This window comes from Polyodon spathula, chromosome 1, assembly GCF_017654505.1.
Source record: "Polyodon spathula isolate WHYD16114869_AA chromosome 1, ASM1765450v1, whole genome shotgun sequence".
NCBI classification, from domain to species: Eukaryota; Metazoa; Chordata; class Actinopteri; order Acipenseriformes; family Polyodontidae; genus Polyodon; species Polyodon spathula.
Window position 1 is genome coordinate 74,179,672 of NC_054534.1, and position 288,358 is coordinate 74,468,029.

At 35.7% G+C, this 288,358-nt stretch overlaps 1 long non-coding RNA gene across 1 annotated transcript; it reads right to left on the minus strand.

The window, feature by feature from the left end:
• Window positions 1-62,753: 62,753 nt before the first annotated feature.
• LOC121299345 lies at window positions 62,754-237,565 on the minus strand. Its single transcript, XR_005947387.1, has 5 exons — window positions 237,403-237,565; window positions 237,133-237,239; window positions 236,955-236,991; window positions 76,708-76,779; window positions 62,754-62,841 (listed from the first exon to the last, which is right to left on the minus strand). It is a non-coding gene; the product is annotated as an uncharacterized LOC121299345 (long non-coding RNA).
• Between the last annotated feature and the right edge of the window lie 50,793 nt (window positions 237,566-288,358).

A 288,358-nucleotide genomic window follows, 5' to 3' on the forward strand; every position in this document is an offset into this window, starting at 1 on the left:
AAAAGGTACAACGAGCAGCATGACAAACAGCTTTGAAAAACAGCCCTTTATTTGACGTGTTCAGCTCACTAGGTGCAAGAAAACTTTTTCTGCGAGCTAAAGTTGCAATGCCCCATTTCACTGAGTCAACATCCTTGGAGTTGAGCATAGGTGCCGCTGGATGCAGATGTCCTTAATATTTATCCCCAGCTGTGGTTGATTCAGCACATTAACTATGCTGAGCATTTAGTACTGAAAGGCAGCCTATCACAAGAGTGGTAAATCCAGCTCAGTTGAAAAAAACCCCAGCATGAACTATAGGGACAGGAAAGATTAAGATTGCTTTGGTCAGGTATGATGAAGGATAATTGTTAGCTTACCCCAAATGCTCAACCAATGTACGTCAATTGAAACTTGGGTGAGGGGCCCTCACTCCAATCTTGGCTCCTCTGTAACTATCAATTGCTCTTTTGAGTTTTTTTGATGTGAACTATTTTCCACTAAATGCTAATAAGACGTGCGTGCCTTTTAATAGATTAAATGGCCAGTCTATTTTTAAAATGAAAACCTTTTACAAGGTTTACAGAAATTAAAACCTACATCATTATATATGAATGGCTGCATATTGTAATAAGTAATACAAAAAAGACGATGGATGAAATAAACAGAAGCTGTCTAGGCTTGTTGACACAACAATGATTAAAGTTAAAAGCAAACTTTTTGTATGTTATGATCCTGTATGCACTGTAAATACATATTGCTGTCTATGAGCTCAGCACACATAAAAGGTAAAGGTGGCTGTGGTCAGATTGCAGGGCCTATCAGAGCTCTCCCACAAAGTTCTGCTTATACAGCGCCACTGTAAGTGAAAAGCCCTGCTAGTCAGCCCTGGGCCTCTCTGAATTTGTTAGCTGTGCAGAACTGTGTTCAGCTTTTGTGATGATGTGGTCGATTAACCACAAACGGCTAAATTGGGAACACCAAATTAATTTACTTTGTGAACTCAGGTGGAATTAACTTTACGCCTCCAGTGATTAATGGGTAAAACATTAACCCACTGTTGGATTACCTTATCCACTACAAACAATTCAATTTCTATTACTTATCATATTATTTACCAATCATTTTAGTAGAGTACCTAACTGTTTATTTCTGTAATTGCAAGTGTGTGGGGTCTTGTACAATATAAATAAATAACATCTAATTACAAGAGTAAATGCAAGGTATAAATCAAAGGTGATAACATATTTTGTTCTAGATTTTAACATGAGAATATGCAAATAATGTAGAATGATAATATGAATATGCATGATGCATTTGATTTGGATGAATCTGTGAATAAGACAAGAGTGTATCTTAAATGATGTACTCTTCTGCATATCAAGAGCCATAATTTTCTCCATGTGGTGCATTATAAGCAGCCCTTAATTTCAAATCTTTTCAATGTTCTTTTCTTTGATGTAGCTAGGGCATTATAAACTTACATATAATAATGAAACAGAGGTTAAAATTGAATCAAAGACCATGTTTGAAAACAATTTACCTAAAACCCTTGAGCTACCCACAATACCCTAAAGGAATTACCTTTAGAGTTGTTAGCTTTTATAATTTTTTTGACATTTATATAATCTTTTAAAATATGTAATACTTTATTTTTTATGTTTTTTTTAAATAGTTATAATCAACATTTTTAGTGCTCAGTTTATAATCAACATCTTTAGTGCTCAGTTTATAATCAACACCTTTAGTGCTCAGTTACAATACTGAGCAACAGCTAAGGGCATATTGTATTGTGTATCAATTGTTAAACCAACATTAAGGAAAATAAATTGAGTTGCCCCAGCCAGTAACATCCTATGGTTTCTGCATCACAGCAAATATAGCACTGTAGCTATGTGATTAGTCAGAGGTTTAAGAAAAAAAAAATGGGGTGACCCAAGGGTTTATATTGCCCAAATAGTATCCCCTTGGGTTGAAATAGCAATGTGAATGTGAGGGCACAGCATATAAACTCTACTGCTGGAAACTGTTAACAAAAGATTTACACTTCAGTTTAGTTACAATCCTTTCATACCTCCTAGAAACAAGTTGTGACACTGGGGTAAACTGGAAGACCATCTGCTATACAAAACCTTTTCAGTTCAAAACTTTCAAGCAGATGAGCAGCCGAGCAACACCTTTCAAAAGACAAATGTAGTTAAGGGTCATACAGATGACAAGCTTTTTTCTAACTCCTGTCAGCACTGTAAATCCCTGGTGGAAAGCTTAAAAACATCAGGTTATTATCATAACCCTGGTTCCCTGAAATGCAAATGTAACCATTACCTCATTACCTCCGTGTAGCTTTGAAATATCTATTTAGGTTAGGCGGTATCAAAGGATTAATACCCCCATGAGGTAATGGTTACATTTCGTATTTGATAGGGAACCTCTGATTGTACATACTTCTAACCCATCCGAGAGCCTCAGGAGGTCTCTTATTCTTCCCCTGGGAGGTCTTTTATTCCAGCACATACAATCAGTTCAAAAGTCAGAAACAGAAGTTCCATACCCTTCATAGCCTGCCAGTTAATGGAAAACACACTAAAGTCCATGTCTATGAATGAGATATGAAAGCAGAATGAACTGCAATAAACCCTCCAAAAGCAAGCGGATGAAGGAAGAGATGGTAAGACGATGAGACAATTTGTTCCAATTCTCAAAATCACTGTTTATTTTTTATATGTTTGCAGCATTAACCCTCTTATGATTATATTCTGCAAGACAGGGAATACATCGCTAAACATCACCTCCTACCTTGTCAGTAGTACATTAAATAGTATCTGGCAAACAGGCAAATTCACAATAATTCCACATAATTTCTCTTACTTGGCTTGTAAGCAATCTTTCATTGAAGCCAGACTGTATTTAAATCACACTGCATTTATCAGTTCATCATTTGGTTCATGTTATTTGCCTCTAGTGCATAACATCAATAGCAAAGGCCAAGCATCTTTCAACTCCTTTGTGAAACATATTTATTAATGATTTATATGCTGGTTAAAATCCAGTTTACATAAAACCCTGCAAACATACAATCAGCTTTGCATGCAGTTACCCTGAATTTCAGTTGAGTAATAAAAAAACGCACAGAATAATACTGATAGTAAAGCCGCCAAAGTCAAAAAACACATAACTGTATTAACAGAACTAAATCACAATACATATAAAAAAAATTACAGCACAAGGTAGGGGCACCTAACTTTGGGGGGGAGGGGGGTAAACAAGAACTGCTGAGCACAGCGAGATTATTATTATTATTATTATTATTATTATTATTATTATTATTATTATTATTATTGCTAGCAGCTCTGGGAAACCTATTTTTTTTTATTGTTCAGTCTTTTTCAAGTTACTGTTTTTGTTATAGTAAACCCACAAAATTGGGCAGGTGTTTCAGCATAAAATATAAAATATTTACTAACTGAGCATTTATTAAGTACAAACACAAGTAGTACCAGTGCTGCACAGTACCTATATTTCCAACATGCAGCTTATAAAAGAGAAGTCCTAAACAAACACAAAGAACATGTGCAAAATGTTAGAATATGTCAGCATATGTATGTTAACAGTTAAAATATTCCTTGCTTAGCTTTATTTTAGATGTAGTTCTGGATGCTACAATTGTTCATGTTTTGTCATAGGTCATTGCTGAGCTCAGTTATCACAGCTAAAGCAGCTGCTACGGGACTTTCGGAAAATAAACATGCTCTATCGGAGGGTAATGCTTGGTGCTAATTGGTTGAAACACCAAATGTCATGCCAGCCCCCACATGGCAATGTTAATTGGTTGAAACAGTGGATTCATGATCAGTACAGGCAGTGCAGGTCAACCATGCTCATACGTTAACAGAAGAAAACTTGAAAGTGCGGCCGCACTACAAGCACTCCCAATTCTCACATCCTTGGACTAGTCCTGCATCAGGTCGGGTATCCGTGAGGCCAGTGGGTTACCCGCAAAAGCGGGTCGGAATCTTTTGCAGTTTGCGGTTCAGGTGCGAGTCAAAAAAAAAATTATTTTGCGTCTGAAATTTTTTATCACCTAAAACATTTTCTGTCTTTCAGCGCACTCGTTTGTAACCCTTTCCTAAATAACGTATTATAAGGTAGATGTACCAGTATTTCCAGCAGTACAGCAGAAGGCGATGAGGGAGGAGTCAGCTGACTAAGCAGTGTTGTTCTCGCTTGTTAGATACGTCGCAGGGTCTTTTTATCACGTCTACTTGGTGATGTTACAACTGCTTGTGGTTGAGATGAAACAAAAGATATCTCAGGGTTTATATCATGTAGTGGATAATAGTTTGATCGGTAAAGTGTGGAATTATTTTTGAATCATAGCGAATGAAAATAATAAACATGTGACTGGATTCGTTGCTTGTAAAACCTGTCATTATGTTTTTGTAAACGACAGCCACAAAACTCTCTGCGAAAGCACAGGTGTAGATCCCTTCCAACTGGTGGCATGAAATGAATATACTGCTACTTTATTTTTTTATATTGTATTTTAAAGCGCAATTGTAGGTTCCAACACGACAACGAGCCAAAGCACACATCAAAATCTACTTCAGAATGGTTAAAGAAGAACAAAATCAAGGTTCTGGAATGGCCTAGTCAAAGTCCCAATCTAAATCCGATTGCAAATCTTGGCATGAGTTGAAGAAGGCTATGCACAAGAGAAGTCTTCGGGAATTTGAATGAACTGGAAACATTTTGCATTGAAAAATGGTCAAGAATCGCTGAAGAAGCATGCCAAAAGCTCATTGAAAAATATCCTAATCGTTTAAAAGAAAATTATTATTGCTAAAGGTGCCTCAACTAGCTATTAATTTAATTTTCCTTGTCAGGGTATGAATAGTTTTGAATGAGCATTTTTGGAGTTTTGCCCCAAAATTGCTGAAATAAATAATTACAGACATCTCTTTCTTGTAACCTTTTTTTCCCTCATCCACAAAAGCAAAACTTTTGCTACAAAAACTTTTTTATATATATATATATATATATATATATATATATATATATATATATATATATATATATACACACATACACACACACACACACACACACACACACACACACACACTGTATATATTGTGAGCAGGGAGAGGGTTAAATTCCTCCCTGCCTAAAAACGAGTGTATGCACGTTTTGTTTAATTGATTAATTTTATTGTTAATTATCCTCTGCACCTGGAAGTAATTGTAATTTAGAACCAGGTGCAGTGTATTTAAGAGGTGCAGTCAGTCTGCACTTGGCTGCGGAGTTGAAGGAAGCAGAAGAGGTGTACGCTATTTCTGAGCAGTCACGATTGTGCGTATTCTTAAAAACTGTGTTTTTTGTCTTATACCAGGTAAATGGCTTAGCTGTCCTGTGAACTAGTCAGGGATCTGCATAAATGTGTATTTAGAGCTCTGAAAGAGCTAAGTATTTGTTTTTGTGTATAAAAAATGGTGCGCAAGTGCTTAAAAATTAATTTCTGGGTCTCAATCATAGGGGTAAGTTGATGACCATGAGTGACAGCCGTGTTACTATATATCTAAAGTGTATATAGTTTCATAGTTTAACTCTCACATGCCTCTTCTGCCCCATGGGTTAGGTGTCTAAGTCTGTATTAAATTAATTCCCATGAACAAGTGCTTATAGTGAATGAGTGTGAAAATGCACCCCCCCATCTTAACCCTTTGCGGTGCTATGTTGGACCAGGTCCAACATTACAATTATCCCTTTCTAGTTCGATGTTGGACCCTGTCTGACATCATCAGAAAGTCGTAAAGCACAGGTCTCTAGTTGTTTTTTCTCCAGAAAAAAAGCACAGAAAACCTTTCAATGGCCAAGTGAGACCAATAGAAAGCTGGAAAATAAAGGCGTATCTGATAGCCCCATGCACCACAGAGATAATATGGACACAAACAAAGGAGATAGCTGCTTCTGCAATCAGGGCTCAAACGAGTTGAAAACCTGTTAGCATTTGGATGCTAGTTTTACACTGTGACACTTGTGTCACAACTGATGTGTTCACTTATAGCCAGTGATTTAAGTGTGCTGGCTCAAAACCAGCATGAACTGTATTTCAATTTTCACACATAAAAGAGTAATAACTGAGTCAACATCCTTCTGCTGTCAAGGATGGCAGCTTTACTTGTGTTGATGCTGACACCCTGTCCTCACTCCCGCAGGTCCAAAATCAAGAATTTATTATACTGCTAAAATAAATCACATGTGTTTTGACACTAAAACATCGGCAGGTAACTTTTTTTTTTAACACTAATAATTTGATTGTAAATGTTGTGGAATGAAGTATTTTTATTTCTCCACATCTTTCTTTAACACCAAATGGAGGCAAACATGGAAGTCACAAACATGCAACACACCCTCAGGGTTTGGCTTTTCCACCACACAGAATCTCAAGTATTGCAACACAAAACCATTCACACTTCCACTATACCGAATATACTCTTTCAAACAAACATGGGGTCAGTAATAACTACATTTGCATCTAGTGATAAATACTTATTCTTACCTAGACAGGAAATTGTCAGTTAAGGCTGCCACTGCGCCCTTTACTGGACCCATGTCCTGACAAGGCTTTCCAGCACACACTGCTGAACTGGTACAGTAGGTGGCTTCACTTCAGATAACATATGTCATCACCACTGGGTAGGTCAGGTTGTCATAGAAATATTGTATATATTGTGCACTTTTCCAAGTATACAAATATGTGTCATAAGCATTTCAGATTTTCTTTTTTGGGGGGGGATTTTCATTTTGTTTATGGACACAAAAACATGTGTTTGATATGCTGGAAAATAAATTTGTATGTGTGGCATAGTAATGTACCCATAAAGGTACATGGTGAAAAAATTAAAATGAGATGCTACTATCTTGCACGCACTTACTAGAATATCTCATGCTCACAAGATAGTAAGTCGTGTACAAGAGATAGTAGACTCCCTTTTTAATTTACTCCATGTCCCTTTAGGGGTTCCTTAGTAATGAGATCATTGAAAGTCATTAAAATATGTCGTAAAAAATGAAATGGATAAAGTCAGGATCCACAAGACATAAGTGACCTCAGGAATTAAACATAAATTACCCACAGAGAATTATTAAACTGACAAATACCCACTAACTCTTAGTGTTGGAGGCTGAATGTGCAAGCGTAACTTATGAGCTGCATGCGCAAAGAAAAATGAATAACTCGCTAAATACTTCACATTTTTTTGGTTCCAAGGCACTACTAGTCAATGAGTACTATCTGCCTGCCAGACATGGTGTTTAAACACACAGCCGTTATTGAGTTATTTTAGCACAAAAAACCTGACTAATTTGACACATGGACATGGAGCATATGAAACGCCGTCCTGATCCATTTTGAAGTGGGCTTATGTCCACTATTGCGCCATTATAGTAAGAAGTATCTCTAATTTCAGGGATTGTCATTAGGACTACTATCCTAGCTTTAAGGTCTTTGCAGGTATTGATTGCCTTTAGTTGTAAATAGCCCCTCTGCAAAGGAGCACCCAAACAGTGGTACTAGAACATTTGCAATAAAAAAGATCTAGAATGCTTTCAGTTTTAATTTTTTCTGTTTGTTGTGGGATTATTATCCCATATGGTTTAAACACGTGTATTATATACATATTATAGAAGGTTGTGGTCTTCTGAGCCGATAGTAAAAACACAGTATTTCTGCTTCCTAGGCTGTAAGAGATCTACTAGGTGAACAGACATTCCACTGCTATATTAGTAATATTTCCCTGAAGCTAAAACTACCTTTCAATGTAAAACAGGCAATAGTATTGCAGCATAGGATTTAGTGACAAACCTGCGAACCAGGGGTCAAAAGATTTCATATTTTGACATAGAGGCTGTGTGGTCCAGCATTTAAAGAAACTAGCTTATAATCAGGAGGTCCCCAGTTCAAATCCCAGATTGGCTGCTGACTCACCATGTGACCCTGAGTAAGTCATTTGTGTGCCATATTTCAGGCAAGACATTGTTGTAACACCCTAGTCTCATATCTTGTAAAGTGCTTTGTGATGGTGGTCCACTATGAAAGGTGCTATATAAAAATTATTATATAATTTCATTTTAGTTCTTTGTGGGCTTAGGTCCAGTTTAATTTATTGTCCTTGAGAGTGCTATCCCTTCAAAACCATCAGTGGTTCTATATAGCTGACTTTTCAGTTTACATAACAAAAGTGACTACTTTCTACTGACTACTACGAACACCCAAAAAATGCAAAAAAAAAAAAAAAAAAAAAAAAAGCTTTAGCAGTTTAATGTGAATAAAGTTTGCAATCTTGGCTTGCTTGATACAAGCTAAAGAAGGCAGGGTAAGGGCATAGCAGCAGTGCCCCAGTTTGCTGAATAAAGCCATGCTGCATCCAAAGTCAATGACATCAGTGGGGCATTTAAAGTCTGTGTAGTTGAAAATAATCCTTTAATTAGTGCTGCTTGCAAGCACCTATGAAATACTGGTGATAACTGTAAATCAGAGCAATTAGACTGTCGAAAAACACCCCATGATTAAATCAAAGCCTTTCCAGCAGCTGCTCATCTGATATAGGGGCAATGCTCTTTCAATCTTAAATGATGGCTCTCTAATTAGCTTATCATTGCTGTCCAACAACTCTAGGAGGTGACATGTAGTGAGTTCTTGTAGTCTTTTACCTCTGCCTGTGAGAGTCCCCCAATAAAATAGGTCCTGACAAGACTCAAGGCTAAGGCAGTTGAGAAAGGTTAAAATTATAGCGACCTTCAGAGGTTAGCCAGTATAGAACTATGCATTGCACTCCAACAGAACGTTAACCAAGAGTACTATGGACGAGTGTTGCATTCATTTCATAAAAGCATAACATTAGGGGAGGGGGGCTAAGGTTTTACAATTAAGATATGTGCAGTGACTAAATAGTCTAAGTTTGAGTTGGAGTTAACTTAAATTTACAATACCTTCAACTAATATTCTAAATTTGATAAAGACAAGTTCCCTTTCAATTCGAAGATGACCACCAACAATACCTTAGATAAATGCCTGCCACTGGTATGTATTCGCTGAGCATTTTATATCAGAGTTGCTGATAGGCTCCTCCCGGGAGTGACATCCTCGGTCCTGCCTGACAAGGGAACAAACAGTCACCCCATGGAGCTCACTTCCTCTTTTTCTTCTCACTGCGGCAAGGTAAGGTACTAATGTGTCCAGTTGCTGTGACTGGGACTGTATGAAAGAGCTCTCACTTGAGTTTTCTGGAGTTCCCCTGCAATATATTATATTGCTGGAAGTCGGCTTGCCATTTCCCTGGAATCAGAAACTCTGCTTATGTGAACTGACCTATAAATACTGTGCAACTGCTTTTCATTAAATCTATCTTTCTTTCACCAGTCTGCACATTGCATGGCATTGCAGACTTCTTTCTAACCCCGCAGCATCTGCTGTTGTGTGTGTTTATCCTGCTATTGCAACTAAAAAAAAAAAGGGGGAGAGAGACACGTGATTTCCTCCACAGGACCTGGCTCAAGAACACTGCAATAAACCCGTGCAAGCCCCATTTGAGATTAATTGGCTAAATGTACATCAGTCAGGTAGTGTAACAGAAAATAAAGGTCTCTTTATATCTTGTGCTAGCAAAATTGCTTTTTAGAGGGACTCTAATCCATCTTACATACTCAGCTGCATCTTAGGTCAAGTGATTTTCAGTAAACATACGCAGAATTCCCAGTGACAGGGAATATTTCATATATTGTCATTATTTGCATGCAGCCTACTACAGTAGCTCTGCTCAGTGGATTGTTATCATATACAGTTTGAATGCATAAATAATACACAACTATTAGCTCAGAAAAGGGTTTGCTTTGTGTCAAAGATCAACTTAGCAATTTCTTGTAAGACTGAACACTCACATTCCTTAAAATTATTTCTGCTTAACAAAACCTAGATAAGGAGCTACAAAACAGTATTCAGTGTGGATCTGTCTCATTGTCTACAGCTCAGAAATTTATACAATGTTTTTTTTGGCAATTTTCAATTTGCATCAGAAAGAAAGCTAAATTAGAAACACAAAGTTTATCTTTAAATTTTTCATCTTGCCGTCACTATCGATTTACTCTACTCTGAAGACTGACAGACTGTTTCTCAAGAAATCTTTAAATTACATTTTGTGCACTCTAATCAAGGACTATTCACTAGTGTTGAGCAAGCCTGTAGTCAACAAGACTGCATTAAAGGAAAAAGAGAGAGGAGGATCTGGAGATAACTGGAATCCATACAACTTAACACTGTTAAAATCCCTTTACAGTCTGTGGGGAGATTTGACTTAAGGCTGTGATAATAGGCAAGTGGGTGAACTGAGCAATCCGGTATCATACATCAAGCTGAGAAACTCTTTCTGTGAGGTGTTGAGCTCCTTGATAAGATGTGGAAGAGCTTCAAAAAGTCTTGTCAATCCAAGTATAAATCAGCCCAGGAGCCACAGAGGACATGTTGAAAATACAAATCTCATGGCATTGAAGAATCCAAAGATAGGTTTTAATCTTATATAATGCATGCTGTTTGATTATATTTTATGTTCTTATCAAATATTTGATGCTGTTTGAAAGACCAATTCGAATAACTTTCATCTGGGGAAAAAAGCATATTTAACAAAATATAAATTACAGCGCAAAATAGACAATCTTGAGCTATTTTATTTTGATAGATGGTTTGCTCCACATTCACTCATATAAAAGTTAAATGAATAATGATTTGCTGAGCTTTTAACTATTTACAAAAAATAGCAATATGTAAAATGCAGCCTCGAGTGCCATGATTAACATATAGTGTATGGATACTGTTTGTTTCCTATTTATTCAATGTATTTCCCATATAAATGTAAGTGGTGCACACCATTATGTTTTAGATTATGTAGATATACATTAATATTTAAACATGTTTACTTGTTAAATAAACTAAACCAGACTGTAACACCCTTAAGGGGAAATAGCACTAAATACAGAAATGTGTGTGCATCATGTTTTGTTTTGAAAAAATCTGGACATTTAGTAGCCGAAAAGATTCAAAACAAAAAAAAGGTTTACAAAAAAGGCCTTTTCACTTATCCCCCATATCTACATAAGCAGTTATAATGAGTGTTGAAAACCTGCTTCACTGATCACACTGTGCAACATGTTTACGCACTCAGGGCTAGATGTACTAGGACGGGCCAGTCGCAGCGCAAACATACCGCAATTTGCAAAGTATACATTTTGTCATATGTACTAAGAGACAACATGTTAATAAAGAGAGTCGCAATATACCAATTTAAATACTTGTTGCGTCATCTTATCGAGATCTGTAGTATTGCGAGAGTCGTGCGACATTTTTTTCAAATAAATAATGAAAGACAGTTTAACCCCATTAGAATCTACAGCGGGGCCCTCACTTTCACCCCTAAATAAATGTGTTTCTATCAAAAAGCTTTTCATAGTTATACAGTACCCCCTTGCTATGTATGAAATTCTCCCTTGCGTACGTACCAATGACGTTGCTTTAGATTTTTTTTAATCCTCTTGTATAGAGGTTCAAACTTTATCCAATTTCGTGAATGCAGTCGGTATATAAAGGATGAACAACAGCTGCGACCACTTTGCATCGTCAAAAGTGCTGTGATACGATGCATCCCGTACAGAAAATAGTGAAGCTGCACAGCTTAGCTGTCTGTGCCTGATGTATCGCATTCATCTGCAACAGAAGTGCCGTATGAACCAGCCTTTAATAGTTTTCCATGATTGTGAAACAAACAGCATGTTATAAAGAAAGCCTCTAAGTTGGTAAACTTCTGTTCTCTGATGCATTTGTTCTGTCTTTACAGAAAACAGCTCACTCATATTTTTTTAGAATTTCAGCTGCCACCAATTTACGTGCTTGTTTCTATCTTTCACTGACCTACATAGCTACACATAAATGCTGCATGCATACACATCCAAACAATTTAGAGATACTCACAGATTTGAATTTAATGCATGCAAAGAAAGAGCCAAATCAACTGCTTTATATCCTTTCCAAGATTTCAAGCCTTTTTTTTCAAATTCACGATTTTCACAATTTCCGTGACCTCCGTGACAAAATCGTAGCCTTAACGATAACTTACTGACGAATCACATTGATTTTCAATTTCATCACACTTCTGCAAAGTATCACTGTTTAGAAAAGCATTATTTTTAAAGTTATATAGCAAAACACTCCATGTAAAGCTATGAAAGATCAAGGGATGTTGGTAATGTAGTTGTTATTATATTATACTAATTATTAAAATGTATAGGGATAAAAATCACACACAACGCTGATCTGAATGATCTTACGCTATTTAAACCCTTGTATAACTGGAGCACTGGTATGATAGCTGATGCTTGGGCACTGGTGAGGGAGGGGGTGTAGACACTATGGCAGAATAGGGGGAGGAAGGGGAAAATATGTAGTACAAGAGGGAAAAAAGGACTACATCCCCCAGAATGCCAAGAGAGGGAGCCAGGACGAGGAGCACCTGCCTCCAATTGATTTAATGAAGCCCTGCTTAAAAGGGGTGGAAACCTTGTAGTCTGGGGTGTGTGCTAGACAGTCTCCAGTCTGTGAAAAGTGAGGCTGTCACAGTGAAAAAACCTGTGTGGTTCAGAAAAGTACTGTGTGAACCTTTTTGTGTTTGGCGTGTGTTAAGTGTTTTGTGAAACTGGTAAACAGCTGAGCTGTCTGGTAATAGTGGAAAAACAAAAGTATAGTTAGTACTATTTAAATCTTCAGAAACATTTTTTGAAAAAAAAAACAACAAAAACAAATTGTATTGTTAATCTCAGATATTTTAAAATGATAATAGTCACACTGCCAAAACATAATTAAATACTGTTAAATATATCATGTACTTGTCATAAAACAGCCATAGCAGGACTTGTTCCAAACATGTGAGCAAACATTTCATGTTAAAACAAATATTTACTGTACCTTTGGAAAAGGTGAAATAATGTGGACACTCAATTAATCCATTCTTCATGTTTTAACCCTTTAAGGTACAAGGGACAAATGTGTCCCACACATAAAACGATGCTAACGTTCTTACTTTTGCAATGAGGTGCACGGCAGGTTGGATCTGGTCATCCAAATGGTCAGTTTCTTCAAGACACTTGAGTCACTCTCAAATGTATTTTAAGAAAAAAAACATTTGAACAACCAATTTCCTGTGTAACTTAACTAGTTAATTTAGGGAGCTAACCAATACAACACATGTTTTTACAGATTTAAAACTACTCTATCAAATGCCAATGCTATAAAAACAAAACATACACTCTAACTCAAATTTTGAATGAAAACTATTTGAGGCTATGGCAAATAAACACAAAATAAATACAATTGTAAAACCATAATGACTTATTTCAGGACTTCAGGTTAACCAATTACCTTAGTTCAGGGAACATACATAAAGACAGTATTAGGATCTTGCTAATCCTTTGATTATACAACATCTGCCAGACACTATATTGTTCTTTGAAAAACACTGTCTTCCAAGGGAGTCTACTGCAAATATCATCAACGGTTCTGCAAATAATCCTTGCAGGTATTTGCCTGAGCCAATATACTGAGGAGTACATTGCCCTGCCAAAGTGAACTGTATTACTGTAGTGATTCTCAGAGTCTGCTTAGTTCTGAAATAGAGATGCTCTTTTCACCTGGCCTTCATGCCAGATAATAATCTCCTGATTCCCTTGTTCCCAGTGCAGTTTCACTTAGGTTATTTTTATTACTGTGCTATAGTTTGTAAAAGTGCATACCTCAGGACAGGTGACTTATTGGATTAGCTTAGAAAATGAAGCCTAGAAAGGAGAATTGAAGTATATTGACAATATTCTAAATCCTACACTGCACTATGACTAACTGTTCTATGGCAGTCCATATTCCAGCAGGAGTTAAGGATAATTGCAATGGTAACCAGACTGTTGCTTATATTATTGCGTTAGATATAGAAACAGCTTGGTGGTACCAGTCCATTTAAAAAGCCTTACCTTTCCCCAAGGTACATCCTGTTGTTGTCGTCTCAGGACAGAGAACTGGGGACAAAACCAGAACATAATTGATGTTAAATGGCCATTTAACAGCTCGTCAAGGTGTTTACAAAATAAAGTTCACCAGATAAAAGGCAATTGCATCTCTGATGTGATTGTAAAGCTTGGGATGCCCAAAATGACAAAAAAAAGGAGGCCATATGTAACAACCCCTGGCTTTGGATAACTCAAAGCAGCTGAAACAGCAGTCTGTCCTGCAAATGTGTTGAGACAGATACTCAGACCTTTTCATAATATACAGATTAAATGTTTTTAGCATTGCTTCTAAAATGCTTTAATTATTTGAATCTTTCAACCTTTTTCTTGAGAAAGAGAAACAGAAAAAGTATACATACTGTATCTATCCAGCTGTCTATGTATATGCGTACTGTTTATTCAATAAAATGCTTGTCTTTCCACCTGCCCGCCGAGCTATGTCATTGAACTAATTCTTGTGCATACTTCACGTCTTCCAGGAAACAAAAAAAAAACAAAAACCTATATATTACGTAAGTTTTAACAAGCACAGACTCATGCATCCTGTAACTCTGTGAAGCTGAACCCTGCCTATGGTTAGCATTCCTTCATCCCCGTCAACAGCAATGTGCAAGACTCGTAGACCTGAAAAATAATACAACTGGGTCAACTGACAAGTAGAAAGTCAATATTGATGACTTTAGATTTTCGGATGTCATATTAAGAAAGACTAATCCCTTTAGGTAGGGGACAATACAACTGTTTCATCTGTGTTTTTCAAACTTTGAAAAACTAAACCACAATACTTTTTATCTATGTACTGTGAACATCTACAAATAGAACTAATGACAAGCTAAATTACCCACACTACATTTGATTTCAGTGTAGTCCATTCTGCCAATCAATGTTTTTCTGAAAACATACAACAAAATTGTATAAAGGTTAATGAACACTATTCTACATTAGAAAACTATTCAATATCAAAACCCAGTCAGCTTCTAGATCAACAAGCTTGTATCAGATGGCATCCGCAGCTGTGAATCAAATTTAAAATTAACCTGCGCATGTACTGGCTTTTTCATTTTGACTTGCCATAATGAAAGCTTAGTTCATATCTAATGAATAGCAAACACTAAACAATGACATATTTGGAACACATGTATTTTATTATGCACTGAATCATTCAATCAGAATTGTGCCTCAAAACCAGCCAATCAATACTGTGCAATGATACAATTGTAAGTCGCCCTGGATAAGGGTGTCTGCTAAAAAAAAAAAAAAACCATAAATAATAATAATAACAACAAATGGAAGCAGTTCTGCATCAACCACTGTCATGCCAGCCAATCAACAGTCTGTCAGCTTGACTGGAGCTCAGCATCTTTCCAACGACAAAGTGAAACGTGGACAGTTCAGTAATATTGTTCCATTCAGTTATCTGGAAGATAATCTATAAGAAACTCTAACAAGTAAAAAGTGATTTGTTTAACAGAATTATTCTTTTGTTTTCTCTTATTACTATGTATGTTTTTATTATCATTTTCCAGACTATCTTCCTCAAAGTTTTCTTAGTGGAAGGGTACCTGGCGAATCATTACACAGTCAAAGTAAATCAGGTAAAGCATTCTGTGGTACTATGAGATCCTAATGTTAAGAATGTGGTCTTAATAGAAAGGGTGCTTACCACTGAGAGTACATAGAATGTATTTTAATATCACATTTTACTATCAAATTAGCACAATCTACTAATAAGTTAACATTTAAAAAGTTGTCCTAAAAAATGCACACAATAAAGTAACAAACAAAATTTTACACAATGTATAATCTTGCATGGATGATTTTAGTTATGTTCACAATATCAATACATTCATGGGAAATCAATTAAAAAAAAAAAATGGTTAATTGTATTCTGAAAACAGCAAAATGTTGTCTACACATTCTTTGACTGTTACTGTAATTCATTATGTTTAAGACAGGAGTTATAGAATTTTGTTTTATACCCCAGACTTGAGCTAGAAATACAGCATTAAACGTGCTTGCTCTTACTCAAATTTTGATGTTATTGAACACCCTTCTTTCTTTAAAACCCAGGGCATTTTCTCTCATACAAAAAATAAATTAGTTTTTTTGTAAAAATTGATTAGCAGATGATGAATTGTGCTAGTAACATAATAGAAATGAAATGCTTGATCATCTACAATTGATTTGCAGTCTTCCAAGTTAATGTAAGAATTGAGTGATTTCGATAATCCTGGTCTGAACATTTCAAGTATGGGATCTCAATGAACTATACACTCAGAAACATAAAATTAACCTGTAGAACATCCACAAAAACTTGGGTCAACAAATGCTATTTTGCACATCAAATGTAATTTGCATTGGCTTTTGTTTCTGCCAGTGGGCGCTCTGAAATGTGTGTGTAAGATGTGGGGTGCAGATGCAAGTACTAGTAAAATTAGGTGCCATCTAGTCCAGTATAGTCAAGAGTTGTAAGGTGGTCATTACATTTACATCTAAGTTGTGAATGTTTGATACATTTTGGATAATTTTGTAACAACTAAGGGATAGATGTACCAAAGAGTTGCGCCTGTCGCAATAGTTACAAACCACTTACACATGAGTCGAAGTCTAGGGTGAAAATTACTAAACAAGATGTGAAAGGATGGCTTGCAGTGATGACGTCAGACCAGAAATACAGACTCAGGAAGTAGCGGGGCAAAACTGAAGCTAAATGGCGTTCAGTGTTTTATTTAATGATAAACAAACAGTGTGAACAAAACTCACAAAATAAAGGCTGCTTTGGCTAAACGAATAAACAAATAATGACCAAGTATCGTGCTGGTGTATAACCCAGCACGTATAGCAATTGTTTACTCTCTTTAACTACCTCTTCTACAGACTTACGTCTCTCCTCTGACACTCTACCCTGACGCAGACAGCTGCAGGCTTTTGTAAAGGTGACCATCTCCCAATTAGTAACAATTAATCAATCAATTAACTCGGGAGATGGCCACCTTCTGCACAAGGTTTTTATGAATGGGGATTTTAACTCCAGTCATGTGACTGTATTATGAAACAGGGTTTTTGCCGGTCTCACACAGCAGATAATAAATCTGATGGGTTTTGTCCGTCCGCACAAAACACAAATACATACATTACAAATACCAATACAAATAACAATAATAATAAAACAGCGCACACATGTATATAGGGGCGGGACACTCCGCCACACAAGTACAATGCTGTTAGTGACTTTTTAGGGAATGCTTTGTGACAGCAGTTTTTGTTTGTGGTTCAAACTTGAATATGTAATTATGGGCATTCCTGCATAAATTTGCAAAAAGGGGGCAGAGAGAGTGCAAATGATGGTTCTCAAATATTATAATTAGATGTATGAAAGCTGCCGGAAATTGAGACACACATTATTGCATCAATTTGTTAAGAACTTTTGAAAGCATGTTTTAAACAGTCACAATTTTTGCTGGCATTTCCTAGTCCGTTTGTTCTTGTGCATTGCCAGTTGTACTCAAGAATATTTGATGTGAACACCCAAATACCTAATTTTCACTAAGGGCAGGGTATACTTACAAGCCTTGTTGAAAACACATTTCTATGACATTTCTGGTTTGGCCAAGTTTAAAAAAAAAAAAAAAAAAAAAAAGTTTCAATGTAAAATAACCTTTTTGTCGCATTGTTCACCAGTGTGTACGATGCAGCAGCATGATTTATTTTGTGTTACCAGTAGGCTAAAGTAAAAAGAAAGTGTGCTAGGTTTTCATTTGATTTTACTACTGTACTGTATAGGCTTACTGTATGGATTTATAATTTTACATAATGTGTAGCCTACCAAAACACATTAGTGTTATTTCAGCGCAATGATTTACATTTAAAATGCACTGAGCACTATACATGTATGTGTATGCAATGTTATTGTATTGTTTTTAAACCCAACACTTCCTTTTGTTAGACAAATGTATGGTTTAAACAAGGGGCTACTGTATGATTATGAAAAGCTTTTTGATAGAAACACATTTTTTCTTTGGTGGTGAAGGTGTGGGCCCCACTGTACCACAGTATGATTTGGTAACATAGTTACTGAACCACAGTAACTATGTTACCAAATCATACAACTGCACATGCGTAGCAGTCGTTTTTTAAAAGTACTTTTTTATATTAAAATACACATTTTTAAAATTCCCCACCCACAAAAGACACTAAAGGTTACTTAAATGCAGTAACTTTCAGTAGTAACTGCACAGCAGTTTTTTTTTACCTACAGGTGAATAATAATAATAATAATAATAATAATAATAATAATAATAATAATAATAATAATAATAATAATAAATAAAAACGCTCTCCTGGCACCAAATTTACAAGAAAAACACACTTTTTTTAAAAGTGCTTAGTTTAAAAATTACTGGACAGAATAACACAAAACGTCAGGGAGCTGCACAAAATAGGGGCTTATAATAGAAAGAACATTGCTGTTGTCCTGCCATAATTGTCCTGCTCAGGTTCGTTTCGCCATTTTAAAGTAGTGACCCAGACACAGAGATGGAGATTTCTTGAAAGCGCTTGCACGCTAAGATTTTTAATAAAAAAAAATAAACAAAACAGAAAACAAAAACCTAGCTCTATACGAGCAATAACTAAACAAACCGGAACCTACCTAACAACAGGACAGCTAAGCTGTTTACCTGCTAACACAAAAACAAACAACAAAAAACTACACAGTTTTTACAAATAACTTTTTCAGAAGGCTACACACAGTTTCTTTCTTTCTTTCTTTCTTTCTTATACACTTGTGCATACTCTCAAGCGGGCTTTCCACACAGCAGCAGCCCAGAGCAGACTGCCTGCTTTCCTTAAATACCCTGCACCAGGCTCTAATTTACAATGATGGCCAGGTGCAGGTGATAGTTAACAATTATACAAAACCAATTAAATTAAGCAAATGTGCATTTGCACATTTTTTTTTTTCTCAGCAGGGAGGAATTAACCTTATACATGCACACTTATGACATAATTAGTTCCTGAAAGTCGCAAAGTAAGTTGAAATGTCGTAAGTTGAAGCATATTTTCCCACAGGAACAATGTTATAAATTGGGGTTCTATTCCTGATCCTTTTGGCCAGATAATATATTTTTACAAAAATGACCCTTTATATTGTACTCATGCAAATATTTCTTTAACTCTTTAGACTCAGCCCGGTGGTTACCTGCACATTATTCGGGCACCTAGGGGCTTTCTAATGATGTATTCAGCGTGTGTATGCTGTACTCCTAGCCGGAACTATGATCACCTGAAGAGTTTTTACAACATTTATAAATATCAAGAAACGAGTGGATACAAGCAAGTACTATTTCATGAACTAAATATATCTTGTAATCTGCCTAAACATCAATCTTTTTTGACAAAACATTCAGGAAGTCCCTCTGGTCATAGAATAACACTTTTTTATACATGTATCTGTAAACAGAATAAATAATAAATATTGTGTTGAAAAAAAAGCAAAGTTTGTATGCTTTCTGAAGTACTTTATAATGTTCCCCAGAGTGTTCTGAAAAAAGGACACCATTTCCAAGATGCTACTGTAAAAAAAAAAAAGATGTTTAGTGAATTTCAATAGGAAGAGAGTGAACTACAGCTGAAAAACGTCTCGTCCTAGGGGAGCATCCCACTGAAAAATGCTTGGTCCTGAAAGGGTTAAACTGCAACAAACTTTGTATAGAGACAGTAAAGCCCTTTGCAGACCTGTCTCTGTTTACTTACACAGCTTGATTTATTGGCTGTTTTCTTTGAATATATTGGCTTTGATTGGTGCTGCAGCTGTCACTCTTTCACAGACCCACATTCTCAGATCATCTTATTGGGTATGCATTAACTACAGCCCTACATTTTAACAGTCTTATTTAGTCCTACCTTAATAGTATTGTAGTCTAATTGTTACTCTCAATGTAGTTAGCTACTGCATTCACCGAGTTTCCTCCCACTAGTACTAAGCTGTTAGTTTTTAGTTTTCTGTAAATCTTCCTTTCTCAGTCTCTTGTACTCTCCCTTTCCAAGTCAAAGACACACTCCCTAAAAATGTGAAAAGAAAGGCCAAGACAGAGATAGAAATGAACATTTTAAAAGGTGGCTAAAACCAATTCCAAAAGGTTTTTCCAATATTATAACAGTAAAATAATATCCAAGAAGGAAGTAAAATGTCTAAGCGATACAAATGGCAACATCATAGATGAAGAGAAAAAAAATAGGAAATATTACTTTTAACAAGATTCTACAAAGGAGTATATGGACAACATGCCCCACCTGCTCCTATCCAGTTATAATTTTAGCATAACAGATGCAGACGTGTTAAAGGGACGAGGAGCTCCACAATTCTTGATTCTTGATTTCAGGATTCCCCCTCAACCTACCCTACCAACGTACCTATCTGTCAACCACATTTTTGGAAGGTAAATCTACATAATAAATACAATGCTCTGTGTTTGGAGAGAATTAGTATGCTTTATGTTGCTACAGCAAGGCGATCAATAAGGCATACAATAACCGTTACTTTATTTGCAGTAGTGCAGTATCGGTACAGTTTAAAATAAAAAAAAAATTGTGGATTTTTTCACTTAACTGTCTCAAATAAGTTTTTATAGCACTTTAAAGACATTGTGGTAAAAACATACATTGTGGATTAATGGGTGGGTTAATCTCACAGTAAATACAAATTATAGACAAAAATCAACTGAACCTCCAAATAATTCAGAAGAAAGCTGCATTTTCTGTGCCAGCATGCATAGCCAGAATACAGTTAACTTATAACCAAAGATTTTGTAAATTGTCATTAGAATACCAAAATCACACTTTTTCATTTGCCTGTAGATACTTTTGGTCGTTTTTGAGGGGAATCAAATTATTACAACGTATAACACTTAGATTATAGGAAAGAATGAGAATAGCTTGCATTAAATTCTCCTTAAAGCAGCAAAGCAAATTTGAATGATGTGTTGTTCAAGAATTGCTGTTTACTGTGTGGAGAGATTTCTCTCAATCTATTTCTTGCTAAATACATTATCATATTCTGCAATGCCCCTGCAAGCTTTTAGACTAATACTGGTGTAAATAAAAATCAGTTATTGAACCAACAAAAATACATGTCCTTTGGCTTGTTATAACAACACAACATTACTACAAAAATATTGAATGTGTATGTGTGGCAAAGTGCCCCGCCCCTGGGCTATTTATTTGTGTTGTATGTTACAGGTAGTGTGTTAATGTTGGTGTATAGTCATTGGTACACGGGATATAAATGGGTCTGTGTAACACAAGTGTTTAAAATGTATATTTGTATTTAGGCACAAGGATTGCACAGCACTTCACGTGCAGGTAAAATGTAATAATATGCGAGCACGGGGAATTGCACTTTTAATAATTCACGTGCAGTTGTACCCGAGACTCCAATTGAATAATTGATTAGCAATTGAGTCTCGGTACAGCTGCATAAAAGCAGCATGTTTGTACTCACTTGGGGTTATGTGTTCGATGAGTGGAGAACTGGATTGGAGACGGAGGTTATAATAATAATAATAATAATAATAATAATAATAATAATAATAATAATAATAGTTAAATATCAGCTCACCGTGTTTGTCTGTGTAGTCCGTTTTGTTTGTCTCTTTATTTTGGCGAAAGTGCCGTGTCCTGTGTGTTTTGTGTTTACAACCTTTTATTTTCTGTCTGTTTCATTATTAAACGCTGAGTGAAACCGATCGCTCAGCTTCACCAAACTTCACCGCTCTGTTGTTTATTCACTGGTTCCTGTTTCCGACATCACCCACTGCAGCCGTCTTTGTAACAGTATGATAAGCCAAACGATCATTTAGAGATATCACAAATTAATTTACACATATCTCTAAATATTTAATGATATCTCAATATCATGTCCAGATATCTCAAAATATTTTAAGACATCTTCAAATATTTAAAGATATCTCGAAATCATTTTAAGAGAACTAAAATACATCTTTAATTGGAGCTTTAAATGAGATATCTAAAATGCATTTTGAGATATATTTAAATTATTTTAAGATATCTTATAATATCATTTATATATATATATAATATATATATATATATATATATATATATATATATATATATATATAATTGGTTATATATATACAATAACTATTCATTTTATATATACTATATTATATATCTAGATATATATATATAATATATGAGATATATATATACCTTCTATATTTTGATATATATATTACTTCCTTCTTATATCAGATATCTATAAAATCATTTAGTGATATCTCTAAATATATTCCTGTTCATTTAGAGATGTCTTTAAATAACTTCCTGTTCATTTAGACAAGTTCATTCAAAACATATAGAATTTTTACAGGAAGTCATTTAGATATTGTTACTCTTAGTATTTAATGTACTATCCTCTGTATTTCACTGTATTAGCTGCATTATGCATTGTCCCTCACTATCTTGTAAAGCGCTTTGTGATGGTGGTCAACTATGAAAGACGCTAACATAAATATTGATTGATTGATATCTTGAAATGACTTCCTGTTCATTTTGAGATACCTGCAAATAGATGCAAAACATTAAATTAAGATAACTATAATAGGGGCTATTTACAGATATCTCATATTCATTTAAAGATATCTGCAAATGATTTACATATCTCTAAATTTTTCAAGATATCTTAAAATGCAATTTGAGATATCTCTGAATGATCATTTCGCTTGACACAGAATGTGGTGTATATCTGCAGACCTTACCGTATATGCAACCAATATGACTAGATTCTCAAAGATTTTGTAAATTGTTATCAGCACTATTTTTTTCAGCAAAAAAAAGTACCAAGAAATGGAACACAGCAGGAGAACAGCTGCTTCATCTGGCCACGAGAATTAGTTTAGAGTAAAAAAAAACCAAAACATTCCATTTCATTTTCAGACATCTACAGGTTTATTTGCAACATGCTTAATGCAGTGCTGTTTAAACTATAATTCCAAATAATAATAAGTAACTGCAATTGAATATACCTAAATCACGACAGCAAAGCAATTAAAGTCGTGTACCCTCTGGATTACAAGACTGTCAGTTGCTTCTCATGAACTGTTTTGAGTCCCAACAAGATACATTTTCCAATTATCAACCACTCCAGTATTCTAGTGATAGAAACCTGCAGCTTATCCAGTACAAATACTCCTGAGACCAACAGCTCCTTCTAATTACTGGTTCTCTTTAAGTACACCATGTTTGTCCACACAATTTAAAATATGGGCACATTAAAAATAGTGGTTTAGCATTGACTTCTTACATTATGTTGCTCTGTTTTGCATATAAGAAAGGCTAATTACATTCACACAATCGAAGAGTTCTGTTTATTTACTGTATTTATTTTAGTAACTGTGGCAGGCTGGCGAGTGGATAGAGGCCCAGAGACAGACTGCAGTTCAAAAAAATAACTATTTTATTATAAATAAACAAAAATAAAGTGCACAAGGGCAAAATAACAGATACTCAAACACAAATAAAGCAAAAACAAAACTCACAAAAATAAAGGTTTCCAGGCTGGGCAATGCCTTCACTGGATTTAGAAAATTCAAAAAACCACAAAACAAACACCAACCTGCTTCCTCAGCTCCCTTCTCCCAAATGAGAAGCTGAGGCCTCCTTTTATATCAGGTGGCTGGGCGCTGATTGATCGTTAATTAACCTAATCAACTCAAATCAACCCCAGCCACCTGAACATAATAAACCCAGGCAGGCAGGGGAAGTTAACCCCATCCCTGCCAATTTAAAGGGCAGAGCTTTGCTCTGCCACACACCTCCCCCCATGTACAACGTACACCGGCCGCAATCGGCCAACTCCCCCCTTCCCCCCCCCCCCCCCTCCTCCCCCCAAGAGTCCAATTATGTCCCTTGGGTGGGCTGTTATGGTGGGTGGTGGTGGGCGGGGTTGATGTCGGAGCCCCCAAGCCTTCTTTGGTTGAGGGGGCCCCGAATGTCCAAGGTAGCATGGCGACGGCGGCCCGGCTCCCTCTGGTGGCGGAGGCGGCGACGGCGGCCCGGCCTCCCTCTGGTGGCGGAGGCGGCGACGGCGGCCCGGCTCCCTCTGGTGGCGGAGGCGGCGGCCCGGCTCCCTCCCTCTGGTGGAGGCGGCGGCGGCGGCGGCGGCCCGGCTCCCTCTGGTGGCGGAGGCGGCGGCGGCGGCCCGGCTCCCTCTGGTGGCGGAGGCGGCGGCGGCGGCCCGGCTCCCTCTGGTGGCGGAGGCGGCGGCGGCGGCCCGGCTCCCTCTGGTGGCGGAGGCGGCGGCGGCGGCCCGGCTCCCTCTGGTGGCGGAGGCGGCGGCGGCGGCCCGGCTCCCTCTGGTGGCGGAGGCGGCGGCGGCGGCGGACCGGCTCCCTCTGGTGGCGGAGGCGGCGGCGGCGGCGGCCCGGCTCCCTCTGGTGGCGGAGGCGGCGGCGGCGGCCCGGCTCCCTCTGGTGGCGGAGGCGGCGACGGCGGCCCGGCTCCCTCTGGTGGCGGAGGCGGCGGCGGCCCGGCTCCCTCTTGTGGCGGAGGCGGCGGCGGCGGCCCGGCTCCCTCTGGCTCTGAGAGCGGCGGCAGATCCTCTCCCTCTGGCTCTGAGAGCGACGGCGGCGGCTCCTCCCTCTCTGGCTCTGGGGGCGACGGCGGCTCCTCCTCCCTCTCTGGCTCTGGGAGCGACGGCGGCTCCTCACCCCTCTCTGGCTCTGGGAGCGACGGCGGCTCCTCACTCCTCTCTGGCTCTGGGAGCGACGGCAGCTCCTCCTCCCTCTCTGGCTCTGGGAGCGACGGCAGATCCTCCTCCCTCTCTGGCTCTGGGAGCGACGGCAGATCCTCCTCCCTCTCTGGCTCTGGGAGCGACGGCAGATCCTCCTCCCTCTCTGGCTCTGGGAGCGACGGCAGATCCTCCTCCCTCTCTGGCTCTGGGAGCGACAGCAGATCCTCCTCCCTCTCTGGCTCTGGGAGCGACAGCAGATCCTCCACTCCTCTCTGGCTCTGGGAGCGACGGCAGATCCTCCTCCCTCTCTGGCTCTGGGAGCGACGGCAGATCCTCCTCCCTCTCTGGCTCTGGGAGCGACGGCAGATCCTCCTCCCTCTCTGGCTCTGGGGCGAGCGACGGCAGATCCTCCTCCCTCTCTGGCTCTGGGAGCGACGCAGATCCTCCTCCCTCTCTGGCTCTGGGAGCGACGGCAGCTCCTCACCCCTCTCTGGCTCTGGGAGCGACGGCAGCTCCTCCTCCCTCTCTGGCTCTGGGAGCGACGGCAGCTCCTCACCCCTCTCTGGCTCTGGGAGCGACGGCAGCTCCTCACCCCTCTCTGGCTCTGGGAGCGACGGCAGCTCCTCACCCCTCTCTGGCTCTGGGAGCGACGGCAGCTCCTCCTCCCTCTCTGGCTCTGGGAGCGACGGCAGCTCCTCACCCCTCTCTGGCTCTGGGAGCGACGGCAGCTCCTCACCCCTCTCTGGCTCTGGGGACGACGGCAGCTCCTCACCCCTCTCTGGCTCTGGGGACGACGGCAGCTCCTCACCCCTCTCTGGCTCTGGGAGCGACGGCAGCTCCTCACCCCTCTCTGGCTCTGGGAGCGACGGCAGCTCCTCACCCCTCTCTGGCTCTGGGAGCGACGGCAGCTCCTCACCCCTCTCTGGCTCTGGGAGCGACGGCAGCTCCTCACCCCTCTCTGGCTCTGGGGACGACGGCAGCTCCTCACCCCTCTCTGGCTCTGGGGACGACGGCAGCTCCTCACCCCTCTCTGGCTCTGGGAGCGACGGCAGCTCCTCACCCCTCTCTGGCTCTGGGAGCGACGGCAGCTCCTCACCCCTCTCTGGCTCTGGGAGCGACGGCAGCTCCTCACCCCTCTCTGGCTCTGGGAGCGACGGCAGCTCCTCGCCCCTCTCTGGCTCCCGGGCGACGGCGGCTCACCCCTCTCTGGCTCTCGGGAAGGCGGCTCACCCCTCTTTATTGGAGTGACCGGTGGATCTCCCATGTCTACCGCCAGGTAATTAACCACCATGAGGGCAACCTCTGGGAAGGAGGCCGGGTGGTGCTGTTCCTCCCACTGTTCCCACCTCTCCCCATCTCGACGCCACAGCGTGTTGATAACTATGGGGAGATCGTGGACGAGGTCTGCCTCAGGGTGCATCAACCAGTCCCAGATCTCCTGGGACGGTGGTGAAGGTGGTGGTGCTGGAGGTAGTGGGGTGGCCCCTGATGCCCGGGGTGAACACTGCACCTCTTCCTGGGCCTGGTTGTAGGGGCATCCTGCCCAGTTGTGGCCGTCCTCCTCACACCGGCCACACCAGTTTGCCGGTGGCACGTCTGGGCAGGACCGCCAACGATGGTCCTCCTTCCCACACCAGGAACACCAGGGGAAGAGGCTGGCCGGGTCCTCCAGTGGTGGCTGCAGCAGCTTACATTTCTTCAGCTGCTGCTTGTCCTGCCTTTTCCACTGTCTGCTCTTCTTTCCCATTTTTTTTTTTCAAAAAAAAAAAAAAAAAATAAATACTGCTCTGAGCCTCTAGGTGGCGCTATCCCACTTCTGACACCAAATGTGGCAGGCTGGCGAGTGGATAGAGGCCCAGAGACAGACTGCAGTTAAAAAAAAAAATAACTATTTTATTATAAATAAACAAAAATAAAGTGCACAAGGGCAAAATAACAGATACTCAAACACAAATAAAGCAAAAACAAAACTCACAAAAATAAAGGTTTCCAGGCTGGGCAATGCCTTCACTGGATTTAGAAAATTGAAAAATCACAACAAACAAAACACCAACCTGCTTCCTCAGCTCCCTTCTCCCAAATGAGAAGCTGAGGCCTCCTTTTATATCAGGTGGCTGGGCGCTGATTGATCGTTAATCAACCTAATCAACTAATCAACCCCAGCCACCTGAACATAATAAACCCAGGCAGGTAGGGGAAGTTAACCCCATCCCTGCCAATTTAAAGGGCAGAGCTTTGCTCTGCCACAGTAACATATTGACTTTTGTATACCTTTCAGTTATTGCTCTTATGTGTTGACTGTCAAAAATACCTTGTGGAGGATAACTTCAAATACTGTAATTTAGAAAAATTCCTGAAACTATATGCACTAAATTATGTGTATATTCTATATGAAACACCATTTTCAAAAATGTGAAACACCATAAGTCATCTACCAGGCTATAATGCCTTTTCAGTACTGCTTAAAGAGTAAGTAATTCCAAATTCCAATTCCAAAATTCTGTGTTTTCTCCTGCTATTTACAAAGGAAAATACATTTATTTAGGAGCATTTCTGAGTTAACATGTAAGATAAAAAAATAAATAAATACAAACTTGAAATAAAAACTGCAACAAAGCTAATTTTCCCCTTGGATCCCCAGAGTTTTCCTCTTTTTGCATCCCTATGTAATGTGTATGTGTTGTGTTTTTTTTTTTTTTTTTTTTTTGTATTTACATATTTTATTTTACTTACTTTTTAAAAATGTAATCGATTCCAATTTTTTAACCCGGTTTTCTCCCAAATTTAGTGTGCCCAAATATTGTCTGTATCCTCAGCTCTTCGCTCGCAGCCCTCCCATGCCCGGTGACTCGGGGAACGGAAGCTGCAGCACACCTCCAAAACGTGCTCCTGCCAATCTGTCATTTTTTTGCACTGTGGATCCACAGCGAGGCCACCAGACATATAGTGCAGGAGGACAATCCAGATCTGGAGGCTCCACTGCAGAGCCACAGGCGCCCTATCGGCCACAGGGGTTGCTGATGTGCTTTGAGCTGTGTATTCCCCTGCTGACCTAGGCCCTCCCTACCCGGGCAGCGCTCGGCAAATTGTGCGCCACCCCCTAGGAGCTCCAGGTCACGATCAGCTGTGGCATAGCCTGGACTTGAACCTGCGATCCCCAGGCTATAGGGCACCTTTGCTGGATACACCACTCGGGAGCCCTCTTGTATTTGCATATTGAGTATTGTAATTGCTATTTAATTTGTTGGAATTCATATCTTGGTAGACATGTCCGCTGGATGAGCCCTAATTTGCTTAAAAATGCTATTTTAGAAAATCCAGTACTGTTTGACCACAAGATGCATATACGTGTCATCTAACTGCATTATATTTTTTCATGAATATACGGCTTTGAGCAAAAGTAATTTTTGAAGCTGCCCCAAACCTCATTTAACTGCCACATTGCCACTGAATAAAGGTGTTTTTCTTGTATATCATTTTAGAGAATTTCATGTAGGTTTCTGTACATACTCTTGTTATAAGAAAGTGAGTCACAATGTCCCTGATGCATGTGATTCACTTTCTGTGTGCCCCAGACTTGCATTTGAAAAACCTCAAGCAACACTGAGCTATAAACACATTACACAATTTAAACATCAGGGTCATTATGCTCTTTTCAGATTCATTAAAGGGATAGCATGTAAGTTGGACTCTTAGTTAAAAAGACACATCATGCCTGTGCTATCTGCTGCACCCAGACAAACCATCAACATAAAAGAAGAAATCAAAAAGTAAGAACAAATCTGCCCTTCAATGCAGAACAAACCAAGCATGCTATTGCCGGGAATGCATATTATTTATTTACATATATATTCTGTCCTTAAAAATGAATGTACATATTAAAATGTAAAAAGGAGAATGTGCCACTTTGAATATTAGGGACTGTGATGTGATGTGGAAAATATATGTAGGCCAGGATTTCAGGATCTGCCCTTTAATTATAACATTACAAAGATAATGCTGAACAGAAACAAATGCTTTAAGGGTTTCTGTGAAACAGCATTAAAAAAAGACAAGAAAGCTATTGCATACTTTCTTCCTTGAGCAGCCATATTTCATTACACTGTGCTGAGCTTAGAAAGCAATCAAGCATATTTAGCCATCCTTGTCTCAGGCTAAAGCAATTATTACTCTAGTTTTTTACTGTGCTCGGCCAAGGGGAAAATGAACCAGAGTACTTATCAGCTCAATGCATACACAAGTGACTCTGAAGGGAGTTGACTAAGGCCGGAGCCATAGGTTACCTTTGAATCCATTAACACTGTAACAGCAGCACATTAGTGATAACCACATAAATATCACAAAAAATGGCATTGTTGTTTGCATTAATATTGCATTTAGCACATTTAGAAAAGGACAGTCAACAAGCTGAAAATCTTTACACAATTTTTAACACCTGGATCTGAATCATTAAATTCAATTTCTCCCTATATTTGATTTTATGATGTTATTATTAACCTAGTTAATTTAAATATAAAAATCAAATAAAAAGCAAATGGTTAATTACAGTAAATTATATCCTATCCTTTGCATAAACAAAACATAATATGTGTTTTTAGCTGATATAGATCCTCTGATGTGTAACAGTCTGGAGCATTTCTTCTGTTTTCATCTGGGGTACTACTGACCAGCACTGCAGAGCTTGAAATGATTCAGAAAAAAAAGAAAAAAAAAACAAAACAAAATAACAACAAAAAAATTCTGCTTATAACTTAAAGATTTCTACCTCATCGACATGATATTTGGAAGATGTGGAGATCATGGCCTTATATGGTCAGCAACAGTTTTGTTTTGTTCACTAATTATTTCATTCTTTTACTTTTTTTTTTCCTGGTGTGGAGGGATTTATTTGAAAATGTACAGAGTACAAAATACTCTGTACACATTCATTTTTTCACTTGATTGTCTATGGATGACACATTTTGCATGCATAAAACAAAAGATAGACCACCATGTGTAGACGGAAGGGAATCTTTTTTTCTATTGTACCCAATTTAGTACCTAAAGGAAAACAAAAAAAAAAAAAATCTGTCATTTTGCAACAAATGTGTAACCCCTTTCTTGGTATCACTAGTTGTTTTTAACTAGGAGATATTTGTTTGTATCACTTATATTAAATATATTAGGACACTAGAGATAGTTTGAAAAAACAGAAATATCAAAACACACGTAAATGGTTATACTATATTATATAAAATCTTTTCAAGGAAATGCAGTTTATTGAGGGCTCATTTGCATAATGTGCGTAAAATGAAGCCCTGTTCGTTAAAGGTTGACGGGTAATCATAACTAAGAAATATCTAATCCTTGAAACCCTGTATTAAGCAAATACTAATATCCTTTCTCATTTGTTCTTGTTTTTTATGGAGAGAAGCCACATGATATGACAGCTTGTTTCCCGTTATGAGTAGTCTTGAAAACATTAATTTGGGATTTGGATCAGATTAAGTTTTATCAAGGCCTTAAATTATGTGTCATGTGTTTGGCATTTTAGACTGGTCATATAGCTTAATAAATATATTTTAATATTCTAACCCTTCAGATTATAAAATGCCTGTGGGTTTGCATCTTATAGAGCCTTTATGTAAGGAATATTAAAGCATCATCATGCACAGTGTTCTGTGATAGAAATAATTATACAGTATGGGAACCCACAACATTAATCACTGTACAACATAGTGGAGTCAGATTATGAAAGGGGCTTCAGAAAATTGACCTTTAGGGGCATACAGTATAAGTAGCTATATTTTTAATTTAGAATGAAAAATAAAAATCCCTTGCTAAAGGTTAGTGACAAGCATACTTTAACTTATTATTCTACAGCTAAAACCTGTCAGACAGAACAGACATAATTTGGTAGGTAAAAAAGTATGAAGTCAAGCAGCCTTCTCTGAATTATGCAGCAGTAAGGAAATGTTAATCAAACATGCTTGTCTTTGTCTGTCACTGACCCTTTGACTGATTTCTAATACATTTCAGAAATCTGCCGTATCTGGGACTGTATTTTAGTGAAATACTTAAAATAATTAGCAAGCACTAAAAACCTACAGTGTAAGCCTGAATCCATGTTTTTCTCTATGCTTTCATAAACTGAGGACAATATGCTATATGCGTTGACATTTCACTGAACTGGACACTGCACTGAACACTGCACTGGACGCTGCACTGAACATTTCACTGGACACTGAACTGCACACTGCAGTGGACTCTGCACTGAACATTTCACTGGACACTGCACTGCACACTGCACTGAACATTTCACTGGACACTGCACTGCACACTGCACTGGGCAGTGACCATTTCACTGGACACTGAATTGCACACTGCAGTGGATTCTGCACTGAACATTTCACTGGACACTGCACTGAACATTTCACTGGACACTGAACTGCGCACTGCAGTGGACTCTGCACTGAACACTGCACTGGACGCTGCACTGAACATTTCACTGGACACTGAACTGCACACTGCAGTGGACTCTGCACTGAACATTTCACTGGACACTGCACTGCACACTGCACTGAACATTTCACTGGACACTGCACTGCACACTGCACTGAACATTTCACTGGACACTGCACTGCACACTGCACTGGGCACTAAACATTTCACTGGACATTGCATTGCACACTGCACCAAACATTTCACTGGACACTGCACTGAACATTTCACTGAACACTGCACTGAAAATTTCACTACACTGCGCACTGCACTGGACATTTGCACTGAACATTCAGAAATCTGCCGTATCTGGGACTGTATTTTAGTGAAATACTTAAAATAGTTAGCAAGCACTAAAAACCTACAGTGTAAGCCTGAATCCATGTTTTTCTCTATGCTTTCATAGACTGAGGACAATATGCTATATGCGTTGACATTTCACTGAACTGGACGCTGCACTGAACATTTCACTGGACACTGAACTGCACACTGCAGTGGACTCTGCACTGAACATTTCACTGGACACTGCACTGCACTGGGCACTGAACATTTCACTGGACAACTGCACTAAACATTTCACTGGACACTGCATTGCACACTGCACTGCACATTTCACTGGACACTGCACTGCACACTGCACTGAACATTTCACTGAACACTGCACTGCACACTGCACTGGACACTGCCGTTTACTGGGCACTGGATTATTGTGTGTGTGTTGTCTCCAATGAAAATAAATATTACAATCATTGTATATAGACCCTCTGTTTGGACTTCCTCTGATTCCTGCACCACTCAACCTCCTGACAAGACCTAAATAAATAATAACAATAATAACAACATACCACCATAAAGATATAATTTCTTTCAGAAAGAATGGGTAAAAAAAATACTTTTTCACAGTGGAAGAAACATAAAAAGCAACAATACATCTCATAAATACAGCCAGGTCACGAGATTCCCAAAACTTGAATGTTTAATGGATCGGAATCAATCAATTAATGTAGGTTACATAGCAAAAAACATAGCTTTAACGTCATAATATCTGTAAAAATAAATTGGACAATAAATTTAACTCTAGAACCGCCGTGGTTATACTCATACCTAAAACCGCAGCTGGCAGCCTTTACGATGGTTACATTTTAAACATCAATATTAAAATGAAAGACTAACTATCAGATACAACTCAAAAGTTTTTTTCAAGCACGTCATATCAAACATCTGCACAGCTGAAACACAATATTTAAATGAACTATTAAATATAAAATGGTTTATTTGCTAACTTGCCACATATAAAGCATTACAGGCACTTAAAAAAAAAAAAAAAGACATATATATATATATATATATATATATATATATATATATATATATATATATATATATATATATATATATATATATATAAAAAAAAAAAAAAACTAATTTTTCTTTGATCAAACAGGTGTAAACAGTACAAAACTATAAAAACAAAATGTTTTTTAAATTTAAAATGAAAGTAACATATGTTTTCTCTTGAATGTGTCACTCGGTGCAGCACTGAATCCAGGCTGAGCTGCAGCAGCCTGCTGCTTTGCAGTTTTCTGATTGAAATGTTTTTGCCGGAGCACTGTGGCTAGCAACATGTACTGTAAAAGGCAGTCAAAATGACTTCTTTGGCAGTTCTAGATGGGCGGGATTATAACTTCCTTATTTTCGTGATCCTTTCAAATGCTGTCAAGATATTTAATACATGTATTTAGGAAAAGTCATAAACGGATAACCGCATAACTTTCAGACACGCAGAGTAATTTAAATATGAAAACCTCAAACCGTCAAAATGGCTGCTGTGGCGGTTCTAGTGTTAACAAATCTAAATGGTGTTGGATCTTAATACAGTTTGTGTCATATAATAGGTCCCTCTCCACATTTTTTTTATTGACCAGAAATACACTAACGATACTCATATGTGCTGTTATTTATTTTTTTAAAATGAGGGCATAAAAAAAAATCTAATTTAAATTATTTAAACATAGGTGGTATTTTAATATTACAATTTATACATGTATACCAATTAAATAGACACCTGCTCTTAATACTTACTTACTTGCTCACAATCACATTTAATTTTAAAATATTGACAGCTCTTTGTAGTTAATTCATTTTACACTGTCCTCTAATGGACTGGGCATGTGGTTCATAATGGTGTACTAATTGTGTTTTTCGATCACATGTATATCTATCAAACTCGAACGCTAGAAGCAGAGACCATTTATAATGAAAATATCAATCCAGCAGGATCACACAAAATTCTAATATCCTCTCCCAGGTGTGTTTGCATAAGCAGTGCAAAATAATGAAAAGATGTAATTTGAAAGTAAGTAATGTAACATTTTAGAGAAGATAGGGACATCATGGGCCCTTGACTTTGTTGCGGTAAACAATAAACCAAAGTAAGTGAAGAATACACTTACTTTGAGAAGGGCAAAAAATGACACAGATTGAAATCTGAGTTATAGTTTCAGAAGATTCTGTTTAAAGAGGACAGTGGGGTGGGGGAAAGGATGTTAAATGACTAACCTGAATTGTTGCTTGACTGGAAAATACACGCTCGGGTGAACAGACAGATGGTACAGGTGGTGGCACTAACCAGCAGCTAGAATCTGTGAATCTTCATCAGACCCAGTACCTTCCTGAGGGAAGCATCAATCTTATTTTAAATACCTTGCAATACCAAATCAATATCTTCACTAATACCCAGTGCCTTTAAAATAACACATTATTTTATTTTTCAGTGTAGAAACACTCGAAATTCAATAGAAAATAAAACATTTATGTTAAACTAACAGTCAAACCTGACCACTGAATTTTTTTTTTTTTTTTTTTTTTTCACTGCCACATTGCCACCTACTGGTCATTGCCTGTTTTAAATACCAGGGGGATTGCTGTGAGGATAACTGCTGTTAAGGCGTCATGCAAGGTAAATGTATAATGTATAAGACCAATTCAATACAACGTCAATGTAAAATATTTTTGGATGAAAGTACTGTACAGGGTACTCTGCAACCCCCCCTCCCCCCATCTCCATAATGACTGTTTAATCCAGCATAGCATATACATTTGGTCTGTAAACTAATTCAGACCACTGGCATTTTTTTAAATAACGTTGAATTCACAGTGATTTTCTTATCATATCCACTGTTAGACTTTTCAGGTGCAGAAACAAATAAATGTAAAAGGGACACTTTAATCCCCCCACACCCATTCCTCTATCCAAACAATCCTAACAAATGTGGAATCTATATTTGTTAGATACATGTTTTATGCAGATCCTTTATTAAATCAATACTTCCAAAGATTAATATTATTTTTATGGTGGACAGTTATAGCTGACAGAAACACACCCAGATAGGTGTGTGCATATGGCACGTGATAAGACTGATACAGTCTAATTCCTTGGATTTAATAAAGACATGGGTGTATGACTTTAATGAATTGCACAGATGTCGCTCTGCTCTACAGACAAGCCTTTATCTAGTCTGGTTCACTGAAGGTTGCTAAGATAAGAGATCCTTATACAATAATCTGAAGCACAGCACCATCTAGTGGATTTAAAAAAAAAAAAAGATTTCAGAGAAGGCAGACTATCAATTATGGCTTTTAATTACATAGACAGAGTACTGCATCCATCAATGGGTTAGTTCAGGCAACATTTAAAGGCTGTTTGTTCTTCAGTATTTTCAGCTAGTTCACATTTGCTAATCTAAGTAGAGGATCTGGAAGTACATGTAAAAATGACACTATTAAAATTTAAGAAATGTGTGTTATGATCTGGTTATGGTTTTACAAGGTTTAAATTTAAAGCACCATTCTCAAAGTTTTCTCCAAACACACATGACAATGAGAAAATATCAAATTGCATTTACTACTGAAGTTTACCAAAAAGACCAACAAGAAAGAATTTAATGTAAATGTAACACACTGCACAGATTTTCTTTTTGTGAGTTGAAAATTCTATATTTTGAAATCCTCTGTCCATCCTTGTCCTGTTATAGTACTATGCCTGGTCGCCTGGCTGCCATAACTTCTTGCTCCTAACTAAATGTCAATGACGGTACAGTTACAGTTATATAAATTACCCTCTCATTTACTGAACTTTTTATCTAGCCTTGACCTCTCTGTAAACTCTTGCTGCAAAATAATTATTTTTTAAAGAATAAATAAAACCTTGTATCTTCTGTTTGTATTTTCTCAAAATTAGGAGCATACACCATTCTCCTTCTGAAACACCAATATTAAAAGCAAAGCTAATTAACAGCTCTTCAAAATACCAATATTGTATGCATATTCCTACTGCTCAATAAGACCCTGCAGCTGTAAGATGCACATCTTAACTGGGTATATTATCCAGCAAAGCATCAAAACTACCAAAGCTGGGTAAATATGTGATATTTGAACTGCTGGCCCTAGATATGAAAGGTGAATGCTTTACCACTTCATGCCATACATTCCTATAATGTAAACTTGATCCATTTACTTTTGAGCACTTCATATTTCAAATCCTTATGGTGATTAAGTATGTCTCTGTGCTTACAGAACAGCATATGGTTAGAGGCATCAAGGTGTAAACCAGCTAAATCACTGCTACCCATGGGGTAGATTTGGTATAACTGGAGCTTACAATAATTCTTACAAAATATCTCTTAATTGTTTTAGAGAAACAACAGCTACATTTCAAAAAGTATGCAGAAAATTACAGTGAATAAGCTATCTGACATGTCGGCACACTTTGGACTTGACCAGAGCTTACAGTCTGTACTTTACTGGGCACGCAGTTCAGTAATCAATCCACTGTACTGAAATGTGTTTCCCTTGTGCTATAATTGAACAAGAGCACATTAGGCAGCACAAGTCAATCTGTATTAACAAATAGTGTACTATTCTGTTGCTTTTACATGTGCATTACATCACAAGGTAACACTTTATATTAAGGTGTTGCTTATTAATGTTTTATAAATATATAATAGATGCTTAATTGCTATATTATAGAGTGTTAATAAAACATTATATAACTATGTTTAAACATCCCAAAGTACAATAGGTAGCTAAAAAGTGTCCCCTTCATAAAAACTTAATTCTGTCTATGGCTATTACATGGTTAAACATCCCAAAGTAGAATGGGTGACTTAAAAACTGTCCCTTTTATAAAACTGTAATTCTGCATATGGCTATTGCATGGTTACAAACCATACATAATGCTTTAATAACACTCTATAACATAGTTATTAAGCATCTATTATATATTTATATACCACTTATAAAACATTAATAAGCAGTTAATAATAATAAAGTGTTACCCATCAAAAGTATACAATCAGTTTAACCCAATTAAAACACTTCACAACCATCCCTATAGAATCCAAGACCATAGTGATTTTACAAGTCGTTGCAGAGTATCAACAGACGCTGGAAAGACGGGGGACACCCTGCCTTATAGTGTTGTCTGGAAACACTAGCCCAACAGGCATGTCATGTCTGTCAACTGTGATGCAAGATACTATTTGGTTGCATTGCTCTATGATGTTTCCCACAACAAAAACGCTTTAGTGCATGCTCTCATTTGACTTTAGTATGTGTTGTAATTCTAATTACACGTGTTGTAATTCTAATTAATACTCATACTAATTTGGCCAATCAGATCCCTGAAAATGAAATGAGAACCAATGAATTTAAAGAAATAGTATGTGCAACAAATTATCCAATTAGAAGTCGCCTTACATCTGCCATTCCTGCCCAGTTTGTGGCAGTATATGGACTTGCCATTGGGTAAAGTCTAGTGAAAGATTGATAGATCTGGACCCACCAAGACAAGCATCGACTGGTGGTTTCAAAGCCTTAGAAATCACTTTAATTCAGTGGAAACCCCGTTTTAAACACGTCTTGAAAGATCTGACATTAAATCTAGTATTAGCTATAATAACAATATTTTAATGTAAAACTGAAATAAATATAATTAGAAAATTAAAAAAAAAAAAGATTGTGTACATTGTTAACCAACAAGGTCTGTCTCAAGATGTCTCTCACCGCCATAATTTGCAATTTTCCTTATTCTGATTGTTTTTAAGCGTATTGAAAAAAAATAAAATAAAATAAATAAAATAAAATAAAAATCCTAAAGGTGATTGGCTACTAATTATGCTGTATGACTGTAAAATAACCAGCACATACATAGGTACTACTGTGGCTACTTAGAAGGTGCCCCTACGTAGAAAATGCACAGTTAATTTACATTTATTTAGAACGCGTAGTTTTTTTTGTATTCTGATTGGTCCAAATCAATATGTGTACAATACAAGGATAATACGCAGTGCTTTTTGATGGAATTATAAGATACACCCAAGCAGGCATTTTTCATTAAAATTCTGCCGATGTTGGCACGTGGCATCTCCCTCCATTTAGCATGGCAAAACTCCCTGTGGGCAGCAAGTTAACCAGGGACAACCATATATGTTCTTAATCTCCAGAATGAAATGTATATTTAATATATTGGGTTCTTGCTTGTCACACACCCCAAAACCCATTGACATCCCTGAAATGATATTTCCATGCAGTACTGGATGTTATTCAAGCTGCTTGCAGTATAGGTAATGGGGAGATTAACTGTGGGACAGGGATAGATATACTGTGACTTCTAATATTCAAACTTTCAATGATACAGTTCAAAGCACTCGTCATGGCAGACCTGGGTTTGAGGGGCATACCTGTTGGTCATGGTGACCATACTGCAGAGGGGTGAAGCAAGCAGTATCACTTTTGAACCTGGAGTCATTAACTCTGTGCGCAACCTTTTGTGTGCCATTTTGTGTGAAATTGAATTTACAGTAGCTACTGAAATTGAATTTACAGTAGCTATTGCAATATATAACAGTCAATGAAATAAACTTTAAAAAAATAAAAATTAATATAATTATTTTTTTACCCTGAAGGACTGTCAGTCTGTGTACAGTCAGACATGTATGTGAAGCTACAAAAATTCAAATATATAACAATTATTTCACAAATAAATAAAATTGATCAACATCCTTAAGTCATTACATCAGTATTGAGACTGGACTCAATGTGAGTTAACTCTGACCTCGACATGTTTTATGTCTTTACATAGTTCAATAAATATACAATAGATAATATATATATATATATATATATATATATATATATATATATATAATATATATATATATATATATATAATATTTTTCAAAAAGTAATCTGATTCCTTCATTGTTCCCCTAGCATTATTGTGAGGACATAGAAAACAAACGATTGGTCTGGTGTTCTGAGAACTTGACCTGAAGATCAAAAGTTTCCCACCATCTTGTGACTGTGGGATTTTGCATATGTGTCATTACTTGTATACTAGATCTACACATCATTCAAGTTTGGATGGTCAGCACACACCACTTGAATATGGTAGAGGCTGTTAAACACAACTTGTCTCAAACTATAAAGTCTGTAGTTAGCCTTCACTGGAGTTGTTAGAGGGAATAGTTTTCTTTTTTTTTAAACAGATATTTCATGTCATTATTGAGACCACTTCAACAAACCTAGCTGTAGGTCAGACTGACAATATTAAACCTGCTTTGCACAACCTGCTAAGGCACACTACTTTACTCATCATTAAGCAATAACGGTAATTCATGTCAGACTCAAAACTGAGTACTTCAGTCACGTACAGTACTTTTTAATCCTAATTATTGGTTGAAGGGTGGAAAATGAACATTCTGTTACAGTTATTAACAGTTGATTGCTTCCATTTCATGCAGCATCATAGCAATGTATGGAAGCCATCTTGAGCTGGTGATACTAATTTAAGTAAAGGCAGACAGACTGCTAGATGCAGTGGCTAGTTATTATACATTTGTAATGGTTTCTGTTACTGCCTGATCATATTAATCTCAGCTAAAACAGCTTTGAATAAGAAAATGTTCAGTTCAAATTGAGCTGGGGGGAAAATAGAAGAAAGTCAGCCACTTTGATTTTATAGGACTGAGCCGCATAATGCAGCAGAAATTTGCTAATTGCAGAAGAAATTAACAGCAGAAAGTTCATAATTGACTTTGAAGATATATTAATTAATTGTCACACTTTCAATCTGAACAAAATAGTATTTACTTTGCTTTGATATTGCTGAAACAGATTATTTAAATATATAATAGATTAATGAGCATTAATACTAGAATTAGAGAAATCAAAATGATGCTGGTTAACTGAAAAACTGATTAACACCAGATTAAAATCAATTAGATTGAATAATCATATTGTAGCAAAACATATTATGAGTAAGTGTTTGTGTATTTACTGTATTTGATGGATGTAAAGCAGATTTAGTAGGCCTACAGATAAATGTGGGTTAAGAAACTTCATAGTTCAACTAAACAGGTTAGCATTTTAAATCTCATGTCAATGCAATGCTGGAATTTTAAGACTGGATTTCGAAGACTGGAGAAATAATGATATAATCAATCACATAATGCTGTTGCGGCCAAATACATTTTAAGCTCTAAATCAAGGGTTTTACTATTTGCTTTTCATATCAATGAATTTCAACTTGAACGTTTCATGAGAAAATAGAGAAATTGTCCAATTAAATCTAGCCAAGCAAATCATTTTTCCAAGTATAAACTTTGCCTGGCTATTTTCCTAAAACATGAAAACATATCCAGCTGTATAATAGTAGGCATAGTTGTGTCATCAGTATAGACAAAAATGAGCTCTCTTAGAACCAGATTCACTGCTTAACACAAGCATTAACCAGGTAATAGGTTAAACATTTCACCTATTACTGGTTACAGTAGCATGCTTCTGAAAACATGAGTGTGAAAAACAGTTTGCATTTTATCATGATACATCTTTGTGAGGTTTTCCATAAGTGGATAGACTTTCTCTAAAATATTACAATTCAGGAGGTATGAAATATAGATACATGGTAGGTTTCCATGAAGGTATGACTTTTTTTTTTTTTTTTTCTAATCGTAAAAATGAACGGAGCTCAAGCATAAAATGATTCAGTGGTGCCTTTGCTCAAGTTAAGGCTTGTGCATTCATGGAGTAATCCCAGACTCACCTGGACCTCAAGCATGCACAGATTCAAAATCCGGCAGCAAAGCTGCAAGTACTTTAACTTTCACTCCTGGTAGTTCAAAAAAATCTTATCATTAAAATGAATTTATGTATCTCCCCTCAAATATCTTTCTCCAGAAGCATGGACGTGCAACGTTTCCTACTCTGGTGTAAGGTGCTGCTGACCAGAGGCAGAGCCAAGCTTGTCACATTTCCAATCGAGGCCTAAGCGAGATAGATTATTGAAAGACAGATAAGCTAAACCTCACTTCAGTTAGGTAAGGGCCTTCTGCAGCACCTGTGCTTCTAAAATAGCCTATATATATACATATATATATATATATATATATATATATATATATATATATATATATATATATATATATATATATATATATATATTGTGTGTGTGTGTGTGTGTGTGTGTGTGTGTGTGTGTGTGTGTGTGTGTGTGTGTTTACGTAAAACGAAAATTGATAAAATTATATGTCTATTAATTAATTTACGACCCCGGATGACCTCGACGAACTTATTTACAATCAAATACTTGAACAGACACGTCTGTGATAGTGTCAACAGTTATACCAACACTTGTTGTTTTAATTAAAAAAAAAACAAAAAAAAAAAAAAAAAACATACATATAAAATGCTGCTGCTGGATCCCATGAACTATAAATAGAAACAACATTTTAGAAAAATATGTTAACTTGAATAAAAGTATAGAGCGCTGCGGAAACCTACAATGAATACATTCAGTTTGGGTTCAGTTGAATTTATATAAGGGTACAATAAATACAAATTAAATGCTATTATAGAGAAAAGCACATAGCTCTATCCTGCAATCTTGCATCAAACAGTTTTGATGGCCTTAAAGAACATTTTCACATAAGAACACACTGCTATAGAACAGCATAGCTTGATAATAATAAAAAACAACATGAACATATTTCATGATAAAATGAAGTCATATTAAATGCAATTTAAATTCGCTTCTTGAAGAAATAACTAAGTGCCTGACAAGATCAAACTTCTCATATCTAATAAAATTAAAAAATACAATTATGCTGCAAGCTGAGTTTATGAATTAACTGTCTGGAGATTAACTATATCCACAACATAAGGGCCTGTTTCTTTGGACTGTGCTGCCAACTGTGAAAACCTGAAAACATCCGCTATATAGTAAACTCCAGGTGGCAATTGAATTGTAATGTACTAGTGTTTATCAAGCACAAAAGCATTAATAGTGGTCTGTACAGTGAAAGCACACTTGATGCTTATGATTTTAGGTAGACTTTCTCCCATTTTTCACAAATAAACCATTTTGATTTCAATATCTTTCAATGGACGTGCATTGCACTATACTGCATAATTGGCAGAAGAAACAATTCAGATAAAACAACGATAACACAATGTATCTACATAATATGTCAGTTAAAATGTATGACAGAAAAGTGTACTTGCAGGATGCAATGATCATTTACATTACCATGTTTCTGTCCTCATTAAATCCCAGTATGATAAGCATGATATATCTAGATACACTTATTTTACTGCATTACAATGATGTCATCATTATTGTAGCATTTGCAAGGTATAGGCTATGCAGAAATGGCTTCTCTGCATCACACAGCAGTGTTCATTCTGCTTATAAAGGAATTATAACCAATACATTCAAATTATGTTAGCTTTATTTGTTAATGGTTTCTCTTTTTTGTTAATAATCTTCTCCACTGTTTTCTTTTTTGTTTATTCAAGCTAAGTAAATATTTCAAATGCAATGCTATAGATTGAAGGAAGTGGTTTGCAAGAACTGTAATAACCTACATTTTTTCCGTAACTTCTTTGGCCTTATGACAAGGACATTGAGGGACTGAGTGAGTACACTGGAGATACACGTAGTGAACTGCTAAGCACCTTGCAAGCCATCCTTGGATGTGCAGACTGTAACAAAAAGGATGTTGACCAATGGCTAGGCCTGACCCTGGCTTTCATCTCTTTGATGACCATGACCATGGAACAGAAAGTAATATGGTTTATGAAATGGATAATGACAATGTTCCAAGTCATTCAGAGGCAGAGGTTATGCTGTCCAAATGTATGGTGTAGCTTGAGAAACAAGAAAAGAAACTCAACTTAGCAGGACTTGCAGCATCAAAACGCTTCAAAAACCCAAAACAAAGTAACACCTGAATTTTTTTCACATACAATGAAAAACATTTAACAGGCTTCAAATTGAATGCCAAAAAACTAAGCTTGTCACTGCTTCTTACAGTTTTTGTGAGATGAAAAATAAGAAATGCTAAACAGAAGTGTAGTGTCAGAGTGGGTCATAATATCATTCTGTGTATGAAATTAACAGAACTGAAATATATAGATGGGGGTCTAAGCCATTCTCTGTGTCTACTTGGTTTCGGGACACAAACTCCCCCACTGACAAAGAACGCTTTTAAAAGAGTCATAAACTAACAGCTGAACAAGAGTTTTATCTTTCCTCATCCCTGAATGAATCATGTGGTGCCAGTAGTATCTTGCAGAATACAAGCCAGACATCTTTGGGTGCTTTGACACCGGAACAGAAAACAGTCCATCTCATAAATCTAGCCGACAGGAGGCGAAACAATGGACCAATTGAGAACAAGGGTCCGTCTCTGAAAGAGAACAATCAATGAGAAACATACCACGTGGCCTCGTGCACAGCCTATAATAAACAAACTGACCAATCAAAGGGTGAAAGTGAGAATCACAAAAGTAGCCGCATGACTTTCAAAGAATGTCCTTCCCATAGGTGCTTCCCACACTAAGCAAGGTCCCCACAGGAGAAACTGGGCTCCAGGCAAAAGAAAGTAAGTCGTGCTGAGAGTAAGTGGCTTGGAGTTTGGAGGAATGAAATGGAAGCTAAACTGCTCTGAACAAAGTTTCTGAAGTCATGGGAGCATAAGTGCTCAAATTGACGGAAGGCAAGGAAGAACCAATGTTCTGAAGAGTGGCTAAAATTCTGTTCTGAGAAGGGTGAAATCAGCTTTGAAGAGCTCCCTAGCTCTTTGCCCTACGAGAGACTGAAACAGTAAACGGAACACTGCCTTCATCTGAAAGCGGGTCTTGGTTTCAACGTCGCTCCACGAAACGATGGAAGCATAGCCAGCAGCTGGGGCTAAGGTCATGTATTAGCCGTACAGAAGAAATGCAATGAGAACACTTCTACGAACTACATAACTTTTCAATTGCAACGCATTCTCTGAGTTATGTCTGATCACCTGAACTATTTCCAGTTGGAAAACTGCCGACAACAAAGATAATGCTTCAAGACTGGAAATCAACAAGCTGGTCTCCATTTGAAACAATTGACTATGAAATCAATGAACTGTATACTATTCACACATATCTCTAACCAATTGCCTTTCCTTTATGTAATATTAGATTAGTTGTGCACCCCTTTATATTCTTAAATAAACTATTGTTGGTTTTACATTTCTGACACGTTGTGTGAATGTCAGTTATTGTCAAGGGAATCCGAGTTCCACATGACCCAAAACTTAAATATGGCATGTCTCAGTTCTCACATTTTGACATAAAGGAGAGGGCGACTAGACTAATTTATATTTAAATAAAATGTACACCAAATTCACTACAGAAGTTTGCTTTCAAATTGTAATATGAGGTAATTGTTTTTTCTGTACTCAGTGCTGTTACTGTATTGAATAATTTTCTGACTGAATTATTTCATAACACAACTAAAGATTTAACATACTATAATGCATTCAGAATACCTGTAATTCATTATGTATTTAATTATTTTCTTGCTATTTTCCACTTTTATTCTTCATTGTTGTGCATTACTGTAAAAAATGCATTTCAAGAATAAAAAGCTGTACTACTGTAGTTATGTGTTTATCTTTGAGAGTGAGATTTCCGAACAAATCCAGTACCAAACACTCCCTGGCCCCAATTAATTTGGAAAATTGAGGTTTTACTGTATAGTAATTTATAACTTTTCCTAATTTTATAACTGGTGTTTGCCTAACTTCTCCAATTATGAGATAATTGGTTTAAATCACAAGAAATGTACTTACTGAGCCAAATCATGTCACAAAAAACCCACGAACACAAAGTAATGATAAGAACAGTTGTTAGTGTTAAATCCTCATCTTTTTAGGTTTTCCTGATTTTATGCCAGCTTCATTACTCATTAATATACTCTTGTTTACAACAAACAATAATCAAATCCTATTGAGTGATTGCAACATTCCACTTAAAATGGTTTAAGTGAGGTTTAATCCTGAAGATGAGTCTTAAATAAAAAATACAGTTCTATGAGCTCAGTTGTACAAAACCCCTAAAGGGACATGGTGTGAATTTAAAAAAGGTTAGTATCTTGTGAGTAAGACTTATTTCGTGAGTACAACATAGTATCTTGTGAACACAGCATATATTATCTTGTGAGTGCCACTTACTATCTTTCTAATACACTGTTGCCTTGTTTATAATACAGTACCTACTTTAAATATGGTAGTTAAGATTTTATTGTTCTTGAAATTTACCCTATAACCGTGGTTGCTCACACAAAAGCATGGTATAGATAACAGTCATACATCAGTTAAAACTTGCATCAGGAGTGAGCGATGGGTCATGTCTTTCACGTATCACATAACTATGGCAGGTGTGAAGTACAAAGATAATATCTTTATATTTTAGCCCAAGATTAAAGTAAAACTCAATCAATTGGTTAGCCGTACTCATGTGCTCTGTTACCACAATACAGGGGCGTAGCGTACATTGAGGCAGCCGCCTCGGTAAAAATCGTCTAAGTTTGAAAAAAAAACAAAAGTACAAAAATATATCTAAAGATTTGATTTTTAATAATGTGCCCACTTTCATTTTTAAGATTGGCATAAATCGACATGTTTTAATATTATAATTTTGTTTATTTGCTGTATACAAATCTGACAGCTGGGGTATTGAAACTTCACGCCACACAGACATGTTCGCTTCTCACTGGTCACTTCCGCTAGTTACGCCACGTGTGGCTCTAGAATTGGATCAGTGGAGCCTGACGCAGATATTTTTAACATAACACCTTATGATTCGGATCCAGTGAATTCGGATCCATTTTTTGTTCTCATTAGTCCAGCCCTGGAGCACCAGTTAGTCCAGTATATTATTTAGTGGATGGTTCAGTACTGTACATATTCAAAGATGAAATCAAGAAACCAATATATAAGCTGTGTTTCCATTAAACTTTTTTATGTGCTAAAACTCATGCGTAGACAAAATAAGCTTGACAACTGTGATGGAAACAGACGAAATGTGTTTATTTCATGCAAGCGAACAAAAAGAAAAATAAGTTAGATGGGGGGGATAAAAATGTCTTCTGTATGATAAATGATGCACAAAAATGCAAATGGAAATACTTTCCATGTGAATTTTGTGAGCTAGTGCATACTTTTTTCAGCCATATATCACGGTATTACATTGTCGATGCAGCACATCTCTACCAGAACTGGGCACGTAATTAAAACTTAATGACACATATCATATGTCAATCAAATCTACAGCTATGGCCAAAAGTTTTGCATATTATTTTAGGATTGAGAAAGAATTAAAAAATAAATAAATAAATAACACAATTTAAAACTACAAGATAGTGCTGGGACGAACACAGGATTTTCATGTTCGGATATTCGTTCATAATTTAAATATTTGTTTGGATAGTCATTTCTTTTCAAAATGAAAAAGCAGCCATTAAATGGCTCAGAACGCAGAAAGAGTAAAGAATATGGTGTGTAGGAATTACTTTACCCCAGTGACTTAACTACAAAACATAAGATGCCAAATAACAGTTCAAGCTAAACGTTGTTTTGTTTATTCCCGAAATAAATAGTACATAAAATTGACACCACATTTTATTTATTTTTGACTTTTTTCATTCTTTGTCATTGCCCTTTCTTCACAGCAACCAGGGCAATAGATACGTTTTCATAAAGTAATAACACAAGCAATACTTATGCCTTTTTGTAGTTGAACAAGCAAATGAAAAGTGAAATTTAACTTTTAACACTTAAAATAAAACAAGAAAAGAAATGGCGTCATAAAATAAAAATTACATTCCAAATAACAGAATTGTATTATTAACAGTGTGCACGCATAATCTGTTTGTTTACTTTCTGTTGTCTAAAACTTTTAAAAAGAGGCTCAAGAGCTAGCTATATATATATATATATATATATATATATATATATACATAATCACATGGAGACTAAACTGTTGCGCAATTGCTGGTGAGGCAGCAAAAAAGTGCAAGGTACTTTTGTCATTTCTAATGAATACGAACACCTGATTTTTGTATCCGAACACATGTCAAAAAATAGACGCTCGAATATTTATATATTTATCCTAGCACTACAAAATTATATCACAAAAATCTACCGGAAGCCATAACAGCAGTACAGTATTTCATGTTAGATTTTGAAATATCACATTTTTAAATTTTTGTCAGTTTTTCTTTAAGTATATGGAAAACTACAAAGCAGTATGCAATTCAATTTAACCTAAAATTATACAGCGCCTTGGTGCTCATGGTTGCGTCTTTGCTTTGAAATGCACTACCCAGCACAGAGAACCTACAGGAACTGCTGAATTTATCCTGAAATCATGTGAATCACTACAATTTAACACAGGTGGAGGCCACTTAACTTGGTGTGTGATTTTGAAGGCGACTGGTTACACCTGAGCTAATTTAGGAATGCTTTTACAAGGGGGGTGGACATTTATCTAACCAAGCTATTTCAGTTTTTATTTTTAGTTAATTTTCTACAAATGTCTAGAATATTTACTTGGAAGTTGTGGGGTAGGATGTGTAGATAAATGCACGGAACATAGGTCAAACATTTGAAACTCTCTAAAATCTTTACAAACACTTTGTAATGTGCTACCTTTGTCTTAAAATATCTTTCAAAAATGCACATATCTTTTGAAAATGGGGTCCATCATATAGAAGAACTAGGCATATTAGAAACTATAACCATTTTAATTGAACTGTTTTAGAAAGGTAATTATAAATAAATGTATATAAGTGTAACATTTCTTCCACTTAAACTCAGTTAAACTTGTCTGTTTACTTACTAGATAAATGCATGTCAGCAGTGAACCATATATATTTAAGAATTTAAGAACATTTATTTTGTAATATGAATTTTGCTATATTTCAGACAATATACTAAGCGTATCCAACACTACTTGTATTAAAAAGGGGGCTCTTTATTCATCTACAAAATATCCATGAACCTTCTTTTCAGTGATTTACATTACTTGGGACTTATAGAGCCGAAGACTCATCAGTGTGTGTCTAACAGCATGTTTAATAATACATCACTTCTTCAGAAACACTGCTTTTAACTAAACTTTCAAACACTACTGAGAAACCTAACATTTATTGACATGGATTCATAGGGTTCACACATATGCCTCAAATGTGTTTTTTTTTTTTTTTTCAGAACTTCTTGTTAACTTCAAACCTTACATATTGTACTTTTGTTTAAAAACAAAGACTTTTTGCATTAATATAAAGATCAAACTGATTGTAATGAGGTTCCAATCAATCCAAAAGAAAAAAAAGTGAGATTTTGAAACTCAGCCTCTGATTACTAATGCCACGGGCATTGGCTACAACACAGACTGGTTTCTACCTCACAACATATGTCTATCGCATGTGAGCTTATTTTCTCTGGATAGAATAGATGTTAAATGGACAAGTCAAGTTTCTTGGCAGGTGAAAATAAAAGTAATTGGGGGAAGGGGGTATCCAAATAACATTTACTCTGTTGAGTAGCCTAGCAATAAATGAAGTATACTTCAAAGCCCACTTTTGTTACGGTTGTAATTTATCATCTTCTAGGTTGCACTGTTAGACACCGAAAGCTTGAAGTTGATTGTCTTTACCATTTTAATTCATTGCACAAAAAAATCTTTCCATTAGAAACCGTAAATGACCAAACTTTATATAGAAAACAAAAATACATTCTTATTAATCCATTGAAAGAAAGATAATGCTATTTAACATGGAACATTTTTTTGTCCATCAATTCAAATTTGAATGAAGTAAAATCCACAGAATGAACAGCTTTTTTTAGATCTGGAAACAGTCAGTTTTGTAAGCGCAGGATATTTTTTCTACACAGCTCATTTCTTGGCAGGATCCCCACTAGTGTTTGAGCATCAAATAGCAAACTAGAGAGCTTAGACAACCTAGATTAGAAACTCTCTCTCCTGCAGACAAGACAAGAAAATATCTAAATACAACGACACTGAAACATTTAGATTAAAATATAACCTACTGGTGCAACTATGCCAAATAAGTTAAAAAGGAAAAGTGCAAATGTTTTATTGCAGTGCTCCTTAATTGACTATGAGGCATGCCAATCAGTTTGGGTCACTGAAGCAGGTAATAGTTTTGCTGCCGTTTCCTCCAAAGCAAGCAGGGCTTTGTGTCATTGAGGAGCCCGAACAGGCGAGGTGAAAGAAAACAATGTAGTATGTCAAAAGAATCATTGCTGCTTCTATCACAGAGTTCAACACACCACATTTCAAACAAAAGAGAGGACTTATTAAAACAATATGCAAAAGACACTAAGTGCTGTATAACCTTTCCACCTTGTATTTTACAATTCAATCTACATAGTATTAAGAACTTTTATACTGTAACAATATTTACTGCTGTCTGACCTTTCAGCTCAATTAATAGCTTGTAGTGTACATTACTGGAAAAAAACCTGACGACTCTTTGGGAGGAGAGCATGTGCTGTGTCACATCAAGTTTGCAAAAGAAGTGCATGCAGATTGGGCTATACACTATATTACAAAGCTGACACTGAAAGAACAGATATTGTCTACACCCTTGACATATACTAAGGAAGAGTCTTGCTGTGTCTGTTTATTTCCACAAGGACAATGAAGAAGGTATTGGATTTCACTTTAACAGTAAATGCTGGCTGCAAAATAGTAATTGTATAAAATCATGAGCTAGACTTTGACATCTAGCTAATTACATACAACTACTTGCTTTCCAGGAGAGGTGTGCAGTTCCCTGAAGTCCTATTAATTCTATTCCGTGGTTCTGTGTTCTTTTGTCCTTGGTATTCCAGAGACCTATCTGTCTGATCTGCACGTCTTCCAACAATGTTTAGGCTTCAAGCTTGAATAGGGAGTGCTAGAACAATTGAATCTTTCAAATCCTGTTTGACAACATATTTGTTTAGGACTGTTTGTAGCTGGATTGTATATTAGACATAGGCTTTTTTATATTTCTTTTGTAATGTGCCCTGCAATGATTGCATGAAGAGTGCTATATAAGTGAAATTTTATTATTATTATTATTATTATATCTTCACACATTATGATTATAATATATAATTATAATATAATATTCTTTATAGTTTTTTCAAATATTTATTTACCTAGAATGGATCAGAAAAATGCATTTTTTGTTAAAAACGACAATTAACAAACTTGGTTGACGATTTAGTGTTACCTCAGTCCTTAATGGCATTACGTAAGAACTATAATGTATATTTTCTTCAGTTTCCTTATATATATATATATATATATATATATATATATATATATATATATATATATATATATAATTTATAGGGGTGCAATTCTGCCGGGACTCACTGGCACTTGATGCCGGTACTGGGTGCTGAGATTTATTTAATCTGCTTTTCATCCAACGCGGATGCAATCCATCCACTCACACAGTCCACTAGCGCAATGTTTCTCAAATGTGCTTTCATTCAGCAGTTTGTGCTGCTTGCTGTTTCCTATACTGCTTCTGTTTCTGTCATTATAATCACTGCATGTTGATTGGCTGGGCTTTCATTCTGATCAGATTTAATTTTGGCATGAGTCACAAATCTCTGCCCATTTCACTTTGTGTTAGTGCTCATTCTTTGATCAACGAGAGAAGATCTCTGCAGTGCAACGTGAAAACAGCGGTATGGAGAAATTGTGATTATTATTATAAGTAATAATTATTTTCTTTAGTGTGGTGAAGAAACTATCTGAAATATTTGAAACGAACTTTGCTGCACATGAATTTGAAGGTAAAAAGCCACATCACCGTTCTCCATAAATTACATAGCTGATAAATATTAGAAATAATTATCATAACGCATTTTGCTTTGCACAAATTTTCCACATTGCCAGAATTTGCATGAAAGTTTCTAAAATGGTAAGTGATATGTGGGACAGTAGGGATTAACATTAAAAAAACAGTAAACCAAAACGGCAAGGTGTTTTTTCTTTGTACAATGCCCCCTTACCTAAAACATTTTGAAGAATTTATTTAAGTTAAACATGTGTTTTCACTTGCGTGTACATCTAAAATAAAAGGCATACGTAAACCTCAGTAAAGATATTACTTTATGAAAATGTGTCTTTTGCCACTTTGTTTATTGTGCAGAAACCATAGTAGCAGAGATACTTTTTTTTTTTTTTTTAAAGTCTACTTTTATACTGTTTCTGCCTGGAAAATATTTTTATGGAATAGATCATGGTAATTAATCTACACAGAAACACAACAGAGAAACACACTGAACATATTATTGTTGGATAAGTAATAAGTAAAAAATACATAAAAGAAACAGACATATAGAGTGCCTATAGAAAGTCTACACCCCCTTGACCTTTTTTCACATTTTGTTGAAAGTTGTTTGTGTCAGTGCCACAGAGATTCATGCATTTAAATGAGGATTTTTTTCCATTTATCTACACACCATACTCCACACTGTTAAGTAATGGTAAAGTTATAATAAAGTTAATTGCATTATAGTATTGTAGTATTTGCAATTTATGCTTTGCTCTTGCTAGTGCATGAGTTGTCTTAATAATTAATAGGGAGTACTATACAGTGGCAACATAATGTCTGCCTTTACATTCAAGGGAATAGACAACCTAAAGGTCAACTAAGAGTTTTATCTACAGCTGCTGGACTTAACTTAATGACATAAATACATACCTTTGGTGCAGCAGTAAACATGTTACACTCACCCTTTACAAATACATATTTTATTTTACTTATTCACTTCAGCGTGGGAGCCACTAGTGGCAAAGGTGTCAATAACTCAGACCCTAAGAGTGTACCACTGCTGAGCACAGGCATTCGGCTACCTGAGAAGGCCAAGCATCTGTCAATAAAAGCACTTGCTCTTCACTACCAAGTAAGGATAACGGTCAAAAAATATACTGTGGTTATCATCATACATAGTATAATGTAATTTTCTTTTTAATACATTTGTAAAATAGTTGTGTTACTTTTCAAATTAAGCTTTTTGTTTTAAAACAGCTTTGTTAAGCTGTTTATTTAAGTGCTATTACTGTATATTTTTCCAACTAAACTTATTGAGAAAATCTAAATATTTTCCATCAGTTTGAATTTGAACTGTATCGTGTGCAGAATTGCTGTTGAGAAACGCGATGCTGCTCCAAATAATGTTAAATAAAGAGTTATATTATGCACTGCTATGCAAGTTTTTGATTTTCTCTGAATTTAGTCTTCATAATCCATAGTGAACTGTTCATCTGTTCTGTATTGGAGATACTGTATTAACCCTTTGTGGTCCTATGTCTGATCAGGTCCGGCATTACAATTTTCCCTTGCCAATCCGATGTCGGACCCTGTCGAACATCTTCAAAAAGATGTAAAGCACAGGTCTCTAGTCGTTTTTTCTCAGAAAAAAAACCAGAAAAAATCTTTCACTGGCCGAGTGAGACTGATAGGAGCCGTATGAAGCCAATAAAAAGGAGGTATCTGAGCAATACAGTAGTCCTATGCACCACAGAGATAAGACGGACACAAAGGAGGTAGCTGCTTCCGCATTCAGTGCTCAAAGAATATCACAGACATTTGCAGAGCTTTTTGAGATGTAGTATAGTAATAAAATAACGACTTGGATTCCATTATTGAGGAGTTTGGTGATAAAACAAATAATAAGGAGAGGATTTAGCAGTATGCACATTTATAAAGAGGTATGTGAACAATACAGAGAACAAGGGGTGGGGCTTGGCTGGAGATGCAGTACTGAATGTCCTTTTTCGATTCAGTGCCTTTTAAACATGCTTTTCTCTGAAAAAAATATTTACACTGTGTGTAAAATAAACAGCGTGTGTGACAATAAATTGTACCTGACGCGCCTGACAAGCGCTGAATAAATTGACTGCAAAGGGTTAATACACTTGATTAACTCATCAGCTTTTTATTAAAGGGTAAAAGAAAAATAAATATGAAGGTTAACGTTCACGGAACTACCACTGTTATGTCTGTTTTGACCAAGTTAGTTAGCTGCAGTTATTTACTTGGCCACAACGTGCTCCTGCAATACAAGCTTAGTGTATAGTGTGTGCAAGCAGCATCTATTACATGTACACACAACAAAGTGTATTTTAATTATAATAACTTGATTAAGAGTATACTAAAAATTTACATCCCTGAGCTTCGCTATACAGGAACAGGCAATAGTCTCGTGGATAGGCGAACATCAACAAGTTGGATGTATTCCCACCTCTACCTGTTACTCTAGCTGCTGCGCTCCTCAACTACAAAGCCCTCTTCATTTTTTCCATACGTAAAATATCTCCAGATGGATGATTTTATCCACTCTGCAGGGGAAAGAGGTCACTTGCATTACTTGTACGAGTTTGTTTACTATCCGACATTTCTGTTTTGCTTGTTTAGTTTCAACTGTGGCAAGCTGACCTGAGCGGTGACGTCAGACCAGGAAGAAACACACACAGCACTGCGAGTGAAATGTGAATGCGCTGCTTGCGCATTTTAGTAAAATAAAAACATTTAACAAAATACAAGCACTGAACAAACAAAATGGCACAATGGCCAAATGAACAGACACTAACAAACAATGGACAAAACAAACAACCTGGTACTCCAACTCCAAGTGAGTGACTCATGCATCTATATATAAAATTGTGCCGAGAATCAATTACTAATTAATCATTCACTTGAATCCCAGATCGTGAACTAATTTGTGCACTCCCTGTGCTCATATACTAATACACATTTGTTCTGCATGTGAAGTGATTTTGTAATCCCTGTGCCTAAACACATATTACAGCACACATACACAACACGCCACATTCAACATAAAATGCCAAATACACGCAGGGGTGGGGACATCCCACCACACAACACCACAGTTTTTTACAACACGCTTGTTTTCTGACAAGCAGCAATTACAGTAGGAGCTGGTAGCGACAGAAACATGTGAACTACTTTGGCATACCATGGTAAACCGTGAACTCGGTGACCATGTTATAGAAAAATGGTTGTGGTTTAAAAACTTTGACAATCTATACCCTACTTCCAAGGCACTGAGGGACTTCTCTGGTCCTAACAATTCAGTACCTGACTTACGTGAAATACCGAAAGAGTAAGTAAATTAATTGAGAACCTGACCCTCACAGACTCTGGTTCATCACTGATGCTCATGATAAAACAACCTGGCATAAAGATTAGAGACAGTGAATCAGTAATTGCTTTATCAATCTAGCTTAACTTATGTTAAAATCTGACAGAGAGGATTACATGTTACAGGTTGTATGTCTTATCAATTCATTATTGGTTTCAAAGCTCCCTAATGTTGCCATCAGCCCTTGCCAGAGGACAGGCTTTTTTATGGTTCAATTTTTCAGTTTACTTTTGACTGCTTTTAATTACATTTGATGCTGTGCTCCTGTGCTGGTAAATTGCTATAATAATGCTGGCTCCCTTGATGGTCCTTCATTATTAACAACATTTCAAATGCTGCCCCTCTTACTCTTGTTCTGTAAATGGTTAAAGAACCACACATTTCCTTTAATATAAATATCTGGACAGTTGAGATACAAAACTTTAATAGTGATGCATATTATTCTCATTTTACAAGCTGTGTTGATGTCCATTCATAGCTGTCAGTATGAGCAAGCAATGTTTGAACAGGAGGGAAATCAAGTAAAAGAGTGGTTGTTTAATTCATTTAAACATGATTATAATAAACAATGAATAAGTTTAACCACTGAGCTCATTGGGAAGACATATTTAATATTTAATTACATAATCAGTGCTGCATCCTTTTCTAACTGTGGTACAAGACTTCTTTAAACACATTTTTCAATTGCCTTCAATTTTCAATTGTTATCTTGATATATACTGTAGATTGTGTGGAGCTACTGGGTACAATTGGATGGTCACTCATACCAATGTACTCATCACTTTGTTGCCATTCCTTTATCTGGTCATCCTCCGTTGTCACAGATAAAGTTACAGTATGTCCTACTTCCAATGATAATTGTCCAGAAAGCGAATCTTGCTGCCTGGCTCTACTCTCACTGATCACTGTCACGAATCCTGACATGTACTGTGCCAGCCTCCAATCATCACTGCCCGGAGTGCTGATCCTGATGTTTGGCTCAGCTCCTGATGATCATTGTTCAAGGTGCTGATCCAGTTACTAATCTGTAGCTCTGAAAAGCTACCACAGTGTCAGAGGTCCCCCATCTGACTCCACTCTGCCACCTCACCTCACAGGTAAACAAGCAGGCTACCTAAGTCAAGGCACATCTCAACCTGCCAAAGCATCACTGGCTTTGCCAGTCTATATTTTAATTGTATGTATTGTTAATAAAGCAACATCATTGCAGCTGTGCAGTGTTTTGAAACCTCTTTCCTGCCTTCAACGCAGTTCATCCCAGTACCTCTTACTCATCATTTCCAACGCAATACAAATGATTGTAATGCAGACGCAGTTTAAGGTTTCTGAAACAGTTTTGAAGAAAACTATATCAATCCTATCTCCTACTTTCATACTCTCAATAGTGGTCACACTCTCTATTAAACATAAACTACATGGATATGTTTTTATTTGTATACTGTCTACAGTATTTTTGTTGAATTCAAGTCACACTTTAACTGAAATAAAAGTTCAAAATTAAGGGGAGCAGTTTGGATTCATGTGTACACAAATCTCTGTGTACAGTAGCTGTCTTACAAGTGTGCCAGAATAATTGGTTCCCTAACTAAAAAAACCTAAATCTGGTATATTAAAATGGCTACACTGCAAACTTCACACACATTTTATGATGTGTGCTGAAGAAAAGGGAAATCCAGCAGCAGAAAATGAATTTGGAGCATCTGAGGTGTGTGTCAGAAGATAGAGGCTATTTAGTTTGCAAAGGTCATTTTTTGGTCCTAAAAGGTAACTTTCCTGAATTACAGGAAGAATTGGCTACATTTGTGCGTTATCAGTGTAGAATAAGACCTTTCCTAGGGGCATGATTGTTCAGGCTGATGCAAGAATGGCTTGACCTTGTCTGGTTACGTCCGTCACTAAGTAGTACACAGAATGGATATCTAGAAACGATCAGCTGACCTCTGCTGGCAGAATCAACTGTTCACCACTGTCTATTTTGCATAAATCGATCATGAAGACTTGGAGTGCAATGCAGTCAGATATCATTATCACAACAATACTGCATTTCAAACAATCCTGATGTGAGTGAAGATGACTGTCTATGGAGCGGTGATTATGCCATTCCAGCAGAGCAGAGGTTTTCAACCGGGGGTACGGGTACCCCTGTGGGTACTTCTGAGGATCATAGGGGGGTACATAGGATGACTCAAGTCCACATTTTACACCTGTAGTAATTTCGATTGCGTGTATTTCCACTCTGATATATAGGTGAAGCAGGCATCTGGCGATTGTGCCTCTGGATAAAGCTCTGTGCTGCTCATGATCTTTGCCGTTTCTAATTTGTCGTATCAGTGATGAGTAGTGTTTCTGCATTTTTTAGAAGTATAAATGCTCTGGTAAACAAAAATAGTAATCACAATACTCATACTTTAATGGTTTTTGTTTTATTTATTACCACGCCTGCATTTTAGTAACAGCAATAGTGGCTAGTTGAATATGTTTTTGGTGTGTTTGAAATTGATACATTTCTTACTTGCACAGAAAAACAAAGAAGAAAACACAAGCGTTACAGAATGTGCAAAGCAACAGAAAGTTAGAGTCCCTTTGGATAATTTTTATGCTGGTTTTAATAATAATATTAAAAAAAGTTAGTTATTTTAGTTTTATCTTTAGGTTAATGTTTTTACACTTCAACCTGTCCAACTTCAAATTTTTCTTATTCTTGCTGTGATTGGGTGCAAAGACGACAGAGCTAGCCAGAGATTGGATCATGTTTGTTGTGTTGTTATTTTTTGTGTCCAGTTTCCTGGTACGCTTGTACAATACAAACATACCAGTACGTTCTGCAACTTTAAACTTGAATTACTGAGCCTACAAAACCTCTGATCACATGATATTGTAACGTTAGGTTTCTGTAACACCTTTTATTGGTCTCCCCGTCTTCTGCCAGATATTGACTGAATTACATAAAATAAACCCAGTCACAAAAATGTCAACAGTGTTTGTAAACCGGCAAAATTTGCTCAGTGAGAAAGAAGTATTAGTAATAATACTGAATTCAGATTCCGATTTAAATTCAAATACATACAATTCTTCCACTGAATCGGATGTTAGCGAATGTGTCAGTGAAGACATTAGCAAAGAATATTTACCATCAACATCAAGTGATGGCGGCACCAGAATCTGCGTTGCTACATGCTTCAAGGAGTATCATACGCTGAAGCTTTAGACACCCACTCCCTCCGCCTCCACCGCCTGTTTACCCAGATATGGTTTACTCATGTCCCTCTTGCTCTCTCTCAGCCTTTTTTTTGTTAGGATGTGTTGTTGTGGCTGTTCCACCCCGTTGTTTATTGTTTATTGCCTACATGTTATTTTTTTGTCAAAACCTTTCCCTATGACTAAATTAAAAAATATATTTATTTGTTTTATTTATTTACAGTAAAAATGATTTGTCTGCATTTCGTCAGTATTCATTACCGTGACAGAGATCGAACTTGGTGTTAGATCTCCTTCCCGACTTGTGAGGGCACTATGTAAAAGGAACAGAGTACTCTTAACTAAATGGCATGACAATTTATTCTTTAGGGTAGGTGAAAGTCGGTCATTTAGGAAGGGGGCTGAGCTACGGCACCCAAGTTCAATGACTCGGACGGGAGACAGCGTGGCATCTGAGGATTGGAGGAGCGGATGCGCTCGTTAACCTAGGGGTCATGAGTGAGGGTATAAATAGGGGGCATAGTGAAAGTGATCTTTTTCTTTGTATATGGTTAACAACAACCTAGAAGGAGCCCCTGTTATTTGCGAAAGAAACCATGAGTGTTTATTAGTTTTGTCTTGTAACACTAATTGTTTGTATTGTCAGTTTCAAGATTACTAACACGATCCGGAGCTGCAGCTGCAAGCCAGCATCAAACCCAGATATCACCACTCACTTTTCACTGAGGAGCTGTCTTTGCACCACAAGCACATAATTCACGCACTGTAGGAACTGTGTCTGTGTTATGTGTGGGTGAGAAAAGACTGGACTTTTGGTTTTGGATCAAACTCATTGGATTTACAAACAGAAGTGATACAGGCCGCTGTATCACTTCCATCACTATTATTATTTACAGGTTTTGCCATAAGTCTCTGGACATTATAATCATTAATAAACACCCTTGCATCTGTAAATCACTGTCCGTGTGATTAATCTGCTCTGCACTGCAATCATCTGCATGTATTCACCACTTTGCCACAATTACATACATACAAATGAACAGCTTTCAGGTGCTGCTACCACAGTAGCCAAAGTCAATGTCAATGTCAATGTCAACCAGCAGAAACATGGGGCATTGGTCTTCCACTGCAGTGGTTTCTTTACACTTGCTCTTCTCTCCCTGAAATTTGTTTTGCCCAAGAGGGTATTGCTAGTATGCTCGGAGACAGGGCCATCTTTCTGCCAGTTTCACCAGAGGTTTCCTCCCTCCCACAGGTTTTTATCCCTCTCCACTGAGCGGTGAAATTAGTCTAATTCCCCACCAGAATAAAGAAAATAAATAAATGACTTTCTTTTCTCTTTCTTTTGCATTGGTGGCACAGTTGCGGGGAGCAGGGAATCCTCTTTTGAGGGCACGTAAAGCTCACTTCCCAACCACGTTGTCCAAAACTATCCTAACTCTTTTCTTGTTTTGTTTGCTCTGCTCACGCTATCCTTTTTCACCTGTGCCAGTCTCAAGCTCTGGAGGGCAAAGCTTGTTCTCAACCTCGGAGCCCAGCCACACAGCCTCATCTCCTCTGTGGTGGCACTCTTTTCATGTTTATTTCTTTTTTCTCTTTCCAGTGTTGTCCTACTGCATGGCTCAGGGTGGATTACCTCTGAAGATGTGAAGTGTGTATGGGTCAACAGCTTAAAAACAACTTCTCACTGCTATGCTGGCTGTTAAGGACATCAGGCCACATAGATATTCAATACTGATTTATTGATAAACGCTAACAGAAATTGAATGGAATTGTAAAAATCCAAATCCATGGATTTATTTCCTTTAAATGTGAAAATCTCAGTCTCTTTGGCTATAGTGATAGTACCTGTAAAGACCCGGGCTTAAGTACCAAATTACACTAGTCTGCAGGATCTGAAATTCTGGGTGGAGATCAGTTGATTTGGATCTTAACAATGAAGGCATATGACAAAAAATTCACTGCACCCCAAGCCCATCTATCTACCACCCCTTTGTCTCCCCTCTTCCAGAATTCTGGAGTCACCACTGGCGCTATGTCAGACTACTAACAACTCGACAACCCTTTGAACCAAGCTTTCAAGAAGCTCTTGCCATCAATCCCAACCTTTGGCAAAGTTTCACAATCATGTAAACCATGTGAATGTCTACATCACATGAAGTACAGAACAGCACAGCCCTAATTGGAAATAGAAAGGCCAAGGGCATGACTGGCATCAAGACTGAGCTAAAGTTAAGCTTTAGTTTCCATTTCTGAGAATGCAGCAACTTTTCATACCTGCTAAATTCGTCAACTCAACCAATGTGGGTTTCTAAATTTGGATGTGGTGTAAATTGTGTTATTTTCTGGCTTTGTAATAGTAATTATTTTTGGTTTTGTAACTATGGAGTTAAAAAATAAATAAATAAAAGATTAATTGTCTGAAAAGACTCACTATATTCTAACCTCCCTGGCATGGTGCTATACTGTGTAAACTAATAAAAGCAGCTGCTGCCGTTAGCAAAATATTAACATCCTGACTTAAGGAGACACTCCTAAATTATGCATTCCAGCTCTTGAGAGACACACATTAACTGCAAAGTAAATGGCCTTTCAAGTCTTGTTAGTGGGCACCCCCCTACATATATGGCTTGTTGCCATTAGGCAAGTTCAGGGCATTGATGCAAAAAACAACACCCATACAAACGTATATGCACAGTGAACCCCTCACATTTTAATTCAAAAGTAGAGCTCTATTCTAGAATATGTTTTAAATGCAATTAGTATTACATTACTTAAAGCTTATTATGAGCCCTTCATTCTTAATCAACATTATTTGTCTGATGAGATTCCAAATAATTGCTTGGGACATTTCTCTTCTGGTGCACAGAATGTGTACTTTTTCTAATAGTGTGGCCCAGTCAGAGCCTAGACTTAAAACCAATTGAAAATTTGTGGCATGACTTGAAGATTACTGTCCATCAACGCTCCCCAAGGAACTTGACAGAACCTGAACAATTTTGTAAAGAAGAATGGTCAAATATTGCCAAATCTAGGTGTGCAAAGTTGGTAGAGACCTATCCCAACAGACTCACAGCTGTAATTGCTGCCAAAGGTGCTTCCACCAAGTATTAACTCAGGGGGGTGGAGACTTATCCAATTATGGTCTTTCAGTTTTGTATTTTTAATATATATATATATATATATATATATATATATATATATATATATATATATATATATATATTTTTTTTTTTAATAAAAACTTTTTTTCCCCTTAACAGTGTGGAGTAGGGTGTTTAGATAAGTGGAAAAAAATTATCATTTAAATGCATTAAACTCTGAGTCACTGACACAACAAAATGTGAAAAAAGTTCAAGGGGGTGTACACTTTCTATATGTACTGTATATATATATATATAACACAACTTTTTTTCTGTCTCAAAATATTTAAGTATGTTTGAGTTACTTTATATTTACAGAGCTCTAAAGTCGCTACATATCGCAAAAGACAATAAAACGTCATTAAAAAAAAAGTCATTAATCGTAATAATAATTTCTGAAAATATTACATAAAGCTCACAATATATAATTCTTTGGATTACATAATTCACCCAGATTACATCTGACACAAAAAATGGATACTTTTCTAAGTGGATTTTATTGTATAACAGTTTGTTTTTAAGACAAGCGGTAATGGCATTTCCAGACTTAGCCACGGCGCCATTTCTGTGTTTCGTTTGAGGTTTATTTATTTTTCGAAAAAACTACACCAACTTCATTATACTACACATACAAATTGATCAAAATACTTAATAGATTTTAATCTTTCTGAATTTCAGTTTTCACATTATTCTGAAAGTTAGAACAATAAAAAAGTAGTTTAAATATTTGGTATTTTGAAAAACAAAACAAAATGCCAAATTCTCAGAAGTTATATAATTGCTTAGTGCTATGTGTCCGGAAGACACACCTCTTTAAATTGTGGGGCTGAATTAAGTGACACTCATCAGGTTTTTACAGGCGTCCAGTCGAAGTTCCCTCCCTCTGAGACAATGGCAGCAACAAGTGCTGCTGCTGTGAGCGTTTGACGTGTCATTATTAACAAATGGGCTGATGCATGAGATCTACACATTTGCCAGAAATAGTAATGATAAAGAACGATATATAACTCTTGCACGTTATAACATTTTAAATCTTAACTTCAGTCTTGATATTAGAAACATGCAGCATGAACAGTATTTCAAATGCTCTGTGTGCACATATATAAATAAAATAATTAGTGTGTGTAGAAATTTCACTTAGAATACCCTGGATACATTTAAAAGGCATGTTTTTACTTGCAAGCAAGTTAAGTAAAGTGCTGTTTTCACTTCACCTTTTGTCTTATAGTTTTTTATTTGGCTTTACTTACATTCTCCTGTATGTCCTCAGTGTGCTACTATTGTTGGCAGTGTCATGTGAGTGGTTCACTGTGTGTGTATGTAATAAAACCTGCGCGCCTGTGGGGCGTGTTAGCCTCACCCTCCTTGTCGATCTCCAGCCGGTCACTCAGCAGCGAATGCACACACCCACACAGCAGCAGCCTCTCACATGGGGTTATTCCATTTTTTTTTTTTTTTTTTTTTTTTTAAATGAATCAGGTTTGAAAAGATTAGGCAATACCCTTAAAGTTTACCATGTACATTTTTACAGTAATTTTGCAGTTTTCCCATGGATATATTATACATTTATACCATAGCTTACCAACCATGTTTTTTTTTTTTATTTATCTTTTGACTTCCTTTACCATATCTCTCTGTGTTCTACAATGCTTGCCTACGCAGCGCCTGTCAGGCACGTCAGGTCCAATTTATTTTCACACACGCTGTTTAAAAGTTATTTTTTTTTCACAGTAAAACAGGTTTAAAGTGCACTGCATATCAACAGGACACTCAGTACTGCATCTCCAGCCCCGCACCATCCCTTGTTCACTGTATTTATTACATACCTCTTTATAGTCGTGCATACGGATAAATCATCTCCTGATCGCTTGTTTTATCACCAAATTCATCAATAATTATTTCTTATTATAACATTTTAATAAGCTCTGCAAATGTCTGTGATATTCTTTGAGCGCTGGATGCAGAAGCAGCTATCTCCTTTGTTTATGTGCGTGTTAACTCTGTGGTGCAGGGGCTATGCGTATTGCCCCCTTTTTTTTCCCGGTTTCATTCAGCTTTTATCAGTCTCACTCGGCCATTGAAAGATTCTCTCTGCTTTTTCCTGAGAAAAAAAAAACAACTCGAGACCTGCGCTTGATTTCTTTCTGATGATGTCGGACATAGGCTAACTATGGTAAATGTTTATAATGGTTGGCAAACCTTGTAATTTAACATTGTACATTTAATATTATTTTTAATATTTACTTAGGCGATTATGACTGATATGCACCACTGTACTTGTGATGATGTTTTAAATAGATATTGTTTATTAAAAAGTTATATAGAAAGTTTTTTTTTTTTTTGCAGCAGCAGCAGCAACTGCAGCAACTAGCTATATTTCACCCTAAAGCTACTAAAATAAAAGCAATATGTTCCTAAAGAAAGAAATAAAAGTTAAAGGGTTCACACAGTAATCATACAATTTTTAAGCCAAAGATAGACAAAGGAGGAACGTTTTTAATAAAGGAGAACCTACCAGGTGTTGAGGCTTTTCTTTACAGTTTATGCAGGTGCCAACATTCTGTCAGATGTACACATTTCAATGGCCAGCAGAACAACTGAATCGTATTCCCACCTAGAAGATGAAATTGTCAGTGTTCAGCTGTCTGTGAAGTTTTACATTATAACATAAAAAAAATGTGAAAAAGATATGTAAAAAAAATAGCAGGCCTTGAATTCCTTTTGATCGTCAAATTATTTTGAAATTGTGATCACAAAGTTTAGTTGAAAGTTAATATTGTCCACCCCAGACGATAAAAATTGAAAGAAGGTTAAATCCAATGAAATTCTGTAGTTGTTTCAAAATGTTTTGGATCATTTCTCTCTCTCTCTCTCTCTCTCTCTCTCTCTCTCTCTCTCTCTCTCTCTTTTTTTAAAAAGCACAACACGTAATTGTTATCTATTGTTAATTGTGTGCTCTCTTCCTGGGATATAATGGTACTATAATGACTTTATATGAACATAAGGACATTTACAAAGAAGAGAAGCTCATCTAAGCTTGTCTGGTTTCTGACTCCACGACCTCACCACTCACTGTGTTAAGAAGTGTCTCCTTCCCTCTGTATTATCTGGTCCTGGTTTCTGTTCTGCACTTTAAGTACTGGTTAGATTGAACTATGTCAACTCCTTTTAAGATATGCAAACCTCCCCCCAATTCTGTTTTAGGTTAAACAAATTCAATTATTTCAGACTTCATAGCTCATTCTTTTAAGAACTGGGATTAGTGTGGTTGCTCTTCGTTGGATTCTATCCAGTGTCATCATTTCCCTTTGGTACTGTGTTGACCATAAATGCCACACAGTACTTTATTTGCGGTCTCACTAGTGCATAACCTCCTTGGGTTTAAACTCCACACTTTTGGATATATACCCAAGTATTCTGTGGCCATTGCTGTCTGGTTGCTGATAGCAATGAGTCTATTTCAGCACCAAGGTCTTTCTCTAGATGAGTTTGTTCTAGGTCTATACCCCTGTAGTGGGTAGGCAAGTGATTGAGAGACACAGAGGGACTGATGTAGAAACGTCAGGGTGTATTTACATATAAAAAGACTGTGTGACCCTACCAGTGATGGTAGAGCACAGGTGGGCATACAATAAGTGGCTAGCACCACTTTCACTGTACTTCTATACTTATTGCATTTAGAAATATTAACAAACTAGTCTCTGTCCTGTGCAGAAGAGTTAATAAACGCTGACCCCGTTTCCACACTGGTTGGTCAGATCTTAGGGTTATTTTTGCTCCTCTCTACTTGTGTAGCCCCAAAGGGCTTTGCTCTGCTCCGTAGCACGGTCATGCTTATTCAGGCTCTCAGCGAGGGGGACTATATGAAAAGAGTTTAGCTTCATTAATATTTTAACCAGTAAAAAATGCTAAATACAACAGAATGCAAAATAGTAAGATAATAACAGGGATGCTTAAATATGTTGCAGAATCCTCACAGAATTGAACAATTTTAATTGAATATATTTTTGTTGTTGTTTATTTGTGGAATCCCCTGGGGTTTAATTATTTAGCACACCTCTTTAAACCTGCTCTGAATATGTCTAAAACATAGGACTTGAGGAACTGTGCCTCAAAATTGCTCGTTCATGTCAGTGATGCCACACCCCAAATGAACAAAACACTGAGGCCCAGATTTATAAAAGGATTGTGCATGTTTTATGACTGTAAAACAGACGCTGACGGTTCTGAATTCTTAGATGGGATTTATAAAACACACATAGGTTCTTAGAAGCAGTTAAAAAGGTCTCCCCACAGTGGCAAAGCAAGGTTCTAACGAGAGCCTTTACTTCTAGAGTGTAGGTATTATTATAACAACGGTGGAGGAGATTAAGAAAAGATGGAACGATATTCTGAGGCGAACTAAAGAAAAAGTCTCATATCAATGAGGACTCATCCTCCACCGTTATTTTACTAATGCCTACAGAATGTATTTTTTGTAATATGGTATTTTGGTATTTAACAATACTGGTTCAGGCAGTATTGTTAAATTTGAGTTGGAAAGAAAACGGTAAAAAAAAAAGGACAGAGGGACAGATGACGCAGTTAGTTTGTAGCTAGAGCAAGTACAGTTTTTTGACCATATATACCATACAGATATGCTTTAAAATCAAACATAGAGTAAGAAACACAGACAAACATAAGAAATGGGAGAGTTGTAACTGCATAAGACTTTAAGAAGATATAAGTTGTAGTTAAAATGAAGACTGTGCATACGCAGCTGTATTGTTGCTGAATATGCTGCTGTACAACAATGGAAGGATTATCCACCCATTTGATTGCCATGGATGTAAGTAAATAAAACTTATTGTTTCTGAAGTTTGAAAAGTCTATATAGCTGAAATTATTCTATACGAAATAAGAAGCTGAACTAATATGCGAAGCACAGTAACTGGATGATGCGTCGCAATGTATAAGCAACCTATTACAAACTCTGAAGTAGTACATTTGTTTATTAAGAAGCCACCGCACATTCCATATTTTCTTCATTTGTCCTGGTGATGTATTTCAAGCTTGTAACACATCTTCATGTGTTACAAGTACTGCTTGTACCAAAATCTCCAATTCCATATTGGTAAATTTCAGTTTTCGGTTCTGAGCATCCTCATCACCATGGCTAGTCCCAGACTGAGGTCTTTGTGTGCCATACATTTTCTTTTGGAATGTGTAGCCTACACACAGAAGGATGACCTAAACAGCTGTTTAGAGAGGTGTGTAATTCTCCATCACTAATTGCCATGAGGGGTGTTTAAATTGGTTGATTGCGGAATCGCTTGCTTTACCTAATTAGTCTTATAAAATAGGTCGTTATTTTGATGCTGAGTGCAGCCGTACTGAACACGCGCAATACGTGGCTTTTTGTGGTGGGTTTTTCCCCTTTATAAATTTGGGCCTGTGTTTGTAAAATCAAATGCGGGCCTTTGGAAAACTGGACACAAACTGGCTTTGCACCTGCTTTAGTGCATTGTGCCTACTGCTAAATGGATGACTAATCATTTTCTTTTTTTTTTAACAAATAGATGACTTATCATTTTCTTTTTTATATCAAAGTGTCACAATGAAACATTATTAAATTATTGTAAAGGCTGCTGCCTAAAGCAATGCCTACTTAATGCTGCATGTATTTTGATGATTATGAAACTAATATACTGGATAGCTTATCAAAAAAAAAAAAAAGAATATATTTTGATTTGTGTGTGACTGAAGAAAACATTTTTCCTGAAAATTCTGTTCAAATCGAATACACTGAAAATTCAATACTGAAATGATATATTATTGAAATAAGGTATACATTAGGCAACATCACTTTTATATCCACTACAGTGATTGTCATGTTTCTTAGGGATTCCTTTAGCACAGGGGTGCCCAAACTTTAGGTGCCTAGGATCTACTTTTCCAGCCTCATCCTAACAGTCTACCAGCAATGAATTGTCAAATTATTACATACAGTAAAACCTCTAACCACCCTTCCCTTCACACATACCTACATGCTGCACAACACAGTAGTGCCAGGTTGTCTATATAGGACATATTTTTTAAATTTATTACTAAATACTTTTTGCCTAAAATTCCAAGAAATAATACCTTCTCACCTTATTAAATTGCTATGGACGATTTGCACTGCATGGGGTCAATAATTTGTTCGAAGTGTGGATTGTAGCTGCTGATTGCTAGCCAAGCAGACGTCCAGGTGATCATCTGTTAGAATAGACGGGCACTTGGACTTGATGATCTTCATGTTTGAGAAAGCCGACTCTTATATTCTGCCACAATAAGGTGCCCTCAATTTGATCTGGCGGTCGCTTTTCAGTGTCAAAATTTCAGTGTGATAGTGTCACATTGATGCCATTTTTGATGCAATTTCTTCAACATCAATGTCTGCATCAAATGGAAAGCACACAACTGTTGCTACAGGTTCTAGCATTACAAAGTCTTGGAAGCGCCTGTCAGAGTCTGTGGTAATGCTGTGCACCTGTTCTACATATTGATCATTGGCAAAAATTGCAGTTGCTGTTAATTTAGGCTTTGCCTTTGTGCACAAGTTAGTTTTATAGTTATTTCTTAAAATTGAATGTATTCCTATAACTTTTATAAATGTGTGTCTTTGTTAATATTTGCAATTATTTATTTTCTTAAAGAATGAAACATAACAAAAACACACACTACAAGCTGTATAACAGCAATGCAGTAACAAATAAAGACTGGGTGTACAGATCTTGGGTTAACTTCCCTAATGGTCTGCAAAACTACTGAATTAATATTTTCCTTTTGAAAGAAAGGATAACATTAACATAATAATATAAACACAAATGAATGATAATCTCCATCTGGTTAAATCCTACCTAGCTTGGATGGTCTCCAATTTTTTAATTGAGAGCCATTACTTTCTTGCTGGCTAAAATACAGCTAAACTAATTTCAACACTGGGTCAAAAAGCAGACCCACTATTTTACAACCTGCAAAACTACAGGGTGGTTTCTCTCACTGTTTCAGTAGTAGGGGCTACACAGCTGTGATTCACTAGAAACTGAGCAATACATCATGCGAGTCAGTCAGTTCTTCCCTCACACCAAGATGTCTTAGATAGGAATTGCACTGACAGTATGTGTACATAAGGGTCCATAAATCTAAGGACAGAAGGTAAAAACATAATCATGTTAATATATACTTGTATGGGCATACTAACTGTGCTTTTTTCAGTGAAATCTGCCAATATTATTAAAAAACAAATGCATAAAACCAATTCCCAGTCATAATAAGGAAATGACGACTGTCATTTAGAGACACTCAATGCAAGGCATTTGACAGATATATTGCATAATAAAGAAATAACAGGAATAAAAAATTAGGCCTTTGCTGTATGGATACTTTTAAAAGGAAAATCAGTGACAGAAATGCATTTGCCCCTTCTGGTGACATTATTTAAGTATTGGGTCCTCTGCACACTCCCCAAAAAACAAAATGGGGTTTGTAAGCAGCATACAGGGAGGTCTGTATAGTATATATAGTGTGACCACACGTCCCTAATTGGGCGGGACAGTCCCGAAATGTAAAGATCAAGTCTCGGTCATCATGCCTCTGGGACTGAATTTGTCTTGAATTCATAGACTTCAAACAATCTTACAGTTTAGCACAACAGTCAAACCATAGCATACCTGTTTATAGCGCATTACAGCACCGCCCCTGCCTCGTTATTTTGCAATGCCTGACACTCGCTCACTCGCCAGTTAAAACTTTTTTTTTTTTTTTTTAAGTACTGTATCCAGGCACGCTCCCAGAAATCTTTCACATGGTGTGCACAACTGAACCACACAGACATCCCATCTCATGCCGATAACGACTCTGCATGTGTAGCGAGCGTATGATTTTGCCAGATTATCAATAGATGCACCAGATCTATTCTCAGTTAGTTATATAATGTAAAGGGAGGGGATCCCTCCTGTGTTCTTTTTGAGGTACTGAAAATATGATTTTCGCGGAGTTCACTAACATGGCAGATTGAACCATTGCAATACATGGGGGTGTATGTAACATGAACGGTAAGATAGCTAACGTCACATATCGTGTATGTGAAAAAAATATCATTGAGGCTTGTGGTGTAAATTGTAGTAGTAAATATAAATGTGGGTATTGACACCATGGAGCCACTAGTAATTCAACATAGGTAAACATGTTTCAGTGGAGGAGTAATAAATATTCAGTTCGCTAATATTATAACAGATATTCATTGCTTCTTCCCAGTCTGTGAACCGTGTGAATGAGGTGGCTTTACTGTGGGAGGCGACTGATTATTTATTTTTTCTTTGCATTTCTTTGCATCATTTTACTCTCAAAATCACTACAACTAATCATTACTACCCCCCATGTAAATAGTGTCCTGTTTTTGCATTTTACAAAGGTGGTCACGCTAGTATGTGGGGACTTACAGGATTGGACGTATTCATATTTTTACATAAATCCTGAACAGCAAAAAAAAAAAAAAAGTATTCCTTAAACATTTTGCAAACAGTTGCTTAGCCTTTGCTGCCGACTGTGATGAAACATGATATACCTCAGCCGTCCATTTAACTATCTTTTTTTTTTCCATTGGGTTATAGCCATGGCTACGGTAAATATCCCCATGTAATTGGTTTAGGGTCGTGGTAGGTGTGGCTTTATTTGTTTCATTTTTTGACTGCCATTTTTTCTATTGACACTTTGAAACGTCTATTTCTCCGGTTCTGCAAGGCCAAAAAGTGCCATTCTATAACTCATCCGAAAGCTAAGAACTGGGTCTAACTAGTCGCGTTTTATTTTTTCATGTTATTATTAAACATTTACTTCATATACGCTATGTTTGTTTGCGTGCAGCTGCAGGGCACCTCAGATGCCGACTGAGGCAAGAAACTAATTACTGAAAAGACATATAGGATAGCCCTCTTATAAATGTTTTACATTTATTTTTAATTTATATACGTTTTTATTGTGTCCCGTTTTGAAAATGATTCTCTGGATGGAGGTGAAAGTAAATATGACATCTGTCTGATCTCTAGCAAGCTAACATAATATATTTGCCGTGTAAGTGTTGTTTTATCACTATTTTGTTTATTATTATTAGTGTACTTTCTGTGTGAAAACGATGGATAAGTATGTTGCTGTAGTCATTACTTGTATTATTTAGCTGTTTATTATTGGTAGTTTATTTATTTATTTATTTATTTATTTTTAACCTATACAGTATTTGCAATGTTTAATACTAAACATACTCAGCATCTTCTGTAGTCTTCTACACATTGAGTCTTCTACACATAAATAATTAACTTTAATCACAAATGGGATTATATTTACAGGTTTCTTCTGTTTCACTTTCAGTTCCACATCCGGCGTTTCGGCTCTCATGCACATTTTTTTTTTTTTACATTACAAAATCTTATCTAGCTCTGCAACTGTACAAGCTATTTCAATTCTGATTAAATATTTGAAATCCTCATAATTGCACATCTCCCATATACTCTTATCTTTTTTTTTCTAAATCGTTTGGAAAAATATTAAAATTTGCACATTTGTGAAATATTATGTCATATTTCAATATTTTTTTGGAGATGTTGCTTATAAGATAAAATCTATAAAATACCCTACAATACAACCGATGATATCATTGGAAAGGTCTACTCAATACCTTTGTTGATATATTGGGTTTTAATTTGTGATTTATAGTTATTAAACTACAAGCGCTAAAATAGAAAGTTGTTGGATACATGCACAGTTTAGTCATTCCATGTAGGCGGTATAGGGTTAAAAATTATGATTTTTGCAAGCAGTATATACTTTTCAGAAATCATATTTTAAAAATCGTCTTTCTGCGTTGGACCTGTGCTTCATGTAAGGATTTCCAATGACAAGATGATTGAAAAAATCATTGAAAAACATTGAAACTCATTTTTCACATTTTAAAAGCAGTAATGCGATTCAGTGTAATATATAATGAAATATTACAAGGTAGCTCTAGGGTAATATTAAATTGACAGATCTGCAAAAACAGTGTTTTCATTATAGGAGTGTCAACACCTATTTCTCACATAACTTGTCAACTTACCCAACTACCTGTGTTCCAGTATGCAAATTAGGGATCAAACATGTTTTCAGGATTAACACATTTAAATTCCAGGACTACTTTTTAGCCGTTCTGTGAGAACCAAACTATAAATAGTCAACATTGTGAAAACAATTACACAAGCAATGTTTTTTAGATTGATTTTCAACGTTGTTATTTTGAACATTTGATTAGATTTAAAAACAAAACAAATCAGTTGATAACTTCAAATAAATAACTTATCTAAGATTTGAGAAACAAATTACTTGCTGGGCTTACATAAGTATTTCATTAGCATTGTGATGTTCATGGGCCAAGGACAGTATACTTACAGTACAACAAATATAATTGCCAAAGTCAGCCATGTAAACCTCAGCTGTTACAATGAACTCTTACACTTAACAAATTTGACAGACTATACAACACAGGCAATTAGTTATGGCTAATTATAGATGTTTGAAAAAATGAATACATTATAATAAATGCAAAATTAAAAAAAAAGTTACACCAAAGGGAATGCTTTTCTTATATTATGCCATGGTGTGCCAAAGTGCCCGCCCCTGTGTATATTTTGTGTTTTAATGTTGATGTATAGTCATCGGTACACAGGATATAAATGGGCCTGTGTAACACGAGTGTTTAAAATGTATATTTGTATTTAGGCACGAAGATTGCACAGCACTTCACATGCAAGTAAAATGTAATATGTGAGCTGGGAATTGCACTTTATTAATTGCGACTCCAATTGAATGACTGATTAGCAGTCGAGTCTCGTTACAGCTGCATAAAAGCAGCATGTTTTCACCCACTCGGAGTTGTGTGTTCGGTGAGTGGAGAATGGGATTGGAGACAAGGTAATACGAATAATAATAATAGTAGTCGTAGTCGTAGTAAAATATCTGCTCACCGTGTTTTGTTTAGTCCGTTTTGTTTGTCTGTTTATTTTGGCAAATGTGCCGTGACCTGTTTTGTTTGTTGCAACCGTTTATTTTCTGTCTGTCTGTTCATTCATTAAATGCATTTGCTCAGCCACCCACTCCGGCCGTCTTTGTGACACATGGGTAATAAATCCATGTTTATTATTAAAACGCCTATTCACACTGGAGTTACCGGTACCATACCGGTATAACTATCAATATGAAACTCAGACAAGAGCAAGTTTAGTACCGATACAGTTCAAATGAAGACAGGATTGGGACAACAATGGAATGTATGAGTCTGAGGCATGCCCACTACACAGAGTCTGAGGCATTGCATGTAATTACTATTACCAGAACTAATCTTACGTAACATACTTTTGTCTCATCCTCTCATGTTTTGTGCGTTGCTTGTTGATTAGGAACAACCAAAAACACAACGTACACACAGACATCAAGGCAAAACATACTGCTTGTGTAGGCAGCCATTTAAAAGAAAGTAACAGCGGTCACCCTTGGAAAAGAGGTTAACGCCCAAGTAAAGTCACCGGTATAATGACTGACATCGTATTGATACAAATGTAGACAGGTATATCACAGCAATATCGGTACTAGTGTTGAAATGTGAGCTAGGACAGAAAGTGGTATTGCATGGGTATATTCTAAACCAAAATACATTTTACCAGTATTGTACTGATACAACACGGCATAAATGTGGACCAAGCCAGGACTTGCATCATTACAAGGTGGCTTTTTTTGTGTGTTTTACATAAAAGAACCACAAATCTTAAAATGTAATTGCAGTCCAATCTAAGTGACTATGCAGTCTCAGGGTCTGTCTACTTTTTCACTGTTATCAAAACGGACACACAGACACACACAATGGCTGCTGGATTGCCTAATTCCTAGTTCCCTCATCTTTTTCGAGTGCATTTTGATGATGTAGTCCAACTTAGCTGAACTGACTACTCTCCCTCTCACTTAATTCATGGTAATGTATAAATCTAATGCCATGGTGCAATTGGAAATATTGGATTTTTTTACTCATTAGGCTACAGCCTCTGACATGGTGCTGAAGCAGCAGTCCCTACCCTAACCACGTGTAGTCAAACACCTGGTCTGCACGTAGCGTATACCAGGGGACACACAGGCTGAAGCCGTGGCTGGCGAATCTGTGGACTGAGTACAAAAAATAATAATATGGGAACACACTGTTGTACGATTTTATTTTTTTTGAAGGCCCAACTCACAAAGGTGGTGGGCTGAGGCACCCAGCATGGTCTACTCTACTTTTGTAGACAAAAATGACTACAAAAGATTTAGAAGTGAGTAGTTTTCGAGATTTACGATTATACTGTATTTACAATATAATCGTAAATCTCGAAAAACCACTCACTTCTAAATCTTTTGTAGTCATTTTTGTATTACTTTAGCATAAATCCATGTTAATTTGGATTCATATGTTGTTTTTTTCTGACTTTATGTGAACGAAAAGACACACATTTGCCCGTTTTCCCATTGGAAATAGTGATATTTTGAAAAATCACTGTCTTGGTCACAAAAGCAAAGTTTGTGGGGAATAATAGCCATTTTCTATACTTTTGAGGCATAAGCAATTAGGAAATAACACTTACTACCCAGGAACAAAAAAATAAATAAAATTAAATTGTTACACTGTGTTATTCTTGACTTAATATGACAAAAAAACCCTCTCATCAATTAAAAATATAATTCCCTTTCCTAACTTGTGTCTCACACAAAGTATATTGTCTAACTCTTTTCCTGTGACACTCAGAAATGACACATTTTGATTACCACACGTGCAGGCATACAGCCTGTCATGTCCTTGTGACTCTATCAGAGCGAGATGAGGGCAGACAGACTTTTCTAAAAGATACCTGCCACTAGTAACACATTCGTTTTTCTCATGACAAGAGTGTCAGTGATGGCTATCCACAGAGTGAAAGTGATTACTAAGTGTATTTTAAAATAGTAAAGTGGTCTAATGGAAATACAGTAGATATCATTATTTCACAGCAGCACAGTAATGCAAAGAAAAACTAGGTCAAAAGTAAAAAAAAAATAATAACATTTGCAGCTATTCATATTCCTTCAGCACTGCAGTTTAATGTGTTCAACCACACTGGAGGTGTCAAGTCCATGCATTAACACAGTAAGCACACTGTCTTTTTTGATGGCACATATGAAAGAAAAACACATTAGAAAAAGAATAAGGTAATGCTTGCTGGGCATGAAATCCATTTTCCAAAACATTGTCATGGGTATTTAACACTTTTAAAGAATAGAAAAGTGACTAAATTAGAATTGAACAGGAACAGCAGCTGAATATTTATGTTTTGTTCTTTTCTCATGGTTAAAGTTATGTGGATCACTTTACTTCATTATGAGTCAGTAGACATTATTTTAAAGTGGAAAATCATAGGAATAAAAGGTAATTCTTCTGGCAATCACTAAATTTGTAACCATTACTTTAAATTCATCTATAGGACAATATCCTAAATATGTAAACCTGCCTAACTCTGTGTTAGTGCAATATGTGATATGACTAGTTTGCTGACCAGGTCTGACCATAGCAGCATGTTAATGCAAATAGCCTGTATTTAGGGCTTCTATGTTTTGCTTTTTATTAATTCTGGTGCTTATTTTGAGCTATTTTCAAGTTTTATGTAAATCGTTATTTTTTTCGGGGCCTTCACTTTTTAAATACTGTGAAATTACTGTTTTCAGTTAAGGTATTTTCACATCAAGTGGTTGTGTCAAAGCATTAGTGCCAGCGTATTTTGATGCTGTCAAGTTTGTTTTCATACCAAAGCGTCAATTAATCTGAAGCCTTGTCACTGAACTCAACATTTTCCTTAAAGTACAGAATTATATTTGAGTCTTTCAGCACTAAGTACTGTAATATAAGTACTGTTTCAAGAAAACAAAATAATAACGTTCTGTGTTCTTTTGCTGAAAAAAAAATGTAATACAAATGGGAATATACAGTATAATGAATATTTAGTATATAAAATAAAATATAAGAACCAATAACTAAAGAAAATGGAGACAACTGATAATGCTTCATTTACTTATAAAAGACAAATGATTGTAAAGCTGTGGTTACCACCCTTTTACGAGAATGCATATTTTCACTAGAAGAGAACAGATATGACAACATTTTGTAAAAGCTGCATGAATACTATTTACAAAAAAAAACAAACATATAAAACAATTAGGAGGGGGGGCACCACAGACATCTTGACTACCAGAATATAACCCCCTCAGAGCAGTCCTTCTCTAGTATGTGTTGCCCATTACAAGCAATCAGTGAGTGTCAATTACTAGGCATAGCACTTTCCTTTATTATCTATGAAATCTAGACACTATTCTGGGCACTACAGCCTTTCATTTACTTTTATGGGTTTCAGTTTCAATTGACTTGAATAAGCTTAATGACCTGAGAAATTATTATGGAAAACAATAACTCTGAGTTTGACCTTTTTTGAAGTTACTAGCCAATTTATTGACTTTAAGAAAAAAAGCTCAAATTTAAATTTTACAGTGATAAAATAATGTGACCTTAGAACTTGGCTACCTGCAGAAGTTCCTTTGTTAAATCATTACAGTATTCATTATACATTATTAATGGAACTGCCTGGCACATTTTGAGCAAAATGGTCAGTACTTATTTCTGTTTTATGAGAATTACATCTGTGTTCACATTTAACCTTGAAAATGCAAGGTTAATAATGTTGAGAATATGAGGCTCTGTCTTTTCTATATTAAATTACTTTGCAATATCACACTTTCACAAACCTTACGTGCTTAGAAATGTGAACGCAAACATTGGGGGCATTAATACAAGAACAATTATCTGGTTTAAAATACTGACAAAACTTAAAAGACGACTTCAGTTAATATAAGCCAAATGGAGATCAGCTTGTTGTCTTGCAGCATTATTTTTGTTGGCAGTTTTTCAACTGGAAAGAGTTCCGCTGATCAGACGCAATTGGAAAGTTATGTAGTTTGTATAAGTGTTCTCGGTACAATTCATCTGTACAGCTAGTACATGACCTTGCCCAGCTGTTGGCTATGCTTCCGTCCGTTTCGTGGAGCGACGTGGAAACCAAGAACCATTTTCAGATGAAGGCAGTGTCCCGTTTATTGTTTCAGTCTCTCATAGGGCAAATAGCTAGGGCTCTCTTCAAAGCTGATTTCAGCCTTCTCAGAATATGATTTTAGCCATTCTTCAGAACATTGGCTCTTCCATGCCTTCCGTCAATTTGAGCACTTATGCTCCCATGACTTCAGAAACTTTGTTCAGAGCAGTTTAGCTTCCATTTCGTTCCTCCGAACTCCAAGCCACTTACTCTCAGCACGACTTTCTTTCTCTTGCCTGGAGCCCTGCTTCTCCTGTGGGGAGTTTGCTTAATGTGAGAAGCACCTATGGGAAGCATATCGTTTGAAAGTCGCACGGCTGCTTTTGTGATTCTCACTTCCACCCTGTGATTGGTCAATTTGTTTATTTTGCGCTGTGCCTGAGTCACATGGGGTGTTTTTCATTGGTTGTTCTCGTTCAGAGATGGTCACTTGTTCTCAATTGGTCTGCTGTTTCGCCCCCTGTTGGTTGGATTTATGAGATGGACTGTTTCCTGTCCGAGGTGTCAAAGCACCCAAAACTGTCTGGCTTGCCTTGTGCAAGATATTACTGGCACCAAATGATTTATTCCGTAACGGGGGAAGATAAAACACTTGTCCAGCAGTTAATTTATGACTCTTTTTAAAAGCATTCTTTGTCAGTGGGGAAGTTTGTGACCAGAAACCAAGTAGACACAGAGAATGGCTTGGGACCCCCCCCTCCCCCCCCATATATATTTCAATTCTGTTAATTTCATACACAGAATGATATTATAACCCACTCTGACGCTACACTACCAACTACAGTTAAAGGTGTATTAAATATTGTAAATGTGTTAATACACAAAAAAACAAGCATTTTGGAAAGTAACGAAAAACAATAATTTCATACAGAATATAAAAAGCAAAAGCCCCAGAAAAAAAGCATTAAGCACTGAAAAATGAGATTAATAATAACTGAAAAACAGAAGCCCTAATTATGTAATTTGAGAATACATAAAGTGATTTCATACTGTAGCTTTAACTATTATCATATGATTACTTCATTCTTATGGCCAGTTTTGAATTAGAGACAGGTGTCCCGAGCAGCAGGCAAGGGCACTTAACCAAAGACAAGGTCAATTATATAGCTGGAATGACTATAGGATATTAATGCTATTATAAATAGTTTTTTTTTATTTTTTTTTTTTTTTTTTTTCAGATTCAGTTTATATTACTACTACAAAATATATAATAATAATAATAATAATAATAATAATAATAATAATAATAATAATAATAATAATAATAATAATAATAATAATAATCTTACCAGTATAAGAAAACTGACAGCAGGGCAGCTTCAGACTGGAGAATCAAAAGTGCAAAACTCCTCAAGATTTCCCTAGAACAAAAACAAAACAATTATTTATTTTAAAGAATACCAAAGATAAAGCTAATAAAGCAGACCATATATATACTGTATAGAAAGCTCCTTTTGGGTCCTGAATATTATATATGTTTTTTTTATTTTACAATTAATAGTATTATTTTTTTCAAGTACAGCAATAAAGATATAAGAAAGTAAAAACACACCCAGAAATAAAACAAACATTTTAACTAATTGTTTTTGCTATTTCTAAACTTTATCTTACTTTCGCTTTGTAATTCAATGCATGGGAATGCATATTTTGATTAGACTACAAAATGTAAACAAAAGAACAATTTATCAGTCATGCTAATTATGTGTTCTACTACTGAACGTTAAGCTTTATCAATTCACCTTTCTCTATTTGTGTTACATTTCTTCCTCATACTCCATGGCTTAAAGGCACTATGCACCAAAAAGAGAACGCAAGGCAGGTTTTATACTTTGGTTTGGTTAGTAAACATATATGAACATGACAACTAAGCACTGGGGAAACTGTGCATATTACCATAAAGAACAATAAATCACAAAAATATAAGGTTACTGTTGGGGAAGCAAATATTGTAATTATTATTATTCATAACATATTTAGATTTCCAGTATATTTTGACATACAAGTTTTCTGGTAAAGATGAATTGCAAAAATGACTTAATTCATGCAATAAGTTTTCAACGTCTTCCAGAAAATATATTTGAAATAGTGTTTTGGAAAGAGTGTGTAGCCTACCATTTGCTTGTAGCTATCAACTACAGTTGAAACTATTAAATATTACCTGTAGCAACCACTTTCAAATACTTAATATATTTATGACTTATCAAAGTCACCCTCATATAGTAGCATCTTTCTATGAAGAACACTTTTACCTGGCTATTGATTTTTCACAAGTGGGTACTGTCCAATGTGTTAATTCACTTAGGGCTAGGTATACTAAGATGGGCCAGTCACAGCGCACACAGTAGACCCCCTCCCCCAGTGTGAAAGGGGCTTATTATTCAATAAAGGATCATAACCATGAATACAATTTAAGTTTTAGAGAGCTCCATATGGTCCAGGCAATTGAAAGATTATCGGTGTCTTAGTACAGTAATTTGAGCTATAACACAATACTACTACGAAACTAAAACACTATTACTTACACATTTTCACTACAAAGATTAAAGATTCAAAATGGTTCTTTCATTTTTTTAAACCAATAAAAAGCTTGGTTGTTTCCAACATGCTTTATACATGTAGTTTAATTTAAGTGTTTAATTAGTTTAGTGAGTTGAGGAAACGTAACACAAACCACCAAAGAAGCAATGTTAATGACACTATGTTCTCCTAATTTAAAATAAACATAAATTATAAATTATCACTAGGACACAAACACGCTTTGTGGCATTTCTTATATTTTTAAAGTTGTATTTTATGGTATTTTGAATTCCAGCCTGTACTGTAGTGTCTTGTTTTGAAACAAACTAATGCCCACTGGGAGTAACTAAAAAAAGAAAAAAAAAAGCCAAGCACATACGCCTCAGAGCTACAGTACTTCAATCAATATTATCCTTTGAGCACTCAACACAACTGTCTGAACATTGCTTGACTGCACCCAGGGTTAGGCTTACCATCACGGGCCAACAAGCTTTTTTCCTATTGGTCCTTTGACCTTTGGAACAGTAATTTTCCCTTTCCGCTTCAATTCTATGACAGAAAAAAATACAAAAAAAAAATGGAATAGCTATTTTAAGACCCATGTGACATTTAGATCAAATACTATAAAGGAAAGGAAAAAAAAAACTGTTAATTATTTTTTTTAAAAACTGAAACATAAATGGAAGTCCCTAATACCATAAGTTTGTGCAGATATATGTAACTGGCTCAATGGGTTCAAACAGACACAAAAAAACAACACCTTTCTGTGATTATGGTTGGTCACCACAGATCTTGCAGTTCTCTTTGCATCAGAAATCCCTGATATATTGCACAGGCATTGAAAATTATGTTTTTTAAATATATTGTAGCGTGCACTGGGAAGGCAGTAGCAGGGATGGTAGGTGACGTAATCACACACAGAGCATAAGCCCGATATACGCTTCTTGCAATGGAGCCGGCTCTTTTGTACAGCGGAATCATCGTACGCTATGTTTCAGTGCGAGAGGTCCCGGTTTCGTGCCCACCTCCACCTGTGTGTGGATTGCCTCACCCTGTGTGATCAAAATCTTCCTTCCCTTTTGTCAGCACAAACATGTTTAAGCATAGATACAGTATTAAGGGCTATTCACACTATAGCGTTTATTAACTGTGCTTTCTATGGTAAAAAATCTAACCCATGCAATTGAATACTACCTTTCACACTGGAGCATTATCGATGTGAACGAAAAATGTCGCAATCACCACCCTGTCCTGTCCTAAATTTGGATATAATCTGAAGGCTATATGGATCTGGTGCAAACTGCTGCATGACTCGGATGGAAGACGACGTGGTATCCGAGGATTGGAGGAGCAGATGGTATAATAGCGAGGGTATAATAGGGGGAGTAGTTTAAGTGATCTGTTCCTTGGTAAATGGTTAGTGTTTTAACCTACAAGGAGTCTGTGCGAACCGTGAGTTGTGTCTTTTAGTGTTAGTTAATTGTTGTCTGTTTTTAATAGACTACCAGTAACACGATCCGGAGCTGGAGCGAAAGCCAGCATAAACCCGGACATCACTTTCACTCCTGCAATTTCACGGAGAACTGTAAATACACCACAAGCACTTATATACATGCCACTGTACTCACTTCCATCATTTATTATTTACAGGTGTTCACCATAAGGCTCTGGACTAATTAAGTCAATAAACACCCTTGCACCTGGAAATCATTGTCCATCTGATTTTGTATCAGTTCTGCATTGCATCTGTAATCACTGACCACTTTTGCCACAACTATATATAGCCAATTATCATTAATATCATCCGTTGAGTTGCACTATGCAATGTTTTTTTTTTTTTTTTTTTTTTTTTTTTAATTTATTTATTTTTTTAATAGTTCCATTATTTTCTACTTGGAAATTAAAAAATAGCTCTACTTTGTGTTACAGAGGGGGGGTTACTGCCCAAGAGTGGTTCCTTTCTAAATTCTGACTGACAAAACATTTTAAGGAGCACATATTTATCAATTGATCATTGCTAGTTTCAAAGAACCTGGTTAGCACTAATCTCTGACCTGTTAATCCAAGATTACCGGTAATTGTGGCCTGTGTAACCAGCCTATAGTATATAGTCTTAAAATGTAATTAACTCCAAAAGGTTGTAAGATATAGTGTTATACATATTTTGCCCTTTAGAAACAATTTAAAGTAATTACCAGATATGTATATAGAACCTTTTTATCCACAAATGGCATATGAAAATGTAGTTATTGTCTCTGTGGCTGTAGCTGATAAATGGGACTTCATAATTCATTTTTGTTCTATAATCTTTTTCCTGCTGACATTCAAAGGTCATATTATTCTTTTAAAGGCAGGTACTTTTGTCACAGTTGTGCAGCTGACTGTATTTATTTTCCTCTCATAGGGAATGAATGATGAAGACATCAGACGCCTCACCCTTATGTAAATATAAATCATACATTTCTAGTGCGTACTGGGACCGTGCCTGTGCTGTAAGTAATGGTAGCTTTGGCTGGGTAGTAAAACCTTTGGGAGAGGAACAAGTCATGCTGCAATGAGCACGTCAAGAAGCAAGTTTAAGGCTCCTTGTTTTCATTGGTCTGATGTAATGCTGAAGGATTCCTTGCCATAAATTCTAAGAATTCACTGAGAGAAGATGGCTTCCACGATTCACTGCACTTGCAAATCATGTAGCTGTCAAGCATCACATTTTGCATGAAATGGGATTTGAAGTTAGTTAATCTTGATGGAGAACACCACCAGGTAGAGTAATAATGAACACATACAAGAATGTCCAAAACCAGGCCACAGGTTCATTCTTTGAAAGATGTGAGAGCTTTTATTAAGAAAAGTTAGTGTACCACACAGGAGAAACCTACTGACTTTTATTGTAACTTGCTATACACAAAGTAGATCAATCGTGTACCGTACTTCTGCACTTGACCCAATAGGAATTTATCATTTCCTAAACTCCTCTTGCATGTTCTTAATTTTATTTTTTGGTGGAAAGTCTCTACAGTAAAACCTCAATTATCGAAATGTATTGGGATTAGGGGTTGTCCGTAAAATTAAATTGTTCATCTAATTATATTGAAATTGCTTTCCCAATCAAGAAACCACAGAAATGCATCATACAATCATACTGCACTGTACTGTAAATACCACAGATTCAGGGCTAAATATCACATTTTCTATGACAACCTGACAGACGAGCACTGCACACAACAAAACAGGATAATCAAGGTTTTACACTAATATATTCTCTTAATTGGGATAATCTGTACAAATTGTTACATATTGCAACAAATGTATATATTCATATATTAGTTAATGTGTTGTGTCATTTGCTGGATCTGATTCCAAATCTCTTAAAAACTGCAACGAGAACCGCAGACAAAATACAAGTCATAAAGTATGAGTAAAAATAAGTACGTTTTCCAAGTGACACCTTTCTGTCAGTAACTCAGTCAATGTGTCTTACTTGGTTGCTAAAAGACATTTTGTTTCTTCCTTTTTTTTTTTACCAATAGCTGGTGTTATTGTGTTGCTGCAAGCTGCTTCCACTGTCACAGCAAATATCTCACATTGTTTTAATGAATATCTAAGACATGCTCCTCACAATATGTACCCTATAAATATTTTCTTTGCCTAATTGGCATATTGTATGTCCCTGGCAAATTCTATTTAAAAAAAAAAAAAAACACTTGTGTACTTCTGCCAGCTAATTCATTATTCACAGAACATTGGGTAACAAATACCGTTCTGAGTTGCATTTAACTACCCACAGTGCTAATGAGAGTCCATACCAAATTTCACCATAATTACAAGAGCAACTGCACGTTTTCTAGACATATCTTAAAAAAGGTAAATGTGACTGCATTTCAGAATTAAAACACAGCACCAATATCTCAAACATTATTAGTTACTTCGGTGTCGAGTATTTCTGTTTATTGCACTGGACAGGATGCGTACTGGCCCAATAAACCTTTACCCTCTGTTGAATGATGCACTCTCTTATCCTGACATTTGAGCAGCGCAAATGATGGCCCCTGAAAATCCGGTGCAGCAGCTTAAGTTCAGCCTCTTCTGCTTCACTCACTGATATTTCTGGATGACAACAGTAGAGCAACTAGAGCTATCCCTGCTTTAATCAAAGCTCCACAGTTCTCTCCAACGGCGCTAACCCGTTCCCCAAGAGATATCATAATCTACTCTGTAATGTGATCTTAATCATTTAAGTGTCACACTGGAATACTGGATAAGCCCGTCTTCAGCACTGATAAAAGTAGAAGTCACATTAGGCGCCTGCTAAAACATTAAATAAATGGTCTGGGTTCTACGTCTTAGAGAGACTAAAAAACACTTTTAAAATGCTTAATATCTCTATTGTTTTCATTAAATACTGGCGATTATAATGTTTTATCATGCAGACTCAACATTGTCTTTGTTCTCTTAATTTACACAGTAAAAGGACCTGCAATAAAGCACATGGACCATGAGTGGCGTGAAGAGCACAGTTTGTACTCTTCTCCACAAATCATTATGGAAGTAGGGTCAAACCACAGAAAGACAAAGATTTGAGTCAAAATGTAAAATGACTCACTAGAGGGTGTTAGATATAACTAAACACTAAGTTAACAAAGTTTATTTATTTATTTTTTTTTTACTTCAAATCAGCATTTGCATGTTTTTGTTTAATAACAAGGAAACAGTTTCACAACATTTTGCCCTAATAATTGTGAGTTCCTGTACAATATCTAATTTCAGCAGCAAATTATGAACAGAAGCATGCATACCCCAATTCATCATATACACATACAGTATTTGTTTTGTAAATCACTACTGAAAATATAATTTATAACTGTGTGATCAATTTTTCATATGAGGAAACAGAATCAAGTTTAATAATTGGGCATTGATATGATCATGAGCACACGAACATTTTAATGCAATGTGGTTTCTGGAATGTATTAGTGAAAAGAAAGTAATTCTGTACATGAAACATACACGCAAGACATACGAATAACCAGTAGTCTGTGCTGTTGTACCAGAAATCCTTACTGCTACAGCTGACCCACTTTAATTCATGATATAAATTATGCCTGCATACTCTGCTGCTAAGTCTTAGTAGCAGTATTGGGCTATTTTATTTGACAACAGATTTATATCAGCTACAGTTCTAGATGCACAGTTTTACACTTTCAATATAAAAGCTGCTCTTTTTTATAAGATTTGAAAATGAATTTAATTTTTCAGTCATTTTGTTTTAATCAGCATCACCCGTTGAGTGCAATACAAGATGCTACTGCACATTAGTCTTGTAGTTTTGAAAAGCAGAATTATTTTATCTGTTGTCTCAACCCAACATCAATGTACCAGGTGCAGTTATTAGACATTCCACACCTTTACAGATTCCAAGGCCCCTGGATGGTGGATGCAATATTAATCCTAAACACCTGGGGAACTGCTTTAATATAAGACCTGGCTTAGAATTTATTTGGGCCTGAGGTAGCTGAATCTGAGCTTGAGCGGAATTCCTGGGTTTGTTTTGTTTAATTTATGCAACACATGCCATAAACAGGGGCGATTTTGACAGAAATCATTATTTACAATCCCAAAATGTTACTTCCAGAAGTGAAAAATCTACTGCCAGAACTTTATTGCATGTTTATCAATCTAGTGCTTGACCTAGTTTTAAAACAAGGCAGCACAAACCGTATGGAAACAATAGAGCATACAGTATTTGCATTAACTCATAGATATTTATACATAGGGCTCAACATTGTCTTTGTTCTCTTAATTTATACAGTAAAAGGACTTGCAAAAGATCATGTGGACATTGATTGGCGTGAAGAGCACAGTTTGTACTCTTCTCCACAAATCATTATGGAAGTAGGGTCAAACCACAGAAAGACAAAGATTTGGGTCAAAATGTAAAATTACTCCCTAGAGGGTGTTAGATATAACTAAAAAACAACAAAAAAAACAATCAACTAACATGCTTTCAGTTATTCCTGTACGTTGGTCTCCTACAAATCTATACTCAAGGGCCACATATATCAAGGCAGGATTGTGCAGAAGACTAGAAAACAATTGTACTTGTTGTACATTCTTTTTTTAACTTTAGAAAATAATTTAGCCTTCTCTTGGATACAAAACAACTATGACTATTATTATTATTATTATTATTATTATTATTATTATTATTATTATTATTATTATTGTAGAAATATTGCATTTACAGTGCTCAGGCAAATACAATATGTAAATACAACAATGTACTTGTTGTGTAAACTTCACAGTTCAAAAACACTAACAACACCATAGTTCAGTTTTGGACTGGACATCCGGTTTTGTACCCTATACGGTCAGAACCACTGACCGGACAGCAAAAGTCTGGTTCTTTTGAATCTTGCTTACTCAGTATTCATTGCCCTTTGGGTATTTCCATTCTCGCTGAGCCAGTCCACTGTGCAAATGTTATTTTTTATTTTTTATTATCGGTCCTCTAAGCTTGAGAACTACACAACAATATATTCTGCTTTATTTTGCCATTCAATGCTTAGCGGGATCTGATTACTGAGCATCTATTATTAAAAGAAAATCCCCCCCCAGATTTGTTTTCATCAGCACAAGCCCAACCATGACCATGACAACCCCCCACCCCCCTACCCCAGCAGGTTTTGTGATTAGCACAAACCTGACCACGATACCCCCGCCCCAATCACTTCGCTCGTATTGTTGGTTTGGTCCGGTTTTGGAAAAATGGAAAGTTGTCAACCCCAAACACCATTGAAAGAACCTTTTTGAGAAACATCAGGTACATTCTTTATACCTCCCAAGGTCCAAGGATTAAAGCTTGTTTTAGAGTTCAAACAGTGATTGCTGTTTTAGTTTAGTGCTTATTGGAAGAGAAGCAGCCATCAAGTCCATGTGCCCCAGAGAAAACTTCAATTAAAATACATTTAATAATGAAATGTGGATAAGCCCTGAATTCCTAGCTACTTTTCCGAGAAAAATAATAAACTCTTAAAAAATGTTGAAGGTAAATTGGGATTGGATAAATAATTATTTAGGTTCCTTTTTTAAGCTCTTTTGGATGTTTGCTCTACATTGCATATTACAGAATCTGAAATAGCTGCAAGCAACAATCTTTGCCTAGTGACAAAACCACAAAGCCGTTATGAAGACTAGACTGTTGCCAAAACTAATGGTTAAACCAGGGTCACAGCTATAAAGTTGTGTGCTTTTAGAATACCAATTCCCAAATGTCCCTTCACTTTCAAATAGCATAAAGACACACAGCTGGAAGTTTGGCTTGATGGGCTCTCAAGAACAACAAGCTACCTCCAGCAGTTACAAATGAAACATGTACAGTCTAAAGCATGTAAGATTAGACATCATATTTTCATATGACATGTAACAATATTTAGTGATGTTAGATAGCAAATTCTGCAATGAACATAGAGAACCTCACAAAAATGCTTCAGGGTAGGGTGCTTTGTGTTGAGATATGATTTAGAACTGACTTCATTCTACTGTAGCATCTCAAAAAGCACTTTGGTTATATTGCTATACTCATTTTCAGTTACACCTATAATATATTATATTATATCATATTAATTATATGACTTGGAGTTCAGTGGAGCACCAGTGTTTTTTGTTTGTTTGATTTTTAATATATACTGTAGAATCTGTGTTCTTTTATGCTGAAGGTTTTTTTTTTTATGGACCTGGAATAAATCCCACAAAGTTGCCATACCCCTGGCAGAATGGGAAGTGAGCTTTTCTGGGTGGGACAAGTTGGCCAGCTCATAGATAACCCTGACTGTGTCTGCTATCCACTTGAACAACCGCTGCTTAGACATGGCTTTTCATCCTTTCAACTTAGTATGGCAGGGCTCGCACTGGGCAAAGCATAAGGAGTTGCCACTCTCTGTTACACTGGAAAGGAGGTGGATGGAGATCCTCCAATTCCACAGATGACATGGAATGGCGACATCATCTTTGGAGTGTAACCTTTGTCCTGGCCTCTGTAAAAATTAAGCAGGCTTTCACTATTGGGAATGCTTGCCTCTCACTTACCAGCTTTTTGGAGGTGACAGCAAGCAAGAAAGCCACTTTAAATGAAAAAAAATTCAGCATAGCTGAATGCAATGGCTCAAATGGAGACTTCACGAATGCATTACGCACCACGTTTAGCCTCCAGCGAGGAACAGTCCTTCATAGGTGTACGAAGCCGCCAAGCCCCTTTCAAAAAGTTCCCCGTCAGGATGTGAGCTCCTGAGGAGATGAGTCAATCTTGACATAGCAAGCTGAAATCGCTGCCAGACTGTGTCACAAGCTCTGCGAGCAGCTTTGTCATTTATTTTCGGGTCTTAGAGATAAATATCCATTCGGTAGTGGTTACATGTTATACTTGAATGGGAAAATTTTTTGTTTTGGTTGATGCTTCTGATTTTCTTTTGTTTCTAATTGTTTTAATGTTCTGTATCTGTTTCTGATTATCTTATAATAGTTCTGATTCTATTTTATCTGCCACTTCCTTGACCAGGTCTAAACAAAATCTAGGTTCTATGTTTTATATATATATATATATATATTATATATATATATATATATAACATTAATTACCAGTTACTTGTTAGTATGTAACTTTGGATTGCAAAAACAAAGAAAGGATTTGTCCAAGGGACATGTCTGAGGGGCATAATAAGGCACAGCAGACGAAGTAAATCGCTTGTGGAATCAGTAAAACAAACAATACAGTCTGGAGATTTTGTGTCCAGGACTGGATGACAGCCCATCAAACGTGATAAATAAATGCTATAAATCCTAGCCCACTGCAAAATGTTTGATCAGTTACAAGATGTTCAACATTTGATAAAGGTGTGTACAAATTGCAAACATAATCTAAGCAAAAAGATCTTCTCTCATCATGTAACTGATAAACAGAGATAGTTTTAAATAAAAATAAATACATTGTTTTGATTTAAGTTACTTGTTAGTTTTCTATTGTCAGTTTTGTGTGCCCATTACCTACCCTGTGCTAGTGTTTATTCTTTTGAAATCTGTGCCCCATCTTCAAAATCGTTAGTGCCGACATAAAAATGCGGGGCTAAACAAGGTCCCAAAATCGTTTCACAGGGCAAAGTCTGATTGTGCATGTTTGCGCCAACCTCACACCCCATAATCAGACGGTGTTAGTGCCTTGCCTTGTGATTAAAATTGGGCCCTTTGAGTATAACCTTTGGTTTTTAAAATATATTTCTAACATTTTCAATGACGCATTCTTGTTTTCTGACAATTTAGCTTCAGCAATTTAAACCTCCCCATTTAGATTGAGATCAAGGCAATCTCAATAGAACTGTACACCTTCTCTAAGAACCAGCTTCAAACACGGTTGAGCCTTATACATCTACAGCACGGGTTAAAAATCTGTTATTATCCACAAGGGGGAAACACTTTACGTAAATCAATAGGCTAATAATGTAAATGTCATTAGTAAATGTCAATCATTACGAATCCATACAAAATTAAGCACACATGGGTCAAAAAAGAAATTCTACATTAACCACCCATTAATTTTACTTTGCTAAAAGTCCTGTACCTTTCCAAACCAATGGGTCATATTATACATACTGGAAACTACAGAAAAAAAATACACCCTTGCCTCATACATTATGTAGAAGTACAGTCAGCACGACCTAATCGGGATACTGACAAATCGGGATTTCTGCTTAAATGGGATTCAACTCTGGAAGACCGTTCTTCCCAATGTTATTTATGTCATTTAATTGGGATACAGAATTTTCAAATGATGAATGGAGACAGGCTTGCGTAGCAGGCTGCTGTTACAAAGAAAGTTGGTGTGTCAAAATCGCAGGTGCCTCACATTATGATAAGACGTGATTTCATTCTTTTTCATTTCATGTAGAAATAAAAAGCTGCAATTAATTTTGTTTAGAAATAAAAAAAAAAATTGACAATTGTGTATTTAACATGTAGTCCTAATGTGATGTGATTTCGTTCTTTTTCTTTTCATTTAGAAACAAAAAAGTGTGATTAAGGTTGTCTCAAATCGTTTAATTGGGAAAGTCGTCTATTCTGGATATTTTTACTTCTCCCGAGGCTTCCCAATAGAGCGGTGCTGTCTCTACTTACAGTATCTGTAATTGGGTGTTGTATTTTTGAAAGAATGCTGACAAGATCACTTTGAATATCCTTTCATGCTTAAGACCCACATGGTGACAGACCCTGCCTTAATGTGTGACAGACTCCTATTCTGAGAACAAAACTGATGAATCCACATATATCGCTTCATTGCCCAATTATGTAAAAGCACAGCCGGGTAAGGTCATCTAGTTCTGCCTTTGTGATCTAAAAAGAATTGATGGCGTGGAGGCATTACCTCCTACAACGAACAAGTGACAGTTACCAACCAGGCTAAGAAAAATATAACCACAGAAATGTGTTAAAAAGGCACATTAATATATGATTAACATAATATGGTTTTATAGTCATTTTTAACACCTAATTAGATTTTAAAAACATGCACGATCAATTGTTTTACTCATAAATGTGTTTTATGACTACTGTTTTCTTAGGCAACAACCAATTAGTTTAATAATCAACAAAATTGACCCATGGTATGAGTGATATAGCTCACCTATCACTATTATTATAGCTGAATTTGAAGGTAAATTTCAGCTATAATAATAATCACATGAGCAGCCGAATGCTAAATAACACAGTATTATGTTAACTCCCACCCTGGTCTATTTACATATTTCTTAAATGTAGAATTCAGTCCTTGTTTCTTCTGACAATGTATGGCATGCTCATTAACAGTCAGTTTCAATTCTATCACAATACAATTCTGACAGACAGGTTTGATCACACTAGAGACATTGCTTCATTCCTTTTTCTTTTCATACATCGCTGTGGAACAGCCATCCAAGAGATATGGAGAAATGTGTACAGCTGGTAATTGAGGGAGATCTTCAGACTGTCTCAAAATTGAAAGGGACTGTCAGAAAGTTATATTAATTGAGAGTTCATCTTCATATGGCGATGGACACTGGGATCTAGTTTACTGTAATGTAATCTATTGGTAGTCAGGGCTCGCATTCTAATGAATTCCTGTGTTTTATTCAGACTTCACTGACGGTCAGGATTGCACTTTTCCTCTGTGTTGTTGAAATGTCCTTGTATATCCCTGGTTAATATGGGTGAAAGACATTGAGGTGGATGATTACTGACTATGTTTACCACAACAGTTTTTTTGTTTTGTAAAAAAAAAATTCTTCCCATGATGCACAATTTTGTCACACAATTTATTTTTTATGATTAAGTTGAACAACCAGAAGGGGTTCCTGAGAGTTTTGGCTTCATAAACAGCATACTATATTATTTCAGGTCATATCGTAGGGACATCTATAAAATTCATCATACTGTGACAACAACACAGAGGAATCACATTCCAAAATCCAGACTTGTCTTAACACGGGCTTGACAGAGCTTAATATCAAAAATACTTGTGCAGTTATAATAACATTTATTTAAAGAATCACTGTTCCCTGACATTTTAAAATCTATAAAAGTAATTATGTGCAGACCTAGTTTTACCTTTATTATTCTCCATACAAATATAGCAATAAGGTTTTTGCTTTCTTTCATGTAACTCTTTCACACTTATGAACAGGAATCAATCAGCTTCTTGACATGTAATCGACCAGACATAAAACCCTAATAAACTTTCAATCATGTCTTACCTTTATGTTGTTTGAAGAAAGTGTTAGCAGTGGGATAGTTCAATAAAAAGAAAATCCTACTTTTTTTTCTTAACATGTTTATGGAGTTGTAAGGATCAGTGGTATAGCGAGATATTACTGACTATTTTTACTGTATATCTGCATTGTATTTCATGAAAGCCCATGGGTTGTTACCAGCACTGTCAGTGCTAGTTATGTATTTGACACACATGAGCTTCTAAATCAAAATTTACAATTAGATAATAAATAAATAAATAAAACACCACAAAAAAAAAAAAAAACAATCAAATAATGCATTCAGTTATTCATGTGTATTGGCCTCTTACAAATTTATACTCAAGGGCCACAAATATCAAGGCAGGATTGTGAAGAAGACACAGCCCCCCACCCCCCACCCCCCAACACCCTCCAAACAATACAAATCAAAATAAAATATCCTTTTAAAAAGATAAAGGTATTCCCACTGCTGAAACTAAAGAGCATCTGCCATTCAAACAGGGCTGCATTCAAAGTAAATTCAAGTAGTTTGTTTTATCATAAGGGCCATCAGGGGCTAATACCAGGTGCCTAGGGAGGCTATTGTGGCCCCGGGTCCCTAGACAGGTGGATTGCTCTTCTGTAGAAAAGCTTCCTTTCTCTATTTAATGACAGAGAGACTGAGTGGCAGATTCTTACAGTACACTGGTGATGCTTTACCCATTGTCAGTGAGATAGCATAAATCATAATGAAATTCAAGCCTTAAGTAATTGTTATTTCAGAGTGCCACTGTACAGAGGCTATGGGGGAGATTTAAGTGTTTGAATTATTTCGGAAATCACCATCTCTTCTTGGATTGATAAAAGATCACAAATAGCTTCAGCAAAACAAACCAAAAAAACAAAACAACTATTGATCTTCTTGTGCTTATAGTTTAACTACTAGAAAATCTGAGAGTGCATGATATCTTACTTGCAAAATACACCCATCCATCCATATGGTTTTACTAGCCAGCTGATCAATCTTTTAGACAAATCAGCAATATGAAACCATAGTCTGAAACTGAGAAAGATGATCCTGATTGCTAATGCTGCTTAAAATTTTTAAAGACACTCCCTCCCTTCCCATGTATTGACTTTTGTTACCCTTTTATGAATCAATATCACTTTTTGTTATTATACAAAACTTGCAAGAGCAACATATAATTACACAAGGCAAACTCAATATCTAAGACGGACTGCACATATTGTTTATAAACAACACAAACATTTTCATTATCCCTAATGGGGATGTAAGCATACAGTCAGCAAAAAAAAACAACTCTGATGATACAAACCCTAAAATGGCTCCATTAGCGACAATGTTGCATTCAATTTTGCCTATTGACAGTTCAACACTGAGGCAGTGATACTGAAGACAGATAGCCAGAGTAAACTCTTGTAATTGTTATGAAAATCAATTCAGCCCCCTTGAGGTGAATGGTTTCGGTGACCCATATCACTTCCAAAAAGATTTTCAACTCTTAAATGGGAAGTGTTTTAAAAGCAAACCATGAAATCCAATTCAAAACTCTTGTACTCGCTTGACCTTTCTGCTCCCTCCTATCTCCAGACTATCATTTCTCACTACACCCCCTCTCGACCCCTCTGCTCCTCCACTACTGGCAGATTAGCTGTATTCCCCCTCCGCTCCCCCGCTTCCAGAGGCCGCTCCTTCTCCACCCTTGTCCCTCAGTGGTGGAACAATCGACCCACGGATATCAGGACCTTCCGGCGCCTCCTCAAAACACACCTGTTCAGACAGCATCTGTAAACCTCATCATAACTCTCGATTATACTGGACTATATGGCACCCAGTTACTTGCACTACTGCTCCATACCTTGCCATATTCTACGACTGCTCTTAATTATAACTGCTCCCTGTGTTTTGTATTTGATTTCAGTCTTATAGCTAGCCGTATTCACGCTTTTTGTAATTGCTCCCATTTGAAATCATTTTCATCCATTCATCATACTTACTATGTGCTCTTACTGAACTTCACTCGTAATCGCACATATTTTTAATAATAGTTAACTGCTCTTAGTCAATCTCGCTCTTCCATGTAATTATTTACTGTATTCTTTATTTTGCTCTTATTTGAATTTTATCTTTTTTGCTACGATTTTATTGCACTTTACAAGTGCTCTTATATGTAATATGATACTGTAATGAGATATTCTATAATGTGTTATTTTATAATGTGATAATTTGTAATTTGATACTTTATACTGTGATATTTTGTAACAATTGTAAGTTGCCCTGGATAAGGGCGCATGCTAAGAAAATAAATAAATAAATAAATAAATAAATAATAATAATAACACCCAGAAGGCAACCTAAGTAATAGTGCTGATTGTCCCATAGTAGGTGCAAAAGTATATAAAAATTTGGCTATCTTGAACCAAAATTAGTTTTACAGTTTATATCGAGTGGAAAGAGTGAGTGAGAAGAAAGAAAACAGAGGAACTCTCCCCAGGCTAGAGTTAAAACACACTGCTTAGAAAACTGGAATAATAATTTAGTACTTTGTTGACCTACAGTTTTATATACACATGATCTAACCAACATTACATATAGCTATGACAGGGAACATCTGAATTCAAAACATACAGTATGTATTATTTGATCAACTTCAATAAGTACAACTCAGATTGTTTGGGGCAGTAAAAAACAAATACAATTACATTTGAAGCTACTTACTCCTTAAAGGAATGCTAACCAAAGTTTTAAAATCCAACTGATCACCTTTTTTTTATTATTACCCTTTTCATCTTTTGAATATGTTTTAGTTCTTTGTTTTCATTTTATAGCTCAAGTTGGGACTATACAGATATACAGCATGCTGCTTTCTGGCACCCATCACTTGAAATGATTAAAACCGCTAATTACACATTGTTATTATTACTCACAGTGGCTAGAGGAATGCAATCCATATCACAAACCTTCCCAGTTACACAATGCAATTCATTTTCTGGGGTTGATTAACTAAGTTTGTAATTGTTCTAATAATGCCATGTAGGATAATTGTTTAACATTTTACACAGCGTATCTATGAATATCTATTCTTAATTTATAATTCTATAACAATGTTAAGAGAGCACAATGGTACAGTAGTTAGTTAAATAAAGCTTCACTATGAAATTGAAGGTTTCAATACAGCTACAGGCCCAATTAAAAAGATGACGTGGTTGCATATATTATGTGCTTTTGAATGCCCTTACTGTCATTCAAAACATTGATTTAGAAGTACGAAATACTATGTAATGCATAAGCATAATTTAGGAATTGTAATCTTTATTAAATAATTTGAATTAACACCCATTCCTAAAAATCCCTGAATACGATCATACAAACTGATGCCCTTGACATTGATAAATTCTAAGGCTGTCGAGTATCCAAAAGAGGTTATTTTTCAGAGAGACCTGGACAGGAAACTGCAATATGAATAATGAACACCTAATAATAAGGTAACACAGGAGTATGTCAAGATGTGTTAGATTCCAACTCATGATTAAGGGTCATTACCGGTACATTAACTTGTATAAGCAATCTGCAAGAAGCCATGGACAGCGCAGGTATTTTAAGATTATCTAGTTTCCACAAAACAGTGTTGTGATGTTTAAGGCAATTTATCCAAAGCAAAGAACAATATTTTCATAGTAAAGCAATAAATATATCATGACATTGTAAAATATGCAGAAATATATATTTCCCACTTATTTAAAATAAAGAAAGAAACAGTAGGACACTTGTTAGTGTTACTTACTGTACCTCTATGGATCTAACAAAAATACTATTACTAATACAAAATGTCTCTTCTTTTAAACCAAAAGTAAAAACCATGCTTGCAGTACTTCACTTCTCAAAAGTGGTTGCTGCAAGACATTAAAACAGACAATCTGGTTTTTTTTTCACCTTAAAAGTATTATTATTATTATTATTATTATTATTATTATTATTAACAACCCAAACCCCTAGGATTACAGACAGCTCTACAGATTCATTAGCTAGAGCTTAGCGCACAAATGCAAAATGAGAAATGTTTGAAACAAATGCTGCTCTATAACAACAAAGGGTTCCTTTTCCCCTGAGCACCCATTTAGTTGTGGAAGCACTTCACAAAATATGGAAGCTATATTTATGAACACGAGAAGCTACAGTAAGTACAAAATCAATAGTGACTTGCTCTTTAAAGCTGTAAACTTTCAGGCTTTGACTCTCTCACAAGTATCAAGGGAGCAATGTTAAAACTGTACAATGCATTAGTAAGACCTCATCTAGAATATTGTGTTCAGTTCTGGTCACCTCGCTACAAAAAGGATATTGCTGCTCTAGAAAAAAAGAGTGGAAAGAAGAGTGACCAGAATTATTCCAGGTTTAAAAGCCATGTCATATGCAGACAAGCTCAAATAATTGAATCTATTCAGTCTTGAACAAAGAAAACTACGCGGCGATCTGATTCAAGCATTCAAAATTCTAAAAGGTAAGGTTACAATGTCGAGCCAGGGGACTTTTTTGACCTGAAAAAAGAAACAAGGACCTGGGGTCACAAATGGAGATTAGATAAATGGGCATTGAGAACAGAAAATAAGAGGAAACAGAAATAATTTACATAGCGAATTGTGGGAGTCTGGAACCAACTCCCCAGTAATGTTGTTGAAGCTGACACCCTGGGATCCTTCAAGAAGCTGCTTGATGAGATTCTGGGATCAATAAGCTACTAGCAACCAAATGAGCAAGCTAGGCCAAATGGCCTCCTCTCATTTGTAAACTTTCTTATGTTTTTAACAACCAAATGAGCAAGATGGGCTGAATAGCCTCCTCTCATATGTAAACCTTTGTATATTCTTGAATAGATAACTGCATACATGGGCTTTTGGCAACATAAAATGGTATATTTTTATTTGTGTGTTAGCTTTTTTTAATTGAACTATCACGACATATCCAGTATTCATTATACAGATTATTTATTTTAATCGTCTGACTTTATTTAATGTACGGCAACACCCTTAGAGCCAGTATCATAGTTTAACCATGATAGTGTAAAGTTATTCTGTCTGCAATTTAGCTAAATATTTTAATAAGAAATATGTCTTACAAGTGCAGTGAAATATAATCTATTTACTTCCAATGCAAATTGTCTGGATGGAGCATTTTGCCCAAAAATGAGTTTGTTGAATGGTGACTGCCTAGAATAGTGTTGCCATTGATAGTCTTAAACCAGAAACCTATTAAAGGTAACATAGCCATATTCATTCCACCTCAGTTGTAAGTGGATCATATTTGGAGTATCCATGCACTTCTGAAAAAAACTGCTTATTAAAATATTTTGGATATTTTTAAAGACAAGTATCTATTTTGTGATACCAAGATAGTTCATGAGCAAGTAGCCTAAATTAGGTTATCAGGAAACATTCTTTCTCATCCTAGTTCTACTGCTTTCCTAGAAAATGGAAAACTTTGTGGGTACCATTATACTTTTAAGATGTCTTTCTCATTAAAATTGTTGATTATCTATTCAGTTACCAAGGAATTCAGTAAGCAGTATAAGTATATACTGTATATTGGTAGATTTCAGACAAGGCTAAGTTATAAACAAGCAGCTATATTAATCCTCTCACAAGGAGACACAATAGAGGGGATGGAGACGTGGAACTAAATATCCATCTTTGGATCTACAGTATCTAGGATCCTCGTTTTGAGAATTAAAAAAAATAAATTTTAATATTTGAATTTGTATTTTACATGAAGATTTTAGGAACGTGTGTAAATATGAATGTAAGAATGCATATGCACAGGTGTTCAAGTACAGAAAACAGCCACTGCTTGTAATAATCAAACAATATGCTCAGTAGACAGACCCCGTCACAGTCCTCTACCACCCAGACTATGTTTCTGATAAATAAACTATCTGTCTAGCAGCTGAAGAACTTACTTGTATTTATAATTAATATGAATGCAAATGCCAATAATGTTAAATAATCTTATTTTTGTGTTCCCTATCATTACTTTGAAGAATGACAGGAACATACAAAACTAGGATTGTTTAACAAGGAGGAGGTGTGTGTGTGTGTGTGTGTGCATGTGTGCGCGGGGGTCTACAACATGCATACAAACGGAGGGGACTCCAACTTTAAAGCAACAACGAATTTTCACAAATACACATACACCCACACAAGGAAATAGGTAACTTTGGCTAGCAGAAATATAAATATATCCTGTGACCAGGAGAATTATATTGAGACAAACTAATGGACCAAAGTTTGGCAGGCAAGACTAAACCAACAAGGGTACAATATAACCTGACAAATGAAATGAAGCCAGAGGTACAAGATGTCAGACCCTGACAGGAGACTAGTCTGTGAAAGGCAAATAAAAAACCTAAAAAAAATAAACATTTGAAATTATTATCATATTTTCATAGCAAAAGTAGAATAGAAGTAATATTTTAGACACAATTCGTGATTGAACAGATTATGTATTTTAAAAGTAACTTCTTGGTTATACAGAAACCAGTTAAACGATATTTGCAATTCATGTATATTTACACATTGACTCTGTCATCCTGTGTTTGTCTGTAAACCAGCTTTCACTTAAGTTGTATCAACATTAGTCAATAGCTTACAATCAATACTGTCTCAAAGTTAAACAAAGCAATTTTTTTTTGCATTTTCTTGCTGGTGTTCGAGTTGTCTTGTTTTTATTTCCTGTTTTTCTTCAGGACACTGCTAAGCTGAGGGTATTCCAAGCTTAGCTGTAGGCAGAACTGGCTTAAAGATTCTTAGAGCCTCTTTAGACACTAGAAAAAGGACGATGGACAGCTGTGGGGCTGCCTAAGCGCTTGTTTATTAATTTTATTTGTACATAAACAATCCACTGAATGTGGCTGTCATAAATCAGACCTAGGAAAACAGACCTTGGTACTTGAAAGGTTTACTCCAAACAATTTTTAACTCACTAAAGTATGGCATTCTCTGCAAAGTATGTCTGCTGGAAACAGCCAGACACATTTCTTATTTATTTGATTTATTTCCAGTGACTGAAAATGTTGATACACAGTAGGTTGACATGAAAGATGATGGTGGCTATGCTTAAAAAAAGTCAAGTGCAGTACTGTTGTTTTAATCAGCAAAACAGATATAGAGGGAAAGTTATTGCTACCAGTAAGTACTTCTGAATCTATCTGCCTAGGACTATGCTTCATTGGTTAGAACATCAAAGTATAATCATTCACTGCCGCTGTATTTTGCCCCATGGCAAGAAGGCGGCATAGGTCAAACACTCTGCTAGCAATATCTGTGCCTGATGGATATAAAAATTACACTAATTAACACACCGTAATACCTGAGCTATTAATGTTATTTAATTATTCAATGTAATGCATGTGATAATTTATTTCCATTTTGCTGTGCCCACTGCCAAAGGACAAGCTGTTAAACAATTTCTGAGAAGATTTTGCTTGGAGCTATGTGTTGGTCTCAGTGAGTTGGAATGCATGAGTCTCTTTAAAACATTTGTAATGGCAACAGTCAAATATCAGGCTATCTCAACTTTAAGGACCCATTTCTATTAAAAGACACTATCGACACAGATGCCATAAATTAATTAACATGGAAATCTAGGAGACAGGGAAGTCCATTTTAAACACCGGCAATGGCATATCTTAATATTGCTAAAAAATGATAAACATGATTTTCAAAAAAACTTTGATGAAGTACGCTGTGCTTTAGTACTTAAATATGATTTATTATAAATTCACATCCTTATGGAAAATATCTAAGCAGGAAATCTATTTTCAGGTGTTATTATTGATGAAGAAGTGCATTACATACCAATCTCATCTATAAACATATCCATACCTTAAAAAACAATTATACTGTGTTCTAAGGGAACTAAGTCATGTAGACAAAGATTTCAGCCAGTGTCTTTTGTTAATGTAAACATTTATTTGTTTTACTTTTGAAAATTGCTGTTCGCTGTATTGGGCCAGAGATTTTAAAAATAAAATGTTAAAGTTGATACCAACACAGAAAAAAAATATTAAAGTTGATATCAACACAGAAGTTGAAAATATGCAAGACTGTAAGAAGACTGTAAGTTGGAGAGGCTCCTTAGGCCAGAGATACATGAGCAATAATTATTATAGTCAGTTCTACTTTACAACAAGAAATGTACAACTAAATTGCTAAATGTACCACATGTACACTGGGAAAGCGAAGATTATTTTAAGAATTTTAAGATAGAGCCTCTGTGTAGTAAATGTGTTTCAGCAGCTACTTGTAATTGTAATAATTCTAGAAAAGCATTGACGTAGAAAAAACTTGAGTTTGGACAAGAGACTGACTGTGCCGCTGAAACAGGCAAAATATTAAGTTCTTCGGTTCTTCGGTTTGTCTTTTACCTCCACTGGTGATTTCCCGAAAATATTTGCCAATTCGTTATACTTGTCTTCTTTTGTATTGCAGTCTTTATATTCTGCACATCAAACATCCCATAAACATTTTCTATGATGAAAAAAAATCCATCAATTGGAAAGTTTACTCATGCACCCACTCATGCACCCAACTTAATCGGTGAAAATACAGCGGTGGTCTATTCTAGCAACTGGACTGCCAATCCAAAATGTGTTGACAGTGGTCAATTATTATTGTCAATTTGAGTTGCTAGACAAAATTGCTTGACCTTAATGCACCCTTAAAATCTGCCTCCTCTCTGTGTCAATCACCAGTCACCACCGCTGTGTGGTAAGAGTGAATTTAAGAAGAAATACTGTAAATGATTAGCATTGGTTAAATACAGTTATTATGAAAAAAGCCCCCTTATAAAAGTACCCTAAGTAAATTTTGCAACTTTCCCATGGTTATAAAGTGCATTTGCCATACTATAGTTTATTATGGTTTGCCATGTTTTTGTATATGTTTTACGATACCTCTCTGGGTTTTACAATGCTTATCTATGCTGTACCATGTTTTCACTTAAGCGATAGTGCCCGTCAATGAAGGCGATACCATGTGATAGTTGACAGTGACTGGAGTCATGAATACTGAGCCGAAGATGAGGGTGCTAGTGAAAGTCAAAGTCAACTACAACACGGTAGTTTTCATCGAGAGGACACTATCACTACTAAAAAAAAGATTTTTCTCATTATTTTCTTTAAAAAAAAAAAAAAAGTAAAACCAAGACAAGCTGCGATTGACTGATGCAGCAGTTGAGGGTATAGGAGTGGTTGCTTTTGTCAGTCAATATTGATTAGCTGGTTTTGGAGGATAATAAAATACATTTGGATCAGTAGTGTCTTTGTTTAGTATTTGCTGTCCCATAGCTGTGAACTGAAACTTCATTAAGGCAAGTCAAAATGAAAAAGCCAGTACTTATGAGGATTGATTTTAAGTTGTGACTTCCAGAAGGCATCTACTGTCTGATAGAAGCCTGCTAGAACTACATGCTGATTGGCTGATGGTCCTGAATCATTTTCTAATATTCTTTATTGACAACGATGTTGCTATGGATAATCTTAGAATATAGGTGTTGTACATCATGGGTCCAATATTATCCTTTCAAAGTTTTGTTTCTGTATAATGTATATATATACTATATATATATATATATATATATCTATATATAGAGATATATATATATATAATATATAGCTATAACAACTCTTGTTAGATTCATAAATTTCCATTATACTTGACCTGAAATTACACACTGGCAGTCCAAGATTTAAATCAAAACCTTACTGAATTTTCATAGTTTATAGCTTGAACTTGTACTGCGGGTGCATTAGTATTACAAATCTTAAATATCTATTTGAAAACAAGGGGTTAAATTCTCACACATATTTCCTTAATATATAACACTACCATATCTGTATGTAATCGTAGCTTTGGCAAACCTTGTATACCAGATATTATCTATAAATAATACATTTACATAATAATATTTTCAATAAATTAACCTCTACATGTAATTAATCTCTACATTTGGTAATTAAGACACAACATACATTAGTCTTAAAATAATAAATACACACTGAGATAATGGTAGGTAAAAACTGTTGCACATTTTTACATTAATGCTGATAAATTATGTGCATGTCCTTTAGCTGTAGATCAACATCAAAAAGACCACTGACCAATAGGGAATCCTTCACCACATTTGTAGAAGGATGATTGCTGAAGCTTACAATAAAAGAGAAACCACCTCCAGCCCTGCTAAAAATTACAGTAAATGTAGTGACAGAGCACTTTCATAGAACAAACATGTAAGTACTTAGACCAAAAATGCAACAACTATGATGGCATTACATAAACACTTGTCTGTTTGAAAGTCTGTCATGCTTGTGCTGCACCCAAGTAAGCTTGATACGTACCCCAGCTTGCTGGATACTGAAGAAAGAACGTGGCATTCAAGCATTCAGAATTGAGAGGTACTGTTGATGTGGTCAGGGAAGAAAATCTCTAGGCATCTAAAGCGTGATTCCAAATAGATTTTAATCGTGTGAATTACAATGGACAACCAATTTTGCAATGGACAAAAGGAAGGATTTGTTCAATGCATCAGGCCTGGTATTCAGGTCTTTCGTCTTGGTTCACAAATAATCAGAAACGTCAAGCTGGATAAAGGGCAATACCCAGTTTTCAAAACCAGCTGTGCAGTTATTGTCCAAATTGATAGAGTCAAATGACAAAATAAAACGTCCGTTGTACAGAAGTTGTCATGCGAAACATGCTTCAATGAGGAGCCCAGGAGACTGAACTTTTTCAATTATTTTCCAACACTACTGTTAACTTGTTAAAATAAAGATTTAAAAAGCACAATTTTTCAAAAGAAAAAAAATCCCGTACGGATATGCATGGTGAGGTGCTGAAATGACGTCACGGACAGGTGATTTAACGGTTTTGAAGGTGCTTTATTTGTTCCCACTCTACACCCCACTATGTGTATTGGGGTTGTGTGTCCAAAACAAAAAGATCACACAATCACATAAAAAAATAACAACACAATCACACAATATAGTAGAGTGCAAGTGGTGCTGGTGCTCTGGTGCTATGTCGTGTCTGGGTGGGTGTACTGGCTCCAATAGCTTCAGTTCCCGGTGTTCAGTAGGTAGCGTGCAGAACTGAACTGTAGCAATTAAGTGCAGTTCTGTTGTGAACAGGTTGTTGTGCTGGTGCTTCCAGGTGTAATACTGGCTCAAGAGTGTTAGTTCCCAGAGAGTAGCAGCATCCAAAACAAGTAGACAGGACAGACACTTATCTTCCAAACGTTCTCCTCTTTCAACTCCATATAGCACAGCATGCAACCTTACAGGCCAAAGAACAAGCACAGACTGGCTTTCCAGTCCTTTTATAGCCAGATGGCCAGTATTAATTGATTATCACTCATGCACTGAACACCTGGCCACCTGCTGTACATTCCTTCTGATTAAGCAGGGAGTGAAGTTCAATCACCCTGCCCTGCCATACCTACCCCACACTTTTTTACACACACAATACCTCTTTTATTTATAAAACACAACAAACCACATTTACAATACAAACCACCACCACATACACACATTATTTACAGAGGCAGGCCTTGGCCTGTCGCATCCTATTAAAGCAAAATACATATTTCAGTAATTACAATGAATTAAAGAATTACTGGACTATTAATACCTTATTTTACAATCTTCTATGGGTCATTTTTGAAAAGGGTTTCACTTTCAGTGGAAATGGCAAGATCGACGTTGAAAGTCAGGGTAACTCGATCTGAAGAGCTGTCACTCTTTTTATACAGGCTTAGTCGTACTGACCATTCTGAAGCAGGCGGAAAGCAAATTAGTAGAAGTTTAAATTATCCACCACTTTGGTCCTTAGAAAATAGACACAGATTCTTAGATCATGATGTATTCCACCAAAAAGAAAGCGTCAGGAATAACTAATGAACCAAACTAGCGGATAGATTCCCACCATTTTTTTCTGCAGCTTTAGAAAATACTTAAATTGGTGGGAAAAACAGAGGTGCAGAAAAACTGTCAGAATAATGGCATATAGCAATATCCTCCAGCAGATCTCCTTTGAAAATAACCCCCAGTGTGATTGAACTGATAACATCTTAAAACCTAACCAGCAGTCTTTCTGTAAGCCCTTGATTCTTTGCAACTGAAACTATCGTGCAGACTAGTCATTAGTACAGTCCTCTGCCCACACTTATTTTTGCAGGGGTGGGTGTTTAACCCCATCCCTGCTAAATTTAAATTCAAAATAATATAACTGTATTTACAACAGAAAAAAAAAACCCCTATATTTTCAATTGCAGAGCCTCAGCCCTGCCACAGCACTTTAGAAATAAGTCATCCAACAATTATGAAAGTATCGTTAACAATTGTGGCAGTGTTCACCAGTACAGCTGTTACTGTATGTAGTGTTCTATTTGTTGCTAAATGCATTCCTGTAGCATTTCAATTATGAAGACAGAAGTGGCTGACTTATCCAGATTCCTAAATGTACTCAGGTTCAATAAAAAGCTATGTATCAGCTTAAACTCTGCTGTAAGTTCAAATCAAATTTAAGCCACCTGGGAGAAAACTAAATTGCTCTCATTCGACAGCATGTGGAGTGTGGATATAAGTAACATTAAACAATTCTGGAAGGCTATTAAAAAAAAAGGTTGATCTGTTGATCTGAGCTGCAAGAATGAGAAGGCTAAAAAAATGTAAAGTAGATTACTTAGAATAAAATATGAATAGTATTGCAGGTTTGGTCATCCACAGGAACACCAGCACAAAAGTTAGCTGTCTGTAAAACTCAAGAACAGCATGAATATAAACAGCTTCACAGAATGTGGTTTAATTTCAGATTGTACTGGAAAACTGTAATGACATTTGGTGGTTGTAGAAATAGAAAGCTTCCCAAAGCGGGATGTGATTATTCTATTTCAACGAAGCAGAAGTAAAGGTTGCCTAGACTGCTGAGTTGCCAATTTGGATCCCTTTCTTACACTTTTAACCTTGTAACCTTTATCAGCCCCAATCCAAAGCTTGAAAGTAACAACCAGACATCAATCTTAACTACAGCAATTATCGTACTCCATCGCCAAGTAATCCTTGACCTGTGATACTGCTGTCCTATGAGAAACAGAAATATTTCCCACTATCTTCCACCAATTAACCTTGTATACCTGCTCCTCACCGTGGCTTTAACCTACCCAGTGAAAAGCAGATTAACAGAGAAATATTTGAACTGCAACCCACTGAAAAAAGGTCTTGAACAAAATAAATAGTTTAACTAAATTAAGTTTACACCATATATATATATATATATATATATATATATATATATATATATATATATATATATATATATATATATATATATATATATATATATTATATATAAAAAAATAACTGAACTATAACCTCCTATAGCACAGAAACATTACAGTAGAAATGTGGAAGACAGTGAATCTTACCAGTGTTCCTTCTGGTAAAGACATTACATGGCAAACTTCCTATTGGAAGAACAGAAAAGTAATATGCTTTGCATTTAATCCCATTAGTTAACATTGATTACATATTCATTAGCCCATATTTAAATTCCTATGCTGTTAAATTAGAAACACATCCTCAAGGGTTGATTTTAAAGTATAGGAACAATAATACAGGGTGAGTATTGTATTGCGAGACCAGTGTATAGGGCAGTCTGGCTCTGTGGGGGTAAACTCATTCTTTAAAAAAAAAAAATATATATATGACCCTACAAATACAGCTTTCCAGTGTCTCAACTTAAACAGAAATCATTATGAACCCTCTCTATTTAAATGTTGATTATTGCATCCAGACAGTGCATGTTCAACAAAATAGCTTACTCATTGCCCTTTAACTGCTGAGATCAAATGAGAGATCAATAACTGTGCCGATATGTGTATAACCAGCAGCAATTTCAATCCATCTAAAAAAGGTAAGTAAATTAGGACCAATAGCTGCCAAGAGAAAGACCATCAGACATTGTTCTAGCATATCATATTATATAAACGATCAGCAAAGTTCAAGCTGAACAAAGGTTTCTATGCAGAGATATAAATCATAGGAATAATTAGCTCAAGCAGTGACAAGCCCTTAGATAGTGGACTTCTTCAAGGGAAGCCTCCTGAGATTGCACAGCACATATAAGTGCTGCAGTTGTAGCTATATAAAAAGACTGGGTCAAGATTTTAATGGCCCAGTGATGGCAACTTTGTATTTTTCCAGCAACAATAAAAAATAAAAATGTTAACATCTACAAGAATAAACTATAAATACTAAATGTGTATTAAGCATAAACTGCATTAGTAACCATCACCATGTTTACTATACATACTCACTGGTGATTTACATTTCAAATAAATAGATAGCAAATAACATTAGAAATTAATTACACTCTCTTACAGTTATACATTTACCTATAGTTTCTTTGGAGATTGCATAAGTCTAAAATAACTCATTGACTAGTATTTTCCTATTTAGTCCCTTATAATTAGCCTACATAAAACGTGCATGCATCTTGCAAGTAGCAAACTTTACTTTAAAACATATTGGAGCACAGACATATAAAAGTTCATATAAATATAAGAGTTTAGTATGTTTAAATATATAACCAATACTATTTTTTTTTACCATAAGATCTCAACCGATTAAGTATTTCTGGAACTCTTTTTAATGCTTAAAAAGTACCACAGAAATCCTACCTCCTATCTAGTTACCTCTTACACATTGTAATGGGGATTATCTGCACATGCACAAACAATGCAGTGCATCCATCCATAACACAGCAGTCCCCTGCTGAACTGGACAAGTCTAGAGACAGACAGGTTGTCTAAAACAACAAGGTGTCCAGTTTGAAAAAATAAATAAAAAATAGCCCAGATACACACACACACACACACACACACACACTTAGTGCTCAATGTATTTGAAATGTATAAATCATTCCGCTAAAGTAACATTAATCTGTTCTCTGTACACATCACATTATGTAAAAATTACAAATCTGTACATTAACCCTATACAGTATACAGTACAGTAGTAAAATCAAATGAATACGTAGCAAACTTACTTTTTACTTTAGCCTATAGGCTACCAGTAACACAAAATAAATAATGCTGCTGCATTGTACACATTAGTGTACAATGTGAAAATACTAAAAGATAATTTTAAATTGAAACAAAATTATTTTAGCGCATTTCCTTTCTTTTTAGCCTACTTAGCACACAAAACAAAATAGATCATTGTGCCGCATTGACAGGTTATTATACTACACAGTTCCTTACATATACTGAACACACTTTACAGAAATACATGTTTTTAATTAACATCGGAAATTGTAGTGTACGTGCGGCTGCAAGTAAAACATATAGCCTACCTGTTACTAAAATTAAAGACTTAAAATTCAGAATTGTTATCCACATCTTTAAACCAGTGGAGTTCATCATATTTCTGAAAGCTTCTCCTCCTTTTCCAAAAGTACGATCACAGTTAATTTAAACTGCAGAGTATCAGTTTATATGCACTCTTTTAATTGTTGTTAATTTTAGTGATTTCATAAGCTACTTGCATCTGTCCTTCAAGTAGCTTATGAAATCACTGTTGAGATCATCTTTTATAGCAGTAACATGTTTTTTTCTCCTTTAAAAAATAGTTCATTTAACAAAATATGGCCCCTGGTGTCTTGCTGCCAAGATCATACTGAAGAAATGATCATACTTGATCTCCCCAGCTGCTGTAGTTCAGGACTAAATACAATCTCTGGTCATGTTTCTACTCTCCACTGAGAGAGTAGCCTTAACAACAGAAGAAGACAGACAGTTATAACCCAAGGAATCACTAACAAACAGTATTATCCTACTATCAGACCTGCTGTGGAATTCAATTTGTTTTTGGACAATTAGTAGCTAGGTAATGGTAAAGGCGAGTTATGTAATGCCCTCCTTCTTGATCGAATAAATTGATCCTTTAAAGAGGAAAAAATATATCTTAACTGAGCAAGCATCAATGTAGGTCTTTCAGAGGAAATTATAAACACGTTTTATAGATCTGACTAGGATGTATTGTCAAGCCAACTGTGAGAGAATTAAGCTGCAGAAACATTACATTATGTTGTTTGAGATCCAACCAGCTGCCATTTCTGTCTTCCATATTTTCATTGTAATGCTTCACTGATTTCAACATCTCAGTAACTAATATTCCAGAAGTAAGCAAAAGCCAACGTGTGATGGTGGAGGAAAATAAAGGCTTTTTTTTTTTTTTTTTTTTTAATTGGGAAACCATCTGCATGGACTTGTGAATTCCCCTGATTAACAATCATAAAGAAAAGCTTGTACATTTTGTATTTACATGAAAAAAACCAGATGGTTATTAAGAAAGTGGAGACAGGTGATGGCAAGGCACAATGGTACGTGACAACAGCTGTGAAGGTGGCAGAGATCTTGTTTCCTCCCCTTTAGTCCCTTGTCAACACATACAACACATTTTTAGCACACTCACACACATACACACAATTGTTAAACAAATGGAAAAATCTGATTAAAGTGCAAGGCACTGTTATTTGCCTTCAGTGTTTTTGTGGAGTTATACCCTATTCAAATGACCTAACTAATGCACAATTATCAATTTCTGCAAAATAAGTAGATGGCAAGTATAAGAAGAACCAGTGTATGCTAATCTATAGTTTTTGAAAGTTTTTAATCACAATATGTAAGTAATAACAATAATGATTCATTTCCATTGGACACTGTAGTATGCATCATACCTTAATAACAATAAAAAAAAAAAATTTAAACTACTGTATAAAACACTATAACTACAAGCATACTTAATAATTACTCTGACCAACATAACTTGTATATTAGTATTCATAACAGTCATAACATTTGTCTTTGAAAATTCTGCAATTTAAGTACATATTTGGGACTCAAAGCCATTACCACTTTTACTGTTTAATGCTGAGATCTATTAAGTAATATGATTTGATAGGATTATAATAAAACCTTAATGACAATACATTTCACTTTTTTTTTGTTTTTTGTTTTTTGCTGGTTTGAAATGGCTTTTTTATGTACCAATAACTACGTTGTCATGTTTCATTTTAGTTTTTTAAGGATATTTTTAAAATATACACGGCTGTCAAGTTATAATTTTAAAAGGGGGTTAAAGTTTAAAATAGCATTGTGTGAAATGCAGTTGTGACTACAATGTATTGAGCATTTTAATTAACATTTTATGAGTGTTGCAATAGCATTGTAGTCATAATGAGATGTGTGTAATAATGGTGTGTCCCGTTTCCTTTGCTGCACAAATTCAGTCAGTTTTTTCGGATTTAAACTTTAATTTCAGTTTTATCAGAAACCGACTGGATGTCAAAAACAGCTGAAAAAGCATAACCGATCATAACCTTCTTGCATCCATATTTTACATTCTTATCTTGATGCCCCCATCATGACAGTTATGAAACCACTGAAAAATATTACTTGTGTAATAATCAGTTTAGTACCCATTCTGCTTATTGACTTCACCTTCGTGCACACATTGTACATTTTATTTACATTCATGTTGTAAGAGTACATTGTTAATGTATTTAATGTAATTTTTACAAACCATAAAATATTAACATTTCACAACATTATTTAATAGTATTCATTCTAGATGTCTATTTTATCCTGTATTGACACTAATTTTGGGTTCAGGGCTATTGGAATGAACACCAAGTGCAAGTCAAAGCATTAGATCCACCAGACTAAGAAAATAACAAAAACTATGTCACTATAATGTATTTAAAAAATATATATATATATATATATATATATCTATATATATATATATATGATATATATATATATATATATATATATATATATGTTGTCTCTTGATAAATTTTTGTTAGTAATTTTTTTTACAAAATTTTAACGGATATAAATCTGTTACGTTAAACAATTTGTAAAAGAGAAGTGTTGTTTGGACAATAATTGGTCCAGTTTCACCCTATATATATATATATATATTATATAATATCTATATATATATATATATATATATATATATATATATATATATACTTATATATATTCTTTGACCTGGTTTTTTTTTATTATATATATATATATATATATATATATATATATATATATATATATATATATATATATGTTAGTTTACTCATTCACATAGCAGGAAGATTTCTTACAACTGATTTCTTCAATACAAAGTTGTGAATTATGCATTTTACTAAGGAATGCGATATGGCTGTTTAAGTGTTTCAATTGCCTTTTTATGAAGCTTGCAATCATTCGGAGTGGCTCTTATTTCAATCATTCAAATAATACACTGCTTGCCATAAATACTGTATGTTACCCAGACTCAATGTTTTTGTACAAGTAGAAGCCAGATCCTTCTGCAATAGAAGACCAGCTCCTGAAGTCATGAAAAAATAATTTTACCAAAAAATGAAATCAAAATAACAAAATACAAAGTACTCTGAATGATTTTACATACCAAAAAGAATATTTTGAAGCTAACAAAATAGGTCCATAGCTACATAGGTTTCAAATGTATACATTTGAAAGAAACATGATGCAGCAAACATGTATATTATTATTGCTCAGGAAGGCTGTTATAGTTGCTCTTCTTTGGCTGTTTCACCTCAGCAGTGTCCATTGTGTCAAAACACGTTCATAGTTGAAAGCATGTCGGTCATTTAGAAATGACCAAGCAAGTGTAATAGTGTCTGAAAGCATGGTTTCCAAACAGAGATTTAGCACCAAATACAAATGTGTTTCTTTCGAAATCTGCCTTTTCTGCCATTGTATTTGTGATACGCGTATGTGTATAAATACAGCATCTTTCCTTCCTTGATTGAGGACCACTGGTCTAGTCGCCACACTTTCAAAACAACAGTACCGCCTTGACTGCCCTTCATGATGGTGAAAATAGCAATGCAGACAAGGACAAATGTGTTGACAAATGACGCAGGATCAATGTGATATGTGCACCCTGCTTCATGGGGGGCTGCTTTCTTTAACGTCACTGTTAATCTGGCTTGTTTTTGTTTTTTGTCCAAATTCTCTAAAATCACACACACACACACACACACACACACACACACACACACGCACACACACACATATATATATTCCATTAAGAAGCAATTACCTACAGATATATATTTTTTTAGTTCTTTGTAGTTTTTCCAAATGCCGGATAGGTATTATCATATTGTACATCATTACTTGTTTCACCATTTTAAATTTTAAAGCCAATTGTTGATTTAAAAAATAAGAATTATATGCACATAATGCTTACATGTATATATTAAATGCAAGGAGTATACACTTTCAATAGACATGTTTATAAATGTAATACAATATTACCTGAAAGAAACATACCTAAGCTGGAGCTACAAAAATAGCTCAGTAGCAAGTAACCTTGATTTTGTCTCGAAAAACAGTTTGTGTGATTGGAACAGAACTAGGCTATGCTCTTCCCGGCTGGATAATGAAGCTATTGCGACACCTGTCAATGCATAGTAATTGCTTTCTCTACAGCCATTCACTCCCTTTCACAAAATGTGATGCCCTTGGTGACATTTACGGACATCAGTCTACAAGCTTTATTGAATGGCAATCCATAACATCCTGTATACACCCCCAAGTGACATCACCCAAAAGAAACCACTACAATTAAAACTACATTGTTGGAGGACTTAATTGACAAGGCCTCTTCCAGTCATAGCTAAAATGTCCACTGGGAGCGACCAGCATGTTGATGTCAATATGTCAGTCGCAGCACCACTCTTCTGCTTTCTCATCGGCTCCCCTAGGTGTTGCATTAGCTCAGCGCTATGATCCCAAACCAGGAAGTAATGTATGGTCTCACAGGTTTAGCGTTCAGCCGGAACCCAATTAACAATGACCTAATTAATAATACCCCCTTGGGCTCTACAATATGAAATGAACAACCTTTTACATTAAACATTTAACAGATATTTCTAAAATTGTGTTGAGCTGTATTTGATTAAACATCGTTATACATATTTTCTGTGTGTTTAATTGCGACATAACGTATGTATTGGCTGTTTTCCTTAAAAGTCTAATCTTTTAAACTCCTTAGATCGATCTGAACCCATTGGTAGTGGCTGTATTTTTATAACCCTTATACTCAGTATTTTGTTTGGAAAAACTGTTATATTTGACAGATTACTTCCTTATAAAAAATTAATGGAGCACTGTTTTTTTATTACCCCTTATAAAAATTTCCCACAGAAAATTCATAACAAAGTGTAATGAAACATTGTGAAAACATGGTAAAACATGGGATAGCCCGGAAATAAACTAGAAAGGAAGGGGGGAGAAATCAACAAGAGACTGCATCAAAACAAGGGCTACAACTCAGGTAAGATAGACATTAAATGTATTTATCTAAATCAAAAACAAAATGTGAGAACTTGAAGACACTGCACTAACAAGTAACTACGATGTGATAGGTGTTAAACTTGGTTATCCAAGCGTAATGGAGACAAATATAATACTAGTTGGAATACACTGTATAGGAAAGACAGGCAGGACAGAAGAGGCAGAGGGGTATGGCTATACATCAAAAAGAGTGTTAAATCTGGAAGAAAAAAGCAATGCAGAATCAATATGGGTCACAATAATGGACAAAAGTTCAAATGGCATAATAATAGGGGCATGCTATAGACTGCCAAATACAGATGCCGAGCAAAATAATCTGTTATACAATGACATTAGAAATGCATGTAGCAAAGGAGAAGCCCTACTAATGGGGAATTTCAACTTCCCCCATATAAAATTGGAAACCCTGGTGGGGAGCACAGCACACAAAATTGAAATGGTAGAAATGACAATTGATTGCTTCCTAATGCAATTTGTCAATGCACCAACTAGAGGGGAGGCACACCTTGATTTAGTCTTTTCAAATAACAAAGACAGAATAACTAAAAATGTAGGTTAGAGACCCATTGGCAAACTTAGATCACGACATGGTTGCATTTGAAGTGCTAGTTAAAACCCCAAAAGTAACAAGTAAAGCTAAGGTTTACCATTTTAAAAAGCCAAACTATGAAGGAACAAAACAGAGACCAGCAGAAGTAGATTGTAGTAAAATATAGAAAACATCCACAGAAAAAGGATGGCTATTTTTTAAAAATGTAGTACTAGAGGCGCAAAACAAATACACCACCCTCTAGATATATCGTGGGTGTCGGGGTCCAATACAAATCTGCTATATATCGAGGGCTGCGATGTAGCAAAAGATCCATAGAAAAACAAATAGGCTAACAAATACTGTATAGCCATTCCCTCGTTTTATTGTGGATGTCAGGGTCCAGCATAAATCTATAAACCCGCCTGTGGCAGAGCAGAGCTCTGCCCTATATAGATTGGCAGGGATGGGGTTAAATTCCCCTACCTGCCTGGGTTTATTGTGTTCAGGTGGCTGGGTGTTGATTGGAGTAATTAATGATCAATCAGCACCCAGCCACCTGACATAAAAGGAGGCCTCAGCTTCCCATTAGGGGGAGAAGGGAGCTGAGGAAGCAAGCAGATGGTTGTGCTTGCTGTTTTTGGTTTTGTGGTTTTTTGAAATTTCTAATCCAGTGAAGGCATTGCCCAGCCTGGAAACCTTTATTTTTGTAGCTTTGCTTTTGTGTTTTGTTACTTGTGTTTAAATATCTTTGTTTTCGCCCTTGTGCTCTTTTATTTTGTGTTTATTTATAATAAAAGTATTATTTTTTTGAACTGCAGTCTGTCACTGGGCCTCTATCCACTCGCCAGCCTACCACACCGCTTTTCCTCATTTTTCGTATAAAAAGCAGCACACTGTTTTAATTAATTCGTACTGTGGAGGGTAATCGCTAATCGTCAACTTAAGTCAGCAATTACTTTCATGAATCTTCCTGTCCTTTCTTAAATTGTCAAACCTGTTAGATTGAAAGAATCCACTCCCAACACAGAAGGCTTGTTGCTAGGGAGCTGACGTCACCACCCTGTGACTTTTGCTAGTGCATTGCTTAAAAAATCGCTTCAGCAAGTAGATATTTAATTTGCTTTGTGTTATTGTGCAATGCATGTGTATATGATAACAGTACAATATTAATGCTTTGTTTCTAATTGTTCTGTATATGTTCTGTATTTTATTTTAGTTTGTGATGTGCAATACAAAATATAATGAACAGTAATTCTAAGTGAAATTGCTTATGTATATTGCAGCTAAGGCATGGGCAGATAGACTGTAAAAATGGGAAGCCAATTCATGGCTAACTCAATGTTAGCCAAATAATAATAATAATAATAATAATAATAATAATAATAATAATAATAATAATAACGTTTTCTCTATGTGTATGTCATTTTTATATTATAATTATGTTAGGGACTATTTTCCTTATCTTACCTGGTGAAATATCAGAACTTCAAGGTAAATATAGGTTTTAATGTTTTTTTTTAAAAGAAAATAAAGTAATAAATTGTTTACTAATAGCGAAAGAGCCCTCTCGATGTGGGCTCTACCATGTGGTAGATGACCTTAACTTCTGTTAGCGCCCTCACTACGGCTCGGGACGCATACCACATGGAAGAGCCTGCATCAACGGGCTCTGTTGCTTAAATAGAATATCTATTTTAAAATAGGTATTTTGTAAATAGCTCATCACTGAAAGAAATAGAGGTTTGGCATGAAATAACTGTTGTTAGGTAAGGTTTGTAAATAATAACTTATTTCTGCATTTCAAAGATAGAAGTATCTTTGAATTGCAATACAAAATATAACGAACAGTAATTCTAAGTGAAATTGCCTATGTATACTGTAGCTAAGGCATGCTCAGATAGACTGTAAAAATGGGGAGCAAACTCCTGGACCACGATATACCCGAATTCATAGTATAGCAAGGGATGATATAACGAGGGGTGGGTGTACATCCCAAAAGTAGCCAAATCAAAATATAAAACAAAATTGCCAAAATGGTTTTATAGATCAATTAAAAAAATTAAAAATATTCAGAGAAAAAAGACACTTTACAATGCATTTAAAAGGGACCAAGAACAAAGTACACAGAAAGAGTACTTGGAACTGCAAACACAAGTCAAAAAGGAAGGTAGAAATGCCAAGAGAGTGATAGAAATGAGCATTGCCAAGAGGGCGAAAACCAATTCCAAAAGGTTTTTCCAATATTAAAACAGCAAAAGACATTCGAAGAGGAAGTAAAATGTCTAAGAGATGCAAATGGCTAAATCATAGAAGAGGAGAAAAAAATAGCAAATATATTAACTGATTACTTTTCACAATTTTTACAAAGGAGGGTACGGACAACATGCCCCACATGTCGACCTGTTCCTATCTAGTTTTAAATAACTTTAGCACAGCCGAGGCAGAAGTGTTAAATGGAATAGGGGCTCTTAAAATAAACAAATCCCCTAGGCCAGATGAGATCCTCCCAATAGTACTCAAGGAAATAAAATAAGTTATTTACAAACCGCTAACCAAGATCATGCAACAGTCTCTTGAGACAGGGGTTGTACTGACAGACTGAAAAATTACAAACATAATACCAATCCACAAAAACGGAGACCAAACTGAACCAGGTAACTATAGACCAATAAACCTGACTTCTATTAAGTAAATTAAGTAAACTTAGGAAACTATAATAAGATCCAAAATGGAAAATTATCTATATGGTATACTGGGAGACAATCAGGCAGTCAGTGTCTAACTGACCTATTTGATTGTTTTGAGGGTGCAACATTGACAATGGATAATTGCAAAGCGTATAACATGATTTATTTAGATTTCCAGAAAGCTTTTTACAAAGTTTTGCATAAAAGATTAATTCTCAAACTCTAATAGGGATTCAAGAGAATATATGCCCATGGATTACTGATTAGAGGAGAAATGGGAGCAAGGTAACCAGTGGAGTACCACAGAGGATCAGTATCAGGACCTTTGCTCTTCATAATCTACATTAATGACTTACATTCTGGTATAGTAAGCAAACAAACTTGTTAAACTTGCACACAACACAAAAATAGGAGTGGCAAACACCATTGCACCAGCAAAGGTCATTCAAAATGATTTAGACAACATTCAAAAGTAAGCAGACACATGGCAAATGACATTTAATATAGAAAAGTGTAAGGTACTGCACGCAGGCAATACAAATACTGAAAAAGGCAAACGAGATACTGAAATTGAAGAAGGAATCTATGAAAAAGACTTAGGAGTTTATGTTGACTCAGAAATGTCTTCATCTAGATAATGTGGGGTAACTATAAAAAAGGCCAACAAAATGCTTGGCTATTTAATGAAAAGTGTGGAATTTACATCAAGGGAAGTAATGGTAAAACTTTACAATGCATTAATAAGACCTCACCTAGAATATTGTGTTTAGTTCTGGTCACCTCGCTACAAAAAGGATATTGCTGCTGTAGACAGAGTGCAAAAAAGAGTGACCAGAATTATTCCGGGTTTAAAAGCCATGGTTTGACAATGTTTGACAATGTCTACCCAAGGGACTTTTTTGACCTGAAAAAATAAACAAGGACCAGTGGTCACAAATTGAGATTAGATAAAGGGGCATTCAGAAAAGAAAATAGGAGGCACTTTTTTACACATAATTGTGGGAGTCTGGAACCAACTCCCCAGGAATGTTGTTGAAACTGACACCCTGGGATCCTTCAAGAAGCTGTTTTAGATTCTGGGATCAATAAGTTACAAACAACCAAATGAGCAAGATGGGCCGAATGGCTTCCTCTCGTTTGTAAACTTTCTTATGTTCTTATGATAGGTATGACAAACCATGGTAAACTATTATAAATGCATCAAAAGCATGGAGAAATTGTACAATTAGTGTGCAAATTTACAAATTGACACTAGTATGAAATCAGCAGTGGACACAAAACTACAATCCTTGATTATACTTGTTGACCAGTTATTTATATAGTAATCTTACGGTAGAAATCTTTTTTATAGTCTGTACAGTCTGTCTGCAGATGTGTACCACTGTACAAGTAATGGACCATAAAGCACAGTCATTGCTGAAATTACCTATTTTTAAAAGGAGAAAAATACTAGGATTATGTTACAAATTGTTTATGTAATGTACTGAATCTTCACTGAGTACCGAGACTTATCCCATGAATGAGCCAGAGGGCTAATAACCTCCTGGAGCAATGAGTTTGCAATGCATTTCATTATTATACAACTACAGCATATTTGTGTAATTAAACCTTTGGAAGGTTATAAAATTGTTCCAAGCAGCACATATTATGAATTGTTTCAAGACCTTGCTGACTTTGCTTCATAGTAAGGTTAAGATAAATAAAAATGTAATGACGCCAACCAAAAAGTAAAAAGAAAATGGATCTCAGGCATTTAAATGTAAAAATTAGGCATGGCAATGGCTGGTGATTGAGATGGAAGGGTTATATTTTTATATTCGGTCTTGGGGTCCACTTCTGTTGAAATGAGCTGTCCCGGTGGGAGACATTGTTATCAAACAGGAATTATCAATGAAAACTTCTTACATTATTTACACTATGTTCTACCTGCCATCTACAGTACATCCATATTCAAACTGCTACTATTTTATCCAGCAATCTGAGCCATTTCTGTGAAAAATGCACAGTTACGCTAATAACCAGATTGGACATGATACTGGTCGTGCCTGTTTCCTGTTCCAATTTGAAATCAACTATTTAAAAAATTCTAAAAATGTATTTGATATAGAAAAAATATATATATTTAAAAAATAAATAAAATAAATAAAAAACGATTGAGTATGAACAGCCAATCAGCTTCCAGATTTGGCAGGCTTCTATTTTGCATAGATGCCCGCTGGAGCATTGACGTGTTTAACTGTGAATTCAATTTGAAATCAATCTGCACATAACATTGCCTTAACATTCTAATCTACAACTAATCTGATAACATAAAAAGCTACTTAAACATACTTTCTGACGCTGGTCTATTGAAAAGTAAAATCTTGTCTGTGACGGGACACTGCAAATAAAGGCTCAGATCGCAGCTACTGGACAGCAAATTAACAGGAAAGACATGATTGGGCCACAATTCTGTCATCAGCTGGATCCAAACAGCACCCTCCCTCAAAACCAGCCAGTCAAACAGCCAACCCTGTTTCAGTTCTTTCAGCACCAGCCAATCCACTTCCTGCCTGCATGAATGACGCCCCGCCTCCAACAACAAGTTTCGAGTCAGACTCAGTACTGCACGGACTATTCAACAGTTGTACATGTCCAAATAAATTATAATAAGAAAGAGTAAGATCCCAGTAAATAAATGTTAGCCAAATAATAATAATAATAATAATAATAATAATAATAATAATAATAATAATAATAATAATAATAATAATAACGTTTTCTCTACATGTATGTCATTTTTATATTCTAATTATGTTAGGGACTATTTTCCTCAGTGGAAGGTTACCCGGTGAAATATCAGAAGTTCAAGGTAAATATAAGTTTTAATGTTTTTTTTTTTTTTTAAAAGAAAATAAAGTAATAAATAGTTTTCTAATAGCGAAAGAGCCCTCTCGATGCGGGCTCTACCATGTGGTAGATGACCTTAACTTCCGTTAGCTCCCTCATTACGTCTCAGGACGCATAACACACGGTAGAGCCTGCATCGATGTAAAATATAGGTATTTTGTAAATAGCCCATCACTGAAAGAAACAGAGGTTTGGCATGAAATTACTGTTGTTAGGTAAGGTTTTTAAATAATAACTTATTTCTCCATTTCAAAGATAGAAGTATCATGAAAAAAGATCTACTATACAATAAGACACAATTCGTTTAATGTTAGCTTTCATTTCTATTGATGTGCTCCCACAGTTTTAATAAGCAAGAGCTTCTCTGCAGACTTATTTTAATTAAATATTTTACCATCCCTATCTAGATTTATTAACTTTGAATACAACATTATTAATCCATTCCTTCATATAAAATAGTGTGTGCACCACTTCAACATCAGATGGTGCTGCACAACTTGTTTTCTTGTAGGCCATGAACCTGTGAACGACGTTACTTATTTAAAAAAAAAAAAAATAAGATGCCACAATTCACCAAGGACAGCCATGTTTGAATATGTTTCTCAAAGCGCAGTGTGCTCAGGCCACAAAGGACATCCTGAAACACTGCAAATATTTCAACAGCTTTTAAAGACAGGTTTGGAATCGTGTGAGAACACAATTTGATGTTCTTGCTTGGAATTACCAGCAAGATCCCAGATGCTTTGCAGAAATGTACTGTTTATAGATAATCAATGTGGGCAGTAGGTATGTATGTGAAGATGCTCTTACGGGGTGTGAAGATCAAGTGATACATTAATAGGAGGCTCATGTGAAATGGAAACATCATCATTGAAAGTCACACTCAAACAAGTTTCACCAAAACTCAAAGCCACAGAGGAAGAAAATGTGAGAAAAAGGAAAGAGCCTGTAAAGGTGTAAATTATTCATTCTCACACTCTGAACGCATCTGCACAAGCCTTTCTTTTCTACTTTTAGTACTCTACTTAATAATGATGATCTTATAATTTGGCACAAAAAATCAATAAATAATTGACATGCAGCAAAATTCCCAATTCGCCATGGTTCTCTTTGAATTTATTTGCCTCTCCTCCACTTCCTGCTCTTATATTTGTATCACTTTCATGAAATAGAAAACATTCCCCTGGAAGCTCATTGATAAATACAATTTAGTTTATGTACTATATTCCAAATATATTAGTTATATAATATATTATATATTATATATTATAGATATATATATATATATATATATATATATATAATATATATATATGACTATATGTGGTGAAACACCTATCAGCACCAGAGTGGGTAGCTATTGAACAGTTTCCAATGAAAATTACACAGGACACCATAAACTGAACAGATAGAACTCCCACATAAACGCAAATACTCCACAAACAACCCCACGTTAAAAAAAAACATACAAATAATAATCAAAATGACTGTACATGACTGTAATACAGATTAGGGCTGAAAGTCTAGGAATACCTCAAACACCCACTAACCAACTGCCATCAAACATGCATACTGTAAGTATAATAGATTTACAATTAGAAACATCCATGGTCACTATAATTACTTTGTGCTGAGTCTGTTAACAGGTTCTGCTTATGAAAGATGACCATTTTCATGTATTTGTTTATTTATTTTTTGGTTAAAAAGAATACAAATAGATAAGTGCAGTGTTAAGTGTTAATAATACGACTAAAAAAATAAATAAAAAAAAAAAAAAAATAATAATAATAATAATAATAATAATAATAATAATAATAATAATAATAATAATAACACAATGCTTAATCTGCTGCTCACCATCCTTGCCAACATTTTGTCTTTTAAGTTATCCAATTCAATAAAAAAAATAAAAAGCATAATGCATTCCAGCTACTGGCAAGATTCTCCCTACAGACTACTGTACAGCACTGTCTATCCAGGCTGCCCAAAATCTTTGATAGATTGCTATAAAAAATGTCTATGAGTCATTGGTATAGCACAGCTAACAAGACACATATAATGACGCAATTGTGACTTTAAATTTAGATCATGAATGTAGTTTGCTTGTTCTGATTATAATTCTTTCATCTTTAGCATTTATACGGTGAGGATTTTTTAAGGCGATTTGATGCAAATGTCAGTGACATAGGTGCTTTTTAATTCACAAGCCTAAACTAAGTCCTGTGATTTCCTTTTGACTCAGGAGATAGTTCTTCATCATATATTATGGTCCCACAAAAAGCTAAGGATAATGTAATGTTAAATAAGTAAAGTAAAAAAGATATTAAAATATGGCAAACATGTAAATCTTTGAAAAGGGAGACAGGGTCACATTACTGGAATGACCAATCCCTTTAGCACAACTTCAGCAAATACTCTATGTCTACAACTGTCAGTATCATTTATGGAATAAAAACAAGAATCTATTTAAATCAATTATTCAAAAACAATTGATATCATATACAAGGCACCTTTGCTTGAAACACATTTAATTATTTATATGATCAGGTTTATCATTAACATGGAATGGCTGGAAACGTGGGCAATACATTCTTGCCAATTGAAGCAAGTCATCAAGCCTTACCTCTAGAGACCTGGCAGCCAGCCTCCAGTATGTATGAGATACCAAGTCAAGCACACATCTTTCTTAAATAAACCACTGTTTGATGTCAATTGCATCTCTGCCTTCTTTTTGGTTTTTTTTTTTTTATATATATATATATATATATATATATATATATATATATATATATATATATATATATATATATATATATGTATATATATATATATATATATATATATATATATATATATATATATATATATATATATATAATATATATATATATATATATATATATATATATATATATATATATATATATATATATATATATACACAGTGCCTTGCAAAAGTATTCAGACCCCTGACCAATTCTCTCATATTACCGAATTACAAATGGTACATTGAAATTTCATTCTGTTTGATGTTTTATTTTAAAACACTTAAACTCAAAATCAGTTATTGTAAGCTGACATTGGTTTTATGCTGGGAAAAAAAAAATATCTTGCTTGCATAAGTATTCAACCCCCACACATTAATATTTGGTAGAGCCACCTTCTGTCTTTTGGGGTAAGTATGTACCAGCTTTGCACACAGTGTCGGAGTGATTTTGGCCCATTCTTCTAGGCAGATTTGCTCCAGGTTATTCAGGTTGGTTGGACGACTCTTGTGGATCTCAATTTTCAAATAGTGCCACAGATTCTCAATGGGATTGAGATCAGGACTTTGACTGGGCCACTGTAGGACATTCACCTTTTTGTTCTTGAGCCACTCCAATGTTGCTTTGGCCTTGTGCTTGGGATCATTGTCCTGCTGAAAGGTGAAAATCCTCCCAAGCTTCAGTTTTTTAGCAGACTGAAGCAGATTCTCTTGCAGTATTTTCCTGTACTTTGCTCCATCCATTCTTCCTTCAATTGTAACAAGATGCCCAGTCCCTGCTAATGAGAAGCATCCCCACAGCATGATGCTGCCACCACCATACTTCACTGTAGGGATGGTGTATCTTGAGGCATGGGCAGTGTTAGGTTTGCACCACACATAGTGCTTTGAGTTTTGGCCAAAAAGCTCTATCTTGGTCTCATCTGACCACAAAACCTTTTCCCACATCGCAGCTGGGTCACTCTCATCCTTTCTGGCAAACTCCAGACGTGCTTCTAGATAGTACTTTTTGAGTAACGGCTTCTTTCTTGCCACCCTCACATACAGGCCAGTGTTATGCAGAGCTTTTGATATGGTTGACTGGTGCACCATTACTCCACTCCCAGCCACTGAACTCTGTAGCTCCTCCAAAGTGATTGTTTGCCTCTCTGTGGCTTCTCTCACAAGTTGTCTTCTTGTTTGAGTGCCTAGTTTTGATGGACGGCCTTTTCTTGGCAGTGCCTGGATGGTGTGATGCAGCTTCCACTTCCTGATTATTGATCCAACTGCTTACTGGGATATCAAAACATTTGGATATTATTTTGTACCCTTTCCCTAATCTATGCATTTGTATTACTTTATCTCTAACTTCTGTAGAATGCTCTTTGGTCTTCATTTTCCTTCAGATTCACAGCCTTACCAATGATCTTTCAACAGTGGGGTTTTTATCCAGAAAATGTAACAGCAATTTTAATGGTTCACAGGTGGAGGCCAATGGTAAGGTAATTGTGTCCTCGTTAGGGCAATTTCTTTCATCAGTGCAAACTGGGAGCTTCCACAGCACAGGGGTTGAATACTTATGCAAGCAAGATATTTCAGTTTTTTATTTTTCTTAAAAACATTTCCCAACATAAAACCAATGTCACCTTACAGTAAGTGATTCTGAGTTTCAGTGTTTTAAAATAAAATATCAAACAGAACGAAATTTCAATGTACCATTTGTAATTCGGTAATATGAGAGAATTGGTCAGGGGTCTGAATACTTTTGCAAGGCACTGTGTGTGTGTATATATATATATATATATATATATATATATATATATATATATATATATATATATATATATATATATGCACAGTATGTCAAACAGAAGAGTGCAATCATTTATGGTGAACAGTCTACCTTTAACATCTGTCGTTAATTTTAATATTGCTTGGTTTTATTATCTCCCCAAGATACAAATGCAGCTGTAGCTATGCCAGAGATAGAACCTCTTTGAAGCTGCATCTGTATACTGCACATTCATTTGCAAGCAGGTTACAGTGACTAAATGCCAGATATGTAAAATGAATTAAAGGGACTGAGCAAAGTAAAGATGCCCTGATATTATTCTTATTCTAATTTACGTCAAGCCAGATTATCCTCATCTAATTATAACTCATACACTCTGTCCCTCACTAAAATCTTTACAACACCAGTTTGAGTCATTGAAACACATTTATTTACTGAACTCATCTGAAAAACAAACCTAGGTAGGTCTTTTTAAAATTTTATTGCATTCTAACTTGTGTGCAGTTATAGCATGAGATACCTATCCAGTAGGGATTTTGGTGGGTTACAGTCTACATGCAACATATCTTTTGTGTTTTATCATATATAATATATATATATAATATATACCTTTCTCATAGACTGATCTAAAGAAGTCTCATTTTGCGTTTTAAGTTAATATTAAATGCTTGGTTTATTGGATAGAAAAGTGCAAGACCAATTCATGTGAACTGGACATCTTGGTTTGCAGGTCAGACAAGCTGCAACTTTATGTCATAATGCCAAATCCCTAAAGCTCTGGTGATAACAACAAACATACATCAAGGAGTCATGCACAGAAGCTAATTAATCAATATCAAAGGTATGTATGCTAAAAAAATGTCCAATTTTAATGATATCAATGCTTGTAAGGCTTGCACAGTACAATACTGAATTGATAACGACATCTGAAAAATACTGTAGGAGAAAAGTAGTAAAGTATTATGTATAGAATAACCTTAAAGTAATTATAGTTAACAAAATAGTTTCATAAAGCTTCTCCGCCATTCACATCAATTCGTTATGTAGCTTTCGGGTGTGCAGGTTTGAAAGAAACACATGTTTTAGCAAAGTATATTCTCTAGGTTTTAGAAATCTCTGTTTGAAAGTTATAATTTTAGAGCGTCTTGTACTTCGATCATTTCACCTGGAGGGTGAAATTGTCCTCCCCCTTTACTGGCTTCTTTCCTATCAATAACCAGTCAGCTGCTTCCCTTATTGACTGATATGCTATCAACCAGTAACATGCTTTCACCCAGAGTAAGAGCAAGTATACAATCCTTCAGTGTTCCACTAATGCACCTGCATCTTCTCCCGAAAGAAAAACATTCTGCTTCATCAGCCAGATATTTTTGCACTATGTTGCCCATGTCCTTCCCTTGGGTCATGATGACTACTAAATCTGAGGTGTTAAAAAGGACAAATTGTTAAAAGAAATTCCAGTCCACTCAGGCCCTGGAAACCCATTGCACTTGTGTCTGCACCCCTAAGTTACACTACTGTCTCCTAGGGGAAAAAAAAAAAACCCACTGCATTCAATATGTTCCAAATCCATTATTTCTATAATTATCATTCATATACTGAAGTGGACAGAAAGTATGATACCCCAAATTACACAAACAATGTAACTTTCCTGTGAGTCAGTCGTGACTGCTGATTAAAAATGTGGCTAATGATGTATGATTCTGATTGTGTCTGCACTTCATCAACCATAATCTGAAAAATCATATTGCTGCTATTAAAGCCTACAACAACAAGACTTGATTGCATCAGCTGTTACATTTGAAAATCAGTGTTGTCTATTCTCAAATATACCATATTTATTTTACCAGGATTAAATTTATGATATTTTTTCCATGAAGTACAATTACTATTTTTTTTAAATTTTTTTATTGCTGAATAGTAAGTACTGGTAAGTTGATGCTGGTAAGTGCTGTTGTTTCATATATACCTCAAAGCGGAAACAGCTAAACATGCTTTAAATACAATTAATTCTGTTGGGCCTTTGTACAAGCTTAACAACAGGAAAAGTGGAACAAAATACATGTTGACTTTATGTGAATAGGTTTAATGAGATGTTAAAAGCCTGCAGGAAATATCCAGTATATACCCATAACTCTATCAGCTTTTGTGGAGCACAAGCTTTTTTCAGGCTGTTCCCGATCCAGCTGTTTTTAGACTTTGAATGACAGTGAAAAGAAGGATGACCCTGTCAACATAAAGGCAAGTGTGACTGACTGACAGGGTATCTGGTTAGTATTAAGTCTTTTGTCAAGTTACTGTATAAGTTCTCCCCTAGCCTAGTTGAATTTCATCTAGTTTACAATATTCTTTACAAACTAACCTTTTTGGACACCTGCCATAATCTGTTAATATCATTAGCCAGTGCCATTTTTTCTTTCTTTCTTTTTTTTTTTTTTTTTGTTGCCTGTCAATGAAAAACCATGAAGAATAAATGCATTCTGACATCCTTAAGCCTGCACACGCCTCACACATTGAGGGAATGTAATGATGTATCTGTCCATCAAAGGATGGCTATTCACTGTTTCTTGTGGACTGTGCAAAGTATAGAAATGGTGTGCAGAATCCCTTTTATTGAGTTGGAATTGTGAATGACATTTACTTCTATCTTTATGTTATTTATTAATGTGCACAAAACATGATAAACACACTAAAATCCATGAAGATAAAACACCCCACCTCATCTTCAACTGATTTGCTAGCTATTATGGTGTCAGATAAAACATAATTCAGAGCCAAGGGTGATTTTTAAGTAGCTTAACAAACCCTTAACAAATTCCTGATTGTGGATAATGTGTTTCAAAGATGTCAGGTGCAATCATAAATTAATGCAAATATGCCTCAACTGCCAAATCTCTTGACTAAAAAAAAAAAACAAAGAAGAGCTGCAAATTACTTTGGAGACATTTTGTAGAGTTGGAGTAACTCGTTCTTTAAGTAACGTGTTACTGTAATATTGTTTTTGTCTATAACAAGGTAATATAGCGCGTTATATTTTTAATGGGAGTAATAATATTACAGTTACTTTCCACAAAGTATAATTTCTCTGTTATACACTTACTTTGGTGGTCTTTTCCTTTTTTTAAAGCCAAAGTACATCTCAGTTCAGTTGTAACCGCTAATGTGAACTGCTGTTTATTGTATTTATAGTCAGTATGACACGCCGTCTAACCGGAAACTAGCAAATCAGCTTACTGCAGTCCCTAAAGACGTAACTGCTATTTTCCTTGAACACATGGAAACTTTGAACACAACTTTCATTCAGGGCTGCCAGTTCTGTTTTAAAACTGCAGAATTGGGCTTCTATTTCCACGGAGTTGCTTACAATTTTATCTTGTTGCTTTTTACTATATTTTGGGCTTCTTTTCGTGATCGGTCATGTATGTTGAAAATGGTTAACACTGTAAAGGTCTGTTCAACTGAATATCATTCTTGAATACAAAAGCAAAACACATTATCTACCAGGGTTTTTGTTTTCTTTGTAAGACATAGGGGGTCGATTGCAGCGTACCATAGTTAGTCCACTAGTGGATTAACAGGTTTAGTCCACTTGCTTGGACTAAAGTTGGTACACTTGTTAATCCCGATTGCAGTGTATCAGAAGATAATCACCAGAGAGTGGATCATCCGCTAAATCGTACTAAACAAGATCATGATTACAGCGTACCAGACGTGAGATGAGCCTGTTCAGGGTGACTAATTTAGTATTATGAGGTATAAGACTAACTTAGTACTCTTGCTTGTCCTACATTACAGCACATTTTAAAACAAAGACAGGTCCATTATTCTCTGAAATAACATCTGAAAATTATTGAAATGAAAAGTGAAGCCTTTTGAAGCATTCTGTTCAGTAAGGTTCGCTCACCGATGCCGAATTGGATGAAGAGTTTTATGCTTAGTGCAAGGTTAGTGCACCTGCATAACCCAGGGTCTCAAGTGAAAGGCATCACTAAAATGTAACAGGATACAGAACTATAAACAATATTTAAAATTATTATATAAAATTGACAATTGCACTGTGTACGTTGTATCATTACATTGTGTCATTGATACACAACATTAAGCAATTATTCATTTTCTAGGTAGACTAGAATGTAGCCTATAATTTAAATATGCTGCACATTTTTCTTTTTTTTCATTTATCTCCCTTATTAAAAAAAAAAGTAGTATACTGCAGTATACTGCAAGTATGCCTGGGTCAAAATATTATGGCTTTACTATTACTGCTATGATGCTATACTTTTTTACTTTCAGTATACCAATATTTTTATGAAGGCTGTCACATATTGCCCAGCCAATTTTATTACCCCAGTTTTTCTCCCCGATTTTGTTTGCCCAATTATTATCTGTATCCTCAGCTCACCGTCTGCAACTCCCCTGCCAACTCGGGAAATGGCGGCTGGAACACGCGTCCTCCGAAACGTGGTTTTGCCAATCCGTCATTTTTCGCACTGTGGATCCACAGCGAGGCCACCAGACCTATAATGCCGGAGGACAACATAGATCTGGTGGCTCCACTGCACAATCACAGGCACCTTATAAACCACAGGGGTCAATGGTGTGAGGTGAACTGTGGATTCCCCTGCTGACCTAAGCCCTCCCTACCCGGGCAGCGCTCGGCCAATTGTGCGCCACCCCCTAGGAACCCCCAGTCACGGTCGGCTGTGACATAGCTTGGATTCCATGGTATAGGGTGCACCCGGCACTCCATGCAGGGCCCAATATTTTTTAAAGCCATAAACAAGTTGAACAACGTGATATAGATAATTTAATGTTCATGTGACCGGAAATGACGCACAGGGGTGGTTGAACTTCTTTTGGGCTTCTTTTTCAAATCCAGTTGACTTTTTTTCTTACAGAGATCTGGCAACCCTGCTTTCATAGCATGTGTGTGCACAATCAGGACTAACTGGCTTGAGTACAGAGCTTAATAAAAGCATGACAGCGATCCCAACTGGTACATAAATAGGTTTTGATGCGATACAACAAGGACTATTTAAATTTATAAACAAAACGACTAAAATAGTTTGACTGAATGTACCTTTTGAAGAACTCAAATGGCATGCATACAAATAATAAACGTATAATTGATGCATACATATGTATTTACAAAATACATGCATAACGTATTTATTACACAAATACATGTGTATCTATTATATTATGTATATAACACAATGTTTATATATATATATATATATATATATATATATATATATATATATATATATATATATATATATATATATATATAGCGGTAAAAGTATATATTAAGTAATATATAAGCCATTTTTCACAAGTAACAGCTGCTATTCTCTTATAAAAAGCCTTTCTGTAACTTAAGTTTCTTTATTTTTGTTAATTTTTTACTCCTTATTAATTACGCATGTATTGTATTGATTACAATTTGCTATATCCAGTCAATTATTATGAGTCGTATATTTATTATACAACAAACATAAAAAAAAGCACACAAAAAGAAAAAAACCTGTTTGACACATTTAACAAATGAATTACCAAGCATACAGTTAAATAGTAAACAATAGTCAACAACTGTTTCGCAGGACAAGAGAAGAGAAAGAACTATAACGACGAGTAATATGTAACTAGTAATATAATGCAGGTTTTTTTTATTAAGTAATAAGTAAAGTCATTATATTCACTGTACATCAGAATGCTGTTTTCATTTTTTCTTGCAGGCTACTATAATGTAAAACCAGAGAGAGAAAATGCTGCAGGTTGACCAGGAGCTGAAGCCTGACAGTCTCTGGCAGCAAAAAAAAGTGCATTTCCTCAGAAGAAACGAGTAAATTACTTTTTTTCTCAGTAACATGTCCAACACTGACGTTATGACTTCGCGAAACACTCATCTTGTCATGTATGTTTACTCAATACAGAAAGGATTTGTCAGTTTAGGTTTAAGAATTAAATATATTACAAAACAATATCAAACACATTTTAAAAGTAATGCCTTTTTGTGTAAAAAAAAAAAAAAAAAAGTCTTGCCATTTGTTACCACATATGATTTACAAACGTCGGGGCAATAAGAACTGTATAACAGGAATTTCACAAGATATATTACTGCCTACTGTTCACAAGCAAACACTTGTAAATAATAATTTGTTTAGCACAAGCAAGTTAAGGTCATGCATGGTCTGCAACAACAAATCCCAACCATATATTCAGAAATATCACCATGCTGATTAACCAATATTTGTGTGCAGGCACTTATTGTTTGGCACTAGTGATTAAAATGTTTATTGAGCTGCAATGTCTTGGAAAGAAGATTTAACTGCCATATCATTAATTGTTCCAGCACTAAAAACATCTCATAGCAAGTATGATGAAGCTGTAGGAAAGTAAATAAAGCAAATAAATGCATAAAAAAAAAGCTTTAATGCTACCACGTATTAATTAAGTATTTATAACTACAGTCAGCATTCGTATATACGACACTCAGAGACACGTCAGTCGTGTTTAACCGTCTTTGTTTTAAGAAATAAATCAATTCCCATTATATATGTAACACATTAATCTGTCACACGCGATTTCCGACTGTCGTTTTTCTATCTTTTGCTAAATTGCATGTCCTTTTACGTTTTATGCAGTTCTATGCATTGGTAACATTTTGATTTAATTTTGCTATTGGGTCGTTAATGGGGAATTTTACATACTGCGACAATAAGTACCAGATTTAAAAGTATGTACTTTATCTCTTTTGGCAAATGATACTTTCAGAATGATATCATGACTTAAATTAAAATCTTCTTCTGTTGAAAATATAGTACTGTACCAAAAAAATCAAATGCAGTACATTTAAACAGACAAGGGTTGGAACAGCGCAAAATGACATAATTATATGGTAGGATATGTGGGTGCTGACTGTATTAATATAAACGTATTCACAATCTGAGTTTCTGTGTTTCTGAAATAAAGACGATATAAAACTTCTATGGCTAAGCCTGTCTTACTGCTTGTAAGTGTCATCCAGCTCATTGATTTTGGCTTTTCTTTCAAAATACAATTACTTTCTTCTGTGAACATCTGCTGTCCCCCCTAGGTAAACATGCGAGCCATAAATTAGACAGCATGAGGCAGTCACTAATTGACACAAAAAGGCTCAGCTGACCCAGAAACAAATGGCTGAAAAATTGAGATTGGATCCAATTGTCAAGTTCAACTTTTACCTTGTTACTCATCATAAACTACTTCATATATGCCATGTCTCTTGGTGTTACCAAGATAACAATCCAAGTGATTCTGTAAAGGAATTAGATGGACAGTGTTATAGACTGATAGGACTTACATCGTTCACTGCAAACAAACATGCCAAGTCCAACTTGTATGTCACTGAACCTGAAGATAAATATTTGACTACTGAGAAAGAAAACTTTTGGTGCTCTAAGCATAATCAGTTAACCTTCACACCAAACATTTGGTTCTTTGCACTTCCACTAGGGTCTGTTTACCTCAAATGCCTTTGAACGGGGTATGGTAGTAGGTGCCAGGCACGCCGGTTTGAGTGTGTCAAGAACTGCAATGCTGCTGGGTTTTTTATGCTCAACAGTTTTCCGTGTGTATCAAGGATGGTCCACCACCCAAAGGACATCCAGCCAATGACAGGCCAGTGGTCGAAAATGGCTCATTGATGAAAGAGGCCAAAGGAGGCTGACACGAATTGTGCAATTGTGCATAGATATTGTTAGTGCTAGAACGAACACAGGATTTTCACGTTCGGATATTCGCTCATAATTTAAATATTCGTTCGGACATTTGTTTGTTTTCAAAAAGCATTAAAAGTCATTTTATTGCTCAGAGCGCAGGCAGAAACAGCCTAACAGCAAGACATTTCACTATGTAACATGTTAAAATAAAAAATAGTAAATAATACATTGTGTAGGCCTTACTTTACCCCAGTAAATTAACTACAAAACAAAGGATGCCAAATAGTAGTTAACCCTTTGGCGCCGAGCCATTCTAATTTTGGTGCTTAAGCCCCGATGACGTATCCTCTCTTCCGAGATGTCTCAAAAATAAGCTGTGGTGGAAACAGTTTTTTCCCAGTTGAGTGGAAAGGTAAATTACATTATGTACTAAAGAAAGATTTGTTGTATTGTGTTGTTCAGAATGCTGGAGTGGAAACAGAACAGTTACTGGTGCCTCTGTCAAATAGGCTTACAGTACTGCAGTTTGCACACAGATACTTGTTTGGGGGATACTTAAGTATTGAGAAAACTACCCAGAAGACTTTAAGAGAGTTATTTTGGTTAGGATTGTATAAAGAGGTGGACAGATACTGTAATGAGTGCAGAGTGTGTCAGTTAACAAGCCCCTGCTCACACTTCAGAGCCACCATTGGTATCCTGCCCATTATTGACGTACCGTTTGAGCGGATCGCCAAGGGTGGGTTAGGACTGCTGCTCGAGTCAACCAGGGGTCATGAGTATATTTTAGTTATTCTTGACTATGCTCCCCACTATCCCAAAGCAATCCATTTAAGTAATATGACCTCAAAAACAATAGTCAATTAACTGGTACAAGTGTTTTCTAGTGGAGATGCCCCAAGAAATTTGAACAGACCAGGGAACCCTGTTTGTCTCTAAATGAATCTGTGCATATTATTAAAAATATTATCCATATGCACGTCAGTGTTTCACCCACAAACAGACAGACTTGTGGAGAAGTTTAATAAAACATTAAAACACATGTTGCGTAAGGTGGTAAGCAAGCAAGGGAAGAATTGGGACACAATGTTGCCTTTTTTAATGTTCGCAATACAGGAGATACCACAGTCATCAACAGGCTTTGCTCCGTTTGAGCTGCTGTACGGGAGACTGTCTTGTGCTATCCTGGACATTGCTAAGGAAATCTGGGAAGGACAAACCTATGGGGAAAGAAGTTGACCACATCATTGAAATGAGAGAAAGGATTACAAATGTGACTCCCATAGTAAGGGACCACATGGAAAAAGCACAAAGCACATATGGCAGGTGCCATATGAGATAATCAAAGCTGTGGGGCTGGTCAATTATAGTTAAACAAGCTGAATGCAGAAAAAAAGGACCTGATTTATCATGTGAACCTGTTGAAACCCTGGAGGGGTAGGGAACAAGTTCTGATAGTTGAGGAGGACTGTGATGAGTCAAAGGGTTTTCGGTCTGTGATTCAGCCTCCCGACAGTAGATGGCATCAAACCAACTCGGGACTTCCCTTACCAAGATCTCGTGACCATGGCAAAAGTCATCTTTTGAGGGGCGGCACCTTGGTGAGGGGCGGAAGTACGAGTATGTAACTTCCAGCCACTGGAGTCAAGTGAAAGAGAAGGACACGTGTCGGTTGGGGATTGGTGTTCCACTGACTACAGAGGCGGGACATTACATACTAAAGGGAACGTACTACTGTGTTCGGGGTTGGTCCGAAAGTAAAGTAGGAGGAGTAACGGGTGGAGGGAGAGTCTGGTTTTGTGCAGCGGGAATTTTTGAAACACTAACATTTCTTTTGTCTTTTTTTTGTTTATGTATGGTCACCACGAAGACAAATTAAAGACGAGTCATCACAGTTTGTTTTGGATTCCACCCCTGCACTCCTTCCCTCACACCATTTTGTTTTTCGTTTGTTATTTAATCCTTTTGTTGTGTATAGAAAATAAAAATAAATTATTTTATTTCTGTACACATAAATTACTGTCTGGACATTCCATTTAATACACTCTTGCCTCACAAGGACATAGACAGGGATAACAGTATAACCACTAATAAAATACAGATTGGCGCAGGCCTAGGAGAACTTTAGCGTAGCTGAAACGATTGCCCATAACAATGACCTGTTTACCACTTTACCAAGTCATTGTTGCCTGTTAAACTAACTTAATAAAGCACAATATTTTTATGCCACCAAGGGTTAAAAGTCCGGGTAAGACCGTATAGGTTTCCAGAAGCAAAAAAATAAAATAAAAGCAGAAGTGAAGAAAATGCTAAAGATAGGAATAATTGAAGAGTGAAACAGTGAGTGGACCAGCCCCATAGTTTTAGTTTCAAAGCTGGATTTTGTAAAGATTTTAGAAAACCGAATGACATATCGAAAATTGGGAAAACCTAGGTTTGTATCCACCCTAGGCTTAGAGATATTGGCAAATTCCCTTAACAAACAGGGCGAAGGAGAAAACAGCATGTCATTCCAAAGGGGCTCTTCCACTAGTCTGTTTGACCTTTTGGGTTACACGGTTCACCCGCAATGTTCCAGAGGTTGAGAAATACAATCTTAAAACCCCACACTCAATATGCATCAGCCTAGCTGGACCTCACAGCACAGTGAAGATTGTGACTCTCACTTGCACAAAGTGAAGGCGGTGCTGAATAGACTCAGAGAAGCAGGTCTTCTGGCTAACCCCGGAAAGTGCTGTGTGGAGTTAATGGAAGCCAAATATTTGGGCTATGTTGTGGGTGGAGGGCTAACTAGACCCCAATGGAGCAAGGTCAAGGCCATAAAGACCTGACCCCAACCAATAAATAAGAAACAGATAAGCGCATTTCTGGAAATTGTTGGCTATTTTCTGATATTCGTACCTAACTTTGCATCGGCTGCAGCTCCACTAACAGACCTAACCAGGGTTACAGCGCCAAATGTGGTCAAGGGAGGCAGAAGAAGCCATTAGTCATCCCAGATTTAAAAAAATAAAATAAAAAAATAAGACAGACACATCGAGGCTGGCTTACGTGTAGTACTGTCACAGGTAGTAGATGGTGAGAATTAGATGAGTATAAAAAGAGTGTTTGGCAGTCAAATGGGCCGTGTAAACTAAGATATTATCTGTTGGTAAGAGAATTTATCCTGATTACGGATCATGTCCCACTAAAGTGGATGAGGGTTAATAAGGAAAAGAATTCTACAGTCATGCTGTGGTTTTTATCATTACAGCCGTACTGCTTTTCCATTGAGCATAGGACGGGCATAAAACATGAAAATACGGATGGACTGTTAAGGATACACTGCCTCTCAGCTGGGGCGCTCTTTTATATATATATATATATATATATATAGGTATATATATATATATATATATATATATAGATATATATATATATATAATATCTATATATATATATATATATATATATATATATATATATATCTGCCTTAATTCTACTATTGCTGAATTGTTCTGCAATTATTTCTTCTTCCTTGGCACCCTGTCACCTCCTGAGCAACTGTGTACATTTTAGGGGGGTGATGGTCCCTCCATCACTCAGACTTGGTTGACCTCTGAAGAGGTTGAGTGCCGCTCCCACCAGACCTGAAGTTGAGATCCTGGGCCAAAATGATTAATAATTCAATGTGTGTTTGCCATAAATACAGAAATACTATGTGGCTTTACTTCCACTGTTAAATATGTAAATCTCAAAATAACAAATATTCACTAAATCTAAAAGAACAAATCAATCAAGTGATAACTCCTGTTTTCCTACAATAAGACAGTCATATTTTTATAGTGATTTCTAAAAACACATGCCATTGACTTTATTTCTGTGTTACTGCTTCTCGGATGATGATCTTTAAATCACCTTCAAAATAAAACAGCAATTTGGGTTCTTTCTTTGTCCAGTGTCAATCATACTACTGCTGTGATAATGTCATAAGTGTCATTTAATGGGGTTAACAACATAATTTGGCAGTTCTTGTAGTTTTACACAATGAGGCAAATATTAAGTTAAATAGACAATTTAGGTTTTGTAAATAATAAAGTAAGCTGTTAAAATCATAACAATAAGGCCCATTAAGTTAAAGATGATTGCATTTAATGTACAGTCAATGTTGTGTGTCTCTTTGTTTCAAATCAATACATTAAAAGCTGTTGATAGCTGACAGCTTCTCTGTGACTAGCGTTTTTTTAGTGCCCACTAACAATTTGTAGCCAATGTTGAAGTTGGTGGCAAATGATCTGTAATAATTTCCTATATTTTTTCACTCCCACCGGAGGGCACACACTCGCATAAAGGAAGTTACCCACATGCTGTGCACAATCAAGATAGAATAATCATAACAGCTAAAGGCAGAGCAAAGATCTTACTCTTTCTGTCCCCTGCTTCTGGTAAAAACAGGAGCAACAATTCATTGACAATATTAAAATGAGGTCACTGACTCTTCTAAATTAATTACAATATTTTAGACTACATAAATATTTTTTTTTTCATAGAAACAAACTTCTACCCTTTCATAGATCCTTAAATAATCTCTTTCAGAAATTGCGTTGTTTATTCAAGTAAAAAAAAAAATCTAAAATAACAGCACTCAAGGTTTTGTTTTAAAATTTTAATGCAAAGGTCCTCAAACCTCTGCCTCGTTTTATCAGATCCACTGGGTTATTACATATTCGGAGACACAAGGAAATAACCTGGTAGGATTTAAATTAATATTGCCAGTCGGCACCTACAATGATTCTGTACTTTAATTATAAAAATGTTTTAAAAGTTCAAGAAATTGCAGAACCCCCTTGCTTGCTATTTAGAATCATTTAACGCTAGATCATATTCATTGGTATTTAAAGGTGCACTTGGGGAATAATACATTTTCTTGTAATTTAACTAAATCAGTGTGCAGATGTGTACTCAGGGTCTCACTGATCATCTGCCATACAGATGGAAAACACATAACGTTGTAATAAAGTAGCTTCTCTACTATCCAGCACTTATGATCTGTTATATTAATGTTTGCTTAGCAATGCCCTGGATGATTACTTTGGGTATAGTGAAGAGAAGATACATCTCAGAGAGTAAACTTGAATCGCTAGAATTGAATGAAAATATAAATGTCATGAAGTTCCTCTTCTGAAGCAGTGTTCATCTTTAATGATCAAAACCAATCTTCATAAATAATAATAATAATAATAATAATAATAATAATAATAATAACATTCTTTTTATCACATAGAATTAACAGCAAGTTTGTGTGTTGGCAAATTGATTTATATGTCAGATTTAATTATAGCTTTAGGCCTCTTGTGACTCCTCCTCCTGCAAAAAGTGAGGGGGCAATGTACTCAGTTAGGTAAAGAATGAATTTATGTACTGCAGCATACAGTATCACTGCCTTCTCAGCATAGTTTATCTTTGCTGTCTCGTCAGTACAATGCTATTTCTACCTCCTATACTTCTCACTTCTGTTATTTTATTATTAGAAATCTGGATTATAGTCTGACTTTCTGAAACTGAGGGGGCTGGTTATAAAGATGGCCAAGCAAAAATGAGGTACGCTTTTATATGAAGAAGTCTGATCTGCCATGGTTACAGGTAAAGATGACACAGTGTAATGTATATAATATAATGGTATGACCTAATAACTTTAGTAAAAATAGCTTTGAGAGTTTACTCCAAAAGCATAGATTATCTTTGTTAAAATCAGATTTTTTCTTTTTACAGACTAGAGTAAAAATACACGTTCCTGCTGAACACCTTGTATATAACAGGTAAGTTTAGTAGGTACATTTATTTATTTATACAGCATCTTTCATACAACAGTATCTAAAAGCAAATAAAAACAAAAATTACAATAAAATTAAACATGTGTTTAGAAGAGATAACATTTGTAAAATCTACATTTAATTCATCAGGGATGAACAAGGTAAAATAATTCCAGGAAGAACTAAAATTTTACTGGGCTAAACAGAAAAAGGGGTTTGTAAATGTAAATTGGTTGTAGTGACAAAGCTACTGACCAACAATAAATACAAGCAAACCTGCCTTTTTTTTTGTTGAGTCTTAAAACATAAAAATAAACCTCCACATATAGTCAGGCACTGGGTTTGACAGTTTTTTTTTTTTTTGGCATGGTTTTCAGTAAATGTCCATCTGTCTTCCTCCCCTGGGTACTTATTATTCTCTGCTTTCCAGGGGTTTTTCTGCCAGCAGCCAATTGAAGTTCCTTTCCCTGCTTTCCAAACACTGTCCGCTTTCTGCATCCATGATGTTTTTTGATCACTGACATCACCTGTCTAACAGTGAATCTATTTTTTCAGATAATTACCAGTTAAAATTCTAAATTGAAAAAGGAGCTGTGAAGCAGATTAATATAAACCACAAATGTATTGATGCCCCAGCCCACATTGACATCTATTTGCCAGGAGTGAGTACTGTCTATACCTGTAGGCATTTCATGCATGATATACCCGTGTATGAGGGGTTAGCAGTCATCTTCTGCAGGTAGAGGCTGCAGAACATTCTTCTTCTTATTATTTAGCAAATGCTTTTATCCAAGATGACTTACAGAGACTACAACTCTCTGTAAGTCTCTGTATAAAACACAGAGCTTAATTTGTATAGAGGTGAAAAAAAAATGATTACATGTTTAGGTCTAGTTTATATATGCATCATAAAACATGGCAGTATACTGGTTAGTTTATTGTCTGGATTTGCTACAAATGAGGTCAAAAGGTGTCAATAAGGGTTAAACTATATAGAAGGTATATATACACATGTATTTAAGCCTTGTGGCTGTCGATCATCTCTGCACAACAAAAGAGAAGTCAAGCAATGGAAGGGAGGATCAGTTGTTAAAACCCAACCTCTCAGCCTGTCAGGAAGTGTGCAAGTGATTAACATAATTCTACACGGCTTGCTACTATGAAAGATAATAAACCCAAATACTTAATTGATAGCGTTCAGTGATTTTTATTTTATTTAAATTATTTTACCAATGCATCCCTGGCCTCTTACCAATGCAAATCCTCAAAAGAGGGTCTTGTATTTTCCAATAACCCCATGCTTTTTAATGTAATCTTTTACAATAAATGTGGTCATTAAGGTCAAGTGATCAGCTTACAGGAGAAGTGTCTGTATTGTTTTCTAAAAAAATATCTGGGGCCAGATACAAGCTTTATATTCACTCGATAATATATCAGGTAATCTTCTAACTTGGGACTTGAACACATGATCTTCTCACTCTTTGTCGTTTGCTGTATACATTTATAGCATGCATACTCCCTTTTTAAAATGAACGTTGTGGATGGCTCTTTCAACAATGCAGGCCAATTGCTAGTCATTTAAATAAACTTTTAATTTACATCATGATGCAGAGAACTTATTCCAGAAATAGCAAACTGAGTATGTGGTGTTTACCTCAGGGACTTCTAGCAAGAATTCACACCCATCCCAAACCACAGGGACCAAACATCTTTTCTGCACCAGGAGGTCCTCAGAGAGGTTGAGTTTTAACAACTGATCCTCCTTTCCACTGCACGGCTTCTCTTTTGTTGTGCAGAGATGATCGACCGCCAGTTAATAGATATACATACACAAAGAACTTAAATACATGTGTATGTATACCTTCTCTATAGTTTAACCCTAATTGACACATTTGGACTTCATTTGTGGCAAATCCAGACAATAACTAACCAATGTACTGCCATGTTTTATGATACGTATATAAACTAGCTCTAAACATGTATTCACAATAATTTTCACCTTTATACAAATTAATCTCTGTGTTATACATTGTGCTGCAGTTTCTATAATTTTTAATTTTTTTCATGTTAAATGACTATAAGCTTTTCCTGTTCTCTCAGTTGTATATATACAGTACAATAAAACGCATTCCCATCACTTATAACCCAAAATTGGATAAGTTGTGTAGGTATAATTAGTGCTCCCTTTAAACCTTAATTTTTAGTTGTTAAACCTCAATTGAATACCAGATTGTTTAAATTAGCGGCGCACTACTAGAAACTAACGCAGTGGAAATTAATAAGCTGAATTCGGTGATTACAGCCAGAACGAAATGCAGGTTCAACTAGAATCAGTTGAGAGCAATGCACGTCGTTTGTTAACTTAAGTCAAGATATGAAGATATTAAGGAACAGCTTCCTTTGGTAATTAGTGTTTGATTAAGAAAGCGAATCGGCTCAAAATATGTTTAAAGGGACATCACTTGATCACAAATAAAACCCGAAAACTAGAAGCCCGAGGTATAATTTAATTATATTTAAGTATGTAGATATGTAAAGACAGGAGGACAGAGATCCCAAGATTCTGATACCATCAAAACCTGAAAATATCCATAACACAATAGGATAAATGTCCTCTAGATACCATTTTATATAAACTATCACAGTAAAACAATGCAGCTCCACTTGTGCTTTTTTTTTAACCCCCATGACTAAGATATATCATACATTACATAATGAAAGTTAATAAATATAGAACATGGATCAATGGCTTTAGCTGAGAATTAAAAAAAAAAAAAAATATATATATATATATATATATATATATATATATATAATATACCTATACTAATATAATATATATATATGGATTCATTGTAAATGATCTATTTTTGGAAAGGATGCTATGAGACAGATGGTAATTCTGATATAAAGAAACTTTCAGTCTTTTGTACTGTTGGCATGAAAAAACAGCAGGCACAAAACAGCGGCATATTTTTTACAGCTACATAAAAACAGCAGCTGAGACTTCGGATAAAATAACAGTTTTCAGTTAAGGCTCTCACACAGAAATGACAAATGATGGTGACTGAAGCTCTCTGAAAATCCCTATTTTAGAAGAGCGCTTGTTAAAGAAAAATGAGGAGTGACAAAAATACCAGATATAATCCTGTGGCAGCTGTCAGAGTTGGGGCCACCCCTGCAGGAGGAGGAGGAGGAGGAGGAGGAGGAGGAGGAGGAGAGGAGAGGAGACCACCTCCACCACAGCCCCGATCACCAACCCGTGTTGGGAAAGATGGACATGATGGAGGGTGGTGGCTGATCATGACCAGGTGTGCTGTGCACATGGGGGAGATGTGTGGCAGTGCAGAAGCCCTGCCTGTGTAATGTGAGGGTGTGGGTGTGTGTGGGGGGAATATTGGGCGGCAGGGAGGATGGCAGTTAAATTGCTTCCTGCACAAATACGTGGGAATGTGACTGGAGTCGTAAATTAAGTAAATGATACAAAGTCTGATCATGGGTGTTAGAGTTGTGATACTGAAGGTGTGGTGCTGGATTGTGTGTTTGTTTTTTTTTTGTGTGTATTTGTACTTAAAATGTGCATGAGTGCTTAAAGTGCATAGTTCTGGTCTCTGAGTCTGATTGCTGAATCTCAAGCTGCAAGGATATTCAAAGTTAAGTTAACATATAAGTTTTATTGTAAAAATCAATCAATATCTGAAAATCTCTGATTTCTAAATCAAAATCATTCGAGTGAGTGTGTGTCCAAGTTCCATCTTCACCTTCACAAATCAATTGTAGTTAAAATGTGTTTTTTTCATCTAATATATGTAACTCTTTTCTAGAAAGTGGGATGTTTGGCTAATTTCTTGTTTATAAGTCTGATGTCCATATTTGATTGTTAAAGCTGATTGTGTTACTGCCACTAGATTTTAAATGTCAGATTAGAAACAAAGAAAATAGGCTTGCAAGGAAAAGGGGGTCTGTATTCACTGCTTTATGGCTATTAATATAAAACAGTAAGCTGGTATGTTCAGCTAGTAATATGATTTATTACAGATGACGTCTTTCTTCTGCAGCCATCTGCAATTCACTGTATATGTACTCTAGGGAGTAACCTCCAGAGCATATGACTACAATAGCAAAGTGCTGCACACCTAGAAGACAACCTAATTTGTATAACATAAGAAATTATAAAAATGATTCAAAACTAATTGGAACATAAACGGTTTAACAGGTTATAATTATTGCTGCGTCTTGCACTTGATGTACAGCAAATATAATTGCTTTTGTGTGCTACTGTACATTACAGTTCTAACAAACATCGTAATAGGGTCTATTTTATTGATCTGAGCAGCAGCAGATATAAATACTGATGCCATTTAACTCTATTTGCTGTTGTTTTCCCCTGAGGGTTTTGCCGTATTAACATCACTAAAGACAATAAGATCCAGTGGAACACAATTTGCCCGAGGCCAGGTTTATACATTTGAGGTTGCGACATTAAGTGTTCTTCTCTTGTCTGGTTAAGTCTCATAAAGAGAAAAAATAAGTTTTACGGAAATATATTTCAGGCACCCTTACATTTACCAAGTTCATTCATTGTGATTTTTCATCATCTACATTTAAAGGCTACGTGGCAAAGTGCCCGCCCCTGTGTATATTTTGTGTTATGTGTTGTGTTTTAATGTTGTTGTATAGTCATCGGTACACGGGATTTAAACAGGTCTGTGTAACACAAGTGTTTAAAATGTATATTTGTATTTAGGCACGAGGATTTCACAGCACTTCACGTGCAAGTAAAATGTAATATGTGAGCACGGGGAATTGCACTTTATCAATTCACGTGCAGTTGTACCACAACTCCAATTGAATGATTGATTAGCAGTTGAGTCTCGGTACAGCTGCATAAAAGCAGCGTGTTTTCACCCACTCGGGGTTGTGTGTTCAGTGAGTGGAGAACAGGATTGGAGACGGAGATAATAGTAATAAATGTAATAATAATCATAATCGTTAAATCGTTTGTTTGTCTTTTTATTTTGGCGACGAGTGCCATGTCCTGTATTTTTGTATGTTTACAACCGTTTACTTTCTGTCTGTTCTTTTCACTCATTAAATGCTGAGCGAATGCTGAGCGAAGCCATTCACTCAGCTCCACCAAACTCCATCTCTCTTGGTGTTCATTTCCTGGCTCTGGTCTGACGCCACCCACTCTGGCCTTCTTTGTGACAGGCTACTATTAAGAATAGCTGTGGTTTTATTTCCTTTCCCCAAGAGCTGCATAGAGATGGAATGCTCACAGTAGCAATGACTTTACATTAGAATGCAGCTGGCAGCTGGGAGTTTCAGCACTGGTTGGTAGTTTTTGTAATTTTTATCACCTAATATTTACTAGTTTGTTCCAATTTTTATTTATTTATTTATTTATTTATTTATTTGTGGCCCAGTGGTTAAAGAAACAGGTTTGTAACCAGGAGGTCCCTGGTCAAATCCCAGCTCAGCCACACTACTGACTCATTGTGTGACCCTGAGCAAGTCACTTAACCTCCTTGTGTTCCGTCTTTCGAGTGAGACGTTTTTGTAAGTGACCCTGCAACTGATGCATAGTTCACACACCCTAGTCTCGTAACTTGTAAAGCGCTTTGTGATGGTGGTCCACTATGAAAGACGCTATATAAAAATAAAGATTATTATTAAAGATTTAAATACCTGTATATTCATTATTTTCAAGTGCCTTTAACCATTGTAGTTTACAACCCTCTTGCCAACAAGTTTTATCTCAAGTGTAAGTGTAAGACACATAGAAATCTGGAAACATAAGAAACACTTAGCAGCAGGGGGCAGCACCCTGCTATTCCTCCAAGTGACCTTAAATATCACTGTTAGTTATCTTCTTCAACCAAATGAATCACAGCCTCAGGAGGAACAGTTGTACAGTAAAATCATCTCTTAGTTGTTCTGTGATGTCTGGCTACATGTTGCTCTATTCAAAAAACAACAGAGGCTGACATGTGCCACATAATGCAATCTGTTTTGCTGTCATAATGCTAGGAATCACGGACTTGATAAATCCATTCGGGTCGGAGTTTGAAAAGGGTTACACATCAATTTCACAAGGACATTTTCACATTGTAAATCCTAAATTACTTTGCTGTTTTGAAAGATATATCAATGAAATTGCTGTCAAAAGAAAGAGTGTCCTGATAGTCATTTAGAAATCTTAATAGGCGTAGACATCCTTTACTTTTGCAACCTACATCTATTAAACGGCATTTTTTCATCATATTTTTTTATTTACTGTAATAGGCAAGAAATACATCTTAGAAAGCTTTTTTTCTATTCATAATTTGCAGAAATGTACAATACAGCATATAGTTAGTTCATGCTAATTAAATGATAAACGTTAAATCATATTAAATACTTTTCCAGAAGTAAAGGTATTTTTTATGTAACTTAATATGCCACCAGCTGATGCTTTAAATTATTTTACAGCATTTGTCTCCTTATTTGTCTCTATTTTCCTGGATGCATGAGATTCCAATATCCATAGGGTATCGGTGCCTCACTTTCCAGTGCAAAAGTTCTAATCCACTTAGCTCTGCACTTTGCTGCACAGTATACCACGCTGATTTGATTTACTGAGCCATCTCCACATTTTACTGCATGACCAATCACGCTCATTCAGTAGACTCCACACTGTTTCAAATGTTTGCTTTGCTCTGGTGTTAACTTCCTGAAATGTTAACACAGCCTTTTACATCACCTTCTTACTACTGCTACCAAGACTGTGCTGACAGATGTATTGGCAATTGCTTTGGCTGGTTTTAAATTGTGAAATCAATTTAGAATAAAAATTAAAATGTTGTAAAAAAACAAAACAAACAAAAAAAAAAAAAACAACACCATTTAATAACTAGGTTTCACTCTTCAGTTTAAGTGTAATGACAAACATTTATACATGCTACCTACTATTTAACTTTTTCAATAGAGTGGAATAAGAGCAGCTGTTTTCTGTATAGCTCTACAAAATGACATACAATTGCTTTTTGGCAATTAACCCATGCTTTTCTTATCTACAGTAGATGCTAACAGTTTAGTCACCAGTTAAGGGCGGAAGGCGAACAATTATACCAATGAGCATCCTTTGAACAGTTTTATTGATATTCTCTGGATGAGAATCATGGTATATGTACACATTATTGATTCCTGAATCTGATGAGACAAATACAAAAATAAACCTGAAAAGGCACAGCTGAGAGAGAGAGAGAGAGAGAGAGAGAGAGAGAGAGAGAGAGAGAGAGAGAGAGAGAGAGAGAATTTGTTTAGCTGCCTAGCAAAAACTAGAACCAATCCTGAAAGTAGTCATTGTACAGTGGTGTTCTTCAGCTATAAGAAAATTCAACCAGACAAGCAAATCTTAAAGTTAAACTTAAAGTTTTAACTGAGGAAAACACACATAAAAACAATATTATTATTAGTGTGGTTCAAAGAAATCTAACTGGCACCTATATCTACAATAACTGTAATGCATTGGTGGTAATGATCCTGCAACTGCCATATTGAACAACATAATCAGTCCAACCCCCTTCTATAGCGGTTTCATATTGAGGTAACACAGCAAAATGTGTCTTGAGCAGTGTCTGTGTTGGTATTATGCCACTATTTATATTGTTGTAAATATTTTTAAACTGTATAACAAATTGAATCAAATAATGTACTAGCTAACAATTTCCATTTATAGATGTACCTAATTGTGTAAACAATCCTAACCTATTTAGACAATATAACAAAGATGCTAAATATAACATTCAAATACACTAATTAAAATAGGTTTATGCATTCTGTTTTTTTTGTTTGTTTGTTTGTTTTTTTTGTCAGGTGTAAAAACTAGTGCTTTACAAATTTCATTGGTAGATGTTAAGAACGTCATTATTTCCCCTACAGAGAATTAATAAACACAATGCCCCATAGCAGTCAGTAGGGGAAATTCTATTCAGCTTTAATGTTTATTTAGTCTTCAAACAACTTAAATGGCTAGACATTAATTCTCTCCTGCAATAAAAAACTAATAGACATGGATGTGCTGAACGGATAAGAGATTGCAGATATTATTTAATCAGAAGGTAAAGAAAAGGCAGGAGGATTATACATAAAGTGTAAGTATAAATAACAAAAACAGCACACAGGGAAAACCCATGTTACCTGATGGCAAGATTATACTGCAGCCCCCTTCCAGTGTTAATAGTGATAAGAATTTCCCACCTAAACCCTAACATTAAAGTCCATGAAATAATGTTTCAATGTGACTGACTTGAATGCACTCGCAGGGTAATAAACGATCCCCTCAGCATAAAGGAAATGGACAATTCATTCAGACACACAAATATTGGATAATGTATGTTGAACATGTTATAAAAAAGAGGCAGTTTCTATTTAGCCACCTCCTAAAAGTCATAGCCTACCTGAACACTTTAGGGCTCATTTACCAAAGGGCACAAAATATATCTTTAACATGCACACTAAGTAGTGAGCCTAACGTGCACCATAAATCTCAATTTGCTGCCCCATTTACTAACAGAGAACGCATGAATTTATGTGCACACTATATAGCTAATTTACATACCATAGAATGCACACTACATGTATTGAAAGCAAAAATTTAATGTGCATGATAATGTCCGAGGCTTACCAGTGTGTATAAAAAACCCCAGCAGTCCAGTCTTATCATTTGGTCAATATACAGTATATACATCAACAATAACACACTACATACAACATAAAACACAGAATATGCACAGGGGCAGGGCACCCTGCCACATGGAGCTATCAGTGGTTAAAGCCTAGTTTCCAAACAAACTAATTATCGCTCACTTTAAGGTGCACACTATGATCACCCTTTAGTAAATACGGTGTGAATAAAGCTCATCTCATTATTCAGAGCGGGGTGCCTCATTTATATACATTAACAAGCATTACTATACAAATCACATATTCATTCTGATTACCATAGTTTGGCACAATAAAATCGATGTGCGCCATAACTTTCCCACTATTTTGCACGATAATGAATACAACTGCAATAGTAAATATGGAAATCATGAATGTGCACACTAATTGCAATTATGGTGAACCACAATGTTTAATGCCTTTTTGTAAATGAGGCCCTTTATCCTTTATCATGTTGCTCTCAAATTACTTTAAAGACTGCTGTAAGAGGGAGGAGGAAGAGCAAGAACCAGCGATCTAGCACTCCCCAAATACGTGTTCTAACCACTGTACGAAAGAGCCAGACTAAACAGCTATAGTGTTTTTATTTATCCTTATCTCACCTACAGGGATCAAAATATATAAAAGCTAATACAAAAGAAACAATATATATTTGTTTTTTTTTGTTTTTTGTTTTTTTGTTTTTTTAGGATCTGAAGTTATGGAGAAGTCCTTGCTTTAAGAATTGTCCATGCAACCACTTCAATATAAAGTCATTCATTTGGCCCAAATGCAATCTGTGAGGAGCATGGAGAGTTACACAGAATTGGTAAGATAAGGCTGGAAAAAAAGGGAGAAGTTCCTCAAACAGAGAGTAAACAAAGAAGCATTTCATGGGCCATGCACCATCTGATCAAAACCACAAAAAAACAGGACCAACCCAAAGAGCAAAAATTCAGCAGCTGTAACCAGGTCTAAACATGCCAATGACATAAGGTTACAACAAATTTCAGAAACACATTGTCATATTAAATAATTTAATTTAGTTAATAACTTAATTTAACAAATACATTTTTCTTTTTTTTTTTTATTTATTGAACAAAGTGTTGCAATAAAGCTTTGTTTTTGTATTTCTAATATGGAAAAAAGCTTTGCACCTTCCTGCATGAACCATCTCTAATGAGAGAATCATTACAACATTATAGTTCAATCTGCCCTTGCCCTACTCAATTAGCAGCTAGGAAACACCTACCTTACACGCAACATGTCCTTTCTCTAAGCTTTGTAACAAGAAAGACCTGTTCTACAAAAATAAAAAACAATAAAAAATAACAATGCTATAATAATTCTGCAGTTAATTTACAACTATCACCCATCCATGGACATGCAATTAAATGTAGCAATTAGCCTCACTGAGCATCCTTCATATAAGCACTTTACCCTTACTGCAATCATCCTTTGCTAATATCTGCTTGTTTTACAAATAAGCCACTCAAATATTGACAGTATTATTAGTGTTCCATTATCTTATCACTTTTGACCAGTACATGGCAAATATATATATATATTATATATATATATATATATATATATATATATATATATATATATATATATATATATATATATATATATATGTGTGTGTGTGTGTGTGTGTGTGTGTGTATGTGTGTGTGTCTGTGTGTGTGAAGAGGATGACTGTAGGGTGACGTCAGACCACAAATGAAACCAATACTCACAGCAACTATGGCGCTCAGTTTTTTATTAACAAAAATAAAAGGTTAGCGAGTAGCAATTGTTAGTTCTATTTTATAATTTATCTCCTCTCTCTGTCTCCCATTCTCCACTCACCGAACACGCAACCCTGTGTGTGAAGCAGTCACTTTTTTATGCAGCTGTACCGAGACTCAACTGCAAATCAATCATTCAGTTGGAATCTCGGCACATCTGCACGTGAACTAATTGTTCTTCCAGTGCATCCATACTAATACCCATTTTAATCTGCATGTGAAATGATTGTGCCACCCTTGAGTCTAAATACAACTATATATATTTTAAATCACTTGTGCTACATAACCCCACATTATAACCTGTGCACCAATACGTACACCAACAATAACATACCACATACAACATATAACAGAAAACATGCGCACATATACAGCATGTTTCAAATTGTTTCTGTCTTTACAAGGGATACATCCTTTAAACACTGTATGAACTCAAGTAAAATATTTAAGAAACAAATGACAAACAAATGTTATTGAGTTTTTCTATATACAAATTTCTAATACCAGAAAGAAAATATGGTTCACTCCAAAATATATGGGTCACTTTTCTTAAATATTTAAAAGAATATATACCTTACAAACACTGAAACATTTCTAAACACAGCATACAAAAGCAATAAAACACATGTTCAAATATGGTCCCATAACCACATACTGAAGCCAAGGGCTGTTAAACAGTAAAGGCCTGTGGATTTTGGACCATATTTCAACACCTTTGGTAGAAGTGGTGTTTAATGTATATGGTACATCTAAAAGGTCTTGTTACAGCAGTGGTGGCCAATATGTGGATCTTGTGGTATCAACACATAAGCATAGAATAGTTTTAACTGGGTTTATTGCATATTTAAAAATATACCTCCTGACAATGAATACATACAATGAAAAATGACATTCATTCCAAACAGTAGGTGGTGCTAAAACTATATTTCCATACCTCAGTAACCCGAGCAATAAGCTTCCTCAATGCATTGGTTTGTAGCGTACAGTTTGTGTTTTGTGGTCTGAATTACAATAGACGGGGGAGAGACTTCTGTGCCTTCAAGTCATACAGATTTGGATGAAAATATCCGAGCTGTTTCAAAGAAGGCGAAGCTGGTGCCAAAGCATAACAGTAGCGAAAGGCGGGAGCTGGAAGTTTCTGTTATAGACCTGAACGACAAACCTTTTTACAGTGCAACACCAGTTTGAGTATGGCTCATGTTGGTAACCTGAAGCGCCATACAGTATAACCACGAATCATGTTTGTTTTGAAGATACATTTCCACTTGGATCTGCTGAACGGGCTGTAAAATCATCAGTTTAAAACAGCAGCTAATTACTCAGCAAGCACTAAAATCAGCAATGCATGAAACAGAAATGATCACGATGGCTAGCTTAAGATTGCGTGGCTGTTGGCAAAGGGAAAAGGACCATTTGCTAATGCATAATTAGTGATTGCATTTTTGAATCGATGAAGATCCTTACAGCTGATGAATGTAAGTACGACCCGGTCATGTAGCGAGTTCGTAATTTACAGCTGAGCCGTAACACAATGACGCGCAGAATCAATGAAACATATAATAAAGCTTGTCTGTTCAGCTCTGCTGCCTTTAGCCTTGTGCTCGATGGAAATACTGACATTTGTGATACAGCCCAGTCTGGGTTCGAGATGTGGATCAAGAAAGCTTGGAGCCTTTTGAAGATATGTTGGCTCTGAGGAGGTGTCACAAAGACGGCCGAAGTGGGCGGCATCAGAACCAGGAAAAGGAATGAACACAAAGATAGAAGGGTTTAAACAAACAGAAAAGAGGACAAGGCACTCTACGCCAAAACAAAAAGACAAACAAAACGGACTATACAGACAAACATGGTGCACGGTCAGACACACTAACAAACACTGTGAGCAGATAAATAAACAAGTATTGTACTGGTCCCACCAGCATGCAATAGCAATTGATATTTACTTCTAATTCTCCTCCTCTCTCTCCCGTTCCGCAATCACCAAACACCCAACCGCGAGTGAGTAAGACGTGCATCTATACCTACTGTTATGCTGAGTCAATTACTAATTAATTATTCAATTGAATCCCAGCACGTGAATTAATTATGTGCAACCTTGTGCTCACATATTAACTACTTTAAATGTACTTGAAGTGATGTACAATCCCGTGCCTAAATACAAATATACATTTTAAACACTCGTGTTACACAGACCCGTTTATATCCCATGTACCAATGACTATACACCAACATTTAACAAACCACATGAAATATAACAGATAATATACACAGGGGCGGGCACTTTGTCACAGGGGGCTACACAATCGCTCCAGAGGTGTGGATATTTTCGATGAGGTGAATAAAGTTGTGATGGTTAATGGCCTCCCTCTAGAAAAACTTGTCCCTGCCATGATTGGTAGTTCCATTGCTTTTGTAGCTTTAAAGCACCAAAATCTACCTGAGTTTTCATTGCATTATCCACCAAGAACTGTTGTGTGCTAAGGCTTTAGATCAGCGGCTTTTGACAATCATGCATACTGTTGTTAGCATTGTCCGAGCTAATGCATTGCTAAACAGACAGTTTGTTTTTAATTACTGGAGAAAATTGACACAGAATATGGTGATCTGTTGCTGCACTCTGGAGTACACTGGTTGATTGAATGGGTCTTTTAAGCCTAAGTAGGTAAAAAACGTCAAAACCACAGCTAAACTTTAGGCATTTGTGCATTTTTCATTTATGCAGAAAGCAAAAAGGGGACACATTTGTCTACTCGACTAAGATGATTCTTTAATTTTAATAAATTGAAATGTTCATTGCTACTTTTATGGGGTGATCCACCAAAATGGATCTCAGTACTTGGTGTCCACTACTGTTTTACAGTTTATATGGACAGTATACATACAGGCACCTACATTTGTGCTTTTCATATACATAAATACAACGTAAATGTTAATTTGCAACTTCAACATCTTATGTATAACTCATTCCATTTTGCCTTGACATTCAACACACTAATCAACATCTATAACCAATTGAAATTCTTATCAGGCTTTTCATCTGTCAACTATCTCATTTAAATAATTCAGTTTCTATGTTCTGATTAGGGTATTGTGGTATAATTAATTTAAATATTTATAGCTGGGGTTTTTGTACAGATCAAAATAAAGTTTTCTATTGTGTGTTCGTAACGGGGTGATGGTCTGAGCTTACCCCTTACCCTCAATTATTCTCTCAGGAACAGAGATATTTAAAATGCAGGAAAACAGTCACTTGGTAGTATTTACAGGTATGAATATTTATTGTGGGACTGGATATTGCACACAAATTATCACAGACTAGCAGGTTGTAAATACACTGACTGACATTCACACAGACAAGATCACAACTGACCTAATCCTCTCTTAAAGAAAAACACAGCATTTTATAATCCCCAGCCCTGCCTATTCCTAACAGGATTAACTACTCAATAAAAATTTCATCTACAATGATATTATACAAAAATAAACTCTATTATTTAACATTCGTACTATTACAATAAACACTCATATATTTTATGCTAACTATGTTTCTTCTGCTTTATATGTGTTTGTTTAACCTGCATGAACAAACACGATTGTCATATTATATTCTTTACTCATTATTATTATTATCATTGTCATTATGATTCTTTAGTTCTTAAAACTATTACCAGTAAAGACTTAAAATTATCATTACCGCTTCTATTGGAAGATTACCGAACATATGGCTATAACAAACCGTTATAAAATGGCTTGGATAAATTAAGTGCTGTGATTGGCTTAACAAGATCACATGACAAGATCAATTGACATCATAGATCAACTTACTTACCTGATCTATTAATATTACTACACCTTAATAGTAAAAATGATCTAAACAGTGTTTCTGTAGGTAACAATGTCAACATACAACTGAAACATAATTTAAATCATCCAACAGTCTTTTTCATCTCTCACTAAGAACTACAGAACAATTGACAAATATACTGTGGTATTTAGTCAGAGAACAGAACAAAGAAAACTCTGGGGTAAGCAGGAGCAGTAACACTTTGTTCAAAAGCCATCTGAGAAATCACCACGCAAGTCTCACTCAGCATGTAATATATACAATTAAACTAAATATCGCCTCAAAAAACTGACTAGTCAGTATGCAATGTTTAAATTAGACACAACAGATACATCTCACCACTACCCTCTGGTTTCAGAAACATATTTAAAACCAAAGTAAAATCTCTCCTGCTCTCTTCTAACACAACCATTGGGCTTTTAAACAAGGTCTGATTTGGCATAGAATTCTACTGTGCTCGCTGCGGACAGGAAGGACTGCAGCACTGCGCAAACTGACACGAGTCATTTAGTCCACATCTCCACATATCTTCTAATGCTGGTTTACAATCTAGGGAAATTATGCCGGTTACCGGCCACTGGTATGAAAACAGCCCCTGACATGAGTACACACACACACACACACACACACACACACACACACACACACACACACACACACACACACACACACACACACACACCAACAACACTCGGAAAACTCCTTTTTTCATGGTTGTTGTGAGTCTTTGAGGAGGGGGCTACAGTACACGGTCACGTTTATATACCATGATAATATATATATATATATATAATATAATATATATATATATATATATATATATATATCCTATATAGGATGGTACCTATTGAATGATATGTCTGAAGACAAAGACTGAGGTCATATTCTGATAGGAAGTCAACAGCAATGTTTTCTGACTGTCATGACATCAGTTGATTTCAGTTTTCTATATGATGAAGAAGAATGTTTTAAAGCTTTAAAGCAGTTATTTAAAGAAAAAAATTTGCTTTTAGGAATAAAGCAAAGCTTGATGGTAATGGAATTGTACCAGGTTAGCCTAATATTGCACAAGCAGCACCAATTTACAGAACCTGGTGCAGAATACCAACACATTGTCAGACTATCAGAGATGCCTGCAGGGGGCAACGGTCCTACTGTACTTTAAGGGTTGTCCCTTAAGCTGACTATCTTTTACTAGAGTGGTCAAAGGTGAGTTGCCATTCACACAAAACACTAACCTTTTTAATACGACTGTGCCTGCATATTAAAATACAAAGATAGGGTACCATTTTTTGTTATAAACCCTCTTCCTTGTCTAACTGATACAATACATTTAAGTTGACCTCTCATAGCTTCATCTAAGGAACTACTGTTCCAAACTGTTGAACTACAGTATGACTGGCCTAAATTTCAGATATTTCATGCAAACCGTAGCTCAGATATCATCCATCAGAAGCTACATTAAACCATGGCAGAATTTATTCTCGTAACCACATTATGATTTAAGAAAGTCTATGGTTCTAATACTAAATAAGCGTTTTCATGAGCTTTACGTTGTGTAAATAAGATTGACTTCATGCGTAAGTAATGATTATCTCAGCTGCTCTTTGGAGACCAGAGTATCTTTTTTTTTTCTTTTAAATTTTGTAATGAAGTAAGGGATACACCCCCACAGACTTTCTTCTCAAGGCACAAACTAACTATTCAAACAAATTAGCTTTACCCTGAAGAAAATAAAAACAAACAAACAAAAAAAAAACACTGTGGCTCCTTTGGTGTCCATATTACAACTAGAACAAAGTGTAAATAATTACATATTTATGAATATATTATATTAAGCTCTGCATCTTATTTAAAACTAACAATTTTGAAGGAGAATATAGGTCAAATATAAAAAAAGCAGCTGTCTGATCCAGAGCTACTAAACATGAAACAAGCACTTCTCTAAATTTATATTCACCCCAGAGGGTACATTCTTTTCATTGCCAAGGCTTTTGCAGGTTCAAATAAAACTGTCGAATCAGTAGCTTTGCGTGGCACATATTTTATACTTTTGCTCTCATTGTATTTAAAAATTATTTCTTATCACAATCTCAAATCAGAAATACAAATACAGTATGTTTTAGCGATGAAGGGCAATATACAGGGCTCCCCTTTAAAATACTGTAGTCGGGAGCCATAGTTAAGAGACCATGCTATTTGTGTTCTGCCTTACGAGAAGACTAGTGCTAGTTTAATGGTATTATGGGACAAATGGGAGCCATGACCATACTTACGTGTTCTGCAGTAACTTTTCTACATCAAGATGTCCATATATTTATTTACCCCACATGTAGGAATGTTGCCACATTGCTTAGTTTGATTGTGACTACTCTCATTTGATGTCTACACTAAATAAATGATACTATGATGTGTTATATGCTGATATTCTTATAAAGTCCAAACTCCATCAAAGTTCAAATTGATTTAGCCTATAAAGGTTCACAGCAAAGTGCTATTCACAAAGCTTTAGCTCATGAGTTATTTGCAACTTCTGAACCTTGCTTTTCTTTGTATGATTACTAATTCCCATTCTGTAACAAATAATAAGGTTGTTTATGTATCTGGAATACCACAGTGTTCTGCTAAAGCCAGGAACGACTTTAACTGTAGGGGTATTCAGGGCTAAAGGGTTAAGTGTATTGCAATAGATTAGTCCAAAGTTATTTAGCTTTTTTCTCACCTCCTATTGAAGTGTTTTCCAGGGACAGTACATCTGTTGCACTGCATCTAAATTGCTGATGGTGTGATGAAGGCTGATGAATACCAAAAGCTTCCCTGCAGTTCAAATCTTTTAACACCAAGACTGTGTAACTGGTGACTATATGAAAATGTGAGGAACTGTGATATGGTTTTTAATACGCAATTCACTCCTCATTCTCCTTATAGGTTTCAAAAATATATGATTTGCAGTCATATGTATCCCCGAACCTTGGTGTTATCAGACAAGCACTGTGTTACGACTTTTTAAATTATCTTTATTTTTTAATGTATTCTTACAATTCCATGAATTTGAAATGACACTTCCCAAAGCTGTGAAGATTTGTCTGCAAGGGAATTCTACGGATCCCTGTGACATTTACACATTTTAATTGACTGGCGATAGCTAATTTTTTCTGTCAAGCACCGTAGGCAAAAAACAATTCCAAACCACTCAACTTTTTTGCAACATTACCAAAACTGGACTTTAAAATAGGTCACTGAGGCAATACTGAGTTTCAGTTAATTGACCAAGACTGCATGACAGAATGCAAATAGCAGAAGACTGTGTCAAAAGGGGAACACATATTTATGCAAATTCATTCTTATGAAATGCAAAACTGTTACAAAGGAACACAAACATCCCACATAGTATTTTATTTTATTAAAAGCAATATAAGTCTTTATTGTAGTTGACTGTGAATAAACAAGGCCGATCTGAGTTTCTTAATTAGATGCCCCCACTGTTTTTTTTACTAAAAGGCTCAAGAAGTACCAGTTAAAGGAAAGTATGCTTTTATTGTAAATCTAAAATATAGCCATTACTGCGGTGAAGTAAAATGTTTAGACTAAGTGAATATTTTTAAGTTGTTCCTAGGACGTGTTTGTGTCAAAACCTGCAAGGCTAAGTGAAGCGGAGACGAGTAGTTTTGTTAGTTTCTCTGTACCAAGTTTTAAGCTATATAGGGCCTCAAGCACTAAACGGTGTTAAATTATCTGAAAACATGTGTGGTAAGAGAAACCCATACTGCGGGCAAAAAGGAAGGTGTGTCCGCTCTATTCACTAATATAATAACATGCACGAATAAGGTGAGCTAAATGATTCATTTGCCAGTCATCATAGCAGGTGAAATGCTGCACGCATTACAAACCCTTTATTTTAATACATGAGCACTCCAAAGAACAGGTAGTCTGGCTTTCACTTTGTCAGAATGACAGTGACTTTTCTGTATCTCCATAGAATTCTGTATCCCGTTAGATTTGACGCCTTTGCATAGATCAAGATCACTATACATGTAATAAAATTAAAATGGATTTTAAAAGAAAAATACAGTTTTATAAGGTTAATTTTAATCAAGGGTTTTGTGTATTGAGCAGCAGAAGGCTGAGCGTACTGTGGAACATTACTGGTGTTAAATGTGCTGTTTTATTTTGCTACAGAATTAGTTTGGTTGTGTTCAATATTTGTTGCAAACTGCAGCAGAACTCAATGGCAGTGCTTGAGAACACAGCGGGACTTGGGCACAGGAATATCGAGCACCCATGTCCCAGCTTTGAAAAACTGCATCTGCACAGGCATGGAATCATGCGGGGATACAGAATTCTGCGTAACACCGGGAATGTCTTGCTTTGAGATGGTCAAAGTCGAAAAACAGAAAATAATTAACTGGAAACAAATATTGGTTTATTTTGAAAGTACTCAGGCACCGAAACGTTGGCTAAATATAAATGTGCTTATTTTAAAGGGATTGCAAGCAAATGTGCGATTTATTTCTTTTTTTTTTTTCTTTTAAGAAACTTTAGCTTTCCAGCTGCTTAACCAGCAATTTCAACATGCTGCACAGGCTAGTCACAGTTTGTGCAGTACTCGTTATTGTCTTCTCCATGACAAAGATCTGTTTTGCCTTTCACTTCACTCGCATCGCTTGTTTGTATTGTATTATCACATTCTGCATCCCATTTGTCTTCAACAATGGCGGCAAACATATATCTCTGCAGGATTTCCCGTACTGAAAGATGCAGATATGCGGGAGCAACTTGGAAAATGTGTGATTCACGCAATCTTGCACTAAAATTCAAGCCCTAAATCATTTTGGTTACGGTGTCTAGTGGGTTGCATTTATCTGTTTAGTGTTATCTAGCAAGTGCCACTAAATAAGCTAGTCAAACACATGTGTCTTTCTAGTTACCGGCTGATTGCATATAATTTGGGTTTTAAATTGCAGACTTTTTACGTTTGGGTTTTAAATTTGCAGACTTTACACTGCATACACATGGATTTCTATTTAAAGATCCCTACCCATAATAACGTATATTATATATAGTCTTATAATGATATATATATATCAATATATATATATATATATATATATATATCGGGTAAATTTGAAGCAGACCCAGAGTCTTTAAATTTTAGTTCAAAAAAGCATTTTCCTGCCATTTTATTAATTACAGATAATAATAATAATAATAATAATAATAATAATAATAATAATAATAATAATAATAATAATAATAATAATAATAATAAAACTAACTCACACATGGAGTTCTAACTAAAATTTGCACAGTCCCCAAAATAACAAACCGGACAGCTAAGTTGTTTACCAGTCACCAAACGTAAATGTTACAACACAACAAAAAGGTTTACACACTACCTTTTTTTTTTTTTTTTTTTTGTACACCACACAGGTCTCTTCACACATGTTGGAGACTGCCCCGCACAAATATTTTTATAAACTACCTGCAACATTTATGGACGATGTCCGTACACTTGTTAACACAGCCAATTGTTTACATTGTGGTCGGGTGTGCGAATGTACAGAGAATGAACTTGTCTTTACTTGGTTAAGGCCACGGTTGGGGGTTGTTTAAAAGAGACGACTATATCTATATATGACTATAGATCTATCTATATCTCTGAGTATCTATAGATAGATATATATCTATAGATAATCTAGATATATAGATAGATATATAGGGAATATAGATATAGATATATATCTATATAATATACGCTCCAATCTAAATATAATATATACTGTATATATTTATTATATATATATATAAGTAAGTCACAGGCTTATACATATGCAGTGAAGTAAATCTTTTTATGCATTCCCTCATTTTGCCCTTACCTGACATTGTTTTATTAAAAATGATGTCTAACAAAAGCCAAATCTTTAGGAAAGTTACTGGAGAACAAGTTACTGTTATTTATCTGAGCTGTATCAAAAATACAGCTGGAAGTCATTTTTTATTTTATTAAATAACTGCCAAGGTTGTAAAATACTGTATGGAGTTTATCATAAAATAGCGGTTTTATTGTCACTGTTACATTACCCTGTAAGTAATTGCTAGTCCAGGTCTATGCATATGAAAACAAGGGCTGTATTTCTTCTGTTTACAAAACGAATCACATGTCCATATTAGAGTGGTTGAAAAAATAACCATATTTTATATTTATATATTTGTTCATTTTCTCAGCATGCTTTTTTTGAAGAATATGATCCACACTTACAATATATCAGCTTTAAAAATCACAAGAACAATTCTGTTTAACCAAAAAAAAAAAAAAAAAAAAACACCTTTAGAATGTGTCTACTGTTGACTAACAAAATAAATAAAATCTAATTGCTGATATATTTAAACATGCCAAACTCTGCCAAGAGGGAATTTATACTCATGAACTGAAATAAGACTGAAATGAACTGAAATAAGATATGTTTGAAAGAAAAATTTATTGTGTTTATAATTTTATGTTTCTTTTATGCATTTTTATTAATGTACATGCTTCATCTAATTATTGATTTTTTTTATGTAAACTGAAATACCTTTCCGTTCATTGTTAAGGCAATGATTATGATTCAATCGTGGGCCATTCATTTCATACACTGTAGATTTATATTTATATATGATTACATGGCAGTTCATCCCTAGTTAAAAAAAAAAAAAAAGTAATAACAAAGAATTTAAAATGCATAAAGATCACAATGTCATTGCAATATTGAACATACACATATAGTGGTACACTACCCTCCAACAAGTATGTTATTGGGAAAGGGACTGAAAACAATATTGAAATAATCTGACAGAATGTTATAAGGAATTACAGTCTAATCTGTTGCATCAAGTATAAAAAAAGGCATCAGGAAAAAAAAAAAAGTATCTCAGCGTGTGTCTTGTCAGGCAGGACTAACAATCATCTAAACTATCTTCCAAGAAGACTGCAACAACACCAACAGCCCTGGTTCCTGATCAATACCCACGCACAAGCCCTCTCGTGCTATCTCAATGTAACTGTTTCCTGCTATTAAAACCACCAAGTAAATTTCATCCTCTCCCTGGAGGTTCCGATTACCCTCCTAATGCACAGCTTGAAAACTGTAATGTAATAGACGTCTCAGTTTTATTTCCCAAGTGAAAAAGTGCACTAAAATGTCATATCCTTTAGCTGAAGGAGAGCAAATACTGCAGGCTAGAAATAAAAGGTGTCTTGGCAATATAAAAAGCCAAACAATCGAACTGTGTAAAGCTACAGCAGCAAATCCCCCTAACAGAAGTACAATAATTAGTGAGAGAAAAAAAAAAAAAAAAGATCTATTTTTATTGGTCTTCTTGGGATACCACTCCAACATAATGTCACACAATACACCTAAGGACTTGCTGATGCAGTCCAAGGGATTTATTAAAATACTATTAGAAAAATACTTAATTTTTTATACCGTGCTGTAACAATATGCAAATAAATACACAATTAAACTTTTTTCAACCTACAACCTACAAATTCCTACATGTTGAAAGAATATTTTTTCAATTTAGTTTTATTTATTTTTTTATTTACAATGCACATTGCCAGACTATTGCCATTGTATCGCTGAAGTTTAAACATTTCTGAAGCATTGTATACTGATGGCTAACAATTTCATTTTTTTAAATAGTAAATTTAATTCACTGGTTGAAGTACCATCATAATACAATCCCAACAGCATGCCAACCACCTTTAATATTAACATCTGACATCTATAGGAGTGGAAGGGGTCATGCTTTTTGCTATTGTCAATAGATTCAAGCTAAATTAATCATTAGAACGGTATCCCTTACAAGCATATACACTGTAAGCAGCAGTCATTATGAAAAAAGGTCATCATGTTCCACATCCACATAATGTAGAATTACAAAATGCCCAATGCATAGCTTATTTAAAACCAAACATGTTTTACAAGATGTAGTCTTTCATAGTTCATCCAACCTTGCCATGTTTCAATTGTAGATAGTACTGTTGATGTAGAGCAAAGTTGATCACTTTAATGTTTAATATGTACTGATAGCATACAGGTGGAATAAGTTTACTTTTCCTTCATTGTCCCAAATAATCCTGCAGCTGTAAAACACAGTCTGAAGTTGCTAAATAATTAACTAAAAACATTTGCAATATGTGTTAAATTGATACAGCCAACTTATGCATCACACTGCTCTCATATTTAGTCAGCTAAAAAAGCATAACAAACAGAGATATCATGTAAATAATAGAAAAGAACTAGATATTTGTCATTGATAAATAATACACCTTAAATAAGATTTTACAGGTTTTTTGCTCTTAATTTCTATCATATATTTAATAGTAGATTTATTTCCACATAATTGCAGCCTCCCATGTGTAAAGATAAACCAATAAAGATAAAAGTGTATGATTTGTCATGCTGAACCCTATAATTCAAAACATAATGGCAATTGCTAGAGACAGATTGATGTACAAACACTCCCACAAGCAGATTACTTTATTATCTACATTTCTGTATCACAGACCTTGAATTTAAAAGACTACATACTAATATATATATAGAAAACTAGCTAAAATTATATATATATATATATATATATATATATATATATATATATATATATATATATATATATCTATATATAATTGAAAGTTGTTTTCTTTTCACACAGTATTGTTTGGCTATTTCAAAACACAAAAATAGATGAATAATGAAAACTGACCAGAATATATGTATAGATGCAAACAACTCCTCAGTACAGTATACTGTACACAATAAAATGGATTCTGTAGGCACATGGAGGTCGAAATAGGATATCATCTTTCAAAGTCAAAATGTATTCAGCATTTTATCGTCTCAAATTCCCGATGATACAGCCTGGTAATAATGTGATATATTCCCTCTCCATGAAAGAAATAATCCAATTACCTTCTCAGCTATGGAAATTCCAGACATTTTAAACTGAGGTTTATGTTATGATTCCTGATTTCCAAATCCAAACTGACAACATTAAAGCAATGCTTCAGTGTAATTCTAGTGTCAACACCAGTTTGTCCAAAGTAAATGTACCAATTCCAGACTGAAGCACAACAAAGTTTTCAAAGCCCTATCTCCATCTTCCCAGCCTGTATTCAGAATGTTTCTTCAGATCTCTGTTGATAATGATAATTACTGTATAATATAAAGGTCTGTTGGCTTTTTCTATTCTTGGCTACTTCTATTGGAACAGCATAAATGACTGTGTGAAGACCGTGAAAGGTAAGAACCACTAGAAAAACAAAGGCATGCAATTAAAAAACTGATCGAAAGATAGATAAATAGATCCCAGAAGGACCACTCAGAGCCATCTCCCAACACAACCAACTGAGAGAATTTCAGCATGCTAATTCTAGAATAATGCAGATATAAAAGAGAGAACAAGATCTTGTATAATTAATATACATGTTTTTCTTCTACTCCAATCTGTATATTTAAAGGCTTTTATAAATCGTTTCCATCCCACTAGCTTTTAGATTAAAAAATAATAATAATAATAATAATAATAATAATAAATAATAATAATAATAATAATAATAATAATAATATGACTTACTAATGAGTATGTTTTTATAATTAGGTGAATTTTAGGTGGTCTTTTTGTTTATAATATATATTTTCTCTAATACTCCTCATGGCAAATACTTGTATATTGTGAACTTTATATGCCTTGATGCATATTTATTTCCACATCCAATGGCATACAGTTTATTGTTGAGCGTTCATAGAACTAAGCACCATGAAGACAGATCACACTCATTAATTACATTTGGAGAGCATTATACTTACAAATGTAATTCACTTAGTCTGCTTTTAATTAAATAATTTAAACAATCATCATATTACTTGAAACAAAATCATTACTTTTAACAAATGAGGTGGAACTCAAATTCATCACCATATACTGAGTCAGTAGTGAAGACCACTCTTACAAATAAAAATGTGACATGAAAGTTGGAAATATGTTTACGTATAAGGTATGTGAAGGCAATTTTTCAGAAATGACATAACAGAACATTTGTATTAGGAGTTGTAGCATTGGCTATAACTATGACTATGTTGGGGTATGACTGCGGTCAGATGTCCTGACACAAGGCTGTGGCAAGCATTGCTTGTCCATGGAGGGTGATGCCATTGCACAGGTAACAGAGGGAATGTTGGAGGTCCAAGAAACAGGCCAATATGTGGCATTTTCTAATATGCATTCTGAAAATGGATAAAACTTTTTTTTTTTTTTTTTGGTGAACTGCACTTATTAATTCTTTATTTTATTTTACAATTACAAACTTTTAAACAGTATGCTTATGCTGTCTGAATATATGTTCAATGTTTTATGCACAACCATTGGTTTGTGTGCTTTGGGCTTTTCAATTATTTTCATATAGTTCATCACCCAACTTGTGTTTCTTGGACCTTCATGTTAGGTACAGGTAGTATATTATAAGTAGGCCTGCACAGTGTTCAGGTTGTGTGTCTGAAAGGAATATGTATGTTGCACAACATTATTATTGGCTGTTTCTTTGAACTGTATATGGTCGTATATTTCTAAATAAAAGCTATTTTCAAGGTAAGTTTGTATTTATCTTTTCTAGAAGTACAAAAGTTACTTTACATTAATATATGTTCACAATGTTAAAACTGTGCAATAAGAGTACTGCAATGACATTTATAAAAATTATAATTTAAGCTTTTAAATGCAGATTTATAAATGTATAAATACAGGTTTTAGTGTACAGCAATCTCTGAATACCATTAATGTACTAAAGTGCCCCCTGTCATTTTAATTCTCATTGTTAACATCTTGACAACTTTTTATACTTATAACTTTATAGTCTGTTTCAAAATGGCAGCTGTAGTGCACTGAAAGTGTAGGGTTACTGCCCAAATTGTCAAACAGGTAACACAGCAATAACGATCCATGATGTGGTACGGGACAGAAAAGCCAGAGCTTGTTATGTTTTTTTTTTTCAATCGCTCCTCCTGCAGTGCTTTCGAGGACAGATCCCTAAACCTAGTGCACGAGAGCAGACATTTAAAAAAAAAGTTTAAAAGTCTTTAAAGTTATAAGGGTAAAAAATGTTCATGATGTTAACAACGAAAAGAAAAATTACAGGTACGTTATTTAAACAGTTGAAGCAACACATGTGCAGTGCTATGTTTTTGGAACCGTGCTACTTACTCTTTAAGTTCAGTAAACATGCTATTTGATATACCAGTCTTATGCTAAATTCACTTCAGGCAGATGGTACAAAACAAATGGTAGAAGTAAAAACAAACAGAGTTTCAAATACAGAAATCATGTTTTTTAACTGTATTATAAACATGGAACAATTATTAAAATCTGTATTGGAATCAGTATCTGTTAATTACTGATATGGAATATCGGAAATCAAAATTGGCTCAATTACAACTGGTGCATAAATTTCAAAGCTACATGGTTAAAAAGTACAGCGCTACCCCATTATAATGCGGCTGTTGGGATCCATAATTAGAGATCGTGTTATTTGTGTTTCGCCTTATAACAAATATTGGGATTTGTGTTCCTGAAATGATTTACAATGGCCAAATTAATATTGCAGCACATCGTGGAAAATGAAGGAAGGAGACACACATCATTTGAAGGTTCTCGCATCCACAGTTTATTGGGATGATTATTCCTGGCCCCTGTCAGCCTGGGCCTCAGCAAAAGTGACACACTGTCTTGCACATTCACACAGCAGCTTGTCTGACTCAGTTGTCAGTTCTCTCTGTCCGCGTTGATGTTGGCTTTCATGTGCCTGCCTACCTGGACGTCAGTCAATCCTGGCTGCGGCAAGCTTACCGCTTCCTTGCTAACTAACACACACACACACACACACACTAAGCCAGTCGTGTAACAGTATAAATCCCGGGTCGTTACAATATGTACAGTATAATAGAAACTGCAATTCCACCAGCTTAAAGTTTACACAATTATTATTTAAATTGTATATTTTGTACAATAAATGTTGTAAACTATAAATTAATAATACAGAATCCAAGAATGTTTATACGCAGTTGTACTGGTTCATACTTGTTTTGTAAAATTAATGGAGAGTTTTTACTTTTAGAAAAAAGAAAAATACAGTGCAAGCACGGGAGTTTTATCAGCACTATATGTCCCAGTTTCAACGTAAATGGGTTTAAATACGGTAATGAAAAACAACAATAAAACCTAACGTTTGTGAGTTAAGTTGCATTATGGGGGAAATGGGCGCCACGATCTGTGTCCTAAATGACGTGTCCTAACTGATTCCACACTATAACGGGTTGCGTTATAACGGGCTAGCACTGTACATAATCAGTGGTTCAGGCCTCATTTCATTCCATGCATTAAGATCAATGTGCGTCTGCATCAACAGGTTTTGAAAGTGGAATTCGGCATCACTACTGCTGGTGTGTAAGAACTACAGGCCACTTAAATAATTTTCATTAGTCTCATAGTAAACACAATCATAGACATTGTCAATCAACTGACATTGTCAAAATGTCAATCAATATCCTTGAATGTAATTTCTTTAAAATCACAAAATATCGATCAGGTCTGCTGCAGGAAGAATGTTTTTAAAGCCTCAGACTTTATTTAGTATTGAATGCAGTTGATCAACAGTTTCTAAAACCGGGTTACGTATGAAGGACAAAAAAAAAAAAAAAAAAAAAACAACAAGGTTTCAGATTTGTCCATTCAAAAAGTATTCAGTTAAAAAAAACAAAAAAAAAAACAGCACAGTAGTTTCAGAAATTATTAAAATGCAGTAAGCAGTTTTGTTTGTGTTAACTATCAGTGGCTCCCAGCAAGCAAGCAAGTCAGCCAGCATGCCACTGTCCCTTTGACTTGAGAGTCTGGAGGAGAGAATAAACAAAGGTTTGACGCTTAAAATGTAAAAGTTGGCAGTTTTATTTTTACATTTTTGTAGTTTTCATAAAATTTCAGAACATTCAATTTGCAGTGCATTGAATACATGTGTATTTCAGTAGTAAAACGTTCTACTAGTTATTTTAATAGCCCTCTAAAGCCAATGTATAGGGACTATTTTGCATCTGCAAGATACATTCAGTACAACTTAATTTAAAGTTTAAAACTAGTGGGTTTTTTTTTGTAAAATAATAATTTTATGACATTTTATAAGCACAGTAAAACACACAATAATATGTAACAATAACACACAAGGTGTGGGTTGTTCTGATCAAACCTACTTCTCAGATGACTGTATCAGTATCTATACAACCTACGCCTCCTCTGTGTTATTGTTACATAGTTCATATCAATTTACGTGAGCTGTTAGATTTTAATGCTAAAAACATATTACATTAATTGTTTCTGGTGAATTTAATATTGTCTTATTAAAATGTATCCAATACAAGGTCATTTAATGCCAAGTGTTAAGTCAACACAAACAAATATATATATATATAAATATATATATATATATATATATATATATATATATATATATATTGGATTATATATAAATATTATATAAGATATATATATTAATGGTAAATTTTGGATTATTCTATTTCCTATTCCTTCATCTGCAAACAGCAGTTGCAAGAGGAAAGGTAGGAGAGAAAAAACTATAGTCTAAACTCCCTGGTGACCATTATCTGCCAAATATAGGTTTCTACCAGACTCCAGCAACTTCTCTGGTGGCACAGGATTCATGATAATTCCCACAATGGGTCTCACTTTCCTCAGTCATAAGTAAATTAGAACCATGTTTAGTTCTATGTTATTGTTCAATTTCTTGTATGTCTTACTGTGAAATGTGGTTATATATCCCTTGCAAGTTAATTACAGTAGAAGTACAGTATGGGAAGGGAAGGGTTGCAAGTTAATTAACTATTGGGTTCATGTTGCTAAAATGTGGTGCAATAACATACTGTACATATCAATTCCACATTTTATATATTAAAATATGTCTTCTTAATCCATGTTGCTTTCTTATTACATGCACCCTTCAAATTAGATTTAACACGCCAGTGAAAACATCAGTCTGCAGGTCATAAATGCACAGCTCCTGTTACTGCCCACGACAGTGCAGTACAGGTCTTGAATGTTGCCCAGCAGCAAACTTAAGTTTGTATGTTACATGGATACTATTGTAGACTAACCTACCTGATATATTTTCCATCAGAAAACAGCAGACCCTATTCACAAAGCTTTAATTCATAGGTTATCTAAATACATCAAGTCTGGTTTGATATTTTTATAACTATTGAATGTTTTTTTAAAACAGAGTATACACAGTTAGAATATAGAGGAAATGGTCACAGTTTAATTATTAATGAGTTTTCAAAGAGAAAAATATATAAGCTATCACTTAACATCATTAATGGTATTGCTTCCGCATATGATCTGAAATGAACACATAAAAAAGGAAGTTCAAAGAATGCACTTGAATTTTGAAAATGATGTCTGAGACTTTCTATAGAAAAGTCTATTGCAGATGTTAAGCAGGTTAGATTGGACATTTTAATCAACGCACGCTGTAAGCAGAACATTCTTCAAAGTAAATGTATGATCAGACCTTGTAAGAAACCATCATGACATCGGCACGAAGCTCAATTACCTTAACTATGTTAAATAAAAAATCTTAAAATTCATCAATTTTACAAGCACAGAACCAATTAATTAGTTTTGATGTTTGAATCATTAAGTCTGTATTTTGATTAATTAACATTTAAACGTTATGCAAATTAGAAAACGCATGCAATAAATTGTGCTGTGTGAAACAGGTATTACATTTAACTTGACAGGTATAGTTCACGTAGGTTATGCGTATTGCTGAATGAGCATGGCTGGGCTGTGTACTGACATTTAATCACAGCAAGAAACACATTCTAAATTATTCACAAGAAGCATCTCTGTGAAAGGCCATTTAAATCAATTAGACATCCCTTAGAACAAGTTGCCATCCTCCACTGATGACTGAGCTACACAAGCACAACATTGCAGTATTTGAGAACATTTGTTTGTATATCATTTCATACAATAGTTAAACTAGTTAAAAAAACAAAAACAAAAACAAAACAAAACAAAACAAAAAAAAAATAACATATACTTAATTGCTGAGTTCGCTAGTAGTCCTGAATTTAAATTCTGACTACACACTGTTGACTTTTGTCACCCTTGGAAAATGCGTTGTTGACAAGAAGCCCATTCATTACTTCTCATTCTTAAACATGCACACAGCTGCACAGTAAGTGAAAATAAATAATGAACATGTGTTTACTATTGTAGGGTGCATAGATACACACAAAAAAATGAAACATCAGATTAGAAGCAGGATATTCATTTATTTGCTCAGCCTACAGTAATGTACATACACATTTTAACAACTTTTTTTTTTTTTTTTTTTAACTACTATGCAATGTCCAGTACAATATAAAAATGACTTTAACTCAATGTAAGCTTTACACTTTTGGTATTCACAAGCTTTAGCGTGTGGCATCCTTTGTCAAAACACAATAATAATCTGTAACAAGTCAGTTTCTAGTCAGATAACACCCTTTAGCAACAAAACTTAACAAAACTGCATATTGCATTGACTTCGATTTTACGGAAGAGAATGCCATGCCATTTTTCGACATTTTTACAGTTGGTTTTGGCTACCACTGTATGATACTTCTAAAGATACTTTTTGCTTAGATGTGAAGTGTCCCTTATAACAGCTACACCAGTCCTGACTTCAGTTTCATCTTTACACTATAATTATTATTATTTTTTTTTAATAATTATTAAGTAACTAATCTATGTTTTAATATCACTATTTTATGATGCCTTATAAGTTTGGTAGCTAGCAGATATACACTAATTCTACAGAAAAACATTAACTTTTAAATTTAAACTTTTAAGAATAGTTTATGAATATTTCTATGTTAAGCTATTATAAACATGCATACAGTATTCCTCAGTGAAACATATTTCACAGCTCCAAAAATAATATTATATTTTAATGAACAACACTCTATTGTACAGCAATTATTGCAACATAATTGCAAGTTAAATCATTTTCATTTTGAAATGTTAGACTGTGTCAATTAACAGCTTTATAATTTCCAATGCTTAAAGTTATAGCACATGTCTTTACAATCTGGTTGGTTAGAAGTCACATGACCAATTTAATATAGTCACAGACATACGTATTGGCACCCTACACCTAATGTAAGCTAATTAAAGAAAACATGTTAAATGCAAGCATTTCATGAACATTTGCCACTGATTAGTATGACAAAAATACACAATATACAATTTCTGGTAGTTTAACAAACAAACAATCTTAAAAAAAAAAAAAAAAAAAAAAAAAAAAAACACTTAACTCTTTTGACCCATGTTAAAAATCCCACCGGTGACAGGCCCGTTAAATCTTTTTACTCAGGCACTGTAAGAGACAGCCCTGCTTGATTGGCATGGTTCGAAATAAGAGATTCAGGGCTTTAAAATTAGGTGCTATTTGTGTATTTCCGGGATTAATATATGTTCACAACAAAAGTATTGCACCTTTACATTAAAAGTCTGTAAAATAAATAAATAAATATGTAATCAAATAAAGAAAACCTTGCACACACAGTTAAACATGGATGTGGTTCGATTATGATATGGGATGTTTTAGAAGTTCAGGGACTAGAGATTTGTATGTGATTGAAGATTGAATTAATGCAGCCATATATCAAAATATTCTACAAAGCACAGTAATACCATCTGCTCCTTTCAACACGGCAACATATGGATAAAACCCTGGAATTCTTGAAGAAAACAATGGCCCTCACAATCACCAGATCTCAATCCAATAGAAATAGCTTTGGACTGATCTGAAACAAGCCCGTAGCCAAGCATTGTGTATCTAATCTGTTTGAGCTGAAGGAAATATGCAAGACAGCATGGGGCCAGGTTTCACCAACAAGATGTAAAATACTGGTTAAGAATGATCATAAACGTGAGAAAGCCGTAATAAAAGCAAAAAGAGGACACATGAAATACTAAAACAGTCAGCCAATCGTTTGGAACAGTGACTCATTATTTTTCCTCAGGGGAGGAGAAGGAGAAGCAGAGGAAGATGAGGAAGACTGTGAAGACAGTTACCTGCATGGGCTACTCTCTTGGGTGCATTGTTCAGGCTCCCTTGGCACAGAGCCATGGGGTGAGGACGCAGCCCTCTCTCTAACAGAGGGTGATGGGGAAGAGTGGAGTGCAGGAGTGAGGGACGCAGAACGCTCTGTAGAGCTGCAGGAGAGATGTTTCTCCAGTGTATGCCCAGAGAAATGTACACAAAATTCACCAGTGCCTTCGTGGCATGCTCTGGCCCCAGACAGGAAGCGCATATGCCGTACTTGTCCTCAACAAGCAGACTGGCCTTGCATGTCTCTCAGGGATAAAACCCAGGCATGATGCAAGAAGCAAGCAATGTAGTGAACAGTAAACAGATGTACAGGTCGGTCTAGTACCAGTTCGGTGACTTTATCACCAGGTCGGTACGGTCCAGTACCGGGTCGGAACTGGCATAGTACAGGCTCAGGTTCGGTAAACTCGGGCCCGGTTCAGTACCGTACAGTACGGGTCCATCGGTTCAGTCAATGTGAGTAGTAATGTACAGGGATGCCCACTTGTACAAGCCTCTGGCAAAACAACTCAGCCAGTACACACACGGAACAGAGGGAAGCCTGCTTGTTAGAATAGACTAACAGCCTTTGCAATGGTGATGCTAAAAGCAGTCACCAAAATGGTATCAAGATACTGTGGATGAGAGTGCAAACAATCAACACCCAAACCGAGTAACTTGGTCATATGCACTGCTGCTGAGCCCAGCAACTGCTCTCACTGTACGTGTGCAAAGCACCACATTGCAGATCAGCCTGCATGTAGCCTCTGTAAACAAACATAAAAAATAAGAGAAACTTCTCTACAAACAGTAATAACATATTACAGTAAACAATGTCTCGTAATAAAACGAGAATAAAAGGTCCCGTAACAAAAAAGAAAAAAAAAAAAAAAAAAAAAAAACAGAAATAATAACTCCAGGCAGAGCTAAGCAGCCTGGAGGAAGAACACAAGTCAGTCGACTTATATTGCTGGATCCCTGGAAAGGAGTGACTCAAGCCGCTAGTTTCATGCGGGGAACAAGGCTGCAGTGGGATGTAACAAAGCAACAAGCTGTAGTGCACAAATTTCGCACAATTCATGAAAATTATTACAGCGATTATTTTGATATCACATACATTTTGTGTAAAAACACATTAAATGCAAAATATATAGCAGATAGAGGTAACAAGTACTTATCTGAATAAGGCTTGTCTGTCGGGTCAGTATTGAAAAGAAAAATGGCGCTAAGCACGCTACTTTTATGCTCTCGGGGGCAGGCCATGACTGTGTCACAGGCTCTGCAAGCAGCTTTGATATATCTTAGTCAGGTTTCGGGGTCTTCAGGGGGTAAATACCCATACAGTAATGGTTCCATTTTATAATTCAAAGAGAGCTGGTGTAGCACAACAACCTGCAGTTACGGGTTTCAGGCTGATATATGCAAGCTACCATAACTGTAATACAACACCCAAGAGACGAAAGATGTGAAAGCTGAGCCTTGCTGTGATAAAGTATTGAATACACTCCTACTTATCTAAGTAAAAAATGAGCACAGTGAAAGAAAGAAAATGACACAAAAACCAATGTGTTGCATTATTCAATTTGTCTTGGTTTAGCTCATTCAAGCTAGCAGAAAGCATTACGTACTGTAAGATACCTCTTGTCTTCAATACCACCTTCATTAGCAAAAAATTAAATAAAATAAAAAAACTCAGAAGCATAGAGTTACAGCCAATAGTTGTCTATACAACATATAAGCAAAAAGAATAGCCCTACATGGGCTCTCTTCAAATTGATGTCACTCACAACTTCATGTAATCAGCATGGTATCAACAACACAATTACTTTAAATCTATTGGATTTTTTTTTCTTTAACCAAATTATGCCCTAAGTGGTGTGAATAACATTCAATATTTATGTTTGCAGGAACAGATTCAATTGTGGTAAAGGTAATGCCTTATGTTTTAGGAGGGTGTGTTGTTCTCCTTAGCTAAAAAAAAGTGATACAAGGTTAGGAGACAATTTTGTCTTTCTTCTCAAAACAGTTCTGGGGGAGGCACTAAAATGATAAAAGTTTGTTCCTCATGCAAGATGGCACATTTAGTATTCTGACCCTAAAAAAAGTAAGATTTCCTTCCTTTAGCCCTTTATTTCTCAGTCCCACTTCCAGAAAAGTCAATCACTGAATGACACATCTATCAAATATGTACTCACCCACACATCATTATAAATAATTAAAAAAAAATAAAAACCACTGGTGGCGACTAAATTTATAAAAAAAAAAAAAAAAATGAAAAAAAAAAAAAAATCCCAACATTTATCATGGTTCATTGTTTGGTTTAATGCATGCCATAGTATATGCCATAGATGAGGGAAAATGATAAACTACAATATTGGCATACTGAAGAGATGATCAACTGTGACATAAAATGCAAGCATTAGCATCAGGGTTGGCAACCTTGCAATTTTGTTTTTACTGACATTGTGTTTTTGTTACTGACATAATTAAAAAAAAAAAAAATCTGAAACAATAAAATACACTATAAAACAGGTTATTTTTATGCACTTAAATTTCTTTAGGTCATATTTACTTCCTACATGGACACATTTGCAGACTAGATCATTTGCTTCGTTGGTCTGAAGCTGGATGCTGATTAACCTGGCTTCCGGTTTTCAGAAGGTTCACCTGAGAATAAAACTGTTCTAATTCTGCAGCACTTTGTGGCAAAGCCAACATAGTCATGGCAAACTTGGCAAGCATAGTAAAACATGACTCTAAGCTAGATGTTGACAAGAGCACAATTTTGTGCCAGTATTCATCAGCTGCAAGACCCAGTCTCAAATTTGTCAGGCCAGTCACTTGGTACTCCATAAATTCAATTTCTAGGCTACCCAGCATATTTCTAAGAATAATCTGTGGGAAAAAGTATTGCAAGCTGGACGATGTCTTCCAAACTCGCTGTGCTTTGGCTACTTGGTTGAAGAATGCATACTAATTTCAGCATAGTATTATTAATTGGCATTCTTCTTTTGATACTTTTCACTGCAATCACTTAACGTGTAGGTATTCAAGGTGATTGAAAATCCTTTATTTCGATCTAAAATCAGACATATTTTGTTACGAACAGTCTTAGAATGTGACTTTTGTAATGACTGTCCATACATTTCTGGGTGGTTGGCAACCTTGGTTAACATCATGAAATGAAGTATGGTTATTTTGTCGTAAGCCATCAAGGTTATATTGGGGTACACTTGTTTATTTTAATTGCCATTTAAGTGCTGTCTATTTTATTTATTTAATGACATCCTTCAGTTTTTTGACGGGTTCAAGCATGTTGTATTATTTTTCACAGTCATCATGGAATTTATGATTTCTGTGAAATTAACCCATTGCTGCAAAATATGTAGTTCCCTGTGAAAATTCCCATTTCTGAAATAATAAAGTAAATATACATATTTTTTATCACTTAAAATAAATACAGCAAATGTTTCCCTTATTGATGCATTACATGTTACACTGCATTTAGGAACTTGGCAGCTGGTACAGTTAGTTTGCTTCTGGTAAATGTTTGAACGGAAAATGTCTGTTGCTATTTTTACATTTATTTGTTTTTACAGTATTCAGTTTGAAAATTCACTTATGGTGAAAATAGAAGTTGGACATAAAAACAGAAATAGTCTACAATTCAGCATACAAATATTTAGGAACATATGCTGTATCATAACTTTAGAAAAAAAAATGATCAAATTTGAATGTGATAATGCTATTTTTTTCTGCTTTAATAAATATTATGTTTAATTGTCAAATATCTTGAAATAGATATTTTTTTTACCCTATCCATCAGCAATACTCCCACTGGTGTTTTTTGTAAAAAAAACACAGTATGGTGCTGAAGCTCAACTAACCATTTCAACTTCTGAAAATGTCTTGAAATGATCCTTCATGGAAGCTGACATTTCAGGCTAGGCGCCTTCAGGTTTGTTTAGCTTACTAGTATATGACTGGGTTGGGGATGAGCTACTGATGGTAAATTAAAGGACTTTAATGGGCAGCGAAAAGGATGGTTATTGTACTGTATGATGCTGTCAAGGATTACTGCTATTACTACTATGACTACAACTACTACTACTAATAATAATAATAATAATAATAATAATAATAATAATAATAATAATAATAATTATAATTATTATTATTATTATTATTATTATTATTACATTTTTACAATCTGTTTGAAACATACCATACTACATTATGTTGTACAATACTATGTGGCACCTAGCAGTGAGATGAGAAGGAAACATCGGAGAATATGCAGTGTGGCAGAGTAAGGGGAGGAGTCAGAGAGGAACACCTGGCTTCATTTGAGTTACTGAGGCCCCTACATATAAGGGTTGTAAACCCTGCAGTCAGGGCTGTGTGCTGTGTACCAGGCTGAGGAAGCTGGATCATGTCCTGGGGGGGGGGGGGACCTCTGTGGTCATACAAGGAGGTACTGTGTGTACACCTGTGTGTTTTGGTAACTGGTAAACGGCATAGCCATCCAGCGTGTTAGTTAGGGACTTCTAAGGATAAAGTTTAGTTAGCGCTCTGTAAAGGAGTTAGGCTTTTGTTTTGGTTTGTTTATTTTGATTTATGAGCCTGAGTCGGGGGCTTTGCCACACATGGTGTCAGGGTGGGATAGCGCCCTTACTGACCCAACTCAAATAAAAATGGAAGATATGCTAAAAGCATTGAATCAGGCTATTGCGGAGCAGCAAGAAGCAAACCACAAGCTCTGAGAGCTGGGGTTACCCGTGCCCGTGTCGGAGCTAGAGCAGCTGCTGCAGAAAGTGGCGAGGTGGCACCAGGTTTGTTTTTGTGTCAGCATAATGTAATTCAATTCTGTCAAATTCTGTCAAAATCTATATATTAGTGCACATCTATACTGTGCTACAGTATATAAAAGGACAATATTTTTACTAGTGTTAAAAGATGTACAGTGCTGTACAAAGTCAGCCTTCCAATTGGTTTGTTCTTTGATTTCAAGATGATAATTAATCTAAAGAGAATGTAGTAAAAGTGTCACTGGCTCTGATTAAAAATACTGGGTAGATTTCCTGTTTCCTTTGTTAATGTAAACCCAGAAGCAGAAAAAACACAGAGATTGTTAATGCTGATCTCAAAAGGAGGTAAATAGTTTGTTACTCTGTGTGGAAGTGTGAAGGACGCAAGTCTACTTACTCAAAGCCAAAATGAAAGAAAATCTGACTGAATAAATTAAAAATATCTTTAAAAAACATTCCGCGACTACTTGCAGTGCTATATACCAAATTGACATCTTAGGAATGCAACACTGGGCAGATATAGAGAGATTACTGTTTAATTTCCTGTAGTCTACAGTTTGTATTTTCTGAGGCGACAAAGTGCAGGATAATGTATGTAAAGCAACCTGCAATAATGGAATAGAAATAAAGGTTACATGCTCACAGGATTCGTGTGATGGTGTACATTATAGCACATACACCACAGCCATTAAGATATCATTATTATCTCTTCTTAAGGTCTATCAGGTTGCTTTTCATGGTTGTTATTTTTTTCAAACAATTCAAATCGTAATTTATCTCAATTTGTAGACAGTACTAGTCCCATTGCAACATAGTCTTAATATTTGGTGAACAGTGGACTTGCAGCCACAGTTTGCTGTTCACAACCCTGTATTATTGTAACCCTGAAATCTGTAGCAAGATCTTTCTTTTTCTTGTTCAGTATCCACTACTATCAGCACCTCCATTTGCATCTGCAAGGACAGTGCACACTTTTGCTTGACCACTATGATAACTTGAACTGCATCATTGAATCTCTAGTCCCCAAACAGCACTAAAATACCGTACATTTCCCAATATCCTTTACACTCAGCGGTTCAAAAAATAGTGTGTTTAGTTGTATTCACATTTTTCCCCCTGGGAGGGCTCCAAAATAATTCATACTAACAGGAAACTCTTGTGAAGAGAATTTGTACTTTAAGAAGCAATTTACAATAAGCAGCTGCAACATTTTTCTGGGATCTTGTAGAAAATTCAGTCCGCTGAATCTGGTCAATTATTGTCTTTGGTTTTACTGGATCCTTCGACTGTTTTTGTTACGGTTGTAGACCACAGAATCTTACTGGAGAAAATGTGTAATCTTACTGGAGTTGGAGGCATTGCCTTGTAGTGGTTTTTCTCATATTTATTACACCAGCACCAATGTGTTTCCTTGGGTCACTCATTTTCTGAAACTGGTGAGGTGAATTACAGAGTTTCACAAGGCTCTGTGCTTGGCTCTTTTGCTGTTTATCGTATATATGCTACCCCTGCATCCATCATTGCTAAATGCAACTGTTGATTTCACTGCTATGCTGACGACACACAAATATACTGTTCATTTCCCACTAAATCAGAAATGGTAGTTGCTGTGCTGTCTCAGTGTTTGAGTGAGATCCAAGCATGGATGACTGCTAATTATCTGAAAATTAGTCCACAAGACAGAGGTGCTGTTGGTTGGCTCCAGGCACAATTTGGCTAAATCGCCTTGTTTTAATATTCCTTTTGATGGTCATTTTTTGAATCCCTCCAAGAATGTGAAAAATTTGGGAGTTATCATGGAATCTGAATTGTGTCTGGATGCCCACTTTAGTTCAATAGTTAAGACGTCTAACTTTCAGCTGCGTAATATAGCTAAATAGAGACAAATCTTGTCTGGCAAAGACGCTGAAAAGTTGTTGCATGCTTTTGTGATGTCTAGATTGGACTAGAGTAATGCCCTGTTTTCTGGCCTATTGGACTCTGCATTACAGCAGCTCCAGCTTGTTCAAAATGTGGCATAGTGCTTACTAGCATGCGTTCTCAAGTGACTGCACTGGCTTCCTATTAAATTCAGGATTGACTTTAAGATCCTGCTTGTTACTTATAAAGCCCTTCATGAATCTGGGCCTTTGTATCTGCAGGATCTGATTGTCCCTTAAACTCCCAGTCGCACTCTACGGTCAGCAAGTGCTGATCTTTTGGTTATCCCTCGTAGTCACTTAAAATCAGGAGGAGGAAGAGCTCTTAATTGTAGCGAGCCTTGTCTCTGGAACTCTATTCCAAGTCATAGCAGAGGTGCAGCTACAACTGAATCTTTTAAGTCAGGTTTAAAGACATATCTGTTTTCACGTGCTTACTGTTAGGCTGGGCTGTTAGCCATTTGTTTCTGGGTCTTGCTGTAAAGTGCTGTGGGATGCTTCGCATAAACAGCACTATATAAGAGCAAATTGTATTGTATTGGAAAATTTGTAGTATCAAGAAATGCATCTAATCCGAGTTTGTTTTAATGAGAATTTACTGTGTTTATAGTTATTAAATCTTTTTTTTTTTTACTTGATACATTTAAAAAAAAAAAAAATTATATTGACCAGCTCTCTTTTACTATGCAGACGTTGATGGCCACGTGGCTTGTGGGAGCTCTTGCTTTTCTGTATTGATTCAGGCTTATTCTAGTGATTCTAGTTATTGCAACAGAATCATTTCTCTGTAAGTGTTGAAACCAGGATATCAGCAGAAGGAAGAAGCAAGTGTAATTAATATTACAGCTGCTGAAAATGCTGATGTGTTTGCTACACAATATTATATAGATAGTACTGTTCTCTAACTTGGTATTGGGTGGCCTTAGGTTTAATCTATTGACTGAAAGATAATAGTTTTATATTTTGTTTTCACATTAAATATTTATTGATTGTTTTTTTTTTTCTGTTAAACAGAATTAAGTCAAATGTGTCCAAATTCAGATATGTTTTCATATGGCTTACTTATATCTTATGCAGAAAGTAAAATGTTATTGTCGCACAACATTTATGGATTTACAAAGAAATCGACATCAGTCATCTGTATATTGACCTACAATTTAGGCTGTTAGGATTAATTGCAGTTCATTGAAATAAGAACAATTACATTTCTAGAAGAATTTGTATATTCTTCATCTACTGTGCATAAGCGGTTTGTACTGCATGCAGCCTGTCAGATTAAGTGATTTGCTATTCACTAATTATTGGCACTAAAGCATTACTCTATAGGCTAATAACTGCTAAACACATGAGCCTTATGTAGTTGGATCTTGTTTCCCTGGGATCATTCTAAGGCAATATCACAAATGTAAAGACAGCTGTGTTCTCCTTTTATGAAATATTGCACATAGGGTAGATATGTCCCACATCTTCCTGAGTATATCAAGCAGTTTACTTATTGCTTTTTAAAACATAAGACAAGATAATGCTATCTAAACATTTTCCTCTCATTTTATCACCCTCAGATTAATTTCATGTCATGTATTTCAAATGTAATTTACTTTTGGGTCTTGAGTGTTCCCTAAATGCCAGTACCAGTAGGACACTACCGTCAAGTTTCACAGACCCTGATTAGCACTAATCTTGGACTCTTATTTAACATTAGGTAATCCAAGACTGCTTCTAATCACCAGCTGTTCATGAAGTAGTTTATTCCAAGTTTAAAGCAAATCAAAGATTGCCCTGTTTCAGTACTTGGGTGTGGAAGTACTTTGGAAATAAGTAGAGCAGTACAGTACACTTTTATAATTCATTTGGAGGCCGTTTCTTTACAGATTTATGGTATTATTAAATCTTAATTTTAAATCAGTTACTTAAAACACAGCATTTGGCTATAAGCAGACAATGAGTTCTAGATTCCAAAAAATCTAATTTAACACTAAGAGGACTCAATAACCCCTACAAATTTACATTTGCCTTTTTTTACATTGACGATATATTGTTTAAGTGGGCTAAATGATCAAGAAGGGGTGAAGGGAAAAACATTAGAACCATGAAATGTGTGTGATAAAATACAATACAGCATTTACAAATGCAATTCACTGTGCATAACATTTGTTTAATTGTACAGTCTACATTTAGCTGTAGGAGATATCCCTAGAGAGCTGTAAATTGGTCAGTGCATTTATACAATTTAATAAGTTTGGCTATTTAAAAACATATATTACCTGTGTCATTAATCAGTGTTTACATTTCTAATCCAAGTAGTCTTAGTTTCAGACAGTGTTCCTCATCAGACAGACAGATAACACTGTGTAACAAAAACTTTTTTTTGTTCCTGGGTAGTAAGTGTTATTTCCTAATTGCTTATGCCTCAAAAGTATAGAAAATGGCTATTATTCCCCACAAACTTTGCTTTTGTGACCAGGACAGTGATATTTCAAAATATCACTATTTCCAATGGGAAAATGGGAAAATGTGTGTCTTTATGTTTACATAAAGTCAGAAAAAAAAACATATGAATTCAAATTAACATGTATTTATACTAAAGTAATACAAAGATGACTACAAAAGATTTAGAAGTGAGTAGTTTTTCGAGATTTACAATTATACTGTATTTACACATGTTAATTTGGATTCATATGTTGTTTTTTTCTGACTTTATGTGAACGAAAAGACACACATTTTCCCATTTTCCCATTGGAAATAGTGATATTTTGAAATATCACTGTCCTGGTCACAAAAGCAAAGTTTGTGGGGAATAATAGCCATTTTCTATACTTTTGAGGCATAAGCAATTAGGAAATAACACTTACTACCCAGGAACAAAAATTGTGTTACATAGTGTAATCTAACCCTAGTTTTTTAGGGTATTTAAAAGATGCATACTCAGCTCTGGGTTTCCCAATGGGACCTGGTAACACTCAACTTCATTATTTCAGACTGCAGGTTTAATACATTAAGGGTACATTCTCGGTTATTACAGACATGATTTCCTCATCCAAACTGCTTCAGCAAGCAATAACCCCAAGTACTGTAACTGGCCCAAAGCCGTACGTTAGCAATCATCAGCTCTGGCAACAATTTGCATTTACTGAAGTCAGCAGCTCAAACTCAATTTCTTCAGTTGCTGTCAGATTTTTTTGCGCTCCTGCGTGGGATGACTTACTACCAATGGAAAATATACAACAGATTAAAAAAAAGAACCACATACACAAAAAATGAGTCATAAACTTTCAAGTCAATTTGTAAGATGTGGAACATTACTCTATGAATCTAAGAGACAATTTTAGTGAACAATCAGTTGCAAAATAAATTTACAAGACGTAATAAAACATTGTCTTTTCAGACTTTAAGTTGTCCACTGGGTTACACAATTATTCCGTTTTGTGTTGTTTTATAGCAATAAAAAAGTGGGGAATTATCACAGTCAATGCTCTTAAGGTCAGGGCACATGGTCCATGAAATCAGATTTTACCGTAGACTTAGTGTGCAGTAACTGATGGTAAATGTCACTTTGTTGGTAAATTTCATGGAGCTTGTTAGGCATAGTTTGGAAGGACAAACAGCCCCATTGCTTCATAAATTTCCCAGAGTTACAGTATTATAAATTCACAGAATGATAGTGCTCATGCTAACATCAACTAATCCCCCTTCTTTATAGCTTATGTGGGGGGTCTCTGATCACCCTGCATTTCACTGTGAAGCCTGGTTTATCAAAGTTAACATTATACTTCTGATCTGCATTTGTAATGTGCGGTCAAGCATTACATTTTCAGAATGTGATGCTAACTTTGAAAGATTCACAAACCCATCAAAATGCAAGTACAGAACAAAAATAAGAACACCCCCCTGGGGGGATAAAGTAATGAGAATGGAACATCTAAATGAAAGTAACAGTTACAGGCCAGCTTTCATAGATTTTGCACCATTTTTTGTGTACGGTAATATGCTCTTCATTAGCTCTTGTGCAAACATTTTCAATTGATCCCTACCTTACTTAACTCCTGAGTACATGATCATATATTCATGAATGTATTCCTATAGCAAAGAAAGACATACCCTTTTAAATTTGCTTTAAAAATGTCTTTCATTATACCATTAGGTAGATATGGAGGCAGATATGGTCTTTGTCAACCGGTTTACTATCGAAGTACACCCTTTTTTAGACAAAGCTATTGTTTGGTACCTTGGCATGTTATAAATGTACCCTGGTTTTCAAATTTCATCACAGCTCCAAGCATGGCAGCCACTGATCAAACTAGTGTGCTTCATGGCCTCAGAATTGTTTGATCATCTCAGGTGAGGGAGATTAAGGGATCGAAATGTTGATATCCTGAGATAACTTGTGATTTTCATCACCATTGAGCGGTTCTCTATGTGAGAAAAATGTGACATACAGATCAACACACAGACAGTGTCCATAAACCCCAGATGATGATACACTCAATAAATTGTGGTAAAGGCAGTTCTTAGCAAATTGCATCACACCAAGCAGTACTGGATATGCAAAAGTATGACATTCACGTACGGACACTCATCTCCCCTCTACATGGGGATTAATAGCTTCTAATATTCCATTTACCATTCATTTTACAATGGAGGTAACCAACCCCAACAGCATAACAGAAAAAGTGCACAACATACTGTTTCTGAAATGTGTTTGCATTATTCACCTAGTAGGAGACGAAAATGCAAAAAATCTACCACATAAACTAATACTCTCAACCAAAAGAAAACAGACAGGTCTCAGAGATAATGCCTAGGGTTTGTCGTCTTAGTTTCCAAACATTTGGTCTTATTTTGAAAATGGAAACACTACAACTTGTAGCATGTAACACTTCTCTTTGTAGTGAAACTAGGAGTTATAGTACCTAATCTTATCAACAAGCATAATTCATTCATGTAAAAAAACTACAAATTCTACAATTCCGTTGGAGCTGTACAGTCTGGCAGATTGGGTCTAATAAAAGTTGTAACAAAGGGATGTCATAAATGACTTGCAACATGAAACGAGACTTGAAACTAGGATACAGTTGTGACATGCCAAGGTACCAAACAATAGCTTTGTCTAAACAAGGGTACACTTATATCAACAAAGACCTGTTGATGAGATGCATAGGAGCAATGGTCCAGAGGAGCAAGTGATTGCTCCAAGTTAAAAAAGGCTTTTCAGGTCACGAGCGGCTCACCCAGTTAAAGTGCTGCCGCGGAGAGCACATGATGAGTCAGTCAGCTTGGATGGTGCTGATTCACATCCAGGCTGTGCAAAAGAGGCCAAACTTTGCAGGGGACTCTTAAGGGGCCGTCACATTGGCTCTGATGCTCCCAGGGGTGGGGATGGGAAACTGGCTGGGCTTTATTATAGGAGGCTGTGCAGTCCAGTTTTTAAAGAAACAGGCTTATAACCAGGTGGGCCCTGGTTCAAATCCCGACTCACTCACTGACTCATTGTGTGACCTTATGCTCTGTCTTTCAGGTGAGACGTTCTTGTAAGTGACTCGGCAGCTGATGCATAGTTCACACAGCCTAGTATCATATCTTGTAAAGCGCTTTGTGATGGTGGTCCACTATGAAAGATGCTATATAAAAATAAAGATTATTATTATTAATATTATTATTCTCCTCATCATGCAACAGTGAACCCTACTGGCCAGACACTGAGCATAAGCAGGACTGATCTCTGCCTCTTGGGATTTCTGCTCTGGATTGCTCAGAGTAAAAGAGATTCTGGCTTTGGGCTTGTGAGATAGGAGGACGCTTACATGCCCTCTGAACATTTATTCTATGTGGGGACTTGCTGTGTAAAAACATAATTGGACATTTCAAATTGGGGTAAAATAAATAAAAATAATAATTGATTACTCTAAATTAATAAAAAAATAAATAAAAATAAAATAAAGGCTTTTGAAAATAGTATTTTGGGACAAAGCTCTGAAAGGTAGAAATGATCTAACAAGCAAAACAGTTGAAACACCACTAATGACAATTGACTGAGAGAATCACAGCTGTGATTACATTAGGTCAGAGGTCAATGTCAAAGTCACCAACAGATGAAGTCTTTCAGCCCTTCACAGGATATAAAACTGACAGTGCTGTGACAGCAGATTTGCAAAATTACTGCCACAAAGGGGTAAATTGTTCTTCAACAATACTCATGATTACATTTTACCTACACAATCATAGAATAAAGTTGTGTACCCAGTATGAAGTTAATACATCTGAAAACATTAGGTCTTTATTATCTGAAAACAAACAAAAAAAGTCACATGATACAATACAGCAACAGTGCTAGATCACGGGTCAAAGATTTCACCTGAGGAGTTTTAAGAATATTGAAAAAGATATAAGCAGATGAAGATGAGTCCAACCTGGCTTGGTTTACAAAAATATAAAAGCTTTCTTCACAGGATGCTTAATAAGCAGTCTTGAGAAAGACAAACAATAACATATTTTAAGATGTTAGGGTATGAATTTGACACAAACTATTTTTTTTTGAGAGAGAGAATGAAAAATATTATAAACTAATGCAGACAGAACAACATTTCACTGTGTGAAAAACATACAGAGGTGTCTCTATTTTGGCTTTGAATTGTATTTTATTCAATATCCAATAATAATCTGTATTTGTTTTACCACTACAGACATTCCAGTTATGTTGTTAGGCTTTGGATAATTCTCCAGGAAACAATTATCCTGCAGCAGCTAATATCACAGATACTAAATTATGCTGAAGGCTGCACTACAGCTATTGAAAATTATTGCTGAAAATTCAAGCTTAGCGGTGCACAAATCACAACTGACTGAAACCAGTAGCACTGACATTCTCAAGCCATTTGCAACAAACAAAATTACAGCTAATAAAACTCTGTGCTACTTTGTTGTCACACTGTGTTTGCCCTTTTCCATTTCCCTTGTCAAACATACTTACAACATACTGTGTGAAAGATATGTAGCCCTTGTCTTAAAGCACTTATACAGTGATTAATTTGTTTATCTAAAACACATATTACAGCTTTTTTATGGCACTGCTATTCTTATAGCAGCTTGTGACAAGTACCAAATAATGAAAACTTTGCAAACTGTAATTGGAATAACATTTTGTACTTGAAAGGGAGCCAGATACAAATCACAAAATACAAAAATGTGTGTACTATTTCAAAGCACTACACAAGTACAACCTTAAATTTAGATCTAATATTTTTTCATGTTTAAGGAAATATGCTACTTAGACATTAAGCTCTGGCATTCACATTTGTGTGGGGAGGCAGCAATAATTTACAAAAGAAAAATGGCTTTGGCATTGCTAAGGTAGTATCTATTATTTTTTTATATCAGTTCCCGATTAATCCTCAGAACTAGTAATGTTCTATTTCCAGGCAAATTCTGAATAAATATGGTTCTTTCTATATATATATATATACCTTTTGAAATGTACATTTTAAGTCATTTATTATTTATAAGTCCCATTTCTTACCTGTGCTACTCTCTGATATACTATAGCATTTCAGCTACATAACAGGTGAATGGACTGTAATATGGAATAAATATGGTCCTTGTTGAAAAGGTTTTATTTGTCCTTGAAAGGTTTATCTGACCCTCTTGCTGTGCATGCTACGTAATGCCTCTCCCAGGAGTATTCATGAGAACATTTAAGGTTGGTCAATTTCTGTCAGGAACTGAACCCAAACATTCCCTATATAAAAGTTGCCCATGATATCCAATCAACTATTCGATACTGTCTTCTAATCTATGTGCTCTAAGAACTATGTTTTATCTGTTTAATAATTTTTTTACATTATTTAAGAGCTACTATAAATATAGGCAGTAGCAATGCAAGGGAATTGTAGGAAGCTGTCAACATTCTGCCAGTGTGTTCGTTTGGAACTTCATATGTGTTGTATACATGGTAATGTAGCCATCCTGCCAGTAGGGTTTTACAGATGTGAAAAGCACACTCATGATGGTCAGGTGCCCTTTTAATGCTACTGCTAAATACCTTGATGCAGACATAATGAGGTCAAACAGGTTTCATATTTTACATTGCCCCCTTCAAATAAATGTGTCAAAATGTGTTTGATTTTGTTGAAACCATTCATCTCACCACTGACCCCTTTTTAAGGAAAGCAATTCTTTGGGGATCCCAGTCTGTTAGAATTGGTTTGTTTCAAGTGACAGTTGGTCTGCACTGCATTGACTTTAGCCTGCACACTGAAGGAAGTTAGCATGGGAGATTTACTGCGATAGATTGAATGTAGCAGTTCACCATAAATTCAATTTATCATCAGATATTATCATCAGTTATTTCCACAGGGTAGAAAAATGTATGCCCTAAGTCTCATTACCTCCAAGTCAAGTGTGACTGGAGGCTGACAATATATAACCTCGACATGAGTATTAAATTGTGTACAAACTTTACTGCTCATATATCTCTTGCTAATGTTTCAAGACTTCTTTTAATTATTTTCTGCAAGGTTACAAACTAGAAATGCTGAATTATTTTGATTCAGTCTACTGTATGCCCCCTGGCCCCTTCAGTAAGCATGACACTGTGCTCTGCTTCCTTAACCATGAAAATCCTGTTACCACTGGGAAACTTAGTCTGATAGAGAGCCTCAATTAAACCTTCAGGCATCTGCTGACTGAGGATAGTGTGCATTCTTAAAGCCCAAGGCACCTTGCTGAGGACCCGTTGTATTAGCAAATTACCAAAGGCTGGTATTTTAAGGGATTAAGGGGAAATTCAGTAAAGGTCAGACTGTCCAAAACAGTATGACTTATAATGTTGTTGTAGCAGCTAAACCGAAACATTGCAAGTCAAAGGTTTAGTTTTTAATGAACTGGTCAGTGCCAGGCCAACTGGTTCTAGAAACCAAAGGTGTAAAAAACAGATTGAAACATCGCACATCACCATGAAAACATACAAAAGATGCACCTTCCTAACAGACTGAAAATAAACCAGGTCACCTGTTAAAATAATCACTACAGATCAGACATCTGAGAGGATAACCTTAGCATATTCTGAAGTGGCTGGCTAGGTGCGCAGACATTCAGGTTGTTGTACAATGTCCAGGTTTTACTGTCTGTACTGTGACATCTGTATTTAAGTACAATTGTTTGCATCATTGCACAAGATGATATTTTCAGTAATAGATTCAAACATGTATGAGTACTTAGCTTTTACTAAAATGATGGAATTAAAAGATCTGCAAGCAAATATAACTACATTCTTGTTTATGTAAATTAATAATGTTTTGGAACCTCTAAATACTGCTACTCTTTACCTCTTTATTAGTCTTGTATTAACTCCACTAACTACTATAACAAATACAGTGAAAAATAGGTCTGCTTATGACCAGGTTAACAATAGACCATATGACTAATGCAGCTAACTGTGTCATTGGATTATTTTAACTGTACACAAATTCAGATTTCAATGTAATGCTTACATTTAGATTAATGAATGGACTGAGAAAGGGAGTCAAGTTATGCTCAAATGTTGTATTGTTGGACTGTAAATGTCATATCTGATCTGGTTTGTAGTTTTGTCAGGAGTCACTTATTCTCTGCATATTAACAACAATTTAAGAATCTACACCATTGTCTTTGAACATTCTCTCGACCATATAGACATTTTGGTATGTGGCTCCAAGGGTCATGAAGTTTGGACACCCCTGATATATATATATATTCGAAGAAATATTTTTTGACATGTATTTGGATACTAAAATCAGATGTTCGTATTCGCTACAAATAACAAAAATACCTTGCATTTATTTACCGTCTCACCAGAATTTGCAAATGAAAAAGAGCTCAGTGTGATTACACTATGTAACACAATTTTTGTTCCTGGGTAGTAAGTGTTATTTCCTAATTGCATATGCCTCAAAAATATAGAAAATGGCTATTATTCCCCACAAACTTTGCTTTTGTGACCAGGACAGTGATATTTCAAAATATCACTATTTCCAATGGGAAAACGGGTGAATTTGTGTCTTTTCGTTCACATAAAGTCAGAAAAAATCAACATATGAATCCAAATTAACATGTATTTATACTAAAGTAATACAAAAATGACTACAAAAGATTTAGAAGTGAGTAGTTTTTCGAAATTTACGATTATAATGTAAATCACTTTCACGAATCAGCCCCCAGATGTAGTCTCCCATCATGTTCTCGTTATACTGTCCTTGGTAGCGGCGTTCAAAGTCCAGTATATCCTGGTGGAAGTGCTCGCCTTGCTCCTCCGAGTAGGCTCCCATGTTCTCCTTGAATTTATCAAGATGAGCATCAAGGATATGGATTTTGAGGGACATCCTACAGTCCATTGTGCCGTAGTTCTTCACCAGAGTCTCAACCAGCTCCACATAGTTTTTGGCCTTGTGATTGCCCAGAAAGCCCCGAACCACTGCAACAAAGCTGTTCCAAGCCGCTTTCTCCTTACCAGTGAGCTTCTTGGAGAATTCATTGCACTCCAGGATCTTCTTTATCTGTGGTCCGACGAAGACAACGGCTTTGACCTTTGCCTCAGACAGCTTAGGGAAGAAGTCTTGAAGGTACTTGAAGGCTGCCGACTCCTTATCTAGAGCTCTGACAAATTGTTTCATAAGGCCCAATTTGACGTGCAGTGGTGGGATCAGCTCCTTCCGGGGGTCCACCAGTGGCTCCCACTTGACGTTGTTCCTTCCCACAGAGAACTCGGTCCGCTGTGGCCAGTTCTGCCTGTGGTAGTGCGCCTTGGTGTCCCTGCTGTCCCAAAGGCAAACATAGCAGGGAAACTTGGTAAAACCGCCTTGGAGACCCATCAGGAATGCCACCATTTTGAAGTCTCCTATGACCTCCCAGCCATACTCATCATACTTCAAGGCATCCATCAAGGTCTTGATGCTGTTGTAATCCTCTTTGAGGTGCACTGAGTGAGCCAGGGGAAGAGACAGGTACTTGTTACCATTATGGAGCAGCACGGCTTTGAGGCTCCTGGTTGAGCTGTCACTGAAGAGGAGCCACTCATTCTGCCACACATTGTGGCAGAAGCAGAGCCCATCTTGACGGGTGAAGAAGTTGGAAAAAGGTTGGTGACGCTTCCTCTGATCTGCGACTTCCACACTTTCATCCAACAAGTTCCACTGCTTGAGCCTAGACGTCAAAAGCTCGGCATTGGACTTGGTGAGACCAAGATCTCTAATCAAGTCGTTGAGGTCTTTTTGGTTGGGGTAGTATGGGTTTCTCTCCTCAGCTCCACCTCTGAAATTGTCATCTGGATCTAGAACGTCTTCCTCACTCTCTGACTTGCTGCTCTCTTCTAAAGATGGCTGCTCTCTCTCCAGAGGAGTGGGTACGGAGAGCTCATGGCAGTGTGGCACCGGGGCGATGGATGAAGGAAGGTCCGGACACGTGATAGCAGGTGCATTCTTGCCAGTCCGAGGTTTGGAAGGGTCCACCATGCAGAAGTAGCAGTTGCTTGAGTGGTCAGTGGGTTCCCGCCAAATTCTTGGGATAGCGAACTTCATGGCTCTCTTTTCCCCTCTGTACCATCCTACAAAAATACATTTATTTCACCCATGACTAATGTGTAAGAGATTCTCGCAACATTTTTCATATATGATATATTTTTTCAATAACATTGAAAATTTTAACAAATGTTATAACATAAAATTCCAAGCAACAATTGTGCATCTTACCTTCCAGAGTTTTTTTGTAGTGCTCGCAGGTGAAATGAGGCGCCCAGGGTTTGTCTTGATCCCCGACAGGCATGCCGAAATATGCCTTGTAGGCCTCACACATCTTAGCAGATGCTTCCACGGAGTACTTTTTCGCTCTTGTCTTGATAAATTGGCCGCAGACATAGCAAAATGCGTCTGCCAGATGCTTGCAGCCTCTTGATGCCATCTCAGAAAAATGCAGATATGTATCCACTTAGGCAGCTGGAACTAAACTGAACTGGTGGGCTTAAGGCCCCTGTATTTATACTACTATTTATATTACTGGAAAGTTCAAGAAAGTTCTAGAAGTTACTCCAAGTTTACTCAGCACTGAATCTATCTGGCATGTTCTGGAAAATAGGTAAATTTCAAAATATCACTGTCCTGGTCACAAAAGCAAAGTTTGTGGGGAATAATAGCCATTTTCTATACTTTTGAGGCACAAGCAATTAGGAAATAACACTTACTACCCAGGAACGAAAAAAAAAAAAATTGTTACACAGGTGTTTATATATATATATATATATATATATATATATATATATATATATATATATATATATATATATATATATACAGTGCCTATAGAAAGTCTACACCCCCTTTCAAAATTTTCACATTTTGTTGCCTTATAGCCTGGAATTAAAATGCATTAAAATAGTTTTTTTTTCATTTACCTACACATCCTATCCCACAACTTCCAAGTGAAAAAATATTCCAGAAATTTGTAGAAAATTAATTAAAAATAAAAACTGAAATAGCTTGGTTGGATAAGTGTTCACCCCCCATGTAATATCAATCCTAAATTAGTTCAGGTGTAACCAATCGCTTTAAAAATCACACACCAAGTTAAGTGGCCTCCACCTGTGTTAAATTGTAGTGAGTCATATGATTTCAGGACAAATTCAGCAGTTCCTGTAGGTTCCTTCTGCTGGTTAGTGCATTTCAAAGCAAAGACTCAACCATGAGCACTAAGGTGCTTTCAAAAGAATTCCGGGACAAAGTTGTTGAAAGGCATAGATCAGGGGATGGGTATAAAAAAAATATCAAAGGCCTTGAATATTCCTTGGAGCATGGTCAACACAATTATTAAGAAGTGGAAGGTGTATAGTACCACCAAGACACTTCCTAGATCAGGCCGTCCCTCCAAACTGGATGACCGAGCAAGGAGACTGATCAGAGAGGCTACCAAGAGGCCAATGGCAACTTCGCAAGAGCTACAGGCTTTTATGGTTAAGACTGGTCAAAGTGTGCATGTGACAACAATATTCTAAGCACTCCACAAATCTGGCCTGCAGGGTGCCGAGAAGAAAGCCATTACTCAAGAAAGCCCACATTGAATCCCATTTGAAGTATGCAAAAAAACACTCAGGAGATTCTGAAGTCATGTGACAAAAAGTTTTTTGGTCTGACAAAACTAAAATGGAACTTTTTGACCCAAATGCAAAGTGTTATGTTTGGCGAAAACCAAACACAGGGCATCCAAAGAACACCATCCCTGCTGTGAAGCATGGTGGTGAAAGCATCATGTTATGGGGATGTTTCTCATCGGCAGGAACTGGGGCATTTTTGCAGGATAGAAGGGAAAATGAATGGAGCAAAGTACAGAGAGGTCCTTGAGGAAAACCTGCTGCCCTCTGCAAGAAAGCTGAAACTGAGACGGAAGTTCACATTTCAGCATGACAATGACCCAAAGCACACAGCCAAAGCTACACTGGAGTGGCTAAGGAACAAAAAGGTAAATGTCCTTGAGTGGCCCAGTCTTGTTTCATGACTTGAAGATTGCTGTCCATCAAAGCTCCCCAAAGAACTTTACAGAGCTTGAACAGTTTTGTAAAGAAGAATGGTCAAATATTGTAAAATCTAGGTGTGCAAAGTTGGTGGAGACCTATCCCAACAGACTCATAGCTGTAATTGCAGCCAAAGGTGCTTCCACCAAGTATTAAGACTTATCCAAGTATTGAGACTTATCCAATTATGATCTTTCAGTTCTGTATTTTTAATACATAATTTCTTTTCTCAATAAAAACTTTTATGTCCCCTTAACAGTGTGGAGTATGGTGTGTAGATAAGTGGAAAAAAAATCCTTATTTAAATGCATGAAATTCTGAGACTCTGACACAACAAAATTTAAAAAAAGTTCAAGGGAGTGTAGACTTCCTATAGGCACTGAATAACACTGAATCAACACAGCAGCTCTTGAGCCTCTATTTAGAAGTTTTAGACAGCAAAAAGTAAACAAACCAGATTTTGTGCGCGCATGCCTAGTGCTCTCTATGGAAAGCCATCTAGGACAAAAATACATTCTGTTGCTTTAGAGCAAGCCAGAATCTCACAGGACAGAAAAAAAGAAAGCACATCATGCTAAAATGCCTTGCTTAAACAGTACTCAACATCCTGAAAATGCTGTGTGGTGATTTTTATATAGACTGTATATATTATAAATATATTGTTGCGACTTTCTGTTGTGTGGAATGTAATAAACGAGAACCGAAATGGTACGTTTTCCATCTTCACTTTACAACGGCATTTCCATGTTTGTTTTATTTGAAGTGTTTAAGTTAAATTTTGCTTTTTCTTTACTTGTTCAGCTACAAAAAGGCACAAGTAAACATCATGTTATTACTTTATGAAGACGTGTCAATGGCCACTGTTTACTGTGAAGAAATGGCAAGGAATGAAAAAAAAGAAAATTAATAAAAATGTGTTGTACTCTTTATGTACTATGTCGGGAATAAACAAAACCACGTTTAACTTAACTGCTATTTGGCATCCTTTGTTTTGTAGTTAATTCACTGGGGTAAAGTAAGTCATACACAACTCATTCTATACTCCTGTTCAACCACTAATCTTCACATTTGTGGCAATCCCTTTTGTTTTGAAAAAGAATGAAATTGCTGTTTGGAGTTTTTCATAGGCTTTGCTTACTTTAAAATTAAACCGAAAACAATTTAATACTTTTTTTTCGCTAATATAGACATGCGAAATTGTAAACCTTTTTGGCAAATTTAAATTGAACTGTGTTTGTCCCAGCACTAATCATACACAATATATATATATATATATATTGTGGGGCAGTGAGAGCTAATAAGTATGTTAGTCTGAGTCTGACAAGATCTATGTTCCCCTGTTAAGGTGAAAAACTTGTAGTTCCTTATAAACATCATGGCCGAAGTGGCTGGGGAAACTATATTTCCCAGAAGCCTTTAGGGCTGGTGGTATTTAGCCAAAAAAGGAAAACACACCTGTCTAATTGGGTAGATAGGGTGTTAATTGATTGAGTGTTTGCTATTATCTGTCCTATATAAACTGTCCTTTTGTTCTTAGGGATGAAAAGGGATGTGGCAGGAGTGTTGAATGTGGATACTGTAAGTACAGATGGATTCAATTGATAAATTGGATTTGAAACAGGAAAACAGCTTAGCAGTCCTGTGTGAGTTAGGGACTTCAATACAGTGAAGTTAGTATCTTCAAGTGAAGGATTTTGGTTTGTTCTGTTTGAAAAGGGGTTTATAGTATTTTGGTTCAACTATTTACTTTGTTCCTGTATTTTGTTTTGTGAGAATAAAAGTACGCCAAGGAGCTGAACGATGTCTGTGGGTGTTTGCTGTCTCTGCCACTAGTCAGTCTTGGCTACCCCACTATATATATATATATATATATATATATATATATATATATATATATATATATATATATATATATACACACACACACACACACACTATAAATAAATTTGGTTCTAAATTCTGTTAAGCACCAGCCTAATAACTATTAGGGCTACACCATGAGCCTTTTTGGAAAATACATATTTTTTCTTTTGTAAATTGGTTGTGTGGAGATATTATTCTGTTCAGCTGCTTATGATTATCTCTAAGGACATGCATTTTTTAATTGCAGTCTTTACCCTTCACCTATCTTCTTAAGATTTGTTTGACCTGTTTTATTCAATCCTGCATCCAATAACCGCATCAACATAATGGAATTTGTAACCTGCTGAGCCTTAAGCACTGGGGATGTCCTTGTTTCCAGGACACAACAATGATCCAGGAGGTTGGTGAAGGATTCATCACAGCCTCTTTGAAAATAAAATGTGCTTACACTGACCCTCACTTGTTAGGTAGGAGTTGCTGTTATATGCAACATACATTTAACTGAATAATCTTTTCATTAGCTAAATTACCCTGACACATCAACTTGCAAATGTATTATGTAACATACTTTATATGGTTATGGGGCCTCCTTGTTCCAGTAATTATAACATGAAATGAATTACTTTCCAGTTGCACAGTATGGAAAAATATAAATGGGGTGTGCATGGGCTTGGCATAAATCCCTGTCAGAAGTTATTAACTTTATTAACTAGCCTATTTACATTGCTGTTTACTGGTTGCATATGGCACCACTAATCACTGCGACTTTTACCACATATTATTAAAAATCTCAAAAATCTGATTTCAGTAAACCCTGGAGCATTGCGTAAACTTAAATATTTTAATATAGGTACTTAAGCTTCATGGAAAGCTACCTTTCATTAATATGCAAGGTGCAAGCATTTTTGTACATAATAATAAGCTTGCACATGATCAAGAAGAAGCTAATTGGGATTTTTAAACAACGCAGTATCTAAATTAAGAGTGTTTGTGTTACACCACGGATGGAAGGGGGTGGGGGGGTCATGTATATGCAGAGGAGCAAATTGGTTGCCTATTGAGGTGACCTGTATTTAATCGAGTCTGACTGAAAGCTTGCCAAATTTACTGGCTCCTGTGCTTTTCTTTCCCCCTAATAGGGAAAGAAAGGGGTGTTACTGCCTTTTCCACTTGATTACATATTCTTTGTGTGTATCCATACACTTCTGCATATATTTTGGCAATCTAATCCACCACATGGTCTAGTTCTTACAGTGAGAGCTATTTTGGAAGCTGGGGCTAAGCCATACATTGTGGCTGTAAATCCATACAAAAATGTCCCTCCTCAGTGATTAATACAGCGTTGTACAACACAAACATATTTTAACTAGAAACAAAATAACATAAATGGGAGGAGACCAATGTTATATTATCTATTTGATTGACCAGCAACAACCTATTTTGATAACCATACATGTACTGTACCACTCTCTGCATAAAAGTGTCCCCATCTCTCTGTGATAAGTCTGTCTCCAATCAATTTCCAACTACTTCCTCTGGTTGCTGTGTATCACTTGAAATAGTGACAAGGGTTAACTTTGCCAACTCTTTTCCATATTTTAAAAACGTCAATAGTCTCCCCTTTCCCTTCTTCATTCCAGGCTACATAGATTCATTTCCCTTATCTTAATAACTCATATATTTTATTTCTGGGAATAGTCTGGTTGCTCTTTGCTGTACTCTCTCCAAAGCCGCAAGTTAATGTCAGTATTTAGCCTCACTTGATTGGGTGGTCTTGTAATCCCCAAGTCCTGTTCGTTTGTTTGACGCAATTGACATAGCATGTGGATTGTCTGTAACCAAAATTGCGTTCTTAACATTCTCACTAATGTTATATAAAATATAACATTTTAAAACATTGGATATTACAGGAGGGACCTTGTTATGCCAATTGTTAGACGACGATATGGGGGGGATGGCAATTTGAGATCTGGAGATTTTCTTCATGTTAAGATGATTTTCTCATCAGCTGCCCCATTCTAGCAGACACTACTACACACAACAATCATATGAATAAACCAAGCTCGCTTTATTGAAACGGCTTTGTGAATTCAAAACATGCATTTTCAAAATATGGTTAAGAGAACACCGCTCGGGAAGCGAAGTGTTCCCTTAGCTGAAGTGTTCTTTAAGACGGAGTTGAACACCAGATAGAACATGAATCAATAAATAAATATGTACTACTTGTTATGACGCATGTAGGCATCAACATATGACTTGTGTCTGAATCAGGTTTTTTTCAGGAGCTTGAACAATTTTCAACTTATTGTAGCAGCAGTGTCGCTTTTCAACATTTGTTTACATGCCATTTTGTAGCAATGAGGTGCAGTCATGGAAATCAGAATACAAAACGAGGTAATGATATGACGACGGTTCTGGAAAGATTTAATAAACCAATTAGTGCCTCAAGACACTTTTGCGATGACATGTCACATTTGATAAGAGTAAATAAACCATATGCATTTAAGTTTGATGATGATCCATTATCAGGTTACAAAACAGTACTGCATTAGTTGTAAACAAATCGCTAGTGGTGCCAAAAAGGTTTTCTTTTAGCGAAGTTCCCGTTCCTTTAGGATGGAGTATTTACAATAGGAAAAATCTGTTCTAACACAATGGTGTTCTCTTAGGGGGTATTCCTACAAACGTAGACCACTGTATTCTTACAAAACTCATTAACTCATATTTCAATCATCAAGTGTGACAGAATTTAATAATTAACAGATCTTGATTAAAAACATATAATTAAAAAAAAACATGAAGCTCTATTAGGCTTTACTAGGCAGCAGCAATTGCAATCTTTTTTTTTATCTTTCTAAAATACCTATATTTAATAAATGCCTATATTTAATGTGCTTGCATTATTTTTCAATGTTGTTTAATATACTATGCCCTGTATTTCACTGTATTTAAAGTATTAGGCATTGTTCCTCACTATCTTGTAAAGCGCTTTGTTATGGTGGTCCACTATGAAATACTATAAAATAAATATTGATTGATATTATTCCTGAAACAGCTTCTTAATTCTTTATTCTTACTTTTCAGGCATTCTCTTCTGCTTATTTTCCCCTTAAACATTACCTATCTTATTTCAATTTCCAATTATATCTAGTGATCCCTGCCCAATTTCTTTTGGTCAGTAAAATAGATATCATGAGCTGATCTTAATTTGCAGCGGTTTCAATTTGTATAAGTAAAAAGCAAAATGGAAATGTCCCCCAGGTCCCTGCAGGTCTCCATATTGAGCCTGAGGGATAACAACAATGAAGACATAAATCCTAGAAAATGTTTCTTGTGCTTTAATAACTTATAAAGCTGCATCATTCCTTGCTGGTTCAGTGATATAGGAGCAGAAGAATAATGTTATACGGAAGGCACTGATATGAAAGTAAACAGAACTAAAGAGATTATTCTTCAGGAAACACATTATATATAGTAATATGAATATTTTACTTTCATGGTCAGTGTATTTTCTTGCTTCGCGGGTCAGATACTCTCAGTGAGGTATTAAAATGACCCAGGAGAGCATTTTGTCTTATTTGAGAAACTATAACTTGGGACAACAGCTATCCACATGCTGTGCCTGCTGTTAAAATTACAAAAATAATAATAAATACCAGATAACAAAACACTGTTATTCTTTCAAACCACAGCATTTCAAATACTGTACCTTTAAGAACAATATTTTTGTTACCAGTTGCAAAATCAAATGTTACATCTTTTAAATTGACAATTACAGCATTTCTAAAAATGAAAACTGATAAAACCTACATTTGGTCTTTATAATGTAAGTAGGTGTTGCCTGGATTAATTAAACCTTCAATTATCAAACCAATATCCAATTAGCATAATTTAACAAGCATTGGTTAAGCAATTACATGAAAATACCATTTGTACGTAACCCACAAACTGTAAATTAGGTAGCCTACATAGTTGATAATTACACATAATAGCAGCTAGAATTTAAATCTTAAGACTAGCAAGTGGTTGCACACACCTTGATTGGCACTACTCTTAGACTACCTTACCTAAACTAACATTGGGTAGTCCAAGATTAGCACAAGATTTGTGAAACTAGACAATGGAGTTCAACATCTGAAGTTGTATCTTATTCTACAATTGAATTCAACGGTTCATTTTCAACCCAGTACATAATATAACATTTATTTAAAAAAAAAAAAAACAGTAATATAGATCAGTTTTGTTTGGGCCATAAGATAAATAAAAATATCCCCAAATTAGTTTTAACCTATGTTTGAAAAATAATTTAGGACCAGTTTCTGCATGGACTGTGGAAAACTGATGGTGAGGTTATGCAAACAAAATCCACAAGGGACTAACACCTGCTATTCTGACAGATGTCCTGGGGTTTATTGCCCCCGTGAAATGTAACATACAGTACTTAATAAAAAAACGAACTTCCAAGCTTAAAAGCACATTGCATTTAAATCATATGGACCTCATGGAACAAACAGTGACAAGATACAACAGTGCGATGTGCTAAATATAACCTTTTTCACAGCCAGCACAGTTTTTCAATTGAAAACAAATGGTGTAACATTTAAAGTGGTGCTTACGTTTGACCCAGTTAATCTGTCAGTGGTCTTACCAATGGAAAAAAGCCTTTATGAGGGTCCTTAGAGACCTACTCTACAAGGTGTAGTGCTAATGTGACCCTGCTTAGTTTGAGAAAGAATTTTGAAAACTACTGAGATACTAGTAGTACTTGTCATACTTTTTTTAAGTGTCAAAAGTAAAAAAAGTCGGCAAATTATACAACACAGTAGCAAAAATAGACATTATCCTTTTATTTCCCAGTAAAAAAATATCTTTTGTTATACAACATTAAAAAAACACCATCCGTTTATTATTTTTATATTTATTATTATCAGCTTTCTCATGCTTGGGTTTTTTAAAAAGTCATAGTAATCATTCTTTTTCGAAAATTATATTTCAGCAAGTACTCGCAATCACGCTATATATATAACTATAATATATATATATATATATATATATATATATATATATATATATATATATATATATAATATTAAAATATATAGTATATATATATATATATAGTTATATATATACCAATATATAGAGATTATATATAGTTAGCTGGCATTTACAGATGACAACTCTGAGTGGTTTGTTCACTGTAAATGTATCCCATCACTGAAACTTAAAATCAACTTTTTAATAGGCCTTGGACCTTGGTTCTATATCATATATAAACATGGTCTAGAGCTGCACTTTCTAGTACTCTCTTCACCCTATTTAAATTATTTGCGATGAACACATGCTGAAAAAGGACAGTCACTGACTTCATTTACATTCTTGTTTTCAGAAAACCACTGTAATTCCTGTGTGCATGTAACTGCACTGATAGACGTGTCCAGTTAATTAGTAAGTGTGTTTAATCTTCTAATGTCAAAAGTCAAATGTTTCTTTTAGGCAATACTTTAGGCAGTATTGTTGTTTTCTTCTTTTTTTTTTTTTTTTGGTTTACCTGTAACATGGCTCATATGTTGCTTTCCAGACACTCTAATAAGGAGTAGTTGGGATTAACCTTTGGAACTTGTTAAACAGCATCCATCACACTGGTACTGTATATCTTGTAAATATAATGAAGTGTCTGACTGCTTATGGACTCTTTATCTTCATCTTTGTTCAGTTTTAATTATCGACTGTAGTTACTAAGTGTATGTAGGAGTATCAATTGAGTTAAAAAAAACATTCATTTAATCTAAAAGCAATTACTCAGGCATGACTTCAGGTATGATTTTAACTATATACAGCATAATATGAAAGAAAATCTTTTCAATATTATTCAGGTAGCTTCAATTGTATATTACATGTATTTTTATTAATTAAGTAATTTATTAAGATTTACACCATTATATTCCTCATAATTACACAATCGTATATAATCTATTGAAATAGATAATAATTCAAATAAGCAATGTAATAATTTATTTCCATATGTAAAAGTAAGATGCTGGGTGCAGACCGCAGACTACACACTCCCAAAGCAAGCATCTTTCTTGGAGGAAATCTTAAAATGTTGAAGTTTTGATCCAAAATTACCAAAGGAGGTGCAGGCCAAGAAATACGAGGCAAAAAATGCAGTTACCGACTGTATAACCACTAGAAGGGCAAACAAGAAAGTTTTGACAACATAGCTCTCATATTTATGATTAAAAGTATGTCACTGGAAAAATGGCCTGGTTCTTTATTCTCCCCTAGCACACATGTGTTTTCACTTGACTTGTTTAGATGTCACAGTCAAGTATTAATCAAGGAAGCACAGCTATAACACCCATAGATATAAATGAGCCACGGGAATCACACTCCTTTCAAAAGTGTGATGTTTCGATGACAGCAAGCTGTTTTAAGAGCAGCTGCTTCTAAACTTTGTCTTCATGTATTAACTTCAACTACATCAGAAGTAAAAACAAAAGTAAATTACAGTGAAACACTGCTGACATTTGAACCATGTCATTTGTATCAGTCTAGAAAGCCATTTTGAAGGCTCTGGGGCTCCACCTAACAACAATGAGAGCCATATTGTCCAAATGTTGAAAGTTTGGGACAGTAGTGGATCTTCCCAAGAGTGGCCGTCCTGCCAAAATCTCTCCAAGAGCAGGGCGTAAAATTGTCCAGGAAGCCACAAAGAACCATAGAACAACATCCAGGGATCTGCAGGCTTCTCTCGCCTTGGCTAAGGTCATGACTTCACTATCAGAAAGACACTGGGCAAAAATGGAATTCAAGGCAGAGTAGCAAGGCGGAAACCACTGCTCACTAAGAAACACATGAATGCTCATCTCAAGTTTGCCAAAAAGCACCTGGATGATCCTCAAGAGTTCTGGAACAATGTTCTATGGACAGATGAGTCAAAAGTGGAACTTTTTGGCCAACATGGGCCCCATTATGTCTGGAGAAAACCAAACACTGCATTCCACAGTAAGAACGGTCAAGGTGGTGGTGGTGTCATGATTTAGGGATGCTTGGCTGGACGATTTGTGATCATTGACTGAACCATGAATTCTGCTCTGTATCAGAGAATTCAACAGGAGAATGTCAAGCCATCCGTCCGTGAGCTGAAGCGCTGCTGGGTCATGCAGCAAGACAATGATCCAAAACACAAAAGCGAGTCTACATCAGAATGGGTGAAGAACAAGAAATTTAAAGTTTTGGAATGGCCTAGTCAAAGTCCAGACTTAAACCCCATTGCGATGTTGTGGCATGACCTGAACAAGCAGTTTATGCTTGAAAACCCATAAATGTCACTGAGTTGAAGCAGTTTCGCATGAAGGAGTGGGCCAAAATTCCTCCACAGCTCTGTAAGAGACTGATAAATAACTACAGGAATCGTTTGGTTGCAGTTATTGCTGCTAAACGTGGCGTAACCAGTTATTGAGTCTAAGTGGGTGATTACTTTTCACACAGGGGCACTGGGTGTAGTAAAACTTTAATAATTAAATGAAATAAGTATCAAAATTTTGTGTTATTTGTTCATTCAGGGTCCTTTTTATTTAATATTAGATTTTGGCTGAAGATCTGATAACATTCAGTGTCAGAAATATGCAAAAATGCAGAAAATCAGACAGGGAAGCAAATACTTTTTCACGGCACTGCACATAAATAATTATGAACTGGAGGTAAAGAATCCTTCCAAAAATTATTATAGTACATTTTTACTTGGTTAGACAGCTCATTTCTTTCACATTTTGGTGTTAGTTTTAAATTTAATTTCATTGCTTGAGTAGTTACTAATAATGAAAGTGATATTTACTGTTTATGAATGCTAAATCTCTCTTAGGAGATATTCCTAGTGTTAAACACTTGGCTTTTCTATTTTCTAACACCATTAACGCACACTGATAGAATAAGAAAGCAGTCATCCCTTGATACATGACAATATGCATTAGGAACCCAGAGATCTCAACCTAATACAACACGAGATGTTGCCTTACACTGACTGCATTTCCACTGTGTCTTGAAACACTTAATGATTAAAAATTGTGTTCTTATTAAGAACAAGCCATTAAGAATGTAAAAACATGCAGACAGACAGACTTATCACTGTTACAAAACTGTCAGTTCTTAAGGTTAAGTTTGTCAATAGTTTTGTATCATTAAAGACCTTGATAAATATGGACCAAACAGCCATATTCATATACAGCAACTCTTTGTTTTGTTATTACTATTATTATTAGTAGTAGTAGTAGTCATAGTATTATTAATGGTATATTTGTATTAGTGAAACAATTTGAAGTTTGGGACTAAACCCCCAGCTGATTTAACATGTTGTAATTTAGTTAATTTAATCTCTGGTTGTTTATCACCCCACAGAAATCTCTGAATGAAAGACTCAAGCTTTACCCAGTAACCTGAAGGTGGAGGCAGTGGTATCATTGAGCTCACAAAGTTAACATGGGGAAGTTATTCATTTTAACAGTAGAGATCTGGACATGTAAAGAGGAGGGCTTAGTGTCCATCTATGCATGTCTTCACAACCTCCCTGTAAGGTTATCAAATATTTTTTACAGTGGGGCAAATATCGATACCCAGATAAGTTGTTTTATAACGGAGATAATGGATGGTAAGGAGACCCTACCAGTGAGAGAACTGAGGGGCATCTGGGTAGATATAGATAGAGTGTTGAATACCTGCAACAATATGCAGAATATCAACCACATACAGGGCAATGGCATGTGGGTGAACAAGTCTGTCCCTAATATTTTCAAGACGCATCGCCAAAACTCTAGCATATCATTTACCATCCAAATTAATCAAAGAAACAGGACAGAAATTCATCGTTTTTTTGGAAGTAGCCATATGAGGTCACGATGAAATGCAACTTTTTCAATTGCTGAGTGCAATGCTTCAAGCAAAATCAGTCCTAATAAATCCCAAAACGCTAGTAATATCTTAGGGGGAATACCATCAACGCCGGACGCTTTGCCTTTCTTTACACTCTAAACTGCAGTTTTTATTTCATCAAGAGAGATGGTTTTGCCAATTCTGAAATTATCCACTAAAGAAGCTGCAGAAGATCTAGGCTTTGTAAAAAAAAAAACAGGAGCAAGCCTCCGTCTAGGGAGGAAACAGAGCTTTATAAGAAAGAATAAAACATACGAAAGGCTGCACTAATTTCTTTGGGGTCAGAGACCATGCCTTTTGAGGGGGTTCGAATTACTTGAAAGGATGATCGGCTTCATTTTGTTTTAATTTAAGCGCTAATAAACAACTTGGTCTACTGGTATGGAAATAATATCTCTGATGAACCCTGTGCATAATATATTCTGCTCCATATCTTTGCTGCAATGGCATCTGAAACTAGTTTGGAGAAGACCAAAATATAGTCAGTTGTAGAATGTGTCTTACGTCTAGCTGAAAAGCAAGTATAGTCTCTGCCTGAAGGGCTTTGTAGCCACCAGAGATCTACGATATTTAGGTTTTGTGCAAACTGTTTTAATACCCTTGTTTGGGAGCAGGAAGAGCTAGGACCTGATCTTTCTAGAGAGAAAACAAACACTGCATTCATATCAGCACCAATTACCAAAGAGTAATCAGATAGCACAAGCAGTTCTTCTGTTAAGTAGGGAAAAAAAGTCTGTGTCAAAAGTACTAGGAGTGTATACTGAAATAAAGGCCTGTAATGTAGTGCTGATATATGCCAGTCTGCCAGATTTGTCCTTGCCAACTTTTTCTATTGTTAACTGAAGGTTGCGCCTCACTAAAATAAGAACACCTTTCAATTTCATGGTATCACATGAATCCTGTGTGCATCAGATTCATGTAGATGGGTCTCCTGCAACAGTATGATGTCATTTTAAAACATATAAACATTTAACACGTTTATTTGGGATGCTTGGTCCCCTCCGATTCCAGGAAATGAGTGAGATATTAGCCCTAATAAAAAATTTGGTTCGGAAATGTAGATCAAAAAGACAAAGAAAGTGGGTCAGAAAGCATTGAGAGCGTTTGTTAGAATAGGTGCCTGGATAAAGATTGTACATACCTATAGCGCCCATTAAGTATATATTATTAAAAAAGAAAATTAAACAAGCTCTGGTTCATAAAAGTTGTTTGGAGTCCAGACCCTCTCCACCTGACTCCCTGTCACTTACCACCCTTCTTAGGATCCATTGCAACCACGTAGCGATGCTCAGAATCATCTTCAAAGCATTACCCCTGACAAATATAAGGTAGACTTGAGGCTCCCCCGATGTCTTTTATCACAAATCAGCCTTGTAATAAAAAATAAGCATCTTAAAAAACAATAATGTCGCTAGTAATAGTTCAATAGTTTAAATCATTTTTTGCTATTGCTTTGCAATGAAAATTAATGATATAAAAAGTAAACATTTAGTACTTATTCCACAGAGGAGGCTGAATGAGCATTATTTCGGGGTACCAGATGAGGTAGCCGAGAATGATGGTTCGAAGAAGGAAAAGTCTATTCCTATAATGAAGCAAGTAATGAAACCAGACATGTAAAGTATTTCCCAAAGCACATGGTGCTGTGAGAGCAGTCGCAGGTGTTGTACACAGCAGCTGAGCCAAGTGTGACAGGTCTAATCACAAGTTTTCAGACTGGTTCTTCTATAGGGGTACCATCAGTGGACCCCATGCCCAGGGCCTCAGTTTTTGGGCTCAGTGACAAAGCAATCTGTTGTCTGTTCTCAGGATGCGTGGATGAAGTCGCGGGGAAAGTATATGTGTCACCGATCTCCGTCAGAATTTTTTTGACCATGTGGGCTGAGGAAAAGGAAAGGCATTCTCCGTTGTAGAATACTCGCAGTGTTGCTAGTAAATCAGAAACGATTAAATATTCCAGGATTGAAGTTTCTTTCGGACCTTGGTGTATGCTTTATGTCATTAGGAAGTACCTGTGCTGTAGTCAGCAAAGAAACAGAGCGTCTTGTTTTCACAGCAAACAGAGCCTGCTCTTTTGCACCCCAGAGAATGGTTTGGCGATTGTTGTAATGGAGAATTTTAATTATCACGGTCCAGGTTTTTTCAGTACTATTGGGCTTCCCACTGTAAATCCGGTGAGCTCTTTCTATTTCTACTGGAGTGCCTGCAATGAAAGGTATCTATTGAAAATGTAATTATAAGACTAAAACTAGCTGAAAATGGAGTTAGGGATTTGGAGCTCTAGTGAACAGCGCCATTAGTGCCAGGGGGTCATGTGATCTCCAAAGGTTTATACATTATATATCTGCTGCAGTGTAACAACTGGAGGATACTTTTTGTACTGTTCACCGGTAATGTATATTTAAAGAACCCATTTTGAGCAACACTGTTATAGTGGGTTAAAGTCCATTGGGTGGAAATGTATTTTAAAATTTAAAAAATACCTTTAAAAACTGTTAATAACCAAGTACAAAGGTTGTTGCATACACATGTGAGCAGGGTCTCATTTGAATATTGTTTTGAGCAATTTTAGAGCAGTTTAGCAAACACTATTTGAAGAACAACTGGAGAACTGTACAATAAGCTTCCTGTTGTTTATTTGTCCTGAAAATGAGGATCAAGTGAGGTATCCATAAACTATTTACAGTGCCTTGGAACCTTGTATTGGCTAATGAGAAACAAGATTATCTAAAGTCAGTTGATGGCATGTTTAAAAGCAGATTTCACTTTCAACATGTCTAAATTATGTTTTGTGATAATTAAGTCAGCCTACCATTAGATTAATTATAATTTAACACCTACTTGATTAGGCAACTACTTTAGTACAATTTTCCACACTTCTAGCAGGGCAGTGCAACACATTTTAGAGTGGTAATATGGAAAAAAAAAAGTAAAGTTAAGATGCAGTTAAAAATAATTTCTAATTTCTGAATGTCAATCCTAAACAATTTGAACACAGACCTCTCAACAAAAAGGTTAAGAACATATTTAATAAAGTTAAATTTGACCAAATAGTCCGTACAACAGAAGGATGCAATATGTATACTATACTGTAAATATAACTAGACAAATACAGGGTGCAACAAAACACACTCTGAAATATCACTATGATTACTAGGAGGTCATGAATACAAGCTAATTGTTTTCAACCATGGGACAGTACATGTATCTTGATAGTATCATTGTATGCTGTAGTCTGCTATAGATCATTATATTATGGATTTTATTGGAGAATGATTTCCTAACTAAGCGACTACTTCCATTGTGGTTTCCATCAAAAACTTGAAGCACTGAACTTGTAATTGGGATTTAAACATTTGTTTGAGATTATGAAACCCTAACTGGCATTTTGAAGAAATTATGAAAAATTGAAACCCAGAGTTTGGAACTTAATACCTCATTTACATTTACTGCTTTGGGGCAGCTCTATGCTGGCTTTGGTCTTAGTGTCTATGTAATAACAAAATAAAAAAATGAAAAAAAACGTAGCCATCCTTAAACCAGTCTTAAGTAATCTCCCATACAGTCATTCTATGTCATTGACAAAGCACCCAAGGTCAGCATCACTAAGATGCTGCATTGGGATCCTCTTTTCTTGTAGATTTCACTCATGCACAGTATTTTTTGGCAACCATTTACAAGAGGGTACTACCAGCACAAAAATTTAGAAAAACGGTAGTTCTTCGCCCGATAGATGTTTTCAAGGGATTTACTTTTGCTGCGCCAATACCAACACTCTTAGGTGAAATGTAGAAAAACAAAGTTAATACCTGTCATATGTCATTCTCTTAAAAGGAACATTTGCCTGCTATATATATATATATATATATATATATATATATATATATATATATTTATTTATAAATATAATATATAAAATATAAGGTCTGACATGCGCGGGATTTTAAACTATAACCTTCAGTGTGCAAGCGTGTTGTATTATACTGTCAATGCTACCCGATTAGTTGAGAAAACAAGTAGTATTTTGAAAGATGAAGTCAGAATTCTCGGGACTTATTTTTTACATTTTGGCGATTTTGTGGGAGATTGTTTTTTTCGTGTCATCTCAGCATTCTGAGATTCTGATCTTGGTCGCTGAAACATTTTTGGTTTCCTGTCAGTGTAATGCTCATTGTGGTCCTTTTTGGAGCAAGGAAGTACAGTTTCCTCTTGATATCGGTTGATGAGAGCAACATTATTTGTGGTTCCCACTGGACAAAAAGGAACGTTCACTTCGAGAATTAGCTGTGCTGAAGGATAGTCTATATATTTGGTAAAAGTAAAACAAAAATAAATATGACATTTCTTTCTTTATCTATCTTGATATTTATGTATTTCTTTTTCGCTATCAGTTATAAACACTGCCATTTAATACTGCATGAAAATAAAATAATCAACACCTCTTGTTCAATTGTATATTAGTGAAGATTTTTGTACATAAAGGTCATCATGCTTTCATATATTTTTACTTTCAAACTCAAAAATACATTGTAGCGACCCGGACAATTGCTTTGTTACAGGACTTGTCTGTACAGTTTGTCTTGTCTGTCTTTTATGTTAAATGTATTGTAAGGGGAACGGGTCACGGCGTTACGGAACATGGGAAGGGGGAGTGAGTGAACGAGTGGGGAGAATGTGTGTTGCTGTTTTCACGGGTTGCTGAGCATGGATGTGACTGGTTGATGAGCCAGACATCAGTGGCAAATGACGGGAGGTTATAGAAAAGAGGGTGCATGAGCCTGGCGCTGTGGGTGTGACTGAGCGAGCGTGTGAGTTGTGACCGGAGAGAATATGCAGTGAAAGTGCCAAGACTAAAACGTAGGGTTATTATTTTGGTGCCGTGAATTCCGGCCCCTGACAGGAATTCTCTGTAGTTTCAAATAAAACAAAAACATTTTGAGAACTCAACACTCCTTCCTAAACATGAAACGTTACATTGTACTAAATGATTGGATCAAGCTTATTACGATGTTTGCAAAATCAGATGAAAGATTTCAATATAGTCAGGATAATACTTAATCATTAATTACAAAATCTTGTTTGTTAAGTTACTTGTTAAAAACTGTAACTTTACTGCTGTACTACTTGCAAATGTTGTGAAATGGAAGGGCAAACTTTATGGTGTGAAAGTGAGGGAGTCTGCATTGCAAGCTGCATTGGAAGCATGTCTTGGGTTTGATTCCCACACAGGGTTAAAAAAATGATTTTATTTACGTGTAACAAACACATTTTTAATGTGAAAAAAAATGGCTATAATGTAAAAGCGGTGAGGGTCAAGGTTGCCCCAATTGTTTCTACTAACTTTGCTTGTGTTTTTCAGGCACAATAAAAGTGGATCAAACTTGCATCAAAAACACAAGCCAAGTTTCAAGAAACAACTGGGATAACCTTGACCCCCACCGCTTTTACAATAGTGCCTATTTGCTTGGGGCTGGACAAGTTTGCCCCAGTGGTTTCTTGAAACTTGGCTTGTGTTTTTGATATCTCCACTTTAAATAGCTGGACACTTTTTGGTAACTTCCAATGTGTTTTTGTTTCAGATAAATTTCACATGGAAACTGAAAATGTATACTCTTCACTTCTCAAACTACACTATGTATTAGATTAATTTTCTGTTACAATACATGTTTACTTGAAACATAACGTTGTGCAATTTGCAATAAAAATTAATTACAAAGATTTCAAGAATGCACACTCATATACATGCATGCACAGAATTCAAGCATTAACTTGTATCAAACTTGAACTGAGACAGAACTGATTTTGATGTAATCTTCCATTTTTCATTCACCGTGGTCTTATACAATTACAGTACAGGACATAACCATCAATGTGTATGTCTTTGTCAATTGTAAGTGTTTTTTTTGTTTTTTTGTTTGTTTTTTTTCTGGCTGTCAACAGCTGGGACTGGTTACATACTGTAAGTTTAACACATAAAATCCTAGAGACTAGTTGAAGAAAAATACTGAAAATAGCATCCCAAAATAGCACTGGCTTGGCAGTGTCAGCTCTGAATGCTCCCTGGGGGAACAGACAATGGAAATGGCTTACTGGTTAATCAGTCCTCTCTCTAAGTTGAGAATATGAAGAGATGATGTGCAATGATACAATCCCTCATTGTCATAGCCTCTCACTGCACAGTACCCGAGGGTTGCTTTGGCACCTGCCTAGAAGTAAAGGTATAAAAACCTCCAGTTCAATAAAGACAGATTTGTTACACTGCAGCCAGCTGACACAGTAAGGGAGGTGTAAAAGGTATATTTAGGATCAGTGGCTGGCCTGAAATCAGGAAACAATTAGTTATGGAAAGGCCAGGCTCTATTAAAAATAATAGAGTCTGGCTTTTAGAAAGAAGCTGTCTCTGAAGTGTAAAATTGTGAATGGAATGTAAATTAAATTCTGGACATAAGATCTGCACAGGCTGGACTAAAATATAATTAAACCTGAGATTATTCATTATCTCGTCAGTACGTACTATCCTTGACGATAGTGATTATTTTTAATATACATCTAAGTAGGGCTTCTGATTTTCATTTTTAACCGATAAAAAAAAAACAATAAAACACCCCCGATACAAAAAAAATGAAATCGGTGGATAGCCAATAAACACCTGAAAACACTGGAAAAACTGTGGAAATGGTTACTCAATTCATGTTGACTTTACCCTTTTTCAATAAAATAAAATAAAATAAAAAATTTAAAAATAAAAACTACTACAAAAATAATAATCAATACATTTCCCAGTGCTGCTGGGCAATCTCCCGCCTTCCTGACTTGCATCTATCATTGATTCGTTCTGAATCCTTTAAACCCGCCCCAACTACTGAGTGACAGCACATTCCTGCATTTCTATTGGAGACTTTACTCGCAAGATTTAAAACAAGATTACAATCAGGATGGAGGCTTGTTAGCGGAATTTAAAGCTGTATTGCAATTAAAATATGAACGATTTAAAACAGAATTGTGGCAAAATGTACAAAAAATGCCTACATGTGCCCGTGACTATAGGGATTTTGTTCTGGAAGACAGCAAATGAAAGGCAAATGAAATAAGGTACAACTTAAGTGTGCAAGTACTGTCGAGTTGCTACTATACATATTTTGACAGGAAAAAAGTGTGTACCTCTTACTATAGTAACATCGTTGAAAATGTAAATGTTCCAGACTGATAGAAAGTTCAAACAATTATGATTTTTTATAGACACACAAGATTGAAATGTAGGTGGTTTCACAAGCTCCAAAAAGATTTGTGTGAGTAATTTGTGTTTAATTAAAATGAAATTTAACAAATTATTTATTTTTTTAATTTAAAAGTAATTGGTTTAATAAATTAAATATTGATTTGAATTGTAAAATAAATATAGACAAATATGTTGAATTATATTTTAAATGTAAGCAGTTGTGGATTTTATTCTCTTTGGTGGCATTAAAATGGCTTTTCATTTAAGCCACTTTTTAAAAAAAATAATTAGACAAACAGTAGAGACCTCTCCTTTCATATGTTCAGTCTGTTTTAATAATAGTATTATTTACATTGAGATGGGCACAGATAAATGTACATTGGGAAGCAACATGTAATTTGTACTAGACTTTACAATATAACTCTGCTTGCACATATCTGGTCCAACAACGACTTCTGCAAAAGTACCAAAATTATTTTATGTGAGAAAGGTACACTAGCATCGGTACTGCTGGGCACTTCAGTAATATACTTTCTTCTAGTTATTTATATAACTGTTTTAATTTATTTTACCCAGTTGTACAAATGTGGAGTTTGTGCATTGTACCATTACTCCAAAGCTCAATACCACCCATGAACTGATGTTCTTGGGTTCAGTACCTGCTGCAGGCACTTGACCTCCCTCAGGTAATAAATAATAACATTTAAATTCTTATTGTCGGACCACTGCCAGTTTGAATGACTGAGAATCTAGCTATGTGTGGTACTATAGTACAGTGGTGCTTTTAACAACTTCCCACAGCTCTTTCCCTGCAGTAGTTGGTGTTAAAATGTTGTGCCAGTTGACATTGTATGACATACAAAGCCCCATAATAATGTGTTCCTTAAATACATTTCTGCAAACCCACTCTGCATTATGGGCTGGTGGGGTTTAACTGTGACATTCATACTCAAAGGCTTCTATGGGAACTTTTGATGATTTTTTTTTTCTTCTAATTTAGAGTGGCCAATTATTTTTCAACGGTTATTTCTCCACAAATTATAATTTGCAATTATGTTCCCTCATCACAGCAACTCCCCACAGCTCAGGAGAATTGAAGCACATTAGGATGCCCTCCAATCCCACCACAACTTCATTAAACACAAGAGCTTGATAGCAGATTTTGGTATGCTACCAGCTCCTGGAAGACATGCATGTGTCCACCAAGTTAACCTGGTGCCTGGGGCTTCTGTACTGCAGTTGACAGGTGACACAGTTCCTCACTGATTTTTATCGGATCCACAGTCATACTCAACAACCTGGCACAGCCAAGATGCAAATTTGCATTCCTCGGACTGTATGATTCAACCTGCACAGCACACGCCAATGCCTTTACCAGGTGATTCTGGAGCCTTTTTAAAGTGCATACAAAGCTTAAACAGTTTTGGAAATTCATTTTTCTCAATTTGGCTAACAAAGGACCTTATTGAGAGGCTAAAAGGAGATTGTAAATTAATATGTACTGTACTTGAAATTGGCATTCACGCTGACAATATTTTAGATGGCTTCAGTAAAAACTCTAGCAAAACTGTCAGAAGACAGCAAAGCTCCAGCAAGAATCACTGAAGTCTTTAGGCTAATGGTAAGCTAACATAGGCATTTTGTCTGTAAAGATCCAGATAATAAATTGTAGTACACAATTGGCCATTATTTCCATTAAATTGTGTGGTCCAGTTTCTTAATCGATAGACTTTAAGAAATGTGTATTTTAAATGAATTTTTGAAGTGAATATTCCCTTTTAGTCTTTTACAGGAATGTCTTGAATAACCTCATCAATAGTGCACAAAAAAGCATCTTTTTTATTTAAAGTGTTTGATTAAAAGTCTCTGGCTGCCTTAGCCTATAGTTATGAAACCAAACCTAAATGTAATCTACTCCCTGGAGGATAAGTCACAGAAAGCAAATATATTTGTATGCGTTTCGAATAGATCAACAATAAGTTAACCTTAGAAATATAAGCTTCTGTCTTTCATCAAGGAAGATAGGTCTAGCGGTCAAATAAGAAAAGCTGTAGTAATAATGCCAGCAAGAATCCTGTCTCAATTACATGCCTCAAGGTCAGCATTCATTTGGTTTGCTTAATTACACTATGTAACACAATTTTTGTTCCTGGGCAGTAAGTGTTATTTCCTAATTGCTTATGCCTCAAAAGTATAGAAAATGGCTATTATTCCCCACAAACTTTGCTTTTGTGACCAGGACAGCGATATTTTGAAATTTACCTATTTCCAATGAGAAAACGGGCGAATTTGTGTCTTTTTGTTCACATAAAGTCAGAAAAAAACAATATTTATACTAAAGTAAGACAAAAATGACTACAAAAGATTTAGAAGTGAGTAGTTTTTCAAGAATTACGATTATACTGTAAATCACTTTCACGAATCAGCCCCCAAATGTAGTCTCCCATCATGTTCTCGTTATACTGTCCTTGGTAGCGGCGTTCAAAGTCTAGTATATCCTGGTGGAAGTGCTCGCCTTGCTCCTCCGAGTACGCTCCCATGTTCTCCTTGAATTTATCAAGATGAGCATAAGGATATGGACTTTGAGGGACATCCTACAGGGACATCCTTCATTGCACTCCAGGATCTTCTTTATCTGTGGTCCGATGAAGACACCAGCTTTGACCTTTGCCTCAGACAGCTTAGGGAAGAAGTCTTGAAGGTACTTGAAGGCTGCCGACTCCTTATCTAGAGCTCTTGCAAATTGTTTCATAAGGCCCAATTTGATGTGCAGTGGTGGCATCAGCACCTTCCGGGGGTCCACCAGTGGCTCCCACTTGACGTTCTTCCTCCCCACAGAGAACTTGGTTCGTTGTGGCCAGTCCCGCCTGTGGTAGTGCGCCTTGGTGTCCCTGCTGTCCCAAAGGCAAAGATAGCAGGGAAACTTGGTAAAACCGCCTTGGAGACCCATCAGGAATGCCACCATTTTGAAGTCTCCTATGACCTCCCAGCCATACTCATCATACTTCAAGGCATCCATCAAGGTCTTGATGCTGTTGTAATCCTCTTTGAGGTGCACTGAGTGAGCCAGGGGAAGAGACGGGTACTTGTTACCATTATGGAGCAGCATGGCTTTGAGGCTCCTGGATGAGCTGTCAACGAAGAGGCGCCACTCATTCTGGTAACAGGCGATTCCAATTGCCTCGAACAGACTGGTCACATTGTGGCAGAAGCAGAGCCCATCTTGACGGGTGAAGAAGCTGGAAAAAGGTTGGTGACGCTTCCTCTGATCTGCGACTTGCACACTTTCATCCAACAAGTTCCACTGCTTCAGCCTAGGCGTCAAAATCTCAGAATTGGACTTGGTGAGACCAAATCTCTAATCAAGTCATTGAGGTCTTTTTGGTTGGGGTAGTATGGGTTTCTCTCCTCAGTTCCACCTCTGAAATTGTCATCTGGATCTACAACGTCTTCCTCGCTCTCTGACTTGCTGCTCTCTTCTAAAGACGGCTGCTCTCTCTCCGGAGGAGTGAGTACGGAGAGCTCATGGCAGTGTGGTACCGGGGCGATGGATGAAGGAAGGTCGGGACACGTGATAGCAGGTGCATTCTTTCCAGTCCGACGTTTGGAAGGGTCCACCATGCAGAAGTAGCAGTTGCTTGAGTGGTCAGTGGGTTCCCGCCAAATTCTTGGGATAGCGAACTTCATGGCTCTCTTTTCCCCTCTGTACCATCCTACAAAAATACATTTATTTCGCCCATGACTAATGTATAAGAGATTCTCGCAACATTTTTCATATATGATATATTTTCTCAATAACATTGAAAATTGTAAAACATTTTAAAATTAAAAACTTTTACAATTTTAAAAATGTTAACAAATTTTATAACATAAAATTCCAAGCAACAATTGTCCATCTTCCTCGCAGGTGAAATGAGGTGCCCAGGGTTTGTCTTGATCCCTGACAGGCATGCCGAAATATGCCTTGTAGGCCTCACACATCTTAGCAGATGCTTCCACTGAGTACTTTTTTGCTCTTGTCTTGATAAATTGGCTGCAGACATAGCAAAATGCGTCTGCCGGATGCTTGCAGCCTCTTGATGCCATCTCAGAAAAATGCAGGTATGTATCCACTTAGGCAGCTGGAACTAAACTGAACTGGTGGGCTTAAGGCGCCTATATTTATACTACTATTTATATTACTGGAAAGTTCTAGAAAGTTCTAGAAGTTACTCCAAGTTTACTCAGCATTGAATCTATCTGGAATGTAAATTTCAAAATATCACTGTCCTGGTCACAAAAGCAAAGTTTGTGGGGAATAATAGCCATTTTCTCTACTTTTGAGGCATAAGCAATTAGGAAATAACACTTACTACCCAGGAACCAAAAAAATTTTTGTTACACGGTGTTATCAGCTAACAATTTAACATTTTTCTGCATATCCTACTCCTAGAACTGCAATTCTGAATGACAGAGTGCTCAAGCAGAAAGACTGCTCACTCTTGAGCACGGGCTATACTGAACATTGGGAGCATGGCATACATATGAAAAAACTAACGTACCAAGAAACTGCCACCTAGTATAAACATAACGATCTGGAGCAATAGTTTTTGGCTCTTATTTACTACATTATTGAATACATGATGTTTGCTTCCACAACATTAAGATGACTGAACCACTTTAACTATGCAACACTCATACGTATTCTTTTCCACTGCATTGCATTCCTTGCATATTCATTAAGGCTTTAGTGATCCTAAGTTTGCATTTACAATGCACAGCTGCAAAGCAGTTCCCATTCTTTTGGCTATATGTCAGTCTCTTTAATTTATGTTGGTCTGTGATTTTAAATGCATAATATTTAAGTATCTATATTATGCATTTATGCAAAATATAGATTGGATTTCTTTTTTTTAATGTTTATGACAATCTTTAAGAAGAGTCAAGACTCATGTTAGAAGTACATAAAGGACCTCCCTAATACTTCTCTACTTGTACATAATTAACGTGGTTTATATTAGTGCAGCTTTCTGAAGTATATGAATTCATTGGAAACATTTGAACATCTGCTTTATAAGTGAACTCTCCAAGGAAAAGTAAGGTAGATAAGAGCAATTTAGTTTAAGACATGTGTTTGAATGAATACAATAATAAGCCATTAATTATGTTGTTGCTTAATCTAGGTATACATTGCTATAGCTGGCACTTTCAAGCATGATGTAGTTAAAATTCAGCCTCTGATGGCAACTCATAATTAACTTAATTGAATTCAAAGTACCATTTGTTTAACAATTGCAAATAATGCATTGAGCAGTCATTTCATACAATGAGCATTTTGCTACACTACCATTATAAAGAAGTAACAAAAAGTGCCTTACCATGTTCACACAAGGTATGTCATATAAAGTATTTTTTACAATACATTAACTTGTCCATTTCAAAAAGTGACCCATATTTCTATCTGACAGTGGGTTGCTTTTTAAAAAAAATTTACCCAGTAAATTTGAAGAGCCCAAAGATTAAACATTAGACCAAAACTTTGTCTCCCTGATTGTCAAATTACTTTTGGGAAAAGGAATTTTGAAAGGTTGCAACTCTTGGTTCATTTAACGTACATTCCCAATGTAGTAGTTGTAGTAGCACCAGTGATAGTTGTACCAGTCATAGTACTGTTGTTTTTTGTTTTTGTTTTGTTATCAGCAGTATTAAATGTAATATTATTTGTTTTAGTATATTAGTATAATTTTCATATTTCATAAGAATGCTCTGTGAACATAATGAGGTTTTGTAGAAGTGCCACTCAATCTAATCTTGCATCCTTAATGCAAAGCTGAAGGAATATGTGAAGAACAGAGAGATAAATAAAAAGTGTGTATGATTGTGAATGAATTTAAAAAAGACTCACTGATATAAGAAAAGAAAAGCAATCATTTAAAAATACAGGATATATGTTATTAAAACATTACACATACATGTAATTGATAATATTTTTCCAAAGACTGTATCAAGGGTGTATAAACTATGATACATTTCTACAAAAATAAATAAATAAATAAATAAATAAAAAATACAGCTTTACATCCAGTTTTCTAAGAACCAACAAGCTGAGGAATGCCATAGAGTTACAGAATGTTAAAACACCATGTTTCTTTGGAGATTTTGATTACCAGTATGTCATGTTTCCATTACTGTAACTAAAGAGAGGTTCAGTGTGACATGATTAGACTGATGTTATTTAAACATACTTCTGTTGTTACCAAAATTATGAGGGATTTTATATTAATTGTTCAGCGAAGACCTTCAGTGACAATCCTAATATATCAAAACAATTTTCTTCTGGTACATCTCACATATCTGATTTTATAATTCCTACATTATTGAATAATTAAACATGCCAGAAAAAGACAACATTATATAAAACACATTGGTGGGATATTGCATATTGAAATGAAAGTGTTTTATACAGCAGGCCTCAAATGCAACTTGCCATTATTAACAATATCTCACATTTCATGATTTCCAGCAAAAAGATTTGCTCTTTCATCAGTCACTCAGCATTGTTTGCTGTGAGAGTAAGCATTTGGAGTGCATTCTGTTTTGTTTGCTTTGAAACAGGCTTTTAGAAATGCATCACTGATTTGTTTTCGGCACAGGCATTTTGTGTGGGGGAAGGCTTTTTTCAGCATCTGTTAAGAGCCCTTGGTTGGTCTGGTGAACTTTCCACCACTGTATCTAACTTGTCAGTACATTTAAATAAAACCTTTTGGAAACTTTAAGACTTTTGAACTAGAATACAAAAGATTTTGACAAAGACAAAGAAGTACATTGGATTCTTTATATATGTCATTTTCATAAACCTTTTATTGAATAGATTAGAAAAACATTCATTCGAAGAGTCAGTTGGAATGACACAATATAAGATCCTTCCCAGATATTATTCAATGAGATGAAGCACAGTAGAAAGAATTATGGTCATTTGAAAGGATAGTAATTCCATTTTAATGACAACTCCATTCACATCACTCTCAGGATCATGTAAATGACTGACATCCAATTAAGGCACCATTAAAGAACCTTTAGTGATTATGGTCTCTTGAGCTTATTGATTACAGATAGTCACAGTTGTCTCATTAGACAGAAGTACTATTGGAGTCTTTTTTTGCACTGTTGCTAATACATGACGTTGAACTTTGCTAGTCTTCTACATTGATGGCATATTATTAACACTGGTAAAATAAATAGGCATTGGGAAAATAAATACAATGTGCAGGCTTGCATTAGACCTACCCAATGGATTTGTAATGCACGATCACCAACAGTCATATATTTTGCTACTCAGAATAATAAACTAACAAACCAAATCCTTAAACATGTCACTTTTATAATGATTATTTTAACACTACCAATTAAACTATCTAGTTTAATCCTAGACACTGAACTTGGTTTTGTTTGTCATCACAAAATGCAAATTATTTAATATTGAAATAGATTTTAAGCTGCATTTGTTTATTAAAAACATACCTTCTCTATTATGTTAATACTACAAACTAGCAGTTCTGGAATTAAAAGGATACTAACATTACACATTTATTATATTATAATACCACTCTAACTGATATTTCCCTGTAAAATCCTGTGCTTTATTCTCTGAGTACATGCTACTACTGACGTCAGTACTAGCCTGCAGTCACTATTATGACGACAGATCACGCCTGATACTGTACATAATCAGATTATAAAACGTAGGCAAGGAGTTCTGTGATATCACAAAGAACGAGGCCGAAGACGAGTCCTCTGAGATGTAATGGAATTTCTCACTGACGTTTTACAATCTGAATTATGTACAGTAGCTTGTATTTTATTTTGTATAACAGCAACATTAAAAAAGAAACACACACACATACAATTAAACTAAACTTTACTAAAAATCACAAATTAAGCAAAAAATTAGTTTTTTATAATAATTAGTCACTGTCAGAATCAACTATGTCATCTAGCTGCATATATAGTGGGTGCCAGCACAGAATCCAACTTGTCGCAAGGGATCGTTTCCACCAGTCGCGGTTCATTGATCTTTGCAAAGTATGATCTGAGGATGGCAAGATAGGAAAGGGTTTTCCTTAGTGTTGGCATTTTGCTGCTGTGCTGTGAAGTTCTGCTTTTCAGCCTCTGACAGAACAGTAAATCGAGAGAACATTATTTTAACAAATAAGCTTTCACTGCATTTCCTATTTGAAACCGTCAATACATTTTAAAACCAGCAGATATTCAATAAAAGGCTGAAAATGATCATTCTATTGACATCAGATCACGTCTGTAATCAGAAATATCAAGCTTGATCTGTCATCATAATAGTGATTGCAGGCTAGTACTGATATCAGTAGTAGCCTGTAATCACAGAATTAAGCTCAGGAGTTTATAGGTTTGTGACAGAAAGACAATGATTCTTGGTAGCAAATCTCCCTACAGACTAGTGAGGGCACTAAGTGAATGGAACAGAATACTCTGACTACTTGACCTGACACTTCGTTCCAAGGGTTATAAGAAAGTCTGCATGTAGAAAAGAGACGGAGCTTCGGTACACTAACTCATTGACCTGGAAGGTAAATAATGGGGCAGCCACGGATTGGAGGAGTGGCTGCAATCGTTTACCAAGGGGTCATGAGTGACAGCATAAATAGGGGTCAAAGCAATGTTATCTGTTCCTTCACCTTGGTTGGTATTAAGTAACCCGGAAGGACCTGTATTGTTGTTGGGTAATCGTGAGTGCTTTTTTTTTTTGTTCTGTCTATTTGTGACGTGTTATCACTAGACAGCTAACTCGTTCTGGAGCTGTGGCCACAGGCCATCACAAACCCAGAACAGCAATGCACTTGTATCACAAATAACTGTATTTGCACCACGAGCACTAATTCACGCACTAACGGACTTGTGTATGTCTTTTGTGTGGGTGTATAATAAAAACAGGATAATTATTTGTGTGGCAACACAGGGATCATAAATTAAGTAATACAGGCCACTGTATTAATTGCCTCCATTACTATTTACTGTTTGTTTTGCCATCAGGCAGTGAACTTAATAAATAAAATAAATAAAACAAACTGTTTCACCTGGATTACACTTCTCTGTCTGTTCTTTAATCACCTGCACCTATACTCTATCAACTACTTTGCCACAAGGTTACACTGGTACTCCTATATTATATACAGAATTATGAATTATGGATTTTCTATATTGGAACCTCCAGAATTGTGAGGTGATGATTAGCAGCTAAATCACACTGTAATGTCACAAAGAAATACATTTCTCCTTATCTTAATGAAAGGCCCAGTTATTTTCTTAATAATATAAATACATTGACACTGGAAATGTAATACATTTAATTATTTTAAATTGATGACAAAAATGTAAAATATATATATATATATATATATATATATATATATATATATATATATATATATATATATATATATATATATATATATAACTAGGTTCCAATGGCTATGATATGTTTCCAAACCGAACTAAACCCGATATTGACATTTTCATGCAATGAAAAAGCGTTGCCAGTCCTAGCACTACGCCAGTAGCATTTTTGGGAGCTCATCTGGCAGTTTGCTGGATGTAGACTGTACATATTGTAATGATCACGGTTCCCCTAGGCAGGGGTTTCTCACAGGGGGAGGTGGGATGCGAACCCGGGAACTCCCGCTCTGAAGTATAGCGCTGATACCGTTGTGCAAAAGAGATGGCTCCCTTGCAGGAGCTGGTGTCAGGCTTATGTCTTCATATTTGATTGTGTCACCTACATTATTTATTTTAATATAGTAACATAAATCAAATGTTATGACATGGTGTACCTGATAGGTTTGTTATGAAGTAGTAGCTTTCATCTGTTGCAGACATAAATTTAGATGATGTTTTAAACTGGAATTGTTTCCTTTCGCTCCTCTTTTAATATTTGTTTCATCAGAAACTATTTTAAAATGCTGCCAAACATCTGATAGTCGTTTTAAAGCTGACGAGCTGCAGTGACTTGCAAATGATTTGCCACTTTCAACGGACTGCGGAAAATAAAAAATAAAAATGTTTAATGTTTCCTAATAGATTTTATTATATTCACTATATGCAGATTTTTTGTCACAGCTGTGTAAAAAAGAAAAAAAAAATATTACAAGTATCCTGCTCCCTGTTTTCCCATTTTGAACTTTCATTTCAGTTTTACCAAAAAGCAACTGGGCGTCAAAAGCAGCTGAAAGAGTTTATAAAAAAAAAAAAATTGATTGACTTGCATCCCTCATACAAACTATTTTAAAGTATTTTTAAATGTACAGTATATAATACATTTATACACTGTTTATAAACAATATTACAAGTATCCTGCTCCCTGTTTTCCCATTTTGAACTTTCATTTCAGTTTTACCAAAAAGCAACTGGGCGTCAAAAGCATATATATATATATATATATATATATATATATATATATATATATATATATATATATATATATATATATATATATATATATATAAATTGAGGAAACAGTCTTTGATGTTGTATGTTTACAATATATAGCCCTTTTACAACGTTTTATTTTGGTTTAGATGACGTGCGCCAGCCTCTCTTGGGGGTGTAACTGTAATTGCTGTAATTTACTGCTGCGTCTCAGGCCCAGCACACTCACTTAATCAACACCTGCCTTCCATCCCCAGGTTCCTAGGCAGGCATACATATTTCCTGCAAGCCATGATATATTAAGCAACTGTGACAAATCAGCAGTCCCAAGCACTGCTTATCCTTCTAGCTCAGCAACTCTAGTGACTGGTTCTCTCTCCAGCCTTTCCTTTCTTCAGTCATGCGCGCAATCATAATGAAGCCATTCATCGTTCTGACAAGGTGTTTTTTTTTTTTAACCCTTATTTAGATCCCAGTGTAGGGACAAACCACAATATGTTCCCCATCCGGCCCACTTTAAATTAGGCATCCCAATTAGGGAATGATTATAATAATTAAATAATAGAGAATTCTATCGGATTTAGTGGCTTCAAATGATATGCCTAAAACTGAGGGAACACAAAGACACTTTTTCAGGAACAGTGGCTTGAAATCTGGGTTCAGGTGATCGGTCGACTTAGTTTGAGACAACTGCTGTAGTTCACATACTTTTATAACAGCAGCATAGTATAAGGAACGTAAGTACAACAAGCCTACCATCAGACCACGACACTTAGGGGCATATTCTCAAAGGACATGCATGCATCGTAAGGGTATTTACATTCTTGAAGAAGGGTTTACGCGAGGTAGGTAGGAGTAGGAGATGCACACATCTGGAGCACAGATACATGCTTCAGGGCACGCAGAATTAAAAGTAGACGTGGTTTCACTAAAAATAGGATTTCCCACAGATACGCAAAAGACGAGGAGACACCAAACATAAACTACTCTGCCTGACATCAGAAGTATGGGGTGCATAGGAGCTTCAGCCTAGCGGCCATGAGTAGTAAACACAGTTCAAGACAACCACAATTATAATTAAAACACAAACGCTATGTGAAACATTTGTTAGTAATAATAAATAATAATAATAATAATAATAATAATAATAATACATTATTAACTTCGGTGTTGTCTGTTGATTTATTTTCTAGTAATGTACATGTTTACTTTGTTTTAAATGTTTCACTCTATTAACATTTGTTTTTCGGAACTAGCAAAAAATAAATAATCACGTTTATTCTTTCCTTCAGTGAAGCTATTCTGATTTGTTTATTTAACTTACTTTCACTTATTCAGCATACTTTCAGCAAACTATTCTTTTTTTTGCCAGACTTATGTTTGTTGTTGAAAGGAAAATTTCCTTTCGATCTTTAAAACAAATGTTATATATCAAAGCATAGCTGACATGTTAAATACTATTAGTTGTGTGAGAAATGCTTGTCAAATGCAAACTCCAGGCACCTTTACTTGGCCACTCAAAGGCGTGTCTTTTTTCAAGATTTGCATTCCAGAGTCTGCGGGAGCGGTATCCTCACCCACAAGTGCATACTGTGCGGGTACGTATCTTGTGCATAGCAACAGGTGTGTAGATCCAGGCTACGCTGGGTTTACGCACTTTTTTGAGAAAAGACCCCTTAGATATTATCATATCATTGTCACTTATCTAACAAGTAGTGCCTACCGCAAAGCATTTTAGAACCACATGCCAGAAGATTATTTTTTAAAAACTGTTTTTTTTTTTTTTTTCCTTTTAGGTAAGAGTAATAATATAAGGCAGTTTTTCACTCTGCCTGATCCAGGCAATACATTTTGAAAATACAAGGGGCCATCACTCACTAAGCCAGAAAAAGACACTTTTCATCCAACCCGACAGAGCCTGGAGGTAGACTATAATACATGTGTGCATGGAAAAGATCAAAGGTACAAAATAGCCACATTCTGCTGCTTATGGGTTTACATTTGGACATCATGCATTTTATATATATATATATATATATATATATATATATATATATATATATATATATATATATATATATATATATATATATATATATATGCACACACAGTTGTAGTCAAAAGTTTACATACCCCATTAGAAATTTCTCAAAAACAAAGAATTTTAGGAAAAATATTTTGTAGCAAAAATTTTACTTTCATGGAGGAAAAAAGTTACAAGAAATAGATGTTTACAATGATTTATTTCAGCAATTTTTTTGCTTTTTTTCCCCCCTTCATTCAGAAAAGCATCATCCTAACTACATATCTACAAAACCAACAGAAGAGCAAAAATGGGCTAGAGTGCCTTTGGAAGATTAAGCGCAGTTCCAAAATGGAAAGTTTTTAGCCAATGAGTGCTGCCAGTGCTAACTTAAGGAGACGAGACCTGGACCCTCAATGCAAAAATGACTCAAAAATTACAAGCCACTCAACAGAGTATGGAAAGATGCATGCTGAAAGTAACAAGAAGAGACAGAAAAACAAAGGAATGGATAAGAGCGCAAACAAAACTATGCAATGTTATTATGAGAGCGAAAAACTGAAATGGCAGTGAACCAGACATGTAGCAAAAAGAAAAGAACATCGCTGGACCAAGGAGATACTAGACTGGATCCCAAGGGATATAAAGCGACCAAGAAGAAGACCTCCAGGAAGATGGCAAGATGAAATTAGGAAACACGCTGGAGCAACATGGATGAGGGATGCAGCAGACAGGCTTTTGTGTAAGAAACTTGGGGAGGCCTTCATCCAGCAGTGGGTTGAAAAAAGCTGAAGATGATGATACTGATGATATATCATTATCAAGCCCAAATATATATTTGGGCTTTCAAGCGATTAAAAAAAATCTCAGTTAATCTTGGTTTTAATTGCATATCTAATTGATCCATCTCATTTAAGTTTGTTTTATTACTAATGTTATTGTATATTGGAATGTATTTTATATTGTTTTGGCAAGCTTACAGTGTTTGCCCTGTTTTATTTATGTTGTTAGTGTAGAATTAATATATCAAATATTATTAGCTGGGACAGTACGCTTTGTACTGCACAGTTACTGTAGCTTTAACTGGAAGACCTTATACACTATGAAATAGCTGCTGAACTGTGCTTTGGTGGAGTCTTGGGACAAGGGGGAGAGATTGTTACCATGGATAACAAGATAACAAGATAACACACAAACTTTACCGGCTTACACTATTATTATTATTATTATTATTATTATTATTATTTATTATTATTTATTATTATTATTATTAATAATAATTAACAAATAAATTATCTTTTCTTAATAACTTCAAATTGCCTAAATAAAACAAAACATTCACTGAGTAATGGTTACATTCTCCATAATTATTAATAATATTGTTTAAAAATAAATGTGGTTATTGAAATAAAACAAAGCTGCAATGTTAACAGGTCTGCAGTCAGTACTCTTATACAAGTTTACAATGGTATTTCTGCACAGTATTTTTGCACTTTTACTATGCATTTTCCATGGTAATATCACATATTAACCATAATTTACCGTAGTTTACTATGATTATAAATATGCCTTACAAAACCTCACTGTTCTTTATGTTGTGTTTCTATACTTTACCATGTTTTCACTATGCTTTATTATGCTTTGCTACACTTTTACTATGGTAAACTTTTATAACGGTAGCTATCCAACAGCACTGGTTATAGTATCGTACTTAGCTTGATTCATGGATTTGCAGTGATCCTGAATTTCTAAATGAGTGTGCTGCAGAGCATGTTAGTGGAGTGGAGCGCTCATAAACGCCGCTCCTCGCTCTCTTCCTCTCGCTCCAATGCTTTTATTTCCCCAGTCCGCTCCGCTATGGTGCTTCTAATTCTGCAGCCAGCTCCGCTCATGCTCCGCACCACTGCTAGTGTAAATCACTTCCAAAATGTAGAGATGTGCAAATCAGGTACCCGATTATTCATTTTTGTTATCCTTACCCCAACAAAGTAGTCCCTTCGTTAAGCTGAGTAAATGCATTTTATTGGAACATGCAAAAGAAAGTACATCTGTATTTTTGATATTGTGGATGTTGCCATTGAAAAGATACATCAGGGGGCGGAGTTGAGATGGCACAGAGTTTTTTTTGTTCTTTTCCCTGTCACAGACAGTGCAGACCTGTTTGAGCAGAACAGACGGGAGTAATAAAAATAAATACAACGTCTCGGATTTCAGTCATTTTTTCAAGGTATGTGTCTGAGAGGGGTGGATAATGTGCAGTGGATAAAGTGTCTTTCAGCGTTTTTCTGTAGCGGTTACAAACCGCTAAACATACATTTATTTAAGTGACTTAGTATAAAGACAGCGATTGGAATTTTTTTTTTTTGCTATCTTCCAGTTCATTTAGTTGTTCATCCAAATCAGTATGTCTACTTACTACTTTTTTTTTTCAGTTACATCTATAACTGTAAAAGCAAGATGGCTGCCATCCGACAATATTAAATTCTGTGAGGCAGTGCAGTGATTTAGAATATGTGACAACTGTCCATATCCATCCAATATATGGAGTCAGACAGCTGGAACCTTACTTGACCAATCACATTGTTTGTTTCACGTTCCATTGCCAGCTCTGAACATCATTAAAAAAAAAAAAAAAAAAAAAAAAAAAAAAAAAAAAAAGCGAAGGATTTCAGGCCGACATAGATTTTTATATTCCTTTATAGTCATACAGTGACAAATTAAATAAAATTCTAAAAAAATATAATGAGCATCAATCTTTGTGAATTTATTTTCTTAATCCTTATTTTTATCAGCCTCTATGAGAGTTCCTGTAAAGCCCCAGGCTTAAGTAGAAAATTCTGCCATACTACAGGTTCTTAAATCGCAGTGGAGATTAATTACGTTACATTGTAACAACAAAGGGACAGCGTATGACCAAAAAAAAAAAAAAAAAAAAACTAGGTTCATATTTTCAAGAATATGGTATAAAAATTGAAATAGATTACGGTAATTGCAAACATCAGTGTGTATTATAATACAGTGAGAAGTTTTGTTCAGGTTGACTGATATGACTAACATTCTGCATGACTGCCTCACTGACTGTAAGGGAGTCTCTGGAGAACTAGTATTGAGAAGAAAGCAGGAAGCATGTTTGGAAGAATAACATATAAAGGTGCAGAGCATGATTATTGTACTAGGGAAACAGTGATTTTAAGTGTCAACTTTCCTTACTAAAGTCATAGGTTTTTTATATTTATTCGTCCTAGTATATATATATATATATATATATATATATATATATATATATATATATATATATATATATATATATATATATTCCAGTGCAGTAAAGATACATTACATAACATTTTATATAAAATGTAAAAAAAAAAAAGTAATTCTCTCCTTATAATGCAATTTTATAACCAGAATAGCCCACTCCATATCTTGCTGCACTTCTGGGTGTTTGAAGGCCCAAGCATTTGTAAGGTATAACTTGCTGCACCCCTGGTTGTGGTTGCACGGCTGTGACATCATACACCAATTCACTTAACTGATCTGTTAATAGTACTATGCTTTAATAATAATAATTAACAATTAATATTAATGACTAGTTGAAAAAAAAACAATAAAAAAACACATTAGCCTGGACTTTAAAACTGTGCTGAGTGTTCAATTGAATAAAGTCCCAATACATTTATTTATTTAAAAAAAAAAAAAAAAAAAAAAATCTTGCATATTTCTATTCAGGGATACAAAGATATTTAGTGAGAAAGCAGTCGGAGTTGTACTGCTTTCCTAGAAAAAGGCAAACGTTTCAGAGTAATATTGTACTTGTAAGATGTGTTGTTCATTAAAATATATTTCTTCCTACAGTGCTTTATAACTGCATAAAATGTAGGCTGGTGTGTTTTTTTGTTCTGTACTCTGTACAGGGTTGTGCAAGCAGGACCCCCTGGCTCCAAAAGCCCTTTTGTCTTTTTTTTTTTTAAAGTTACCTACACATCTGACAGCAGGACATAGCTGTCAGAGGCATACTACCTGGGTGCTGCCAATAGTACAAGAGGAATTGTTGTTTGATCTTAACTAATTTCAGTCACAGTCTAAGTTTAATTGGATCCCACTCTTGCTCATAGTAATGTGTAAGAAACCATGATTATGCCAGCCTGTAATGCGTAATGCTTACTTTAGGGCTGTTGACCAACATCACCTACCAAAAAGCTTCTACTCAAACCCAGTGGCTCCAAAATTACTCTTCTGCAAACATCCAGCTCTCATAACTGTAGTAACTTTATTAGTCACTTTGTTATGTAATATATATACATAAAATAATGCATTTCTAAAGGCAATTATGCATTGTCTAGCCAATATTCTATTATTCAAATCCTCCTTACCTCCCTCTCCAATTAACTGCACATGTGCATTCCTCCTTCACCAGTCTCTTATTTTATTAAACCCAATTTACTGAACTGAGTCATCATTTCAACAGCTGAGAGGATTATACTTTGAATAGTGTGATAGAGTTCCCAGGGGCCACCTTGATGTGGTACCTTAAGTATTCAATTGTACTCATGAGCCACTGCTCAATTCCTCACTCGCTCTCCTGCATGTTTATTCTATCTCAAATCTGCTGACTCGTTTCTGTCTGTGAATAAATTATTCCACTAAACAATCAATATGTTTTGTTTAAAAGGAAAAGTGTGTTGTAAACAGGATGATCTATAAAGTGCCTTGGGGTATGTAAAGTTTGTAACCAGTTAGATTTAATTGTTTAAAATGATGTTACAAACATACACATGTCATGAGAAGTTGGAAAAAATACTTCAAACGCAACTATAGGTAAAGCTCTGAATATCTGTAACTTTGCAGTAGGTCACACGTTCTGATTGCAGCTCAACCATTGCTGGTTTCACCTGCAGCACCTAAAATGTTTGATTACCAGGAAGCAGCAGCAACTTCTCATCTACTGTATAGCACTGTCTTTGAAATATCTGTGTGTTCCAAACTGAAGTGTAATGAATCAGTAAAGAAGGTCTTCAACCAAAATAAAAGGGATCACTATTGCTAGAGCTATTAAGAAAAGGTATTTTAAAACCTTGAGTATCTTGTTTCAGCTTTTTATGGTATAATAATTATATGAATCCTTTGTTTTCTTGTTTTCTTTTATTGAACATGATTAAACTGGGCAGTTTGTTTTATGTGAAGTGAAACTGAATTCCTAAATGCACCTCCTTTTCTAGAGCCTGGCTTTTATCTGCAACAGAATCTATTCTGCACTGGTAAAAGCTGAAGTGACTGCTTAACTTCCAACTGATAAGCTTTACAGTATATTCTTACTTACAGTATGTTCTTACTTACAGTATGTGAACTTTCAACACAAGTTTCTTCAATTAAAGCACACGGTGGTATATGAAAACAGTTATTGAAAAAGTCACGTTTGGAATATTGGAAAGTATACATAATGTTGTTTTCTTTATTTTAATTTAGTGCAGAACATGCTGTTTCGGTTCCTTTTCAGAATGTGATTTTTTGAAATTCTGTCATCGCAGATAATCATTGACCCTCAACAGTTATTTGAAATCCATTCAGAATAGCGTTTCTGGTCTAGGTGTTGGTGCTAGAAAATGATGTAAGCAACAGTATAAGTTAATGCAGAGTCTGTTTATTAAGGCAAAAGCAGTTTGTATTGAATGTAAAAAACTAAAATGTTTTAATCAAATGCATATAGTAGTAGAATACTTCAGAAGATCTGTCAAGTGATATTGATCTACAGGAATTACATCAAAGATGTTTCACTTCAATAAAGAACACAGGGAGAAAATTATAGTTTTTATGACTAAAAAAGTGTTGGGACCAGTTAGAAAATCCATTGGTCTAGACACAGGCTACACTCCTTTGCTCTAAAATGTCTGAAAGTTTGAGCTAAATCAGCATAATGAATTTAAAGGTATTTTTTTAATGGATTATTGTCTTATTGTGTGCTTTATTATCAAAGAAATGCAAAGGATTCGAGGTTGAATTGATTTACTTTGCTAATACACCTAAAAAAAATCCCTAATAAGGCTTTTCAGTTCTTACGCTTCTCTGTCACTGTCCATTCATTGTAAAAAGCAATTTAAGATCTTCTGTGACATATACTGTGGCTGGGACTGGGATAAACCAACATTGTAAATTACCTAGTGACCTCTAACAGCTACCAAAATATGCAGCAGCTGTTTTGAATACTGAATTCTATAAAGGGGAAAGAGCAGTATGAAAATAACTTCTACTGTATGCACATTTAAGTTTAATACTCCAGACCGTAACAAAATGCCAAGGAAATTGGGTGTTTGAATATTTCAATCACAATAAATGACGTGCCTTGCTTTATTAACCAGGTATCAGTACAATATTAGCAATCCAGCCTAAAATATGATTACTTTGTATTATTCTCTCATTAGAACATTACAATAGTGGTGTTGTTTAGGCATAACAAAATATATAATTGCTTCTCATTATGCTTCCTAATGATATGTTACCAATGCTTTATAATGGAGGCTGGCCTCTAACCCCATTGTCAGAGATGAATGACTACAATAGAAATTAATCGTATGACAGCTCTCTTCCTCTAGAATAATAATTTGGTAAAAACTGAACTACATCTAATAGAAAATGATTTAGCACTACTGAGGTCAAGTCGATACATCTTCCAAGAGCTGTCAAAAAGACAGCATCACCCAAAATACTTATGATTTAATAACTAGATCAAAGGAACAAAGAATATTGCACAACGAAGGCAGCCCAGTGTATGTCTACTATAATATATGTACATTTCAACTTAGTTATTGTAATATGTTGTATAATAATAAGCAGAGAAAAGAAATAGCGTGATTGAAGATATAGATGACATTCAACACTTCAATTAATGATAACTGAACAAACAAAACAAAAACAAAAAAGATTAGAATGCTTACATAATATCAGCATTTTACAGAAAAAAACTATTATTAATATTACACATGACATATCACATTTTGCCTTTCCATAAGATGAGGTCATAACCCTCAAACTAGACAATTCAATATAAAATTATGATGGTCCCCATTACTTGCAGCCTAATTGGCCAAATATTCTTGAAGAAATAAACACAAGCAGATTATTTAATTAGCTATATACTATCCAAAGGGTCAACATTCAATACACTAAAAGTGATTACCATCAACTGACAACATCAACAACATCTGATGCATCAAGATTTGTACCAAGCATTTATAAGACAAACTGGTTTTAATATACATGGCATCTTACTGAATCTAAACAATACTTTTAATACCCAATTAAATATTATTAAAACAAGTAATCATTTTTGTACATAATGTGCTACTGGACGTCTCCATTTACACAGATATGTAGTTCCGTAAGGTGACTTAAATGTTAAATTCGCACACAGATAAAGAGATAGCCACCCATGTCACGTACACAATTGGCCAACCAAATACATTTTTAAGGCAAAGTTGCGTTTCTCAGAAAAGATTAGGCATGGTCACAAAAGCAGGGGAAAACAAACAAAAAAAATGCTTGGGTAAATAATACTTTTTTTTTTCTACCCTAGTTAACCTGATTCTAAGTGTGTCCCTACATTCTGTCTGTCCTCGGCAGTCAGTCCTCTGTGGTGAATACGTGTTAGGTATGCAATTCTAAAAATGGTTAAGTTTGAGTAAAAGTAAGTCAGGTTTATATTTACATGAAAATGCTATTTTATAAGTTTGTATCTGCTTGACTTATTAGCTGATCTGAACTTAGTTTTACATTCTGTTGACATAATCTGACAACAAAAAAGGCTTAGCTGCTTATATATTATTATTTAGTCATTTAGCAGACACTTTTATCCAAAGCGACTTACAGAGATGCATAGTCCACGGAGTGTCACTTACAATAGGACTTCGGTTTTATGTCTCAACCGAAGGGTGGTTACAACACGTAAGCTGTTTTGCCACAGCAACACCATTTGATGAATAAAGTAATTTAAATAGATCAAAACCTACAGGAGTGGCAGAACACTGTTTTATACTGTAGACGACTATGCTGTTTATATATGGTTGTCTAACACTGCCAGTGTCTTATAGGATAATACTGGTACCTAATCCCCAAGGATCAATTTGACCATTCTGGTAAAAGAGCAATAAATAGAACAACAACATTGCCTCCCACTCCAGTTTTATGCAGGCAGTCAAACATTTATAGCCATAAAATTCTGGAAATGGATGTATGAGCTCTACCACTATAAACTCAGAGTTGTTTACAGCTGTGGGGTAGCAGGTGCCAATACCAGCCTATAAGTTCATGCAGTATAAATGTTGGAGCCTACCTATTGTGAAGAAACATCCTGTGGCTTTTTTATTAAAATATGTTTTATAAACCCCTGGGGACAGTTTATCACAAATTCATCCACTCTGCTGTAAATTGCTGTTTTAATGTTGAATCCCGTACTCCAGTCAGCAGTTTGTCATATATTTTTTGCATGCAGCAGAAGAGGAGAAACATAGTGAATCATTATAACACTTTGTCAGCATTAAATTTGTGTGTGTGTTTCTCTATGGAGACACTGGCATGTGTGCTACACTGTATGCTAAAAAATATTAATAATATCACTGTATTATTGGCTCAAAGAGCCAACTTCCCAACATTTTGTTATGTTTATATAGATAAATAGATAGATAGATAGAGAGATAGATAGATAGACAGATTTTTAAAAGAACCGTATTATATATTTAAAAAAAAACTAAGTAAATTCAGTAAATTAAACCTCTCACACACCCAATTCTTTCTGATGTAACATTCAAACTGCCCAATTTACAAACACATCATTAGTTTGCCTTCTATCAAACACACCTTAAATACAGACATTACATCAGCAGTTAACACAACAATCATTTTGTATTTCTTGCTCTTTAAAATATTTTAGCCCGGGCTAGAAGAAAATTAGCCGGTTGACTTTGTCTTGTGTTCTTTTTTGTATGTCATGCCATAAATAAAAGTGGTTTGAACATAGTAGCTCTGTACACTGTGTGGCCTTTGAAGATGATTTGAATCAAATTCTGAAAATATATTCACATTTGTTTCTGTTCTTTTTTTTATTTTTTGTATCTATACATAATAGTATCAGTTTAGATACAGGTAAATATACAGACCGAAAGCCAGAGACGAGGGGTGGTGATTCAAGAAACAGGCCATTACAGGACCATTAATTACATTTCATCATAGCCACTATAATAGAAAAAAAATTAATGTATTCCTGGAACTGGTTTGTTATCCATCCCAGCAATGAACTTAAACATGTTCTTCTCACTCTCTAAGTGTAGGCACATCTGTGTGAGATTCATATTTGGCTGTAGTCAGAGGTTATTTTTAGCAGAATACCTTTTTCACTTTTTAAATCCTTATCTTGAGTCCATTGCTATCACTAGACAAAAATATCTGCCAGTAGTTGCATCGTGGTTACACTACATCTGAGTCTTTGTTTTACCAAATTTGTTCATCGTGAAAAAAACAAAAAAAAACAATTGGAAACCCTAGCTAGAGAAAATAATATGGAGAAAAAATCTATTCAATATGAAGCCCAGATTCTTTGATTAAATCTGTGTCCTTGGCAAATGTTCAGTTAGCTTGTTTTCTGGAATTCAACCTGCATAAATGCATAGTGCTGCATCCTTTTCTAAAAATAAACTAATCTGCCAAGCCAAATCTGAGCAGTGCTGCGATACGTTGTTTTTGGACACCCACAATGTGCCCCCCAAGAGCACAGATTTACTAAGAAGTAGGCTTTCACCAAAAATAAATACATTTGAATACAATATCTAATTGGTTTCTAAAAAAAAAAAACCTCCTACATCTTAGTGTTTGAAAGCCAGCTTAACTTCTGAACCTACCTTACAGATCGTATGTCATACTTCACTATATTAACAGTAAAGAGTCCAGCTTTGCTTTGCATTCCTAGACACCAAAAAAAAAAAAAAAAAAAAAAAAACCTTAAGCGTCTACAGTGATTACAAGCTACATGGAAAATACTACATATCTCCACAAGCCATTGTTTACAGCTTTGATCCGTTGCTATTTGATAAGCACATCCACCTCACTCCTTTTTAAAATCTTTCATTCTCTCCAGGGGTTCAGATGTCACTGCTCTTTACCTATTAGATTAATCAGTTTTCCCCCATCTGTAAAGCTGAGTCCTTCCCAGGAAGATGAACAGTTTACTCCTTGATTCCGATTGAAAGATTGATTTGCAGTGGGCTAAGGGATACTTCTGACCTTTGACATGATCACATTAGGGGTTATGTTAACTAAATTAAATAATCAAAGGAAAAACACATTAAGAAAGAGGAATTAGGCTTCTTAGCTGCCAGCTCCTATGTCTTCATACTGCTTTCACTGACAGCTAACCTAGATTCTTCCTTTCCCAACTGAATCTCCAGGGGAAGTAAAATATATATTTTTAAATTGCTCTTTGCCTGAAGGCTCACGGTTAAATTTTCACCCCACATTGATTTTCCTATTATAACTTGTTACAGCCTAATGTTATCTATCATGAATTTATATAATAGATGTAATATGAGTATACGGTATAATGTTGATACACTGTTATATTTCTAAATGGGTGTGGGGTCAGAAAGGGCACTTGTTAAGTGCTGAGGGCACTCCTTTCTTTTGTTTGCTATTGCAGACAACACAGGATAACTTTGAGCATGTCTTTCCACTAAATTTGCCAAAAGCCAAGCTATAAAAAATAAACAAACGCTAACCTTAGAACATCAAAGAACACGAACTGCAATTCAATTCAATATGAGGTCCATCTGCTCTGATAAAGTCTGGTTCTTTAGAAAATGTTCAGGTAGTTTACTTTTTGGAATTCAACCTACAAGCATGCTGTCTTTTCTTAATATCTTATCTCTGTTGAAGGAAGCAACAAAAAAGTAGCAAATCCACATGAAATCTTTACATTTTTATGTCTTCTGCTAGGAACACACCAACAAAATCGGGTTTCTTACAAATCTCTGTCACTACACAAAATGAATAGCTTTATGTTCCATATATGACATATATTCGGATACAAAAATCAGATGTTCGTATTCGCTAAAAATGACAAAAATATCTTTCACTTATTTACCGCCTCACCAGAAGTTGCGTGACAGTTAAAAATGGCAAATGAAAAACAGCTCCATGTGATATGTGATGTGATATATATATATATATATATATATATATATATATATATATATATATATATATATATATATATATATATACACAGGCATCAACACACAAACATTGTGCTGCTTTAGGCAAACACGTCATTCTGAAATGCCTCACTTAAACAGTGTACAACTTTCTGGTAATTACTTTTATATAGATTGTCTTTACATGTATTATAGACTTTCTGTTATGTGGAATGAAATAAACGGAAACCAAAAAGTTTTTTCCTCTTCGTTTTACAATGCCAATCCCACGTTTCTTTTATTTGAAGTGTTTAAAGTAAAATTTAAGTTTTCGTTTGCTTGTTGACCTACAAAAAGGCACAAATTAACCGTGTGTTATTGCTTTATGAAAACGGGTCTCTGGGCACTGTTTACTGTAAAGAAACAGCAATGGCAAGGAATGAAAAAAATAATAATAAAATGAGGTGTCAACTTTATGTATTAATTATTTTTTGGACTAATCAAAACAACATTTAACTTGAATTGATATTTGGCATCCTTTGTTTTTTTAAAAATTCTTTACTCATAGGATTTTTTACTTATTACATAGTGCAACATCTTGCTGTAAGATAAAGGCACACACACAGGGGCCACATATATATATATATATATATATATATATATATATATATATATATATATATATATATATATATATATATATATATATAGTACCAGTCAAAAGTTTGAGCACACTTACTTAAAACCAGGTTTTTCATGATTATCTAAGCTTTTAACTGTATAAACTTGTCTATAAACACTTAATATTTCATTATATGATATATGTACTTATATAAGCTGATAATCATAAGTGAATTGCATTCAAAAATGTAAATCATGTCAATTTCAATGAAATGGTTACCTAAAGCAAGGGAATTTCAGTCTGAAGACCAAGTCAGTTAAAAGTCTGAAATGTGTATAGCACAGTGTTAGAACACTGGCCTAAGTATAAAAATGTATTTGTTAGATGTTTTCTGAGTTAACTAGCATGTTACCTAATTAACCTTTTGTCACCAATTATTGTTAACAGGTGAGGGTCCATGATTACTATAAATATAGGTAGCATAGGCACAAGTTTGTCTTTCCTGAATGTAAGGGAGCAGAATATGACAAAATATGCTCGTGTTTGTGAGGCTGTTATTAAGGCAGACGGTGGCTATTTTGAGGAATCCAAGATTTGGAGACAATTTTCTCAATTTTCTTGAACATTGTTTTGATACTCCTTATGTTTTGTTTTGTGTATTGTAACGTGTTTTCATTTTCAAGTATTTACAGAAACGTATACGACGTAAAACAGTGTCAATTATGAAAAAAACCCAGTTTCCAGCAAGTGTACTCAAACTTTTGACTGGTACTATATATATATATATATATATATATATATATATATATATATATATATATATATATATATATATATACACACACACACACACACAGACACACTGAATTCTGGTCTTCAAACCCCCTAATTGCTATTCATGCCTGGTGCTTCAAGATCTGATCAGCACCCAGCTACAGCTCCACAGCAGGCTTGGGTAGGGGTTGGTGGGAGGGAAGGGGATCTGCAGGAGCTGCAGCACATTGTGTGAGAATTTCTGATAGCAGGGAAGTCAGGTGACTAATTAGTTGGTCTGTTTGTGGTATTTTTAGTTTTATTTAATAATACCACAATGTTTGTACAAAAATGGTGTTTTTGCTCTTGGTACAGCTTTGCAAGAAAAGGGTGGTTTAAAGTTTCCCCTTTATTCAAATTTTCCCAACGTTCTTTTTGTTGTATGGTCTTGAATATTTTAACAACCTTTCAGTATCTCTAGTCTTTATAAAGGTGCTGCATGCCATGTTCACTGTGCTGATTTTTGCGTAATTATTTTTTTGGCACCTTGAAGGCTCATAACTAGGGCTTCTGTGCTTATTTTTGGCTATTTTCAAGTTTTATGTAAATTGTTTTTTTTTCACATTCTTCTGGGGTTTTTGTGTGTAGGCATTTTTGTACATTTCGCCACAATTCTGTTTTAAATCCTCTGTATCTTTAAATCCTGCTAACAAGCCTCAATCTTGATTATAAGCTTGTTTTAAATCTCGCAAGCAGAGTCTTCAATAGAAATGTAGGAATGTGCTTTCACTCAGTAGTTGAGGCGGGTTTAAAGTATTCAGAATGAATCAATGATAGATACAAGTCAGGAAGACGGGGCATTGCCCAGCAGCACTGGGAAATATATTTATTATTATTAGGTTTTATTTTTTTTAATGGGAAAAGGGTAACTTCAACATGACTAGATTAACCATTTCCACAGTTTTTCCAGTGTTTTCCAGTGTCTATTGGCTATCCACAGATGTTTATTTTTTGTATCGGGGGTGTTTTGTCTGGTTTTTATCGGTTAAAACCGAAAATCAGAAGCCCTACTCATAACCTAGTGCCAGTGTTGTACATCCCTTTTTATGCACTCCACTAAATCAATTCATGTCTGATATAATTTGCCAATTATATATATATATATATATATATATATATATATATATATATATATATATATATATATATATATATTTTTATTTTTTTTTTTTTTTTTTTTTTTTTACACACACGACAGAGACGATGGAGGATGTGTGGCAGAGATGGGAAATGTAGTCATGCAGCTCCCTCTTGGACTACAACTTTTCTACTTTCCCATCTCCTCCATCATCACAATATATATCTTTTTCAAAAAAATAAATACAGCTCATCTATCATGGAGCGATTATCTTTTAATTTGTTCTTCTTTACACACAACATTTATGTTTCCCTGTTGACAGCTAACAGACCCCTCATTCAAATTGGACTACACACATAACATATTGATGCCTGAAGCATGGCCAATCAATCATAAGAATGTTTTTTTTTCCCTTGTTATCAAAATTAAAGAGAGCTGATTTTGCCTGAATGCTCAAGGCCTACTGTAGACTAAAGATTAGTTGATGGAAATCTGTTCTGTTTACATTACTTCCTTAAAGAGTAATACCTTTTGTAAGAGATATATGTACTCTATAACTGGTTTACTATTCTTCAGAGCCTCTACATTTTTCAAAGTGAAATAAATAACTGTAATCAGTGAGCCTACAAGATATGTGATCCTAATGAGACTGTAATTAATGATATCTAATGTAATCTCTTCATTTCTTCTTGATTGATAAACATTTTCTCTCCGTTGTCAACTTCTTATCATTATGGAATACATTCCTTTACTAAACACTGACTTGCTGTTGGTTTCATCATAAATGGCTTGTTGCACTTGCCACTATCTTATGCTAAATAAAATGACTGATACACAAAGGGGTCACGATGACTTCACATTTTTCTGTGATAACTAAAAAAAAAATACTGTCAACAGGCATCTTTCATGGCTCTGCTAGTACTACACATATTTTCACATCCCCAAAGGAATTGACAAAATGTAAAGCTGTCTTGCATAAAGTGTTCCCCTTTATAACACTGTTGTCAGGAGCCAAAGTTAAGAGACCATGCCTTTGGGATGACCATCCCATCTTTTAACTGGTTCTACGGTTTAAAGGACTGCTTACAAGGTAGCATTTTATCACCTTCTTGGGTGACAATTTTAATTTCAACTTACAAACGCTAGTTCATACTTTGTTCTATGCCTAGAAGGCAATACTGGGCCATACACCCCCAAAAAACATGAAAGGATTGAATCTGAAACTGCAATAGTCAAACTATAGTACAGTATAATTATCATTCTTGGCAAAACATTACCCTGATAGTCATTACATTTTACTGAGCATGGCACCTGGGAAAGGAACTGTTTGTACACCTAAATTTATTTTCTCAGAAAATTACGAAATATTGCATTGTATTCAGGTTTGCCCACTTGATAACACTGAATGTACTGTAAATAATACAGGTATCCTACTGTATAAACCTACGAACTTGGACCTAACATGCAGCCTCCATTCAAGTTAGCAATTCATGTTCAGGTTTAAAACAATTAGATAATTTTCTACAGAAAAATTATTGTAACTCTTTCAACTCTGCAGACTTGTATTAATGCAATGAAATATGCATGCAGTGACCATCCTTAACACACCAGTATGTAGCCACCTCAATTCTGACATACATTACAACTTAAATTCTGCGGCACAGTAAAGCTTTATGGACAGCACTGTAACTCCAAAGAAAACTGCAGTACAGGAAGAAAACCACATATTTCTCTTTGTAATGCCACCTAATGTACACCTTCCTGAGTGGCATGCATCCCTGGAATCAATCCCCAGATCACTGTCTTTGTTTTATCAGCCTTTGTAATGTCATAACAGGAATGTGACTCAGACCCCTATCTCCTGAAAAAAAAAAAAAAAAAAACTAGAGTGATTTGCTCATTTATCATTAAAGAATAATGCATGCAATTGAAGACTTAAACTCAGATTCAGAAACAAGGACAACATTGTTAATAAAGCATGCAAGAATTCCAAAACTGTCTTATCACAAACACACACACACACACACACACACACACACACACACACACACACTCCTTATTCAATCTATAGTCCAAGTACGGACACTTTTTCATCCAGCAAAAAAAAAAAAAAAAAAAAGATAATTAAATTATTTTCCAGAATATCCATCCATCGGGGTGATATATGCCAGCCAACTGGTCCTGATAACCACTGGTTGGCAGAAGGGTCCTTTCTGTAAATCATCACTTTTTTTCCCCACAAGCAGTTTGATGTCTTGATAAAGTTCTGTGACTAGCAGCCTAATGAGAATGAATGATTTACAATCTTCTGGGATTGAACCACTTAGTCGTTCCTACAATCGAAAGGGAGACGGCTCAGAGGTACAAGGTCACACACCACTGTCACAATTATTCTGTCTAATGAGGTATCAGAAGGAGTCTACCAGTTCAAAAGTCTTTGTGAGATTAGCCTGGGGAAGACATATACGGGATCCTTACAGTATAAACTGTTTTGAGAGCTGAGCTGTGTTAGCGACAGAAAATCTGGTTGCATTAAATAACTTTCCTCTGTAAAAAGAAAAGAAAAAATACAATATAAAGTATATATTATATATATATATATATATATATATACGTACAATAAGGAGTAGCAGAGATAAAGATATAACTTATGTTGGCAAGGAGAAACATTTGATTTGGGGACGAATAAAAAATTAATAAAAGCTTATATGCTAGGTGTATCTAATTATCAGGCACTTCTTCCTCATTATAAAAATACATTTGGGAGATAAGCATTTTACGTGTTATAATGAGGTGCATGTAATAATAAAAGTGGATTTAGTCAGTGGTTGAGAGCCAAGGTGTATGGTATTTTAAAATACTGTTTTATAACTAAATCTTCCCTTGAATATTTGAAAATCTCAGATTCACTAAAAGATAAAAGATAATTTCCGGCCATTAAAAAAAAATACTGGGCAGTAATTAACACACAATTTATAAAGCTACTATCTGGTTATTTTACCGGCCAGTAATGGGTTTAGCTGTGATTTACCGTCGCAGATTGTTACAGAGAGTTTTATATAACCAATTGCCAGAGGTATGCAAGTGAGCTGCGTCCCCTATTTAAGATGTCAATGGCATACACCATGTGTTTAGACCGTCATGTTATGGCTATCGGACATGTCAGGAGACAGATCATGATATTGTAGTTTTGGTTGAGAAAAAGGATCCTCTAATGTTAGCACACTTCTTTCCTTTCCAGCAACACAAGAACTTACATAAGGCACTGGAGCCTGGCTATTTTTCTCATATGTTTAAAACTTTCATTTGAATGACAAATGGCACAGAAAGACAGCACGGCACAGTCCATTGTTAAATGCCAAGAAAAAAAGTTTTTATTTGTTACTGTATTCCCTCAGTTTGCAAATGCCTGCACAATTCGTTCAAATACAATACATACAATAATTCACCTAGAATCAGTATCTCATACAGTACACCTTACCATACAAAAAGCTTCTTTTAAACTAAAAGAAATAAATACAGCTAGATTGAAAAATCCTGCCTGTCACACAATACTACTCAGTTTCATAGCGAAACTGGATTACAAAACACTACGTACTGCTTGCAATGTATTTGTAGTTACTAAAATGCAACTTTTTGATCTAACTAGACCTACAAGAATACAATCCTGTTTGATATGAATACGTATATTTCAATATAAATAGTGAACACACGTACATGTTGGGGGACTTGTAATAAAATATAACTGACTTTAAATTGATTTGAGCTGCCTCTATCAGTAGATGGAATGCTATGAAAAATGTGTAAAGCTAATTACTACCTGCTTTCTGTGCATGGACTGGGATCAATATAATAACCTGCAAAAACTCGATTACATCAGAATCCAAATTATGCAGTGAGTTTGTAACTTTCATTAATACGGGAACAGCCTTGTTTCTATCAGTTCAACTCTTGAGTTCATGTTCTAGTTCTCCCCAGGGGTGAATAACTGTGCTCCTGTTAAGTGGATACCTGCTACGAATCACATCATCAGAGTAATCCAGAGGGTCAAATCTGCGGGGTCTTCTCGCTCTTCTGGGAGGATCATCTTCCAAGATATCTCCCTCCTCTCGATGTACAGCCCACATAAGCACGCCAAAGCCTGCCATTTTCCCCACTTAGTGCAACAAATAGGCTACAAACCTGATTTAGCCTAGCCTGTCCAGATGAGTTAACAATGCAATTTAATTTATGCATTTCAAATAATAAAATACTTAAAATTACCAAATTATTTGATAATTCAACATAGACGTTTTTTATTATTACTATTGGCTAAATACATGATCCTAAACACATAAATTATGCTAGGAAATTAAACCGTTAAGACACATCTCATTCTCCACCTGGTCTGGGGCACATGGTAATGGTAATTATGATGCCAGTAATGCATACGGGCCATAGCATCTTTCTCCCCACATTTAGTAACAAGTAGATGCATCAATTTTCCTTAAGAGGAAATCATACATAAGTCTACTGGCTGATCCACAGAGACTGTGAAGAAACAAAATAAAAACAGTAGAACCTCTCCCAGGCCGAGTGGCAGAAACTGTTCAACAGTAGCTATTTATGAAAGGAAGCTTCTGTCTCTGCTGCTGAAGAATAATGCCAACAGAAGACTTGCTAGATGGTCTAATCCATGATAGCTGAACCAGGAATTCACTACATGACAGTGGAAGTTTAAAAAAAAAAAAAAGATATGCAATCTGCCCAGCCCTAAAATAGTACTGTTGTGCTTCCCAAACAGAACAGGGTTTCCAAAGAACAACATGACATTGTGTAGGTCCAGATACAGTGATACATCTCTTATGATTTAGAGATGTCTCTAAATGAACAAGAAGTTCAGCAGCATACTACATTGGTTTATCAGAGGTTCCATATTAACTAAACATCCACACTGAAATCAATACACTTGCAATCAGTGAGTACAAATCTAATGCACCACTAACACTTACAAGAAGAAAAAGTGATATTATCCTAGGTTGAAACTAAATGCAAACATGTACTTAAAAAAAAAAAGAGTCTCAAGAGCTCAAAACTAAACAGTGAAATGTTGTGGTTCTGAGGCAAATGCTCATGCACATTTTCCACAATATTTCTAAACTAAATTATCTGAAAATATTTGCTTTCATACATTAGATTAGAATATATTATATTTAAATAGAGTAAATGTAACTAATCCCCTAGGAAAAACTCACATTTGCTTTTAGAAAAAACTGAGCTCCTTTGCAAGCTTTACCAAGTTTCCGTAGTGACAAGCACCTTCATCACAAGACAAGCTCATTAGATACTTTACTTTTGCAATGCCCCCAGAAAATAACAACACTAGTCCAAAAGTGATTACTGGGTGGTAAAATGAAATTGACGATAAGCCTACATTTATCATCTAAAATAAAAATAAAAAATCACCACCAATAAACACAATTTAAATGAGACACATCTATGAATTAACATATTCCACAAACAGTTTAATGAATCTGTTGCAGCTTCTGAAATTAACTAAATTAAATAAAAATATTATTTTTGCTCAAAATTAAACATGTGGTAAGAAGAAGAAAAAACAACAACAATCAACAAGTCATGGCTTTAACAGTGCTTCACTCTTAATTGCAAAAAGTGACTGTTTGAAAAGGCAATGTTTTGAGTATTGACTACCTAAGATCCTACATTGTGCCTGTTAAACAGCTTTGTATTACCAAAATGTAGAATTGAATGTGATCATCACCTTTTCGGTGTTGGTGTTGTGGGTGTGGGTGTAGGTGGGTGTAGGTGGGTGTTTGGGGGGGGGGGGATTTTTTCTACTGCTTAGTGTTAGGTAAACATAACATTTATCGATCTACATTGCACTCAAATAACAGACACTTAAATATGACCATAAAATAATATGCTAAGCATTCCACTTAGTTGCTCAGTTACAACATTAGATGTGCCAAGATTATCAGATGTGATTATCAGTTCAGAGGCACATGCTCCCATAGGGAGTTGCTTTTTCAAATGACTGAAATCACACCTTCTCCCCGCAAGCCCTTAGAGAGGCACACTGAACTAAGAGTTATAACAAAGTTTGTAAGCATGGCATTTAATGTTAAGACATAGCCATGGAGGCCTGCACAACTAAGTGGTGAGTTTATTTTATTAAAAAACAGGAAATAGTTACATTTAAGATTTTCCTGTCACAAAACCACAACTACAGGTAATGATAATCCAAAAAGCATGATCTTTTAATGTCATGTGTGTAATCTGCATAATTAAAACAATGTATAGACGCTAGTTAAAATAATTTATAATTCTAAAAGAACAGGATTTGCACACAAACCATATCCTTGCCTAAGCATGAAAAAAGCATAGGATATATCATGATGCTGAAATGGGCTATACAAGATAGCACATTGTATTTGCCACAGATTTACAGGAAAATGTGCTTGATAAATATTTGATTAGATTATGTCAGGATAATTAGCAGGCAATTTTAATAACATAATGCACCACCAATCCATTATCACTAACCACAATTTTAAATTAATGTTATGAAGATGATCTATGCATTTGCTGGATGTGGCTTAAAACATATACCACGTCAGCAGTTCTTTAAAACTGATGAAATGCAAACTCAGTATTGAGTACTTCCCACAGCAAGTCAAAGTAATGCCATTATACAGTACTAGAAAACCACTGGCACTAAAAACACAAAGCAAGTACAACTCCAGCAGCTACTTACTATATACCCAGTTAGATGTGTTCAAATGCCTTGGAAACTGGAATTTAATAAAAACAAAAAGCAAAGATAAGCAACTATTATAGGAGAGATACACTGCAAGATTACATTTAGTAATTATATTCAAACCAACTAATACATGTGAATTCATTTAAGAAATTCAATGTAGAATATTACTTACTAAGGCTGCCAGTTTAAATATCTTTGGAAACCCAGAGGAATCCTCTCTTTCTTCTCCCCAGTCAGAAACAGCAATGCTTTCTTATTCCAGTTACAGGCCCAAATGAACTGCAAGAAAGAATACATCACACAGACACATCAGCCCCATTAACATGTCTGTAGTCTCAGAATAAAAAGTGCAATTCTTTTCAGTATGGAACAATAAAAAAAAATAAAATAAAAAAATAAAAAGATGCTTTCATTGTATGTTATTTTGCAAGGCATTTGGTACCTGCGCTCTCCCTTGCTGAATCTGGAAACAATGAGAGCTGCAATAAGAAAGAGAAAAAGTGAGCGCTGAGCTTTCTTTGGTGAGACAGTGCGGCTGTCAAACTGTTCCACACACAGCTGCTGGCTATGTAAGGAGAGCGAGAGACACACAGCGAGTGAGGAGAGCAAGCGGCAGAGGGAGAGAGAGAGAGAGAAATCGAACGAAAGAGATGCTTTCACACACAGGATAGTTTTACATACACCTGCATTTCCTTAACGAGCCGCTTGATGGCCGGGCAGGAGGAGGATCATTTCCCTTCTGCAATACTGTCGATTACAGTACTGTTTATATTGCCATACTGAGAGTCTCACTCCGGTTGAAGTTTCAACTCACAAACTAGCTTAGTTACGTGAGGTGGTGAAATCAGGTAGGCCTACACATAATCAAATGTTCTTGTAATCTACTGTATGTATCTACCGTGGAGAGTTAAACTGGACATTAATTGCACAACTACATAGTATAGTACATTCATTGTAGTTCGTTTTTGCTTTATTTTTTTCTGTTTCGCTAAACACGTTGAAGGAAATCTTGCGACACGTAAAGATATACTATGTATACAGCAGTATATAAATACATTTTTGTTAATGCAGAATAAAGAGAAATTGAAGATTCTGAAGGATCGTCAATATTAACATTTTAAATATATGCAGATTAGACCTAAAACACCACAGGCAGTAGAAAGGGATTCCAGTATTTTAGTATTTTGTTTTATTACTTGGTACCTGTTTCCACAAATTATTATCAGTTCACTTTCCTTTCATTGTGAGACAGTTATGCTACTCTGTCATCGATGGACTTACCATATGATATATATATATATATATATATATATATATATATATATATATATATATATATATATACACACACACACACACACACACACACACACACATATATATATATATATATATATATATATATATATATATATTATGATATATATATATTTATTTACTTATATATAGACATGAAATAACTCCTGTACAATTCTGAGCTCATATGGTACTAAAACTATGAAATGTATGAAAATAAGACATTTCAGTGTTAAATTAGGATACAGTCCTAGTGCAACATTATATATAGGGATAGGGTTAGGGTTAATAAAATAGATACAAAAGATGACTGGATTATCAAAAGTTGAGGTCTTCACCCTTATTCAATCAATATCTTGATCAGGCCTACATAAAAACTGATTCCCTAGACTATATTAATTTTGCCAGTAGGTCAAGCAAGGCTGAGTGTCAAGTGTCAATCACCACTCATGAGACAATGGATAGGCTTTCTTAGTTTTAATTAAATGTATATGCGTCAAAAAAACAACCCCAGTTTTATAGTACAGAAATACACTGAGTGAATGTTGTTTTAAAAATGTGAATATGAGAAAACATAAATTGATGATATTAGTACTGTTGAATGTTAGTGACGTGTGTTATGGACATTAGAAACGCCTAAATCAAATACATTTCCAGCACGCCTCTTACCATCAGTCAATACAAGCATAACTTTAATATTTTAGGGGCATGTTCTCAAAGGATTTGCGCGATTGGGATAAGCCAGTATTCTGTTTCAAGGTGTGTTTTACAGTTCATTGAAGCAATGCTGAAATACGTGAATACATACATCCACTTCCTAAACTCCTGCACAGACCGGCAAAGGTAAAGCAAGACTTCGGTGCCGTAGCCAGTGTTCCAAACGTTATATGTTACAAGCCGCATGTTCTGTATTCAAACATCGCCATTCTGTGAAATCAACAGAATGTTTTGAGAGTGTTACATCAACCCTTCTTTGAGTGATGGCGTTCGCTTTGCGTACCTGCAATTACTATTGTTGGTGTGCTCTTCTGTGGAACTATAATATTAAATATATCACGTTCAATTTAAGATGTTACAAAATAGTGCTGGGTTTGTTTGTTTTTTGTTTTTTTGTGGGAGTTTTCAACCATTGCTGATACAATACTGGAATATCCTCCAAAATTTATTTGGATTTGTGTATTTAACCAATTTTCACTTATTCAGCATACTTTCAGTGAAGCATTTTTTATTTATTTATTTTGGCCAGACTTGTGTTTGTTGTTGAAAGGAAATTTTCTTTCGATCTTTAAAACAAATGTTATAGTTCAAATTATAGTTCAGAGGTATGTCTTTGTTCAAACCAGATTTGCATTGCAGTCTGTGACACGGCAATCCCCGTCCACAGCCAGCTACACAGCTACACAGATGTCTGTATGAGAATGTGCGTATTCTGAGGGTGCGTATCTGACCTGTAAATCCAGGCTACGTTGGGTTTACGCGCTTTCTTGAAAATAGACCCCTTAGTTGCTAGTCCTTTTCATGCAATCCAGATAGATAACATGGCATGTAGATACATATTCCATATTCCTTTACTTCCCTAATGACAGATGCAACGAATTGCAAAGATTATTGCTTTCTATGCGTTATTATATTTTATGCTTTAACGCAAGCTAGGTGAGCATTTGTGTGGACATATGTTCAAAGCAGTACATACAATGTACCGCCTATAGGTTTACAAATATATAAATATAATGGCAATCAATGATGGCATTATTGTGGCAGCAGCAACCTGGTACAGTATAGACACATGTCATTGTTCAACAAAATTTTGTGGTGACACTCTTCACAGTTTGTAACAGTGTGTTATTGATCACCTGCCACCCACATTCCTCAGGTGATGGCAGAGCCAGATGTGTGACCAGGACCTTCAAACTGCTAGTGCTAGTATACTGTACTGCCTTAAACAGAAGTATTCTTTTGTTCAGGACACATTGTCTAGGTTGGCTTTTTTGTCATGTAATGGTGTAAGAGGTGTTCATGTAGTTGACACACAAAAGCCAGCACTGACATGACATCATAGCTGATTAGATTGTCTTTTCCATCAATTTGAAAAAGCAGGTGAGTGATCCAAAGAGCCACGATGCAGTCAATGTTGACACATGAGCTCACCTTGGTGCTGTCAGCATTGGGGAAATGACATCAAACTGCATTGGCACTAGCCATCCTATTAATGTCAAGTTTGTTTCTCCCTGGTGCACTTCTTCTCAAATCCAAGTACTTCAAGGAGTTAATTTCCATGTATACCTTCTGTCAAGTAATTAAACAAAATGCAGCTTCCAGGTTCTTGAAATATCCTCAAAGAAGAGATTAGTGATAGTAAATAATGATTGCAATACAATATACACTCCCTCAAATGTTATTCAAAGCTTGCAGGAAAACAGGTCATTTTAACAACAATCAAAATTATCAAAGGTTAAAAAATATGATTGACGAAATACAGAAATAGAATAATGTTATGATGGGAAGTGTAGTGTATAACCTTAGCCTGCTGTGTGGCAAAGGTACCACAAAGTTAATGATGTGGACCCAGGCATCTACAGAGAAACAAATTCAAGGGCAAAGTATAGAAATCTGTGGAATTACAGTCATGAGATGGATTTTGGCAATCCCTGGGCCATCAAGACTATTCATTGCTAATTATATATCTTGTGCTGCTATTCAGGTGCTGAAGAAGACTAGCAATGGAATTGGAAAAAAAGGAATAATAAACCGTTTGGCATGTGCATTACCTGAACCTATAGTTCTGAAAACATGTTCATTTTTATTACATTGGCGCTTTCAATAATCATCATCAGTATCTTATTACACATCACAGAGTAGCCCACCAGGTCTATTACAGGTATGAGCTGCATAGTGATGAATATTGTTACATTTCAAGTGGTTGATATTACAGTCAGCACTCACATATCTGACCCTATAAATGTTGACTTCAGTGATGGTTAAACACGTGTGACGCATATTTGATTATTTCATTTTGGCCTGATCCAACCCTTGTGTCTTTTTTTTGTTCACTGCAAAACGGACAATGTTAAAAACACATAGCTGAAAGGACTGTGTTTTAAAATAAGTAGGCTTCCATTTAGATGTACTTTATTGGTTTTGTTGGTTCAGTACTGTATTTTTAACAGAAGTAGTATTTTAATTCAGAACGATATATTTCTGAAAATATCACTTGCCAAAACTAAAGAGACAACACGTTAACTGTAATACAGTATAGACTTTAAAATCCAGTATGCGTTGTAGCAGTGTGTAAAATGTCCCATTAAGGACCTAACAGCAAAATGAAATCTAAATGTTATCCATACACAGAACTGCGTAAAATGTAAAAGGCAATGCAATTTAGCAAAACCAAAAGATTAAAAAAAAAAGTTTTCAGAATTAACTTGTTCACTTGTAAAACAGTTCACTTGTAAATAAAAATGCACAAAAACAACTAAAGATCACAGATTTAAAAAAAAAAAAATACATCACAGTATCTAAATTGTTTAATGATTAACTGTTACATTAACCTAGCTTGTCTCATTTGCTTTGTTTTGGCTGCATTTTTGTCAGGTGAAACTGCAGGAAGCGCTGTGTAACTGCATAATATAAGACAGACCAATTTGGCATTAGAGAGAATTTATAGAAAAAAAACACGGGCTGAGATGGATATTTAGGTAAACTGTAACACTGAAGAGATGGTCTTTGTATCAGAAAATTGGTGACATAGTCGAAAATCGCATGCGACAGGTATGTGCATTGCATTAATTATTATATATATATATATATATATATATATATATATATATATATATATATATATATATATATATATATATATATATATATATATATATATCAAATGGGGATTGATTTTATTCTTAATACAAGGGCGCTAAAACGAGATTGAAGTGTATCTGGGTAACAGATATCCGAGTACAGATATCAGCTTAAATGGCAAATACCAACTGAAAAAGGTGAGTTTGTAACTCAACTAAACCTCTATTCATTTTGGGACCAGTTTCATGCTTATATAACAGTTATATTCATCAGACAAGATACCCCTTTTGGATCACCTTTTAAAAAAATGTAATTTTTAAAGAGAACTGTATATTACAATACTAAAAATTTAAATAATACTCTCCCTCTTAAAAGGTACATTTGCTTTGCTTTCCCAGTAAGCACATTAAAATAAACCCCCATTTTAAATTTTTTGGTGTGATATTATAAAATTCAGTGAAACAGAGTGTGTATAATTCCTTTGGATGAGACGTAAAACCGAGGTCCTATTGTAAGTGAATCTGCAGCAGCAGTTGTGATGCATAGTTCACCCTAGTCTCTAAGTCTCTGGATAAAAAGTGTCTAAATCTAAATAATAATAATAATAATAATAATAAATAATAATAATAAATAATAATAATAATATTATTATTATTATTATTATTATTATTATTATTATTATTATTATTATTATTATTATTATTATTATAATATTATAATAATAATAAATAATAATAATAATAATAATAATATGTTCAGACATTTATCTGGCAAAATAGTTTCAGTAGTGCACACAACAGCTGGCTGACTGATCTAGTTTATTAATGAGGCCCTTGCTGAATGTCTGTGCAAAAGAAGTGTGCTGCTACAGTAAAGTGAAAATCTTGCTGTGTGGCATAAATAAAGTGACCTAATCCACTGTCAGCATAAGCAACTTGTATAGATTTCCATGGACCTCGCGTCTGGCCTTAAAATTCTCAGGAGAGGAAGTGAGCTGGTTTTTTGCATGTTTCCGCGTCCTGTTAAAGGTACAGTGCTCTGTATGTTTTAACAAGACAGTTGTCACTTCAGAATCCCATGCTGTGTTTCTCCTTTTTTCCTTTATTATTACTTTTTTATTCGATGCTATTGTAAAGTTAGATGCTTCACATGTCAGATCATAGGTAAATTGACAATTGCAATATTGTAACAATATGCTTAATACTTTTATAACTATGCAAATATTAGTACATAAAACCTTTTATTGGTGGACGGTTTCTTGAATTATTCAAGTGTTTCTTTTGTGTGTTTAATACTGTATGATAATGTATCCTTTAAGTGACCCCCTGAATTCCACTGGGATAAACATAGGAACATATCAACACATTGTAAGAAATGTTATGAAGGAAATTAAATGAAGGCCCAAATATAACCAATGATATCACAGTTGTTGTTTCACAATCATGCTCATAATGTTGTGTCTTGAAAATAATTCTGTTTGGCTTTCTTCGGTATAATACAATGGTATTATAATTATATCCAAATTGAGACTTGTATAAGGGATTATGTCTAAATTGCTGGCCTTTTTAGAAGATTGCAGTAGTACTGATGTCATAGGCCAACCTTTTCTAAAAAAATAAATGTTGATTATGAAAAGACTGATGTATTTTAAATCTTCTGATGTGTTGCACTATAACATGAAACATGTTTAGGGCCTTATGCATTAAATAAATGAATGTCTTAACAGCCTACGTGATTTCATGCCTGTGGGCGAATGTGTGATAATGGGAGTCATATGCCATCCATCACATGAGACTTGAGTAGCGCTGAGAATGCAGCTGGCTTCTGAGCAGTAGCTTCTCTAATTAGAAATGTTTGCTTGTGCAAAATACTGTATTTCTTCAGAAAGGCTGTAGTAGCACAACCAAATATATTTTTCTTGTTATGGTAAGACAACCACATATTGGTAGCCAGCCACCTAAAATGTATATTGACCTCAATAATAACGTACAGTGTTAACCTGTAGCATTTTGTTACTTTTTTTTCATTCTATCATCCCTTCTAGTATTATTTATGTAAACATTTTATCTTTAACTGCGCACTGCTGGCTCAAATAGTGTCAGAGTAACAGTCCACTCTGTAGTTGGTTACAATAGTACAAACGTACAATAGTACAGAACCCCAATTTTGATTGATGTTTACTTTGTAGTTGAATGAACTCGTTACATTTACAAATCAGAGAGTGCGCTACCACAGTAGACTTTGTCACGGCACGACTTATATATAAAAAAAAAAAAAAAAAAAAAAAAAAAATAAAAAAACAGACAGTATCCAAAGCCTTTTTTTTTTTTTTTTAAATTACTTCAAAAACATACAGCTATGTCGGATCAGCTGGCCTTTAAAGAAACCTATATAGTATTTCCTTGTGCTACAATACTGTCCGTATTCAATAAAACAGTGACGTTATCAGTTCATTAATTTGAAAACTCGGTGCCTAGCTATGGAGCCAGTTGTGTATTTGAATGGTCCTGTATGTATGTGTGCACGATATATTGTGTGGTCTCGTCTGCTGTCATATCGGTACATACTGTGGCAACACCAATGATAGCATCTTGTTGGGGTAATGATATTGCTAATGGTGACTGTCCATCACTCTGCATTCTCGCTGGCTGTTGTGTGCAGTTGCTATATTGATAGTGAATGTGCAGACGGTTTTGTGAGGCACACACGAATTGCTCGAAAAACTGCTATATTCCAATGTCTCACAACTGCTTTGTGCCATTTTGGGCATATCTCTCATTTTGTGCCAAAGCACAATTTTTTTGCCAGGCACTAATTTAGCGAGTTGTTTTCTGCGAAGATCGAAGATCAGGCCCTCGATGCGTTAATATCGTACTTCAGAGTGCTGATGTACAGTGGAGGCTTTGTAGTAAATATACCTAGTTATATATTTAAAAAAAAATACAATTCTGTTGTTAATTCTTACATAACTTTGAACCCTTTTTTTTTTTTTTTAATGTAGTATAAACTTAATGATTAAAACATTTGCTTGGTATTACGTTTCTATTAGATCTACAATAATGTTATGCAATACATAATTAAAAAAAAAAAAAAAAAAAAAAAACATATTACACAACTGCATACAGTTGTCATAGCATCAGAAACCATATCACCAATATTTTATTTCAAACATTCGCTCCTGTAATAAATATATAATATAAATATATCTAAAAGTCACTCTTGGCTGCCCTGTCATGCTTCTTTCTCTGATATGTGTCTCCAGGTTACGCCATTGTTTCTTTACTTCCTTGACTACAATTGAAATAAAAAAATATATATGCTTGTAATAACCTATACTGCACAAAATCCATGTGTTTATGAATGGTATCGCTTCATAATTTCATGTTTTATAATGCATATCATTCACACCCAAGTCCACGGCCATGTCTTTCCATATGTTTTCTTTTTTTTTTTCCCCCAAAGTCTTTGTAATCTTTTTTGGATTTATAATGAAGTAATTTTTGTTTGGCGACACACACAATTAGCTTTTCCATTTTGTTCAGGGAACTGCAAGAAACAATTAGTCTTCCGAGTCGTTTTTCATTGGTCAATGTCATTTGTAACGCACGTCAAATCGGATCAAATCAAATTTTTTTTTATTCCAAAATTGACGCATCACTGTCGTACGATAATCACGGACTCGGGCCCAAATTTATAAAGGGGAAAAAAGCTAATCGTTCATCGTCAGCTCATTGTCAAAATAACAGCCTATTTTATCAGAGTAATTAGGTAAAGCAGGCATTTCCGCAATCAACCAATTTAAATACCCCTCACCGCAATAAGTCGTGGAGAATTACACACCTCTCACAATAAACAGCGGTTTGGGTCAACCCTGCGTGTGTAGGGTACACATTCCAAAAGAAAATAATTGTCATATAGAGACCTCAGCTTTGTACCATGGTGGCGAGGATGCTCTGAAGCGAAAACTGAAATTTACCAATATGGAATTGGAGATTTTGGTAAAAGTAGTGCTTGTAACACATGAAGATTGAAATCAAGAAGCTTGAAATACATCACAGAGACAAATGAATAAAATATGGAATGTGCAGTGGGTTCTTAATAAACAAATGTACCACTTCAGAGTTTGTAGTAGGTTACTTATACATTACGATGCATTATCTAGTTACTGTGCTTCAGATATTAGTTCAGCTTCTTATTTCATATAGAGTAATTCCAGGTGTGTAGACTTTTCAGACTTCAGAAACAATAACTCCATACAACTGCATACGAACAGTCTTCAGTTTAACTACGACTTCTTAAAGTCTTATGCAGTTACAATTCTCTTATTACTTATGTTTGTCTGTATTTCTTACTCTATGATTTTAAAGCGTATTTGTATGGTATATACGTCGAACTGTACTTGCTGTAGCTACAAACTAACTGCATTATCTATCCCTTGTTTTACCACTGTGAGGAGACCTTTTTAAGTGCTTCTAAGAATCTTTTTTTACATGGATTCTGTATTCTGTATTTGCAGACTTTCTGTTTTGTCATGTAAGCTATGAAACATATTGAAAATTGGAGTTTGCAAAACAATATGTCACCATTACTATAAACCGTAATTTATAAACTGACTTCATCAGAACGGTTAAAAAATGAGCTGTTTGCAAAACAGTTTGTGCTTTTATCTTTAGGTTTATTTTAGTCATTTTCATTCTCTCAGATGTTTCCCTTAACTAAAAAGCTTCATGGGTGTTAAAACACACACATCTATCATATCTATCTATCTATCTATCTATCTATATATCTATCTATATATATATATATATATATTATATATATATATATATATATATATATATATATATATCACAATAAATATTTTTGGATGGAGCTTTAAAGACATTTTTTAAAAAATATGGAGTTAAAACATTAATGGAAACATGCTCTTAAGGATATTTTATGTAAGTCTTCATAAAGAACAATATAGAGCTGCCTTAAATTTGTAAAATATGTATAATAATAATTGCATGGGGCTCCAGGGAATGAACCAGTAAAAGTTAAATAAAAATAACTTACATCAAAATATATTATGCTGATAAAATCCCTTGCTGATTTTCAGTGGCATCACTAATGAAACACTTTGAAAATGTGATATTACCTAAAGGTACAGGCCCTGCAGTTAGGTGGAAAGCACTGACATGAAGTAGCTGTTTCTCTGATCTAATTGTAAATGCACTGTCATATTCAGGCTGCCAGTACATTGCCACCCTTGCCTTCACTCCATCATATGATTAAACATATGTCAGTGTCACGGATAGCTTGGGTGGTGACGTCAGCCGGGGAGATACACATACACAGACAGCTCTGGGATATGAATTCGCTGCTTGCACATTTTAATTAGAAATTAAAAAGATTTAACAAAACATAAACACTTTATAAAACAACAATGCACCCTGGCCAAAACAATTAGACAAACATATAATAACTACAAGAAGTATTATGCTGGTGTTGAACCAGAATGCGTAGAAATTGTTTTTTTGTTTTTTTTTACATTTACTCTTTTACCTCCTCTCTTATTCCTGTTCTCCGCTCCTGAACACTCAAACCTGCACGTCCTTTATATTGTGGCCGAGGAGTCAACTGGTTATCAATGACCTAATTTACCCCCAAACACATTCGGCACAGGTTTTATCATACGCGTGGTCAACAGCCACTTTATCAATAAGCACTCGCTGTTGACCACGCATTCTCACGATTTTATCTGATGGGGCATTTTAACCCCTTCCAGGCTTTAAACAATAATAACAAAACTGTGTTTTTACAAAATTAAACAATATGTCTTAAATAATAATATAACAAATAATATTAGTGTAGTTTCATTGATGAAATTGGTGACGAAAATGTTCGTCAACTGACTGTTTTTTGTTTTAGTCAATGATGACTAAGTGATGGAAACTATCCAAAATGACGATAACAATAACAACCCCACTAAAAAAAACGGCTAAGACGAGACAAAATTTGCTTGTTTGATACAGTCTGAAATTAGTCTTTGTTTAATATAGTCAAAGAAGGATATGCTTTTTTTAAGATATAGGGCTTCAATTAGCGTGGCCTGACAGAAGTGCCTACCCTAACGCTTCACCCACCGCACGTCACTGGTTTATACAGCACATTTTAAAACATAGACATCTTCATTATTCTCTGAAATGACACCTGAAAATTATTGAAATGAAAAGTGAAGCCTTTTGAAGCATTTTGTTCAGTAAGGTTCGCTCACCGAGTCGGATGAAGAGCTTCATGCTCAGTGCAAGGTACTGTGGACCCACATAACCCAGTGTCTCAAGTGAAAGGCATCACTAAAATATATCAGAATACAGAACTATAAACAATATTTTAAATTATTATGTAAAATTGACAATTGCACTGTGTGCATTGTATTATTACCTTGTGTTCTTGATACACAACATTAAGCAATTATACATTTTCTATGTAGACTAGAATGCAGCCTATAATTTAAATATGCTGCATTTTTTTTTTTCTCATTTGTCTCCCTTATTAAAACGGTAGTATACTGCAAATATGCCTGGGTCAAAATATTATCGTTTAACTATTACTGCTATGATGCTATACTATTTTATTTTCAGTATACCAATATTTTTATGAAGGTTGTCACATACTGCCCAGCCAATTTTTTTACCCCGGTTAATCTCCCCAATTTTGTTTGCCCAATTATTATCTGTATCCTCGGCTCACTGCTTGCAACTCCCCTGCCAACTCGGGAAATGGCGGCTGGAACACGAATCCTCCGAAACGTGCTTTTGCCAATCCGTCAGTTTTCGCACTGCGGGTCCACATTTTTTAAACATGTACATTATCTTTCATAAAGTGGAAAACTATGGCTAATAGGGCTTCCCAATTTAGATGACTGAGGTTTATGCTTTCCCAGGTAGATATGTGCGAGGCCCACAATGCAAATCGTATTGGACACTGGAGTACAAATACTGTCACAAATCACAAAATGGATACAATTTCAAGGTATGAAGTTTATTTTGTAGACAGAAAAATATATATATATATATATATATATATATATATATATATATATATATATATATATATATATATTGTGAAAGATTGCGCCACTTTCAGAGTTTGTTGCCCCTTTAAAAGCAGACCCAGAACACGGAAATTGATTTTTTTAGCACTTGCGCGCACTTTTAACAAACACAAAATCAAATTAAACAAACAGAAACAAAAACCTAACTCTGTTTTGGAGCTCTCACTAAACACCAATATGTCCCTGACTAATATGCAGGACGGCCAAGCCGTTTACCTGCAACACAAACACAATAAAGCACGGGCTTCGCAAAATAACTTACTTTGCAACGACTGCTCTCACACACACACAGTCGGGCTCTCCGCTCAGTTGCCTTGAGCAGACTGGCTGCCTCTCTTAAATACCCTGCACCTGGCTCCAATTTACAATTAGCACCAGGTGCAGAGGATTAACTAAATAATAAAACAATTAAACCCTTAGCCCATTCACCCAAGCGTGCATTTTCACATGTTTTTAGCAGGGATGATTTTTAACCCCCTCCCTGCTATCACACACATCCTCCCCCACAAGTGTGCAACACTGACCGGCCATACCAAGGCCACCCCCTCCCCTAAAACACAACCACCCACACTCAAGTCCCAAAATGTCCATTTCCGCCCTCTTCCACGGGCGGACTTGAGGGTGGGTCGGACCTTCCGGCACATCCGGGAAGGGACCATGAACCGGCGACAAGGGACCCCACCGGGATGACATGGCCGACCGAAGTGACAACCGGGGAACAGGAGGATGCAGCAGTGGACAGAGATCTTCCACTGGGGACCGACGCAGCGATGTCCGATCACCCAGGGGAAGCGAAGCAGCGAACAGGGGGAGCATCAGCGACGTCTGGCAGCAGCCCAGCGACGTCTGGGTGCTCGGGAAGAGCGGAGCAGGGAACCAGGGGAAAAGCTGTGGCCAATATTGCGGACTCCTGGGCTCCAGGTCTAGCGCAGGAAGGTCTAGGAAGACCGACAGGGTGTCCAGGAGCAAGGGGCAAGGGACCGCAACTGGCAGTGCCGGACTGGTTCGCTGGGGTGTTGGAAGTGGGCACCTCACTTTCTCCTCCTTGTTCTTTGCTTCTCCCTCTCTAGGTTCTGGGAGCGGCGGCTCCTCCTCTCTGGGCTCCGGGGGCGGCGGCTCCTCCTCTCTGGGCTCCGGGAGCGGCGGCTCCTCCTCTCTGGGCTCCGGGAGCGGCGGCTCCTCCTCTCTGGGCTCCGGGAGCGGCGGCTCCTCCTCTCTGGGCTCCGGGAGCGGCGGCTCCTCCTCTCTGGGCTCCGGGAGCGGCGGCTCCTCCTCTCTGGGCTCCGGGAGCGGCGGCTCCTCCTCTCTGGGCTCTGGGAGCGGCAGCTCCTCTCTCCTAATTTTTCTCTCTGGCTCTTCATTATTTTCATCCTCTAACCTTTTTCTTTTCTCTCCTCTTCTTTCAAGTACTGGAGACCAGAGGACTTCTTCTGCCCAATTCTGGAGCCAATCAAACAAGTCTTTAAAGTCCATTTTCTGGGTCTTTAGGGGCGCCCACACTTGCTGCCACCATATGTGAAAGATTGAGCAACTTTCACAGTTCGTTGCCCCGAAAATTGATTTTTCAGCACTTATGCGCTATTTTTAATAAACACAAGCCGTTTAACTGCAGAAACAAACACCTATCTCCGTTTTGGAGCTCTCACTTTGCAACGACCCAGGACACACACACCACACACACACACACACACACACACACACACACACACACACACACACACACACACACACACACACACACACACACACACACACACACTTGGGCTCTCCACTCAGTCGCCTTGAGCGGACTGGCTGCCTCTCTTAAATACCCTGCACCTGGCTCCAATTTACAATTAGCACCAGGTGCAGGGGATTAACTAAATAATAAATCAATTAAACCCTTAGCCCATTCACCCAAGCGTGCATTTTCACATGTTTTTAGCAGGGAGGGATTTTAACCCCCTCCCTGCTATCTCACAATATATATATATATATATATATATATATATATATATATATATATATATATATATATATATTGCACCGTCAAACTATAACTTACACACATAGCTAACTAATGTCACTGTTTAATAAAACAAACCCAGGGTGTTTTTTTTTTTCTTTTTTTTTAACTTGGTTGATAGCTCTTATTCTGTTATTACTTCAAAATTGTACAGCATTTCAAAATGCAGTTCGTGTAACATGTTGCATGAAACTTTTAAATGTAGCAGTACCATGCTGGAATTAGCTTTACTTTTCAAGACATCTGGGTTGGGGTTGTAACCTTTTAATTGATAAGCTCATACAGTGCAGGATTCAATGATAATGTGGCACACATTACTTTTAAAATGTTTTAAATTGTCTTATAGGTGTGTATGATTTGTTAGTTACTGAAATCTCAGTCAAAAACTGAAGACAGATAAGAGGATAATTTCTTGCCACTTAATTTGCACCAATGAAACATAACCTGGATAACCGTACTGATGGCATATTAAATGCTTAGATGACAGATATGGTTGCATTCTTGTAGAACTTAAGGATAAAACAAAATACATTTCGACAAGAAATTGTATTAGTTCCATTACTTAGTTGAGTACAAGGTTGATTCAATAAATACTTTATGATTTAAATATAGGTCTACTATTTGATAGTTTGCGATATGCAGTCTATTTAAAACAGTAATTAGTTTATTTTTAAAATGTTTTTTATTTATAATTATTAGTCGTTTAAACCGCTAACGAATAAGACCATTTTGCTAATTACCTTCCAGGCTGGTCGAAATCCTTACTATTGCCTTAAAAATTTAACTTCTAGCCCTGCTTATAATATCCTATAATCGGAGCAGCACAAAAAAAGGTTGGATTTCCTTTTTCTGTAACCTGTGCAAGTGTTCATAGTATAAATAAACACTTTTAGTAACAACACCAATACCGTTTGCTAGTTTTGAAACCAAGTTGTAATTACAGTTTAACCCTTTGAGTAATGAGTTCTAAAATGCACTGCTGGTCCTACGGCAGTGAGTTTTTTTTTTTTTCTGTCCTCTGCACATGCTTGATTATTACAAGTAATTTTCACCGTAAATACAGTGTTTTTCAGAAGTATTCACCCCCTACCAATAATGTCACATTGTGTTGAATTACAAATAAGGAAAGCACAGTTTTTCAAACAAACTTTTTTTTATTTAAAGCTGTTATGGTTAAACTGAACACTCTTATATGAGGAGGAGGTTAAATATAAGCAAAACTTGCAAAGAAAATGTACCAAATGAAATTTACTGGTTGCATAAGTGTTCAGCCCCTTAAGTCAATACTTGGGAGAAGCACCTTTTGCAGCAATTACTGCTATGAGTTTTTTTGGATAGGTCTCTACTAGCGTTGCACAGTAGGATGGTGGCATTTTTGCCCATTCTTCACAGGAAAATTGCTTCAGTGCTGATAAGTTTCTTGGGGATTGTCGATGGACTGCAATTTTCAAGTCTCGCCATAAGTTTTTGATTGGATTTAAATGAGGGCTTTGATTGGGCCACTCAAGAACATTAATTCTCTTCTTGTTCAACCACTTTGGCTTTGTGCTTAAGGTCATTGTCCTGCTGAAATGTGAATTTTCTCCCCAATTTCAGAGTCTTTTCCTCAAGGATTCGCCTGTAATTTGCACCATCCATTCTCTCCTCTATCCTGACAAGCTTCCCAGTCCCTGCTGAAGAGTAGCATCCCCGTAACATGATGCTGCCACCACCATGCTTGACAGTTGGTATGGTGTTGACTGGGTGAAGTCCAGTGTTGCGCTTGCACCAGATGTAACGCAATTTTGAATTTTGTCTTGTCTGACTACAAAACCTTTTTCCCATGTGTCTGCAGTATCAGCTACCTGCTTTCTCACAAACTCCATACATGCTTTAAGAATATTTTTGAGCAATGGATTCTTTCTTGCCACCTATCCATACAGGCCAGCTTTGTGTAGGGACCGGCTTAATTTTGATGTGTAAACACTGACTCCCATCTCAGACACACAACTTTGCAGATCTCTCAAGGTAGTTGTTAGAGACATCCTGAACCAGTTTCCTGATTTCCCGGCTGCTCAGTTTGGGAGGGTGACCTGATCTGGGTAGTGTCTTGGTATGATGCATCTTCCACTTCTTCGTGATGGACTTCATTGTGCTGAGAGGGATGATCGGCACTTTTTAAATTGACTTGTACCCTTCTCCTGCTCTGTGCCTCTTCCACTTTATTCCTGTCTTGTTTCGAAGGTTCCTTGGTCTTCCTGGTTGCTTTGTTGGATCACTATGTGAGTTGCAGCTTGAAAGTCTTTATATACCTGAGGGAAATTATCTACAAGTTAAACCACTTTGAGTACACACAGGCTGAAACCATTTAACAAATCATTTACACCTGAGCTGTTTTAGGGCTGCAGTAACAAACGGGTTGAATGCTTATACAACTGAGATTAATCTGTTTTTCTCTGTAAATCTTACTTATTTATATTCTATATGCATTTTTTAACTTTATCAATGTGGAATAGTTTGTGTAAATTCTACATGTAAAGTCTAATTTGAAAGCGTTATGGAGTACGCTCAGGTGCCAACAAAATGTGCAAACTTTTGCAGGGGGTTCATTTGCATCTACAACATAGTACAAATTGGATTCAAAAGGAACTGCTTTCTAGGGAAAGTTCTCTAGCAAAATGGATTGCCAGAGAGGGCCTTCCATCAAGAATAGTTGGAGAGGATTTCAGAAACTTTTGCCAAGTTATGGACAGTAAATTTGTGGTGCCAAACACAGTCAAAGTATGCAGCCTTGCAGATAACTTGTATGATGAGGAAAAGGAGCGGGTGAAACATGCAGTGGCTGCTGCTTGTCAGGTAGTCATTGGGCTTGATATATGGACAAAAAGGGGAATGACAGCTTCATTCCTAGCAAGCGGTGCATGCCTTTTCTGCACAAATGATAATGAGCCCAAACATTTCTTGCTGTCTCTCTTTCAGATTGCCCTTCCATACACTGGAGAGTCAATACAAGAACATGTTATTAACTGCTTGGCTTCATGGGAGATCCCACAGGAGAAAGTTTTAACTGTTATAACAGACAATGGTAGTAACATGATAGTAGCTTTTAAATCTCCTTTAGATGAAGACCTGGATAGTATAAGTGAAGATGAAAATGATGATGGATTTAGCAGCTCAGAGAGTAGTTGCCCGAGATTTATTTGTTTGATTGTTTTATACAAGTGTTTTCTGTTTACCTTTATTCTGTGCCTGAGTTCGACTCTTAGCTATTCAACGGTAATTTCCATCTCTAGTCTTGCAATAGCTGGTTTGTTACACTATTATTCCGTAACTTTTTTTTTTTATATAATCACACCTAAGACTTGCTGTGCAGTTCTGTGTTGTATTGGTCTATTCATTTTAACTAGAAAATAAGTATTTTTTTAAAAAAAAAATAAGTATTTTTACAGCTGTTGATATATAAATCACATCTGTAAATGTTTCCTGTAGCTAGCGCGAAGCTGTCAAGTTCAGCAGCACTAAGCCAAGCCCACTGTTTTTACTATGAGAGTCAAAATGATAGCTGTGGTAGTTCTATGTATTTACGTATCATAGCTCTGTAACCCTGGGTCTACTGATGGTTTGAGATGTTTATATATATATATATATATATATATATATATATATATATATATATATATATATAGTTAAAGTCAAAAAAGCACAGGTGCCTAGCTACCAAATCAGTGGAGAAAAATGCATTTAAAAATGTGATGCACCAAAAGGATAGCTCCAGTAGTTAAAGCCTTATGCACTGGATGTATTTGCCATGCCATATTCTGAGACATTTGCTGAAAGAGAGTTTAGCATTACTGGTGATCTTACATGGAAAAAGAAACAGATGCAGAGTTAATCTGGAAAGATGTGCATTTTTAAAAATGAACATTTAATTTGACCACTTGTTGTGTAGTTTGTGGGCTGAGCTACGAAGTTGCTGGAACCTTCTTGTTATTGTACAGATTATTTTTATTTTATTTTTTCCGCCAAATTTTCAAATGTCCATAAAAATCAAAACCGTTGCTCCAAAACTCATGAAACTTCATGGGAAGTTGTGCCAGAGTGAAAATGGAGCCATATTGGATTTTGACAATTTACAAAAAAAAAATCTCCAAAACTACGTTATGCAGAGATCTGAAATTTGCTTTATGCAAGAGAAGTTGTTAGATCAAATGGTTTGGTGGCCATTTTGGATTTGTTGAAAAACCTGAAAACACCTTATTCTCTGAAACTGTTTGGCCGTTTGAATTGAAACATAATCAGGGTAATGTTTTTTTCTTAAGTTTGTTCAAGGCAAGTTGCTGGACCATAAAACATGACTTCCATGAGCCAATCAAATTTTAGGCATAATTAGTTAGCAAATATTTGCATTTGTTCCAGTATTTATCTATGGCAGAATGTTCTAGACTCATGTAACATCACAGTAGAGTCCAATGGCAATTAATGTCACATGGTTTTGCAGCCATTTTGTGTTTTACAAGAATTGTGGACAGTATTAAAAAAATCTTCTCCAAATCCTCTTGCAGCAAAGGTCTGAAACTTGGTGTACAAAGTTGGATGATGTCTGAGATTTTTCTTTATTTTTTATATGTTTAAAGGCTCAAGAAATCAAACAAATCTTTGGAGTGCATATGAGTATCATGTTGTCTTATAGCTTCTGCCTAATTAAACTGTTTCTTGCTCAGATTGTTTTAGTGTGCAGACTTCCTACATTTCTTATAGATATAATATAAATATTAAATTTGAATACAGTGATATGCTACATGGAATGGAGATGACTAAATTCTGACTAAATCAATATCTAGTGACTAAAAATTGACTCAATCTGACCATTTTTGTCAACTAGACTAAGATTAAATAAAATTCAAAGACTAAAACTAGAATAAAATATCTACAGGTTTTCGTCAACTACACTAAATTAACACTGGTACCCCGTCACAGTCAGATTTAAAGAATTTTTAAACAAAAGAATGCATGCTGGTACATTAAACATTATTATTTTGGTTTGGGGTTTCAAAAAGAATACTCCAACTGTGAACTACAGTATGTTTTGTGTAAGGTCACTTTATTGGTGAAATACATTCTCTCTCTCTCTCTCTCTCTCTCTCTCTCTCTCTCTCTCTCTCTCTCTCTCTCTCTCTCTCTCTCAATTCAGTTTAAAATGTAAACTTAAAAATAGTTGAAGATTAAACCCAAAACCAGAATATAAACTTTTATAAAGGTGTTGGTTCAAAAAACATAAATCCAGTCTATATGCAATACAGCACAGCACCATTATATAGGCATTTCTACATTTGTATAATGGGGATGCATTATCATAGTGGAATTACACCCTTCAGGACAAATTATAAACTCACCAAAGTACACCTCAGCTTTCCTAATTATTTTTTATAGGTGCTTTGATTCTGAGCTAGTCTCTTCAATATACCCCCAATCATAAGATCGGACCAAAAAGAAACAATACATATAGACAAATCTTTTGATAAAGGAATCTGTGGAATGTTTGTCCAGCTAAAATTCAAGGAACAGTTCAATGATAGTTAAATGATTACCAGTATGACTGTTTTGTTTGAAACCCTACTATTTTAAGAGTAACTGGAAAAGATAAGGTTCAAAATAAAATGTAGCAATTTAACTGTAACAGTGTGTCTGCATTACTGTGTACACATTTTCTCCAGCTTTTCTGCAGTGATTGGGTGATATCACTAGAAAAAGCCACAGAAGTGGTATACATCTGACATATTAAGACTTAAGCCTACTGAAATACCCTTCAAAGTGAGATATTCTCATCACTATAACTGCTGATTTGTAGGTGCTGTTCATTAGATGCTAAAGTAGTAGGATTGTCAGTAGATCCAGACAGCTTATTTTATTATATGAGCTGTTATATAAGCTATACAAGGCTACCATCTCTGAGGCCTGACCTGGCCTTAGAGATGCCAACTGATTTAATAGGAGGTGTCGCTTCACTGACTTTCTTTAACACTGAGGGCCCTTTTGTAATGTCATTTAAATTAAAATGTTACAGATTTTTAAATGTGGCTCATACGCCACAAAGGACATCTAAACTTATTAAGTAAGATCAAACCCCACAGATATCTAAAAGTGACCGATGTGTCAGATGCTGCCAATAAAAGTTTTGCTAAAAAAAGAACAAGAAAATCCTACAATATGCATTAATCCACAAGAACTTTCCTTACTGAGTTATAATACAAGTCCTTTCTTTTTTAAATACAATTTCTTGTGTATTTACCAGTGTTTAGTAAACACTGTTTTTGGATGGAATTTTGGTGAATGGATGGCCAACAATTGTTTGAGTGACTATGTAATGTTGATTAACCTGTATCAAGATCTTGAACAAACTGCTTTGATTGTCGTAAAACAAATTCACTGTTTACATGTAATGTATCTATGGAATGTAAAGTCCTTGGTATAAATCATGCTTCAGTGGCTAAATTATCAGGGAAAATTGGTCAAAAAACAAAGGAAGAAAAAGAAGAATGCCTGCCTCTTAATGAGTTAGAGATTAGATTAGATTATATTTGGGGTGGTTTTATATTCCATTTTGTCTTAAATGCACCAAAAAGCAATATGGCTGTATTGCATACCTTGAAGGAATTTTGATGATTCTATTTAGTTTGACAACACAGTAATGAGCTTTTCTTTTGTACCAATTTGCCTCCAGCAAATGTGGTCATACAATGAAGTTTAGAACATGCTAATATTTGAAATACAAATGCAAAAATATTAGGGATATTAACAATGAAAAAGGCAATGTTTTAACATTGGCAAACCTAGGTAGTGTAACACCTGGAAGGAAAGGTTTAATTTAAAGAATTCCCCACCATGCATCTTATAAATATGATTAGTCTTTTTTTTTTTTTTAACGGATGTAACATTTGATACTCAGTAATGACATCCAGGAGGTGCACTGTCATTGGCAGCGTTCCCTCTAAGGCTAAGATGTGCAGTAACTGGCAACCACCTTCACACTCAGTTTACTAACTTTTGCAAGTTATTAGCATAAATATCAGCCTCAGTCGAGACTCCAACCTCTCGAGGTAAACTTATTATTTTGAGACCATTCTTGAAAAGCATTAACATAAGCTTATTTGTGTCAGTCTTGCAGCTGATTCTGTGATTTCCCTCTGTAAAAATGCACGTCACATTAGTGCAGAGCTCGCTCGGGCACCAGCGAATCTACTGGTACAGGGTGGGTGAAGCAGACGTCTGGTGATTCTGCCTCTATGGAGAGTGTTGCTCACAAACTTTTCAGTTTTTAACACGTCGTATAATTGAATACTAAAATCAGTGAAGCACAATCTTCCTGCATTAAATAAAAATCACAATACTCACACTTTGATGGTTTTTGTTTTGTTTCCCTTTTAAAAAACAACCATTTCAGAAATCATCTCAAGCGTTTTGAAACTCGTAAAAATGTAATCAGTACATTTGTCGAAAATACACATTTAAGTGTATAGTTATTGAAGAAGTCATACCATGTGCATTTTTTTTTCTTGCAAGTTTATTCATAATGCGACTTCACTCCATGTCTCTGCTGAAACAACATGGTGGCTGCACCAACAAAGAAATAAAGCAATGTTTCAGTAAGACAGAGCTAAAAGAAATCAGATTATTTATGTGAGGATGGTGCGATAGTATACTTAAAGTTTAGCTCTAATTCGCCTGACCATGTATGAGTCAAAATCAAATATCATAATGCCAGTCATAAACACGTAGAGAATAAGAAAGCAAATAAGATGGCAACAATGGCAAAGCACTGCATTCAAACTAAGACCTAAGGTACTGCGCTCAAGGAGGAGCTTTCACAAAGTAAGCTAAATTAATTGATTATTTATTTATTGTTTAGTTTATTTCTTTCCACGCTACCTACCTTTAATGAAGCTATAATTGGCCATTTTAAACCATGGCCGTTTCTTAATTGAATTATATTTTCTGACAACGAAAAATTAGCTCAAAACTATTTTTCTAACTATACAATCCTTAAAAGAAACTGATCTCTTTACTGTGTAAAGGATGTAGTCACTATACTACACACCATTGGTTTCATAAAGACCTTCTAGATTGAGACACGCCTCTTTTTAAATCTTGCAAATAACACTGCAGAATTAGGAAAGTAATAATTAAGAGGATTAATTATGCATTTACATTAAGAGGGGGCACTATTTAAATTATAATCGGGTAATACATAGCACAACATCCGTTTTAGAGCAACGAGTCAGTCAACACACCTTTGTGTTTTATATTTTATCCTGGTTATTATTATAATGCCAGTAAAACGCTAAACTTAATATGTGGAGTACTGTACATAGGATTGCTCTCACATGACATTGCTGGACTGTTACTAAACGGTTTCATATTTTTTATTGTTATTGTAGATGCCAGCAATAAACTAAACAGGTCTTTTCAAAACACCTTTATTTGTAGACTGAACTACTGTGTTAATGGAAGACTGTAAATAGGATTCTCACAACTGCTGGACATTTTGTGGTTTTCCTAACTGTTGTAATATAATTCTTAGGTTTTCCTGCTTATTTTAATGCCAGCAATGAGCCAAAGGATGTCTCTAAACATTGTGACAGGTTTGAAGTGCCTGCAGGTGCTTTACTATCTATTACATCAACAAGAGTCTGACTGAAAAAAAAAAAAAAAAGAATTGTGGTAATATATGTTAAATGTACTTATTTTAACTACCATGTGACAGGGTCTTGCTCGTGTCACGTGTGTGGGTAGCCGCTGATTAAGCATACAGAGAGACAACTGGGGGTGGAGTTGAAACACCAGCACAGGCGCGCAGGATTTATTAACAAAAAAAAGAAAGTAAATAAAGGTGGTCATGTGACATTACAAGCGATGGTAACACACAGAGGACTAATACAGCAAGGTGTACAAAAATGCAAAATAAAACACAGTACAAACAACTATCAAAATAAAAGGTGCCTTAAAAACCTCGCCCACTATACATTAGTGGGATTTACAATCCCTGAACTAATCTTCTCTGTTCAATTATAACCAAACCCTGACTCCGAATACTAGCAGGGCCGTTGGTGGTTTCCCTTCTGATCCGGGTCACTCTCACGGCGATCAGAATTAGACAGCCAGGTCTAGCTGTCTGGGTAGCGTGGACGATTCAGCCCATTGTGCTTTGCATTTCGAACTGACGGACACTCGGTCAAGAGCCGCCCACCTGCTGATTGAGGACCAGCACAGCCAATCACTTGCTGCCCTTCCCCTCAACCAAGCCTAGCAAGCAGCAAGTCCCAATCGAGAGCCCATCTGTACAATAATTCAATTACACAAATCAACTCCAAAAAGACACACAATAAACCCATTCCCACATACAAACCACACCAACATTCATTTACCATTGTTCAGAGCAATCGTCATTCCACATACCAACATTATGTTTAAATGATTAATTATTAATACGTTGATAAAAAGTGGGAACAAATGGAATTGGCCATATTTGAAAAATGGAATTTGGTATTCCCAAGAATGAAACAACTTAGTATTCCTAAAGATGGTTACAATTGAAGGCAGTGCAGACGCCAGTGTTTTATGCAGTAGTATAAAGCAGTTTTATGCAGGCCACCAGTTAAGCATGCGGTCTATATCTATGATAACTGACAGGGCTGCTAGGATCAGAGGATGATTCAAAATCAGAGGCAGAGCCACAATAAATGTCTTGTTTAAATTTAATATAAATTGTAAACTTGTTGAGATATTTGTGTTGGAATATTGTTTCAAAATTGTACAATGCAAAAAATATATATAAAAGGGTTAATGGATGGCTGAAGGTTTCTCACTGGTAATTTACCCTTTCTCAGTAAAAACGGCAAGTTTCTCAGTATCTAAAAAGCTTAGAGGGAACGTTGGTCATTAGAGTCTCTTTTTGTTGGCAAACTTGACATACATTTTCAAACTAATTAAAATTGACACTTAGATTAAAGTTTTGTTTAAATTGTGTGTGAAACTAGACTACCTAAATTAAAAATGTAACTGTTGTCAGTCCCAAGAATATGTTTATTTTATTGATGTTGTTCATCATAAACTTACAAAAAAGAGGACTTACTCATCATTAAATGTACCCAAATTAATTAATTCACATGTCATTACAGATTCAGAAGAATTGCAGTATTGGTTTATTTTTCTCTTGCATATAACGAACAACCCATTAGTATTAGCTACTGTAGTACAGGTATTATTTACTAGATAAATTCATTAATGTGACATTCATTACAGTCGATAGAAGATTATGATGTATTTGACATTCATCTTTTATTAATTTGACCCAAATTGGTAAAAGCTTGAAAATCATGATTAATAGCCTGCTTGTCTTTAAAAATAGTGTCCATTGAACCTTTGTCCACAGAGTTAACATGAACATTGTCTAACATCTAATCTAAAAGAAAATACCATCATCAGTGCAGTATTCCCATGAACCAGGTCTAATCTTGATTAACTTCCAAGACCAAACAAGACTGAATTGTTGCAACCTGGCATATACACTGCTACCCCTTTATAACTGTATAGCTGGAAACCATAGTTACAAGACCATGCTATTTGTGTTTGACCTTATAACGAGTGTAAAAATGTGAATACCTTTCATACAGGTAAAAATGTCCTTTTTATATATATATAGGCGCATATATATATATATATATATATATATATCTATATATATATATATATATATATATATATATATATATATATATATATATATTTTTCAGGGACGTCCGAGTTTAATGACAATTAACTTGTTTCGTCAACGTGGAAATGTGGACGGGCCCCAGCTCTGAGATGGCTTCAGAGACTGAGGTCACCTCTCCGTCGAGTGCTCATGGAGCGAGCCTCCAATTTCCTCTATCCAGAACGCACCTCTCAAGAAGAGGGGTTCTACTCGAGATACCTTCTAGTGACAAACAAGGATGGGGGCCTTCTCCCCATCCTAAACCTGAGACACCTCAATGGGTGACACACTAGTGGCCACCAGATGGCCCAGGAGAATCTGGTTCACGAATCTCTGGCATCTGCTGCAAGGTCAGCCATGGGAGGTCCTGCTGTGTATGGACCTCCTCAGTCAGGCAAGAGGCACCCTCTGGCAGCCAGAGCCGGGAAGACTCCAACTGTGGATCTGGCCCCTGAACCGGACCGTCTGTCCGCCTTAGGACTCTCAGATGTGGTAGTTAATACATTGTGCCCACAGAGTTTATTTTGCAAAACTATATATATATATATATATATATATATATATATATATATATATATATATATATATATATATATATATATATATATATATATATATATAGATACACACTACAATCAGTATATACATATCCATTAAGGGAAAAAAAGTGATATCTGAAACAAAAACCCATTGGAAATGTGAAATATCTAACAATTGTTTCTACTAACTTGACTTCAGTTTTTCTGGCACAATAAAAGCAGATTGAACTTGCACCAAAAACACAAGCCAAGTTAATAGAAACAGTTGGTGCAACCTTGATCCCCATCGATTTTACAGTTGTGCCTACTTGCTTAGTTCTGGCCAAGGTTGCCCCAATATTTTTTTTTTTTAAACTTTGCTTGTATTTTTGGTATCTCCACTTTAAATAGTTGGGCACTTTTGATAATGTGGTGTTTTTTCACATTTCCAGTGTACTTTTGTTTCAGATGTAATTGACTTGTTGGAACTGCATCATAAAAGCAGTTCAAAGTGGTGATAAATAGATTTAAAAAGAAAAAAAAAAAGTAGTAAAACAAATTTAATGTGTAACTTAATTTTTAAGTATGCAACATATTGAAAAAAATTAATATAAACATGCTTAATTATAATAGGAAACTGCCACAAAAAGAAAGCTTTATAGCAGAGTGTGATCAAGTAGTGTGATCAACTTTGTAAAGAAACACTACTTCTAGTGTATATTCTGCTCCAGGCTTTGCACTCACCTGATAGAACACTGGTCCCTGGTCATCATGGTTCTCTTCAACACCCTGCTTCACCAACAAGCAACAACAATTCATGTTAAAGCAGACCAATTATTGAACCAAAGATGTGAAAATTGATGCACTGATGACACAGCAGGCATCCAGCATGCGATACAAGCACTTTGCAGCTGGAAGTTGATCGGCTGATGGAAATTAATTGTTTTCTAATGTTATTATTGTTAGCCAGTATTAGAAAGTTCCAGAATTTCTGTGGAATATATACCATGTAATAAACTAAGCATTGTTGCTTGACTAAGCATGACTATTTATTGTTTCTGGAAACTGTTGGAAATCTCTAAGAAGGTCACAGTATGATGTATTCTTTAGTACATAATAATACAACATAACTGGGGCTTCTGGAAATTTAATACCAAGAAGGTTTATAGAAAGCAGAGCTAAAAGCATTCAGTCTTCCATAGCTGAGTCTGTGTTCTGTGCAGCAGGAAACAAGAGCCAGTTGCAGTTCAGTCTATATAATTCATTATAAGTACATACCAGTACAGTCCAGCAGGATCCAGGCTGCGTAACTGTCTTGTTGTATTCTTAAACTGAGGGAACACAAAGACACTGTGTGGCTTTGAACTTGGTTTCAGGAGACTAGGTTTCAAGCCACTGCATGGTAACCTGGGGAGACAGAGTTTTGTCACAGATGGTTCTGGCATGTTCCTTTTGCGCTATAAGTCATTAGATCCTTTTGCATGGAAGGCCTTGGTTGCAAGGGTGTGCGGTTCTTTGATGGGCCCAGATTCAGTTAAAATGTGTTTGCCCACTGACGGTGGGGATGATAATGTAAAAATGGGAGCCCAGCTGACAAGATTTAAGTTTTTGCAGGTTATTGGGATACACATTGAATATTTGTCAAACTACAACAAATATTGTAATGACTGTAATGTGTTTTAGAAAATGTTTTTTAGCGATCTGCACAGGCCTGTTGTGGTGTTTGCAGAACCAATCCGAGCTGAGCCTGGTGCAGAGTTCAAATATTGCTTAGACATGAATTGGATGGTCTAAACGAACATGTATTGATTTAAATAATATGATTTAGTCAATAATCATAATAATACTGTATGTACTCTGTTTCAAGTAGACCTGTATACTCGGTAGAAAATATTAAGTAGCTCTCATGTACGGTCTGTGGAAAACCATGCAGAGGAAGGTCGGGCTGACCAGCTTTTGGCAGACCCTTATCAGAAGTAGGAAACTCTTTGATTTAGGTTCCAGACCTTGGTAGTTAACTTTCTGGAGAAAGCTGCTGAGCTGAGTAAAAAAAAAAGGAAAAAATATACTTTGAAATAAATATATACTTGTTCTGTTAGTGTAGATGTTTAAAGTAGAAAAATAATAAAAATCTTGTAATGGACTGTCACAAAGATGGCTGTCTGTGGGTGACGTCAGACCAGAACCAGCAACCAACAAATAAACAACAGAGAGGTGGAGTTTGGTGAAGATGAGCGATTGTTTTTTCTCAGCATTTAATAATTGAACAGACAGAAAATAAAAAAGGTTGTAAAGACAAACAAAACACTGGACACGGCACTTTAGCCAAAACAAAGAGACAAACAAAACAGACTACAAAGACAAACACGGGGAGCTGGTATTATGATTTGCTATTACTTTACTGTTACCTCCGTCTCCAATCCCGTTCTCCACTCACTGAACACACGACCACGAGTGAGTGAAAACATGCTGCTTTTATGAAGCTGTACCGAGACTCGATTGCTAATCAGTCATTCAATTGGAGTCTTGGTACAACTGCACGTGAATTAATAAAGTACAATTCCCCATGCTTGCATATTATTACATTTTACCTGCATGTGAAGTGCTGTGCAATCCTTGTGCCTAAATACAAATATACATTTTAAACACTTGTGAGCATACCCCATATTACATCCTGTGTACCAATGACTACACACCAACATTAACACACACTACATGTAACATACAACACATAAATACACACAGGGGTGGGGCAACATTGCCACATGGAAAAACTAAACAGATTTAGAAAATAAGTGTATGGGGTAACCGGTTAAAAGAGCAGACATTGTTAAGTCTCTTATTTAAAGAAAGGAGTGAGTCCGATTTAAAAACTGTCTCTGATTTAAGAGCAAGTATTCTAAAGTGATGAAAACTGAAAAATTGAAAATCAACAATTTAAAGTCTTAGAACTGCGGCTATATTTCTGGGAGCTAAACAAATGCATCGTTTAGATGACTGGGCAGGCATGTATCTTATTTGAAAAAAGTCTTGATCTAAAAGGAGCCCCTGAGTTAGAAGTAAATATTTTATTTAGAGTACAATAAAACAAATATTAGAATATTGTATTTAAAAGAAGCAAGAAAATAAAATAAAAACAGTATAAGCTATAACTATAACAGTAAACTTACTAAAGGAATACAAAGTAATGCTGTAACCTTGATTCTCACCTGCTTGTGGTACAGGCAGTGTTGAAGATGATTCATTGGTGTTGGCCGATGAAGTGGGGATTTTTGATGGTTAGAGATTTAACAGCCAAGATCCTCTCTATAATGGGCGATCTCGTTACTATTAACAAACGGAAATACCTTTTGGATAACAGAAGATAGGAGTTTATCTTACAATAATCATTTTCTATATATAACAGAAATGAATTAGAACCTGGCAGGAAGAGATGGGAATGGAAAGCGTAGGACGTGTTAAAACATTAAGTTAGATATTGGTTTGAAATAATGAGTATTGAAAATTGCTTACCATAGTGTTTCATACTAAATCTACCTTAAAATTGGCAAAAAGCAAAGATTGTCTTAAAAACCTGCTTTGACTGGATTGTGTATGAACAGTGAAGGTGGTCAGATTTCAGTCACTATAACACTATACCATTCTAATGTTAACAGTAGCTTGTATTTAGATATAAATAACTGGACCTTCCATTCAAAACTTAAAAGATTTATCAATGGAGTAAAATAATATTACCATTTCTAGGAGCAACTGTTATACCGAAGTAACTTAATTAGAATACATCTTATAATGCCATGTAAAGTTAATCTGTTGAAAGAACATAGTAAAAGTTTATTATAACATAAGAATGGCATTGACGATATTGTAAATATATTGTTAAGACACATTTGGAATAATTTTCATTTAATTCAACTAAACCAAGTGTCTTTTAGACATTACAATATCAATTAAACCAAAGAATATAGCCTACATGTTTAGTTTATATAATGATTTTACTGCAGTAATAAATAGGTAATTTGCAGGAAAAGCTGTAGAGTTTGAACGTGAAATCTGTAGATGTTTGTGTCAGACACACAGTATAATTCTGGAAGGGCATTAGACCTTCACAAGATAAGCTTGGTCTTTGGCACCTCAAAGCAAGATTCGGTGTTGGCTCTTAAAAGCGTGATTTGCCAGCCTTGAATAGTAACCAACGGAAGGTGCTTTAAGAAAGACAGGGATATGTATCTCATTATATTATAAGAAAATAATGAAAGCTTAGTTATAACAATTAGGATGTGTGCGTTTTTGTATTATCTGAAAAGATACCGGTCCAGGTGTCTCTTGAATCGGCCAAAAATTAATTAATGCTGTGAATTTGGAAAACTGCTTACAGTGGAGTTTCATATTAATTAAAACACTAGCCTTGGCAAGTAAACAAGAAGTGTGAAAACCTGCTTGTGCAGGTGAATTTTTAGAAACTGAGAGAGAGAGAGAGGTCAAGCTTAGTCCAAGCATGGTACAAGTTAATATAATGCTATTATATTTAACATGTTTCATTATATCTTAAATTTAAATGGAAATAACTGAACTGACCACTGCATGCTTATTCAGAGGCTTGTGATAAACCCCTAGAGTCTTTTAGTTCCATATTTTGTTAACATATCCATATATGAAAGTAAACTAAACTGAAAAGGTTGAGATGTGTTACTCAGAAGGAATAGAGTAGGCTCAGGTTAATATAAATCACGCAGAAAGTTGATGTTAAATATATAAAACATCTCTTTTTTTACACATATAAACTTGTATGGTACTGCATTATATTGTAGCAGGGATCCTGTGAACTTTGTTTTACCTGACTTTTGGAGAAAGGAGGGGTTAGGAAGAAGACAGCAATGAAATCATGTTTCACTATTTTTGGAAAGAAGTTATCTCCAATTGGTTTTAAAAGGAGATGACCGGATCCTTCTAGAAAATATAATTAACTCAAATTTGGGAACTGTCAAGGCAGATTGATGATCAGATTTAATTGGAACTACTGATGTATTCAATGGAGAGAAAATCCTATAAAAACCAAGGTAAAACCCCAGTCAAGTATCGCTCAACTTTCTAACTACAAGTTGCGTGATCCATGCTCTGAAGGCCTCTGTAAAACTGATTGGTGCTTGGTTGAAGTCAAGTCCCTGCGTTTTGAAGATAGTTCTTATTTTTCAGTATATCCTACACTGCACTTCCATATACTGGAAGGTAAGCATATATTTGAATTTAATATCTCTTTTATATTGATGCATTGTTATAAGGGTATATTATGTTTTATGTTTTAGTCTTCTCTCTCTCTCTCTCTCTCTCTCTCTGTATGTGTGTGTGTGTGTGTGTGTGTGTGTATATAATGTAGCACTTGTACTGCTCTGATTTGTTAAAACTTCAAATTAAATGTGTGTGATTGTCTTGATTGTAAAAAGTGTGTGTGTGTGTGTGTGAACAATCCACTTACAGGTGTCCGAAACATGTGTGGTACATTAGCGTACTGCTCTGATTTGTTAAAACTTCAAATTAAATGAGTTCTGTGTGATTTTCTTGATTATTAAAAAATCGTCTGGATACGTTGCAAGCACAGTACACGAACAATCCACTTACAGAAGTCCGAAACTCTTGTATGTCCTCCTTGAACATCTCCCCTGAGTTTTAAGAGTGTGTGCTCAGAGCAAATATAGGGGACTCAATATATATATATATTATCTAATATATATATATATATATAAATAATGATTACCCCCTAGAAAAATTATTGACTTTGATACAGCAATGTGTTTCCTTAAACTAGGTCTCATGATGACCTACCCCTCCAAAAAATTATTGACAGTTTGATACAGCAATGTTTCCTTAAACTAGGTCTCATGGTCTCCTGGAACCAGGTTTCAAGCCACTGTTCTTGAAAAAGTGGCTTATAGTTCCTTGGCTTTAGATTTTGTTAGTTTAATGATTTAATGGTGCAGAAGCAGTAATTAATAAGTTATTTATTTTTATTTTACTTCGTTTCATCTGACTTCATTAGAAATCACTTATAGTCTATACAAATGTCAACCAAACAATGCTTTTATTTAAATGATACATTATTGTTTTGTATGTGCCTTTACTCTTGGCAGATATATGTATATAACTGTCTGCCCATACCTACCAATCTATCTGTCTCTCCATCAGACAAAACATTCTTGTATACAGCTATGGCCAAAAGTTTTGCAACACCTAGAATTTAACATCATGTAATCAAATAAACTACAAAATGATATTGCAAAAGTCTACTGGAAGCCATAATTGTAGTACAGCATTTTTCATGTCACATATGACTATAAAGTGGTATTTAATTCAATATGTTAACGTAACATTATTCAGCATAATGAGTTAATTCTATAGGTTGATGCAAAAAATGTTGGCCATAGCTGTTCATAAAATTAATTTGGCTGATTCAGTAAGGTTGAAACATATGTTCTTTCTGTATTGTACTAGCATCTATCCATTAAACATCACATATGATCTCCTTAAAATGATTCATGATTGTCTTAATATTGATTCAGCAGTGACCATTCTGACCTGCTCAGAATTCACCAGAGAAGCATTTTTTTAATTTCAAATTGTTGTTTATATATATATATATATATATATATATATATATATATATATATATATATATATATATATATATATATATATATATATACACACAAAATCAACAACAAAAATAAAAATCCTGTTGCAAAAAATATGTGAGTGTGCTGTTTTAGCATTGCGGATCGAACTCCCCTTAGATTCAGTTTTGTTAAATCAGGATTAGTCGGAGTCACAAAGCATGACATATGGCACTGTACATAGCAACCAGCACAAATTATATAAATACCTTATTCAAATATTACAGTGTGAACTAAGCAGTACCATCCCTTACATTATTGCCCACCCAGTTTGTGTTAACCTTATCTCTTGTGTAATTCTCAATTATTTGCATATGGGTTTTGTAAACATCAATAAAAAGAATAACCATTTTTTTGTTACCCACAAGACCACACCAAATACTTTTGTTTAATTAGAAGGCTCATTTTCTGTAATTAATCCAAAGAACCAACAAGGTGGGGTCTAGAATACTGGTGAGGTCCAAAAGAAAGGCCCTACACATAGATCGCTGCAGGTAGGGGTTCAGAGCCACCGAAAATAGCAGAAAAATACATAAGCTTATAAAATAAAAACAAAATAAACAAAAAATAAAACATAGTATTTGAGTAATGGCAAACATATCCATTCAGAATGACTGCAAACATAATAATAAAAAAAAAGGTAATAAGGCATTGAAAAAAAAGAAAAAAAAAAAAAAAAAAACAATTTGAAGCAAATTTACACCAAAAATAATTTTGAGGCAATAATTTCCAGTGTACACACATATATTTATATAAATTTCACACAGCTCCTACAGTAGATTTACAAAAAACTTGACAATTACCATAGCCTGATTGCAGCATCTCATGCATCATCCATTTATTAAAGGCTTTGAAACCGCTGATGCAGTGACTGCATTTACATATGAAAGTTTCGTACTTCAATCACATTTTTTTTTTTTAAACAACATGAAAGACATCTAGGTAAGTAACAGTTATTGATGGTAGCTATTTTTCAGTCATACAATAACATCTTTCATATACTCTCTAGTACTGTCATTATAGACAGTAATCACTGATGTCAAATTAAAGCCAAAAACCCAATACATAGTAGTTTAACAATCCCAGAAATATCCTGAAGACATTGAGAACCCACCAGTGACTTAGGCAGGGCAAAGTGTGATGAAAATATGATTTCCTTTCATCCTAGAAGATAACAGGAAAATGTGTTAAATGACCGTGGGAGGAATAGAAAAAGTGGACTGATTGTTTTTTTTCTTTCATTTTCTTTGATATCGATCCAGACAGTTGGTATAGACATGTGAAAGCAGTAGCAAATTTCTATCTGCCTTTATTTCCTTTCATTTCTATATCTACATGTTGCACTTCCACCCCTAGCAAGAAAAGTCATCAGATGTATTAACCCTGAACTTTAAAGTTTAAGTCTGAGGTGCTGGACTCTTTCTTTCTGCTGCTGCACTTACAGAAAAACAGAAAGTAGGTTATGAATTCAAAATGAGTTGAGGTGCAGGCAGGGGCTATGCATTCCAGCACAGTACCCTTTTGCTGGTTTTGAAAAAAAAAACAAAAAAACACTTTAAAAGAAGGAACATAAAAAGCAGTTTAGAAGAACAAAAAAACAACAAAAACGGAATGAATTTCTAGAGTCTTTTTGTTGCTTCCGGTTTCCAAACGGTACTGAATTATGGATAACCAATTATGCCACAACTCCAGGCCAAAATGTGCCTTTGAAGGCAAACTCATGACATTTCTTTCCAAATAAACAAAAATGCCTGCAGTTGCTAAAAACCGAGTCGTTAATCAAGAATATTTGTTTATAGGATTACTGAGTTATACCATAAAATCTGTGTTTATAAACAGTTTGTTATGAATTGAATATTGTATATTACCTATTTCTACGGTTTTATTAAAACCGATAAAGAAAGGCATTTACAGCTATGAATAATGTAAGAAAATATTCTTCTTTAAAAAGCCCAAAGCAGCTTATGAAGATGAAAATGATGAATTCATATGGGCCAACAAACCAACTTTATAATACAACTATAACACTCAACGTTTCAGGATTCAGGCTGGTATTCAATTAAACACCTTTTAAATTGCTATTTCTCTCTTTCAGGTATCAAATGTAAAGTAATTGATATTTTGTTTTCCAAGAAGTCTTCTGTCTGTAATCCACTGCTGTATTAGGTATAGCAGAGTGCTATAAATAACAGGTTTAGGATCTTGCAGATACTATCCACGTCTCTCACTTCTATCTAGGGACTCACAGAATTCAATTCACTCTCTAGCCTCCATTTCAGCTTTCTGCATTTAAAATGTTGTCCTGTTCACATGACCGACTGCCATAATTGACTGAGACTGGTACTCCTTAATCACAGGGGAGGAATCATTGTATTGTGATTGTAAAAGCTTATAAGATATACCACATAGAATAATGTATATCCTACATCCACTTGGGTCAGAGTGTTACAGGGGGACAGGTTAATGGTTACAATACATGATAAGGTACACAGATGTAAACAAAACAAAATCTGGTTTCCATAAAAAAAAAAAAAAATTCAAATGTAAAAAGTGAGTTACACATATTTGTCTCTGTGGCAAAGTGGTGAGTGAATACAGGTGAGTGCAGTGCAGAGGAGATTAATCACGCAGACAATTATTTTCAGGTGCAAGGGTGCACCTGAAAATAAGGCAAACTGGGAATTCAAGAGGGGAAATGGATGGGTGCCCGGGGGGGGGGGGGGGCAGGATCTGAAAATGTCTGTGTCAGCATTGAATTTGTACAGTAAAACAACTTGGCCAAGACACAAATCCTAGGAGAAACTTTATCTGTATAGAAAAGAAAGTCAAAGCAAAATTATGTTGGTAATCCATCCTTGTAATCCATCCATGCATTGTTCACAACGCTGGAGAATCTCAAGAAACAAGGCAACAGCAGCAGCATCAGAAGCAAAGCACACAGACCCAGATCCATGGCATTACTAGCCATATGAATGGGTGTAACAATACCAGGTTGATGGGCAATGAATAGTAATTAGTGCAGAAAAAAAAGATATGCAACAATAAATACAAATACAATAACCACAGCTTTCACTGTCATAAATACAATTAATAAATCACAATACACAAATAAACAACAAATAAATATGTAAAACTAAAAGAAAAAAAAAAACTGTGTACAATTCTACCAATAGACCATGTTTATGGTAGAGTTCATTTTCATCCCTTCGTGTAAAAACAAGACGAGTTGGAATTATTCTCCAACAATAGCCCCAATTGTATCAAACTATTTATTTCAAGCCTATTACATTGCCGACCTATTTTAATTTGAAAGATTCCTCCAAATTACTGAGTTTGTGACTCATATGTTAGATTTCTTTTCAGCATGGGAAAATGAGTATTTCTAATCTTACCTCATGGAATTGTTTAAGAATGTATGACATTGTTTGATTAAGTATGTATTGTACTGTAGACAAATCACAGACAGAACAAATCAAGAACAACAATACTATACATTTAAATACTGCCACCCCTTAATAAAAATACAATGGTAAGTGGTTGCTTAAGTAAGTATTTAAATACAAAATTGTTTGTAGATCAATAAAATAAACCCACATTTGTTTCAATTGAAGCAGTGATCATGAAGGACATTAAACACACTTTATTACCTAATATTAAAATTAACAAAATTATCACTGGCCCCTCTTATTGCTTGTTTTTGTTAAGCAACACTATAGATTTAGAAAGTTGAAACTGCTTACTGGTAACTTACCACTTCCTGTGCATCAGTTTATTTATAAAGCTGTGCTGGGATTCAATTACTAATTAATCATTCACTTGAATCCCAGAACGTGAACTAAATTGTGCAATCCCCGTGCTCACATACTTTTACATTTGATCTGCACGTGGAGTGATTGTGTCATCCTCGTGTCTAAATACAACTATTCACTTTAAATCATTCATGCTACACAGACCCATTGATGTCCCGCAAACTTATATATTCACCAACAATATCACACTACATATAACAGATAACATAAAATACGCACAGGGACGGGGCACACTGCCACAGGCCCCTTATTCTATATCTTGGCATATGAACTGGATATTGGTTTTTAGAAAAACATGGACAGTCAAGGGGATTTAAAAGACAAGAACCAAAACTGGCATGCAGTCTTGGAAGTATAGAACTGTTAAAAAATATATGCTCAGATTTTGCATTGTTTCACAACTGTCAATACTAAGCTCATTATTTCTACTCACACAAGGCTTCCATTGTTAAGTTATGCCTGTTCTGCCTTCAGCATATTCTTACCTGCAGCACTTTCCATGAATAACCCTCTAGGTATCAGATACGATTTTTGTATCCTCTGTCTGTTCATTAGAAGTAGGCCACTGTTGAATGCACATTTTTGTTATCTGATAGAAAAGAATCTCTCAAGAAAACCCTATGTCTTTTCTCTATTGCATTTTTTGTCATACAGTCAAAGCAAAATAAGCAGGAATAAGGAAACATCTGGTAAACAATATACTCCCCTGCAGTAAAAAATAAATTGGAGAGCAGGATTTAGAACCCCACGTGGCAAGTAGAGTACAAATAGAAAGTGAACAGTAGATTTTTGCTGGAAAATAAATGGATTTAGAACTGACAGCTTTTAGATTTCTGTTGGATAGCATACAACAAATATTGGATGTAGAAGTATCCCTACAGCGAAAGTGAATACAACTCATTTTTATTTTTCAGGTAAATATCTTCACTTGCTCTGTGCTATATCTTAACCAACATGTCAAGCAAACCACTCAAAAAGTAAAGGAAGTGCATTCTTTTTTTATGTATTAATCTATTATCGCAGTTTCTCTCATTGCTTTAGAAACAGCTTCAGTCATAGAATTATTGATTAAAAGGTCATGTGATGATGCAAACTCTTCTTCTAGAAGTAAAGGAAAACTGATATTCAAAATTAAGTATGACATCGGGTAGATGAATTCAGAGTCGGTCCTAGGCCTTCAAGGACCCTGGAAAGGGTTGATTTTAAACTTTTGCTCCTAAAGCACTATGAACTAATGTGCACGTGTTTGTGGCTGTAGGTCAAAATAATCAAGTTATAAGGTTGTTGTACGTCATGGCAGGAGCAGGGGAGAAGGGAAGGGAATGCAATCCAGCTGACCGAACACATTTCTGTGTGTTCTGGTGTTCTGCTTTTACATTTTTTAAAGTTGGAGAAATACACTTTTTTTTTTTGTAGAGAAGAGTAGAGTAAGTCTTTAATATCCCCAAGGGGCAATTTGCTTTACAGCCAGGAGTCAAGAGAAAACACACAACATATATCAACAATACAATACAATACAGCAGCAATAAATACATGCATAGCAGTAACAACAATAACAACAACCCAGTCACATGACCATCAGGGAAGTGCAAATAAGCAAGGGGCCTGCCCAAAGTCGATTCACAACAGGTAATCACGATCAACTGTCTATGGCCAAGCATCAATATGTACACATTTATTTAAAGAATCAATAGCTGATGAAATGAAAGATTTCCTAAACCTAATATTTCCACACCTAGGGAGGCAAGCTCATCATCTAACCATGGAATCTTGTGCTATTAAATCACTTAAACTCCTGACAGTAAATAATGTAACAAAATCTACTGGGAAGCAAGACGCAAGAGACGAAAAAAAATCTATTCATGTTGACTCAAAACTTTATTTAGGCACTCCACAATTTAACTGGAGAAAGAGAACATCAGTTTATTGGAGTTCACAAAGACAACTTTTCTCAGCTTGGTACGGTAACCTTTTCACGTCCTTGTTTGTTTAATTCTTGCTGTTTTTGCTGCACTACAGCCCTTCATTAATTACACAACATTTTCAGGGCATTTTGTTAATGGCCCGTGTGCAAGACACAAACCTTAAGTGAATTTTTATTTGTTGCTGTTCTTGTTCTACAGTTCTTAAACAACTGTTCATTTTAAGCAACTTTTTTTATACACAACAGTACTCACACGTCTGGTCACAATCACAACTGTTGCAAAAAAGTGGATGTCAAGTGGAAGGGTATTGTCTCTGTTAACCTGTATCGTAGAGTTCACTCTTGTCTATCTCATATTTTCACATGTAAAGCAGAAGTGAATATTTTCCAGCTGTAACTGTCTAAAAACAGCTGTATTTGATTTATTTTAAATGCACTTACTGTGTATTTTATATAAATAAAATGTTCTCAGTCGTGTATAAGATAAACTTTCACAATAAGCCTACTACATTCATCCTACAGTACATCAATTCCTTCCTCTGTATGTCATAAGTATTAGTCAAAACTACCACTATCCCTGGTTTGGCATCATTAGTACAGTGATTCAAGCTGGAATGCACCCCCTGTTGAACAAGTATTGCTATGTGATACTGCCCTGATATGTAGAAAAGCAGGACATATTACCATGATTTATGTTGCATCAGTGTATAACGTTGCACACCCTTTTCTAGGCCCCTAAAAATAACTAGAAAGACAGCTTTTTTAATGGAAACAGAATGGCCTACTGTACAGCAAATATTTTTGAGCGAAAAGAACAGTGTTATAAATGTCTTGTTGAGTGAGTATACAAGGTTGAGGCAAAGGTACTGACAAAGTGTTGGAACATTTAATTTAGATGTAAATTAATTTTTCGTCTTAGAATACAACTCACAGAATGGGTTAAAGATTAAGCCAGATTCTGGTTAAATTCCTACTTTGACAGTACATAGAAGTAAAACAGGTTTTCTTAGGAAATGACAGTTGATTTTATGAGGGTTATAAGAATTGGCTACTTCAAAGATAAACTAGATTGAACCAGATGCTTTAAAGCTAGGGTTAGGGCAAATGGGCAATTAACCAAGTGAGAAGAGATTTGTGTCTTTCTGATTGGATTAAGGAAAAATCATAATGTCACTGAGAGAACAGTTTAAACTGAGAATACTGAAATGTTTTTTGTATTGCTCTGATCTGTGCATGGAAAGAGGACACTTGCAAACTGTTGTCACCATGTAACCTTTAAGATGTCTGGTTGTAACTTTGAACTTTTATCTTCAATAAACTATACTTATCTGAAAGCCAAAAGAAGAAGCTTGCGACTTCTCTTTTCCTTTTTTTTCTTTTACGCCTTAAATTCAACACAAAGTAACTGGGGTAGTCAGTGGGGTGACAGTATATATTTTTTAAGTTATATACATTGAGAGCTATGGCAATATTTCCCTACAAAATACCTTAACATAACATTAAATGTACAGCTGCACATGCAGCTGTAGTAGTCTAATTTATAAACAGAGCATGTGTGAAAGTCAAGTGTTTGGCCAAGATGCTGTGTATTCTGTATTGATCCAGTGCTGAGGCTGTTTTTGCATAGGCTTAACAAAAAAAAGGTGGGCTTAGTCTGAGAAGACAACTCAGATTAAAACAGACAGCTTTCCATCCTCCACTCTATTTCTAGAATCCAACTGTATGGGACCCAAATGTATAACTTCATGGTTATCTGAGTGTTGTCTTTTGTATAATCTACCAGAATGTAAGTTATCCTGTGTAAGTACTTATGCACAAAATGTAATTCTTGATCTTAACAGCGATTTACTCAGCATAAACTACCAAAGCTTTGAAAAAACAGTGCAGCCACATTCCTGCACTACACTCAGGGTCTTCGTCATCGGACAATACCTGAAAGTTTATAACTGCTATGTTTTTCCAACAAATAATTTCTCAAGGCAATTATTATGTTCACCATATAGAGTGTGACAGGGAGCCAGACACAGACATGGTTAGCGCATAAGGGGTTAAACATATTTTTTTCTCTTAGTGTAAACTGCATAATAACCAAAGAAGCAGTTATGGTGCTAATAAACTGGTTAAAAAATATATAATAGATTGTGGCAGGGCAGAAGAAAAGCCCTAAACTTAATCAAAGGGGGCAGGGCAAAGCGTTGCACGTAAATAAATGTATGTGTTTATTGTAATATTATTTAAAAGATATGTAATGTTTGTGCTTATTTAAAACAGGTGTTTTTGTTTTTTATTGTGTGGCAGCCCCATCGTTGTAAACTCGTGTGGAATGTGACCAATTCCGAACCGAATAATTGAGTGTTGATTCGGAGACGGTCACAGGTTAAAAACCTGGGGCTGGGTGTTTGAGATGAGGAACGAGAGTGTGACAGGAGAAATTCTAAAACAAAAGTAAACAAAAAAGAAAACAACAGCTACTGGTGCTGGGAAGCACCGGCACAGTACTTGTTTTGGATGGAGGGAGATATTTGGGTTCGTCAGTTGTTTTTGTTCCAACCTTTTATTTTGGCTCGGTAACAAATGGGTAAATGCATGTTTTGTTTTACCACGAATCTTGCATCAATCCTATGACTGATATCTAATGTTACCAAGGCAGTAGTACAAGGGAAAACTTTCCTCTTTGTAATTTTTTCTCTAAAAATATTTTTCCTGATAGTATATGAGAATACGTACAGATATAAAAGTATGCTTACATACATGCAAAGTGTACTACTGGTAGTTGTAAAGAGATAAGAGCAGAGTGAAGTTTATTTTTTCCAGGCTTATAGAACTACAATTCCTAGATTTCATTCACTCATGTTATTAAAGCACACAGCAGGATAGTTGAAGGCTGTCAGTACTAAACCCAGTACATTTGGCTAGAATTTACAGAGTTAACATTATATTTTTGACCACTGTCAGCTGTATTAAAACGATAAAGAAACTTAGTAAATAACCTGCAAACCTAGTTCCAATGTCTTTGAATGGTATATCAATTAACGGTACTGCAGGCTATGCTGGTTTAGTGATAATGATGATGACCAGAAAGTGATTAAAAAAAAAAAATCCACTGTTAATTGATGCAATTATATTAACAGATGCAACTAAACTAAATTCCAGTGTTATGTTTTTTCAATATAAATGATGAACCATTGCTTACAGATTATATAAATGCACAGTGTTTTGGTTTTACAAGCTTTTTACTTTGGGAAGTAGCCTGTCGCTGTATTATGAACAGTACTTTTAACTGTAATCCCCATACATAACTTCATTTACACCTCTATTATGCACAAACAACTTGAAATGATAATGTAATGCTTTTGGACAGAATAAGGCAAGAATAGCTAAGGCAGAATGTATAGGTTATTATTATTTTTTATATATATATAAAAACAACAGCTTATCAGTTTAGTAATGTTTGAGAAAAGTCTGGTGAAGACTGGTGCAAAATCAAGACCGTTATCACGTTCACCATACAGTGTGACAGACAGGTGGACACCATCAGCGTAAAGGGTCAACATTTTTTTTATGCGGACCGTAATAACAACTCTCAGTCCTGGGTCTGTTCACTTCTGAACTGTTGATTGTGTTTGTAGAATTTCCAGATGAGTGTCACATGTACTGATATATGACACAAATTACATCACAAGGTGGCCAAATAAGATAATCTTACCAAATATTTCTACAGCTTTACATTTCATTACCTACGAGCATGGGTGTTGACTCAGGCAGGGATGAAATTACAGGCATTATTAACATTAGGTAGACAGATTACATTTACAATTAGGCATGCTTAAAATTCAAAGGTAGAGCACAGCACAAAGTCATGCTAAAGAATCAAGAAGTGCAGTTAATACATATCCCTCCCTGTCCACACTGAAATCTGCTTGGGAACAAGATTTTGGCCTGGCTATCTCTGAAAATGACTGGAATTGCATTCTCTTACAATTCAAAGTTTTATGTCATACTCACCTATCTAAATTGAAATTGGCTAAGATCTATCCAGACTTAGACTTGACCTGTGACAGATGCAAACAAGCTCCAGCATCCCTCTTGCATATGTTGTGGTCCTGTCCCAGGCTGGGTCCCCTATGGAAATCTAGTTTGAAGACATTCTCAGAAATTGTGCAGACACATATTGAGCCTCACCCCTGATTGCACTCTTTGGTGTAATGGCTAATGATGCCCCCCTATCCAATTTGCAGAGAAGCACCCTGGCCATTGCATCCTTGCTGGCTAGACGCCTGACACTATTGAACTGGAAGTCAGCTGCCCCACCTTCACACACTCATTGGATCAGAGATCTAATGTACTTCCTAAAACTGGAGAAAATTAAGTATACACTGCGCGGATCCACTGACTCCATTTAAAAAGCCTGGCAGCCCTTTCTGTCTATGTTCATGACCTGGAGATGTTTTCTTTAAATAGTAAATGTAAAACCAATAACAATAACTATGCTGTATTGTTCAGTCCCACACAGTACATTGTTTCCTGCTTACATGTATTATGATCTCTGTGAACAATTGTTTTCCCAATAAAACAAAGTTTTAAAAAAAAAAGAGAAAAGACCAAAACCTTACTTTCCGACAGTGAACTACCTAAAGAGAAGAATGTTTTGGAGAGTCAGTTAAAATTTCATGAATAGTTTGTTGCTGTTGAGAAATATACTGTTGAAGCGAGACACAAGTTTCATGTCTAGAAGATAAAATGTTAAATAGAAAAAAGACGTTCACATTCTACAAACATAGCTAGAGAAAACCACTATGAAACTACATGACCAGGAAAACAGAGATAGAAGGAATAATTTAAAGGGTACATAAGGATCTTTTTATTTTATTGTGTTACTTGTTCCCATGTGATGCTACAACTGTGCTACAAAGGTGAGTGTATTGTGTTAATATTTTTAAATGTTGTCCACTTTTTTAAACTTTTAAATTGCATTTCTTGCCTCAAGACGGCTGCCCATGTACCTCCATGGACCTCTTAGAACTAAATTTCCCACTATCCTCCTGCTCACTGGTAAATCCATCTCAGTTACATATGTGAGCAGGAGGATGATGGGAAATGTAGTTCTAAGAGGTCCATGGAGGTACATGTGCAGCCATCTTGAGGCAGGGAATGCAATTTAAAAGTTTAAAAAAGTGGTCAAAATGTTCCTGTTCCTGAAGCAGCTGAGGGTGACAACAGTTCTGAATTTGTGAAGAACCTCTTATGTGAATTATATGGAAAGGGAAAAGTGGAGAATAAAAACCTCTAAAAACTGCAAGAGTGCCCAGAGCACAAGGGCCAAAACTTTGAGATGGAGGTAAACCGCGCCAAATGGTTGTCAAGCTGCTGCGTTTTCAAGACAAACAACATACTGAATTTAGCAAGGGCCAACCCAGATTTTACCTACAAAGGACACATGATTTATATTTTCCCTGATTATTTGGCTGGGCTGCTGGTGAAACGTAGGAAACTCCCGCCAACAGGGAGATTTCTTAAAGAAAAGGGGGTTTGGTACGGTCTGTTATACCCATCAGCACTGAAGGTGACTTACAAGAACAATACTGTTCTACTGAAAACCTGCGACGAGGTAAAAAACTACCTTCATGTTAACTTTAACTTTATTATTAAGGACCAGGATACTTAAGAAATGGAACAATGAATACACGAGGAAGCTTATGTCTGAAAAATTTACTGTTTTCGTAAGGACAGTGCTTACAACTTCTCTCAATACAATCGACTTTTTTTTTAACTTTAATTATTTACTCATTTGATTAGTGGGTAAGTGGTATGCTCATTAATATGCACAATTGTAGTTTATTCTCTTTTTAGTAACTACTGTTTACTGTAACCAAAGTTTACCTATCATTTTGTAGTTTCATGTACATGCTATACATTACTTGTTTATATTAACTAAGTTTTATACTCTACAAAGCTTTTCTAAATCTTAATTCTGTTTTTCATGACAGGAATGAAAAGAAATGATAATAATAATCACTTAAGCTTTTGTATAATAATTATCATTATTGTTATTTCTATTATTATTAGGCTTATTATTATGGAGTTTTCTACATTTACAGTTTTATCTTCAGGTATTTATGAACTTTTTACTTTTCTCTTACAATCTTTACTGCTCTGTGGGATTCACATTGAATAGTATGTCACCACCAGTCAAAGATGTCATAATGTTTTATCTATGTATTATTCCTTTCTATATAGGTTTTTCTCTGTCTTGATCGTCTTTGTCTTGTTGTTTTATTGTTTTTCTGCCATCTCCCACTCACAAACTGATTGCTTTTTCATTTTCAACTGATTGGACTTGCAGTCAAGTATGGCCTTATGCAGATTGCAGCAATATGTTACAACATGTTCAGTATCTTGTAATGTGTATTTTAACCTGGTCAAAAAAAAACTAAAAGTGATATCATGGAATGTAAAGGGCATTAATAACCCCATAAAATGCTATAAATTCCTAAATTACCTTTTATGACTGAAATGAGATATACCCTCAATCCAGGAGTCTAACTTGATTGAATCAGAAGTGATCAAATTAAAGAAAAGATAGGTGGGAACATTTCTACTCTCCTCATATACTTCATCACCCAGAGGCGTTCTTATTGTAATGATTTTGTTATTGTAGTATATTCACATTTTGATGTATTAACATTTGATTTAATGTTAGTTAGTTTGCTTTATTTTAACACGTTTATAAAGCACATTTATGGACACATTACTTTGCTGTAGATTTGCACAGATCTCACTGGCAGGGTGATGCTGTCCTGTTCTCAGCTCCCATAGGTGCTAACTGAATAATTTGAAGAAGCTGAGCACCTGGTATAAAAGTTCCTGATTTCATCCATTCGAGAAATTGGATTTTGTCGTGTTGGTGTGAAACCGGGTTTGTCAGGAGTGGAGGTTGAACGCACAGCCAGCAGGAGCAGAGAAAGAATTAGACTTGTTTGTGTTCAGAATGCTGTCGACATTCAGAGTGAGGCTCCTGCTGTGCTTCCTGTCTCCCTCCGTATGTGTCTATGTTTTTAACGGTTTTAGATTTTAGTATTTTAAAGGGATTGGGATTTTTGAGGTGGGGAGTTTTTAAATTATTGGTTTTATTGTTGTTTTTAGTAAACCTCGTCTCCTCGAGCAGCACCGCACTTTGTTTTAAATTACAATTAACATGTATTGTTTTTACAGAAAAGTGGAAATCCAATGCCGAGACTGTGTTTTCTGGACTTGTCCTATTTGTTAGATATAGTTAATCGTCTGTATTTAATAAAGCGATGTTCATTGCCTTGCATATTGTTGTGGTCTTAGTTTATTTCCTTAGACTGATCCCCCTCCGATTGAAAAGAACGAGTGCCCCTCTCGGGTGCTACATTATCCTCACAAATACAAATCTGTGTTTGATCCAATATAAAACATTACATAATGTTTACTTTACCTCTTGCACATTATTTAATGGTAAATTAACAAATAATTACTTACCACATTTAATTTGGTATTGCCAGAAGTAAAAAAAAAAAAAAAAAAAAAAAAAAAATTCCATGTTTTCTTTCATATAGATCAAATATTTAATAGTTATAGACATATCTCTCCCAATCTGGCTATATTTGGAGATACTTCTGATCTATATCTTTCTTATCCAGAACGTAGACTACTTAATCTTTTAATTCTTGCTAAAAAAGCTATTTGTACCTCAAAGGATACTGAACCCACACCCTTACTGCCGTTGAGAAATCAACAATTGAAAAAATCTTTTATAATGTTAAATGTTCAGAATGCTCTAGTCTCTGGCATACTGTAACGGTTTACTTACAATCTTTTCAATGACATGTAACACTAACATGTAATGGTACTTGTATATTTATTTAGGTCATAAAGTTACTGACTTACAAAGCTATATTTAACTATTTTGACTGATGTATTGTTGTGTGGGATGAATGTCCTGTGAGTGCTATTGAAAAGTCAATAAAATACTGTATAATTCTGGAAAAAAAAGAAATAGGGGAACCTAGAGAGAGTTAATATTACTATTATTATAAAGGAGCTAAAAACATATGTAATTTACATCATCCTCCAGTAAAAGTAGGAGTATGTTGAATAGGTAAAGAAAAGAGAAAGGGGAGATGTTTTTAAAATTAAGACAGAAAATTGAGACATTTGTGAATAAAACCCATTTGTTAAGGTGCATTATACAGATGATTAACTAAACCCTAATTATTTTACTTTTAATGACTTAATTAGTTCTAAACATTTATAATACTTACACTAGGCAAACAGGATCAGCAAAGTAAAAATTAATTAAGGTGTTCATTATAAGGTGGCATAACTATTAGATACTTGATTGGCATGCAGTACTTTCAATATTGGAAAAGACATACATAACAAGCTTAGCCTTCTTTTAATTCTTAACCAACAACTTGCAGGTATAGTGCACTACATCTGCAAGAAACAGACTCATATTTTTGGTAGTGTAACACATGAGCTTTAGCATAGTTGAAGGCCAAACTCTTATTAGGTTTGATATAACCTTGATGGCATCACATAAAACAACATCAACCAAGGAGAACTGTGGTTGGAAGAAGCAATTAAAGGATGGATGCTTTTCCCCTTGAGAAAGAGATCATCCAAAATAGACAGTGGACATCAACAAATCATAGACGCAATCACATTCAAGCAGCACTATATGTTGGGAGAAGCACAGCCATTAACAACAGTACCAGTATTTTAATAAGTTGGTTGGAAAACATATTGGCCAAACATTAAAAAATAAGGGTAAAGGAATTGATTCTTTTAATAGCTTCTATCTGTGATTCGTGTGATGCAGAGTCATCTTAAGGGTTTTTCAATTTTGTCTGGTAAATGATCTATAGAATTAAGGCCAGGAAACTGGGGAACCAAGTAATCATTTCCAGCACTCTGTGAAACTTGCTCCCTATACTGTACAGTATAAAGATGAAGCACAAATGTGAAGAGTGCTTGGGGTCATTATCTTGCTGGAAAGTTAATCCTGTACCAATTAGTTTCAGCCTAGAAGGAACTGCAACGTACTGTGAAATGAAATTACACTGATCCTTTGGGAATTTCTATCTTTTTTTTTTTTTTTTTTTTTGATCAAGCCAAACACAAAATACACTGAAACAGTTTAAAATCTTTACAGAGACTGTCATACTCTGTCATGACTTAATCTGTTTCAGTTTTGACTAGAGATTATTTTAATGTACTTATCAATTCTTCCTTAAAGACAACCTCTGCTATCACAAAACTGAAGGAGTTTCCTTAACCGAAAATGCCAGTTACAACCTATTTTGTTTTAAATCACATGTTCTGTTTTTGTTCCTTTGTATGACTTCTTCATGAACCTGAGCTTAAAAGCTTTTGACTGAACTTATTGTCTGTGAATGCTAATAAGAAAAGCAGCTTACTCGAAAAAAGGGGTGAGTATCTCAAAAGGTTGACATGTTTCAGTACTAGTTTTTATATCTAGAATCCCTTTATCCCTTCCTCCATCCACTTAGGACCTATGATATCCTGTTTAACAACACAGCACAAACAAACTGCTTACACTGAGATTAATAACCTTCTCACAGCTAAACCTTTAACATAACCTTGTTGCATTTTGTTGTCTTGTTTGCATTTGTAAGTCTTTGTGGCCAACACTGACCCTTTCTTAGTTATATGAGTGATAACTAAAGTCCCAGAAATTTTGCATACACACAAAGCTTATTTCTCTCAAATTTTGTGCACAAATTTGTTTACATCCCTGTTAGTGAGCATTTCTCCTTTTTCAAGATAATCCTTCCACCTGACAGGTGTGGCATATCAAGAAGCTGATTAAACAGAATGATCGTTACACAGGTGCACATTGTGCTTGGGCCAATAAAAGGCCACTTTAAAATGTGCAGTTTTGCCACACAAAACAATGCCACAGATGTCTGAAGTTTTGAGTGAGCGTGCAATTGGCATGCTGACTGCAGGAATGTCCACCAGAGCTGTTGCCAGAAAATTGAATACCATAAGCCGCCTCTAACGTCGTTTTAGAGAATTTGGCAGTACGTCCAACCGGCCTCACAACCACAGACCACGTGTAACCACACCAGCCAAGGACCTCCACATCCGGCTTATTCCCACATGTGGGATCGTCTGAGACCAGCCACCAGGCAGCTGATGAAACTGTGGGTTTGCACAACCGAAGAATTTCTGCACAAACTGTCAGAAACCGTCTCAGGGAAGCTCCTCTGAATGCTTGTCGTCCTCACCTGGGTCTCGACTTGACTGCAGTTTGCCGTCGTAACCGACTTCAGTGGGCAAATGCTCACCATGGCGGTGGTGGGGTTATTGTATGGGCAGGCATAAGCCACGGACAACTAACACAATTGCATTTTATCTATGGCAGTTTGAATGCACAGAGATACCGTGATGAGATCTTGAGGCCCATTATCGTACCATTCATCTGCCGCCATCACCTCATGTTTCAGCATGACAATACACGGCCCTATGTCACAAGGATCTGTACACAATTCCTGGAAGCTGAAAATGTCCCAGTTCTTCCATGGCCTGCATACTCACCAGACATGCCAACCATTGAGCATGTTTGGGATGCTCTGGATCGACGTGTACGTCAGCGTGTTCCAGTTACCGCCAATATCCAGCAACTTCGCACAGCCATTGAAGAGGAGTGGGACAACATTCCACAGGCCACAATCAACAGCCTGATCAACTCTATGCGAAGGAGATGTGTCGCTCTGGTGGTCACACCAGACACCGACTGGTTTTCTGATCCACGCCCCTACCTTTTTATTTTTTAAGGTATCTGTGACCAGCAGATGCATATCTGTATTCCCAGTCATGTGAAATCCATAGATTAGGGCCTAATTAATTTATTTCAATTGACTCATTTCCTTAGATGAACTGTAACTCAGTAAAATCTTTGAAATTGTTGCATGTTGCGTTTATATTTTTGTTCAGTATATATATATATATATATATATATATATATATATATATATATATATATATATATATATATATATATATATATAATTGCGTATATATATATTATATATATATATATATATATATATATATATATATATATTGTGAACGATCCTTTCACTTTTCACGTTCGTTGCCCCTTTCAAAGTAGACCCAGGACACAGAAATGGAATTGATTTAAGTGCTGACGCGCACTTTTAATAAACACCAATCAACTAAATTAAACAAAACAAACAAACACCTAGCTCCTTCTTGGAGCACTAACTATACAGTCTGGAACCTAATCAACCAGGACAGCTAAGCTGTTTACCTGTAACCCAAACACAACTCACAAAGTTTAACACAGCACTTTACCTTGACTGCTTGGAAGCGGACCACACCTTCTGCCTCCCTACGCACAGCAGCCCTGAACAGACTGGCTGCCTCTCTTAAATACCCTGCACCTGGCTCTAATTTACAACTACCATCAGGTAGGGGATACTAAACAATTAAACAATTACACAATTAAACCCCATAATACCCAAATGTGCATTCTCACAAGGTTTTTAGCAGGGAAGGAAACAAATTTGGCATATATAAGGATTTAATGGTACATTTTATATATGTGTTATCGATGCTAAGTTTTTAGCCATGTTTTAATGTTATTTTAGCTGTTTTGGTTAGCTGTCTGGCCTAGCGCATTGCTAAGCTTGCAACTAAAGTTTGCCCTTCTCCCAGGTCTAGCACGTTCTCAGCTTTGTGTACTCTCATTTTAACTAGTTTCAGGCATTTGAGGTAAGTAGCTGGAGAGGGCTACAATTCATTATTTTGATCCTGGCTGCGATAAAATAGTATGCTATTATTGTATTTATTGTTGGAAATGTTGAAAACCTCCAGTTTAACCGCATCTGAGACTATTTTTTTTCTCCAAAGTGGAAGAATATACAATACAATTGTTTGTTTGTTTTTCTATGTATTATTGTGTCCATTTTATAAGCGGGATAACGCAATCCAGGGCTTGTGGTTTGTATGACATCATGCTTGCAGCTTCCGTGGGTATATAGCTTTTCGGCCAGCTGTGAGAACAAGCCTGCCCATTGCGCCTGGCGCTGGGCCTCCTGCGTATCTCTGCAGCGCTCCTGCTGCTTCAAAAACTAAAAACTGTGAAGATCCATGATTCCCTTTGACTCTGGGTTCAAATCCTTCTGACACCAAATGTGAGAGGGAGGGTTGCGTGATGAAAGAAATAACAAGAGTTTGAGTGAAGCACACAGTGTATTGGGTTCGCACAGGTGGTCGTGTCACACACACTATTTACAAAATATTTACAAAAACAACAATGTTCTTTGTTTTCAAACCCTTGATCTTTTATGCCATTCTCGAGAGGTAACGCGGTAACTCTCACCGATTCCGTGGTTGTTCACTTGACGGCTCTTTGTTTCCTCGGTCTCCAGCAACCCTCCACTCGGCTCTGTGGTTTTAGAAACACCCGTGAGACACACAACCAGACTCCACATCCAGGGATCTCTCACTATTCTACACATCCATGTATGCACCCAAGGCCACCCCGCTATCAATCTGCGACTCTGTCTCAACTAGACCTTATGCTTAAGGCATGCTCCATCTTGGTGAGGTTGTGCGAGCAACTCCCTTTAGTGCCTCCACCTGTCAGGAGGCCAAATTTCACTCATTTTACCATCCTTCACCCTGCCACATGTTTGTTGATGAAAACATAGCTTGTAAGTATCCTGGATTCAGCAGGGTTTCATACTTACACAACATTGATTGTACACTCAGCTCATAAAAGTACCTCTCCAGGATGGGGGGTCCTAATGTTGCAACTCTCTGTCTCTTTGAAGTTCAAGTATAGTCATTGATGTTCCTGGGCTTTGACTGCTCCAAAATTCCTTGCATGTTTTTTTCATGAATTGATTGTTAAATGGAGGTAACAGATGTTTTGGGATGATTTCCGTCACATCATTTGTCAACATGCACATTTGTCAACAAACATATTGATTTACCGATAGTGCGAAGATTGGCTAGGAGTTAGAGAACTGTAAATCAAACTACAAATCAAGAGGCGCAGGTCCTTATTGAAACGACCGCAACCATGTGCCCATGTTTAATTTCTGATAAACTGTTGAATGCAGGAGTTAAATAGTGATGATGTGTATTTTTGTGTTACTAATGCATTGATGTTTTATAAATAACACAATAACTGCTGGTTCCACTTCCACAGTCTCCTATTACCCCAGTCCAAGATTAGTGCAGTTGTAAAATTATGATTATTTGTTTTACAGTCAATATATGTTATGGTATTATTATTATTATTATTATTATTATTATTATAATAATAATAATAATAATAATAATAATAGTGAATTATGGTTTTGGTTAAAATACGCCTATATATTATACTTTTCAGGAAGAGAATCAATCCAACAAGACATTAGGAGGAGAAGCTGGTGTCTGATGATTACAAAATGGCAGTAGAGATGTGCTCCATGAAAAAAAAAAAAAAAAAAAAAAAAACTGAATGGTGAATAAGTGTTGAATTCTTAAC